The following is a 225,611-nucleotide window of genomic DNA, read 5'->3' as shown; positions in this document are numbered from 1 at the left end:
TTAGAACTCCCATCCCCATCCAAGTCTCATGTATGCCCTGGTTCAACTTTGCTGCATACTCATTTGGTAGTTATACTAATGGAAATAACAAAGTGTTAAAGTAATATTTGTTTTATGACAAAACAACTGAGAAATGAATGCCTTAACAAATCCCTTAGCTCAGGTTTTCCAATTCAAATTCAGGACTGTCATGAATGTTTTCTCCTTTTAAGTGTTGCCAAGAAATTCACCACACACTTTGCATAGGGGAACCTGGATGGCTCAGTCAGTTAAAAGGCTTCTTTAGCTCAGGTCAGGACTCAGGGGTCTTGGGGTTGCCTGCCTTGAGCTCCCTGCTCAGCGGGGAGTCTACTCCTCCCCCTCCCTCTGTCCCCACACCCACTTGTGTTCCTCACTCTCAAATAAATGAAAATATTTAAACAAAAAAAAAACACTTTTTCATAACTGGTTATTCATTCTTTTGGACATCTCTTCCCTTGCAGTCCACTGTATCTACTTAGGAAAACTGAAACTATATCATAATTAAACCTTGATGTGAATATGAGGGCCCCAGTGTGCTGACGGTGACCTGGACCACTGTATACTGGAGATCCCTGACCTGGGTGAACCACCTCAAAGGGTCTGTAAAGTTAAATCAGAAACACATAATGAAAACCTTTATTCTGGCATTGTGAGAGTCAGTGAGGGAAAAACAAACATGACATTGCAGTATTCACGGAGTGAGGTGAGATTTAGTGCCACATTAAGGTGAGCACAAAGGGCCTATGGAGTCATGTAAAAATGAGGGTAGTGAGTCAAGGATGGATGCACAGGAAGAAGCAATATCAAAGCTAAAACTTAAAGAATGAATAGGGGTTAGCCAGTGGGAGGGAGAGAAGCACATTCCAAAAAGAAGGGATAGTGTATCGGTGAGGGTCCAAATAGGAGACAAACCACTTAGTAATTTGAACAGGGAATGTTTAATACAAAAAATGATGAACTTTAACAGTAGATCAACTATAAAGGTGAGAAAAGAAATCCAAATATCCTAGGGTGCAAGATTACCCAAGAAAGATTACCCAAAAGAGAGATTCCTAAGACTGGGATTTAGATCTCATTGAAGGAGATGTCTGAACTGCAACCACTGAGTTGCCTTGGCCAAAGCTGGTCCATGCTACTCATCATGCAAGCAGAAAATATCCTTCAGGAGTGCAGGGAGCCCCGTCTGATAAATGGATGTGTAGAGAGTGTCAGGGCACAATGATCCCACCGACCACCAGAGCAGTGCAAGGCCTCCAGTGTATCATATGCACATGCAGAAGGATGCAACAAACCCCTTAGGGATACAGCAGAGTGAAGGCTAAGGACTGGAGGCACAGTAGAGTGTCAAGAGCATTTGCTGGGGGCATGGTATCCTTTTTAGGAGGGTCATTGTCTGGAGTAGGGACTGCATGCTCTGGAGTGCACAGCTGGGAAGAGTACTTCTGATGCTGGTGGAGGAGGAGGAGGAGGAAGAGGAGGAGAAGGGAAGGAGAAAGAGAAGAAGGGAAGAAGAAGGAAAGGAGGAAGAGAAGGAAAGACAAAGAAGACAAAGATGAAGATGAAGACAAAGATGAAGAAGGGAAGCAAACCAGAACATGGGCCAGGGCCAGTGCTCAATCTCCAGGCAAACAGGAACAACCCTATGGGACACAAATGAGTTGAGGTTGGTAATTGGATGCACAGAGGCAGGACTCAAAATTCTCTGCCATTCACTTTGCTATAATCACACCTTCTTTAGCAACTTTGAACCCTCCTTCCAGTTAGTACTTTTGTGGTACACTCTTCAGACTTCTCTTTCCATCTTTTAATTACTATCTCATCATAGTTTAGTAATTATTTGTATTAAACTTTTACTGTTTAAAATACTATGTTATATCTGTCTTCTGATTGCACCCAGACTAATATAGAGATCAGAGAGTTGCACTATTCAGATTTGCCTTCAAGAGCATCTAACATACTGAGCACAGTTGAGTTGTAGGTCAAAAAGTAGACACCTGCTACATTTTCATATTCACTGCAGCACTCACACCAAGGCCATGTGTCTCTGCTAGGCTGTGTCCAGCCAGTGACTGAGCACAGAAGGTTTACTAAAACCAAGTCATTTCTGTCTCCCATAGGGCTTCTCTACAAGAAAGTTTCTGATGGAGACTCAATATCAGAAAACTCCAAGGGCCTGCACTCTGATTCTACAACAGGGGCTTACCCTAAGATCCACAGTAAAACTTTTCTCCACCACTGACACCATGGATATCATAGGGTCTACTGCATCCTATGACAAAACAGTGGGGCTCCTTAAGCACAGCCTGCACCTGCTGCACAATTCATATGCTCTAAGCCCACTGAAGTCTTGCATTCTTTAGTTTCACCAAGGTGTATGGATGAAAGGAGTACTCAGTGGAGTACTGAGTAGGACACTGGAGTAGGACAGTGTCCTACTCAGTGTAGGACAAGGTTAAAAACCCTTGTACCATGGACATGGTGGGTTGTTGTGGAGGCCTCTCTTGGGTATATTTAGCAGCACTCCTGACACTGACCCACTAGATGCCAGCAATATCCTCAGTTGTGAGGATCGAAAATGTCTCCAGATGAATCTATTGTTAGCATAGTGTCTATAGCTAATAATACTGCATTGTATACTTCAAATTTGCTTAGTAGACCTTATGTTAATTGTTATTACCAATTAATTAATTAATAAGGGTGGGAGGAAACTTTGGGAGGTGATGGGTAGGTCTATGGCCTTAAGGTAGTGGTGGTTTCACACAGGTATATACTTATCCACAAACTCACTGAATTCTATATATTACATATGTACAGTTTTCTACATGTCAAAAAAATGTCTCCAGACACTGCCAAATGCCCGCTGAGGTGTAGAATTATTCTACCACCACCCCACCTCCAACTCATTGAAAATTAGTGGTGTAAAATATGCTACCTCCAGAACCAAAAGAGGTCTTCCAGTTTCTGCCTTTGTGAAAAGGTATTCAAAATGTGGCAATTTTTCTTTCACTCCTGTGTGAATATCCTGGCATGCCCACTAGATGCCTCAAAACCTCCCTGAAATGTCAATTCATGTGGTCATGCCAAGAGCACAAAGCATTATAGCCACTTACTACTTATCATGTCAAATTAGCATGGTGTCAATATGATAGGCCAATGAGATATTCTGGGGATGTTCAAATGGTCTAGCTATATGAGTTAATATAGCCCTGAGGCAAATGAAATGAATGGACACTGTCTATTCTACAAAAATATGAACTATTTCTGATTCACTAGCAGAATAGAAAAGAATGCATTTGCCATATCAGTGGTGACATACCATGTACCTGATGTCTTATTAATCTTTTCTGGTGGCGATAAGAGGTGCACGATAACTATGACTGGAACTTCTATTTGATTAAGTTTATAGTAACAACAGATACTTGCCACAATCTCTCTAGTCTCTGAATGGGCCAGACTAGTGAATCAAGCAGAAATGTGATAGAGCTCACCAGCCTTTCATCCTTTATCACTATCCCACTGCATCTCTCCTAGCACTATCACTTTTAATCTCTCCCAGGATTCAGGGTTGTTTTGGTTTACTCTTTCAAATGAAGGGTTGGAGACAGTTTCAGAGGTTTCTGCTCGAACTTTTTAAATTTTTGAAAAAATATTTTACTTCCTTATTCATGACAGACACAGAGAGAAAGGCAGAGACATAGGCAGGGGGAGAAGCAGGGTCCCTGCGGAGAACCTGATGTAGGGTTCAATCCTGGCTCTGGGATCATGCCCTGAGCCAAAGGCAGACGCTCAGTCAATGAGCTACTCAGGTGCCCTTCTGCTTAAACTTTTATACTATGATAGCTCTGATGACACAGGTCAAGTATGTAATGTGGGGGTCACTCCCACTGCCATGCATATTAGTTCTAATCATGCACTCAGAGACCTGGGAAATGAGCACTGCAGTGTAAGTGTGCAGACCTTATGAGTAAAACTTTAAATTTTTATTTGCTTTACTTCGAGGTATTCATTAGTTCCATACAAATTTTAGGCTTGTTTGCCCTAGTTATGTGAAACATGTTGGATTTTAATAGGCATTGCACTAAATTTGTAGGTTACTTTGGGTACTATACACATTTTAACAATAGGTGTTCTTCCAATCCGTGAGCATAGAATGTCATTCACCTTCTTTGTGTCATCTTCAATTTCTTTCACCAAAGTTTTATAGTTTGTCAGAGTACAGGTCTCTCAAAATTTGGCTTGTTATTTTTTTAAAGATTTTATTTATTTATTTATTTATTTATTTATTTATTTATTTATTTGAGAGAGAGAGAGAGAAAGAGAAAGAGTCTGCAAGTAGGCAGAGAAGCAGGCAGAGGGAGAAAAAGAAGCAGGTGCCCCACTGAGCAGAGAGCCCCATGATGTGGGGCTCCATCCCAGGACCCTGAGATCATGACCCAAGCCAAAGGCAGACACTTAACTGACTGAGCCAGCCAGGCACCCTTTGGCCTCTGTTTTTGTTTTTTTGTTTTTTTCTTTTAAGGTTTTACTTATGTATACATTAGAGACACAGAGAAAGAGACAGAGATATAGACAGAGGGAGAAGCAGGCTCCATGGAGGGGCCCAATGGGGAACTCGATCCTGGGACCCCGGGACCATGCCCTGAGCCAAAGTCAGATGCTCAACCACTGAGCCAGCCAGGTGCCCCTTGGCCTCTGTTTTTAAAAAGGTTTTAGTTATCTATTTTGCTTTCACCTCTCCTATCCTGTGAAATATCCAGTAAAGGCCCCATATCTTAGTTCCCATAACTAAGTGTGACAGGTAAAGAATTCTCTGAAATGTTTGAAAGCTAATAATACAAAAGATAACCACTGTGAATTATCAACTTACACCTGTCAGAATGGCTAGAATCAAAAACACAAAAAAACAAGTGTTGGTGAAGATGCAGAGAAAAAGGAACCCTCGTGCACTGGGGAGGCGGATAGAAATTGGTGCAGCCACTGTGAAAAACGGGATGGAGTTCCCTGAAGAAGTACAAATAGAATACCACATGATCCAGTAATGCTACTACTGGGTACTTACTTACCCAAGGAAAAAGAGAACATTAATTTGAAAAGATATATGTACCCCAATGTTTATTGCAGCATTATTTACAACAGCCAAGATACGAAAGCAACCTCTGTCCATCAACAGATGTGTAACACACACACACACACACACACACACACACACAGAGGAATATTACTAAGTGATAAAAAGAATTAAATCTTGCCATTTGCAACAATGTGGATTACCTGGAGGGTAAATGAAATAAGTCAGACAGAAGTAGACCAATACTATATGATTTCACTTATATGTAGAATCAAAAAAGCAGAGCAAATGAACAAACAAAAAGCAGAACAGACCCATAAATACAGAGAATTCTGTATTGCCAGAAAGGAAGTGGGTGGGGGACTGACAAAATGGGTGAAGGGAAGTGGGAGGTTCAGCATTCCAGTTATAGTAAGTCACAGGGATAAAAGTACAGCATAGGGAATATAGTCAATAGCACTGTAATAGCATTATGCAGTAACACATAGTAACTGCACTTGTGGTAAGCATGGGTAACAATATGGACCTGCTGAATCACTATGCTGTACATCTGAAACTAACATAACATTGTGTCAACTATACTTAAATTTTAAATAAATAAACAAACAAACAAACAAACGTTAAACAACAAATGTATATGTAATTAGTGGGAATATTACTCCCGGAGCGATTGAAAGATTAAAAATTATAAAATTCAGCTTTTCCCCTCCAGAAGTCCTGCTTTATTTACATAGTTTATTTCCATAAACTAGCAAGATGTTAAAAATCGTCAAGGGCACTCAGATACCCAGGAAGAGACTGCTATAAAAATAGTCTTGATAGCTGTGCCTCTATTTCGCTACATAATGCCTAATATTTTCCTTTTGTGAGCTCCCACTCCTGGACACTCCTCTGCAGGGCTCCGTGGCACTCTCCAACGTTTAAGTCTTTAGCCTGCCAAGCCACAGACTTCCAAAACAAGGAAAGGCCTAAATGACCAAGAATAGGAGCTATCTCCTGCCCCTGGAGAATAGCTAAATGGAGTCTGAGTCATCCATGCAGTCATCTCAATGCAGGCATGCTACCAACTACCCAGATGAAGCTCTGTTATTGATCTGACAGCCAGTCCTACTCCACCAAACCCTACACATACATGGGATGGGCAACCAAGAATTAGGAAAAGAGGTGGAGCGATGACAAGACCACTATCTTGGGCCATTCATCTATATACTTCAGAATCTCCATTTCTCCTATTATTTGAGAGGATCTAAGCCACCTTCTGTAAGTTGGGGTAGAAGTCGGTGATATCCCATTCCTATTTGCTGTAAACACTCTTGCCAGTGACTCAAATGATTTTAATGTTTCTCAACAGAAACCCTGAAGTATGCTAGTTCCTTCAATTAAACCAACAAATAAAAAAGCTGCTCAGGACTCTCTGGAACCCTCTATTTTAATATACCTTTCTAAACAACACCCAATATCTTGTGTCCTTCGTTCTTGTAATTCATCTGTATCTATCTTGTCATAAACCCCAATATTCTCACATCTTTTCTAAAACTCTTATTCCTATTCAACCAGTGTGGTTCTTCTTGAAACGTGCCCTCCCTGCTAATTCCCAGTAGACCCACTCCCTATCTTTCTATGGTTAAAGATTTACCTACAAGATGAGAAAAAGAAAGGGGAAAAATCTAAATTTAAACCTCATTTCTGTCACGTATCAAATCCAAGTAAGTCACTTTAATCCCTTTTGAGTTTCAAATTCTCCACTTCAACAACTACTTGGTAAGGATGTTAAACATGGGTTACTGTGCCAGGGGGTATTTTGATTAACGCATCTCTAAGATTCTTTAAAACCCTGAAATTCTATCTGCTTTTCTTTTTGTCTGTAGAAAAATGCAGAATACTTAGCTGGCAGAAATGGAAAAAAGTAATGGAATAAAATAAACACCAAGAAAATTGGAGAAGAAAATTAACAAAAAAATCAAGTAAAGCCTATAGAAAAAGCATGGAGAAAAGGAAAAAATTCTACAAAAAAAAAAAAAAAAGAAAAAGAAAAAGAAAGAAAAAGCTTCACAGAATTTATCAAAGGCTTAAAGGGGAAAATTAGACTGAGAAGTCAGTAAATAGACAACGGCTTAGAAATATCCTCTAAATAGATGATACATTTAATTAACGTAACATGGTCTATACCTAGGTTACGTATCCTTCACTCTCAGAAAAATCATTCATCTCAAGGGGAGCAGACGGCACTATATCTAAGAACTTGCCACACTAGGGCTTGCTTATGTAAAAGCTATGGTACTGTGGCCATAGGTAACTGAGATCCACTCCAAAATCTTTGACAGTAAAAACAAGAAACTAGTCACCACTGCAATAATTACCTCTAGTTATCACTAGTGGTGTCAAATATATTAGGAAAATGCTTGGACTAGCCTGGTTCTTAGGAAAACTCTAAACCAGAGTTAACACATAGTGAAATTCAACTTTCTGAGTTGATCTAAGATCTGTATCCTAATTCCAGTGCTGCTGAGGGACAAAAGAATGGATGTGGGAGCCACACAGGCTAACAGTCAAATCATGGGTCTGCTATTCATTAACTATGGAATCCTGGGTCAATTAATCCACCTCCCTGAACCACAGCTGACTAATTAATAAAAAGTAGGCTATAACAGCACAGCTACTTGGTGAAACTATTGCAATGACTATATAACACATATTAAGCACATAATATAATGTCTAGCCCAGAAGACAACACTCAACAAATGCTTTTCTCTGCACTCCCTTAGTTAACACATAATTTTTAAAAATCCATAAAAATCCTACCTGCTTAAAGAGTCTTCTTCAGAATTCTTCTCCGCTAGTAAAGAAAGCAGCAAAAAACATTTTAAATCAACAATAGAAAAATACAGAATATTAAAAGTGTAAGACTGATGATGACTTGTTAAAAAGTATTCCTTTGGGACCATACCTGGAAACCACACCACAGTGGATATTAATTGTACTTTTGGTAGGCAGTTAATGCATTAAGAAATCTCATTTTCTCCTCTATATTTACCAAATTCAAGAAAAGAATTCTCGTTATCAGAATGTGATACCTACAAGTGAATGTTTCTAATGACCATTATTGTAACCAAACCCCATGAGACTGACAGGAAATGGTGTCATTAGCAGAGTCATTATCATAAAGTGACAATGGCAAACTTAAATAGCATGAGTTTTCTGGACTTCCACTACTAGGAGCAGTTAAAACAGACTATACATATTTGGCTGTAACACAGTGGAACTTCTCCAGCTTTTCAGTAGAGACTGCTAAGTTCAGGATGAAACACCTCATCACAAAGTTCAGCTCAGCTGAGGCCATGATCCTGGGGTCCTGGGTGGAGACCCTCAGGGAGTCTGCTTTTCTCTCTCCCTCTGCCCTCCCACCTCACTTGGGCTGTCTGTCTCTCTCTCTCTCAAATAAATAAATAAACTCTTTTTAAAATCTTTTACTGGGGATCCCTGGGTGGTTCAACGGTTTAGCACCTGCCTTCCGCCCAGGGCATGATCCTATAGTGCCGGGATTGAGTCCCAGATCAGGTGCCCCGCACGGAGCCTGCTTCTCCCTCTGCCTGTGTCTCTACCTCTCTCTCTCTCTCTGTGTCCCTCATGAATAAATAAATAAAATCTAAAAACAAAAAAAAAAAAAAAAAAAAAAGGAAAGGAGAGAAAAAATACTGCCAACCTGAAAGCTGAAAAGGAGACAACTGGGATCCTGATGACATCACTGAAACATCAAAACAATTCTGGTTCCTACTGTTTTAGTCCCTATTTGGGTTTTTTTTTAAAGATTTATTTATTTATTTTAGTGATAGCATGCATGCAAGTGAGGGTATAAGAGTGGAGGGGAGGGGCAAAGAAAGAGATCCTTCAAGCCGACTCCCCAGTGAACACAAATGCCCAACACAATGTGGGGCTTCATCTCATGAGATCATACCTGAGCCACCAAGGGTTGATGCCTAACTAAGCCACCCAGGTGTCGCCATTATAGTCACTATTAGAAGTCACCTGCTAAGGGATCCCTGGGTGGCTCAGCAGTTTAGCACCTGCCTTCGGCCCAGGGCATGATCCTATAAATCCGGGATTGAGTCCCACATCAGGCTCCCTGCATGGAGCCTGCTTCTCCCTCTGCCTGTGTCTCTACCTCTTTCTCTCTCTCCCTCATGAATAAATAAATAAAAATCTTAAAAAAAACAACATAAAGATAGCTTTATTCTATTATGAGCACCTTTAAAGACCAAAACTCTATTTCATCCCTCTTTCCTATAACACGCAAAACCAAAGCCAACCTACAGAATTTCTGTGATAGAGATCCACTAACTTAAAGGTTTCTTCCCACATTTCAAACCATACAGTGTACTAGGCCCCACATCTAGGGAGCAATGGTAACATTCTTGTTACTGGGAACCATCCTTGTGCTTTTTTTTTTTTTTAATGGTTCACTATTATTTTTACTTTTTATTGGAGTTCAATTTGCCAGCATATAGGATAACACCCAGTGCTCATCCCATCAAGTGCCCCCCTCAGTGCCCATCACCCAGTCACCCCACACTCTGGCCCCTCCCTTTCCACCCCCTTTGTTCATTTCCCAGAGTTAGGAGTCTCTCATGGTCTGTCTCCCTCTCTGATATTTCCCACTCATTTTTTTCTCCTTTCCCCTTTATTACCTTTCACTATTTTTAATATTCCCCAAATGAATGAGACCATATAATGATTGTCTTCTCCGATTGACTTATTTCACTCAACATAATACCCTCCAGTTCCATCTACCTGGAAGCAAATGGTGGGTATTTGTCGTTTCTAATGACTGAGTAATATTCCATTGGATACATAAACCACATCTTCTTTATCCATTCATCTTTCGATGGACACCGAGGCTCCTTCCACAGTTTGGCTATTGTGGACATTGCTGCTAGAAACATCGGGATGCATGTGTCCCGGCGTTTCTTTTTTTTTTTTTATATATAAATTAATTTTTATTGGTGTTCAATTTACCAACATACAGAATAACACCCAGTGCTCATCCCGTCAAGTGTCCCCCTCCGTGCCCGTCACCCATTCACCCCCACCCCCGCCCTCCTCCCCTTCCACCACCCCTAGTTCATTTCCCAGAGTTAGAAGTCTTTATGTTCTGTGTCCCTTTCTGATATCTCCCACACATTTCTTCTCCCTTCCCTTATATTCCCCTTCACTATTATTCATATTCCCCAAATGAGTGAGAACATACACTGTTTGTCCTTCTCCAATTGACTTACTTCACTCAGCATAATACCCTCCAGTTCCATCCACGTTGAAGCAAATGGTGGGTATTTGTTGTTTCTAATGGCTGAGTAATATTCCATTGTATACATAAACCACATCTTCTTTATCCATTCATCTTTCGATGGGCACCGAGGCTCCTTCCACAGTTTGGCTATTGTGGACATGGCTGCTAGAAACATCGGGGTGCAGGTGCCCCGGCGTTTCATTGCATCTGAATCTTCGGGGTAAATCCCTAACAGTGCAATTGCTGGGTCGTAGGGCAGGTCTATTTTTAATTCTTTGAGGAACCTCCATACAGTTTTCCAGAGTGGCTGCACCAGTTCACATTCCCACCAACAGTGTAAGAGGGTTCCCTTTTCTCCACATCCTCTCCAACATTTGTTGTTTCCTGCCTTATTAATTTTCCCCATTCTCACTGGTGTGAGGTGGTATCTCATTGTGGTTTTGATTTGTATTTCCCTGATGGCAAGTGATGCAGAGCATTTTCTCATGTGCATGTTGGCCATGTCTATGTCTTCCTCTGTGAGATTTCTCTTCATGTCTTTTGCCCATTTCATGATTGGATTGTTTGTTTCTTTGGTGTTAAGTTTAATAAGTTCTTTATAGATTTTGGAAACTAGCCCTTTATCTGATACGTTATTTGCAAATATCTTCTCCCATTCTGTAGGTTGTCTTTGAGTTTTGTTGACTGTATCCTTTGCTGTGCAAAAGCTTCTTATCTTGATGAAGTCCCAATAGTTCATTTTTGCTTTTGTTTCTTTTGCCTTCATGGATGTATCTTGCAAGAAGTTACTGTGGCCAAGTTCAAAAAGGGTGTTGCCTGTGTTCCCCTCTAGGATTTTGATGGAATCTTGTCTCACATTTAGATCTTTCATCCATTTTGAGTTTATCTTTGTGTGGTGCAAGAGAGTGGTCTAGTTTCATTCTTCTGCATGTGGATGTCCAATTTTCCCAGCACCATTTATTGAAGAGACTGTCTCTTCCAGTGGATATTCTTTCCTCCTTTATCGAATATTAGTTGACCATAAAGTTCAGGGTCCACTTCTGGGTTCTCTATTCTGTTCCATTGATCTATGTGTCTGTTTTTGTGCCAGTACCACACTGTCTTGATGACCACAGCTTTGTAGTACAACATGAAATCTGGCATTGTGATGCTCCCAGCTATGGTTTTCTTTTTTAAAATTCCCTTGGCTATTCTGGGTTTTTCTGATTCCACACAAATCTTAAAATAATTTGTTCTAACTCTCTGAAGAAAGTCCATGGTATTTTGATAGGGATTGCATTAAACGTGTAAATTGCCCTGGGTAACATTGACATTTTCACAATATTAATTGTCCAATCCATGAGCCTGGAATATTTTTCCATCTCTTTGTGTCTTCCTCAATTTCTTTCAGAAGTGTTCAGTAGTTTTGAGGGTAGAGATCCTTTACCTCTTTGGTTAGGTTAATTCCTAGGTATCTTATGCTTTTGGGTGCAATTGTAAATGGGATTGACTCCTTAATTTCTCTTTCCTCAGTCTCATTGTTAGTGTATAGAAATGCCATTGATTTCTGGGCATTGATTTTGTATCCTGCCATGCTACCAAATTGCTGTATGAGTTCTAGCAATCTTGGGGTGGAGTCTTTTGGGTTTTCTATGTAGAGTATCATGTCATCGGTGAAGAGGGAGAGTTTGACCTCTTCTTTGCCAATTTGAATGCCTTTTATTTGTTTTTGCTGTCTGATTGCTGAGGCTAGGACTTCCAATACTATATTGATTAGCAGTGGTGGGAGTGGACATCCCTGTCTTGTTCCTAATCTTAAGATAACGGCTCCCAGTGCTTTCCCATTGAGAATGATATTTGCTGTGGGGTTTTCATAGATGGCTTTTAAGATGTTGAGGAATGTTCCCTCTATCCCTACACTCTGAAGCGTTTTGATCAGGAATGGATGCTGTATTTTGTCAAATGCTTTCTCTGCATCTATTGAAAGGGTCATATGATTCTTGGTTTCTCTCTTGCTGATATGATGAATCACATTGATTGTTTTGTTTTTTTTTTTATTTATTTACGATAGTCAGAGAGAGAGAGAGAGAGAGAGGCAGAGACACAGGCAGAGGGAAAAGCAGGCTCCATGCACCGGGAGCCCGACGTGGGACTTGATCCTGGGTCTCCAGGATCGCGCCCTGGGCCAAAGGCAGGTGCCAAACCACTGCGCCACCCAGGGATCCCCACATTGATTGTTTTAGGAGTGTTGAACCAGCCTTGCATCCCGGGGATAAATCCCACTGGATCATGGTGAATAATCTTTTTAATGTACTGTTGTATCCTTTTGGCTAGTATCTTGTTGAGAATTTTTGATCCATGTTCATCTGGGATATTGGTCTGTATTTCTTTTTGGTGGGGTCTTTGTCTGGTTTTCGAATTAAGGTGATGCTGGCCTCATAGAACAAGTTTGGAAGTACTCCATCTCTTTCTATCTTTCCAAACAGCTTTAGTAGAATAGGTATGGTTTCTTCTTTAAACGTTTGATAGAATTCTCCAGGGAAGCTGTCTGGCCCTGGACTTTTGTGTCTTGGGAGGTTTTTGATGACTGCTTCAATTTCCTCCCTGGTTATTGGCCTGTTCATTTTTTCTATTTCTTCCAGTTCCAGTTTTGGTAGTTTGTGGCTTTCCAGAAATGCATCCATTTCTTCTAGATTGCCTAATTTATTGGCGTATAGCTGTTCATAATATGTTTTTAAAATCGTTTGTATTTCCTTGGTGTTTTTTAGTGATCTCTCCTTTCTCATTCATGATTTTATTGAGTCTTCTCTCTCTTCTTTTTAATAAGGCTGGCTAATGGTTTATCTATCTTATTAATTCTTTCAAAGAACCAACTCCTGGTTTTGTTGATCTGTTCCACAGTTCTTCTGGTCTCAATTTCATTGAGTTCTGCTCGAATCGTTATTAACTCTTTTTTTTTGCTGGGTGTAGGATCTATTTGCTGTTTTTTCCTCTAGCTCCTTTAGGTGTAAGGTTAGCTTTTGTATTTGAGTTCTTTCCAGTTTTTGGATGGATGCTTGTATTGTGATGTATTTCCCACTCAGGACTGCTTTTGCTGCATCCCAAAGATTTTGAATGGTTGTATCTTCATTCTCTTTAGTTTCCATGAATCTTTTTAATTCTTCCTTAATTTCCTGGTTGACCCTTTCATTTTTTAGCAGGATGATCCTTAACCTCCACATGTTTGAAATCCTTCCAAACTTCTTGTTGTGATTTAGTTCCAATTTCAAGGCATTATGGTCTTAGAATATGCAGGGGACGATCACAATCTTTTGGTATCGGTTCAGATCTGATTGTGACCCAGTATGTGGTCTATTTTGGAGAAAGTTCCATGTGCACTTGAGAAGAATGTGTATTCAGTTGAGTTTGAATGTAAAGTTCTGTAGATATCTGTGAAATGCATCTGGTCCAGTTTATCATTTAAAACTCTCGTTTCTTTGGAGATGTTGTGCTTAGAAGACATATTGAGGGTAGAAAGAGCTAGATTGAAGTCACCAAGTATAAGTGTATTATTATCTAAGTATTTCTTCACTTTGGTTATTAATTGATTTATATATCTGGCAGCTCCCACATTCGGGGCATATATATTGAAGATTGTTAAGTCCTCTTGTTGGATAGATCCTTTAAGTATGATATAGTGTCCCTCTTCATCTCTCACTACAGTCTTCGGGGTAAATTTTAGTTTATCTGATATAAGGATGGCTACCCCTGCTTTCTTTTGAGGACCATTTGAATGGTAAATGGTTCTCCAGACTTTTACTTTCAGGCTGTAGGTGTCCTTCTGTCTAAAATGAGTCTCTTGTAGACAGCAAATAGATGGGTCCTGCTTTTTTATCCAGTCTGACACCCTGCGCCTTTTGATGGGGTCATTAAGCCTGTTCACGTTCAGAGTTACTATTGAAAGATATGAGTTTAGTGTCATCATGATACCTATTCAGTCCTTGTTTTTGTGGATTGTTCCACTGGACTTCTTCTTAAAGGGGAATTTTAAGAGTCCCCCTTAAAATTTCTTGCAGAGCTGGTTTGGAGGTCACATATTCTTTCAGTTCCTGCCTGTCTTGGAAGCTTTATCTCTCCTTCTATTCTGAATGAGAGCCTTGCTGGATAAAGTATTCTTGGCTGCATGTTTTTCTCATTTAGGACCCTGAATATATCCTGCCAGCCCTCTCTAGCCTACCATGTCTCTGTGGAGAGGTCTGCTGTTAATCTTTCTCCCCATATACATTTGGGATCTCTTGTCTCTTGCTGCTTTGAGGATTTTCTCTTTATCTTTGGAATTTGCAATCTTCACCATTAAATGTCAAGGTGTTGAATGGTTTTTATTGATTTTAGGGGGGGGGTCTCTCTATTTCCTGGATCTGAATGCGTGTTTCCGTTCCCAGATTAGGAAGGTTTTCAGCTATGATTTGTTCAAATACATATTCTGGACATCTGTCCCTTTCGGCGCCCTCGGCTGCCTCGGGTGCTCTTAATCAGCGCCCAATTAAATATAGATTTTTCTTCCTCAGGCTATCACTTATTTCCTTTAGTCTATCCTCATGATCCTTTGTTTGTCTGTTTTTTCCTCAGTTTCCCTCTTTGCCATCAACTTGTCTTCTATGTCACTCACTCGTTCTTCCACCTCGTTAATCCTGGTCATTAGGACCTCTAGTTTGGATTGCATCTCATTTAATTGATTTTTAATTTCTGCCTGATTGGATCTAAATCTGTAGTCATGAAGTCTCTTGAGTCCTTTATGCTTTTTTCTAGAGCCACTAGTAGCTTTATAATAGTGCTTCTCAATTGGCTTTCTGACACTGAATTGTAATCCAAATTTTGTAAGTCTGTGGGAGAGAGGACTGGTTCTGATTCTTTCTTTTTAGGTGAGGTTTTACTTCTAGTCAATTTGCTCAGTGCAGAGTGGTCAAAAACAAGGTGTACTGGGAAAAGGAGAAAAAGAGAGAAGAGAAAAAAATGAAAAGAAAAAGAAAAAAGAGAGAAGAAAAAAAAGAGAAGAAGAAAAAGGAAAAACGGGGGGGGTGGCGAAGCAAACAGAAATCAAAAAACAAAAAAACAAGGGGGAGTATCCTCTGATTCTGTATACTTTAAGTCCCTCGACTTCCCCTGGAACTGGTCCGTCTAGCTGGTCTTCTGGGGGAGGGGCCTGCTGTCCTGATTTCAGGTGTTAGCACTTGTGGGAGCTGCTCAGCCCCCTGCCTGGTGCAGGGCTCAGTGAAAGATGTTTAAGTGTTTATCCGGTGAGGCCGCTGTAAGGCTCAGTGGAGGTTGTTTATCCTGTGATATCCCAGGAGGAACAACAACATTGGCAACGGCCAGCTGTGGAGCCCTGGATTCAGCTCCTGCAGTAACTACAGAGCTGTCAGTCTGCGGGGGCCTGGATGCTCCGGGGGCGGGGCCGCTGATCTGCTCACTTTGGGGCAGGAGTGTCCTTGCTGTCCTGTGTCCTCCTGGCGTCTGCCTGTCCTGGGGGGAGGCCGATCCTGGGCTGTGCCCCCGGTGCCCTGTGCTCCCGGGCCTGTGCTGCTGGATTCGTGCTCCTGGGGCCGCGCAGCCGCTTCCCTGCAGAGCCTCTGCCGGAGCCCATGCCGAGCTGCTCCCTCCGCGCGGAGCTGCAGCCCAGTCCCTTCGAGGTGCTCCCGGGTCCAGCCGCGTGCGTGCTCCAGGCCTTTAGGGGCTCGGCTGCGGGGTGTGGTGCGCTCTCCCCGGGGCGCAGGTGTCTGTTAGTGTCCCAGGGGGCCCGAGGGCATCCCCGCCCTCCTGGGATCCTGCTCCAACTCCCTGCCAGCGCCTTTCCTCCGGGGAAGGTTGGTGCAGCTCCTGCTTCTCCGGGACGGGGCTCTCCTGTCCTGGGGACACTCGCCCTGGCCTCAGCCCGGCTCCTCGCGGGGCCCCTCCCCCCTTGGATGCCTTTTGTTCCTTTATTTCTTTTTTCCCCCCATCTTCCTACCTTGATAGAAGCGTGAACACTTATCACTGTAGCGTTCCAGCTGTTCTCTCTTTAAATCTCAGGCCGAATTCGTAGATTTTCAGGATGATTTGAAGGTTTTCTAGGTAATTTGATGGGGACAGGTGACTTGGGGATCTTACTCTCCTGAAGTTCTTTTGATAGAAAACCGTTCTTGATTTTTTTAACTACAAATTTAATTTCTTCAGATATAATGGCATTCAGGATATCAATTTCTTGTTGAATGAGCTTTGTTAATTTCTGTCTTTCAAGGCATTTATCCATTTTATCCAAGTTGTTGAATTTATGACCATAAATTTGTTCAAAAACTCCCTTAGTATCCTGTTAACATCTGTAGAATTTACCTGATATTGGCAATTTGGGTCTTCTCTCTTTTTTTCCTGATTACTCAGGGTAGATATTAATCTCTTTTTCTTCTTGATTTTGCAAAACAGCCAGATATTGGGTTTATTGGTTTCTGCTATTTTGTTTGTTTTCTATTGATTTCTGTTTTGGATCATTTCTTCTGCTCCCTTTGTGTTTTATTTGCTTTTTTTTTTTTTTTTTTTTTTTTTTTAGGTTTCTTCCCTTTCTAATTTGAAATAATTGATTTGAGACCCTGATTATTATAGGTGTGTAGTGATCTATACATTTCCCTCTACATGCTATTTTAGCTGTATCCCGCACAATTTGATATGCTTTGTTTTTATTTTCAGTCAGTTCAAAATAATTTTTAATTTCCATTTTGATTACTTTTTTGACACATAACTTACTAATTGGTCGATAATGTTATTGTTGAAAGCATTATTCAAGTTTCTATATCCTAAAGGATTTTCTATCTACTTACGGGATCAATTACGGAGGGAGACATCATGAAATCTCTGACTTTAATTGTGAGTTTGTCTATTTCTCCTTGGAGTCTAACAGTTTTTGCCTTATGTATTTTGTTCCTCCTTTGTTAGGCCCATAAATGTTTAGGATTGTTATGTCTTTTTAATGAATGGCTTCTTTATCACTATGAAATAACCTACTTTTTGCATAGTAATAATCTTTACTCAGGAATCTAGTTTTTCTGTAATTAATATAAAAACTATAGCTTTCTTTTGACTAGTGTTATCATGGTATCTCTTTTTCCAGTAATTGGGAGACAACTTTCCTTGGATCTTTTACAGTTTTGCACTTTTGAAAAAAAAGTTATAACATTTACTTAACAAGCATTTATTTGTAGTGTGCTGATATCCAGGAAAGGATAAAACACAAATGTTTTCTGTCTTTTAAACCTATCACAATATATAGAAAGTTTATGTTATATATAAGCATATTTGTTTCATATATATGAATAAATGTCACATACCTTCTACATAACTCTGAAAATTAGAAAATGGGGGAGTCAATGTAAAATTCCACTTGTTTTTTGTCAGAATTTAAATTGTCCCAGATCCTTGCAATGACCATAATATCAAGTGAATATCAGTTGCAATATTTTTAAGATTTGCAAATGAGTTTTCTTTGCATTTGATTTAAGTGCCTTTTGAATTGTTGCTTTTGCCCTGGGGGCTGAGGGTGGCAGGTGAGTCTGTGCATAAGCCCCTGAAGAGTAGGTTTTCTGTTCTTTATAGCCATCTGGTTCTCTTGGAAGTAAACTTTGGTCTTCCCAGTCAGACCTTTTTGGAGGCTTGCCTCTCTGGTACACCAGTTGGGGTGCTTGGTGTGGGACACAAATCTCTTCCTCTTCAGAGACAAGTCTATATTATGCAATCTTTCCCAATTGAGGGTCTGCTGGGCCTGGGCTGGGGTTTCTTGCAAGACTTGGTCTCTGCTTCTTCTGTCTGTCTCAATGTGCTGTTGAGCTAGCTTTCAAAGTGCTTTGCAGAGGGAATTTTTTCATTTGTAGCTGTAGATTTCTTGTGGTTGGGGGAAGAGGTGAATTCGGGATCCTCAATCTTGAGCCCTCTTCCATTTTTGCACTTCTTGTTTCAGCTTTTGTTCTGGATTATTTATTTGAAAATTCATATTGCAAACCAAACACGGCCATTAATAAAAAATTAAATTATAACAAGTTAGTTTCTTTCTTAAGATTTTATCTTTTTTACTCATGAGAAACACAGTGGAGAGGCAGAGACACAGGCAGAGGGAGAAGCAGGCTCCCCACGGGGAGCCTGATGTGAGACTCGATCCCAGCCCCTGGGATCACCACCTCAAAGGCAGAAGCTCAACCATTAAGCCACCCAGGTGCCCAAAGTTAGTATTTTTAAATATTAAAACATTTTGCTTTGGGCAATAAAACTTTATTTGCAGAGTGTTTTAAATCAATAACCTTCATTTTTTAAGATGAAAAAATGAGTCCCTTTAAGTCAAACTAAAAAAAAACTGTACCTTGTACAACTGCATATGAAAGCAGTGCTGGGAAACTGATGTGAAGAGACTGCTTCTGTACGATTCAACTTTCTAGTCCGTTTTATTTTTAAAACCGTGATGCTGCTGCACAATTCCATGGGAGCTGAGTCTGGAAAAAAGAGTATAAAATCTCAGACTGAAAATAACTTTAGACAGCGGCAGGTGTCCTGGGGCTCCTGCTTTGCAGGTGAAGCCCAAGTTCTCAAGGCACCAAATAGGCCCGTTTTATTTCTTTAGGCCAAAGATTTAGAAGAATCTTATCTGTGCAGTGTCCTGGAGGGAATTACCCAGGTCAGGGAGCAAGAGAGAGGGCGCGGTCTGGTCCTTACTGGTTTTTGGGGCGCTCGGTTGCCGAAATTCGCCTCAGCTTCAATACAGCCCGGGGAAGCTCAGCTCAAGCTCTGGCTGGGTGCGCAGGGCGGAGTGTGTCAGGGTGTCAGGCTGGCGCGGGGCCGGGCGGCTGGAGGGCGCGGGGCGGGGGCCACGGGGGACAAGGCGTTAAGGCGTTAACCGCCTGCGGAGCGGGTTTGCCCTCGGTCGGGGTCATTCATCACTGCAGCCTCAGGGCGAAGAGGCCTGGCCTTTCTCCCCAGATGTCAATTCGTAAAATAGCAGGGCTGGAGTCTGGAGGGTTTGCAGGCTTCCGCCTCGTGGGAAGTCTGGGAGGCTCAGAATTTCCAGCTCTTCCACCTCAGAGCCCCCTTCGCCCGGGCGGAACCACCCAGTGACCCGGCTTCCCGCAGCCTCAGCAGGTACTCGGCCTATGAGGAGGGGAGGCGCTGGCGCTTCTTCCCTCGTCAGATTGGGAGAGCTTCCCTTGGGGTCTCTGGCAGAGGCGTCTGCTTTTCCTCTGTCAGTGGCAGTTGTGCCTCTGATGATGCAAACTCTAGGGCAAACCGTAGCTTTCCTACCCTGGGCCGCCCACCCCCGTTTCGTTGTGTCCTGTGTCCTGAAAGGCTTTGAAATGAATCTTTGAAGAAAGACCAGACAACGTTGGTCTCTGTAGTAGATGCCTGATAAAGTCAGGCAAGTTTGTGATGATACACGCCTTCTAGCATGGCTAGTGATGTGGGAAACAAAGGCGGAAGGAAATGAAGGTAAACCTAAACGTGCGTCTGACCTGCAGCCCATTGACCAGTGCTTGAGGCGGGTGGGGGTGGGTGGAGCGCGGTTTCTCCCGGAAGCTCCTGCTTAAGGTTAATGCCTTGCTAGAGGGAAAAACAATAGCAAAGGTCAAACAATAGCAAAGGTCAAATTGTCAAACAGGTTTGACAATAGCAAAAGGTCCTGTATTGTGTCTTCTTTAGCATATAAAGATCCTTTTGAAGCTTCCTTCTTCTTTACTTCCCCCAACCCCAAAGTGTATAATCATTTGCTCCTCAAAATCCAGGGGCAGCAGGAACAGCTCTTTCTGCCCATGGTGGGTGCCTGCTTTAATGAAACCACCATTTTGCACCGAAGACGACTCAAGAATGCTTTCTTGGCCTTGGGCAGGGGACCCCACCAACCTCACCTATCTTCAAAAACTACACCAGGAGGGATAAATGAAGAAACTCCGTAAAATCCTTAACTGTTTTCTTGTAAATGCTAGCGTTGACTCCATGTAAGCTTTATTTGTGTGCCCCTGGGAACTTCATGCATCTATTTATGAGATTGTTTTGTAGCACCCGGTGAGTGTCTTTTTCCTAATTGTTTTTTTGAAGCGCCCGGCGTCCCTGCTTTCCTGTTACCACAGGTAAATTTAACCTGCGTCTGCCTTAAGTGGACGGACACATTTGTGCGTCAAAATCCATTTACCCTTGTTTCCTCAAGACTATCATCCCAGCATTTTCCTTCTACACCGATAAATGCATTTTGCTTTCTATTGGGTCATTTCCATCAGCCTATGTATTAGTTTCCTAGGGCTGCCCCCAAAGTCCTACAAACAACAGAAATCTATGCTCTTCTACTTTTGGAGGCTGAAGTCTGAAAAGCGTGGGCAGTGTTGGTTCCTCCTGGAGGCTCTGAGGGAGAATTTGAGGCATGTTTCTCTACTAACTTCTGGAGGCTGACGCCAGTCGTAGGTGTCCCTCAGTTTGCAGAATCATTGCTCCAAGTCTTTGCCTTCACGTGGTGTTCTCTCCTGTGTGCTCCTGTGTGTTACCTAGGTCTGGTGGTTTGGTTTTTTTTTTTTTTTCTTCCAATAGACCACTCAGGAATTGGGGCCAGCCCTAATCCAGTTTGAATTCTTCTTAACTTGATTACATCCACAAAGACCTGATTTCCAAATAAGGTCACGTTCACAGATTCTGGACACATGTTTTGGGGAGAGGACATAATTCAGTCTATGACAGCATACAAACTGACTACTTTTCTCATCAAAAAAATCTTCCTCCTGGGATCCCTGGGTGGCGCAGCGGTTTAGCGCCTGCCTTTGGCCCACGGCGCGATCCTGGAGACCCGGGATCGAATCCCACGTCGGGCTCCCGGTGCATGGAGCCTGCTTCTCCCTCTGCCTATGTCTCTGCCTCTCTTTCTCTCTCTCTGTGACTATCATAAATAAATAAAAATTAAAAAAAAATCTTCCTCTTGCACATATTTCCTTCCTCCAGTAATACACTATTTCTTTACTCCCTTTTGTAGCACAATTGCCCGAGTGCCTACATTCATATTCACTGCCTCCACTTCTTTGACAATTCTCTTTTTAACTTAGATCAGTCAGGCATTCCCCTCCATCACTCTTGAAATTGTTGCAAATGACCCACCCCCATGTTGCTCAATCTAGTGGTTAATTCTTAGTCCTCATCTTACCTGATGCAGTTCATCACTCAGACATAAGTTTTTCTCACTGTATTTTCAGTAAATCCCCTCTTGGTTTTATCTTCTGGCTCATTGGTCACTCATTCTTAAGTCTTGTTTCCTGGTCCTTCTCTCTCAGAGCTGATGAATGCCTTTGATACTCTTCAGTTCTGTAAATTGAATTTTGGTTTCTGAGTCATTTACTGCATTAACTTTACTTGAAGCATTATTTCACAATTAATATGAGAAAAATATAAAAGTCTTTTCCAACAGGGGACTTTGGCTTATATTCTTTAATGTACACATGTATTATTATCAACAGTTTCCAAAAGAGCATTGCATTCTTCCTTCAAATGAATTTTTAGTGACATGGCATCACATCTTTCCCCATACTTATTTGACTATGATTTTAAAATTATGTTTGGCCATTATGTTTTCAATTAACTGCAGTGTTTCTAAAATAATAAAATGGTTTTATAGTTTGTGAATGAAATAAAAATTTTCATGTTGTAAGAAGATATTTTTGCTCTTTCATGACCAAGTTAAAAAAAAATGTCTTGACTAGTTGTACAAAATGTCATAGAATTTTAGTTTTTAAGGATTTTGTTTGCTTCGTTTTTCTCATGTATTTGAGGCATTGTATCCATGTTTATATATATATATATATATATATATATATATATATACACACACACACATATATAATATAACATATATATATTTTTTTAATTGGAACTTTTTTGGTAAGCTCTTAAAAATGTGTATGATTCTTCTCCAGCTGTGTCATCTATTGATTAAAATCCTAACACATGGAGGTACCTGGGGGGCTCAGTCAGTTAAGTGTCTACCTTTGGCTCTGATTGAGCCTTGCATTGGACTCCCTGCTCAGTGGGTGGGGAGTCTGCCTGCCCCCCACACCTCATGCTTTCTCTCCCTATTTTTCTTTCTCTGTCAAATAATCTTTTAAAAAAATTCCTAATACATGTTCAAAAATAGAAATATTTGCATTTTGGAAATCCACAATTATATCAATATATATATATCATTATAGTTTGGATTTTTTTAAAGTATGCATGTATGTAATCTCAACACCCATCATGAGGCTGGAGCTTATTGATATGTAACTATATCTATATCTATATATAGATTTTGTATTTTGCAGAAATGTTCCAACAGGATGCCATTGACTTTTGCCATGGTTTCTGCCAAATAAAAAAATGCCTATTATCATTCTCGTAAAATTTTTTAGATGACCCTCTCTACACTAGGTACTACTCCAAACATGTAATTGTGTTTATTATGTTATTAACATATACAGGCCTATATTTTCCCATTTTTCATAGGTTTGCTAAGTTTTAAAATTCTTTCAAATCTGATATTAACTCTTAGTACTTACTGATGGTATTGTGCATTTCACTTTATTCATGCTCAAGAATCTGTGATAAATACTGCTAATCTTTGCATCATTTTTATTCTTTGGCTATACTCTGCAATTAAGAAAAGATGTAGAATCCTTTGAGAAGACATGTTATTAAAACCTGATGGGGCAGCCCCGGTGGCGGAGCGGTTTAGCGCCGCCTGCAGCCCGGGGTGTGATCCTGGAGACCCAGGATCGAGTCCCACGTCGGGCTCCCTGCATGGAGCCTGCTTCTCCCTCTGCCTGCTTCTCCCTCTGCCTGTGTCTCTGCCTGCGTCTCTATGAATAAATAAATAAAAAAATTTAAAAAAAAATAAAATAAAAAAATAAAACCTGATGGAAATTTAATTCTTCCTCCTTTTAGGTTATATGCTCTTTCTTTCTGAAATCTTTCAGATTTTTTCTCTTTGAGATTTTTGCATTTCGTTCTGTGTTTAAATGTGTTTTGTTGTTTATCTGTTCCCTTTTTGGTATTTTGTGAACCCTATCGATCTGTGGTTTCCACTACTCTTAAGTCTGAGAAATTTATTATTTCTTCAAATATTTCCTCCTGTCCATGTTTTCTTTCTCACTGGATCTTCTATTATGTGATTTTTGGCATTTATATAATTCTTCTACAGATCTCTTATTTTATTTTTCGTTTTTATTTCTTTAACATTTTCTGCTGCTTTCTGGCAGAACACCTCAATCTGATCTTCCATTTTCCTAATTTTTCTTCAACAGTATTATTCTGTGATCAGTTATGTTGTTTATTACATTTTTCATTTGTAATATTTCTACACAGGTTTTTAAAAAAATACTGTGTGCCTGTTTTATATTGCTAATATTCTGAGTGTGTATGTGTGTTTGTGTGTATTTTTGGTTTCTCTTTATAATAGTTTTCTAGTTTGGGATTTTTTAAAAGTTTTTATGCGTGTAATGATGGAGGCACTTGATGGGATAAGAACTGGGTGTTATACTATATGTTGACAAATCAAACTCCAATAAAAAAATACAAAAAAAGTTTGTATGTATATAATCTCTATACCCAGCATGAGGCTGGAACCCTGCAATCAAGAGTTGCATGCTCTTCTGACTAAACCAGCCTGGCGCCCTGTACTTTATTTATCTTTTTCTTCCATTGTTATTTTTCTTTTGCAAAGCTTGTATCTTTCAGGTGTCAAGTTATTTTCACCATTTCACCATGTTCCAAGGGCACATGGAAGTGTTAGCTACTCTTATCTGGAAATCTATTATTATGAAATGTTCAAAAGCCAGGCCCCAGTCTATGTCCTTCCCATCATGTTCAGGGAAATTATATGTGTGTATTTATTTCCCTGGGATATCCATAACAAAATACTACAAAATAAGTGGCTTAAAACAATAGTAATTTATTCTCTCACACTTCAAGAGTCTAAGAGTCTGAAATGAAAGTATTTGCAGTGCTTATGCTTCTTCTAAAGGTTCTAGGGAAGAATTTCCCTTGCTTCTTCCTAGCAAGGATGCTGGCAATCTTTAACATTCCTTGGCTTGTAGCTGCATTACTCTAGTCTCTGCCTCTGTCATTAGGTGACCTTTACCCCTGTCTATGGTGTATTTATATAATTTTTTTTAATATTTATTTGAGAGAGAGAGAGAGAGAGAGAGAGCAAGCACATGGAAGGGGAAGGGGCAAAGGGAGAGGGTGAGAGTTCCCCCAGCAGACTCTATGCTGAGTATGGAGCCTGACATGGGGCTTGATCTCATGACCCTAAGATCAGGTCCTAAACCAAAATCAAGAGTCAAATGCTTAACTGACTGCACCACTGAGGTGCCCTTACATGGCTTTCTTATAATGACAACAGCCATTGGATTTAGAGCCCATTGTAATCTAGTATGACAATAAATCTTAACTTGGTTTCATCTGCAGAGATTGTATTTTTAACTATGGTCATATTCAAGGTGCCAGGGTTAGAACTTGAACATATATTTTTGGGCGGGACACAGTTCAACCCACAAACAACAAGATGTCTAAGTGTGGAGAGCTTCAGGCAACAGGGAACAAATGATATTCTACATTAATTTTGTCAGTCTATGAGACAACTCCCATGGTCAAGCATATAGTTTATTTTTTTAAATAAATTTATTTTTTATTGGTGTTCAACTTACCAACATACAGAGTAACACCCAGTGCTCATCCCGTCAAGTGCCCCCTCAGTGCCTGTCACCCATTCAACCCCACCCCCCGCCCTCCTCCCCTTCCACCACCCCTAGTTCCTTTCCCAGACTTAGGAGTCTTTATGTTCTGTCTCCTTTTCTGATATTTCCCACCCATTTCTTCTCCCTTCCCTTATATTCCCTTTCACTATTATTTATATTCCCCAAATGAGTGAAAACATATAATGTTTGTCCTTCTCCAATTAACTCATTTCACTCAGCATAATACCCTCCAGTTCCATCCACATTGAAGCAAATGGTGGGTATTTGTCGTTTCTAATGGCTGAGTAATATTCCATTGTATACATAAACCACATCTTCTTTATCCATTCATCTTTCGATGGACACCGAGGCTCCTTCCACAGTTTGGCTATTGTGGACATGGCTGCTAGAAACATCGGGGATGCAGGTGTCCCGGCGTTCCATTGCATCTGTATCTTTGGGGTAAATCCCCAACAGTGCAATTGCTGGGTCATAGGGCAGGTCTATTTTTAACTCTTTGAGGAACCTCCACACAGTTTTCCAGAGTGGCTGCACCAGGTCACATTCCCACCAACAGTGTAAGAGGCTTCCCTTTTCTCCGCATCCTCTCCAACATTTGTGGTTTCCTGCCTTGTTAATTTTCCCCATTCTCCCTGGTGTGAGGTGGTATCTCATTGTGGTTTTGATTTGTATTTCCCTGATGGCCAGAGATGCAGAGCATTTTCTCATGTGCTTATTGGCCATGTGTATGTCTTCCTCTGTGAGATTTCTCTTCATGTCTTTTGCCCATTTCATGATTGGATTGTTTGTTTCTTTGGTGTTGAGTTTAAGAAGTTCTTTATAGATCTTGGAAACTAGCCCTTTATCTGATACGTCATTTGCAAATATCTTCTCCCATTCTGTAGGTTGTCTTTTAGTTTTGTTGACTGTATCCTTTTTATCTTGATGAAGTCCCAATAGTTCATTTTTGCTTTTGTTTCTTTTGCCTTCATGGATGTATCTTGCAAGAAGTTACTGTGGCCAAGTTCAAAAAGGGTGTTGCCTGTGTTCCCCTCTAGGATTTTGATGGAATCTTGTCTCACATTTAGATCTTTCATCCATTTTGAGTTTATCTTTGTGTATGGTGCAAGAGAGTGGTCTAGTTTCATTCTTCTGCATGTGGATGTCCAATTTTCCCAGCACAATTTATTGAAGAGACTGTCTTTCTTCCAGTGGATAGTCTTTCCTCCTTTATCGAATATTAGTTGACCATAAAGTTGAGGGTCCACTTCTGGGTTCTCTATTCTGTTCCATTGATCTATGTGTCTGTTTTTGTGCCAGTACCACACTGTCTTGATGACCACAGCTTTGTAGTACAACCTGAAATCTGGCATTGTGATGCCCCCAGATATGACTTTCTTTTTTAAAATTCCCCTGGCTATTCGGGGTCTTTTCTGATTCCACACAAATCTTAAAATAATTTGTTCTAACTCTCTGAAGAAAGTCCATGGTATTTTGATAGGGATTGCATTAAACGTGTAAATTGCCCTGGGTAACATTGACATTTTCACAATATTAATTTTGCCAATCCATGAGCATGGAATATTTTTCCATCTCTTTGCGTCTTCCTCAATTTCTTTCAGAAGTGTTCTATAGTTTTTAGGGTAGAGATCCTTTACCTCTTTGGTTAGGTTTATTCCTAGGTATCTTATGCTTTTGGGTGCAATTGTAAATGGGATTGACTCCTTAATTTCTCTTTCTAATCTCATTGTTCATGTATAGAAATGCCACTGATTTCTGGGCATTGATTTTGTATCCTGCCACGCTACCAAATTGCTGTATGAGTTCTAGCAATCTTGGGGTGGAGGCTTTTGGGTTTTCTTTTTTTTTTTTTTAATTTGTTTTTTTTTTTATAAAGATACTTCTTCATTTCTTTTTAAGTTTTTTTTTAATTTTTTATTTATTTATGATAATCACACACAGAGAGAGAGAGATAGAGAGAGGCAGAGACATAGGCAGAGGGAGAAGCAGGCTCCATGCACTGGGAGCCTGACGTGGGATTCGATCCCGGGTCTCCAGGATCGCGCCGTGGGCCAAAGGCAGGCGCCAAACCGCTGTGCCACCCAAGGATCCCGGCTTTTGGGTTTTCTATGTAGAGTATAATGTCATCGGCGAAGAGGGAGAGTTTGACTTCTTCTTTGCCAATTTGAATGCCTTTAATGTCTTTTTGTTGTCTGATTGCTGAGGCTAGGACTTCCAGTACTATGTTGAATAGCAGTGGTGAGAGTGAACGTCCCTGTCTTGTTCCTGATCTTCAGGGAAAGGCTCCCCAGTGCTTCCCCATTGAGAATGATATTTGCTGTGGGCTTTTCGTAGATGGCTTTTAAGATGTTGAGGAATGTTCCCTCTATCCCTACATCTGAAGAGTTTTGATCAGGAATGGATGCTGTATTTGGTCAAATGCTTTCTCTGCATCTAATGAGAGGATCATATGGTTCTTGGTTTTCTCTTGCTGATATGATGAATCACATTGATTGTTTTATGAGTGTTGAACCAGCCTTGTGTCCCGGGGATAAATCCTACTTGGTCATGGTGAATAATTTTTTTAATGTACTGTAGGATCCTCTTGGCTAGTATCTTGTTGAGAATTTTTGCATCCATGTTCATCAGGGATATTGGTCTGTAATTCTCCTTTTTGGTGGGGTCTTTGTCTAGTTTTGGGATTAAGGTGATGCTGGCCTCATAGAACGAATTTGGAAGTACTCCATCCTTTCTATCTTTCCAAACAGCTTTAGCAGAACAGGTATGATTTCTTCTTTAAACGTTTGATAGAATTCCCCTGGGAAGCCATCTGGCCCTGGACTCTTGTGTCTTGGGAGGTTTTTGATGACTGCTTCAATTTCCTCCCTGGTTATTGGCATGTTCAGGTTTTCTATTTCTTCCTGTTCCAGTTTTGGTAGTTTGTGGCTTTCCAGAAATGTGTCCATTTCTTCTAGATTGCCTAATTTATTGGCGTAGAGCTGTTCATAATATGTTTTTAAAATCGTTTGTATTTCCTTGGTGTTGGTAGTGATGTCTCCTTTCTCATTCATGATTTTATTAATTTGAGTCTTCTCTCTCTTCTTTTTAATAAGGCTGGCTAATGGTTTATCTATCTTATTAATTCTTTCAAAGAACCAACTCCTGGTTCTGTTGATCTGTTCCACAGTTCTTCTGTTCTCGATTTCGTTGAGTTCTGCTCGAATCTTTATTAACTCACTTCTTCTCCTGGGTGTAGGGTCCATCTGCTGTTTTTTTCTCTAGCTCCTTTATGTGTAAGGTTAGTTTTTGTGTTTGAGTTCTTTCCAGTTTTTGAATGGATGCTTGTATTGCGATGTATTTCCCCCTTAGGACTGCTTTTGCTGCATCCCAAAGATTTTGAATGGTTTTATCTTCATTCTCATTAGTTTCCATGAATCTTTTTAAATCTTCCTTAATTTCCTGGTTGACCCTTCCATCTTTTAGCAGGATGGTCCTTAACCTCCACGTGTTTTAGGTCCTTCCAAAACTCTTGTTGTGATTTAGTTCTAATTTCAAGGCATTATGGTCTGAGAATATGCAGGGGACGATCCCAATCTTTTGGTATTGGTTCAGACCCGATTTGTGACCCAGTATGTGGTCTATTCTGGATAAAGTTCCATGTGCACTTGAGAAGAATGTGTATTCAGTTGAGTTTGGATGTAAAGTTCTGTAGATATCTGTGAAATCCATCTGGTCCAGTGTATCATTTAAAGCTCTCGTTTCTTGGGAGATGTTGTGCTTCGAAGACCTATCGAGGGTAGAAAGAGCTAGATTGAAGTCACCAAGTATAAGTGTATTATTATCTAAGTATTTCTTCACTTTGGGTATTTTTTTAAAAATTTTTTTTAAATTTTTATTTATTTATGATAGTCACAGAGAGAGAGAGAGAGAGGCAGAGACACAGGCAGAGGGAGAAGCAGGCTCCATGCACCGGGACCCCGATGTGGGATTCGATCCCGGGTCTCCAGGATCGCACCCTGGGCCAAAGGCAGGCGCCAAACTGCTGCGCCACCCAGGGATCCCTTCTCTTTGGGTATTAATTGGTTTAAATATTTGGCAGCTCCCACATTTGGGGCATATATATTGAGGATTGTTAAGTCCTCTTGTTGGATAGATCCTTTAAGTATGATATAGTGTTCCTCTTCATCTCTCACTATAGTCTTCGGGGTAAATTTTAGTTTATCTGATATAAGGATGGCTACCCCTGCTTTCTTTTGAGGACCATTTGAATGGTAAATGGTTCTCCAACCTTTTATTTTCAGATTGTAGGTGTCCTTCTGTCTAAAATGCGTCTCTGGTAGACAGCAAATAGATGGGTCCTGCTTTTTTATCCAGTCTGAAACCCTGCGCCTTTTGATGGGGTCATTAAGCCTGTTCACGTACAGAGTTACTATTGAGAGATATGAGTTTAGTGTCATCATGATATCTATTCTGTCCTTGTTTTTGTGGATTGTTCCACTGAACTTCTTCTTAAAGGGGAATTTTAAGAGTCCCCCTTAAAATTTCTTGCAGAGCTGGTTTGGAGGTCACATATTCTTTCAGTTCCTGCCTGTCTTGGAAGCTCTTTATCTCTCCTTCCATTTTGAATGAGAGCCTTGCTGGATAAAGTATTCTTGGTTGCATGTTCTTCTCATTTAGGACCCTGAATATATCCTGCCAGCCCTTTCTGGCCTGCCACGTCTCTGTGGAGAGGTCTGCTGTTACCCTAATATTCCTCCCCATGAAAGTCAGGGACTTCTTGTCTCTTCCTGCTTTAATGATCTTCTCTTTATCTTTGGAATTTGCAAGCTTAACTATTAAATGTCGAGGTGTTGAACGGTTTTTATTGATTTTAGGGGAGATTCTCTCTACTTCCTGGATCTGAATGCCTGTTTCCCTTCCCAGATTAGGAAAGTTTTCAGCTAGGATTTGTTCAAATACATATTCTGGCCCTCTGGCCCTTTCGGCGCCCTCAGGAACCCCAAGTAAATGTAGGTTTTTCTTCCTCAGGCTGTCGTTTATTTCCCTTTATCTATCCTCATGATCTTTTAATTGTCTGTCTCTTTTTTCCTCAGTTTCCCTCTTTGCCATTAACTTGTCTTCTATGTCACTCCCTCATTCTTCCACCTCGTTAACCCTCGTCGTTAGGACTTCTAGTTTGGATTGCATCTCATTCAATTGATTTTTAATTTCTGCCTGATTGGATCTAAATTCTGCAGTCATGAAGTCTCGTGAGTCCTTAATGCTTTTTTCTAGAGCCACCAGTAGCTGTATAATAGTGCTTCTGAATTGGCTTTCTGACATTGAATTGTAATCCAGATTTTGTAACTCTGTGGGAGAAAGGACTGTTTCTGATTCTTTCTTTTGAGGTGAGGTTTTCCTTCTAGTCATTTTGCTCAGTGCAGAGTGGCCAAAAACAAGTTGTATTGGGAAAAGGAGAAAGAGGAGAGAAAGAAGGAAATAAAAGAGAAAAAGAAAGAAAAAGGAAGAAAAGAAAAAGAGAAAGGGAAAAAAAGGGTGGGGGAAGTAAGCAGAAATCAATAAGAAAAAAAAAAAAACAAACACAAAACACGGGGGAGTATCTTCTGATTCTGTAGACTTTAAGTCCCTTGACTTCCCCTGGAACTGGTCCGTCCAGCTGGTCTTCTAGGGGAGGGGCCTGCTGTGCTGATTTTCAGGTGTTAGCACTTGGGGGAGCTGCTCTGCCCCTGCCTGGTGCAGGGCTCAGCGGGGGTTGTTTACCCCGTGAGGCCCCAGGAGGAACAGCCGCAGTTGCTATGGCAGCTCTGGAAGCCTGGATTCAGCCTCCGCAGGAACTACGGCTCGGGGCTCTCCGTCTGCAGGGCCTGGAGGCTCCGGGGCGGGGCCGCTGATCTGCTCAGCTCGGGGCAGGAGCGTCCTTGCTGTCCTGGGCCCTCCCGGCCTCTGCCTGTCCCGGGGGAGGCCGGATCCTGGGCTGTGTCCCGGCGCCCTGTGCTCCGGGGCCTGCGCTGTTGGATTCGCGCTCCCGCCCCGCAGCCCCCTCCGCGGAGCCGCCGCCCGAGCCCCTCCGAGCTGCTCCGGGTCCCGCCGTGCGCGCTGCAGCCCTTAGGGAGCTCGTTGCACTCCCCGGGGCGCAGGTGTCTGTTAGTGTCCCAGGGAGCCCGAGGGCATCCCCGCCCTCCTGGGTCCTGCTCCAACTCCCTGCGAGCCCCTTTCCGCCCGCCCGGGAAGGTTGGTGCAGCTCCTGCTCCTCCGGGACGGGGCTCTCCTGTCCTGGGGACACTCGCCCCGGCCTCAGCCCGGCTCCTCGCGGGGCCCCTCCCCCTCGGAGGCCTTTTGTTTCTTTATTTCTTTTTCCCCGTCTTCCTACCTTGACAGAAGCGCGAACTCTTCTCACTGTAGCGTTCCAGCTGTTCTCTCTTTAAATCTCAGGCCGAATTCGTAGATTTTCAGGATGATTTGAAGTTTATCTAGTTAATTTTTTGGGGACAGGTGATTTGGGGACCCCACTCTTCCGCCTTCTTGCCCCTCCACAAGCATGTAGTTTAAAACTTTGGGAGAAGGCATTGTCTTGAGTCTTAATTAGCTTTGGAGAGAGAGAGGAGTAGAAGAATGAAAGCCTAAGACATGTCCAGTCTAATGTTTTTATCTTAGCCTGACTTTAGTGCTGCCTTGATATTACTCTGTTGATATCTTGGGCCTCTGGTATTATTCCTATAGAAAAATGATAAAGGCCATATATTATCTCAAAAAATGAGGGAAAGGTAAGAATAAAATTTTAAACTTTTCTAAAGAAATTATCTCATTCCTGTCACTGTCTCTGTCTCTTCAGCCCCATCCTAAGTGCCCATACCTAAATCAGCCTTTAATCACTTGTAGGATTTCTCACAGTTTTTTTTTTTTGTTGTTGTTGTTTGTTTGCTTGTTTTTACATTTTTTTGTTGGTATTTATGGTTAGGAAAGTTATTCTCTCCATTTTGTAATTTCTGTAGACCTGATTTTGGGACTCACTCATCTTCATGGCAGTTGATAATCCTGCCATATTTTTTATCTGAAATCTTTGTTTTATTTTACAGGGAAGAATATAATTTTTTCATCTATAATTTGGAAGCAAAGTAAAATAACAAAATGAAGCCAGCAAAATCTCTGTTAGCCTCTAGTAATAAATTGGCAAATGTTCCAGAGTCAACTTACAAAAAGGGACTATTGAATTTACCAATGTCACCTAAATCAAAGGAAAAACATAGTGCAAAATTAGGACGTGATAAATTTGAACCAATGGTCTTAGGATCTCCACCAACAGGGGGATCCCTTGTAAGGTATGCTTTGCCCATTCTATCAAGTAAGACAAAGGAGTTAATAGCAGAAGATGAATCGATCAGGAAAATTACCAGACATCTGAAGATGGTAAGACACTTCTTGGTCCTTGTTGTTTGGGGTCCCCATGACCAGCGCCAGGCTTAGTGATTTGTTACAAAGGTACACTAGACTCAATACAGTCCTATTGATGGCTAAGATTTATTATAGTGAAAGGATACAAAGCAAAATCAGCAAAAGGAAAAGGCTTGTGGGGTGAAGTCTGGAAGAAACTAGGTTTAAGATTCCTCTTCCTTTAAAGTCATAGAGGATGTGCTTAGTTCCTCCAACAACACATTATGACAATACATGTGCAATGTCTATTGGAGAGGCTCATTAGAGACTCAGTGCCCAGAGTTTTATTGGAGGTTGCTCATCTAGGTACTTTGCCTAGCATGTATCAAAATTTCAGACTCCCTGAAGGAAAGCAGGCGTTTAGTGTAAACGACATTGTTTGTACAAACATTTTAGGGACAATGAGCCACTGTTATCAGCGAATGGTGGAAACACTCCTAAAATCCAAGTACTGAGACACCAGTCCAGCGCCAGCTTGCAAGCAGATCTTTCTAACGATAGGTCTTTCTAAGCCTCATTCCTGCTGTGTTAACTCTTCTCAGCACTTTAGAAACTTCAGCTCTTAGCGTTGGGGGGGAAAATCTTTTATCTGAGTTTCTCTATGTGCAACGATCCAGAAATGAATTGGGGACACACCAAATATCAAATGAGAACAATGGGGAGTAGCACAAATATAAAAAAAATATAGTTTGTCAGATTTCCAAAATTAAGTTTGTTCAAAGTTTGAGGATTTACCTCAGAGAATTTCTGTGAAAATTTTTTTGCTCTCGTTTCATTTTTGTTTCACCCTCTTCAATGAAGAAAGTTCAATCAGTCAGATTCTGAGGAATACTTTGGTGGTAAGTGGAGTTGATGCTTCAACTATTCACAGTCTTTTACATGCCTGTCAACACAGAAATGGGAGTCATAGGGACTTTCTCCATTGCTAGGGAATAGAGTTGAGGACAGTTTACCATCATTTCTTTAGGGTGATATGAGATGGAAAATGTAAGTTTATCGCATTAGCAGAAATAAATCTTAGTGCTAAGAAGGTCCTAATGTGTTTGATTAAATGTCTTTTTGCATTTAATATACTAATTTTAAACTATGAAAATACTTAATTTGCTTTGATTTACTCACAGATTGTTTCCACTTTAGAAGAAACCTATGGAGTTAGCATTCAAAATGGAGAAAAATCATTTATGAAGCCTGAACATGAAGAATTAACTTTGTCTGTAAGTATATATAACCCTAAGGTAGAGACATTTAACACTGGAAAGGGTTAAGGTTTTCTTTTGGATGACATTTCTGTTCTCAGAATGAATTTCCCATCGGTGAAAATGATGCAGTTAGGGAACTTGAAAGTAGAGTACTGATTTTTCTACCTTCTGCCAATACTTATCTTAAATCTTAATTAAGGCATATCTATATTTTAAACCCACATTCTTGTTAATGCTTATTTAATTTTCAAATATTTGGTTACTTGTTGGTTTGAGATGTATATTATTTATTATGTTAAAGAATTCTATTTTTATTTTGCTAAATAAAAGTTATTGAGTTTTAGGAAGTATCTGGTATATACTGAAGTTAACTATTAAGGTGATTAAGTATGTACTTCTCCTTTAATCTATTGAAGAGATGAATTATTTTACATATTTCTTAATATTCAACCATACTTTAATACTTGTAGAGTATTATTTTTTTTCTATTTTATAATTACTTTTGTTACTTAGGGATTGAGTTTGTCTTCATGTAATGAAACACCTATGTTGAGTCTTTCAATTCATGAACATGATATGTCTCTCCATTATTTAGCTCTTGATTGATTTCTTTTATCATCATTTTGTAATTTTCATCATACATATCCTATACATGGTTTGTTAGATTTATGCATTTATAGTTCAATGATTTTGGAATGATTTTTAATGGCATTGTTTTTAATTTTATTCTCCACGTTTGTTAGTAGTATATAGAGATAGGATCGATGTTTTGTATGTTGATCTTATATCTTGCAATCTTATTTAATATACTTTTTGATTCTAGTGTTCCTATAGATTACTAGGAATTTTCTACATGGACAATTATCGTCAAATAGAGACAATTTTACTTCTTCCTGACTAGTCTTAATGCTTTTTTATTTCCTTCTCTCTTTTTTTTTTTTGGCATATGTTTTTATTGGAGTTCGATTTGCCAACATATAGCATAATGCCCAGTGCTCATCCTGCCAAGTGCATCCCTCAGTTCCCATCACCCAGTCACCCCATCCCCCTACCCACCTCCCTTTCCACTACCCCTTGTTCATTTCCCAGAATTAGGAGTCTCTCATGTTCGGTCACCCTCACTGATATTTCCCACTCATTTTCTCTCCTTTTCCCTTTATTCCCTTTCTCTATTTTTTATATTCCCCAAATGAATGAGACCATAAAATGTTTGTCCTTCTCCCATTGACTTACTTCACTCAGCATAATACCCTCCAGTTCTATCCACGTCGAAGCAAATGGTGGGTATTCGTCATTTCTAATGGCTGAGTAATATTCCATTGTATATATAGACCACGGCTTCTTTATCCATTTATCTTTGGGTGGACACCCAACTCCTTCCACAGTTTGGCTATTATGGACATCACTGCTATAAACATTGGGGTGCAGGTGTCCTGCCATTTCACAGCATCTGTATCTTTGGGGTAAATCCCAACAGTACAATTGCTGGGTCGTAGGGAAGGTCTATTTTTAACTCTTTGAGGAACCCCCTCCACATAGTTTTCCAGAGTGGCTGGACCAGTTCACGTTCCCACCAACAGTGCAAGAGGGTTCCCCTTTCTCCACATCCTCTCCAACATTTATTGTTTCCTGCCTTGTTAATTTTCACCATTCTCACTGGTGGGAGGTGGTATCTCATTGTGGTTTTGATTTGTATTTCCCTGATGGCCAGTGATGCGGAGCATTTTCTCATGTGCTTGTTGGCCATGTCTATGTCTTCCTCTGTGAGATTTCTCTTCATGTCTTTTGCCCATTTCATGATTGGATTGTTTCTTTGCTGCTGAGTTTAATAAGTTCTCTATAGATCTTGGATACTAGCCCTTTATCTGATATGTCATTTGCAAATATCTTATCCCATTCTGTAGGTTGTCTTTTAGTTTTGTTGACTGTTTCTTTTGCTGTGCAGAAGCTTTTTATCCTGATGAAGTCCCAATAGTTCATTTTTGCTTTTGTTTCGCTTGCCTTCAAAGATGTATCTTGCAAGAAATTTCTGTGGCCAAGTTCAAAAAGGGTGTTGCCTGTGTTTTCCTCTAGGACTTTGATGGTTTCTTGTCTCACATTTAGATCTTTCATCCATTTTGAGTTTATCTTTGTGTATGGTGCAAGAGAATGGTCTAGTCTCATTCTTCTGCACGTGGCTGTCCAATTTTCCCAGCACCATTTATTAAAGAGTCTATCCATTTTCCAGTGGATAGTTCTTCCTGCTTTGTCAAGGATTCATTGTCCAGAGTTGAGGGTCCATTTATGGGTTCTCTATTCTGTTTCATTGATCTATGTGTCTGTTTTTGTGTGAGTACCATACTGTCTTGATGATCACAACTGTGTAGTACAACTTGAAATCCGACATTGGTTTTCTTTTTCAATATTCCCCTTGCTATTTGGGGTCTTTTCTGATTCCACACAAATCTTAAGATGGTTTGTTCCAACTCTCTGAAGAAAGTCCATGGTATTTTGATAGGGATGGCATTGAATGTGTAAATTGCCCTGGGTAGCATTGACATTTTCACAATATTAATTCTTCCAATCCATGAGCATGGAATATTTTTCCTTCTCTTTCTGTATTCCTCAATTTCTTTCAGAAAGGTTCTGTAGTTTGCAGGGTATATATCCTTTACCTCTTTGGTTAGGTTTATTCCCAAGTATCTTAAGGTTTTGGGTGCAATTGTCAATGGTATTGACTCCTTAATTTCTCTTTCTTCAGTCTCATTGTTAGTGTATAGAAATGCCCCTGATCTCTGGGCATTGATTTTGTATCCTGCCACACTGCCAAATTGCTGTATGGGTTCTAGCAATCTTGGTGTGGGTCTTTTGGGTTTTCTATGTAGAGTATCATGTCATCGGCGAAGAGGGAGAGTTTGACTTCTTCTTTGCAAATTTGAATGCCTTTTATTTCTTTTTGTTGCCTGATTGCTGAGTCTAGGACTTCTAGTACTATGTTGAATAGCAGTGGTGAGAGTGGACATCCCTGTCATGTTCCTGATCTTAGGGGAAAAGTTCCCAGTGTTTCCCCATTGAGAATGATATTTGCTGTGGGCTTTTTGTAGATGGCTTTTAAGATGATGAGGAATGTTACCTGTATCCTTACACTCTGAAGAGTTTTGATCAGGAATGGATGCTGTATTTTGTCAAATGCTTTCTCTGCATCTTTTGAGAGGATCATATGGTTCTTGTTTTTCACTTGTTGATATGATCTATCACATTGATTGCTTTACGAGTATTGAACCAGCCTTATATCTGGGAAAAATCCCACTGGGTCATGGTGAATAATCTTCTTAGTATACTGTTGGATCCTATTGGCTAGTATCTTGTTGAGAATTTTTGCACTTGTGTTCATCAGGGATATTGGTCTATAATTCTATTTTTTGGTGGGGTCTTTGTCTAGTTTTAGAATTAAGGTGATGCTGGCCTCAGAGAACGAGTTTAGAAGTATTCCATCGCTTTCTATCTTTCAGAACAGTTTTAGTAGAATAGGTATTGTTTCTTCTTTGAAAGTTTGATAGAATTCCCTTGGGAAGCCATCTGGCCCTGTACTTTGGTGTTTTGGGAGGTTTTTGATGACTGCTTCAATTTCCTCCCTAGCTTTTGGCCTGTTCAGGTTTCTCTTTCTTCCTGTTCCAGTTTTGGAGGTTGTGGTTTTCCAGAAATGCATCCATTTCTTCTAGATTGCCTAATGTATTAGTGTATAGCTGCTCATAATAAGTTTTTTAAATGTTTGTATTTCCTTAGTATTGGTTGTGATCTCTCCTTTTTATTTTTATTTTTTTTAAGATTTTATTTATTCATTCATAGAGATGGAGAGAGAGAGACAGAGAGAGAGAGAGAGAGAGGTAGAGTCTCAGGCAGAGGGAGAAGCAGGCTCCATGCAGAGGGCCCGACATGGGACTCGATCCAGGGTCTCCAGGATCACGCCCTGAGCTCCAGGTGGCGCTAAACCGCTGCGCCACCAGGGCTGCCCTGATCTCTCCTTTTTAATTTGAAATTTTATTAGAGTCTTTTCTCTTTTGTTTTTAATAAGGCTGGCTAATGGTTTATCTATATTATTAATTCTTTCAAGAACCAGCTCCTGGTTTTGTTGATCTGTTTCACAGTTCTTCTGGTCTCGATTTCATTGAGTCCTGCTCAAATCTTTATTAACTGTCTTCTTCTGCTTGGGGTAGGTTTTTTCTAGTTCCTTTAGGTGCGAGGTTAGCTTGTGTATTTGAGTTCTTTCCAGTTTTTTGAGGGATGCTTTTAATGCAATGTATTTCCCTCTTACGACTGCTTTTGCTGTAGCCCAAAGATTTTGAATGGTTGCATCTTCATTCTCATTAGTTTCCATGAATCTTTTTACTTCTTCTCTAATTTCCTGGTTGACCCTTTCATCTTTTAGCAGGATGCTCTTTAACCACCACGTGTTTGAGTTTCTTCTGAATTTCTTCCTGTGATTGAGTTCAAGTTTCAAAGCATTATGGTCTGAAAATATGCAGGGGACAGTCCCAATCTTTTGATATTGGTTGAGACCTGATTTGTGATACAGTATGTGGTCTATTCTGTAGAACGTTCCATGTGCACTTGAGAAAAATGTGTATTCAGTTGCATTTGGATGTAAAGTTCTGTAAGTATCTGTGAAATCCATCTGGTCCAGTGTATCATTTAAAGGTCTTGTTTCTTTGGAGATGTTGTGCTTAGAAGATCTGTCATTTGCAGAAAGTGCCATGTTGATGTCTCCCAGTATTAGTGTATTATTATCTAAGTATGTCTTTACTTTGGTTATTTATTTATTTCTAAAGATTACATTGATTTACTCATGAGAGACAGAGAGAGAGGCAGAGACACAGGAAGAGGGAGAAACAGGCTCCACGCAGGGAGCCTGACACGGGACTAGATCTCAGGTCTCCAGGATCATGCCCTGGGCTGAAGGCGGTGCTAAACCACTGAGCCACCTGGGCTGCCTCTTTACTTTGGTTATTAATTTATTGATACACTTGGCAGCTCCCACATTAGGGCCATAAATATTCATGATTGTTAGGCCCTCTTGTTGGGTAGATCCTTTAAGTATGATATAGTGTCCCTCTTCATCTCTTACTATATAGTCTTTGGGATAAACTTTAATTTGTCTGATATGAGGACCATTTGAATGGTAAATGGTTATCCACCCCTTCATTTTTAGGCTGGAGGTGTCCTTAGGTCTAAAATGAGTCTCTTGTAGACAGCAAATAGATGGGTCTTGCTTTTTTTTTTTTTCCAGTCTGAAACCTGTGTCTTTTGATGGGATCATTAAGCCCATTCACATTCAGGCTTACTATTGAAATATATGAATTTAGTGTCATCATATTACCTATTCAGTCCCTGTTTTTGTGGATTATTTCTTTGGGCTTCCTCTTTCTTTTACAGAGTCCCCCTTAATATTTCTTGCAGAGCTGGTTTGGTGGTCACATATTCTTTCAGTTTCTCCTTATCTTGGAAGCTCTTTATCTCTCCTTCTATTCTGAATGAGGGCCTTGCTGGATAGAGTATTCTTGGGTGCATGTTCTTTGCATTTAGGATCCTGAATATATCCTTCCAGCCCTTTCTGCCCTGCCAAGTTTCTGTGGAGAGGTCTGCTGTTAATCTAATATTTCTCCCCATATAAGTTAGGGATCTCTTGTCTCTTGCTGCTTTAGGACTTTCTCTTATCTTTGGAATTTGCAGGTTTCACTCTTAAATGTTGAGATGTTGAACAATTTTTATTGATTGTAGGTGGGGGCCCTCTCTATCTCCTGGATCTGAATGCCTGTTTCCCTCGTCAGATTAGGGAAGTTCTCAGCTATGATTCGTTCAAATATGCTTTCTGGTCCTCTGTCCCTCTAAGCACCCTCTGGAATCCCAGGTATACATAGAGTTTTCCTTCTGAGGCTGTCATGTATTTCCCTTAACCTTTCCTCATGGTCTTTTAATTGTTTTCCTCTTTTTTTCCTCAGCTTCCTTCTTTGCCATCAACTTGTCTTCTATATCACTCACTCTTTCTTCTACCTCATTAACCCTCATCGTTAGGACCTCCAGTTTGGATTGCATCTCAGTTAATTGATTTTTTATTTTAGCCTGATTAGATCTAAATTCTGCAGTCATGAATTCTCTTGATTCCTTTATGCTTTTTTCTAGAGCCACTAGTAGCTTTATAATTGTGCCTCTGAATTGGCATTCTGACATCAAATTGTAATCCAAATTCTGTAACTCTATGGGAGAGAGTTCTGTTTCTCATTCTTTCTTTTGTGGTGAGTTCTTCTTTCTAGTCATTTTTCTCAGTGCAGAGTGGCTGTATGAGTGGGATTCGTTAAGAATATCAACCACAACCTGATAAGTAAATTACTCTCAAGATGTTAGAAGCAAAAACACTTCTATCTGTAGCATTCCAGCTGTTCTTTCTTTATTTCTTTCAGCTGTTCTCTCTTTAAATCTAAGGTCAATTTTATAGGGTTCCAGGATGATTTGAAAGTCATCTAGGTAAGTTGGTGGGGATAGGTTCCCTGGGGACCCTATCCTCACCATCTTGCCTCACCTGTTTTATTTCCTTCTCTTATGCTAACTATGGCTTCCAGTATTATATTTAATGATAGTGATGAGAGCAGATATCATTGACTCATTATGACTGCTACTTCCAGACAGGAGTGGAAGTTCAGTTCTCTGCTTCATTTCACCAGCACCACTATGGTGGGAGAATTGGAGGGCCAGTTTTCACTGCCACATTTTTTGAGTCCTATTGACACATATGGGTAGTGGTGCAGTTTTTTTCTAGGTATTTGGCTCAAGGAGGATAGGTATTGTCAGAAAGTTTTGGGGTTATTCTAGAGACCCTTTTCACAGTCCTTGGGTCAGTCTGCTCTCTTTTCTTTTCTTTTCTTTTTTTTCTTTCTTTTCTTTTCTTTTCTTTTCTTTTCTTTCTTTTTCTTTCCTTCTTTCTCTCAAAATATTTTATTTATTTGTGAGAGAGAGTATGAGTAGGGCAGAGAGAATAGGAGAAGCAGACTTCCCACTGAGCAGGGGGCCTGATGCAGAGTGCATCCCAGGACTCTGGGATGATGATCTGAGTGAAGGTAGATGTTTAATTAACTGAGCCACCCGGGTGCCCCTCTTTGCCTTTTCTTAAGGCTTTTTTTTTTTTTTTTTTTAAGTCTGTGCTTATTGGAAGTTCCAGGTTCCAGTGCTCCCTTTATTTTATATGTAGAGAAAATGAAAAACTAAGGGATTAGTTTATTCCTCAAATTTTGAAAACTCTGCCTTTCTCTTTCTATGTTTCAGAATTTTCCTATGTTCTTTTGTTGGTTTGTTGTGTTGTAGAAGAGAGGATTAGAGGAATGAGCCTATTCAATTATAGCCAGAACTCGAAGTCCAAATTTATTTTTAGTTCCGATTCAGTTCTGAGTTTTCTGATATCTCCTTTATCTTAGATCAGCTTTCTTCTTATGAATAGTCATTGTATTTCCTATCTTCTTTCAAACTTTATTTTCAAACTATGACTGTTTATTTATTCTACCTCTTTGTAGTGGCATATAGTTGAATCTTTTTTTAATCCAACCTGACAATATCTGTCTTTTAAGGTTTAGTTCATTTGCATTTAATTGATTAATTAAATGTATTATCATGTAATTACTTTATTATAATGAAACAATGAAATAATGTGAATTGAGTTTATTTTCCTGCCATTTGCTTTCTTTTTGTCCTATATCTCTTTGATCCTTTACTCTTTTCTGTTTTATTTTGGGTTAATTGTGTATTTTTTAGCATTTCACATTGTTTCTTTTCTTGTTTTTTAGCAATTTGTTTTTGTGCTTGCTCTAAGAATTCATTATTATTTAAATTTATCACAATCTATCTTGAGTTAATATTATACACTTCATTTCTCATGTGAGAACTTTATAACAGTTCAATAACATTTACCTCACTTATATATATTTTTGCTATTATTGTTATAGTTTCCCTTTTTTTCTGAATGTTTTAAATATTTTATTTTTGGATTTCAGCAGTTTGATATAAGTTATGCCTAGCTGAGGCTTTCTATGTATATATTTTTAAAGATTTTATTTATTTATTCATGAGACACACAGAGAAAGAGAGAGGTAGAGACACAGGCAGAAGGAGAAGCAGGCTCCATGCAGAGAGCTTGATGTGGGACTCAATCCCAGATCCTGGGATCATGCTGTGAGGCAAAGGCAGATGCTCAACCAATGAGCCACCCAGGCATCCCCGCTTTCTGCTTATTTGTTCTGCTTAGAGTCCATCAAGCTGAATCTATGAGTTGAATTTTTTCAACAACTTTGGAAATTTTCATTCATTATTTCTTTAGATATTTTACTGGCTCTCTTCTCCTTTTTTATGAGACTCAAATTATACATATATTAGACTGCTTGATACTATATTAAGAAGTCACTCACACTCTTCATTCATTTCAGTGTTTTCTCTTTCTGTGTTTCAGTTTCACCAATCCTTTCTGTGGTTTCTGATCTGCTGTTAAGTTATATCCAAGTAAATTTTTGTTTAAATATAATATTTATTATATTTATTTATTATATTATTTAGGATTATCTTTTGATTACTTTTATATTTCTCTTGCTATTATCCTTCACTTAGTCCACTTATCTTTTCATGAAAATTCTTTGTATTAGTAACAGAGTTGTAAAAATTTTTGTCTACTAATCAGTGTGTTTACTTCTACTATTTTTCTTTTTATTATGAATATGTTTTGTAACTTTTAGCATTTAGCGTGGAAAGCTAATAATTCTCATTCCTTTAAGAATTGATTTGAGCAGGAATTGATCCATATTGTAATTGAGTTCTTGTCTGATTTGTCTAACCCATAATCTCTCCTATTGCTCCTTCCCCTGAGGGGTGGATTTCTTTGACATTGCCAGTATTTTAGCTGGCAAGAGTTGAACTCTGATTTTAAATAGTTTTGGTTTAATCCTAGCAGAGCTTCAAAATACAATTACCACAAGAACATGCAGAATGAGAGTCCTCTGTTTCTGAGTTCCTGCTTTTTATAGTTGTGTATTTTTTTTAAATATTTTATTTATTTATTCATAGAGACAGAGAAAGAGAGAGGCAGAGACACAGGCAGAGGGAGAAGCAGGCTCCATGCAGGGAGCCCGACATGGGACTCGATCCAGGGTCTCCAGGATCACGCCCTGGGCTGCAGGCGGCGCCAAACCGCTGTGCCACCAGGGCTGCCCTATAGTTGTGTAATTGCCAATCAAACCATAAAACATTTTCATTATCCCTCAAAGCCTCCTTTACTGCATTTAGTCAATTCTCTCCTACCTTGACTCCAGATAATCACTGATCAATCACTATACTAATGCCTTTTCTAGAATGCTATATAAATAAAATCTTATAAACGTAGCCTGATATATCTAGTCTTCCCCACTTTATTGTAATGTTTTTGAGCTTCATCCATGTTGTTCTATGTATCAGTAGTTTATTTTGTTGTGAAGAGTATTCCATTGTATGGCTATACCACAGTTCATTTATCCATTCATTAGTTAATAAACATTTAGTTCATTGGATCCAGTACCTATTTTGGCTGTTATGAATGCAGTTTCTATGAACATTTGTGTGCAAGTCTTTGTCAGGACATATGTGTTTATTCATCTTGGATAATTGCTTTGGTATAGCATTGGTGAGTTATAAGTATATATTTAATTTTTAAAAGAGATTTTATTTATCTATTCATGACAGAGAGAGAGAGAGAGAGAGAGAGAGAGAGAGAGGCAGAAACACAGGCAGAGGGAGAAGATGGCTCTATGCAGGGAGCCTGACAAAGGACTCGATCTCGGGTCTCCAGGATCACACCCCAGGCTGAAGGTGGCACTAAACCACTGGGCCATTGGGGCTGCCCAGTATATATTTAATTTTATGAGCAACAGCCAAATTACTTCCCAACGTGGAAAAATCATTTTATATTCCTACCAGCTGTCTGTGAGAGTTCCAGTGGCTGTATATCCTTACCAAAATTGGTATTGCTAGATTTTTTTATTCTCACCATTCCTAAGATTAAAATGCCATCTTTTTGGCAAAATTCATATAGGGAGCAGTTTGGTAGAAGAAAAATTATTGGGTTGAGTGATTTGCTTTGGGGACTTTTCTCATTCCAGTCTGTCTACTAGCCTAAATGGCTCAGCTGGTTTTTCTTCATCCTCTAAGTTCTGTTTGTCAATGATAGGCCTGGTTTTTGGCTTGGCTAACTTGGCATACTTCACACATACTGGGCCAAGTGCTCTTCTTTCTCCACTATGCTCCCGGAAGGTATGGATATGGCTTTGGTTCTTTGGTTATCTACAAAATGTTCTGTGGAATCAGTTCATCAATTTTTTCTCATATCTTCTCTTTTTCGATATCCTTAAGGAAAAGCATGATAATTATATAGTTTCATATATTTTTCCTTTCTGTATTTTAACACCAAAATGAAGAACTCGCATAATTTTTCACATCATAACCATAAGTGGCATTTCTGCTTCCCTTTTTAAAGATATTTTTAGAAGTGCTGCCCAGCAATTTCTTTTTATCTCATTGGCCTGATTGGGACACATGGCTACCCTTATTGGTAAAGAAGGTTGGAAAATTTATTATTATTATGATTAATTATTATTATTATTATTATTTTAAAGATTTTATTTATTTGAGAGAAAGAGAACATGAGTGGGGGGAAAGGGCAGGAGAGGGAGAAGCAGGCTCCCCGCTGAGTAGGGCACCCAATAGAGGGCTCTACCAGGACCCCAGGATCATGACCTGAGCTGAAGGCAGATGCTTAGCCAACTGAGCCACCTAGGCACACTTTATTATTATTACTACTAAGTATGCACATTGGCATCCCTAGTAAAATTGAGGTCCTGTTAGTAGGCAACTAATAGTCTCTATTATAATATTATAAGACTATTAGATACTTGTCTTAAAGCACTGTTATCATAATTTTTTATGATTTTGATATCCATGTAGATCTTTTCAAATAATCTGGCATCCCAGTTCATTAGGTTTCTTTCCTCCAATGTTTGTCTTTTAGCGCATCTCAGCAACTAACTGACAAGGTGATATCCTCTAGTCTTTATCATAACCAGTAACTTTAACTTTTCTGTATTTAAGTTTCAATCATTTTAATCTCTGGTCACTACCTCTTATTTTTCCCACTTAGTCTGTCTAATATTCTGACTCCAAAAGTCCTTTGATTCCATTGGGAACTATAATTCATTGGTTTTACTGACTTTTAATGTCCCAAAGCTTCTTTGTGGTCTTACCTACCTTAAATTCCATGGCCCATTATTATTATTGCTCCCATGCATATGTACTTTCTTTTTCTTCCATGCTATATTGATTTTATTTTGTTAAACTGTAATCTTGATCAAATCAATCATCATTTCAATATTTGTGATGTCTGAATATGAGTAGAAAAAAAACCCCCAAGTATGTCTATCATCTCATTTAATATTTATAATTAGTAACTCTATTTCGTTCATTTTCCCACTCTCCTGAATGACTAATTCAGTTTTTCTCCTCTTCTATATGGGTATGTCTTTATCATGACAAAAAAAAAAAGTGTATCAGCCTGTGAGTGTGTTTTAAAATACAATGTTGAATGAATATATTCCTTATGGAGAACATTCTGTGAGAATCCAAACTGTATATAAGCAACTGAGATTTGTTTATCATAGGTTGTTTCTGGTTTACAAATCACTGCTCTACTAAAAAAGATTGTCATTGTGATATTTTAATCTGTCACTATTTTTTCCTCAAAGTGTTCATTTGCCCATTAAGTGAGGGTAAAAGACTATAGCTATTGGCAAGTATAATTATATTCAGAAGTCTTAATGAGCATTCATTTTTTAACACAAAGAGATATTTCTAAGGTATATATAGAGTGGCTACATTTTTTTTGGGTACTCATAAACTTCAGGAGTCTAAATCTGGGATGCTTAATTTTCTGCAACTGTGTAGAGGAAAATAAAAGACTTGAGATATATGTCATTCATAGGCATATATATTCCCCAGAATATACTCTCTTCCACTTTCTGGGAGAATTTGCTAGTATAGCATTTGAAACATGATTTCAGGTCTTATATCTTTGAAGGGATGTAAATTATAGACAAAAAATATTTTCAAAAATAATTAAATATACTGAAATGTAGATGGGTATGCATATGGATTCCAAAATAAAAGTAACTTTGTTTTGTTATTCTTTTGAAAAGGTTGAGGATGATCTGAATTCATTCTTGATATGTTGCTCACAATTTGTAGCTCAGTTAGAAGAAGCAGCTAAGGAAGAACGTAATGTATGTATTTTGTGTAAACTATGAAGTATAAAATATTTAATTTACAATGATTTAAATTCTTTGTAATGTTAATAAAAATTTTTGTATTAATAAATTTTATATTAGTTTATTAAAATCATTAGTTATTAAGGGTAATTTTAGCAATATGATATTTAAAACTATATTGCCTGTTTGAACTTGAATGTGATTATCCATTTAGTAGTAGTCTAGATACAATGCTTTAAGGAGTTATAAAAGGCATTGGACAGTATTATTTATTTTTTCTATTCTTAAGGTAGGCATTTAGATCTGTGAATTTTACTTTACAGCATTGATTGGGTTATTAGTTTTTCATATTTACAAATGAAAATATATTGTGGTATTAATAGTATTTATATTGTTTAAAAAAACATTTTAATTTAAACTCAATTTAGTTAATATAGTGTATTATTAGTTTCAGGGGTAGAATTTAGTGATTCATCAGTTGTATATAAAACCCAGTGCTTATTACATCAAGTGCCTTCCTTAATGCTCATCACTCAGTTACTCCATTCCTCACCCCCTCTCCTCCAGCAACCCTCAGTTTGTTTCCTACAGTTAAGAGTCTCTTAGGGTTTGCCTCCCTCTCTGTTTTTATCTTATTTTATTTTTCCTTCCCTTCCCCTACATTCAACTGTTTTGTTTCTTAAATTCTACATATGAGTGAAATCATATGGTATTTGTCTTTCTTTGATTGACTTATTTCACTTAGTATAATACCCTCTGATTCCATCCAAATAAGATAATTTATATTATAAAATAATATAATTAATGAAAATTTCAAAAAATACATGAATAAAGAAGAAAACAAAAATGGCCATAATCCTATTTTCCCAAGATAACCAACTATTGTTCACATATTTTTGTTTCCCTTCCTGATTTTCCAAAGTGATAAAGATTTAGAAAAAAAAAAGAAATAATACTGTACATACTATTTGGTAATGCACTTTTATTATTTTTTGACTTTTAGAAAATAGTATTTATTTTTCATTTGTACACATATTATTTTTATTTTGTTAATGATTTATTTATTTATTTTGAGAGAGGGAGTAGGAGCAGGAGGAGGGACAGAGGGAGAAGGAGAAAGAATCTTAAGCAGATTCCCCACTGAGTACAGACTTGGGGACTCAATCTCATCTCCTGAGCCAAAACCAAGAGATGGATGCTTAACTAATCGAGTCACCTGGGCACCCCTGATTATAAACGTATTATTGTAGAGCATTTGAAATTGAGAAAAGTATATAGGAAAACAAGTTACCTATAATTTAAATCTAGTATATATACACCATTGACATTTTAGAACATGTTTTCTAATATGCTGTGAGTATATATACACACACATATATATACACATGCATATATATGTATTCACGTGATGTATATGTCTGTATATGCACATTCATTTATATGTATATTGATAATATTTTTTCTAATTTTTTATTGTGGCAAAATACACAGAACATAACTTACTGTATTAACCATTTTTAAGTGTACAGTTCAGTGGTATTAAATACATTAATATTGTGCAACAATCACCCTCATCCATCTCAGAACTCTTCATCTTGCAAAACTGAAACTGTATGCATTAAACAATAAACTCCTTATGGCCCCTAGCCCCTGGTAACCACCATTCTACTCTGTTACTATGAGTTTGGCTGGCTGACTTTTTCTTTTCTTTTCTCTTTTCTTTTCTTTTCTTTTCTTTTCTTTCTTTCTTTCTTTCTTTCTTTCTTTCTTTCTTTCTTTCTTTCTTTTCTTTCATTCAAGATCCACTTATAAAAAAAAAGATCCACTTATAAGTGAGATCATGCAGTATTTGTCTTTTTGTGTCTGGCTTATTTCACTTAGCATAAGGTCTTCCAGATTTATCCCTGTTGTCACAAATGTCAGGATTTCCATCTTTTTGTGGTGGAATAATATTCCTGTGTGTGTGTGTGTGTGTGTTACAATTTCTTTATCCAATCATCCATCCAGAAACACTTAGGTTTTTTTCCATATTTTTGTTATTGTGAATAATGCTGCAATGAACATGAGAGTGCAAGTATTTCTTTGAAATATTAATTTGCTTTCTTTGGATATGTATCTGGAAGTAGGATTGCTAGATCATACGGCAGTTCTGTTTTTAAGTTTTATTTTTTTTTTTACGTATAGAGGTCTTTGTTTTGTTTTGGTTTTTTGTTTTTTGTTTTTTTTGTTGTTGTTGTTTTTAGATTTATTTATTCATGAGAGACAGAGAGAGGCAGACACAGGCAGAGGGAGAAGCAGGCTCCATGCAGGGAGCCCAATGCGGGACTGCATCCTGGGTCTCCAGGATCATGCCCTGGGCCAAAGGCGGTCCTAAACCGCTGAGCCACACGGGCTACCCTGTTTTTAAGTTTTAGAGGAGTCTTCTTACTGTTTTCCATGGTTGCTGTACCAATTTCCTTTCCCACCAATGGTGCACAGGATTCCTTTTCTCCAAATCATTGTCAACAATTGTTTTCTCTGGGACGCTTCCGTGGCTCAGCGGTTAAGCACTTCTGCCCTTGGCTCAGGTCATGATCCTGGAGTCCTGGGACCGAGTCTCATATCGGGGTCCCTGAATGGAGCCTGCATCTCCCTTTGCCTGTGTCTCTCCCTCTCTCTTTGTCTCTCATGGATAAATAAATAAAATATTAAAAAAAAACAATTATTTTATCTTTTTGATAATAGCCATTCTAGCAGGTGTGAGAGTATTTCATTGTGATTTTGATTTGCATTTGCTTGACAATGGATGTTGAGTACCTTTTCATGTTGTTGGCCATTAGTATGTCTTCCTTGGGAAAAAAAAATCTTTTGCCCATTTAAAAAATCTTTTTTTACTATTGAGTTGTATTCCTTTTCTATTTTGGATATTAATCCCTTATCAAATATATGCTTTGCAAATATTTGCCTTGTTCTTAATCCTAGAGAAAAATCTATCAGTCTTTCTCCAGTAAATATGCTCTTTGTGTGGCCTGTTTATATGTGGACTTTTATGTTGAGTTAGTTTGCTTCTATTCTTAGTTTATTGATTTTTTTTTTTTTAATCAGGAAGGAGTGTTGAATTTTTGTCAAGATGCTCATGTGGTTTTTGTCCTTCATTTTGTTTATGTGGTATATTAAATTGTTTCAAAGCATTACAAATAGTGAGCTAGGCTTATGTTCACACATAAATTCTATTTGATTTTACAGTGTGACCCTTTTAATGTGCTTTTTTTTTTTTTTTTTAAGTAGGCTCCATACACAGTGTGGAGCCAAATGCTGGGCTTTGATCAGTAGACAAGACCTGAGCTGAATGCTTCACCAACTGAGCCACTCAGGTGCTCCTTAATATGCTTTAAAATTCTGTTTGCTAGTATTTTATTTAGAATTTTTGCATCATTTTTTCATCATTATTAATCAGGAATATTGGTCTGTAGTTTTTTTATGTCTTTGTTTGGTTTTGATATCATAATGCTGACCTCATGGAGTTGGTTTACGAGTTTCCTCCTTTTTGATTCTTTAGAACAGTTTGAGAAGGGTTGGTATTCTTTTTAAAATGATAGAATTCTCCAGTGAAGCCATCTGGTTTTGGGCTTTTATTTGTTAGGAGGTTTTTGACTACTGTTTCAATCTCTTTACTAGTTACAGGTCTGTTCAGAGTTCAGGCCTTGGTAGATTGTATGTTTCTAGGAATTTATCCATTTCTTCTAAGTTATCCAAAAAGTCTTTGAGTGAGTGGACATCAATGTAATATCCCCTCTTTCATTTCCAATTTTAGTTATTTAAATGCTTTCTCTTTTTTTCATTCTTAATCTACCCAAGGATTTGTCACTTTTCAAAAATTACCTTTGGTATCATGTTTTCTAATTCTCCATTTCATTTATCTCTGCTCTAATATTTATGATCTCCTTTCTTCTGCAAACACTGGGTTAAAAAATTTTTTTTTATTGTTCCTTTAGGTGAAAGGTTAGGTTGTTGGTTTGTGATTTTTTTAAGTGTAAACATTTACTACCATAAACTTTTTGTACTGATTTGCTGAATTCATAGTTTTGATTTTTGTGTTTTGTTTCCATTTACCTTCAGATATTTTCTAAATTCCTTTATGATTTTTTCTTTGATCTGTGGGTTGTTGAAGAGCATGTTGTTTAATTTTCACATAGTTGTGGATTTTTTTCTTTCTGCTACTGATTTCTAGTTTTACCCCATTGTATTTGAAAATTTGCTTTGTGTGATTTTGATCTTAAAATTCTTAAAACTTGTTTTGTGCCCTAACATGTTGAAAAATGTTCTATATATGCTTGAGGAGAACATGTATTTTGCTGTTGTTGGGTGGGATATTCTCACAGGTTTGTTATGTCTATCTATTTTACAGTATTATTAAGCGCTAATTGATATGTTGTCTAATTGTTCTTGCCATAACTGAAAGTAGGGATATTGAAATATTCTATTATTGTGTTGCTGTCTGTTTCTCCCTTTGGTTCTGTTAGTGTTTGCTTCATATATTTGGATGCTTTAATGTCAGGTGCATGTATATTTATAATGTTATATCCTCCTAATGAGTTGACCCTTTTATCATTTTATAGTATCCTTTGTTTTCTTTTTTTGGTAGTTTTGTCTTAATTTCTATTTTGTCTAAGAATGGCCACCCCTGCTATCTTTAGGTTCCTTTTTCTGTGTAATATCTTCTTCTGGCCCTCTATTCTGAGCCTGTGTGAGTCCTAAGACTTAAGGAGAGCCTCTTATAGGCAACATATAGTTGGATTTTTTTTTTAAAAATTTTGTATTCTGTGTCTTCTCATTGGTGTGTTTAATCCACTTATACTTAATGTAATTACTGGTAGGAAAGGCTTACTATTGCCATTATTTTAATGATTTCTCTTTGGTAGCTTTGGGTTCCTCTTTTTTTCTCTTGGTATCTTCTTTTGTGTTTTGTTGATTTTTTTTTTGTAGTGACATATTTTGATTCCATTATTGTTTCCATTTTTGTATATTCTGTAGATATTTCCTTTGTGATTACCATTGCAATTATATAAAATTTATTCAAGTTATAACAATTTATTTTAATTTGATAATAACTTTATTGCACGTGAGAACTCTACTATACATCCCGGCCACTCCTATTTTATGTTACTAATGATATAAATTACCTCATTTTACATTGCATAGTAATATATAATTTAGATTTATAATTTTCATCTTTAAAAAATTATGTACCAGATTTATACAGGGTTTATTCACCTACTTTATAGTACAGGATATTTGTTAATATATTTACCTGTATCAGGGAATTTTATATTTTTCATATGGTTTTGGGTTGATGTTTAATGTCTTTTTCTTTTAACTTTCAGGACTTTTAGGACTCCCTTCAGAATTTCTTGTAAGGAAGGTCTAGTGGTGATGATTTCCTTTCAGCAGTTCTTTTTATCTGAGAAAGTCTTGATTTCTCCCTCATATTTGAAGGACAGTTTTGCCAGATTATAGTATTTTTGTTTGGCAGTTTTTCTTTCAGTGCATTGACTATATCAACCTGCTCCTTGTAGCCCATAATCTTAATGGTTAGAAACATGCTGATGATCTGATGAGAATTTTCTTGTATGTTACTCTCTTGCTGTTGACAAGGTTCTTTGTGACTATTTTTTTTAAAGATTTTATTTTATTTATTCATGAGAGACAGAGAGACAGAGAGAGAGAGGCAGAGACACGGGCAGAGGGAGAAGCAGGGCTCCATGCAGGCAGCCTGATGCGGGACTCAATCCTGGGTCTCCAGGATCAGGCCCTGGGCCAAAGGTGGCGGTAAACCGCTGTGCCACCTGGGCTGCCCTTCTTTGTGACTTTTGACAGTTTGATCTCAGTATAGATCTCCTCAGATATTTTCCTAGTTAGAGTTTGTCAAGTTATTTGAATTCATATGTCTGTTTTTCTCCTTAGATTTGGGAAACTTTCAGTCATTATTTCTTCAGATAAGTCTCATGCTCCTTTCTTTTTTCTTACTTCTTCAATTCTCATATATTTTTTTCTGTTCCATGCTATTCCACATGTTCTTTTTTTTTTTTTTCCTTTTGCCTTGATTATTTTGAAGGTCTTGTCTTCCAGTTTACAGATTCTTTCTTCTACCTGGTCAAGTCTGTCGTTGAGGTGCTATAATGAATTTTTCAATTCAATTATTGTATTCTTTAGTTTCTGAATTTCTGTGTAGTTTTTCTTCATAGTTTTAATTTTTTTAAGATTGTATTTATTTATTCATGAGAGACACAGAGAGAGGCAGAGACATAGACAGAAGGAGAAACAGGCTCCTCACAGGAAGGCCAAAGCAGATCTGAATCCCCAGACCAGGATCACACCAGGAGGGGAAGGCAGACACTCAACCACTGAGATACCCAGGCTGCCCCATAGCTTTATTTTTTGATATTCTCATGTTCATGTATTGCTTTCCTGATTTCCTTTGTTTTTATTTTTAAAGATTTTTTTTTTATTCATGAGAGACACACAGAGAGAGGCAGAGACACAGGCAGAGGGAGAAGTAGGTTCCTTACAGGAAGCCCAATTCGGAACTTGATCCTGGAACTCTGGGATCGCAGCCTGAGCCGAAGGCAGATGCTCAACTGCCAAACCACCCAGGCATCCCTTCCTGATTTCCTTTGGTTGTTTATTTGTGCTCTCTTTTAGCTCATTAAGTATCCTTATCATGACAATTTTGAATTTTTTGGCAATTCGTATATTTCTGCTGCTTTAGTTTCTGGAGATATAATTTGTTCTTTTAAATGTGCTAAGATTCCCCTTTCCTTTGTATGTCTTACTACTTTTTTGTTCAGATTTGGCATCTGAAGCATCAGCCAACTCTTCTAGAGTTTGTGGTCTGATTTTCTATAGGGAAGACTTTCTCCATTTAGTGTTCCTGGATTCTGGACACCTCTTAAGTCTTTTCTGAGTAGATGTTCCATCTGGGTTTATGCATGAGGCTTGTAGGTTTCTACTCAGGTACTCCCCCTAGTGCCTCTCTGATACTATTATAAATTTCAGTACCGGAGCTCCACCTAATGTCTGCTTTTGTTACTGCAAACACTGGTGCATGGTGTACTCTGTTTTTAGTTCTGAGATTATCAATCTGGCATCCTTTTGCTATCAGTACTTGGATAGAGGCAAGAGGGAAACTGGCCTCTTGGACAACCCCGTGCCGCAATTGTCAGAATGTTGGATGTGTGTTTTACTCCTTTCCATACCCAAGGGGAAAATAAGAGTTGAGGGACTTCTTCCTAATTGTACTGCATTGTGCGAGAATAGGGAGAGGCTCTGGGCAGTTAATCTTGAAAGTATCATTTTTTTTATTGGACTTTGATGTGGTTGATTTTGTCCTTGTCTAAGGTACAGGAAATTTTTAACTAGTTTTTGGATTTCTCAGAGGCATTTGGGTTGTTTGATGTTAAAACCCTATTTTTCTAGAGGAAGGGGGATTTTAGGCTTCATATTCACCATCTTGCTCATAAAATATTATTTGTTTAATGAGGAATGGTATTAGAAACCAAGATCTGATAGTTAATTTTTCCCAGTGATCCTGGACTGTCTTTGCTTTTCTACTGTTTCAGCAGATAGAACTGGGAAATGTATGTAGGTATGCACACATATACATAGTTCATATACTCTTATCCCTATATATAATTAAAGTGCACATATACTTGAATATATACACGAATAGATATATTTAGAAATCTGGAATTCTCACAGACACCTTGAATTCCAGTCTCTCACTTCAGGACTTATTCTTGCTTTCATTTCATGTGTATATGTCCTTTCTACAGTGAGAATTCTAACTCTTAACATCAATACAGTTACTCTTTTGCTCAAACCTATAATACTTCAAAGATCATTTAAGAATTTCTTCTCCTATATCAATACAAAAACAAACTTACTAAAAAGATTTTCAAAAGATTTCTTTTGAACTACCCATCCCTCTGACACTTAGCAGCATTCTTGTCCAAGACTGAGTACAAGGTATCTATTAAATTTTGTATTGATGAATTTCTTGGATTAGCTCTTTTTTCTTTTTCCTTTACTAGTTTCTCCAGTTTAAGTTTTTTAAAATTTTTATTTATTTCTGATAGTCAGAAAGAGAGAGGCAGAGACACAGGCAGAGGGAGAAGCAGGCTCCATGCACCGAGAGCCCGACGTGGGATTCGATCCCGGGTCTCCAGGATCGCGCCCTGGGCCAAAGGCAGGCACTAAACTGCTGTGCCACCCAGGGATCCCTCCAGTTTAAGTTTAAAAGCAAAAACCTTAACTCAAAAATATATGCATAACTCCTTTTTCGTTGTAGCATTATTCACAATACTTAAGATATGGATATATACATCAATAGATGGATAAAGAAGATGGATATATATATACAGTGGAATATTAATTTTGTTATGAAAAGAATGAGATCTCACCATTTGCGACAGCATGGATGAGCTTAATGTTTTATACTAAATGAAATATGTCAGAGAATGACAAATATATGATTTCACTCATATATGGAACTAAACAAATGAACAAAAAAATTATGGACAGAGCCAGAAATATGGAGAACAAACTAGAGAGTTTGGTTGTTGGGGATGATGGGAGTGGGCCAAAAGTAAAGGGAAGTGAGACATTCAGGCTTTAAATTATGTAATGAATAAGTCAGAGGGAAGAAAGGTACAGCATAGGGAATGTAGTCAGTGATATTGTAATAGCATTGTATGGTGACAGTAGCTACATTTGCATTGAACACAGCATGATGTATAAAGTTGTCAAATCACTATGTTGTACACCTGAAACTAATGTAACATTGTGTGTCAATTATACTTCAATAAAAAAAAGAGGGATGCCTGGGTAGCTCAGTGGTTGAGCATCTGCCTTTCACTCAGGACATGATCCTGGGGTCCTGGGATCAAATCCCACATTGGGTTCCCCACATGGAGCCTGCTTCTCCCTCTGCCTATGTCTCTGCCTCTTTCTCTCTGTCTCTCATGAATAAATAAGTAAAATCTTAGAAAAAAACCCCTAAAAACCTTCTGCACAAGAAACCATTAACAAGATGAAAAGATAACCTCTGGAATGGGTGAAAATGTTTGTAAAGCATATGTCTGATAAGGGGTTAATATCCAAAATATATACCAAATTTATACAATTCCTTGCGGGGGGAGGGGAGACCCAAACAATCCAATTAAAAAATGGGACAGAAGAACATTTTTTTCCAAAGAAGACATTCAAATGGCCAATGTGTATATGGAACGGTGTTCAGTGTCACTGATCATTAGGGAAATGCAAATCAAAACCACAATGAGATATCACCTCATACTTGTTAGAATGACTATCATAAAATAGATAAGAGAACACATGCTTGCAAGGATATGAAGAAATGGCAACTCGTGTATATGACTGGTGGCAATGTAAATTTCCACTAAGGAAAAAATACAGAATTTCTCAAAAATCTAGAAATGTAACTACAGCATGTTCTAGAAATTTCACTTCTGGGTATATATCAAAAGGAAATAAAATCATCTTGAAGAGATAATGCACCCCTATGGTTATTGCAGCATTATTCACAAAAGCCAAAGACATGGAAACAACTTAAATGTCCCTCAGTCAATGAATGGATAAAGAAAATGTGGTATCTATATATTCAATGGAATATTACTCTTACATAAAGAAGAAGGAAATTCTGCCATATGCAGCAGTATGGATGGACCTTGAACACATTACGCTAAGGGGAATAAGTCAAACAAGGAAAGACAAAGTATGATCTGACTTATATGTAAAAAATCTGGATTGAGAACAGATTGGTGGTAGGCAGAGGTGGTGGGGAGATGAGAGGTGGGAGAAATGGGTGATGATGATCAAAAGATACAAGCTTCTAGTATAAGATAAATAAGTTGTGGGGATATAATGCACTGCATGGTGACTACAAAAATAGAATAAAAACTAAAAAATAAAGGTAAAGGATAGACAAATATATAGTAACTTAAAGCTAGCATGGCTTTATTATTGTTAGACAAATTTGAAGGTAAGGCAAATAAAATTAGAGATGAGTTTCCATACAAGGATCAAAGGTTTGGTTCACCAGGAATATATAACAGTCCTTATGTTCAGCTCCATAATAATACAGCATGAGGTGGGTGGTAGGGTGCTGTCCAGCAAGATGTGGTATACGTGTTGAACCAACTGTGGTGCTATGTTCCCAGTTACTAGAGTTACACAGGAATCAGAGGTTAGATTTGCCTCCTCTTCTCATCACTCCCAGTGATCTACTTTGGTAATATTAATTTCCAGGCCCTGCAAGACTAGGTACTGTGGGATTAGAGGCTACCATCCTACAGAGGTGGATTTTTTTTTTACATGATGTACAATAATAGTTTCATTGAACCTCAAACAACTGTCCGATCCAAGTTCAGAAATTCATTCTAGCTTCTAATTGAAGTACATCGTGTTTCTTTGCCTGACAGCTGTGTCTGGCTGTAGAGGTCCCACAGGACTGGCAGACTGGGACTGCTGCAGAGCTAATATTCCCAGAATGGATGAATAAATATCCTTCATGGGCATGTATGAAGTGTTCTTACACATGCTCTAAAATGGTCCCTCATGAGATTAAGCCTCAGTTTCTCCTAGTAACAACTCATGTGTATGGTCTATACACCATTCTTTGTTCGATTTCTTTATCTCTCACCATGTTTTTTGAGTTTGCCTTACAAACCACTTGCACACAATTCTTGTCTTGGTATCTGCTTTTGGGGGAACTCAAACCAAGATATTTCCCCAACTTGATATAAGAGGCTATGTTAGAATATGTTATTCTTGAACCTACAGCTTATATAGACATTTAGATAAAGGTAAATTATAGGGCAATTTTACTTGTAAGCAGATGTAAAAAATCCTAAACAAAGCATAGCTAGTTGAATCCAATAATTTATTTTGTCTTTTTGTATGAATTGACCATTTGGTTATGATGAAATAGTGTTTCATTTGTCTATGGTAATATTTCTCATCCTATAGTCTGTTGTGTGATATTGATACAGTTACTCCAGTTTTTTTTTTGTGATTAGTGTTATGATACTTCTTCTACTTAATCTATTTATATACTTATATTTAAAATGTGTTTCCTATAGAGAAAGCTTTTTTTAAAAAATTTTTTTAAAAAAAAAGAAAAAAATTAAGTATGATGATATCTGCCTTTAATTGGAATGTTTTGACCAGATGCATAGTATAATTGTTAACATGTTAGGGTATAAGACTTCCATTTTTGCCTTTTTTTTTTTTTTTGGTACATATAGCATTATGCCATTTGTTCCTCTGCCTTGCCCTGCCTTAATTAATTTTTTTATTTTTAATTTTTTAAAAAGATTTATTTATTTGAGGGGGGTGGTAGGGACAGAGAGAGAGGGAGAGAGACAATTTTAAGCAAACTCCCTGTTGAGTGTGGAGTCTGTTCCTAAGGTAACTACTAATAAAAAATTTAAAAACATACAGAAAAGGAAAATGAATCAAAACAGTATGCTAAATTAAACCAAATAAAATGAATTAATAAAAGAAATGAGTTTCTAAAATAGCATGATATACAGAAAAATAACATACCAGCAGAAATAAATCCTTCCAGGTAGGTAGTTACATTAAATATAGATTAAGTGGAGCCTGAGTGGCTCAGTCAATTAAGTGTCTGCCTTCAGCTCAGGTCTTGATCCCAGCCTCCTGGGATCAAGCCTGGCATCAGGCTCCTCCTTGCTCAGCAGGGAGTCTGCTTCTCCCTCTCCCTCTGCCCCCACCCTCTTGTGCTCATTCTCTTATAAAATACAAAAAAATTATTTGTTTATAAATAAATAAGTAAATAAATATAGATTAAATTTTGCAATAAAAACCAGAGACTGGGGTTTCAATTCTAATTTGAGGAATCTCTATCCTGTTTTCCATAATAGCTGCACCAATTTACATTCCCACCAACAGTATACGAAAGTTCTCTTTCTCTACATCCTTGTCAACATTAGTTATTGCTTGTCTTTTTGCTACTAGCCATTCTGACAGGTGTGAGGTGATATGTTGTTGTGGTTTCAATTTTCATTTCTCTGATAATTAGTGATTTTGAGTATCTTTTCATGTATCTATTGGCTATCGATATGTCTTCTTTGGAAAACTGTTTAGGTCTCTGCCATTTTTTTTTATTGGATTGTGTTTTTTTTTTCTTTATCTTTTCTTCTTTCTTTCTTTCTTTCTTTTTTTTTTTTTGATTTTGAGTTATATAGTTCTTTGTATATTTTGGATGTTAACCCCTAATGAGATATATCATTTGCAAATGTCTTCTCCCATTCAGTAGATTGCTTTTTTGTTTTGTTGATGGTTCATTTGCTATGCAAAAGCTTATTTTGATGTAATCCTAAGAGTTTATTTTGCTTTTTTTTTTCTTTCCTTAGGAGACCTATCTAGAAAAAATTTGCCATGGTCAGTATCAGAAAAAAGTATCTGTGTTCTCTTCTAGGATTTTTATGGTTTTAGGTACTTAATCCATTTTTTTGTGTGTGGTGTAGAAAGTGGTCCAGTTTCATCCTTTTGCGTATCACTGTCCAGTTTTCCTAGCACCATTAATTGAAGAGAGTGTCTTTTTCTTATTGTATATTCTTGCCTTTGTTGTAGATTAATTGACCACGTAAGCATAGATTTATTTCTGGATTTTCTATTTTGTTCCATTGATCTATGAGTGATTTTGTACCAGTATCATACTGTTTTCAATACTACAGATTTGTAGTATATCTTGAAATCTGGAATTGTGATACCTCCAGCTTTGTTTTTCTTTCTCAAGATTGCTTTAGCTATTTGTGATCTTTTGTGGTTCTATACAAATTTTAGGATTGTTTGTTCTAGTTCTGTGAAAATGTGATTGCTATTTTGATAGGGATTGCATTAAATCTGTAGATTGCCTTGGGTAGTATGGACATTTTAACCGTATTAGTTCTTTAAATCCATAAGTGTGGAATAGCTTTCTATTTGTGTCATATTCCATTTCTTTCATCAGTGTTTTATGGCTTTTGGAGTACAGGTCTTTCACCACCTTTGTTAAATTTATTCCCAGGTATTTAATTTGTGTGTGTGTGTGTGTGTGTGTGTGTGTGTGTAATTGTAGGTAGAATTGTTCTCTTAATTCTCCTTCTGCTAATTTCTTATTAGTGTATAGAAATGCAACATATTTCTAAGTATTAATTTAGTATTCTGCAATGTTACTGAATTCATTTATTATTTCTAATAGTTCTAATAGTTTAGGGTTTTCTACGTATGGCATTATGCCATTTGCATAATTACAGTTTAACTTCTTCCTTACCAATATGGATGCCTTTTATTTGTTTTTCTTGCCTGATTTATGCTTGAAAAATGTGGTGAGAGTGAGAATTGATGTCCTGTCTTGTTCCTGACCTTTGGGGAAAAGCTCTAATTTTTTTCCTCTTTGAGTATGATGTTAACTGTGTGTGTGTGTGTGTGTGTGTGTTTATATGGCCTTTGTTATGTTGGTGTATGTTTCTGCTAAACCCATTTCTTTAGAATTTTTATCATGAGTGGCTATTGAATTTTGTCAAATGCTGCTTCTGCATCTATTGAGATGATCATATGATTTTTAATCCTTTTTGTTGATGTGATGTATCACATTGATTTGTAAATATTAAACCATCCTCGCACTCCCAGAATAAATCTCTTTTTTAAAAGATTTTATTTATTTGAGAGACAGTGAGCATGTGTGCATGAATGGGAGGAGGGGCAAAGAGAGAGGAAGAGGGACAAACAGACTCCCTGCCAAGTGAGGAGGATGACACAGGGCTTGATCACAGGGCTTGATCCCAGGATTCTGAGATTGTAACCTGAGCCAAAGTCACTGAGCCACCCAGGCACCCCAGAAAAAATGCCTCTGGTTTGTTGTGAATGTATTTTGAATGTAGTTTACTTGTATTTTGCTGAGGATTTTTGCACCTATGTTCGTTGGTGATATTGGCCTATAATTTTCTTTTTTTCGTGGTGTCTTTGTCTGATTTTGGTGTCAGGGTAAATCTGGTTTTGTAGAATGAATTTGGAAACTCCTTTTTCTTCTGTTTTTTGAAATAGTTTGAGAATAGGCATTAACTCTTTAAATGCTTGGTGGAATTCACCTATGAATCCATCTGGTCCTGGATTTATTTTTATTTATTTATTAATTATTATTTTTAAAGATATATTTATTTTAGAGAGTGAGAGACATAAGCAGGGGGAGGGGCAGAGGGAGAAAGACGGAAAGGAAGCAAACTTCCTACTGAGCAGGGAGCCTGATGTGGGGCTCAATCTCAGGACCCTGAGATTATGACCTGAGCCAAAATGGAGTCAGACACTTAACTGACTGGCCACCCAGGTGCCCCTGGGCTTTTATTTTTTGGCAGTTTTTTGATTACTAATTCAATTTCATTACTAATAATTGGTCTTCAGATTTTCTGTCTCTGCCTGATTCAATTTTAGAAGATTGTATATTTCTAGGATTTTATCCATTTCTTCTCAGAAATGGATAATTGGCCCTCTATATGTTTGCTGACATGTAATTTTTCATAGTATTCTCTTATATTTTGTTGTATTTCTGTGGTGTAAGTTGATTCTTCTCTTTTGTTTCTGATTTTATTTATTTGAATTTTTCTTTTTTTCTTGATGAGTCTGGCTAAGGGTTTATCAATTTTGTTTATCTTTTTAAAGAACCAGCTCTTGGTTTCATTCATTGGCCTTTTCCTTTGTAAAAGGAAAAGTCTGTGCTATTTATTTGTATTCTGATCGTTATTAATTTTTCTTCTTTCTATTCACCTTAGGCTTTTTTGGTTCTTTTTCTGGTTCATTTAGGTGTAAGATTAGATTGCTTATTTGAATTTTTCTTGTTTCTTGAGGTAAGCTTATGTTGGTATGGATATCCCTCTTAATACTGCTTTTGCTGTGTCCCAAAGATTTTAGACAGTTGTATTTTCATTTGTCTCTATTTATTTTTCAATTTTTTCTTTGATTTCTTCATTGACCCATTAGTTTATTGTGTATTGTTTATATTCTATGTGTTTGTGTTCTTTTCATTTTTTTCTTCTGATATTTAGTTTTATACCGTTGTGATTGAAAAGGATGCATAGTATGATTTTAGTTTTTTTAATTTATTGAAACTTGTTTTGTGCCTAACATATAATCTACTCTGAGGAATGTTCCATGTGCACTTGAGAAGAATGCATATTCTATTATTTTGGATGGAATGTTCTATGTATGTGTGTTATGTCCATATGGTCTAATGTGTCATTCAGAGACTCTTGTTTCCTTATTGATTTTCTGCCTGAATGATCTATCCATTGATATAGGTGAGGTGTTAAAATCTCCTATTATTATTGTATTACAATCAATTACTCCCTTTATGTCTATTTATATTTACTTTATATATTTGGGTGCTCTAATATTGTTTAGATATTTACAATAGCTGTTTACAGTTGTTATATCTGCTTGTTTGATTGATTCCTTTATTTATTACTTTTATTTTATTTTTTGTTAGTAACACCTTTATTTTTTGTTAGTCTTTGTTTAAAAGTATTATGTCTGATATAAGTATTGTTACCTGGCCTTTTTTTTTTTCTTCCATTTATAGGATCAGTATTTTTCCATTCCTTCACTTTCAGTGTGTATGGATCTTTGGGTCTGATGTGAGTCTCTTATAGGGAGAATGTAGATGGTTCTTAATTTTTTTAATCCATTATGCCACTCTATGTCTTTTGATTGAAGGCTTTTTATATATAGGCTTTTTATATATAAAGTATTTATATATAAAGTAATTATTTAGGCTTTTTATATATAAAGTAATTATTGTTAGTTATGTACTTATTGCCATTTTGTTAATTATTTTATGGTTGTTTTTGTAGTTCTCTGCTTCTTGCTATCCTTTGTGATTTATGAATTTTTGTAGTGTTATATTTGGATTCTTTCTCTTTTTTTTTTGTATCTTTTATAGATTTTGGGTTTGTGGTTACCATGAAGTTCATATATAACATCTTAAGCATATAGCAGTCTCTATTAATTTGCCAGTCATTTAAGTTCAAATACATTCTTAAAAAACTTCTTTTTGTTCCTTTTATTCCTTCCTTTACAGTTTATGTGTATGCTGTCATGTTTACATCTTTTTATTCATAATTTTCTTAAATTTAACAATGGCTTTTTTCTTAAGTTCTCTTTCATATTTGAAGGATAATTTTGCCAGATATGTAATACTTGGCATATGGTATTTTTTCATTAATTGCATTTAAAATATGCCATCACACTACCTACTGGTGTCCATAGTCTCTGAAGAGAAATCAGCTGTTAATTTTATTGAAGATCTCTTGTACATATTCTCTCTTGTTGCTTTCAAAATTTTATATTTGTGTTTGGCTTTCAACAGTTTTAGTATAATGTGTCTTCATATGGATCTTTTTCATTTATTCTTCTAGGATTTTGACATATAAATCCTTGTTTTTTTCTCAAATTTGGGAAATATTCAGTCATTATTTCCTTATTCTTTTTACCCACTTTTCTTTCTGTTTTTCTGGGAGTCCTGTTATGTCTATGTTGATAATATCAATGATGTCCCATAGTTCTGTTAGGCTCTGTTCCTTTTTTCATTCATTTTTCTTTTTTTCCCCTCAGAATGGATAATTTCAATTGACGTGTCTTTAAATTGACTGATTCTTTTGCCTGTTCAAATCTGTTTTCAAAACCCTCTCGTAAAGTTTTCATTTCAGTTATAGTTCCTTTTGTTCACTTATTTAATTTTTAATTTCTAGAATTTGGCTTCTTTTTGTAATTTCTATATCTTTACTTATATTTGTTAGAATGCTGTTTTTTGTTTCCTTTAATTCTTTGTGCATGATTTCCTTTAGCTCTTTGGATATATTTAAGACAGTTGATTTAAAGTTTTTGTCTACTAAGTTCAGTGTGTAAGCTTTCTTAGGGACAGTATCTGTTTATATTTTTTTCCTTCAAATAAGCCACAATTTCCTGATTCATTGAATGATGCTTCATAATTTTTGGTTAAAAACTAGATATTTTGAATATGTGGTAACTCTGGATATCAGATTTTCCCCTCTCCTTAAATTTTGTGGTTACTTTTGTTTAGTGAGTTTTCTAAGCTATTATTTTTTAAATATTCATTTTTAAAGCAATTTTATGTTTTCAGCAGAATGCATATATTACAGAGAGTTTCCATATTTCCCCTATTTCTATGCATACATGGCTTCCCCTATTAACATCATGCACCAGACTGTTATCTCTGTATGATCTATGAAACTATATTGACACATCATCACCATCCAAAGTCTATAGTTTACATACGTCTTTCTCTTGGTCTTGTCCATTCTATGGGTTTTAAGGAATGTAAAATGATATGTTTTTTTTTTAAATACTTTTTTTTTAATTTTTATTTATTTATGATAGTCACAGAGAGAGAGAGAGGCAGAGACACAGGCAGAGGGAGAAGCAGGCTCCATGCACCGGGAGCCCGACATGGGATTCGATCCGGGGTCTCCAGGATCGCGCCCTGGGCCAAAGGCAGGCGCCAAACCGCTGCGCCACCCAGGGATCCCTGTAAAATGATATGTATGTGCAATTATAGTATACAGAATAGTTTCACTGCCCTAAAAATTCTACGTGCTTCACATATTTATCTTCTTTTCCCTATTTAACCCCTGATAGCCACTGATCTCTTTATGTGTTTATAGTTTTTCTTTTCCAGAATGTCATATAGTTGGAATCATACAATGTGTATAGCCTCTTATTGATTGGCTTCTTTCACTTAGCAATATTCAATTAAGATTCATACATGTCTTTTCACGGACTGACAGCTCTTTTTTGGATGTATGAAGAATAACAATTTATTGCGTAGTTGTACCAGTCTTTTGATTCACTTACTGGATGACACCTTGTTTGCTTCCAAGTTTTGACAATTATGAATAAAACTGCTGTAAACATCTGTGTGCAGATGTTTTTGTATGGACATAGTTTTCAACTCATTTGGGTAAAGACCAAGAAGAATGATTGCTAGATAATATAGTAAGAGTAGGCTTAGTTTTTAAAGAAACTCCTCAAAACTTATCACCACTGAATTTTTTAACTTGAACTTGTCCATGCTGAACTTCCTGCATTTCATTTTTAGTTTGAGTTTTCTTATCCCACTGCTAGTTCCTGTGGAAGTTTGTTCTTATGGATTTCTGCTCTGATACTTTCTGATTCTTCGTATCAGCTGTTTATCTCTTCAATTTTTGGTGCTGTGATTTGTTCTGTGACCTTGATTCTTTGATAGATATAAGAAGAGTTGTTGATTTTCAGTTCATTCAGCTTTTATTGTTAGGTCAGAATGACTAATCCAGGTTCCTTCCATGTCACATTGGAAATCAGAAGTCTAAACTTTATTTTGAAAGTCTGTATTCTTTGATGACGTATTTTGTCTCTTGGCTCTCTGTTCCTATTGTTGTGGTCAGCTGGTGGATTTTTTTAAATAAATTTATTTTTTATTGGTGTTCAATTTGCCAACATACAGAATAACACCCAGTGCTCATCCCATCAAGTGCCCACCTCAATGCCCACCACCCAGTCACCCCCACCCCCTGCCCACCTCCCCTTCCATCACCCCTAGTTCATTTCCCAGAGTTAGGAGTCTTCCATGTTCTGTCTCCCTTTCTGATATTTCCCACTTATTTTTCCTCCTTTCCCCTTTATTCCCTTTCACTATTATTTATATTCCCCAAATGAATGAGACCACATAATGTTTGTCCTTCTCTGATTGACTTATTTCACTCAGCATAATACCCTCCAGTTCCATCCACGTCGAAGCAAATGGTGGGTATTTGTCGTTTCTAATGGCTGAGGAATATTCCATTGGATACATAAACCACATCTTCTTTATCCATTCATCTTTCGATGGACACCGAGGCTCCTTCCACAGTTTGGCTATTGTGGACATTGCTGCTATAAACATTGGGGTGCAGGTGTCCCGGCGTTTCATTGCATCTGTATCTTTGGGGTAAATCTCCTCAGCTGGTGGATTTGATAAAGATTTCCTTAAATACCTTGAGCCACAAAAAGAGAGAGAGAGAGAGAGAGAAAATTTTTCCCCCTGTTCCTTTAAGATTGTCTCTGTGAAAAAAAAAAATGATTGGCTCTGTGTTGGGATACTCCTTCAAAGCTTAGCCAGGCTTTTTACAAATATTGAGTTAGCCTCCCTTTTCTGCTTCCCCTTGAGCCAAAGATAAAAAAAAGGTGGAAATTTAATGTCCACTCAGAAATTTTCTCAGCATGAGTCCTGGAATGGGTAAGTGTGTGGCTGACAAGATTCCCCCTTATATATGGGATCTTTTCAAAATCCTTATTTTCCAAAGTAACTCCCAGCTTTTTCTTCCAAGCTGTTGACATGCCTATTATTTGCTGCAATTGCAATCTTTTTCTCCAGGGAGCTTTGGCTTATTTATTTGCCTTTCAATGTTGAGGAATGCCCTCCACTTAGCTGGGTTTTTTTGTGGGTTTTTTTTTTTTTTTTTGGTTTTTTGTTTGTTTGTTTGTTTGTTTTTGTTTTTGTTTGTTTTGTTTTGCTTTGCTTTGAGAGGGTTCTGAGGTAGATGAAAAAAGAGGCAAAAGCTACTTCCGGACTTCTCTTGGCTTCAGTGATATAATAGCCTGTCTAGAGTGTTAGTTGCAGATTATTTCACTTTAAAAAATATTATGCCATCTTCTTATTAGGAAGCTTTTTATGATAGCAGCATTGAGTGCCAGGCCCATTAACCACAATTTTTTTAGAGTAGGGTATTTTTACTCAGATGGCTAACAGACACATGAAAAGATGCTCAATATTACTCATCATCAGGGAAATACAAATAAAATTATAATGAGATATCACTTCACCCCTGACGGAATGGCTAAAATTAATAATACAGGAAGCAACAGATGTTGGTGAGGATGCAAAAAAAAGGGAATCCTACACTGTTGGTGGGAATGCAAACTGGTACAGCCACTCTGGAAAATAGTATAGAAGTTCCTCAAAAAGTTAAAAATAGAACTACCCAAGGATCTAGCAATTGCACTACTAGGTACTTATTCAAAGAGTGCAAAAATATTAATTCAAAGGGATACATGTATCCTGATGTTTATATTATAGCAGCATTATCAATAGCCAAATTATGGGAAGAGTCTAAATGTCCATTGACTCATGAATGAATTAAGAAGTTATGGTATATATACAATGGAATATTACTCAGCCATAAACAAGAATGAGACCCTGCCATTTGCAATAACATAGATGGAATTGTATTATGCTAAACGAAATAGTCGGTCAGAGAAAGACAAGTACCATATGATTTCACTCATATGTGGAATTTAAGAAACAGATGAATGTGGGAAGGGGATAGAGAGGCAAGCCATATAACAGACTCTTAACTATAGAGAACAAAACTGAGGATTGCTGGAGGGGGAGAAGAGGCAGGCAAAAGGATGGGTTAAATGAGTGATGGGTATTAAGAAGGACACTTGTGTTGAGCAGTGAGTTATACGTAAATGATGAATCACTAAATTCTACTCCTAAGACTAATATTATCTTATATGTTAACTAACTGGCATTTGAATAAAAACTTGAAACAAACAAAAAGAGTAGGATATTTCCTGGTTACCTTGCCTGTAGTTTTTTCTTAGGTTTACTTTTCTAAGAATTAATTTTGTTATTGTTTGCTAGGTTAGAATGTGTCGTGAAATCATTTCTGAGCCTTTGAGTTTCTGAAAATAGTTCTGAAATAGAAATAGAAAACTATTTCTGAAATAGTTTTATTTTGGCTTTACACTTAAATGGTATCTTTAAAATTAGAATGGAAGTTTAATATTTTCCTGGGGAACTTTAGATATATTCTTCCACACCTTCACAGAATTTTCTCATTCTGTTTAGTGTTTGCCTGAAATTGATTTTCTCACATATGGTCAGTTTTCAATTTCCATGTTTATTAATAATGTTCCAGATTCAGCATTACTAGAACTGATGTGGTTTTCTCAGTAGTTGAGAAAGCCTTTGTTCTCCGGGCTTTTAGTGGCTTAAATAGTTGTTGAACTCTGGCTCTCATGAATGGATGAATTGATATATGATGGTTTCCCATCATCTTCTAAGATAGGAAAGGAGGTTTTGAGAACCTTGGAATCTCTTTTGATGGTGGAAAGAACAAGTTTATTCCAAGGTAGTATGCCTCAGTGAATATTACATTTTAAATCCTTATATAGCTGAAAATATTTTCCTTCAGACATGCATGTTTATTTAATTTTAGTTTTTTTTTCTTAAGGATGTCAGCCTTTTTTACTTAGATTTCTGATTTCTTATTATTTAGCACAGTGATTCTCAAACTTTAGTATACAATGGGATCAATTGGACCGCTAGTTAAAACACAAATTGCTGGTCCTACTCCCACAGTTTTTGATCCAGTTGACTGAGATGGGGCCTAAGAATTTATATTACCAATGAATATGTTTGTTTAGGTGATGCTGATGCTTTTGACTATGGGACCACACTTTTTGAACCATTGATTTAGAGTTAGTGTGGCAGAAGGGAAATTTTAGACTAGCCTGATTTTTAGTTAATTAACTTTTCTTTACTGCCAGAATGAATGTAGTAATATTTTTACTTAATAAAGTAATTAGAAACGTTTATCTGGATGTGATAGAATGGGCTTTTTGTGTGTGTGTGTGGCAAACATAATCATTTTAACATTACATTTTCTAAATGTTAAATATTAGTATTTTGGATTATATGATTCATTTTGGATATTCAATTTCTGTCACAATCTCCCAAACCAGTTCTTTGCAATTTCCATTAAAAATATCAAGTAGTAGTATAATTTTATATCTTGATTTTTAGGCCCTTTACCAGAGCAAAGTTATGTTGAAGAAATAATGTTCTTATGATAATGCTTTTTATTATTGTACTCTCTGCTATATAAAAAAATCTCTTCCAAAAGGAATCTTAAGTTTATTCCTTACCTATATTAAGAAAATATATGAAATCATATATGTGAATTATTTTGGATATTCTAATATCGATCTATAATGACAGAAGTTTTTCTAGAATTGAGCTGTCTATGTAAGATATACTAAAACTACATCTGTATTATAAAAATTATGATTTTTGGATTATAGATTTATAGTTTTAGTGATTTGTGCATTTTTCTGATTGAAAATTAGACTTAAATATTTTATCATATATATTATGACAAATTTTTTAAAAAATGTTTTAATAAAACTTTATTTTCCAGATTTTGGAATCTCTTTATGAGGTACGTTCAATATATTGCAGCTTAAGTCTACTAACATTTAGTACAGAAATACATATTAATGAAGAAGAGGTTTCTAAGTTCTGAGGCGTAAAAAGAACTTCCAAACTTGCTACTATATATTGTTAAAAATGTTATGTTCCAGTTATGTTGCATTAGCCCTATTCTGAACCCTAAGATAAATGATGTTTGGTTCAGGGCTAATATGTGATAGATGAAGATACATGCACACAAATGCATGCATGTGTACCCATATGTTCAAATAACCTGTCAATAAGTATTTCCTTCTTTTTTTTTTCTTTTCAAAGTGGTTTCAGCGACAGGTCAATCAGATAGAAGAGGTAAGTATAACATTTCTTAATTGTGAATTAAATTGATATTTTGTCTCACTTGGAAATCAATTTGAAGTGAAAAATGTTTGAATAATCATTGTTTGTAATCTTTTAATTTAGGTAGAGAAGGAAAAAAAATGGGTAGGACAAAATGTTTCCCAGGGATTACACACTGCATTCATGCATGTGTCTGGAATGCTCTGAGTCTGACACATTCTTTCTCCTAAAATTAAATAATGGAAATTTTAATTATCCTTCTTTCCTATCTGACATAAAAGTGACAAGATATACTTACTTATAAAAATTACTTATTAAAAAGCATAATATACTTACTTATAAAATTATATATTGATTTTCTTTAAATTTAATGTTATTTTAATAATTTTTTTTGTACTTTAGATTTTCAGAGGTCTTTTGGTCATTTTGAAAACTGGTGATCTCTAACCTTAAGGGTTTTTAATTCTATTTTGGGAAAGACTTTATGATGTTAACATAGCAGGATGATTTCTAGGGTAGCATCAGTGATTTATAGAATCATTGTGATTGTCCCTTGGTTATGCTTATGGTTTAGTCCAATTAAATGCTCTTGAATCCCAGGTACTTGAAATTAAATAAGTTCATTTATTTGGGGTATAAAATTAAAAAATAAAGATAGAAATTGTAACTGTCTGCTAGCACCTTCTTATCATCATACCTTTGGCTCCAGAATAGACTTCTATGGTCTGTATACTCTTTGCTTTAGGATAGCTATGACTAACATTGGAAGAGTCTTAGTAGCTTTTCTTTTAGTATGGTAGATTGGTCATTATCTTTGCAGAGATGTGGGGTTGACATGAAGTCTACTGTTCTACCCTCTTGTAAAATGCATACTTTGCAATGTGAATCATCTAGCTTGCCTTTGCCTTCTTATTTTTGTCTACCAACTTCTTTTAATTCTATTTTATTCCTGAATTTGTCTCTCTCCCTTCTTTTTATACTTTGTCCTGTTAATGTGGAGACCTACCCTAAATCCTAGCCTCTCAGCTCCTTGACTCATCTCCCCAGCTCAAGTGTTTTTCTTTACCTTGGGCCCTTATGTCCAGTCATCCTCTAGATCTTATTGTTAACCAAATTACTTTATTTTAAAAATCACTAATCAGAGAACTAATTCTTGAACTATAAATTTACATCTTATCAATTATTACCGTAAATACTATTATAAATATATGCTAATATATATAAATATTATATAATATATATAAATACTATGTGTCTACTTTTCTCTGTATCTATTATTTATACCTTAGTGCCAGTTACCATCATTTCTGGTAATCCTGAAATCCTGATTTATGCATTTGTATTCACCAGGAGGAATCTTCAGCACACAACTAAATTTCTGATCTGGAATTCCAGATTTTTCAGTTTTTACATCCATAATTAATTCTTTTGAATAATTTTTTAATTTGGTGTATCAGATACATTGCCAAAGTGTTTGTATTATCCTCTGCCTCTTTTTTTTTAAAGATTTATTTATTTATTCATGAGAGAGAGAGAGAGAGAGAGGCAGAGACACAGGCAGAGGGAGAAGCAGGCTCCATGCAGGGAGCCTGACGTGGGACTCGATCCCGAGACTCCAGGATCACGCCCTGGGCCAAAGGCAGGTGCCAGACCGCTGAACCACCCAGGTGCCCATATCTTCTGTCTTTTAATTAATGTTTCTTAAAATATATTTGATGGATCATGTTTAAATATCACCCAAGATACCTGTTAAAAATGCACATTTCAGAACTGCATGTTAGACTTACTGATTTAAAGTTTTCTTGTATGTGTATAGTAGGAATTTACCTTTTTAATAGGATTTTTTAGAGGATTATTGTGTATACTAACATTTGAGAATCGTGGAATAATCTTGTTTTAATTGCTGACACATTTTATTGTTAGTACATGCTGGTGAGGCTTATGTCTGTCATGTTGCATTAACAGAAATACATGGCGAAGCCTTCATAACATATGGTAAGCCACAGAAGACAAATGTAGGATAAGCATGTAGGCTATGCACTTCAGAGTTGTTCTGCTGGAACCTATGCCCATTATGTCCCTTTAATGAAATCTTATAGCCTATCTCATTGTCTAGTCCATATTCCTTTAGTTTTGCAACATCATCTCTTCTCCCAGAAAGGACTTGTGTTTAAATTGAATTCCTAATGGGAAATACAATGTATCAGTTAAGGTCTAATCAAAAGATAAAAACTACACAGTAACCTGAATAGGGAAAGTTTAACATAAAGAATCATTATAACAGGAGAATACCTACTAAAGTCATAAAGACAACTCTAAAGAATACAGGGATAGAAGGAATAAGAAGTAGCCTCTACTGAGAGTATGAAAGCAAAGCACTTAAGGAAGGAACAAAGCTTAATATCCCTGTCCTTACCCTTTCCCTAACCTAGGGTTAAGGTCCACACCTTGTGAAGAAGGAGATGCTGTCATCACTGATTGGCAGAGAAGTTTGCTGGGGTGCCATGCTGGTGGAATGGGATTTCCTGGAAAGCTGCCCATGATGGCAGTACATTGGGAAGCCATCCTCTATAGTCCTTGGAAAAGCCATCTTCCAGGGATATGTTGTACCCCTTGCTGTCTATAAGGGTGGTATGCTGGAAAGCTTCCCAGAGAGAAGTTCTGCACTGATAGATTTTGCTAAGAAGTCCTGGGAGAAGCTGCCCAAGGGAATGAGTCATGCCAGGGACCTTGTGAGGAAAACACCGATGGGGATGGTGCTGTTGAAGCTTTTTGGAGATGATCTCTACTCGTATACTGCGCAGTCTTCTAGGATTAAGCAGAGAGAGATGACAGACTTAGGAAAAAAGCTGCTTCTTTCTGTCATGTCTAGGACCCTCTATTGATAAAGGTTAACATGATACCTGTCAAGAGAGAAAAGTTCTGCTATTATAAGCAGGACAATGGAAGAATGGGTTTTTAGATGAGAGGCAATACATTGATCACTGTGGCTGATTGCTACATCACTTTTAGACTCCACTTATGATTTGGCAATGTATCTGATATACCAAATGTGTCCTCTCTTGGGATCATGCCTTTATCCATAGAGTTTCTATGCATCTCCTCTATTTACCTTCCCCCTGTTCTGCATCCCCCAATTTCACATTTCCAGAACATTGCCCAGTGTATACTTCTATTATATCCTATTTCCATTTCAAGTAGCCATTACTAAAATGAAGTCTCTTTTAAATCCCATTGCTAGAATTTCTCTTTGCTAGGTTTTATGTCTATGCCTTGACTATTACTACTTTTTATACATACATACATACATTTATTTATCTGTTTGTTTATTAGCTTTCCTTCCCATCAGGTTGGATCTCTGCTATTTTGTAAAAAAAAAAATGTTTTTAACTCAATTGCTATGCTACTTATTTATGTTTCTACATATTGGCTGTTTCTGTGTTTCTTTCATTGTGTGTGTGTGTGTGTGTGTGTGTGTTTGTGTGTTTAAGAGGGCGGCACTCATCTTGCTCAACTATCTTTAAGTAGACTTAATGCCTAGAATATCAGTTATGGTCTATCACCTTATTCTGTGGATCTTACTGATTCTCTTGCTTGTTCATTATTCTGTAGCTTGATCTATTCTAAAAGTCTTGAGACACCCAAATGTGTCTCAGTTTTTCCTAGATAGACCAAGGAATGCCAGTTTCATAGACTTTTATATATTAACTTCTGGGAGTTAGCAGAAGGAACTGCTTTTGAGAGCAAATTACTGTCTTTCCATATTTATCACAGGTTAAGACTATTCTTAGAAAGGATTTTCTTTCTAAGCAGTTACTTTAGAATTCTCTTGTAAATATTTTGAATTGCCCTTAACTTATCCTGTTGCAATTGTTATTGAACTTGCTTAAAATTCTTATATATTGAAATAATAAAGAGAAGATTGGATTTGAATTTGATGTGTGAAAGTCAGCACTTATGTATAATCCTGTTGCTAGGTAAGTACTTGTAAAATCATATTTATAAAATATCAGTATTTGATTATAGCTATAGATAAGAATATTATAAAAATTATTTAAATATGGTAAGGAAAATGAAATTTCTTTGAAGTATAGGAGCATGGGTATATCCTAAGTAACTGGCTAATTTTATTGTTTTAGATAAGTAAAGATCAAAGTTTTTCAGAAGCAGACTTTCCAGTATCTGACAAAACAGTCACTTTAAGCATTGCACAAATAGTAAAGCAGGTTCAAAAACTAGAAGAACTGAAAAATCGCCTTAAACAAGAGTCTAAATACTCCTTGAAAGCCGTGTTGGCTAAAGCCAAGTAAGTAAAATATAAGAGTTAATAGAATCCAAAATAATGAGTGGGTATATGATTACTAATGAATGTAAGACAATGGTTCAGATATTATACTATAACTAGAGTTTCTAAATCAAATCAAATAGTCTAATCAGTTTGCTCCTACTTGAAATTTTTAATAGTTTGAAATGGCACTGTCCAACTAGTGGTCACTAGTCACACTTGGCTACTAAAATTAAAATTCAGTTCAATTTAATTAAAAAATCAATTCTGCTGTCACACTAGCTGCATTTCAAATGCGTAGTAGCCAATGTGGTTGTTGTTGGAAAGTTTTATTGGTATGGCTGGCTTTCAATATCTGGCTTTTAAAATCTTCTCTCAATTTGATTATGTATCTTCTATAATAAATAGGAAACTAAGATATAATTAAAGAATTATTTATGAAAAAGCATTACTAAAAATTTCAAAGGGACAGGGATATGGTCCAGAGAATAATTTCCTACTTTTTGGTTGAGAAAACCTTTTTTTGACAGATGGGAGGAAGATTCAAATAATTATTACAATGATACTCCTATTAACTTGTTGACATTAACTTTTGGTTTTTGAGGTTTAGCTGTCTTAAAATTAAATAGATGAATAAATTATCATTACAGGATACCTTCTATGACTTTTATTCCACTTCACATAGTTAACTTTTTTGGGGGGGGTGGTAGTGGTGAGAACACTTCATATCCACTCTCTTAGCATATTTCAAGTATACGATAGTATTGTTAACTGTCAAAACTATGCTGTACATTAGATCTCTGACTTATTTAACTTTTGGTATTTTAGTTTTAATTTAGTGAGTATATAGTGATTTAACAGAATTGTTGATATATCATCCTGTGCTCATCACAACAAGGTGCACTCCTTAATCCCCATCACTGATTTCACCCATCCTCTCATCCTCCTCTGCTCTGGTAACCATGTCTGTTCTCTATAATTAAGAATTTGTTTCTTAATTTGTTTCTTTCTCTTTTTTCCTGTTTGTTTTGTTTCCTTAATCCACATATTAATGAAATCGTATGGTGTTTGTCTTTCTACTGACTTATTTCACTTAGCATTATATTCTCTAGCTCCATCTATATAATTGCAAATGATAAGATTTCATTCTTTATGATGGCTGAATCATATTCTATTTTGTGTATATAACTTTTTCTTTATCCATTCATCAGTCAATGAACACTTGAGCTGCTTCCATAATTTGGCTTTTGTAAATGCTCTATAAACATTGGTATGTATGTATCCCTTTGAAATTTTTTGAATTTTTTGGGTAGATATCCAGTAGTGGGATTACTGGATCATAGGGTAGCTCTATTTTTAACTTTTTGAAGAATCTCTATACTGTTTTCCATAGGGGCTGTACCAGTTTGCATTCCCCCTACCAACACTGCACCAGGATTCCTTTTTGTTCACATCCTCACCAACACCTGTTGTTCCTTATGTTGTTCCTTATGTTGTTGAGTTTAGCCATCCTGACAGGTGTGAGGTGATATCTTGTTGTAGTTTTGATTTGTATTTCCCTGATGCTGAGTGATGGTGAGCATGTTTTTATGTGTCTGTTGGCCGTCTGGATGCCTTCTTTGGAAAAATGTCTGTTCATGTCTTCTGCTGTTTTTTAAATTGGATTATTATTTTTTTTAGTGTTTATTTGTATTAGTTCTTTATATACATTTTGGATGCTAACCCTTTATCAGATATGTCATTTGCAAATATCTTCTCCCATTCCATCAGTTGCCTTTTAGTTTTGTTGATTGTTTCCTTTGCTGTGCAGAAGCTTTGTATTTTGATGTAGTCCCAATAGTTTATTTTTTATTATTTTTTAGAGATTTTATTTATTTATTTGAGAGAGAGAGAGAGAGAGAGAGAGAGAGAGAGAACAAGTGAGAGGAGGAGCAGAGGCAGAAGGAGAAGCAGGCCAGATCTCAGGACCCTGAGATCATGACCTGAGCTGAAGGCAGGTGCCTGATTGAGCCACCCAGGTGCCCCTAGTTTATTATTATTTTTTGTTTCCCTTGCCTCAGGAGACATATCTAAGAAGTTCCTATGGCCAATGTCAGAGACATTATTACTGCCTATACTCTTTTCTGAGATTTTTATGGTTTCAGGTCTCATAAAAGTCTTTAATCCATTTTGAATTTATTTTGTGTTTGCTGTAAGAAAGTTGTCCAGTTTCAATTTTTTGCTTGTTACTGTCCAGTTTTCCCGGCACCATTTGTTGAAGAGATTTTTTCCCATTAGATATTCTTTCCTGCTTTGTTGAAGATTGTTTACCATGTAACTGTGGGTTCATTTCTGGGTTTTCTATTCTTTTCTATTGATCTACATGTCTACTTTTGTGCCAGCATCTTATTTTGGTTACTTTAGCTTTGAGATATAACTTGATGTGTGAATTGTGGTATCTCCATCTTTGATTTTCTTTTTCAAAATTTCTTTGGAAATTCAGGATTATGTGGTTCCATATAAATTTTAGGATTTTTTTGTTCTGGCTCTGTGAAAAATGCTATTAGTATTTTTAGGGATTGTATTAGATAGGTAGAATGCTTTGGATTGTATAGCTACTTTAACAATATTTGTTGTTCCAATCTATAGCCATGGAATGTCTTTCTATTTCTTTGTGTTGTTTTCAATTTCTTTTATTAGTGTTTCACAGTTTTCAGAGTATTGGTCTTTCACCTCTTTGGTTAGGTTTATTCCTAGGTATCGTTATTTTTGGTGCAATTATGAATGGTATTGTTTTATTAATTTCCCTTTATGCTGTTTCATTATTAGGCTATAGAAGTGTAACAGATTTCTGCACAGTGATTTTGTTTCCTGTGAGTTTACTGAACTCATTTATCAGCTCTAGCAGTTTTTTGGTGGAGTCTTTAGGGTTTTTTATTTAGAGTGTCATGTCATCTGCAAATAGTGAAAGTTTTAGTTCTTCCTTACGAATTTTGATGCTGTTTATTTCTTTTTGTTGTCTTACTGCTGTGGCAGCTAGGTCTTCTAGTAGTGTGTTGAATAAAACTGGATGCTGATTGGGGCTGGGACCAGATCCATGGTCAAGGCTAGCCACAGGCCGGGATTGGCCTTGTGACCAGGCTTAGGGTCAGAAGATATGACTGAATTAAGGGTGAGGGTAGATTCAGAGCCAGAGACAGCTTTGGGGCTGGGATTAGGGAGGGAGCCCTGCACAGAGCCAGGGTCAGGGCTGAGGCCAGAGTTAGGGTCAGAGCTGAGGCCAGAGCCAAGAACAGAGAGCATCAAGACCCAGGAGGGAGACCTGCCTTGGCCTCAACACTGAAGCAGGGTTGAGGACGGAGCCTGGGGCAGCAGCTGTAGTTACACCCTCATGCGCCCACTTGTGCTTGGTGAGGTTGGAGGCTTGTCAGAAAGCCTTGCCGCAGAGCTGACAGCGGTAGGGGGCACACTCCGGAATGCACCTGCAGATGCTGCAGCATTGCAGAGGCCCCACCAAAGGTCTTGGAGACGGGACAGGCACAGGACCGTTTGCCGTGTGGATGCACAGGTTGTACAGCAAACCGGACTCTGGCTGAAGGCCTTGCGCCAATGGGGACCATGGTACGGGCACTTTGCAGCAGCGCCGAGCTCTGGCCGATAGCCTTGTCACATTGCAGGCATGGGAATGGCTGCTAGCCAGCCAATGTGCACTCGCAGGTGCTTCAGTGGCTGAGTCCTGCCTGAAGCCCTTGGTGCACACCCAGCACTTGCGCAGGGGACATGCGCAGGTGCTGAGTTAGCAGCAAGCCATGCTGAAGGCCTTGCAGCACCCCCGCGGTGCTGCGGCTTCCTGTGGCTGCAGCGGCCGCAGTGCTTCTGAAGGCTTTCCCGCAGGAGGCGTGGATACTGCAGTGCTGGGCCAGTGTGGAGCGGTGGATGAGCGACTTACCGCAAGTCAGCGCAGCGTAGCTGGCTTCTCGCTGCAGTCGGACAGGGGCTTCGGGCTGTGTGGGTGCGGCAGGGCTGGGCTGTCCAGAGCTGCGGCAGAAGGCTTGACCCTAAGCCGGGCAGAAGTGCCGGAGAGGGCTGGCAGGTGCAGGAGGTACCATGGGGTTGGTGGCCAGGACCCTGAATGTAGCAGTGAACCTGGACGAGAGGGGGTCCAGGTCTGGGGCTTCGGTGGGGCGGATGGTGTCATTTTTAGCGTCAAAAACTAGGGGGACAGGGGCGTCTGGTTGGCTCAGTTGGTTAAGCATCTGACCTCTGCTTAGGTCATAATCTCAGGGCCCTGGGATCAGTCTTGTCCCGGGCTCCACACTCAGCAGGGGACTCTGCTCCCTTTCCCCTTCTCCCTCAGGCCCCTACCTTTCTACCCCCTCCTCCTGCATTCTCTCTCTCTCTCTCTCTCTCTCTCTCAAATGAATAAAACCTTAAACAGACAAACAAAAAGAACTAGAGAGACAGGGTTGATGATGTCTGGATCAAGGTGCAAACTTGAAGACATGAGGTGGAAATCTTGGAGATGCCAGTCCCAGTCCTGAAATGGAGCAAACTTCAGCATCAGGTCTCCATTCTCAGAGACAGACTGAAGTTTCAATATAATTTATTTCTGCTCTAATCTTTATTATTTCCTTCTTCCTGCTGGTTTTGGGTTTTGTTGTTCTTTTTCTAGCTCCTGTAGATGCAAGGTTAAGTTGTTCATTTGAGATTTTTTGGTTGTTGTTGAGGTAGGCTTTTGTTGCTATATACTTGCCCCCCTTATAACTGTTTTCACAGTATCCCAAAGGTCTTGGATATTGTGCTATAGAGTTTGTTCTGAAAGTGTTCTGGTTGATTTTTGGGGTGTTTAGGATGATTTGATTGTTATCTAGTTGTAGTCATGGGACCAAGTGAGCCTAGGGGTCCTCCTACTCTGCTGTCATCTTCCAACCTCTTCTAGCATAATTCTTAAGGGCCTCAGGATTTTCAGAATGGTAAATGAGCATTGGTTTAGCTTCAAGTCACCATATGCATTAGCCCCCAACCAGAGAATCAGCCTGTTGTTTGAAGCTTTGAAGCCAGGCATTGACTTCTGTCCAGCTATGAAAGTCCTAGGTGGCATTGTCTTTGAATAAAAGACTGTTTTGTCTGCATTAAAAATCTATCATTTAGTGTAGCCACCTTCATTAATTCTCTTAGCTAGATCTGGATAAGTTGCCACAGCTTCTGCATTAGCACTTGCTGCTTCACCCTGTGCTTCTATGTTACGGAGATGGCATCTTTTCCTCAAACCTCATGGACCAACCTCTGCTAGCTTCAGACTTTTCTTCTGCAGCTTCCTAACCTCTCTCAGCACTCATAGAAGTGAAGAATTAGGACTTTGCTCTGAATTATGCTTTGGCTTAAGTGAATAACACAACTGGTTTGATCTATCCAGATCAGTAGAAGTTTCTCCATATCAGCAATAAAACTATTTTGCATTCTTATCATTTGTATTCACTGGAGTAGTGCTTTTAATTTCCTTCAAGAACTTTTCCTTTGCATTCAGAACTTGGGTAACTGGTGCAAGAGGCCTGGCTTTCAGCCTGTTTTTTTTTTTAAGATTTTATTTATTCATGAGAGAGAGAGAGAGAGAGAAGTTGAGACACAGGCAGAGGGAGAAGAAGGCTCCATGCAGGGAGCCTGACGTGGGACTTGATCCCAGATCTCCAGGATTGCGCCCTGGGCCAAAGGTGATGCTAAACGGCTGAGCCACCTGGGCTACCCGCCTGTGTTGGTTTTTGATGTGCCTTCCTCACTAAGCTTAATCATTTCTAGTTTTGATTTAAAGTGAGATATGTGAGACTCCTTGTTTAGCTTGAACACTGAGAGGTAATTGTAAAGTTATTAACTGGCCTAATTTCAATATTGTTATGTCTCCAGGAATAGGAAGGCACAAGGAGAGGGAGAGAGATGGGAGGACAGGCTAGTTGGTGGAACAGGTAGAGCATGCACGACAGTTATTGTTAAGTTTGCTGCCATATATGGGCATGGTTTATGGTACCCCCAAACAATTTTAACCATAACATCAAAGATAGTGATTACAGCAATAACAAATATAATAATAATAAAGTTTTAAAATATTATGAGAAGTACCAAAATATGACGCAGAGACACAAAGTGAACAGATGCTGTTGGAAAAATGACACCAATAGACTTTTTTGTCTTGGGTTGCCACAAACCAATCTGTAAAAAAATATAACCTTTGAAGTGTAGTAAAGTGAAACAATAAAATAATGTACACTTGTACCTTGTAACTTTGTTTATGAATTAGTAATTTATGTGTAAGTCTTCCTGGAAAGACTATTTCCTTAAGATCAGAGCAAGTCACACACATCTACATATTTGTTATCACATGTAAACAGTAAATAAATATGTGTAACTTTATGAATTCCTGAATTAAATTAACTCATTTGTTCCCCTATTATTATACTATATTTGGTATAGTAACCTATCAGAATAAAAGTTTATAGGCATTTTTTGCATTAAATATAAAACCCTTTTATAATGTTAAAATAGAAAGTAATTGGGAGGGACTACTATTTATTATGCACTTATGTCATATCTCCATCTGTCAATGACTAGATGAAAATAATGAAAGGAGTGGCACTTTAATTGGCTCCAGTAGGTGCTGCATGACTAGATCCTTGGTTCAGAGGCTCAGATAGACTCACTTGAGCTATCGTGAGGCAAAAAATTAGTTTCAGACCATATATTAAATAGTAGCATCTGAAATTTAAGTGTCTGATGTGTACAGGTATTTTCCTAGTAACTTTACATGTATTGGATCCTTACCACTATCTTACAAGATATGTGCTCTAGTACCCCAATTTTATTAAATGAAGTCAGAGAGATAACTTACCCAAGGTCATATACTTAGTAAGTGGGTAAAACAAATTTTGAGCAGTTTGACTCTAGAACTTGTACTCTTAACAATTACACCATTAAAAGAAATCACATGCTTCTACCCAACTTACTTTTGCTATTTTTTTGTTATTAATATTGTTGTTATACCTAATTATATTCATGGGTTATATAGCAATCATAGAATTACACAGTGTGACTTTTATACTTATTTGCTTGCAATTATACTAATTAATTTATCTTAGTTTCTGAATAAAGGTTAAATAATAGTTTACATTTTATTTTACAAACTACGTATATGTAGAGCTTATATTCTATTTCTTCAGTGTAATTTAAACTCTTATTTTTTGATAATAAATAAATGTTGTACTTATTACAATTTTAACAGGGATAGTGAAAGTTCACCAGAGGCAGTACAAAGTTATGAAGCTGTACAGCAGTTAATTGAAGGTGATAATATCTTATACATGTTTAGCATTTATTGGGTTTCCTATAGTACGTTAACATTTTGAGACTTACGGTTTAAAATTTTATAGCCATAAAATTATACAGTAGCAAATTTAAAAAGATATTCAATGGTGAGTTTGATATTTTCAATAAAAGTTCTTATGTTTCAGATTTTGGGAGTTGTACAAAACAAATAAACCTTGGTTGTTAGCTACCATAAAATACATAACTTAGGACAAAAGCACATTATTCATCACTTTTTTTTTAAGATTTTATTTATTCATTCATGAAGAGACACAGAGAGAAAGAAAGGCAGAGACACAGGCGGAGGGAGAAGCAGGCTCCATGCAGGGAGCCCGATGCGGAACTTGATCCCAGGACTCCAGGATCATGCCCTGGGCCAAAGGCAGGAGCTAAACTGCTGAGCCACCCAGGGACCCCCTATGCATCACTTTAATATATAGCGAGACACATGATAAAAGTTATGTATAATTTGCAGTGAGTCCACAGATACCCAATTTGGTCAACCCAAGGAAGTTGGGAAGATTTTATACAACCTTAGTGGATGAATAGGATTTAGTCAAGTGAAGAAGAGAGATATCTGGTATTTTACAAAGAAGATATAGCGTGAACAAACAGCATGAAGAGGGAATTACAAGTAGAATGGTATTAGAATTGAAGCTAGTAAGTAGGGATGAGGTAAGAAGAGAGAGCCTCAGCAGAGGGATTAGATGGTGTGCTAAGGAACTTTTTTCTATTATTATTTTTCCCCATATATAATAGAGAATCACTGAAGACTTTTTTGTAGGGAAGGGGCATTGTTGGATTCAATTGTAGACAGATTATTCTGGCCATTTGTAGAAGCTAGATTTGGGGACTAGGAATGGAAGCACTTATCACACAGGTGTGATAAGTGCTTTTATTAGAGTGCAAATAAGAAGAAAAGGGGCAGATTTGAGAAAATTTACTGGGCAAAACTTGGTAATTGGATATGAAAGGAAGGGAGAGTAAATCATAGTAACATTAAGGGGATAGGAGAGGAAAAACAAGTGTTGAGAAAATGATGAGTTCATGTCACTTAGTTGCTCTATACATTAATTCAGATGTTACCATTTGTTGTGTGATTGGGAGGATCTCCAGTGTGGGCAGCTCTATTATTTTTTTTTAGAATTTTCTTTCTCTTGAATGAGTTATTTAGAAAAAAAAACTATGAAATTCAAGCTCAATACACATAATTGATATTTGAAACATATGACAAACTTACTATTATTTCAGAATTCATAAAAACTCACTCAACTGAAGAATTTATAGATGTTTCTGCAACTGATCCACGTAAGTTATTTCTCTAAGCATTATTGATGTTAATAACTTCTGTTGAGTGCATTAATTTCTATAATCTTATTTAAAGTTATTATTATGGTAGTAACATAGATTCCCTGGAATTTGGAGATAAACAGTTGAGCTGGCTAGCAAGTAAGTACTGAAATTCTTAGCTAGAGCTACATGCTACATAAAACAGATTAATTTTTGAGGAATACCTTGCTATCACTTGGATTGGAGGATTTTTAGTTTTGATTAGAGTATGCTACAGAAATGTTTCATAGGTGCTAGGCCTTTGAGATGAATAGTGATAGATTTAAGAGGTCATTTGTAGGTTTTGTTTCTATGAATTATAGATGATCTTATGTGCATTAATTCCTTTAAAACAGCTGAGCACCTGTCAGTGCATAAAAATAAAGAGCTACTAGAACTAGTATGTTAAACTTCTGACTATTTATCAAAGTAAAGGAAAAATTACCTTGCTTATGCCTTAGTCCTGGAAAGAATTTTGAAGCAATCATGTAATGTATGCTATAGAATACAATTCAGAGGGATCCCTGGGTGGCTCAGCAGTTTTGCGCCTGACTTTGGCCCAGGGCATGATCCTGGAGTCCCGGGATCAAGTCCCACGTCGGACTGCCTGTGTGAAGCCTGCTTCTCCCGCTGCCTGTGTCTCTGCCTCTCTCTGCCTCTCTCTCTCTCTCTCTCTCTTTCTCTCTGTGTCTCTCATGAATACATAAATAAAATCTTAAAAAAAAAGAATACAATTCAGAAGTGGAAAATAAGATTTGGTTGGAAATGATTGATGGGAATCCTGTCTTCTTTCAACCTCAGCTTTAAACTCTAATGTTGCAATATTTAAAGCCAAGGGCAGCTTGATGCCACAGCACACCCAAGTTCTGTAGATACCTTTGATCCAAGAGAATCCTGAATGACTAGTTGGATAGAAAGAAATCTAGAGCTGCAGAGTGGATAGTGAAAGTTTCTTTCTACTTCAAGGGAAACCCTCTGCACATCTGTGGAGCTCTCTATCTGTGTAGCTGTCTTCTCTAATACTGTACTCTGTGAATTCTAGCTGCTTTGGGCTTCCAAAACTCTAAACTTTGTCTCTGCACTCCAGGAGAATAGCAGACTCTGTTTAGATCCCCCTCCTTTATGCTGTGGCCTAGAAACCTCAGGAAGGAAGACGGGCTTATCAAAGGGCTCTGTCTGTTCCTTTGTTTCCCTTCTGTCAGAGATGACTGCCTTGCACCTTTTCTTTGACAATGTCTGAATATTGCTTTTTCACATATTTTTGTTCAGATTTTAATTGGCTTATGGTGAAAGAATAATTTTAGTCCCTGGTGCTCCACCATGGACAAAACCAGGGGTCTTTATGCCCACGTATAGGCTGATGGAACATAACCTCCTACCAAACCCAAGAGAATAAAATAGTAGAAATATTAGTGATGATTTAAAAATGTTCTTTCTGGAGACAGAACATGAGAGACTCCTAACTCTGGGAAACGAACTAGGTAGGGGTGGAAGGGGAGGTGGGCAGGGGGTGGGGGGTGACTGAGTGACGGGCACTGAGGTGGGCTCTTGACGGGATGAGCATTGGGTGTTATTCTATATGTTGGCAAATTGAACACCAATAAAAAATAAATTTATAATAAAAAAAATAAAAATGTTCTTTCTTTTTGTCTGTCACTTTGTCTCTTTCTTCATTCACTCATTTAATTGAGGTATATTTGACATACATTACATTAATTTCAAGTGTATGATATTTGTATATATTGCAAAATGATCATCACAATAAGTCTAGTTAACATCTATCACCACACCCTACAAGAATTTTTTTCTTGTGATGAGAACTTTTAAGGTCTACTCTCTTAGCAACTTTCAGATGCAATACAGCATTATTAACTATAGATGCTGTACATTACATTCCACAACTTATTTATAACAGGGAGTTTATACCTTTTGACCACCTTCACCCATTTTGCCCACCCCACTTCGACCCCCACCTCTGGGAGCTGCTGATCTGTTCTCTGTATCCATGAGCTATTTTCTTCCATGGCAGCTGCCTCAGTCCCTGGGCTCCTTTGGTATAGATCTACTGATTCATTATTTTTCAGTTTTACTTGTATACACTCTCTTTTTCTGTCAAAAGTATCCTTTTTCATCTTCTCCAGACAAACTTTATTCTCTTCTCTTCCCCTTCTCTAAATTCTATTTTATGCCTTAGTTTCATCAATAAGACAAAAGCTACCTTTGTATTCCACTCTGTTTTTATACTACTGTTTAATTTTGATGCTGCTTTATTTCATAATTAATGGAATTAATTTTTTACAGCAGTTTTAGGTTTATAGAAAAATTGAGCAGAAAGTACAGAGTTCCCATATACCCATTCTCTGCCTCCTACTCCCTACACAAAGTTTTATTAACATTTCGGATTAATGTGCTACATATGTTAAAATTGATGGACCAATATTGATGCAATATTATTAACTAAAGTCCATAGTTTACATAGTTTTCAATCTTTGTGCTGTAGAGTTCTATAGCTTTTGACAAATGTATAATGTCATGTATCCACCATTTTAGTATCAACAGAAGAGTTTCATTGTCTTGAATCTCATGTTCTACCAATTTATTGTAGGCCCTCCTATGTAGGACCATCCATCTGAGTACTTGGCAATCATTGATCTTTTCAATATCTCTGTTGTATTGCCTTTCCAAAAATGTCATATATTTGGACTCCTACAGTCTTTTACTTAGTAATATGTATTTAAGTTTCCTGCTTAATGATTTTTGTGGTTTTATCACTCATTTCTTTTTATTACTAAATAACAATCCACTGTGTAGATGTATCATAGTTTGTTTATCTATTGAAGGACATCTTGGTTACTTCTAAGGTTTTGCAATTACAGAAAAGCTGCTGCAAATTGAGTTTTTTTCATGTTGACATGTTTTTCCAATTCATTTGGGTAAATACAAAGGAGTGCAATTGCTGGATCATATACTAAATGTATGTTTAGTTTTGTAAGAAACTGCCAAACTCTTTTGCAAAGAGTTTCTTTTTTTTTTTTTTGGATCATTTTTTTGCATTTCATATTCTACCAACAATGAGAATGAGAATTCCTGTTGCTCTTTATCTTTGTCAACATTTGGTGTTGTCAGAATTTTGGATTTTAGCCATTTTAAAAGCTGTTTAGTGGTATCTCATTGTTTTAATTTGTAATATTTTTAAAATATGTTTTTGCCTTTTTTGGTGAGGTATTTGTTCAGATATTTTACCCATTTTTAATTTCTTTATTTGTTTTTTATTGTTGAGTTTTAAGTGTTCTTTGTATATTGGATACAAGCCCTTTGTCAGATAATTGCAAAGATTTTCTCTTCATCTATAGTTTCTCTTTTCATTTTCTTACTAGTGTCTTTTGTAGAATGGAACTTCTTAATTTTAATGAAGTTAAAATTATCAGTTTTTAACTTTCTTAGGTTGTGCTTTTGGTGTATCTAAAAGTCACCTTCAAACCTAATGAAACCTAGACTTTCTCCTATATTGTCTTCTAGAAGTTTAATATTTTTGCATTTTATATTTAAATCTATGATCCATTTTGAGTTAACTCATTCCCACATCCACTTCCCCTTTGTAAACATCAGTTTGTTCTGTATAGTTAAGGGTCTATTTCTTGTTTTGTTTTTTTTTCTCTCTCTTTCCCTCACCCGTGATTGTTTTGTTTCTTAAATTCCACATATGAGTGAAATCATATTTCTCTGACAGACTTATTTCACTTAGTATAATACTAACTTCATCCATGTCATTGCAAATGGCTGAGAAATATTACATTGTATATATCTCCATTATCTCTACCTACCTACCTACCTACCCACCTACATATCATCTATCAATATACCACATCTTTTTCCATTCATCAGTCAATGAACATTTGGGCCCTTTCCATAATTTCACTATTAGTTGATAATCAGGATGCATGTATCACTTTGAATTAGTATTTTTGTATTCCTTGGGTAAATACCTAGTAATGCAATTGCTGGGTCATAGGGTAGTTCTATTTTTAACTTTCTTTTTTTTTAAGATTTTATTTATTTATTCATGAGAGACACAGAGAGAGAGAGGCAGAGACACAGGCAGAGGGAGAAGCAGGCTCCATGCAAGGAGCCCGATGTGGGATTCGATCCCGGGTCTCAAGGATCATGCTCTGGGCCGAAGGCGGCATTAAACTGCTGAGCCACCTGGACTGCCCTATTTTTAACTTTCTGAGGAGCCTCCATACTGTTTTCCAGAGTGGCTTCACCAGTTTGCATTCCCACCAACAGTGTAAGAGGGTTCCCCTTTCTCCATATCCTCGCCAACATCTGTTGTTTCCTGTGGTGTTCATTTTAGCTGTTCTGACAGGTGTAAGGTGATCTCTCATTGTAGTTTTGATTTGCATTTCCCCAATGATGAGTGATGCTGATTGTTTTTATGTGTCTGTTGGCTGTCTGAATATCTTCTTTGGAAAAATATCTATTCACGTCTTCTACCCCCTTGTTAGCTGGATTGTTTTATTTTGGGTGTTGAGTTTCATAAGTTCTTTCTTTTTTTATTTTGGATACTAACCCCTTATCAGATATGTCATTTGCGAATATCTTCTCCCATTCCAAAGATTGCCTTTTAGTTTTGTTAATTGTTTCCTTCTCTGTGCAGAAGCTCTTTTTTTAAATAATAAATTTATTTTTTATTGGTGTTCAATTTGCCAACATACAGAATAACACTCAGTGCTCATCCCGTTAAGTGCCCCCCCTCAGTGCCCATCACCGAGTAACCCCCACGCCCTGCCCTCCTCCCCTTCCACCACCCCTAGTTCGTCTCCCAGAGTTAGTAGACTTCCATGTTCTGTCTCCCTTTCTGATATTTCCTACCCATTTCTTCTCCCATCCCTTCTATTCCCTTTCACTATTATTTATATTCCCCAAATGAATGAAAACATATAATGTTTGTCCTTCTCCGATTGACTCCTTTCACTCAGCAAAATACCCTCCAGTTCCATCCACATCGAAGCAAATGGTGGGTATTTGTCGTTTCCAATGGCTGAGTAATATTCCATTGTATACATAAACCACATCTTCTTTATCCACTCATCTTTCGACGGACACCGAGGCTCCTTCCACAGTTTGGCTATTGTGGACATTGCTGCTATAACATCGAGGTCCAGGTGTCCCAGCGTTTCACTGGATCTGTATCTTTGGGGTCAATCCCCAGCAGTGCAATTGCTGGGTCATAGGGCAGATCTATTTTTAACTCTTTGAGGAACCTCCACCCAGTTTTCCAGAGTGGCTGCACCAGTTCACATTCCCACCAACAGTGTAAGAGGCTTCCCTTTTCTCCGCATCCTCTCCAACATTTGTGGTTTCCTGCCTTGTTAATTTTCCCCATTCTCAGTGGTGTGAGGTGGTATCTCATTGTGGTTTTGATTTGTATTTCCCTGATGGCAAGTGATGCGGAGCATTTCCTCATGTGCTTGTTGGCCCTGTCGATGTCTTCCTCTGTGAGATTTCTCTTCATGTCTTTTGCCCATTTCATGATTGGATTGTTTGTTTCTTTGGTGTTAAGTTTAAGAAGTTCTTTATAGATTTTGGAAACTAGCCCTTTATCTGATATGTTATTTGCAAATACCTTCTCCCATTCTGTAGGTTGTCTTTGAGTTTTGTTGACTGTATCCTTTGCTGTGCAAAAGCTTCTTATCTTGATGAAGTCCCAATAGTTCATTTTTGCTTTTGTTTCTTTTGCGTTCGTGGATGTATCTTGCAAGAAGTTACTGTGGCCAAGTTCAAAAAGGGTGTTGCCTGTGTTCCCCTCTAGGATTTCGATGGAATCTTGTCTCACATTTAGATCTTTCATCCATTTTCAGTTTATCTTTGTGTATGGTGCAAGAGAGTGGTCTAGTTTCATTCTTCTGCATGTGGATGTCCAATTTTCCCAGCACCATTTATTGAAGAGACTGTCTTTCTTCCAATGGATAGTCTTTCCTCCTTTATCAAATATTAGTTGACCATAAAGTTCAGGGTCCACTTCTGGGTTCTCTATTCTGTTCCATTGATCTATGTGTCTGTTTTTGTGCCAGTACCACACTGTCTTGATGACCACAGCTTTGTAGTACAACCTGAAATCTGGCATTGTGATGCCCCCAGTTATGGTTTTCTTTTTTTTTTTTTTACAATCCCCTGGCTATTCGGGGTCTTTTCTGATTCCACACAAATCTTAAAATAATTTGTTCTAAGTCTCTGAAGAAAGTCCATGGTATTTTGATAGGGATTGCATTAAACGTGTAAATTGCCCTGGGTAACATTGACATTTTCACAATATTAATTCTGCCAATCCATGAGCATGGAATATTTTTCCATTTCTTTGTGTCTTCCTCAATTTCTTCCAGAAGTGTTCTATAGTTTTTAGGGTATAGGTCCTTTACCTCTTTGGTTAGGTTTATTCCTAGGTATCTTATGCTTTTGGGTGCAGTTGTAACTGGGATTGACTCCTTAATTTCTCTTTCTTCAGTCTCATTGTTAGTGTATAGAAATGCCACTGACTTCTGGGAATTGATTTTGTATCCTGCCACACTGCCAAATTTCTGGATGAGATCTAGCAATCTTGGGGTGGAGTCTTTTGGGTTTTCTATGTAGAGTATCATGTCATCGGCAAAGAGGGAGAGTTTGACTTCTTCTTTGCCAATTTGAATGCCTTTAATGTCTTTTTGTTGTCTGATTGCTGAGGCTAGGAATTCCAGGCCTATGTTGAATAGCAGTGGTCAGAGTGGACATCCCTGTCTTGTTCCTGATCTTAGGGGAAAGGCTCCCAGTGCTTCCCCATTGAGAATGATATTTGCTGTGGGCTTTTCCTGGATGGCTTTTAAGATGTCGAGGAAAGTTCCCTCTATCCCTACACTCTGAAGAGTTTTGATCAGGAATGGATGCTGTATTTTGTCAAATGCTTTCTCTGCATCTCTTGAGAGGATCATATGGTTCTTGGTTTTTCTCTTGCTGATATGATGAATCACACTGATTGTTTTATGAGTGTTGAACCAATCTTGCATCCCGGGGATAAATCCTACTTGGTCATGGTGAATAATCTTCTTAATGTATTGTTGGATCCTATTGGATAGTATCTTGTTGAGAATTTTTGCATCTGTGTTCATCAGGGATATTGGTCTATAATTTTCCTTTTTGGTGGGGTCTTTGTCTGGTTTTGGAATTAAGGTGATGCTGGCTTCATAGAACGAGTTTGGAAGTACTCCATCTCTTTTTATCCTTCAGAACACCTTTAGTAGAATAGGTATGGTTTCTTCTTTAAACGTTTGATAGAATTCCCCTGGGAAGCCATCTGGCCCTGGACTTTTGTGTCTTGGGAGGTTTTTGATGACTGCTTCAATTTCCTCCTTGGTTATTGGCCTGTTCAGGTTTTCTATTTCTTCCAGTTCCAGTTTTGGTAGTTTGTGGCTTTCCAGAAATGTGTCCATTTCTTCTAGATTGCCTAATTTATTGGCATATAGCTGTTCATTATATGTTTTTAAAATCGTTTGTATTTCCTTGGTATTGGTAGTGATCTCTCCTTTCTCATTCATGATTTTATTAATTTGAGTCTTCTCTCTCTTCTTTTTAATAAGGCTGGCTAATGGTTTATCTACCTTATTAATTCTTTCAAAGAACCATCTCTCCTGGTTTTGTGGATCTGTTCCACAGTTTTTCTGGTCTCTATTTCATTGAGTTCTGCTCGAATCTTTATTAACTCTCTTCTTTTGCTGGGTGTAGGATCTATTTACTGTTTTTTCCTCTAGCTCCTTTAGGTGTAAGTTTAGCTTTGTATTTGAGTTCTTTCCAGTTTTTGGATGGCTGCTTGTATTGCAATGTATTTCCCCCTCAGGACCGCTTTTGCTGTATCCCAAAGATTTTGAATGGTTGTGTCTTCATTCTCATTAGTTTCCATGAATCTTTTTACGTCTTCCTTAATTTCCTGGTTGACCCTTTCATCTCTTAGCAGGATAGTCCTTAACCTCCACGTGCTTGAAATCCTTCTAAACTTCTTGTTGTGATTTAGTTCTAATTTCAGGGCATTATGGTCTGAGAATATGCAGGGGACGATCCCAATCTTTTGGTATCAGTTAAAACCTGATTTGTGACCCAGTATGTGGTCTATTTTGGAGAAAGTTCCATGTGCACTTGAGAAGAATGTGTATTAAGTTGTGTTTGGAGATAAAGTTCTGTAGATATGTGTGAAATCCATCTCGTCCAGTGTATCATTTAAAGCTCTTGTTTCTTTGGTGATGTTGTGCTTAGAAGACCTATCAAGGAGTGTAGAAAGTGGTAGATTGAAGTCACCAAGTTTAAGTGTATTATTATCTAAGTATGTCTTAACTTTGGTTATTAATTTATATATTTGGCAGCTCCCATATTCGGTGCCTATATATTGATGATTGTTGATTCCTCTTGTTGGATAGATCCTTTAAGTATGATATAGTGTCCCTCTTCATCTCTCACTACAGTCTTCGAGATAAATTTTAGTTTATCTGATGTAAGGATGGCTACCCCTGCTTTCTTTTGAGAACCATTTAAATGGTAAATGGTTCTGCAACCTTTAGTTTGGATTGCATCTCATTTAACTGACTTTTAATTTCTGCCTGATTAGATCTAAATTCTGCAGTCATGCAGTCTCTTGAATCCTTTATGCTTTTTTCTAGAGCCACCAGTAGCTTTATAATAGTGCTTCTGAACTGGCTTTCTGACATTGAATTGTAATACAAATTTTGTAACTCTGTGGGAGAGAGGACTGTTTCTGATTCTTTATTTTGAGGTGAGGTTTTCCTTCTGGTCATTTTGCTCAGTGCAGTGTAGCCAAAAACAAGTTGTATTGGGAAAAGGTGAAAAAGAGAGAAGAGAAAGAAGAAAAGAAAAAGAAAAAAAAAAAAAGAAAGAAAAAGAGAAGAAAAAAGAAAAAAAGGGGGGGGAAGCAAACAGAAATCAAAAAACAAAAAACAAGGGGGAGTATCCTCTGATTCTGTATACTGTAAATCCCTTGACTTCCCCTGGAACTTTCCAGTGCTGCTTGGTCAATAATTTGTTTTTCCCCTGTTGGTGTAGCTGGTCTTCTGGGGGAGGGGCCTGCTGTGCTGATTTTCAGGTGTTAGCACTTGGGGGAGCTGCTCAGCCCCCTGCCTGGTGCAGGGCTCAGTGAAAGATGTTTTAGCTGTTTATCGGGTGAGGCCATTGTGAGGCTCAGTGGGGGTTGTTTACCCTGTGAGGCCCCAGGAGGAACAACCACAGTGGGGGTGGCCAGCTCTGGAGCCCTGGAGTCAGCTCCCGCAGTATCTACAGAGCTCTCAGTCTGCCGGGGCCTGGATGCTCCGGGGGCGACGCCGCTGATCTGCTCAATTCGGGGTCGCTGGGTGGCAGGAGTGTCCTTGCTGTCCTGTGCCCTCCTGGCTTCTGCTTGTCCCGGGGGGAGCGCCGGATCCTGGGCTTGTCCCCGGTGCCCTGGGGTCCGGGGCCTGCGCCACTGGATTGGCACTCCCCGGGGCAAGCAGCCCCCTCTGCACGGAGCCTCTGCCCCAACAGGCTCCGAGCTGCTCCCGGGTCCAGCCCTCAGCAGGCTGCAGCCCTTTAGGGAGCTAGGCATCGGGGTGTGGTGCCTTCTCCCAGGGGCACAGGTGCTCTGTTAGTGTCCCTGGGAGCCTGAGGGCATTCCCGCCCTCCTGGGATCCTGCTCCAACTCCCTGCCAGCACCTTTCCATCTGGAAAGATTGTTGAAACACCTGCTTCTCCAGGACGGGGCTTTCCTGTCCTGGGGACACTCAGCCTTAGCCCGGCTCTTCGCGGGGCCCCTCCCTCTTGGATGCCTTTTGTTTATTTCTTTTATCCCCCCCCTCCCCGCCATCTTCCTACCTTGATAGAAGCGTGAACACTTCTCGCTGTAGCATTCCACCTGTTCTCTCTTTAAATCTTAGGCCGAATTCGTAGGTTTTCAGGATGATTTGAAGGTTATCTAGGTACTCTGGAGGGGACAGGTGACTTGGGGACCCCACTCTTCCATCATTTTGCCCCGCCTCTTTACAAACAGGGAGGTTAAGGACCATTCTGCTAAAAGATTAAAGGGTCAACCTGGAAATTAGAGGAGAATTAAAAAGATTTATGGAATCTAATGAGAATAGAGATACAACCGTTCAAAATCTTTGGGATACTGCAAAAACAGTCCTGAGAGGAAAATACATTGCAATACAAGCATCCCTCAAAAAATTGGAGAAAAGCTCAAATAGGCAAGCTAACCTTGCACCCAGAGGAACTGGAGAAAGAACAGCAAATAAAATCTACACCCAGCAGAAGAAGAGAGTTAATAAAGATTTGAGCAGAACTCAATGAAATAGAGACTGGTAGAACTGTGGAACACATCAACAAAACCAGGAGTTGGTTCTATGAAAGAATTAATAAGATAGATAAACCATTAGCGAGCCTTATTAAAAACAAAAGAGAAAAGACTCTAATTAATAAAATCATGAATTAAAAGGGAGAGCTCACAACCAATACCAAGGAAATACAAACAATTTTAAAAACTTTTTATGAGCAGCTATATGCCAATAAATTAGGCAATCTAGAAGAAATGGATGCATTTCTGGAAAACCACAATCTCCAAAACTGGAACAGGAAGAAATAGAAAATGTGAACAGGCCAATAGCCAGGGAGGAAATTGAAGCAGTCATCAAAACCCTCCCAAGACACAAAAGTTCAGGGCCAGATTGCTTCCCAGAGGAATTATATAGAACGTTTAAAGAGGAAACAATACCTATTCTACTAAAGCTGTCTAAAAGAAAGGGTGGAATACTTCCAAACTCGTTCTATGAGGCCAGCATCACCTTAATTCCAAAACCAAAGACCCCACCAAAAAAGAGAATTATAGACCAATATCCCTGATGAACACAGATGCAAAAATTCTCAACAAGATACTAGCCAATAGGATCCAACAATACATTAAGAAGATTATTCACCATGACCCAGGGATTTATCCCCAGGATGCAAGGCTCGTTCAACACTTGCAAAGCAATCAGTGTGATTGTTCATATCAGCAAGAGAAAAAACAAGAACCATATGATCCTCTCAATAGATGCAGAGAAAGCTTTTGACCAAATACAGCATCCATTCCTGATCAAAACTCTTCAGAGTGTAGGGATAGAGGGAACATTCCTCAGCATCTTAAAAGCCATCTACAAAAAGCCCACAGCAAATATTAATTGATATATTTGGCAGCTCCCATATTCGGGGGCATATATATTGATGATTGTTAAGTCCTCTTCTTGGATAGATCCTTTAAGTATGATATAGTGTCCCTCTTCATCTCTCACTACATGAGGGAGAAGCATATTCCTTGCTGACTGGGGAACCTGACTCAGTGCTTAATCCCAGGATCCCAAGATCATGACCTGAGCTAAAGGCAGACACAACTGACTGAGCCACCCAGGTGCCCCATATTTTATGTATGTTAGTCTCTTTTGCTTATAAAAAAATTTTAAAATTTTATTTTTCTAAAGCTGTCTTCTTTCAGTATATATTCTGAATGTTTAAGGAGTATTGACTCTCCTAAAGCAAGCTTCTAGTTTACTTGGTTTCTTTATATACTTATTTTCTTAAATATTTTTATTTTGGAGAGAGACAACATGAACAAGGGGAGTGGGCAGAGGGAGAAAGAATCTCAAGAAGACACTCTCCTACCAGCTGCTCAGGGAGCCCGATGTGGGGCTTGATCTCATGACCCATGAGATCATGTATACTTGACTTAGTTGATTCTATTGACATATGTTGCACATTTGTACTTTACCTGTTTTATGATTTTTGCCTGTCTTTCAAATAAAAGTCTATTCTTTTTGAGGCTTAGCTGATTTCTATCCTGTTTCTTTTTCTTCTCTCAAAATACAATTCATATTTTGGAATTGTGGACTGCTCCCATGTTATTTAACATTATCTTTGTACATTTCATGTTTGGTGTATTAGTAGCAAACTTAGTGAAGGGACTATCGTCTCGTGTACTTTTTGTATTACAAGATCTACGAATCTGATAGCTCTAATTATGGATTACTGTGGATTTTCATAATGTTGATTTCCTTTTTAATAGCATTTTAGTTAACCTTTTGGATTATTTGATTCAGGTGGAAAACTTAACAGGCTTGTTAGAGTCTTCCCATAGTCTTTGTTGACTTAGCAGCAGCAACCAAAGCAGTTTTCTCTTAGCGTCTTAGAGTCCCCTTATGTGCAACGTTAAACGGAGGTTACACGTACTGACCTCAATCCAGTTTTGTCAATTTTGATAAAATTATATAAGCTCTCTGAGACTCAATTTATTTATTTGAAAATAGTGACAATATCTTTTTGGGTTACTGTCAGGATAAAAAGAATTGTAAGGTAGTGGAGTGACATAATAGCTATTTAATCAAATGGTAACTTTTTATCATAAGCATTTGTTCCTTGAGTAATGTCTCCTCTTTATGTTCATTTAGTTTTCACACATACAGCAGTGAGTTACATCAATAAAGAGGTATAACTTTAGTCATTTGTAATACCTTTAAAGTTTTTCCTTTTTATCTTCACAATAGAAGCTGCTTATTCACTGATGAATCGATTGAATGTCATGTTGAAAATATTTGAAAAACAGTCAAATATGTTGGAGAGGTAAGTTTTTAAAATATCTCCTTTTCCTAATTATGAAAATGAGTACACATTTATTTTAGAAAAATTGGAAACATAAAGAAGATATGACCACTATTAAAAAATTTAGTGTTCTAATGTCAATTTTTGTGATATGTGTAATTTTGAAATTTAAAATTATAATCATGCAGAATATAAAATTTATAGTCACAAAGGAAAACAATATGTCAGTTTCTCAAAAAATTAAAAATGCAATTACCATATGATCTAGGAATTTCATATCTGAGTATACCCTGCAAAATTGAAACCAGGGTCTCAAAAGATATTTATACACCCATGTTTACTATAGCATTATTTACAGTAGCAAACGGTGGAAGCAACCCAAGTTTCTCAAAACAGATAACATATAAAGAAAATGTGGGGATCCCTGGGTCACTCAGTGGTTTAGCGCCTGCCTTCAGCCTTGTGCCTGATTCTGGAGTCCTGGGATCGAGTCCCACATCAGGCTCCATGCAGGGAGCCTGCTTCTCCCTCTGCCAGTGTCTCTGCCTCTCTCTCTCTCTCTCTCTCTCTCTCTCTGTGTGTCTCTCATTAATTAATAAATCTTTAAAAAAAAAGAAAAGAAAAAGTGAATATTACTGAGTCTTAAAAAGGAAGGAAATTCTGCCATGTGGTACAACATGAGTGAACCTTGAGGATGTTATGCTAAGTAAAATAAGCCAGTCACAAGAAGACAAAGTTATATGATTTCACTTATGTAAGGTACCTATGATAGTCACTGTGGATTACCCACAATTCTTTCAGGTGGCTAAGGTTATATTAGTTTCAAAACTGGTATGTTGAAAAAGCATGTCTTGTAGAATGAAATCACAAATCAACTTTCATTTGGACACTTTGGGTTCATTTATGTTTGCTAATTGGGGCTTATTTTCCGCCTACTCCTGGATAAAACCTAGTGTAAACTTTTTTTTGATCACTCTCAAATAATAATTAACTTAAATTTAATTCAAAAGCACTGTGCTATTTGGGAAATTAAAATTCCTTGTCAAATGTTATAGTCAGTATTTTAATATTTTAATTTTTATTCTAACGTAGGACTTCTCTCCCTTTCCCCCACACAGTATACCAGCTGGAGCCTTCTGGGGGTTATGACTAACTTTTCTCTTTTACTACCTTCTTTCCAAATAACTAGTTGTAGTTTCTGTTCTCCATGTGTTTGGGAAGGGAGGGAATAAAAGACTTCTATCCAGAATATGTAAACAACTCTTATACCTCAATAATAAAAAGATAAATAGCCCAAATTAAAATTGGGTAAATAATCTAAAGAGATATTTTCTGAAGCAAGATATACCAATGGTCAATAGGCACATGAAAGTTCAACATCATTAGTTATTAGGGAATTTCAAATCACAACTACAGTGTTATATCACTTCACACCCATTAAGATAGCTATGAGAAAACACGATGACAATAACAATTGTTGGCAAGGATGTAGAGGAATTGGGACCCTCATATATTGCTGATAGAAATTAAAGTGGTGTGTGTATTAAAACCAGTTTGTTGGTTCTTCAAAATGTTAAACACAAAGCCAAAATATTACCCAGAAATTCTATTCCTAGGTTTATACCAAGTGATTGAAAACATATACAAGCAAAAACTTGTACATGGAGGATGTTCACTGTAGCATTATTCATAATAGCCTCAAAGTGGAAACGATCTAAATGCCCATAAACTGATGAATAGATAAAATGTGTACATCTCTACAATGGAATCATATTTGGCAATAAAAAGGAATATGATACTGATACATGCTACAACATGGATGAACCTTGAAAACGTTATGCTAAGTGTAAGAAACCAGTTTCAAAAGACCACATATTATATAATTTTATTCAAATGAAATATCCAGAATAGGCCAATCTATAGAGACAGAAGGTAGATGAGTGCCTGCCAGGATGGAGGCAGTGCTGTTCCCAGAGCGTGGAGACTGTTGATAGGTACAGGGTTTCTTTTTGAGGTAATTTAAAATGTTCTAAAACTAAGTCATTATCATAGATGCCTAACTTAGTGAATATATTAAAAGTCACTGAGTTGTATACTTTAAATGAATGAATTGCATGGTATGTTAATTATATCTTAAAGCTTTACAAATTTGGAGTATAAGAACTCATTTATCAAAAAATATATATCATTTACCCATGCCTTAGAACAATGTTCAGCGAACTACAGCCCTTAAATTAAATCTTGCCATACCCATTTAGGTACCTATCATCTCTGCTTTTGCAGTGTTGGGGGTAGTGACAGATCATCTGGCCTGCAAAGTCTAAAATATTTTCTATCTGGCTCTTTATTAGAAAAAGTTTGACAAATCCTGCTATGGAATAAGGAATGGTACTTAAAAGGCATGAAGTATATATGTGTTTACCAATATAAATAAATCTCAGACATTGTATTAAGTGAAAATAAATTTAGGACAACATATACATTGATGTCATTTATATGAAAAAGAAAACAAAACAGTAATCTAAATCACCAACAAAAATGATAGAATCAAATAGGTACATGTAGTATTTAATAATGCATCAAGTTCTGAAAAGACACAACAATCTAATAATATCTTGAGATAGAGAATTGGATTTTTGGAAGGGTAGTCAAAGTGTACTGTAACCTCCTTTGTATTATCTTAAATTTTTTCAAAGAAAATATATGTTATATAAGTAAAAATATGAATGTAAAAGGATAATACATTATAGATATTTTTGGTTTGTTTTTCAGAGCTGTGGGTGATCAAGGTTTGTTAGAGGCTGTAAGTATAGCATTCTCAGTTTGAAATTGCACTTTGTCCTTGATAATATTAGTAGACTCTAGAAATTGTTGTCAGGATCCACAATCTTAAAGACTCAATACTTTGTCAGTTTATTCAAGACATGTCTGTGTATATGTGAGCTGGAAAGTTTAGTCTTTTTTGATTTTACTAGACCTTGTTATTTCTGAGAAACCATTCACTTCTGAAATATTGAACTGTAATACCCCATAGTCTTCTAAATTTCCATTCATTGTTACTTCTAGTTCATTTGCCTCTCTCAGCCCCATTATAGTTCATTATGCAGACTAATACCACTGATTCATTATTTTCAGGAGTTAATTAAGACTTTCTTACTTTAATAATTAAGTGCCCAATAATTTCTTTATGTTGAAATGTATGTTTTTCATTATTATTACTAAAATTATAATATTTGCTTTTAGAAATATAAACAAATGGAAAGTGATTTTCAAGTGTTATTAGAGGAGAAGTCGGTGCTGGAAAATGAACTACAAAAGCTGAAGAATGAGGTTAGTTTAATTTCAGTGTCTGAAAATGGTAGAGTACCTACCTTATTATTGTAGGATAGAAATCAAAGATACATTTAAATGTTTTATAATACATTTTTGATATTAATAGTTAAAACCTGTGCTTTAAAAAAATAAAATTATGCTATTTTCTAAGTTATTATATTAGCTATTAAAACCAAAAAGATGCTATGGAAAAACAGACATAAAATATAAACATTCCAAGAGACATTTTAAGGCCAAATATTTATTAAAATATCAATAAATTAGGGTTTTCAAATATATTTCATTTTTTTAAGTTTAAAAATAATTTCAGTTAGTTAACATACAGTGTAAAATTAGCTTCAGGTGTACAATTTATTGATTCAACCCTTACATACAACACCTAGTGCTCATCACAAGTGCACTCCTAACCCATCTCCCTACCTACCTCCTTACTGGTAACCCACAATTTGTACTCTATAGTTAAGAGTATGTTTCTTGGGTTTAGTTTCTCTTCTTTCCCCCTATGATCATTTGTCTTGTTTCTTAAATTCCACAGATGAGTCAAATCATATGGTATTTGTCTTTCTCTGACTGACTTATTTTGCTTACTGTAAGAGTGTCTAGCTCCATCCATGCCATTGCAAATGGTAGGAATTCATTCTTTTTAATGGCTGAGTAATATTCCAGTGTGTGTGTGTGTGTGTGTGTGTGTGTGTGTGTATGTGCGTGTACACACCACATTCTTATCCATTCATCAGTTGATGTGCATTTCTTCTCTTTCCGTAATTTGGCTATTGGTTGATAATCTCGGTGCATGTATCCCTTTGAATTACCATTTTGTGTTCTTTGGGTACAATTTCTGGATTATAGGGTAGTTCTATTTTTGACTTTCTGAGGATCCTCCATAGTGTTTTACAGAGTGGCTGTACCAGTTTGCATTCTCACCAACAGTGTAATAGGGTTTCCCTTTCTCCACATCCTTGCCAACACCTGTTGTTTCCTGTATTGTTGATTTCAACTGTTCTGACAGGTGTGAGGTGGAGTTTTGATTTCCATTTCCTTGATGATGAGTGATGTTGAACATGTTTTTATGTGTCTGTTGGCTATCTTCTTTGGAAAAATATCTATGTCTTCTCTCCATTTATTAACTGGATTATTCTTTGAGAAATGGGTTTTAGATGTTCTTCTATATTTTGGAAACCAACCTCTCATCAGATATATGTCATCTGCAAATATCTTTTCCCATTCCAAAACTTACTTTTAGTTTTGTTGATTGTTTCCTTCTCTGTGCAAAGGCTTTTTATTTTGATAGAGTCCCAATAATTTATTTTTGCTTTTGTTTCCCTTGCCTCAGAAGAAATACCTAGTAAGAAGTTGGTATAGCCTGTTATTGCTTGTGTTCTCCTCTAGGGTTTTGATGGTTTCATGTCTCTTCATGTCTTTAATCGATTTTGAAATTGCTTTTGTGTATGGTGTAAGAAAGTGGTCCAGTTTCATTCTTTTTCATGTTGTTGTCCAGGTTTCCTAACACCGTTTGTTGAGAAGACTGTCTTTCTTTTTACAGTAGATATTCTTCCCTGCTTTGTTGATGATTAATTGAATGTGTAGTTGTGGGTTCCCTTCCGGGTTTTCTATTCTGTTCCATTGACCTAGTTTTCTATTTTGTGTCAGTACCATACTGTCTTGATCACTACAGCTTTGTAATATAACTTAAAGTCTGGAATTGTGACGTGTCCAGCTTTGCTTTGCTTTTTCAAGGTTGCTTTGTCTATTTGGGGTCTTTTGTGGTTCCATACAAATTTAGAATTGTTCTAAGTCTGTGAAAAATGCTGTTGGTATTTTGATAGGTGTTGCATTAAATATATAGAATGCTTTGGGTAATATAGACGCTTGAACAATGTTCTTGTAATCCATGAGCATGGAATCTTTCCATTTCTTCGTGGCATATTCAATCATATTCAATATCTTTCATAAGTGTTCTATAGTTTTCAGAGTGCAGATCTTTTTTTTTTAAGATTTTATTCATGAGAGGCACAGAGAGAGAGGCAGAGACACCGGCAGAGGGAGAAGCAGGGTCCCTGTGGGGAGCCCAATGTAGGGCCTGATCCCGGAACTCCAAGATCATGTCCCGAGCCAAAGGCAGATGCCCAACCACTGAGCCACCCAGGTGTTCCAAAAATGCAGATCTTTTACCTCTTTGGTTAGGTTTATTCCTAGGTATCTTATGGTTTTTGGTGCAATTGTAAATGGGATCGATTCCTTAACTTCTCTTTCTGCTGCTTCATTACTGGCATATAGAAATGCAACAGATTTCTGTATATTGATCTTGTATCTTACAACTTTACCAATTTGTGTATCAGTTCTAGCAACTTTTTGGTGGAGTCTTTCAGGTTTTCTATATGAGTATCATGTCATCTGCCAATAGTGAAAGTTTTTCTTCCTTGCTGATTTGGATACCTTTTATTTCTTTTTGTTGTCTGATTGCTGTAGCTAGGATTTCCCATATTATGTTAAATAACAGTGGTGAGAGTAGACGTCCTTGTCTTGTTCCTGACTGTAGAAAGAAAGCTCTGATTTTTTTCCCCAATAAGGATGATATTAGCTGTGGGTTTTTCGTGTATGGCCTTTATGATGTTGAGGTTGAGGTGTGTTTCCTCTATCCCTACCTTTTTTTTTTTCTATCCTTACTTTGTTGATGGTTTTTATCATGAACAGATGTTGTACTTTCCAAAATGCTTTTTCCTTATTTATTGAAAGGATCATATGGTTTATCTTTTCTTTTGTTAATGTGGTGTAGCACTTTGACTAATTTGTGAATATTGAACCAATCTTGCAACTCAGGAATAAATCCCACTTGATGGTGTTGAATGGTCTTTTTTAATGTGCTGTTGGATTCAGTTTGTTAGGATTTTATTGAGAATTTTTGCATTCTTGTTCATCTAGGATATTGGCCTGTAGTTTTCTTTGTTACTGGAGTCTTTATTAGGTTTTGGTATCAGGGTAATGCTGGACTCATAGAATGAATTTGGAAGTTTTCCGTCCTTTTCTATTTTTTTGAATAGTTTGGAAAGAATAGGTATTAATTCTTCTTTAAATGTTTAGTAAAATTTGCCTTTGAAGCCATCTGGCCCTGGACTTTTGTTTCTTGGGAGGTTTTTTTTTTTTTTTTTTTTGATTACTGATTCAATTTCTTTGCTGGTCATTGGTTTGCTCAATTTTATATTTATTCTTGTTTCAATTTTGGTAGTTTATGTTTCTAGGAATTTATCGATTTCTTCCAGGTTTGTTGACATACAGTTTTTCATAATATTATCTTATGGTTGTTTGTATTTTTGTGGTGTTGTTTGTTGTTTCTCCTCTCTTGTTGTGATTTTATTTGTTTGGGTCCTTTCTCTTTACTTTTTGATAAGTCTGGCTAGGGGTTATCAATTTTATTAAATTTTTCAAAGAACCAGCTCCTGATTTCAATGATCTGTTCTATTGTTTTTCTGGTTTCTATAGGACTTATTTCACCTCTAATCTTTATTATTTCCCTCCTTTTCCTGGCTTTTGCTGGATGGAATATTTTGGCTGCAGATTTTTCCCTTTCAGCACTTAGGATATATCATGCCACTCCCTTCTTGCCAAGTTTTTTTTTTTTTTTTTTTTTTTAATCTCCTTCTAGCCTATGGGTTTTCCCTTATACATTAGAGACTTCTTTTGTCTTGCTGATTTTTAAAGATTGTTTTTCTTTATCCTTATATTTTACAAAGTAAATTACAATAAGTCTTGGCGTTATTGGCCTGCTTTTGTTGATTTTGATGGGAATTCTTTGTGCCTCATGGATCTGGATCTGTTTCCTTCCCTAGATTAGAGATGTTTTCAGGTATGATTTCCTCAAATAGATTTTCTGCCTCCTTTTCTCTCTCTTCTTCTGAGACTCCCATAATATGAATGTTATTATGTTTGATGGAGTCACTGAATTCCTTAAGTCTGTTCTCATGTTCCACATAATTCTTCTCTTTTGTTTAGCTTCATTATTTTCCATTATTTTTATCTTCTATATCACTTTTAAAAAATATTTTATTTATTTATTTATTTATTTATTTATTTATTTATTTATTTATTTATTTAGAGAAAGAAGGAGAGAGAGCACAAGCAGGGGGAGTGGCAAGGGAGAGGGAGAAGCAGACTCCCTGTCAAGCGGGGAGCCTGATGTGGGACTTGATCCCAGGAACCTGGGATCATGACCGGAGCCAAACACAGATGCTTAACTGACTGAGCCACCCAGAGCTCCTATCTTCTATACCACTTATTTGTTCTTCTGCGTCATTAAATCCAATCTGTTTCCAATCTTGGTTATTTCATTTTTCATTTCTGATTGATTTCTTTTTGACTCTTATCTCTGGTAAGGGCCTCCCTGAAGTCTTCCGTTCTTTTCTCAGGCCAATTAGTATCTTTATGCTTGTTGCTCTAAATTCTCCATCAGGTGTGATATATATATATCTGTTTTGCTTAGATCTCTGGCCATGACCTTATCTTGTTCTTTCATTTGGGATGAATTCCTCCATCTTGGCATTTTCTCTAAGTCTCTGCCTTCTTCTCTGTGTTAGAAAAGCCAGTTATATTTCCTGCTCCTGAGAGATAATGGCTTTATGAGGAAGGGGTCATATAGTGTCCAGGGCCTGGCATTTCAAGGAAGTGTCTCTGGTGTGTGCTGAATGTGTTTTTCTGCTCTATTTTGGCTGCTCTATCCTTCAGGCCAGTCATCTGAAGAGGCTCTCCTCACCTGCAGTCATCAGTGTTTGGTCCTTGACCAGAATGTGGTGACTTTTATTTATTTCTTTTTCGTATTTTTAAATTTGTTTTTATTGAAGTTCAATTTGCCAATATATAGCATAACACCCATTGCTCATCCCATCAAGTGCCCTCAGTGCCTTTCACCCACTTACCCCAACCCCCCTCACCTCCCCTTCTGCCGCCCTTTGTTTCCTAGAGTTAGGAGTCTCTCATGGTTTGTCTCCCTCTCTAATTTCCCCCCTATTTTGATAGAGATTGCATTGAATATGTAAATTGCCCTGGGTAGCATAGATATTTTCACAATATTTATTCTTCCAGTCCATGAGCATGGAATGTTATTCCATCTCATTTCTTTTTGTTGTCTTATTGCTGAGGCTGGGACTTCTAGTACTATGTTGAACAACAGTGGTGAGAATGGACATCCCTGTCATGTTCCTGATCTTAGGGGAAAGGCTCTCAGTTTTTACCCATTGAGAATGATATTTGCTGTGGGCTTTTCGTAGATGGCTTTTAAGATGCTGAGGAATGTTCCCTCTATACCTACACTCTGAAGAGTTTTGATCAGGAATCCATGCTGTATTTTGTCAAATGCTTTCTCTGCATCTATTGAGATGATCATATGGTTCTAATGTGGTGACTTTTAATGAGGCATGCTCTGGTATGCTTGTTATTTGAGAGCTGATACTACTTCTGGTAGAACTGAAGCCCTGAGAAACTCTCTGATTGGGAGAAGGGGTTTCTGCTGGTCTTCTCAGGGGGAGGCCAGCTCTGCGGAGACTGAGGCAAGCTTGATGGAGAAGGGCAGTAGTGCCATAACACAGGGGTGTAGTATTTGGTGTAAACAGGTTAGGCAGCTGGTGTTGGTGTAGTGCTACTTACCTCAGGTGGTTCCATATTTATGCTGAGGGTTGGGGGAAAGAAATGGTGCTGGCCAGCTCCTTTATCCCTAGAGAGGCATCTCTGGGAATGCTGCCCCCAGGCATTCTTCAGATTGCTGTTTCCACACCATCTGTCCCTGGGTTATTTGCCTCCCTTTTCTCTAGGAGTAGAGCAATACTCTCTGGGCTTTATACCAGTCAATCCTGGTCACCTTTCAAACTCCTCACCAGCACTTGTTATTGTGTTTTTGATTTTAGCCATTCTGACCTGTGTGAGATGATATCTCATTGTGGTTTTGATTTGCATTTGCCTGATGATGAGTGATGTTAAGCATCTTTTCATGTGCCTCCTGGCCATCTGTGTGTCTTCTTTGGAATATTGTCTATTTAGGTGTATTCACTCAATTTTCATAAAAGCTACATTTGATTCCTATCCTTGTGTGCCAAATCTTAATCAGTAGTTTCCTAGATGTCACATAAAGGTTTTATTTACTCTTTTTGCAAGCAGAAGAAACTGACCCTAGCTAAAGCAAAACATTTATTGGGTGGATATTAAGATAATTCAAAGAATTGAAGGAAAAGTGAACAATATGTTTGGTGAGGGATAGAACCAGGAAAGCTCTTGGAATCAAAAATAATAGAAGTTTAGAGACCGCTACTGCTTCTATCTTTTCAGAGAACTTTTAGAGTGAGAGCTTATGGGTATTTCCCCTCCATCCCTTTGGATACTGACTCTGGAAATACTTGGCCCTAACCGCTTCCTTTCCATAGTAGTCAATTTTTAGGTGATTGGATCTATTTGACTTTGCTTATTAGGTCAAATGTTACCAGGACAGTTTGAGATGAGGGAGGTGCAGAACTGTCCTAGAATGTGGTGTTGTTTCTTAACAAAAGGGAAGAAGAAATACTGGGCACAAATATCTGGTGTCTACTGTACTTAATAGTTTTTCCCTGATTACTTAAATTATCTATTTTGTTACTCCAGATATCAGTAGATAAGTATTTTAGGTTTTGTAGGCCATACAGCCTATGTTGCATCTTAAGTCCCCTTCCATAGTATGAAAATAGTCATAAATAAATGAGCATGGCTATGTTGCAATAAAACTTTATTTACAAAAAAAGGCCACAAGGCACATTTGGCCTATGGTTTACTGTTTCCTTATTTATTTCATTTTGGCTAACACCTGGCTTTCTATAATAGCTTCCTAAATAGGATCTCCTAGGCGTGTATATTTTGGTATGCTGTTTCTAGAAAATGTCACTGCTTAAAGATTTGTTTCTGCTTTCTGTTCTGTCCCATTAGCCTTGTCTAGTCCTAAGCTAATGCCTGAGGTCCTTAATGACTAGAGATTTATAACAGGTCTTGATATTTTATAAGACAAGTCAACCCACCTTGCAATTTATAAGAATTTATTTACTTTTGGTCTTTCCATTTGCTTATAAATTTTAGAGTTAACTTGTCAAATTATGCAATTGTGCTGAATCTGTACACCAAATGATAGAGATTTACATCTAGGATATCATGATATACCTATTTGTTTATAAATATTAATTGCTTCCATTTTTGATGATTTTCTTTAATCCTTACAATGTCTATGATTACCTTCATAAAATTCATTTTGTTAATCTTAGATATTTCTTTGTTATTTTAATTGCTGTCTTTTAAAAGATATTTTAAAACTATCATTGAGAATTGTAATAAATTTTTGTGTATTTAATTTTGCACCCACAAACCTATCTATACTGTCATAATGATTATCTTTTTATTTCCTACTTGCAAAGTCAAAGTATGTATGAATTATAATAGCCTAAATTTTCTTGGTTTCCAATTTGTGATGCTATTTCTTTTTCCTGCCTTGTTGCACTAGTAAAGACCTCTGGAATGATACTGAATAGACATGATGAGAGTATGTATTTTTCATTTGTTCCTGATTTTAAGGGGAATTTCTTGGTTCTGTGGTCAGCCAGCATGCCTGTGCCTGCCTCTTTCTCTAGGTTATTTTTCTTCTTTTCATAATTTGCTAAGTTTTTTTCATACTCCATAAAATTCTTTCAGCTTCTGCCTACTGTACAATTCTGAAGCCAATTCTGCATTTTAAGTTGTATGTTACAAAAGTACCCCACTTCCAGGTAATAAAATCTTTATACTTTTGTATTTGCTGCTCAATTGGTTGCTTTATTGGTTGCTTTACAGTAAAGTGCTTACAGTATTGTTTTAAATTATTACAGTTTATATTCAAGTAATATGAAATCACTTAAGAACCAGGGTGGCTCAGTAGGTTAAGTGTCCAACTTTTGATTTCCACTGAGGTCATGATCTCAGGGTTGTGAGATCCAGCCCCCACCTTGGGCTCTGTACTGAGATAAAGTTTGCTTGAGATTGTCTCTGCCTCTGCCTCTGGCCCTGCTCACACTATCTCTGTCTAAAATAAATAAATAAATAAAATCTTAAAAAAATGCAATCACTAAGAGCCTTAAGATAATGTACTTTTATTTGTCCTTTTCCAGCCTTTGTGCTATCATTTTCATACATCTTACAACCTATGATATAAATGGGACAACACATTTTCATTATTTTAGCTGTAAACTATTACCTTTTATATAAGAAAAGTCTTGGGATCCCTGGGTGGCGCAGCGGTTTGGCGCCTGCCTTTGGCCCAGGGCGCGATCCTGGAGACCCGGGATCGAATCCCACGTCAGGCTCCCGGTGCATGGAGCCTGCTTCTCCCTCTGCCTGTGTCTCTGTCTTTCTCTCTCTCTCACTGTGTGCCTATCATAAATAAATAAAAAAATTAAAAAAAAAAAAGAAAAGTCTTTATATTTTCTCATTTAATTATCATTTCTGTTGGTCTTAAGTTTGTATATTTTCTTATTTCTGTCTAGTATCATTTTTCCTTGTACTTGAAGGATTCTTCATAATTTTTTTATGTTCAGGTCTGCAGCTGATGTATTTTTTCAAATTTTTGACTTCTGAAAAAAAATTTTTTCCTTCAGTTTTGAAAGATATTTTCTCTGAATAGAGAAATCTAGGTTTGACTGTCTCTTTTTCTTCTAGTATTTAAAGGTGTTTCTCTTTTGTCTTCTGACTTGCTTTGTTTCTAAAAAGAAATCTGCTGTCCATTTTATCCTTGTATATAATCTACTTTCCTCCTCTGTCTTCTAAGATTTTTATCCATATTACTGCTTTTAATAATTTTATTATATGTCTTGGAGGTAGTCTTCCTTATATTTTGTGGATTTGTGGTATAAGGTTTGTCAAGTTGAGAGCGCCGAATCCTACCACTAGACACCAGGAGGTTTTGTCAAGTTTGAAAATAAAATTTGGCTGTTATTTCTTCAAATATTTACTTTCTTTCCTTTCCTCCATCATGTACTGCAATTACAAGCATATTTGTCACTTAAAGTTTTTTCACAACTCACTGATGATCTCTTCACTATTTTTAGGCTTTTTCCTTTTCATTTTTAAAGTATTTTTTGATTGTCAGTATATATTAGGCTTTTCCAATGTATATTAGGTTATTCTGTATAGGGAATATATCCCAAAACTCATATTGAAACTAGAAAGTTATTTGGGGACCTTAACAATTTTCATTAAAAATTCATTATTATACTTATTTTTCATATTTTATGAAGAAATAAAATAAACTTTTGTTTAACTCATGAGAACTGCCACTAGTGAATTTGTGTCTTTTGGGAGCTGTGTTCTAAAACAGGAAATAAACACCTAATGCATGCCTTAATAGGTCTCTTAATAAGGCCATCCAAAAGTTTCAATAAGCTAATTGCTAAGTTTTTTCTCAATTTCTTGTATAAAATAATCTGGTACTACATAGTAGTTCAAGAATACTTTAAAATATATAGTTAGTTCTGCTATATTTGCTTTGAAATGCAAATTTATTCCAATACAATTTAGACATAATATGAATTTTTTCATGTGTTTATGCACAATTTCATCTGCAAAGTGTACTAGGTAAAATTGACTATATACCCTATCTTGAATCACCATGTTTGTAGTGTACCACACCAGTCCACAATCTGTTACAGTTTTTCATCCAATTTCAGATAACCCTTCTACCAAAACTGCCCAATAACAAGTTGCAACCTGTTTAGTGCTCATTTGCACAAATAAGCTTCAAGTCTTCCTCAAGATAAAGAGCTAGCTATATTTATCATACTATGTGTTTCTTAAATCATTTAACTGTGTAAAACAGAACTGTTTTTTATGTTTCTCTTTTTAAAAAATGTATCATTGGCCATGTTTTTTGGATGCTGGGCACCTCACTTCATTTTTCACATATGTCCTGAAGTGTTTAGTGCATGATTTTCATAGTTAGATGATTTTTAGGAAGGCATAAGTTATATTATAGAACTGGCTGTGATTTGTCAGGGGAATTTATTTTTTTTATATGTATTAGCTTATATACAATTTATATTCAATTGATCATGATAAGAAACATTCTGACTGTATCTTTAATTTTCTTTTGCTTCTGTTTAGATAACTTTCCTTGAAACATCAAGTGTAGTGAAATGTTTCCTTGAAACATCAAGTGTAGTAAAATAAAAAACCTTGTAATGTATATTATGTTTTATTTCCTTCTAATATATTATCTCATTAACTATTTATTTTTGGCTTCTATAAAATTACACAGAAGACAAAGTCTACATATGATCAGACAAAGAAAACTATAAAAACTGAGAAGAAAAAAGACAAAGGAAAACCTGAGAATTCAGAAGAGTAAGACAGAAAGCTACATGTTAATATTTTTCCTTATTAATGTATGTTTTCTTTTTATACAATTTGAGGTCACCTAAATATAACTTATTAACATTTTCTAAAAAATATAACACTACATTAAACATATTTTTATAAGCTGACTGGGATATGATGATGGATGAGGGCTAAGAAGGGAAGAACAAAGAACTAAAGGTGAATTAGAAGAAGAGAATGAAGCATAAGATTTTCAGGAACAAGTAAACAATTACATCTGAAAATCATTTTAGGAACAAAAGGATTTACATTGTTTCCTTGATGGTTTGGCTAATGTTTGTGGTTTGCAAATTAACTCCTCTGGCTGTTTTTTTTTTTTTTAACTGTACTTCTTGATTATACTTATTTTATAAAATCAATTATTTTTATCCATGTGGATTATTGTAATGTCATATTAAGTGAATATTTTCTCTAGAAATATAAAATATTTTTTTTTGCATTTTGAATTTGTTTTAGTCAAACCCTAATATTTAATTTTAAAAAGAATGTGAATTCAATCTTTATAGAGTTTCACACATTCTGAAAAGAAATTCAGTGGACAAACAGCCTTGTCCTTTGTCTCAGAAAAAGAAAGATGACCACTATTTTTTTCCTTTTGCTTATTTGTTTTGTTTCTTAAATTCCACATATGAGTGCAATCTTATGGTATTTGTCTTTCTCTGACTTATTTCACTTAGTGTAATATTCTCTAGCTCCATCCACATTGTTACAAACGGTAAGATTTCATTTTTTTTTAATGGCTGAGTAGGAACACCTGGGTGGCTCAGCCATTGAGTGTCTGCTTTTGGCTAAGGGTGTGATCCCAGAGTCTCAAGATCGAGTCCCACATTGGGCTGCCTGCATTGGAGCCTCCCTCTGCCTATGTCTCTGCCTCTATCTGTCTATCATCAATCAATAAATAAAATCTTTAAAAAATGGCTGAGTAATATTCCAGTGCATATTCCAGTGTGTGTGTGTGTATGTAAATGTTGAATAATATTTCTCAAGCTAATTTCTCATTGATATGATTAAAATGTGGAAGTGAGATAAAGTAAGGATTTTCAAAGTACATTGATCATTTTTTCCTCTCGTCATCTTGGGTTTTTATTTAAATTCTAGTTAGTTAATATACAATGTAATATTAGTTTCAGGAATACAATACAGTGATTCAACACTTCCATACAACACCCAGTACTCATTACAAGTGTACTTGTATATATGTATATACAAACACATCACATCTTCTTTATCCATTCATCAGTCAATGGACACTTGGGCTGTTTCCATAATTTAGCCATTTGTAGATAATGCTGCTACAATGTATCAGTTTGAATTAGTATTTTTGTATTCTTTAGGCAAATATCTAGCAGTGAAATTGCTGAATTGTAGCAATTGTTCTATTTTTAACTTTTTGAGGAACCTCCATACTGTTTTCCAGAGTGGCTGCATCAGTTTGCATTTCTACCAATAGTGTAAGAGAATTCCCCTTTCTCCATACCCTTGCCAACACCTGTTGTTTCTTGTGTTGTTGGCAAACCAAGAAACAGACTTTTAACTATAGAGAACAAACTGATGGTTACCAGAGGGGAGGTTGGGGGAGGGTTGGGTTAAATAGGTGATAGGAATTAAGGAGTGCACTATGATGAGCACTGAATGATGTATGGAAGTGTTGAATTACTGTATTATACTCCTGAAACTAATATTACATTGTACATTAACTAACTGGAATTTAAATGAAAACTTAAGATGACCAGAGAGGAAAAAATGATCAATGTACTTTGAGACTCCTTGCTTTATCTCACTCCCATATTTTAATCATACCAATGAAAAATTAGTTTAAGAAATGTTATTCAATTATCATTTATGTGGATTTATGATTCTTAAAAATATGAATTTTTTGGAGAAATTTATTTAAAAATGGTTTAAGTACTATTCAAGAAAGCAAAGTAGTCATGCAATTTAAAATATCACGATGTATTTAAAAACCTTTTTAATAACAGGAAGAAGTCTGTAGTCAAAGAGCTTAAAATAAAAGGAGATTTGACTCAAGTCCAGGTAACACACATTCTCTCTATGGATATAAGTTTAATTTAGTATATGCTGTGATAATTATATGTGTAAACATTAGTATGCATGTGAAATAGGGATGTGTGTCTGTATGCGTGTATATTTGTGTGTATGTATGTATTAAAGTTATTTTTTTATTAAAGTTATTTCTAAGATACTTCTTTTTTGTTGGTTGACTTTTCTCAGTAAGTTTCAGAAAATAATATGGTAAATACAAACATGTTTACTGTCAAGATTATGAAACTTACCATAGTTTACTCAACAACAGGAAATATCATGGAGGAAAGATCATATTGGGAGTCATAACAGGATCTTACTAAGTTCTGTGACTATGGACAAGTCCCTTTAACTTACTTGAGCTTTATATTTTCTATCACTAAAATGGGCAAAACAGTATCTTTTCTATCTCAGAAAGGTAGAAGAGGTGTAAAAATCAAATAAGAAAAAGCTTTTCAGTAATTGTGAACTATAGAGCCCACTCTTTTTTATGTGATGCAATGAAAGGTAAGTAAACTTTATTTCATCTTGGCTTTGGAATACTTTTTTTTGCTATAAGTTTACTTTTTAAAGTAACCACCAGAGCATTATACTACTCATTTCAGTGAGTGGCTGGGGTAAGCATCCCACAAATGTCAACCTGAGTGGTTTAAGAGTCAGGTAACAAATTAGGGAAGAAAATGAAAGTACTACACTTGAGATTTTGAATATAAAATAAAATATTCCACTTTATGGTTTTAGTTTTCAATTTCTGCATAACAAGTTACCATAAATTTTTCAGTTTTTAAAACAACTTGTGTTGTCTCACAGTTTGAGTGTGTTAGGAGGCTGTGCTGGCTTAGCTATGTCCTGTGCTCACTAAATGCAATCAAGGTGTTGGGTAGACTCTATTCTAGTAACTCATTGTATCCCTTATCCATAGGGATACATTCCAAGGCCTTCAGGAGATCCCTGAAACTGTGGGTAGTTCCAAACCCTGTATATTCTGTGCTTTTTCATATATATATATATATATATATATATATATATATATATACCTATGATAAAATTTAATATTTATGATAAATTTAGTAATAAGTTAATACGGTAAGTTACTTTTATTTAAGAATAACAATAATAAAAGAACAATTATAATAATATACTGCAATAAAAGTTATATGAATGTGATTTCTCTGAAAATCTTATTGTACTGTACTCCTCCATCTTCTTATGATGATGTGAGATGATAAAATGCATACCTAATGAGATAAAGTGAGGTGAAATACGTAGGCATTTTGCTGTAGCATTCAGCTACTTACTATTCATCTTCTGACTATTAGTCAACTGCTTTCAGACTGTGGTTGAGCATAGGTAACTGAAATTGCAGAAAGCAAAACCAAGGATGAGGGGAGACTACTGTATTCCATTTTTAGAGGAGGAAACTCAGAGATATTAAATAACTTGACCAGATTTGAAGAGTTATAAAATGCATTCTGGTTGGATTGGATAGCCCAGGGATCCTCTCTATTTTTTGGTGAGGCTAAAATGACTAAGAGCATAAATTCAAATGTGAACTCCCCATTTATTGTTTCTTTTCAAGGATCATCAACTTTTAAAATTTACAGAAAATTCACTTAGTTTTTTCTATGTGCAATGCCAAGAAGTCTTTTTGTTAAAACTACTTACTACTTACTTTTAAGTATTAAGGATATGAAGTCTTTAATACAAATATAAACTATAATTGCATTCTATATGTACTTGAATAAATTATAGTTGAACATATCATAATATAGAAGGTGCAGACTTGATAAAAATATTGAATTTTTAAAATCTAAGTTTTCTAAGGAATTTATTTTAAAAAATTGAGATGTAATTGACAAGACATATTAATTTCAAAGCTATAGTATGTTAGCACATAGTTGGGGCATAATGTCCCTGACTAATTCCACCATAATAAATACAATATGAAAGGAGAATTATGATGTAGTAACTGAGAATATGGTATTAGAAAACAGGAAGTATTTCTATTTAGAAATAAGATGTATAAAGACAAAGACTTGAGGGAAAAGAGACTATTCAGAGGAATTCAAGTGCTTGAATATGATAGGATTTTTGGATTAAGGAGAAGAGTAGTAGTAAGCCTAATTTATATTTTGAGTAAGAAATGGGGATTTATTGAAGAATATTAAGAGTGATCCATTTGGTATTTTTAATTAAGATTACTATGCCAGCTTTATGAAAGATAAATTTTTGGGGTAGAGATTGGATTTTGCAGTCAGGAAGAACAGTTAGAGTGTTTTGAAATTAACTCAGTGATAAATTAGTTAATTTTAAGTTATATGAATTTATTAAGATGGAATTGTAAACAGTATTTCTTATAATCTAAATTTTAGTATTGCCAAATGGGAAGATTTAATTTTATAAAAATATTGATCCTTTCTAATTAATATAACAAAAGTAATGCATTTCTAGTCAGAATTTAAGAAGGACTTTTTAAAATAAGTGAGACGTAATTTGAAGATTATATAGAACTTGACTGTAAAAGCATTTAGGAGCCTTTTTTTTATTTTTTTATTTTTTAATTTTTTTTCAAAGACATTTTATTTATTTATTTATTTTTAAATTTATTTATGATACACACAGAGAGAGAGAGAGAGGCAGAGACACAGGCAGAGGGAAAAGCAGGCTCCACGCACCGGGTGCCCGACATGGGATTCGATCCCGGGTCTCCAGGATCGCGCCCTGGGCCAAAGGCAGGCGCCAAACCGCTGTGCCACCCAGGGATCCCTAGGAGCCTTTTTTTTAAATGGTAGTTCTTTTACCACTTTTCCAATTCCTTTTGAGATTATTGGTGGTGCATCTACTTTGGTAATTTATATTTTAATATAGATTCATCCATTTTTAATGGCTTTTCAAAAACATTGGTTAGAATTTTACATTATGCTATCTTAGGATTCCTTTTATTTTCTTTTTTCTATATCTCATTCCATTTATTTTTCATTTATAAAAGTTTTTATTTTTTGTTGCTTTCCTTTCAATCAGGTTTGTCAGGGGATTATATATTGCTGGTGCTTTCAACTAACTGATTTTAGGTTTTATGTAATGGTTCTATTTTACTTTTTGCTGTTACTGTTTTCTACTTTAATCTTTATTAATTTCTTTTCCCTCTTTTTCTTCATTTTTAATTCCTTTTCAGATCTGCCTTAGTTGTTATATGTAATTTATTTACTTTTGTGTTTGTTTAATAACAATAAACACTATCCAAGCTATACATTTTTCATCAAATATTGAATTTTATAGGTGTTACAAGTTTTTTTGTTGTTTCAAAAACGTGTTTTTAGTTTACCTTTTCATTTTCGGTTTACCTTTTTCTGGAATTAACATCAGAAAATAAGACCAAAAAATCTTTACTATCTGGGAGTTTTAAAGGTTTTCTTTGTGGTCAAATGTATATTTTTGTTTCAGTTTTCTATTATTTTATAACTAGCTGCGCCAACATTTAGAGGATTAGCACATCAATAATTATTTCTCTTTGATTTGGGGGTTGGCTGGGTCCAGTGGGATGATTCCTCTGTTCTGTGTTGTATCAGCTGGGTCACTGATGTGCGTCATTCAGCTGTGGAACGTTCAAGATGGCTTCCTCAGATGTCTGGTGGTTGGTGGAATGGCTAGGGACTGAATCTTTCTCATGGCATTACTCATCATTTAGCAGTCAAGCCCAAGCATCCTTCCAATGGCAGCTGGAATCTAAGAGGTCAAACAAAAGTAGGAGCTGCCAGACCTCTTATGATCTGAGCTCTGAAGCCTGAGAACATAATTTCCATGGCATTTTATTGGTTAGGGGCTAGCCCAGACTCAAAAGGAGGGAAAACAGTCAGTCTTGATGAGAGAAGTAGAATATATACATGAAGTGGGACAAATTATAGAATGTCATTGAAGAAACCTCCCCCCTTGTAAGTAGGGCCAGCCCTAATCCAGAGGCAGCCCATCCAGGCGCCTTCCTGAAATTTTAGCAACTAAAAGCATTCTGTTTACAATAAGAAAACCATTTCCCCCCACACCCTGATTGGAATGTCCCTGAATAGGTTCATGTTGACCTTCTGTGAAATCAACCTGGATGCTATGCGACTCCCGCGGTTCTTTGGTCTTTAGGCGGTTTCTTTCCTTTTGCCTTTAAAAGATCCCTGTAATTGCTAATCGGGACTCTTTTCCTCCTGGGAGGCAGAGAGCCCGTTTGCGCAAACGTTCAATAAACCCTCTTGCTAATTGCATCTGCCTGTCTGGGGTCTGAGTCTCTGGGGCGTCCACCGGGACACGCTGGCACCCGTGAGCCAGGGTCCAACAGTCATTTTTGGAAATAGTCTGTGATAATCTTTCCTCTAGTCATATGTTAATATTTCTTCCACAGGCAAAATGTACTCACACCTTCTTTCTAAAATTTCATTACATTTTAGTTTTATCTAAAGTCTAGGATCTTTTCATCTTCTGTACCAAGTCTAGATACGGCACCAGATCTGAATGTGGGGTCTTGGCACAGCTCTTCTTGATCTGGAGATCTGTTATCTATAAAGTGGCAAGTTATCCCTACCCCATCCCTCCAACACATACTTAACACATAGTATTGAGAAAAGGATAGGATGATTGCAATAGACTCTATTATTCAAATAGGGGGAAAACAGAAGGCACATAATTGAGAGCAGTCCTGAAATCCAACTAGACACACGGTACCAGTTCTGAGTTTCAGGGTGGGGTATGTACTTTGAGGTCTAGTTTTGCTCCCTGTGAATGATTTCCTAATCCAAAATTAAGTAATTCTTATTTTGCAGTGTGGTATATAGATTCTACTCTCTGAATCATCAATTTCTTTTCCATAAGAATGGCCCACATTTGCCGCTGAATAGCTCACTCAGCCTACTTCCTGCTCATCTATTATTCGGGACCTTGAGCTGTCTTTTCATTTTGAAATGTCTCTGTTCTTTTTAGTCTAACATGGTGGTGTTTCTCCTAAAACTTTGTTTTCTGTATGTTACTGTGATTCATTCTTTTACCTTAAAGCTATGTCCATAATTCTTTCTGAGATAGACTTATTTTTACTTAAAGTATGTCAGGCTTCTACAGGACAATACCTTCAAGATTATTCAACTTCTTTTGTATGATTAGGAGGATCCACAAAGTATATTTAAGTCTTTCTGAGGTCTAAATAGAGAATCTTATAGTCACATTCTTGATCTGACTTTGACTCTGAAGCTACATTTTAGTGTAGTACTATGACTTTGATTTTTGCCTTAAAGTAATTTCTTACTTTGAGAACTTCTTTTGTGGGCTGGAGTTACTGTCATGAATCTCCTGATGTTTTCTAATTTCTGCTTTAAAATCGAACCATTCTTTCTTTAGTTTATTTCTCTTGCAATAACTTTATTGCATTTCAGTAGTATAAGCCAAATAGTATTTTTAGCATTTGGGCTGGTAATTTCCTTAACCAGATCCACAGGTTTGTTAGGTATGTTTTTAACCCTGCAAGTTACTTTAGGCCTAAGCTTTTTTTTTTTTTTTTTTTTTAATTGTTCTATAACTATATAACTGAGTCCTTACCCTGGTTTTTCAGCTCCTTATATGAGTTTTCCAGACTGGCAAGAGCAAAACCCATAAAACTTGTTAGAGATGTGGAGTTGAAAGTCTTGGTAGTTTTTCCATCACATTCTTTAAGGAAGTCATAAGGTAGCCAATGTTCACAAGGAAGAGTGGCATACAGTGGGAGAAATTGTTCACGGTCAATTATGGAAATAATCCAACATGGTATTCCATTTTTGTAAATGTTCTGACATAAAATAATACATATTTTCTATTGCTAAGCATACTAGTTAAGTTTTCCTAAATAACGAAGTACTCTAAAACTTGGTGATTTAAAACAGCAGATATTCATTGTTTCACTTAGTGACTGGTTAAGTGTTCTTTCTTGCAAGGCTTGTCTTGGGTTGGATGATCTTAGGTAGCTTTATTCATGTATATGAAGTCTCAGCTGGAACATCTGTGACAGATGGAACTTCTTTCTAGTCTCTAAGCCTCCAGGAGGCTAGCCCTGGATAGTTTACAGAAGGATTGATTCCCAGTAGCAAGAGCAAACAAAGCTAGAAACAAAGCTGGAAAACTTACTGAGGCCTCATAAGCTCAGACCTCAGATACTGCCATATGCATAGTCTCCTATTAGCCAAAGCAAGTCACAGGCCAGCCTAATTTTAAAGAGGAGGAAATGGACTCCTCATTTGAGGGGAGCTACCATAAAGAATTTATGGCCATTGTCATCTACCATAAATGGAGTATATATTTTCTTTCCCTTTCTCTCCTTTACTTTTCTCTATCTAAAATTCAATCAAATCTAGATTTGTTTTATTTAACTCTCTTAAATAGGCTAAGCTACTATATAAAGAGACCCATACAATTCAACAGTTAAACATGACAGAATGTGATTTTTCTCTAATGGAAAATTTGGGTAGAGGGTTTCAGGTAGCATAGTAGTTTGATGCTATTTTGGAACAAGTCTTACTTCTTACCTCTATTTTTCACTGAAGTATAGAAATTTTACCAGATCTTAATTTTTTTTATTTAATCAACTAAGTTTTATTTTCCTACCTATTTCATTATTATTTATCTTTCTTTTTTTCTTTTACCCTTATGAAACTAATATTCAAATATTATGATTCCTAGATCTATTTTTTAAATTTTCTGTATTTTTGGTCTTGGCTTCTATTTGTGTGTTTGTTCTGTGCTTTGAACTATTTTATTTACTTGACAATAGTTCTAAATATAGTCTCAAAATTAGTCTTTCTCATGTTCACTTCCTCTTGACTTTTTAAAATTGTTTTTATTTTAATTCTAATATAGTTATCATACAGTCTTATATTAATTTCAGGTGTACAATATAGTGATTCAACAATTCTATACATTATTCAATGCTCATCATGATAAGTAAACTCTTTAAAACCCCATCACCTATTTCACCCATGCCCTCACTCACCTCATTCATACCCATCTGTTTGTTCTCTATAGTTAAAAGTCTCTTTCTTGGTTTGCCTCTCTCTCACTCTCTCTTTTCACCTTTGTTCATTTGTTTTGTTTCTTAAATTCTACATACAAGTGAAATCACACAGTATTTGTCATTCTCTGAGTTATTATGCTTAGCATTATACTCTCTAGTTTCATCCATGTTTTTGGAAATGGAAAGATTCTGTTCTTTTCTTATGGCTGAATAATATTCCTGTGGGGTGTGTGTGTGTGTGTGTGTGTGTGTGTGTATCTTGTATGCTCATTCATCTATTGATGGACACTTGAATGCTTCAGTGATTAAGTTTCTATAAATAATGCTGAAATAAACATAGAGGTTCATGGAGCCCTTTGAGTTAGCGTTTTCAAAATTTTCAGGTAAATACCTGGTAGTGGGGTTACTCGTCCTAGGGTAGTTTTGTTTCTAACTTTATGAGGAATCTCCATACTGTTTTCCACAGGGACCGTAGATTGCATTCCCACCAACATTGGACCAGTGTTCCTTTTTCTCCCCATTCTCACCAATACCTGTTGTTTCTTGTGTTTTTGATTTTGGTCATTCTGAGAGGTGTGGGGGTAATATCTCAGTGTAGTTTTGATTTTTATTCCCTGATGATGAGTGATGTTAAGCATCTTTTCATGTTTCTGTTGGCCATCTTGATGTCTTCTTTGGAGAAATGTCTGTTCATATTTTTCTCCCCATTTTTAAATTGGATTATTTGTTTTCTAGGTATTGATTTGTATGAAGTCCCTATTTATTTTGAATACTAGCCTTTTATTGGATATATCACTTGCAAATATCTTCTCCCATCCTATAGTTTGCCTTTTAGTTTTATTAATTATTTCCCTCACTGTGCAGAAACTTTTTGATGTGGTCCTGACAGTTTATTATTTTCTTTTATTTCCCTTGCCTCGGGAGATACATCTACAAACATTTTGCTGTGGCTAATGTCAGAGAAATTAAAGCCTGTGCTCTCTTTAGGATGTTTATGGTCTCAGATCCTACATTTAGGGCTTTAATCCATTTTGAGTTTATTTTTGTGTATGCTGTGAGAAAGTGGTTCAATTTCATTCTTTTGCATGTTGCTGCCAGTTTTTCCAACACCATTTTTTGGAGAGAATATCTTTCCTATTGCATATTGTTTCCTCCTTTGTCAAAGAATAATTGATTGTGTAAGCATGGGGCCTATTTCTGTGTTTTCCATTCTGTTCCACTGACCTACGTGTCTATTTTTGTGCCAGTACCATACTGTTTTGATTACTATGGCTTTGTAATAGAATTTGAAGTCTGGGATTGTGATACCTCCAGCTTTGCTCTTCAATTTCAAGATTGTTTTGCCTTTTGAGGTCTTTTGTGGTTCCATACAGATTTTAGGGTTGTTCCAGTTCTGTGAAAAATACTATTGGTATTTTGATAGGGATTGCCCTAAGTCTGTAGAATACTTTGGGTAATATAGACATGTTCACAATATTTATTTTTCCAATCTATAAATATGGAATGTCTTTCCATTTCTGTGAGTCATCATCAATGTCTTTCATCAATGTTTTCTACTCTCCAGAGTACAGGTCTTTCACCTCTTTGGTTAAATTTATTCCTAGGTGTCTTATGTTTTTGGTGCGATTGTGAATGGGATTTTCTCAATTTCTCTTTCTACTGCTTCATTATTAGTGTATAGAAATTCTACAGAATTTTATACATTTATTTTGTATCCTACAATTTTACTAAATTCAGTTATTCTAGTATTTTTGTGGGTTTTTTTGAGTTTTCTGTATGTCATCTGCAAATAGTGAAAATTTATTCTTCTTTACCAATTTTGATGCCTTTTATTTTTTTTGTTATCTGATTGCTTTAGCTAGGATTTCTAGTACAATGTTGAATAAAAGTGATGAGAGTGGATATCCTTATCTTGTTCTTGACCTTAGGGAAAAAGCTCTCAGTTATTCATTGTTCAGTATGATGTTGGCTGTAGGTTTTTCATATAAGACCTTAATTATATAATTATATTGAGGCATGTTCCCATTAAACTGCTTTGTTGAGTTTTTTTTTTTAAATCACAATGGATGTTATACTTTGTCAAATGCTTTTTCTGCATTTATTGAAATGATCATATGGTTTTTATCATATCTCTTATTGATGTCATGCATTAAGCAAATATTGAATCAACTTTGCACTGCAGGAATAAATCCCACTTGATTGTGGTGAATGATGTTTCTAACAAACTATTGGATTTGGTTTGCTAGTATTTTGTTAAGTTTTGCTTTTGTGTTCATCAGAGATATTGGGTGATAGTTCTCTTTTTTGTGATGTCTTTATCTGGTTTTGGTATCAGGGTAATGCTTGCCTCATAGAATGAATTTGTTAAAAAACCAGATGACAGCCTTACAGGATTTCCCTTCTATGTAACAGTCTTTTCTCTTGCTTAAAAAAATTTCTCTTTATCACTACCTTTTGATTAGCATGTGTCTTAGTGTGGACCTCCTCAGGTTGATTTTGTTGGGGGATATCTGTGCCTCTGGAGCTGGATATCTAATTCTTTACCAGATTAGGGATGTTTTCAGCTATTATTTCTTCAAATAAATTTTCTGCCCCATTTTTTTCTCCTTCTGAGATCTCTGTACTGTAAATATTATGCTTGATGAAGTCACTAAGTTTCTTAAGTCTGTTTTCATTTTGCATATTTTTTTCTCTCACTTACTTTACTTTATTGGTTTCCATTATTCTGTCTTCCAGGTCATTGATTTGTTCCTCTGATTCCTCTAGCCTGCTATTTATTCTATCATGTGTATTTTTAATTTTAGGTATCATATTCTTGTTCTCTTATTGTTTTCTTTTTATTTTCTTTGTTATGGGTCTCACTGATGTCTTATACTCTTTTCTCAAGCCCACTGAGTATCATTATAATCATTGATTTAAGTTCTCTATTAAACATAACACATATGTTTCACTTAGGTCTCTTGTGGTGATTTTATCCTGTTCTTTAATCTAGGACATATTCCTCAATGTCCTCGCTTTGCCTGTTTCTGTGTGTTAGGATAGTCAGTTCCATCTCTTACTCTTGAAAGTAATGGGTGGGCAAACTTTTAACAAGGGCTATAGTTGTCATCTTCCTACAGAGATGTGCAATTTAACAATATGCCCTTGTCCTCTGCAGGAAGTCAGTAGACATAATGTTGGCATGGTCTGTGCTGGTTTTCTAGGGAGAAGACCCCCAGTTTTAGGACTGAGGCAGCCTCCACTGGATGGAGGAGGGCAAACGGTGTAGGGAGGTTAGGTAGTGAATGCCAGTGCCTGGCTGTTTCCCACATGTGGCTATGTGATTATGCTGTGGGATAGGGAAGGAAATGGCACCTACCAGCAAATTTTCCCTGGAGAAGTTTCTCAGTGAAGTCTGAGGTTACTAACTAACTTTCCCTCCTGTATGCTCTAGGTATTTTTGAAACTTCTGCTTTTAAGCTGTTGTGCTTTCTCTTTAAGGCCGGAGACTTAGCTTCCTAATGCCCTCCAGATTTTCCCAGAGTGGAGCCACTGATTCTTGAAAGTTCTAGGGTTTAAGTCCTGCTGGTTGTAAGAACTTGTGAAATCCGGCTTCTCTGATATTCAAAGCCAAGTGCTATGGGGGATTCATCTTTCCTGTTCAGGGTCTCCATTGTGATATTCTGTTTCTCAGCCCTCTTTGTGCCCACAGACCTCTTTATCCCATGGATAGCCCACTATCCATTTAGGTCCCTACAGCATCTCCACCCTTCCTACTCTCTTCAATGTATCCTTTTCTCCACGTTTAGTTGTGGAGTTTGTTCTGCCAGTCTTTGGGTATTTTTTTTCTGAGTTATTTGTACTGATGCATTATCTAGTTACATCTGTGGGGTGAGGTGAGTTCAGAATCCTACTCTGCCATCTTCCCAGGAAGCTCAATAGTATCTTCTCTCTCAACATTTTAAGTTCAAAATCATGTTTTTTAAAAAAATTATCCCAAGAGATCTTAGTTTATGGCTATAATTGCATCCATCAGAGCTCTCTGAATTCTAATGTTTTTTTGTAGTTTACTGAGGATGCCTCCTTGGACTACTCAACTTGGTCTTCCTATTTGAAGTTACTTAGTCCCAATAGATGACTTATTATATTTCTGTGCCTGTTTATGAATGTGACTTTCCTTAGCACATCATAGTCCTATATAGAGATCTCTTGAACAGTAACTAAAAGATTTGCTTTTGTCCTCATTATTATCAGTTCCTGTTTTTATGGATGCTGTGTCCTCTCAAATTTCAAAGAGAATAAAAAATATAGATTTAAAACTTCTATTTCTTAAATAATACTTTCAGAAGAGAAACATTTACACTTTGAAGATGGTTTTCCATTTTTGCTTTGGGTTCATATTTTTCTGATGAGAAGTAATCATTGAAATCATTTCTATCTGTGTAATTTGGCATTCTCTTTGTCTACTTTTAAGATTTTCCTTTTTTTAACTTGGTTTTCAACATTTCACTCTGATGTGTGTGGGCCTGATTATATCATAATATATATATACATATATATATATTATATAAGTTGATATATATAATCAGTTTAGGGTTTGCTGAACATCTTGAGTATGAAGATTTCACCAATTTTGAGAAAATTTCAGCTATTTTTTCAACTACTTTTTCTATCACTTTCTTTCTCTCTTTTCCTTATGGGAATGTGATTACATGTTAGATATATGATAGTGTCCCAAATATTCCTCAGTCCCTCTTCATTTCTAAAATCATTCTTTTCTTGTCTTTAGATAGGTATTTTCTTTTTCTTTTTTTTTTAAGATTTTATTTATTCATGAGAGACACAGAGAGAGGCAGAGACACAGGCAGAGGGAGAAGCAGGCTCCATGCAGGGAGCCTGATGTGGGACTTGATCCAGGGACTCCAGGATCACGCCCTGAGTCAAAGGCAGATGTTCAACCACTGAGCCACTCAGGCATCCCTAGATAGGTATTTTCTACTGATGTATCTTCAAATGGTCTCTTTCTGCTGTCTTATCCAATTTGCTAGGCGAGAAGCCAGGAGACAAGAGTCTTACATGGAACTCCTTTCTTCTTCCAAGAATCACCTTCTCTCAAGAATCTACTTACTCTTGGTTGCTTTCCAGTGTTGATATTTGTATTTTGTTCAGGGTTTGTAGTTTTTATGTGTGGCAGGGTCTGTCCAATAGGAACTTGCTTTGCAATACTAGAAACAGAGCTGGGGATTTTAGATATGATATGATTCCTCAAACTGTCACTCATCTGATGGCGAATTGTTGAGACATTTTACATATAGCAGAATCCATTCATTCTTAAAAAGTCAGAACTATATTATTTTCTGTTAAGAGTAGAGTTGCTTTTTTTCATAAAATTTGAAATGTTTACACTTAAATATTTCAGGCCTTGAGAAAAGGAAAAATGAAGTAATAATTTATTATTATTTAATGAAGTATTTATTTATTTAATTTATTAAATTTATTAAATTTATTTAATTTAAGCTTCAAAGTCAGTTTTCCTGTGCAAAATCAATAGGAAGCTACAGCTGCAGAAATTATCCACCATTATGCCTGAGAAATGTGCAAGTCACTGTGTGTGCTCCAGTCATCATCTTGGTGATCTGTGGACTTTAGAAAGATAATAATTGTAACAATGAATTTATAGAAACAAGTACTGAAATTAATGCATTTTCCCCCCTTATATTACATTGTAGAAAGTAGCACATGCTCTGGAAATTGAGAACAAAGTCCTTCAGGAACAACTGAAACAGGCTTTACAGGTAAATGACATTATGTTCTTTTAAAATTGTTACCAAGTGAAGGAAATACCTGTAAGTAACTTTTAAATGAATAAATTTAACCTTGATAACTAATAGGTCTGTGTATTGTACTATTTTGCCAGATTTAAAGTATATTCATTTTATGTACTAGGAATATATTAATAAAATTTACTATTCATTCTTCTTCAAAACAATAAAATAGAAAATTAAGCTTTCGTCATCAAATAAAATAAATATATTTCAAACTGATACACTCTTATATGTAAAACAATGCAGGCATTCCAGCTCAATTAAACTAGGATGTTGGTTTTTACTGCTCTTTATCAAATTCTTGTTAAATGATTAAATGGAAATGGAGAAAGTTAGAAACATTTTCATAAGTGGGTACACAAAAGCGTAATTATTTGCATATTAACTTGCCTTTGGAAAAATGCAAGATAATACAAAAATTTATTAAAGATATAATTCCAAAATGTGGCTGAGGACAAAGTAGATATAAGAAAAGCAATGAAAGAGGCTGGGAAAATGGCAGAATAGGAGGATCGTACACACATCTCCTTTTGCAGCTATAGCTGAATAGCACTCATATCAGCATAAATAAACTGGAAAAAAACCTGAAGGCTGGAAGAACAAATGCCACAATTAAAGGTAGAGAAGACACCACCTCAAAGAGGGTAGAAAGGGTGAGGACATGGCAGGGAGCTAAATTTGCTTGCAGGACTATCCCAGGAGGCAGGGACACTGTGGGTAAAGAGACTGAGGGAAGAGAAACAGACTGTTACACTGTGGATCCCGCACGTAGAAGATGAATCCCCATAACATTAGGCTTTGGAAGCAAGAGGCTCCAAATTTTGTGAGTTCTTACAAGTAGCGGGACTTAAAGCCTGGAATTTAAAAAACTAACAAGCTGGCTCTGAGAATGCCCAGAGTGTTTTAGGAAGCTGAGTCTTGTCCTTAATGAGACAGCACAATAAACAACCTGTGGAGATACAGAATAGGAGTGGCAGTTTGAAAAATTCATGGAGTATATGGGAGGGAGAGTTATTTACTCATCTCAGAACTCAGAGTGGTGAGAATCAAAGGGAAACCCCTCCAGGGACAAAGGAGGTGGAGGGTGTCATCCAGCAAAAACATGGAGCCACCTGTAGGAACCAGAATTTACTACTTAACTTGCTTACACTAAGCCCCACCCTCTCACCCCTCAGCAGATCCAAACTTCCCAGTTACAGTTGCCTCAGTCCCAGGGCTGTAGGTCCCTTTCCCCAGACTACTCATGCAGACTTCACAAATACCTCCGCTCTTCACCTACTTATTTTGGTCCTCTTGGTCCTGGCAGTGGTGGCAGGCTCTATGGAACCTCAAGTGTAACCTTGTGAAAATTTTGTGCCCTTTATCCCTGGGATGCAAGGGTGGTTCAACATTCATAAAATAGACACTGTGATCACATCAATTAAAAAAACTCAGCCATTAGAAACAACAAATACCCACCATTTGCTTCAACGTGGATGGAACTGGAGGGTATTATGCTGAGTGAAGTAAGTCAATCGGAGAAGGACAAACAGTGTATGTTCTCACTTATTTGGGGAATATGAATAATAGTGAAGGGGAATATAAGGGAAGGGAGAAGAAATGTGTGGGAGATATCAGAAAGGGAGACAGAACATAAAGACTTCTAACTCTGGGAAATGAACTAGGGGTGGTGGAAGGGGAGGAGGGCGGGGGGTGGGGGTGAATGGGTGACGGGCACGGAGGGGGACACTTGACGGGATGAGCACTGGGTGTTATTCTGTATGTTGGTAAATTGAACACCAATAAAAATTAATTTATAAAAAAAAAAAAAAAGGAAAAAAAAAAAAAAGACAAGAACCATATGATTCTCTCAGTAGATGCAGAGAAAGCATTTGACAAAATACAGCATCCATTCTTGATTAAAACTCTTCAAAGTGTAGGGATAGAGGGAACATTCCTCAATATCATAAAAGTCATTTATGAGAAGCCCATAACGAATATCATTCTAATGGGGAAAAAACTGAAAACTTTTCCCCCAAGATCAAGAACAAGACAGGGATGTCCATTCTCACCACTGTTGTTCAACATAGTACTAGAAGTCCCAGCCTCAGCAATCAGACAACTAAAAGAAATAAAAGACATTCAAATTGGCAAAAAAGAAATCAAACGGTCCCTCTTCGCAGATGACATGACACTGTATATAGAAAAGCCAAAGACTCCACCCCAAGATTGCTAGAACTCATACAGCAATTCAGCAATGTGGCAGGATACAAAATCAATGCCCAGAAATCAGTGGCATTTCTATACACTAACAATGAGAAATGGAGAAAGAGAAATTAAGAAATCAATCCCATTTACAATTGCAGCCAAAAACATAAGATACTCAGGAATAAACTCAACCAAAGAGGTAAAGGATCTACTATCTAAAAACTACAAAACACTTCTGAAACCAATCGAGGAAGATGCAGAGAGATGGAAAAACATTCTGTGCTTATGGATTGGAGGAATAAATATTGTGAAAATGTTTATGCTACCCAGGGCAATTTACACATTCAGTGCCATCCCTATCAAAATACCATGGACTTTCTTCACTAATCTTAAGATTTGTATGGAATCAGAAAAGACCCTGAAAAGCCAGAGGAATGCTGAAAAAGAAAACCAAAGCGGGGGGCATCACAATGCCTGACTTCAAGCTGTATAAAAAGCTGTGATCATCAAGACAGTGTGGTACTGGCACAAAAACTGACACATATGTCAATGGAACAGAATAGAGAACCCAGAAATGGACCCTCAACTCTGTGGACAATGAATCTTTGACAAAGCAGGAAAGAATATCCACTGGAAAAAGGACAGTCTCTTCAATAAATGGTGTTGAGAAAATTGGACATCCACATACAGAAGAATGAAGAATTCTTACCAATAGTAAGAATATGGTGTAAGAGACTATTCTCTTACACCGTACACAAAGATAAACTCAAAATAGTTGAATGATCTAAATGTAAGAAAAGAATCCATCAAAATCCTAGAGGAGAACACAGGCAACAACTTTTTTGAACTTGGCCACAGCGTTTTTTTTTTTTTTGCAAGACACATCTTTGAAGGCAAGGGAAACGAAAGCAAAAATTATTGGTACTTCATCAAGATAAAAAGCTTCTGCACAGCAAAGGAAAGAATCTGCAAAACTAAAAGACAACCTACAGAATGGGAGAAGATATTCACAAATGACATTTCAGATAAAGGGCTAGTATCCAAGACCTATAAAGAACTTATTAAACTCATCACCCAAGAAATAATCCAGTTATGAAATGGGCAGAAGACATGAACAGACTTTCTCCAAAGAAGACCTACACATGACCAACAATCACATGAAAAAAATGCTCCACATAACTTGCCATCAGGGAAATACAAATCAAAACCATAATGAAGTACAACCTTACACCAGTGAGAATGGCTAAAAATAACAAGACAGGAAACCACAAATGTCAGAGAAGATGTGGAGAAAGGGCAACCCTCTTGCACTGTTGGTGGGAATGTAGCTACTCTGGAAAATAGTGTGGAGGTTCCTCAAGAAGTTAAAAATAGAGCTACCTTATAACCCAGCAATTACACTACTGAGTATTTACCCAAAGATACAAATGTAGTGATCCAAAGGGCATCTGCACACCAATGTTCATAGCAGGATGTCCACAATAGCCAAACTCTGGAAGAAGCCATGTTGTCCTTCAACAGAGGAATGAATAAAGAAGATGTGGTATATATAAATATACACAATGGAGCCATCAGAAAGGATAAATACCATTTGCTTCACTGTGGATGGAACTGGAGGGTATTATGCTGAGTGAAATAAGCCAATCAGAGAAGGACGATCATCATATGATTTCACTCTCATGCAGAATATAAGAAATAGTGAAAGGGACTATAAGGGAAAGGAGGTGAAACTGAAGAAACCTCCCCCCTTGTAAGTAGGGCCAGCCCTAATCCAGAGGCAGCCCATCCAGGCGCCTTCCTGAAATTTTAGCAACTAAAAGCATTCTGTTTACAATAAGAAAACCATTCCCCCCACACCCTGATTGGAATGTCCCTGAATAGGTTCATGTTGACCTTCTGTGAAATCAACCTGGATGCTATGCGATTCCCGCGGTTCTTTGTCTTTAGGCGGTTTCTTTCCTTTTGCCTTTAAAAGATCCCTGTAATTGCTAATCGGTGCTCTTTTCCTCCTGGGAGGAGAGAGCCCGTTTGCGCAAATGTTCAATAAACCCTCTTGCTAATTGCATCTGCCTGTCTGGGGTCTGAGTCTCTGGGGCGTCCACCGGGACACGTTGGCTCCCGTGAGCCAGGGTCCAACAAAACGGGGGAAAAATTAGAGAGGAAGACAAACCATAAGAGATTCCTAACTGGGAAACAAACAAAGGGTTGCAGAAGGGGAGGTGGGTGGGGGGATAGGGTGACTGGATGATGGGCACTAAAGAGGGCATGGGATGAGCACTGGATGTTATACTATATGTTGGCAAATTGAATTTAAAAAAAATTCTGTGCCGCACCCATGCACTACAGGTCCCAGTAGCAGTGGGCAGGTCTCATTTTACAAGTAGACTGGAATGCACCTTGTTAAATGTGCTACACCACATCCGGAACCAAATACTGTCAACAATAGGCAGATAATCTCTGCAGATGACTGGAGTGAAGGAAAAAGTGCCTACTACACAACAGCAGAGCACATGCAACACATAAGAGATACCCCTGAGCATCAGTTTCTTGGGACAGGGACACTGCACTGCAGGCAGTACAGTATCTCTTCTTCATAAGTCCATTTTTAAGAGCAGGAGATGCAGTTGACTTTCCTAAGACACAGAAACAGAGGCGGTTAGGCAAAATGAGACAGGAATATATCTCAAAGAATAGGACAAAACCATATGAAGAGACCTAAGCAAAACAGATATAAGTATTATATCTCATAGAGAAATTAGAATAGTGATTAGAATGATCCTCACTGGACTTGAGAAAAGAGTATAAGACATCAGTGAGACTTAAGAAAGAGATTAAAGAAAAGAACCAAGCAGAGACAAAACAAACAAACATGATAATTGAAGTTAAAAATACAGATGATGGAATAAATAGCAGGCTAGAGGAATCAGAGGAATAAATTAATGACCCAGAATACAAAATAATAGAAACTAATCAAGCTGAGCAAGTTAGAGAAAAAAATATGCAAAATGAGAATAGACTTAAGGAAATCAGTGACTCCATCAAGCATAATAATATTCACAGTATAAGGATCCCAGAGGCAGGACAAATTTATTTGAAGAAATAATAGCTGAAAACTTCCCTGATCTGGGGAAGGAAACAAATATTCAGAGCCAGGAGGCACAGAGATCCCCCAACAAAATCAACCCAAGAAGGTCCACACCATGACACATGGTAATCAAAATGGCCAAAAGTATTGACAAGGAAAAAATTTTAAAAGCAAGAGAGGAGATGGGGAGATGCTAGAATAGGAGGACCTTAGACCTCATCTCATGAATACAACTAGATAACTATCAATTATCCTAAATCCCCGAAATTAATCTGAAGATTGACAAGTTACACAACAAACGGAAGAAGCCAAATCAAAGAAGATAGGAAGTGCAGAGATGTGCTTTGAGGTAGAAACAGAGCCTGGCTGTGGCAGAAGGGAAGGAGCTGTGGTCACTGAGAATGGCATTCTGTGGAATGCAAAGGATAATGTCTTCCCAAAGTCACTGGGTTGGAAAACAAAAGAGGCTGAATTTCGTGAGTTCTTGCAGCCAGCACAGCTTAAAACCTGCAGTTTTAAAGGTCAGCAAGCTTGGCTGGGATAGAGCCTAGAGGGCAGTGTGCTGCACTTGGAGGGAAGGCAGACAGACATCTTGGGGGCATACAGCATGGAAACAGTGATCTGAAGAGTGTCTGGGGCACACAGTGAGGATTATTTGCTTTTCTCAGAGCATGTCTCTGGGAGGCAGCATTCACTGAGATACCCTCTGGGAACAAAGAGCTGGTTGCTAGTTCCCTGCCCCATCCTTCAGCATAAATACAGAGCCACCTACAGGAAATAGTACAATGTGGACACTGGTGGCCTAATTGCTTACACTAAGCCTTACTCCCTTATACTCCTGTGGACCTGCCCTTCTCGGTCATGCTTACCTCAGTCCCAGTGCAGTTGGCTCCTCCCCTAGAAGATCAGCACAAAGCCCTGTTGACACTACATCTCCCAACCAGTGAGATTTGAAGGACCTCAGTTCCAGCTGAGGTGGTGACAGGTCTCCTTTCACAAGCAGATCAGAGTATGCCTCATTAAAACTCACCACATTCAGGCTGGGGGCCAAAACTGCCAACAGTAAGCAAAGAAAGCTTCTGTGATGACTGACCTAAAGGGTAAAGTAGCCAGAACATAACAGCAGAGCACCTGCAACACACACTGTAGGCACTCCCTGAAGCTCTAGGCCCTGGGCACTACATGACCTCTTCCTCATATGGCCATTACTTTCAGGAGAGGGAAACATAACTGCATTTTCTAACACACAGGAGACAGAGTCTTAGAAAAAATAATACAGAGAAATTTATTCCAAATTAAAGAAGAACATAAGGTTGTGGCCAGAGATCTAAATGAAGTGGATATAGGTAATATGCCTGATGAAGAGTTTAAAGCAATGATCATTAGGATACTCACTGGGCTTGAGAAAAGGAACACATCAGTGAGACCCTTACCACACAGAGAAAAGTATTTTTTTAATTTTTTTTATTTATTTTTATTTATTTATGATAGTCACAGAGAGAGAGAGAGAGAGAGGCAGAGACACAGGCAGAGGGAGAAGCAGGCTCCATGCACCGGGAGCCCGCCGTGGGATTCGATCCCGGGTCGCCAGGATCGCGCCCTGGGTCAAAGGCAGGTGCCAAACCGCTGCACCACCCAGGGATCCCGAGAAAAGTATTAATCAGAGATGAAAAGTGTAATAAGTGAGGTTAGAAAGATGCTTCATGCAATAAACAGTAGGCTAGAAGAAGCAGAGGAATAAGTGACTCAGAAGACAAAATAATAGCAATGATGCTGAACAAAAGAGAGAAAGAATTAAGCAAAGTGAGAATAGACTTAGGGGACTCAGTAACTCCATCAAATGTTATAACATTCTAATTATAAGAGTTCCAGAAGAAGAGAGAGGAAAGGCAGTAGAAAATTTATTTGAAGAAATCATCACTGAAAACTGCCCAATCTAGGGAAGAAAACAATCACCCAGATTCAGGATGCATAGAGATTTCGTATCAAAATCAACAGAAGCAGGCTGATACCAAGACATATTGTAATTATATTTACAAAATGTAGTGATAAAAGAAAAATCTTTTTTTAAAAACTCTTTTTTTTTAATTTTTATTTATTTATGATAGTCACACAGAATGAGAGAGAGAGGCAGAGACACAGGCAGAGGGAGAAACAGGCTCCATGCACTGGGAGCCCGACGTGGGATTCGATCCCGGGTCTCCAGGATCGTGCCCTGGGCCAAAGGCAGGAGCCAAACCGCTGCACCACCCAGGGATCCCATAAAAGAAAAATCTTAAAAGCAGCAGGACAAAAGAAATCCCTAACTTACATGGGAAAACCCATAAGGCTAGCAGGATATTTTTCATAGAAACTTGGCAAGCTAGGGATACCTGAGTGGCTCAGCAGTTGAGTGTCTGCCTTTGGCTCAGGAAGTGGTCTCAGGTCCTGGGATCGAGTCTCACAACAGGCTCCCAATGGGGAGCCTACTTCTTCCTCTGCCTGTGTCTCTGCCTCTCTCTTTGTATCTCTCCTGTATAAATAAATTTTAAAAATTTTTAAAAAGAAAAAAAAAAGAATCTTGGCAAACCAGAGGAGAGCAACATGCTATATTCAACATGCTGAATGGAAAAAATCGGCAGCCAGGAATACTCTGTCCAGGAAGACTATCATTCAGAATAGGAGGAGAGATAAAGAATTTCACAAGCAAAAACTAAGGGAGTTAATGATCACTAAGCCAGCTTTGCAAGAAATATTAAAGGGGACTCTCGGAACACCTGGGTGGCTCAGTGGTTGAGCACCTACCTTAGGCCCAGGGTGTGATCCTGGAGTCCTGGGATCAAGTCCTACAAAGGGTTCCATGCATGGAGCTTTCTTCTCTCTCTGCCTGTGTCTCTGCCTCTCTCTCTCTCTCTCTATCTCATGTGTCTCATGAAGAAATAAATTTTTTTTTAAAAAAATAAAGGGGACTCCTCAGTGGAAAGGAGGGATCAAAAGTGACACTATAAAGGCAGGAAACGCAAAAGGAGTAAAAATATTTCTATAAGGAATCAGTCACATAACTCACAGAAAAAGGATGTAAAATATAACAGATATAGCTAAAACATGGAGCATTGAGAAGAGAATGGAAAAGAACGAGTTCAAACTTAAATGACCATCAACTTAATATAGACTGCTATTTGCATGAGATGTTATATACAAACCTAATGGTAGCCATATATCAAAACCCAACAAATATGCAAATAATAAAGACAAAGGAATCCAAATATATCACTAAAGAAAATCAGTAACCCAGAAAGACAAAGAATCAAAGAAAATCTTCAGAAACAACCACAAAACAAGTAATAAAATGACATAAATACATATCTATTAATAGTTACTTTGAATGTAAGTAGACTAAATCAAAGATATAGGTGTCAGAATGGCTACAAGACCCATGATACTATATGCTGCCTACAAGAGACCCATTTTAGACCTAGATATCTGCACTTTGAGTAGATGAAGAAATATTTATCATTCAATTGTATGTCAAAAGAAAGAGTAGCAAGACTTATATCAGACAAAATAGACTTTAAAACAAAGACTAGCAAGAGACAATGGAGGACACTGTAATAAAGAGAATCCAACAAGAAGATGCAACAATTTTAAATATTTATGCAGCAATCATGGTAGCACCCAAATACATAAAATAATTAGTAACAAACATATAGGAACTAATCAATAATGGTACAATAATAGTAGAGAACTTAACACCCCTCTGACATCAATGGATAGATCGTCTAAGCAGAAAATCCACAGGCAAACAAGTTCTCTGAAAATCCCACAGCTTAATAGAGAATAATGGGGAGCTTTTTCTCTATGGTCAGGAAGAAGACAAGGATGTCCATCAACTCTTGCCACTTTTATTCAGCATAGTAGTGGAAGTGTGTTATCCATAGCAATCAGAGGACAAAAAGAAATACGAGGCGTCCAAATTGTCAAAGAAGTTTTGCTTCCATCTGTTTGCAGATGACATGATACTATATATAGAAAACCTGAAAGATTCTACTAAAAAAAATTCTGGAACTGAGATGAATTCAGTAAGGTCACAGGATACAAAATCAATGTACAGAAATCTATTGCATTTCTACATACCAATAACTAATGAGGCAGTGGAAAAAGCAATTAAGAAAAAATCTCTAGAAACATCAAATGTTGGTGAGGATGTGTAGAAAATGGAACCCTGGTGCACTCATTGGTGGTGGAAATGCAAACTGGTGCAGCCATTGTGGAAGACAGTATGGCAGTTCCTCAGAATATTTAAAATAGAATTACTCTATGATCCAGGAATCACACTACTGGGTATTTTACACAAATAACACAAAAACACAAATTCAAAGGGATATATGAATCTCTCTTTTTATTGCAGCATTATTTATATTAGCCAAACTATGAAAGCACTCCAAATGTTCACTGATAGATTAATGGATAAAGAAGATGTTACATATATAATGCAATATTAGCCATAAAAAGGAACAGACTCTTTCCATTTGCAACATTGTGGATGGAGTTAGAGATTATAATGCTAAGCAAAATAAGCCAGTCAGAAAAAGACAGTTACAATTTCTCTCATGTGTGGAATTAAAGGAACAAAACAAATAGGGGCACCTGGGTGGCTCAGTCAGTTAAGCGTTTGCTTTTGGCTCAGTTGATGATCCAGGACCCTTGGATCTGCCCCATGTTGGGCTTTTTACCGAGTGGGGAGCCTGTTTGTCCCTCTCCCTCTAACTCTCTCCTTTGCTTGTGTTCTCTCTCTCTCTTTCTCAAATAAGTAAATCTTTAAAAAAAAGAAAACAAAAGAAAAAAGAGAGACAAACCAAGAAACAGACTTTAGAGAATAAAGAGATCATTACCAGAGGGAAGGTGGGTGGGAAGATGTGTGAAATAGTTAAAGGGGATTAAGAGAATACTTATCTTGATTAGCACTGAGTAATATATGGTACTGTTAAATCACCATTTTGTACACCTGAACCTCATATAACACTGTACGTTAACTATATTGGAGTTAAAATGTAAAGAAATGAAAAGAAAAAAAAGCAATAGGTTTCCTTTTTATCCAAAACAACCATTTAGAAACCATAATACAAATGATTGTATTTATTTGTTTGTTTTTAACTTATTTAAGTTTAATTAGTTAACATATAGTGTAGCATTAGTTTTTTTTTAAAAGATTTTGTTTATTTATTCATAGAGACACAGGAAGAGAGAGAGAGAGAGACAGAGAGAGAGACAGAGAGACACTGACAGAGGGAGAAGCAGGCTCCATGCAGGAAGCCGACGTGGGACTCAATCCTGGGCCTCCAGGATCACACCCCAGGCTGCAGGTGGCGCTAAACTGCTGCGCCACCGGGGCTGCCCAAGTGTAGCATTAGTTTTAGTTGTAGAGTTCAGTTATTCATCTGTTGCATATAACACCCAGTGTTCATTACATGAAATGCCCTCTTTAATGCCCATTGCCAAGTTACCTCATCCGCCAACCAGCAACTGTTTTTTTTTCCCCATAGTTAAGAGTCTCTTATAGTTTGTCTCTGATTACATCTTATTTTGCCCCACCCTTCCCCTATGATCCTCTGTGCTGTTTCTTATATTCTATATATGAGTGAAACTATATAATTGTCTTTCTCTGATTTCACTTAGCATAATACCCTCCAATTCTAACCACGTCATTGTAAATCGTAAGATTTCATCCTTTTTGTTGGCTGAGTAACATTCCATTTTGTGTGTGTGTGTGTGTGTGTGTGTGTGTGTGTGTGTATCTCACATCTTCTTTATCCATCTGTCAATGGATATCTTGGCTAGTTCCATTATTTGGCTATTGTGGACATTGCTGTAATACACATTGGGGTACAAGTGCCCCTTCAGAATACAACGTTTGTATTCTTTGGGTAAATATCTAGTAGTGCAATTGTTGAATCATAGGGTAGCCCTGTAATTTAGGAACCTCCATACTCTTTTCCAGAGTGGCAGTACCAGCTTGCATTCCCACCAAACAGTGTAAGAGGGTGCCCTTCTCTCTACACCTTCACCAACATTTGTTGTTTCCAGACATGTTAATTTCAGGCATTCTGACAGGTATAAAGTGGTATTTCATTGTGGTTTTGGCTTGTATTTCCCTGATGCTGAGTGATGTTGAACATTTTTTCATGTGTAGAGATGATTCTATTTATAATACTGGAGTACCATATTTGACAAAATATAGTTATTTTATGAAGAAAAGCATACTTTACTGAGGGATATAGATGAACAGTGAAGAAATAGAAATTTATATTTTTGGTTTTGAAAGTTCAGTATCATAAACATTTCAAATTTCTATTTTTTCCATATGATACACAGATTCAAGGCAATTTCTAGATATAAATGGAATTATTTTTTAGCTTAACAGAAGTATTACAGGTTATATTGAGATAAGAAAATGGTGACTATACAAAAGGATTTGGTCATTCAAAAATTAACATGTAATATAACACTATAATAACACAGTAAAACAATGTGGTTCTGGATTTGGTACTGAATGAAAAATCCAGAGACAGATTCAAGTGAATGTAATAATTTAGTATTTTATAAATTTGGTTATTGAAATTTTTTTATAGAAAGACAAAATGGTCACAAAAAGTAAACTATTATGAAAAAGTATTTCTTAAGTAATAGCTTATGACATACACTAAGATAAGTTGCAGTTTGATATAAGATCCAAAATTAGTAAGTGAAGGTTTTAGAAGAAACACTGGGTAACAGTTATATGGTCTTGGCTAGAGCAAGGTTTTCTAAATATATTGCAAAGGAATATTGCAATATATTTAAAGTATATTAATATATTAAATATACTAAAATATATTGCAATATATTTATAAATTTTGTACTGTACAAAAATCATGAGATATAAAGATGAATGAAAATTCTTTACAAAATGTTTTATATGAAGATCTTTTACAAATCTATAAGAAAATAGATACAAATAGGCTTTCCCCAAATAGATACAAACAGGCAGGTCATAGCTTAAAAACACACAAGGGCAATAAATGCATATGAATATATTCAGCTTCACTAGTTATCAAATGAATGCAATTAAAAATAACAGTGCAATAGACTTTTTGTTACCTACCATTTCAGTAAAAATCTTAGGATAGAGATGTCTAATATTTGTGGATAAATGCTGAAATGAGTAATCTTTTACCTGATACTATTACAATGAATTAATACTGTTCTCAAAGAAAATGTATAGCAAAAGTTTTGGGATAATATAGGCTTTTCATTGAATCATTGAACTTACAAAAATTGTCAAGAAAAGAGTTTACAGTGATTTTGTACAAGAATGTATAATATAAAAAATTAAATAGCAAGAAATTTTACATTACCAATATATAGCCCTAATAAGAAATTTGCTAAATAAAAGTATACTATTAAATGTATTTTACTAGCAATTCTGATTTAGGTGTACATTTATTGTCATTGAAACATAAGACATTATTTAATAAAAAGAACATATCATGTATGTGTAGTAGGATCCCATATAGATGAAAATTTTAAAAATACATGCATGCACTGGTTTTATTTAGAAATAATGAAAAAGCATATATATCAAATGTTAACAGTGAGTTTTCTGTTTGTGGTAAGATTATTTGTGAACTTTATTTTTGTTGATCTAAGTAAAAAGTTATTAAAACTGGCATTTAAAAAATTATATTCCAGACTAAATAAATTATTTTTCACATTTTATTATTTGATATTATAGATATTAATTAGCCTGGTTATATTCTATCACCTTTTCTAATTATGCCTTTTATTAACTTTTAGTGTGCCTCTATAATAATTGGAGCTTTAAAAAAATAATAGAGTAACTTCATGAGATATTAAAATAGCCCTCAAAGTGGAAGATATTTCTTCAGTTTTTAATTATAGATTAGTTAAACTATGGATTGTACTTACTATATAATAAGTCACTAAAAATAAAGTTGAGAGATAATGTGGTCATGAGTATATTTTTATTCCTGAAAGTTGTAATATTGATAAAAAAATGTCACACATAATGCTTGATAAACTGTTACTTTTCTAAAAACAGGAAGCTGAAAGAGCTAAGCAGCAACTTAACTGTTTCCTAAATCAAGGGAAAGAATTACTTAAAAGTGAAGGGAAGACCAAGACAACAATGGAAATGGGTATTAGTAAAATAAAAGTCGAAGATTTAAAACATATACCATTGGAGAAAGAAACAAGGAAATCACTAGGTACAAATTCAGGTAGACAAAAGACAAATTTTAAAATCCAAGAACATCCACAGGTAAGGAAATTACCAAAATAGAAAAAACAGTAGAAGATAGAAAAACAGTAATATGTGCTATAAGAGTTTATTTCTTATATTGTTTATTTGTATATATTATTAAAAATATGCTCTATTTTTTTTGCTTGGACTTTTTGCCTTTTACTTTTGGTAATAGCAATTCATTGTCTTGAATACAAATTTATAAATTAGATATATATTGGTTTTGAATGATGATTTAAACTCCTGATATTTGAGAGCCAGAAAAAAAAATAGTTCATAGACTAAAGATATTTTGCTTTAAACAAAATTAAATATAAATGAAAAACTATGGGAAAACATTTTAAAATTTTTCTTTTTACTGAAATACAGTTGACATGCAACGTTGTATTAGTTCACATGTAAAACATAATGATTTGTTAAGTATGTATGTAATGTTTTGCTCACTGCAAGAGTAGCTATTTCCTGTTGGGGGAAAATTCTTTAAAAATCATTGATTTTTGTTTCTGTTGTGCAGAGGATTCAGAAGTTTTCTGTGAACATTCAGAATTATTAATCTATGGAAGAAAAAATTAGTCTATACATAAGCAACTTTATTGACAAGTAATGGAAAGAATTCAAGAAGTAAAGCAAAACTGTTGAGAACATACTTTAGCTTGTCCTTGTTCTAGCAGGATAGCTTTATCACTCATTTCTTAAATAGTATTTTATATTCTTTTTAGTATTTTATATTCTTGGGTGTCCTTCCATCTTGTTTGCAAGAGAGTTTATGTGTGTTAGTGACAGCACAGTAAAACTGGCAAATGAGAGATGAATAAGGTAAAAGTAAAGGCCAATATTTTGGCTTTTTAAAAGAGACTGTCATCTTGCAGTACTTTTATTCTTAATTTAATCTTTTTGTATATATATATATATATATATATATTTTAAAGTTTTTATTTAAATTCTAGTAAGTTAACATATAGTGTAATGTTAATTTCAAGTGTACAATGTAGTGATTTAACCCATACATATAATAGTGGTGCTCATTGTAACAAGTACATCCTTAATCCCCAACACTTAACCCATTGTATATAATTTTAATTGTAAATTACATCAGTTTCTTCTTGGAAAGATAAAAAATGGAAAAAATTGCTCTTAGTGAAAGAGAAATTATTAAGGTTATTAGGATTTTTTGTTTGTTTTTTGCCCTGAATTGAATATAAAACCTTTTTTTTTTTTTTTTAAAGATGCAGGTTTTTGTGAACTGGTTTAAGACAAAGATAAAATGTGGTAGTACAATTGAAAATGTACTAGTCAGGAGGGAAGGCAAGATGGCAGAAGAGTTGGGGACCTAAGTTCATCTGGTCCTTTGAATTTAGCTAGATAACTATTGAATCATTCTGAACACCTATGAATTCAACATAAGATGTAAGGAAAGAATTACTGGAACTCTACAAATAGAAAAGCAACCACTTTTTGCAAGGTAGAAGGTGTAGAGAAGTGAGTCTGAGGGGATATTCAGAAGATAAACGGTGGGAGGAGAAAGCCTCCATAAGCAGGCTACTGGAAAGTGAAATAGCCCCTGAGCACAAAATTGGAACCTTTAGAAATCTGCTTCAGTGACAGACATCCCTGCCTGAAAGGTGCTCAGGTGGTGAAGCAGGGCAGAATCTTAGGTGGGACAGTGTGGTCTCAGGATCCCTGGGATCACAGAAAGAACAGGGTGCCTGAGGCAGCAGCATTAGCAAGCATTGGAGTGGGGAAATCCTTACCCTATGGTCACTGCATGACCTTGAGAAAACCCCTTACTTTTCTGAGCCTGTTTCTTCACTTATAAAATGGGATGTTAGGGATGCTTTGAGGCATGCATGCAATAATTACAAATTTTTCATACCTACTTCCAGGTTCTTAATTCTTTCCACCATCCAGTCCCCAAATTGCCTCAATCTGAAATCCTAGTTGGGTATTCTACTGTCTTCATTCATAGGCTGACACCTTGACCATGGCGCATCACCATAAGCCCTGCCTCCCAGCCCTTGACTCCTCTAGAGAGCTCTCCTTCCGTAAGGTCTAAGGTCGGCAAGCCAAGGAGGGGGCTCTCAGCTCGGTTAGCCATAAACCCCAAACCACAGCATGACTGGGCAACTGCTCTCCATGCAGGGGCACCGCAAAGAGCAGAAATGGTCGACCCTTTGCCTTCCCCAGGTGGGGTAGCACAGGTGTCCATATGATTGGGCACTGGGCAACTGCTCTCTGTGTGGGGTTCCTGCAAATGGCAGGAATGCAGTGACCCTCTGTCTTCCCCAGGGAGGAATTTGCAGGTATATACCACAGGAGTCTGCAGAATTTGGCATATATCAAAGTGAAGACTGCTTATCCCTGAGGGTTTACTAAAGAGAGGGGGCTGTGATTTGTCAGCTCTGGGGCTCCATATCTGGGTTTGGCTATTTTTATTCTCATCCTATAAAGATATGTGGAAATACTCCAGAGAACAAAAGCCACATGGAGCAACCAGAAACAGCTTACACTGAGCCCTGCCCCTTGGCAAGAGGCGGTGCAACTCTGCCCAGGCAAAGACACCGGAGTAACAGCACAGCACGCCCCTCCCTCAGAAGACCAGCTAGAATAGCAGGCAAAAACCAAGTTTATGGAACACAGAGGACTGCAAAACTCCAGCGCTTGGGGAAAATGATATCTAGAATTTAAGTTTTTTTTTTTCTCATGATTTATCTTTCAGCTTAAACTTTTCCATTTCTTTTTCTTTTTCCCTTTTAAACTAGTTTATTATTTAATCAACGCTTTTTTAAGTCTTGAACTTTCATCTTTACATCTATATTTTAGAGCTTATTCTTCATTTTTGGCTTCCTTTCACTGTATTCAATTTTTATTTTTGTATATATATTACTATTGTTTTCTTTACAATTTTTGGACTTCGTGTCTTCTAACAAACAGGTCAAAATACACCCAGGACCAAGTGGATCACTCTTTTGTCCACCTGGGAGATTCTATTCTCTCTAGGAAGAAGAGAAAAGGCCAGAAGGTATATATGAGAAATAGCAGCTGAGAACTTCCATAATCTGGGGATGGAAACAGACATTCAAGTCCAAGAGGTGGAGAGAACCCCTCCTCAAAATCAATAAAAATAGATCAATACCCCAACATATAATAGTGACAGTGCTTGAAAGTTTCAGAGACAAAGAGAAAATCCTGAAACCAGCTCAAGACAAGAGCTAGTTAACCTATAGGGGAAGAAACATTAGGCTGGCAGCAGAACTATCTACAGAGACCTGGCAGGCCAGAAAAGGCTGGCATCATATATTCAGGATACTAAATGTGAAAAGCATGCAGCCAAGAATACTTTATCTGTCATTCAGAATGGAAGGAGAGATAAAGAACTTCCAGGACAAACATAAACTAAAGAATTTGTGATCACTAAACCAACCATGCAAGAAATATTACAGGCGAACCTTTAAGAGAGAGACCAAAAGTAACATAGACTAGAAAGAAACAGACAATATGCAGAAACAGGGATTTTACAGGTAATACAATGGTAGTATATTCATATCTTTCCATAGTTACTCTGAATGTAAATGGGCTAAAGGCTCTAGTCAAACGATACAGGGTGTAAGATTGGATAAAAGAGCAAAACCCATCCATATGCTATCTACACGAGATTCATTATAGACCTAAAGACATCTCCAGATTGAAAGTGAGAAGTGGAGAACCATGTACCATGATAATAGACATCAAAAGAAAGCTGGGGTAGTTATCTGATAGGAGTATCAAATAAGTTAGATTTTAAAACAAAGACTATAGTAAGGGATGAAGAGGACATTATAGCATACTTAAAGGGTCTCTCCAACAAGAAGATTTATACTTGTTACTATAAATATTTATGCTCCTAACTTGGGAGAAGCCAATTATATAAACCAATTAATAACCAAATTAAATAAACACATTCATAATACAATAATAGTAGCGGACTTCAACAACCCACTTAGAGCAATGGACAGATCACCTAAGCAGAAGATCAACAAAGAAATGAGGGCTTTGAATGACACACTGGACCAGATGTAGTTCATGATATACACAGGTCATTCCATCCTAAAGCAACAGAATACACATTCTTCTTGAGTGCACATGGAACATTCTCCAGAACAGATCATGTACTGGGTCACAAATTGAGTGTCAATCAGTACCAAAAGGTTTGGACTATTCCCTGCATATTTTCAGACCAGAATGCTTTGAAACTTGAACTTCACAAGGGAATATTTGGAAGGAATTTAAATACATAGAGGTTAAAGTGCATCCTACTAAGGAATGCATAGGTCAACCGGAAATTAATGAAGAATTAAAAAAATTCATGGAAACAAATGAAAATGTAAACACAACTGTTCAAAACCTTTGGGATACAGCAAAGGCGGTCCTAAGAAGGAAGTATTTAGCAATACAAGCCTTCCTCAAGAAACAAGAGAGTTCTCAAATACACAAGCTACTTTACATCTAGAGGAGCTGTAGAAACAATAGCAAATAAAGCCTAAACCAAGTAGGAGAGGAGAAATAATAAGGATTAGAGCATAACTCAATGAAATAGAAATCAGAAGAACAGTTTAACAGATCAAGGAAACTAGAAGCTGGTTCTTTGAAAGACTTTATAAGATTGATAACTCCCTAATCATACTTATCAAAAAGAAAAGAGAAAGGACTCAAATTAATAAAATCATGAATGAAAGAGATCATGACCAACATCAAGGAAATACAATTTTAAGAACATATTATGAGCAACTGTATGCCAAAAGATTAGACAATCTTGAAGAAATGGGTGCATTCCTGGAAACTTATAAAATACCAAAACTGAAACAGGAATAAATAGAAAACCTGAACAGACCCATAATCAGCAAGGAAATTGAAGCAGTCATCACAATATTCCAGGAAACAAGAGTCCGGGGGCAGATGGCTTCCCAGGGGAATTCCACCAAACATTTAAGGAAGAAATAATACCTGTTATTATTATATGTAAAGAAAACTGTTTCAAATAATAGAGATAGAAAGAAAAACTCCAAACTCATTCTATGAGTCCAGCATTACCTTGATCCCAAAAATCAAAGACCCCATCAAAAAGGAGAATTACAGATGAATATCCCTAATGAACATGGATGACAAAACACTCACCAAGATAATAGCCAATAGAATCCAGCAGCACATTAAAAGGACCATTCACCACAACCAAGTGGGATTTATTTCTGGGCTGAAAGTGTGGTTCAACACTCACAAATCAATCAATGTGATACATCACATTATGAAAAGAAAGGAGAAGAACCACATGATCTTCTCAACTGTTGTAGACAAAGCATTTGACAAAATACAGCATCCTTTCTTGATTAAAACTTTACAGTAGGGATGGAGGGAACATACATCAATATCATAAAAACTCTATACAAAAAGCCCACAGGGAATATCTTCTCAGTGGGGAAAAACTGAGTACTTTTCCCCTTAGGTAAGGAACATAGGGATACCTACTCTCTCTCACTACTATTGTTCAACATAGTACTGGACGTCCTAGCTTCAGCAGACAACAAAAATAAATAACAGCCATTCAAATTGGCAAAGAAATCAGACTCTCACTCTTCCCAGATGACATGTTGCTTTATGTGGAAAACCCAGAAGACTCCACGCCAGAATTGCTAGAACTCATACCGCAATTTGGCAGCATGGCAGGATATAAACTCAATGCACAGAAATCAGTTGCATTTCTATACACTAATAGAAGAAAGAGAAATTAAGGAGTCGATCCCATTTAGAATTGCACCAAATACCATAAGATACCTAGGAATAAACCTAACCAAAGATGTAAAAGATCTGTAGTCTAAAAACTACAGAACACTTAGGAAGGAAATTAAGGAAGACACAAAGAAATGGAAAAATGTTCCATGCTCATGGACTTGAAGAATAAATATTGCTAAAATGTCTATGCTTCCCAGAGGAATCTACACATTCAGAGCAATCTCTATCCAAATACAATCAAAATTTTGGGAGAGCTGGAACAAATAATCTTAAGATTTTTATAGAACCACAAAAGACTCTGAATAGGGAGAGAACCAAAGCTGGTGTCAGCACAATGCCAGACTTCAAGCTATATTACAGAGCTGCAGTCATCAAGACAGTATGGTACTGGCACAAAAACAGACACAAAGATCAAAGGAAGAGAATAGAGCACCCAGAAATGGACCCTCAACTCTATGGTCAATGAATCTTTGACAAAGCAGGAAAGAATATCCAGTGGGAAAAAGGCAGTGTCTTCAACAAATCATGTTGGGAAAATTGGACAGCCACATGTGGAAGATGAAACTGGACCATTTTCATACACCATCCACGAAGATAAACTCAAAATGGATGAAAGACCTAAAGATGAGACAAATCCATCAAAATCCTAGAGGAGAACACAGGCAGAAATCTTTATGACCTCAGCCATAGCAATTCCTGCCAGATACATCTATGAAGGCAAAGGAACCAAAAGCAAAAATGAACTATTGGGACTTCATCAAGATAAAAAGCTTCTGCACAGCAAAGGAAATAGTCAACAAAACTTGAGGCAACCTATGGAATGGGAGAAGATACTTGCAAATGACATATCAGATAAAGGGTAGTATCCAAGATATAAAGAACTAATCAAACTCAGCACCCAGAAAACAAATAATCCAGTCAAGAACTGGGCAGAAGACATGAACAGACATTTCTCCAAAGAAGACATACAAATGGCTAACAGACAAATGAAAAAAATGCTCCACATCACTTGCCATCTGGGAAATACAAATCAAAATCACAATGATATACCACCTCACACCAGTCAGAATGGCTAAAATTAACAAGACAAGAAAGAACAAATATTGGTAAGGATGGGGAGAAAGGGGAACCCTCTTATACTGTTGACAGGAATGCAATCTGGTACAGCCACTCAAAAGAGGAGTATGGACATTCCTCAAGAAGTTGAAAATAGAGCTGCCCTATGACCCTGCAATTGCACTATTGGGTATTTATCCCAAAGATACAAATTTAGTGATCTGAAGGGGCACCTGCATCCCAATTTTCATAGAAGCAATGTCTATAATAGCCAAACTGTGGAAAAAACTGAGAAGTTCATTAATAGATGAATGAATAAAGAAGTGACATACAAGGGAATATATAGATGAATATTTACCATTTACATCAACATGGATAGAACTGGAGGGTATTAAGTTGGGGGGAAATAAGTCAATCAGAGAAAGACAATTATCATATAGTTTAACTCATGTGGAATATAAAAAACGGCACAGAGAATCTAGAGAAAAAGAGGGAAAACTGAATGGGTTGTCATCAGGAAGAAAAACCATGAGAGATTCTTAACTGTAGGAAATATACTCCCCTCATTGGAGGGGAGTCTGGTGGAGGGATTGGGTAACTGGTTGTTGGGCATTAAGGAGGGCACATGATGTGATGAGCACTGGATGTTGTATGCAACTGATAAATTATTGAACACTATTTGTATATCTCAAACTAATGATGTACTTGATATATGTTGGCTAATTGAATTTAAATAAAAAATGTGCTAGTCATTCTATATCCTCTATCATTTTAAAATATGCTGGTCATTTTATGTATATGTGATAGTCATTTACACAATAAGTAATGAGTAAGATAGGTATTAGCATCCTCATTTTGAAGATGAAACTGGAGCTTAAAAAACTAACTATGTAACATCATAGTAATGTTGAATTAGACTTCAAACCAAGGTCTTTCTGGCTTCACAATCATCTCAGGATATCTTTGCTTCTCTATGTGGCTGCATTCACTTTGTGGTTTTTTTTTTTTTTTTTATTTCTCAAGGTTTACCCCCTAAATCCAAAATAAAGATTGTCTTCTATGACAAGTTAATAGAAAATGTTAGGTTAAAGTGTAAGATGAAATTGAAAGAACAACTTCATTACCTGAAGAATTTTATCAGGTAACTTCATCATTTTTAACATGGGCAAGTGATTTTTATTCTTACTGGTTTTATAAATAAATCTATACACACCTCTCTTCTTATGTATTCAGTTTAACACTCATTATAAAACCATTTACTAAATGCTAGTTATTTACATTGATGCTGTATATAATATCATTTATTTGGATTGGCCTGTTCTGGTAAAAATGAAACAGGAATCATTCCTGAAGATTTTGATGAAATACAAATTGTTCATAGTCACCGTCTCCATGTTCTTATAGTAATTCTTCACTTAACTGTAATCTTTTTCCACCAACTGCTATATTAAAACTATTTTTGCTAAGGTCACAACAAATCTACTTGATCTTATTTTGAAGGATGCTTTATAGTTTTATCTCATTTATCCTCTTAGCAACACTTGATCATTTTTGACCCTTTATTTCTTTTTTATGTAGTTTGCATTTTGTTTTATTTCTTTGTTTTATTTTCTGAAGGGTTCTTTTTTTCAAATTTAAGTTATATTAACATAGAGTGTATTGTTAGTTTCAGAGGTAGAGTGAAGTGATTCATCAGTCTTGTATAACATCCAGTGCTTATTCCATCATGTGCCCTCCTTAATGTCCATTATCCAGCTACCCCATCCCCCCATCCACCTTCCACTCCAGCAACCCTCGGTTTGTTACCCGTGGTTAAGAGTCTCCTTCTCTGATTTCATCTTGTTTCCCCCCACCTGCTGAGCTTGTTTCCCTTAGTAACCAGAATCACACTGTAGGTATTGTCCTTTGATGGAGATGTTCTCAGCCTAGTACATTCTTTTTATCCATTATATATTCCAAATAATTAGTGTCACTATTTGGGTTGCTTTATTTTGTTATAATTATGCCCACTTTGTGCACAAACTTGAGCATGGGGGGTTGGAATTTGAGGGGAAGAGAGCCAGTTTGAGTCCTTATTGATCTGAGGTAAAGGTGTGTTGACTTGATATCAAGCAGTGACTGGAAGTGCATGTTGACTCAGGCAAGAGGGAAGCTGGACTGAGGATTTGGGGCCCACAGGCTGATGGTATCATGGCATTGTGTGTGATGGGGACATGGCTGGTTTTGCTTCTGGTCATGAATTCCTTTAACTTTTTTTTTTTTTTCTTGGAAACGCTATCTATCTTTCTATTCTGAATGAGAGCCTTGCTGGATAGTCTTCTTTGCTGCAGATTTTTCCTTTTAACACTTTGAATATATCATGCCCCTTTCTTCTGGCCTGTAAAGTTTCTGCTAAAAAATCCACTAACAGTCTTATGGGGTTTCCCTTATATGTAACTTTCTCTTGCTGCTTTAAAAATTTTCAGTTTTAAATTTCTCTTTTTATCACTACTTTTGGCCATCTTACTTTATGTAAGTCTTGGTGAAGACCTCTTTGAGTTGGTTTTGTTGGGGGCTCTGTGTTCCTCCTGGATTTGGATATTGTTTCCTTCCCCAAATTCAGGAAGTTTTCAGCTATTATTTCTTCAAACAAATCTGCCCCCTTTTGTCTCTCTTTTCCTTCTTGGATCCCTACCATGTAACTGTTATTATGCTTGACGTGTCACTGAGTTCCCTGGGTCTATTCTCATTTTGTGTGTTTTTCTTACCTCATATCTACTTAGCTTGATTACTTTTCATTACTCTGTCCTCCAGGTTGCTGATCCGTTCTACTTCTTTTTTTTTTTTTACTACTTATTCCAGATAATCTATTTTTTATTTCATTTAGTGAGTTTATTGTTTCTTTTTTAGATCTCATCTCTTTGTGGAAAGTCTTGTGGAAGTCCTGCACTCCTTTCTCAAATCAAGCAAGTATCTTTATGAGTGTTACTTTAAAATCACCATCAGGCATATTGCTTATTTTCATTTTGTTTAGGTCTTTGCTATGATTTTCCATTATTTCTTTTGGGACATATTTCTCTGTTTCCTCATTTTGTCTATTGCTGTGTCTGTTTATATGTGTTAGGAAAGTCAGCTTTGTCTCCCACACTTTAAAGTAGTGGCTTGGGGATCCCTGGGTGGCACAGTGGTTTGGCGCCTGCCTTTGGCCCAGGGTGCGATCCTGTAGACCCGGGATCGAATCCCACGTCGGGCTCCCGGTGCATGGAGCCTGCTTATCCCTCTGCCTGTGTCTCTGCCTCTCTCTCTCTCTCTCTCTCTCTCTGTGACTATCATAAAAAAAAAAAAAAAAGTAGTGGCTTTATGAAGAAGACTCTTGTGCCCCACAGTGCACAGTTTCCTTTTGTCCAGAAAATGATGCTTCAGGGATGTCTCCTATGTGTGTTGCTATAGGGATGTCCTACTATTGTGGCCAAGCTGTATTTACCTTCAGTCCAGTCTGCCATGGTTCTCTGCCTGTTATGGGTGCCTGTGGTGTTAATGGGCCAGTCCAGGGCTGCCTTGTGCTTGAGTTGAGTCAGACCAGGTGTTTGCCAAAGATGAAGTAGCACAAAATTGCAGGGTATTTTCTCTGTGTTGTCCTCTGAGAAGGTTTTATTGGTGGGTGGGGCCTGCAGTCAGACCAGCTGCCTACCTCCAGCCCACTGCTGGGTTTGCAGTCAGACTGGTGTGGTTATTTTCCTTTCTTCCTGGAGCAAGACTCACTTGGAGTGGTGTTGGCCCTTTTCTGGGATGCTTGCCCACTGCCAGGCTTGTAGCACTGCTTTGTTGGATCTTGCCAAGAGCATGTTGGAGGGGGGTGGATCCATTTCACTGTGGCCTCTTGTCTATGCCTGGCTACAGAGAGTCTGTTCTGCCAGTCTCTGTGTGGCTTTCTGGGTTATTTATGCTGATGTGAGTGTTCTATAGGTGGTCACATCAAGGAAAATGAGCCCAAGGTCCTCCTACTCCACCATCTTCCTAGCAGCTTCTCTGCATTTTGTTTTAGAGATAGAATAATTATTTGGTTTGTTGGACCCTTGCTCACGGGTGCCAACGTGGCCCGGTGGACGCCCCAGAGACTCAGACCCCAGACAGGCAGATGCAATTAGCAAGAGGGTTTATTGAACGTTTGCGCAAACGGGCTCTCCGCCTCCGAGGAGGAAAAGAGCCCCGATTAGCAATTACAGGGATCTTTTAAAAGGCAAAAGGAAAGAAACTGCCTAAAGACAAAAGAACCTCGGGAGTCGCGTAGCATCCAGGTTGATTTCGGGGAGGGTCAACATGAACCTATTCAGGGACATTCCAGTCAGGGTGTGGGGGGTGGAAACGGTTTTCTTATTGTAAACAGAATGCTTTTAGTTGCTAAAATTTCAGGAAGAAGACTGGATGGGCTGCCTCTGGGTTAGGGCTGGCCCTACTTACAAGGGGGGAGGTTTCTTCAGTTTTCTCTATGTTTTTCTGGTACTATGTTTTGGTCTCCTCTTTGGTGTCTGTTCTTTAACTCTTGGTATTTCTCTGGGTTTTCTGTCCTGGATTCTCTTTTTATTCCCCATATTCTTTCTGACCATGTATTATATATTTTTATGGTTTCAAGTGAAAAATAAATCTTATCTCTGTAGTGTAGATATCACCTAATTTCCTGACTTATTATCTGTCAGCCCAACTGAATTTACCTACTAGATTGGTCCACAGCATCTAGAATTCATCATGTCCTAAAATAAACTAATTACTTTCTTCTTAGACTGCTGCTTCTCCTAGTAGTCACAGTTTTCTGCCATACTCATACATCTAATTGCTGAAACTAGAATCTTGGGAATAGATTTTTGTCTGTTCGTTTTTTGTGTGTTTGTTTGTTTGTTTCCCTCATGGGAATCATTTTTTGTTTCCTCTGGGTTTTTTTTTTTTTTAATTTATTTACGATAGGCACCCAGTGAGAGAGAGAGGCAGAAACACAGGCAGAGGGAGAAGCAGGCTCCATGCACCAGTAGCCGGATGTGGGACTCGATCCCAGGTCTCCAGGATCGCGCCCTGGGCCAAAGGCAGGCGCCAAACTGCTGCACCACCCAGGGATCCCTCCTCTGGGTTTCTTTTTTACTCGGTCCAATTATTAGCCCTAAAATTTTGTCCCTTTTTCCCAGTTTCATTGACAATTCCCAGGAAGCCACCAGGATTCTAAATGCTTTCCCTTTCTCCATAGTTTAGTCTTTAGTCCAGTTTATATGTTGATGTCTAGTCATCTTTCAGGTTGAAATCTATTTATGTTAGCCTTCTTGCCTAAAATCTTTAATGGTTCACATTATTCTCTGGTTGAAGTACAAATTACCAATTGTGGGCTAAGGTTCTGTCAGATTTGGTCCTTTCCTGAGATGCCAGCCCCATTTTTAATTAGCATCCCCCAGCCCATTCATTGCAGATGACTACATAAGCACTCACGTGTGCTCACACGTGCATGCACATACACACACACATACACATTTATGCTTCAGCTACACTGAATTTCCTTAAGTTAATGGAAGACACCATGTGCTCTGTTACCTTCATGGTTTTGTATAATATGTTCTCTTTGTTTTCAACACTATTTCTCCCTCCCTTGTTTCCTAAAATTCACTGGATTAAAAAATGAATGAGTAACAAAAAAATCTCTGTTATCTTTTGGTGCATAGTTACTCCACAACTTAGTGGCTTAGAAAACAAACATGCATTATTTCATAATATCTGTGAGTCAGGAGTCCAGAAAGAAGGCTTAGCTAAGTCCTCTGGTTCATGGTCTTTCACAAAGATGCAATCAAAGTGTTATTAATAAAAAAAAAAAGAGCTGGGCAGTAAGAGGTAAAAACAGATTTTATTCAAAGTCACTGCAGTAGGAGAAAAGAGACCTCAGTATACAACTGTGTTCAACTCCTAATGCACCATGGGAAAGTAGAAATTTATAGCCAAAGAGTAGGTTGGTGGACAGTGGAAAATTCTAAAAGGAAACATTTGGGAATGTAAGGGAGATTCTGGCTGAACTAACCTAACAAGATCTTTGCTGAGGATAGGCCAGGGCAATCAGGTATCACCTAAGGGATAGTGGAGGATGAGGAATGTGATTAAGTATTGAGGGAGATCAATTATGGAGAATGGGGGACTGTTGCTAAATTGGCCAATCAAGAATTGCTAAATTCTTTCTAAAATTGTGTTTTAAAAGGAAGTGCACAGATAGGCCTAGGAGAAGGTTCAAGAACCTAACTAACGTTTGATCAAGAAAATCTTTATTAGTTCTCTCCTGTGTTCAAGGAAAGACGTGATGTTCTTTCTTTGTAACAATAAGTCCATTTCTTGTTTGATCATCTTTCTTGTTTGGTTCATTAAGGACTAACTGAATCATCTGTTGGGACTTGGTAGTAAAGACTATTTGCTTGATAGTGCTAGCGGTCAGGCATTTAATGACAAAAGTTTCTATGAAAGCAAAAACAAAGATTAATAGTTAAAAACTTAGTTTCTGAATCTAGAGGGAAGCCAGTCAAGGTTTCTAGACATTGGGCTTTAGATGATGGAGTGAGGACGGCAATCCAATACTGCAATGGATTTCTTGGTGTGATTTGAATATCTGTGGTGATGGCATTGGGTATTCCAGTGAACTTTATAAGAGGTCCACACACCAGCAGGCATGACAGCTGCCCTTTCACAATCTGGCATGAGTCTGTCATGGTGATTTTCTTGTAGTTTATATCAAATCATCCAGCTTCAGCTTGGAGACCTTCAGGAAGTGGGCAGTTCTTATTCTCAGTGATTTCAAGTCTAAAGGCAGAAAAATTGGAAACATTAATTTGGAAAGTTGTAGCCAGATATTGGAGGAAACTAGAATTCAGGATTTAGTTCAGTTTAATTTTTTTTAATTTATTTTATGATAGTCACAGAGAGAGAGAGAGAGAGAGAGAGAGAGAGAGAAAGAGGCAGAGACATAGGCAGAGGGAGAAGCAGGCTCCATGCACCGGGAGCCCGACGTGGGATTCGATCCCGGGTCTCCCGAATCGCGCCCTGGGCCAAAGGCAGGCGCCAAACCACTGCGCCACCCAGGGATCCCAGGATTTAGTTCAGTTTAAAGGTAGATAATAAAAACTTAAAGACAATGAATAGGACTAGAATTAAATACCCACAAGGATATGTTTTTTATTTAAAAAATAATTTATCTGTGATAATTCCTAGTTCTATCAAAGATAAAGTAAGACTGATTCATTTGCAAAATATATCTAGTCCCATTAAAATTGGCCTAATTATTTATGTAAATGCAGCAAGAATAGTGATTGACCACATAGGTCTTTGCATTTGCTTTGCTGGAATTTTTCATAAGGAATTTCAGGTTGGACTTCTAAAAACCTCTTAAGGGGGATGCCTGTGTGGCTCAGTGGTTGAGCATCAGCCTTTGGCTCAGGTGGTGATCCTAAGGTCCTGGGATTGAGTCTCACATTGGGCTCCCTGCGGGGAGTCTGCTTCTCACTCTGCCTATGTCTCTGCCTCTTTCTTTGTGCCTCTCATGAATAAATAAATACAATCTTTTAAAAAAATAAAATAAAATAACAAATAAAATAAAATAATATAAAATAAAATAAAATACCTCTCAAGGCTAGGAAGCCAAGACAAGGATTCTCAATTAGGCTTCACAGGCAATTTTTATAGACTTGGATGAGTTCTTCTTTTCTAGAGGTCTCCAAGATATCCTGAGGTTCAGGAAGTGCCTGAAAGTGACTTTCCTTATTCACCTGTATGGTCAGAAACCATATAAGCAAGATACCAGGCAAGTTTTTGAAGGAGAGCTTTACTGGCTCCATAAAATCAACCTTAGTTCTTTAAAGTTGTCTGGTCATGACTGATTTTTTTATATCATTCTCAAATGTAACCTTCCAGTCAAAGTATTGGTAACATAACCAATGTTTCCAATTGTGTTCTGTTTCAAGGAAAACAGATTATTTATGCAAATAACTATATTGCCATGGAGATAAGAATACTCATTAAGAGTTTCCAAATTCAGAGGAATCAGATAGAAAAAAAAGTAATTGCTTTGTCTTTGTTCACAAAGTATACTTCACCAAATTGTTGTAATTTATGGATAGCTTAAGAGAATAGAAAAGAATATTTCCTTAAATCTGGAAAAAGGTATTAAGGAAGTAGCTATGTTTCAGAGGATCATCGAAAAAAAAAATCATCCTCATTAGTTTATTTAGCCCTAATCAATTCTTGCTCTACTTGATCTTGTGTTAGCAATTTATGAATCCATTAGCTTTTTTATTAGTTCTGGAAATTCTTATTAGTCCAGTGGCATGGTCTCAAAGTTATTCAAGTGGTACCATCATGGTGCATTCTCACCTGTAGCTGATTATAAACACTTTTGGAAAAGAATAAAAGTAAAACAGAATGATAAAAAAGAATGATAAGTGACAAAATGGTCAAGGTAAAAATCTAATCAGAATTCATTATAATGGAATTGACAAGGAAATTTGGTTATTTCTGTGACATAAATATTTTAACATAATAAGCAGACAATGAAGGTACTGACAAATTTTTATGAACTTCAAGCAATTTCTGGAATACCGATATTAGTAACATATATTCCATACACATATAGCCTATAAAGGTTTATTCTCACTTACTTGACAATACTTTCCACATGATTTAGCATACTACATAAACATAATTAAACTTCCCCTCTGAAGCCTGAACAGTTCATTTTTGCTTTTGTTTCCCTTGTCTCTAGAGATGTGTCTATCAAGAAGTTGCTGTGGCTGGGATCAAAAAGGTGGCTGCCTGTGATCTTCTCTAGGATTTTGATGGGATTTCTGTCTTATATTTAGGTCTTCCATCCATTTTGAATTTTTTAAAAAGATTTTTATTTATTCATGAGAGACACACAGAGAGGCAGAGACACAGGCAGAGGGAGAAGCAGTCTCCATGCAGGCATCCGTATGTGGGACTCGATCCCAGGGCCCCAGGATCACGCCCTGAGCCAAAGGCAGATGCTGAACCGCTGAGCCACCCAGTAGTCCCATCCATTTTGAATTTATTTTTGTTTATGGCGTAAGAAAGAATCCAGTTTCATTCTTCTGTATGTGGCTGTCCAATTTTTTTCAGCACCATTTATTGAAGAAGAAACTATCTCTTTTCCATTGGATGATATTTTTTCCTGCTTTGTTTAAGATTTGTGACCATAGAATTGAGGGTCCATTTCTGCATTTTCTGTTCTTTTCTATTGATCTATATGTCTGTTTTTATGCCAGTACCATGCCATTTTTATGATTGCAACTTTATAGTTTGGCTTGAAGTCTGCAATTGTGATGCCTCCAGCCTTGTTTTTTTCTTTTTCTTTTTTTCAATATTCCTTTGGCTATTTGAGGTCTGTTCTGGTTCCATACAAATTTTAGGATTATTTGTTCCAGCTCTGTGAAAAATGCTCATGGTATTTTGATAAGGATTGCATTGAATGTGCAGATTGCTTTGGGCATCATGGACATTTTAACATTTATTCTTCCAGTACCTGAGAATGATTGTTTTTCCATTTCATTGTGTCTTTCTCAATTTCTTTCCTAAATGTTCTGTAGTTTTTAGAGTATAGATACTTTACTTCTTTGGTTAGGTTTATTCCTAGGTATCTTATGGGCTTTGGTGGAATTGTAAATGGGATTGACTCTTTAATTTCTCTTTCTTCTGTTTCATTGTTAGTGTATAGAAATGCAACAGACTTCTATGCATTGATTTTTATATCCTGTGACTTTGAAGCAATTCATTTTTATAGCACATTTTGTTTTTTGGTTGGATTTATAGTTTTATAATTGTAAACAGCAGCTACAGCATAAGCTTGTTTGACTAGTGAGCTTAGGCAGAAAAAATTGTACATCTGCATGTGTCAAAGCTGACAACTCTGAATTTATGCCTGCTTTTATTTAACAACAAATTAATAATGAGCTTTATTTACCAAATATTATTTCAAATCATATGAATCCAAAAAAATTAAAACCACTGAAATATTTGTGTTAGTTTTTAGAAGTTGTCTTAGAAGTACTTAATTTATGTCAGCACTCATTTATCTCTAAGCAAATTTGAATAGAACTCCTTTAAAGAGATTTTTTTTTTTTTTTAGTAATTTGGTGATACCATTTGGAGGAAAAATTAACACACGTATATAATACACACACATATAAATGAACATACAAATAGATGTAAAAAGAAATCTTATAGCTTTCATTAAAGTTTAAGCTTTGAGTCAGTAAAACATTGTAATACAAACTCAACTGGTTCATATGAAAGAGTTATCTCTCATCTTTTTTCCATTTTATGTTTTTATTCAAATTGTGTTTCTGGCAAATGGGACAAGCTAAGGTTACATGTTTGCCAATATTTGTGGAGAAGACTTTAGAGACTTTTTCTGCCCTGATATGTAATCTTATGAGGTGTGAACTAAATTTTAGTTGAGTGACTAAGGAGATACTTAGTAGCTATCTGGCTCATTCAAGTGGACAAAGTACCAATTTTGTTTTCAAATAGCCTCTTTCTCTCTTTTTGGTCTGAAGTAGTTGCTTTTGGGGGTCTGAGTCTCTTGACCCATCTCTTCACTGGGGCCTAAAGTTCAAGTGATTACAGGGAACTGAGGGGTTGAAGTGGGAAAGGGGTAGTCTGGAAAGGTAGGCAGAAGGATGAGGGAGGTTGGTTGTTGAAGAAGGGCATATTTTTTCAGGCTGTAGGTGTCCTTCTGTCTAAAATGAGTCTCTTGTAGACAGCAAATAGATGGGTCCTGCTTTTTTATCCAGTCTGAAACCCTGTGCCTTTTGATGGGGTCATTGAGCCCGTTCACGTTCAGAGTTACTATTGAAAGATATGAGTTTAGTGTCATCATGATATCTATTCAGTCCTTGTTTTTGTGGATTGTTCCACTGGAGGAGGGCGGGGGGTGGGGGTGAATGGGTGACAGGCACTGAGGGGGGCACTTGACGGGATGAGCACTGGGTGTTATTCTGTATGTTGGCAAATTGAACACCAATAAAAAAATTTATTATTAAAAAAAAAAGAAGAAGAAGAGGGGCATACCAAAGGATTCAAGAGAGCTGTAGTGAAAAAGAGGAAAGAGAAGCAGTAGTGAGGGGAAGATAAAGGTTTCAAGGGTTTTCAGTTGATTGAGAAGTTCCCATGTTCTTAATTAATGATACTTTTATACTTGAACCAAAACCAGGACTCAAACATAGCTGTTGGTCCTTACAGATAAGTCTCTTACAAAGAGAGAAGTCTGGAACTCTAATCCAGCCTCCATTTATCTGAGACTCTAACCAGATCCTAGAGATACTCAGAATTTTAAAAATCAAAATCTGTCCCTTCTAGCTTCAGTGGATATTTGCATGGGACAGTGGTTTAAGAGTTGGACTCATGAATGGACCCTGAATCAATCAGTCAGGAGTGAAGACAAAGACTTCAAAAATGTGTAAAAATTGAGGTTCTGATTGAGTGTTTTGGAGTCCAGTGATGAACGTGATCCTATCTGAGCCACAGCAACATGGTCAAAGAAAAACAAGAACTGAGCAGTAAAAAAAATCTGGTAAAACCAGATTTTCAAAGAATCTTTATCAATGTTGGCTTTGGCTGCATTTGTCTCAAGACCTAACTGTTGGCAGGTATACTTCTGGACTCAATATACACTCATGTAACTATTGTTAGGCCTCAGATATTTGCTGGTTGTTGTTTCAGTTCCTGGCAGGGAGGTATCTCAATAAGGCTACTTACAACATGGAAGCAAGGGTAGAAACAAGGAGAAAGAGAGGGAAACCCACATGGAGGGAGGATGGTAGAATCTAATCTCAGAAGTGATACTCTATCACTTTTGCCATATCTTGTTCATTTGAACTAGAGGTAGTCACAAGGGCCAGCCCAAATACAAGGTGGGGGAAATACAACAGGCATGAATACCAGGAAACACGGATCACTGGGAACTATTTTTGAGGCTGCCTACAAATAGATTGATATGAGATTGTGAAAAATCTTGAACTGAATGCTAAATTAAGAAGTTTGGTCTTCAAAAAAAAAAAGTTTGGTCTTCAATTGTCAGAAAGGAGAGACTTGCTTTGTATTGATATTGATCCTATAATTCATAAGATCTTACCTATATACTATAACTCTAAATATATTTCTTTTCTTTTGCTGATATAGCTAGATGTCTTAGACATCTAATATCTAAGACATATTACAATGCCTTGTTTGGCTGTGGAGATGTGATATTGCTAATATCAAGAGAGGGTGTTCTCAAGTGAGGTAGCATGCTCCCAGTGGCCTGGCTTCATAGGGAAGCCAGTTTATCATCCTGTGCTACTGGTGATAGAAACTTAAAATCTAAAAGGAGTGAAAGAAAAATACTTAGAACTCCTACTACTGGACATTAGATTACATTACACATGTCTATCAGATATACATCTTAAAAACATATTTAAAAAAGTAGTCGCTCTTTGGTTTTGTACCTGTTTTTAAAGTTACTTATTGGGATAGTAGTCTCTCTCTCTCTCTCTCTCTCTTTTTTTAAGATTTTATTTGCTCATTCATGAGAGACACAGAGATGGAAGCAGAGACACAGGCAGGGGGAAAAGCAGGCTCCATGCAGGGAGCCCAATGCAGGACTTGATCCTGGGACTTTGGGATCATGACCTGAACCAAAGACAGATGCTCAACCACTGTGTCACCCTGGTGCCCCAATAGTAGTCTTTATTAAATTATAAGTTAGAGTAAGAACTATTATCATTTCTATGTGCCAGGAACTGAACATATTTTTCCTTAAAACCCCTAGTAAATGGAGGATGATACTTTATAAATATGTTAGAATAAAATGAGATAATGTTTATCCAATGCTTTTGTATATCATGAAGCACTATGTGAATGTTAGGTTTTATCATCATTTAGTTCTAGTTATCTTCATAGTCCATCTGAAAACCTGTGGTGGTATATTACTTAATATATAGACTAACTCTTGTCACATATAGGCCCATGATGGTAATGGCTCACATACCATAGAAACTTATTTCCTCATGTAAGTACTTCCAGGAAGTTCAGAGTCTGTGTTTGTGTTAGGGAGTCCTGCTTTCCAGGGTCATTCAGGTATCCTGGCATATGGAAGTTTTGCCATCTTACATTGGCTTCCTGGCCCACATTGGGAATAGACATCTAGCTACCAGAAAAGAAGATGGGAGACCAAACACGAGTCAATGAGTCAGTTTTCATTGACCAAGCTTATGGCACACATCATTTTATCTCATAATTAATTTACCACATTTAACTACAGGAAGGATTGAGAAATGTAGACCAGTAATGTGCCTTAAGAAAAGAAAATTAGTTTGATGAACATTAGAAGTCTTTAACACAGATGGGTAAGGATAAGGCTAGCTAATCTCTACATGAAAGAAGTTGAGCTAGGTAAAATTCAGGTCTGGGATAAAAATCTAGAATCAACAATATGCTATGGGAAAATATGTTATCTTCCCAAAGGGTAAGCTATTAATAAAATCACACTCTTGATGTCACCAGTTTTGATCATACACCCTAATAAGGAAATTTTGAGCATGCATTCTCAATATACTTTTACAAATTTTTTAAATTAAAAAACACTATCATATTAGTACATTATGTATTAGTACCATCATATTAATATACTATTGGCATTTGAATTATAGGTGCATCAAAAAGAATATTAAAAAGATTAAATAATTATATAATAGATATGTTTAAAATAATTTTTATTTACTATAAATGTAAAACCTTTGCAGTCATTTAGAAATATAATTTTGGTAGTGGTTCATCTTCTACAATGTTTCTTCCAGTGCTAGGTATGATAATTTCTTAGCTTTTTTGACACCTTAATCTTACAAAATTGTCATATTTAAAAACCTACTTTGAATGATACTTTTCTAAATAATTTAATGTGAACATTTAATGTTCATGTTTGTGTATTTAAATTTAGCATTCTTTATCACAGATCTCAAGTATCCCAAATGGAAGCCCAACTGACAAGAGGTAAAGCATTTAAAAATATTATTTCTCTAACTTTTATTGGAAAATCAGCAATTCTAAATTCAGTATCATAAAACAACTTGGTTTTTATCTTTGCTTAAAATATTATACTCTTTGAAACTAATTTTATTTTTTATTTTTTTAATAATTTATTTTTTATTGGTTTCAATTTGCCAACATACAGAATAACACCCAGTGCTCATCCCGCCAAGTGCCCCCCTCAGTGCCCGTCACCCATTCACCCCCACCCCCGCCCTCCTCCCCTTCCACCACCCCTAGTTCGTTTCCCAGAATTAGGAGTCTTCCATGTTCTGTCTCCCTTTCTGATAATTCCTACCCATTTCTTCTCCCTTCCCTTCTATTCCCTTTCACTATTATTTATATTCCCCAAATGAATGGGACCATATAATGTTTGTCCTTCTCCGATTGACTTATTTAACTCAGCATAATACCCTCCAGTTCCATCCACATTGAAGCAAATGGTGGGTATTTGTCATTTCTAATGGCTGAGTAATATTCCATTGTATACATAGACTACATCATCTTTATCCATTCATCTGTCGATGGACACCGAGGCTCCTTCCACAGTTTGGCTATTGTGGACATTGCTGCTAGAAACATCGGGGTCCAGGTGTCCCGGCGTTTCATTGCATCTATATCTTTGGGGTAAATCCCCAGCAGTGCAATTGCTGGGTCATAGGGCAGGTCTATTTTTAACTCTTTGAGGAACCTCCACACAGTTTTCCAGAGTGGCTGCACCAGTTCACATTCCCACCAACAGTGTAAGAGGGTTCCCTTTTCTCCGCATCCTCTCCAACATTTGTGGTTTCCTGCCTTGTTAATTTTCCCCATTCTCACTGGTGTGAGGTGGTATCTCATTGTGGTTTTGATTTGTATTTCCCTGATGGCAAGTGATGCAGAGCATTTTCTCATTTGCATGTTGGCCATGTGTATGTCTTCCTCTGTGAGATTTCTCTTCATGTCTTTTGCCCATTTCATGATTGGATTGTTTGTTTCTTTAGTGTTGAGTTTAAGAAGTTCTTTATAGATTTTGGAAACTAGCCCTTTATCTGATAGGTCATTTGCAAATATCATCTCCCATTCTGTAGGTTGTCTTTGAGTTTTGTTGACTGTATCCTTTGCTTTGCAAAAGCTTCTTATCTTGATGAAGTCCCAATAGTTCATATTTGCTTTTGTTTCTTTTGCCTTCGTGGATGTATCTTGCAAGAAGTTACTGTGGCCAAGTTCAAAAAGGGTGTTGCCTGTGTTCTCCTCTAGGATTTCGATGGAATCTTGTCTCACATTTAGATCTTTCCTCCATTTTGAGTTTATCTTTGTGTATGGTGCAAGAGAGTGGTCTAGTTTCATTCTTCTGCATGTGGATGTCCAATTTTCCCAGCACCATTTATTGAAGAGACTGTCTATCTTCCAGTGGATAGTCTTTCCTCCTTTATTGAATATTAGTTGACCATAAAGTTGAGGGTCCACTTCTGGGTTCTCTATTCTGTTCCATTGATCTATGTGTTTGTTTTTGTGCCAGTACCACACTGTTTTGATGATAATAGCTTTGTGTGTTTTTTTTTAATTTTTCTTTATTTATGATAGTCACAGAGAGAGAGAGAGAGGCAGAGACACAGGCAGAGGGAGAAGCAGGCTCCATGCACTGGGAGCCCGACGTGGGATTCGATCCCGGGTCTCCAGGATCGCGCCCTGGGCCAAAGGCAGGCACCAAACCACTGCGCCACCCAGGGATCCCCTGATGATAATAGCTTTGTAATACAACTTGAGGCCCGGCATTGTGATGCCACCATATTTGGTTTACTTTTTCAACATTCCTTTGGTATTAAGAGTCTTTTGTGGTTCCATACATAATTTAGGATTATTTGTTCCAGCTCTGTAAAAAAAAAAATTGATGGTGTTTTGATAGAGATTGCATTGAATTTATAGATTGCTCTAGGTAACATAGACATCTTAACAATATTTTTCTTCCAATCCATGAATATGAAATGCTTTTCCATTCGTTGTGTCTTCCTCAATGTTTTTCATGAGTGTTCTATAGCTTTCAGAGTATAAATCCTTTACCTCTTTAGTTAGGTTTATTCCTAGGTATCTTACAGTTTTTGGTGCAATTATAAATGGGATTGACTCCTTAATTTCTCTTTCTTTTGTCTCATTGTTAATATGTAGAAATGTAACTGATTTCTGTACATTGATATGCCACATTGTCAAATTGCTGTATGAGTTCTAGCAATTTTGGGGGTTTCCACGTAGAATATCATGTCATTTCAGCAGTCAGTTTGAATTCAAAGTGCTCTCAGCAGCTTGGAAATGCAGCATAGGGCATTTTCTTTCAGGAAGGGGGGAAACCTTTGGAACAATTTTGAAAAACAAAGATTATTAGTTCCCTCCCCCTCCTTAGTGCCTCCTAAGTTCCTGAGGTTTTGTTTTTTACCAAGTGTTTTCATTCAGTAATTAAAACTTTATATTTTTTCTAAATCATGTTCTACTTCCATCCAGATCTTTTGGCTGAAGGCAAGTCAAAGTGTGCAAGAAGGACAAAAGCATTTTTGCAGTAAAGCACTTTTATATATCTTAATCAGAAAGATACAAATGTTTAGGAATTGATCAGGACAAATTCTGAATTTTCAAAAGTTTCAAAATGGGTTTACATAACTTCCCATCCCTTTTGTTCTGATCATTTATCCAGTGAGCAGACTAGAAAAAAAAAATCAATTTCTTTGTGGGAACACGTCCTTTTAAAAGTCAAACTGACTTACTAAAATGTGTATACTAGGAGACAGGTGAGAGATGTAGAGTCAGAGTATCAGTCCATTTTTGCAAACTACAATGAATCTAGCAAGTCAAACACAATAATCAACAACTAGAAAGGGAGTTGAGATTTTGTTAAAAGCATGCAGTGGCCACATTCCTTGAGATGTGCCCTCCCCCAACTTGTAGCTTTTATCAGGGAAAGTGAGGAATATAGTCTCTGTATACAGAGTAGATCAGCAGCTGAATTTAAGATGGTTTCGTCAGAGAACAAGCTCTTGTCTGTGGATATTTGTATGTGATCTACATGGTGCAGTCTGCATACATGATGTTTTTGGAGTTTAGGACACCTCAAAGACAGGTGTCCTAAATCTGGAGCTGTCTCAGAGTCTGATTAAGTCTGCTTTTCATTCTTTAGAACAACCCATGCTGAGGCTGAAATAGTCCATAGCAGACAGTGTCAGGTTTCAGCTGAGTCAGGTCCAGGCAATTAGGATCTGTGAATTAGCTTTTTTCTTTAATAATTATTTTTTTAATTAGTAGCAAAGCTGAGATGCCGTGGAGAGAGCCCCATTACTAGTCCAAATGGCAATGAAGGTGTTACCAAACCTACTTTGTCAGTCTTAGAGTGCAAAATAATTCACTCAAACATATGCACATCAGCCAGAAAATCATCATCGTCACTAACGATCAAATGTCTGATTTTACAAGAGCTTATTAACAACCAAAAAACTGCTGTTTAAACACCAAAAGTGTATCTTTATTTAGAGATTGTCTCTCTTGCTCCTGGTGCCTTTCTTTTTCCAGAGCTTCTAATAAGCAAAAACAATTAATTATGGAATCTTGTCCTGTTTTCAATAGCCAAAGAATTTAAATTCCAAGCCACCATTGGCAGCAAAATCCCCTTAACACTTTTTCTTTGCAGCTTTCCTTGATCATGATGCCAACTGTATTGGGGAATCCCCAAAGCCACCCTAGGGGTATACTGATTTACTGGGAAGACTTACAGGGCTCAGAACATAGTCATTATGATATTATAGTAAAAATTTACAAAGCAGAATCACTAAAGGGAAAAGACACATAGGGCAAAGTTTGGAAGACACTGGGTACAAACATCCAAGAGTCCTTTCTTTGTAGCAACACATGAAATGTTGTCTACTAGTTAAGGTCATTAGAGACTCAGTACCCAGGGATTTTACTGGTAGCTGGTCTTGTAGACACCCTGTTCCTACCATGTACCAAAACCCCATATTCCCAGAAGGAAAGCAAATGTTCAGCATAAATGATATTGTACAGTTTGGGCACAATCAGCCACTTTTATCAATTCTAGGGATAATGGAAACCCTGGTAACTTCCTGGATGCCACTCATGGGTCAATCTTGTAAACAGGCCTATGTTAAGGATAAAAGTCTTAGCCCTGCTATGTTAATTCCTTTTTACACATCATGTAATATTGAGTATATAGTAAGTTTAGCAATACTTGAGGTCTTACTCTCTAGAGAGCCAGAAAGGACAGGGCTCCATTTCAGTTTGTCCTATCTGTGTAACTCTGTTAAGATCATTCCAAATTTTGTATCAGCTTGATAGTATTCCTCCCTTTGTTGCAAAAGAGGCCAACCATAAAGTCTCTTCTCTGTCCCGTTTTAAGTCCTTTTCAGGTTTTAGTATTGGCTTAACTCTCAGTCACAATTTCTCTAGGCTTTGCTGACCTAGCCTCTTTGACTTTCCTTTAGTAAGTAAGGTACTGTAGCCACCTATTTATAAGTTTATTGCTCCAGATTTTTCTTTTATAGAGAAATCTGCCCCTTTCAGGGTTTCATTAGTCTGTGGACTATGCAACTACACTACCTACTTAGAGGTTATGGTGTCCCATATCTCTGGGGCTACCTGAGCTCTTGTCATTCTAGTTTGGTTAAGTAATTTGCCCCTCTGGGGCTTTTGTGACTATATATAATATGGCCACTGAGATTTTGGCCATTCCAACTCAATAGTTTGTCTGATATAAGGCTTCCAGGGGATTTATTTCTCACCTCAGTGGTGGCCCAATCAAACTAGTTCTATTTTCAAAGGCTGTAATATCCAGACAAGTCATATACAACTAAATATACAATGTAATTTGTTACAATAAAATAGTATTTATTGAAAAAAACTTATAAGCAGAATAGAAGCAGGACACATGTAGTATTCCAAGCTCCATTTTGCACAAGGAAATGTTTGGGCTAGAGACAACTTGATGGATAATGGAAAGTGCTCTAGGGTAAGGATCCCAGTCACATACTAGTTTATATATTTATAGAGAAATTGGGAGGGGTGCAGAGAAAAATAGATGATTCTGTAACTGCAAAGTTCCCTGATGAAGGGGTAGTAGATGTGTCAATAAAAGAGTGTGTGGAGGGAGTTCATAGTCCAATTTTGTAAGTATCAGTGAAAGATTTTGAGAATCTCTGCCAAGCTACTGGCTGGAGAAATGGAAATATCCAGGGCCATGCAAGAGAAAATATGTATACCACTCTCATTAACCAATAATTTGTTTTTCTAGTTTATTTTCTAGAATAGTTTCCCTTTTCTGTTTCATATAATTTCCTTATTTTATAGTTTAAGTCCTATTTTTAATTATTTCAGGAATAGCAATAGCTATAAACGTTTTCAGTGTAAGATATGTTTACACATTTACAAACTATTTCTAAGTAGTCAACCAGCCTTATTTCCTCTAGGTGAAATAATTCTAAGTATCTTAACATTTCATTTTTCCAGGTTTTTAATCATTTGCATTTTTATCAAATCTTTTCAAAATTTTTTGAGTTCCTTTTTAGTTGAGGAGCCTAAAACTAATCACTATGAAGAATTTGACCAATAATAATATACTCTTTAAAACTATCAAGATATGATAGTTTTTGAATGTTAATTTTACATTCATTATATTGAAATTTTCTTCTAAAGTTAATTTTTAGAAACATTTAAGGTTGTACTACACACTTTGAATCCTAGCTCTTTTGTTTTCTTTATATATAGAAATGCATTCTACATATTCTATTATTGAAGATAAGAATATCAAATCCATTCTCCTCTATATTTCCATTATTAAAGGTTCAGTGTATGTATCAATACTTATAAGAGAGTTTTTTTTTTTTCCTAAGGGAGGAGGGAAATGCCTTGGGAACAGTTTAGAAAATGGTTGGAGTTAATAAGGAAAGCTGAGAAATAGAAGGTCTTGGAATAGAAACAGACAAGACAACTCAGGACAGGTTGAGGAATCATCCATTTTGTCTGGATGACAATGTGTTAAAAGGGTGTCTAATGATATGCATAACAGATTTGCCTTTACATACCTATTTGCTTGGTGAAAAAAGGATAGAATGCTCAGATCTACAGATTAACAAATACTTTTGCAAGCAAGAGTAGATGTATTCTTTATAGCACTTCAGTGACGTTGAAGACTGTCATGTAGAATGCTATCAACATTCTTATATCAAAGCTGTTGAAATACATGCTTATAAGTATACTATTATATTGTAAGTTTTTAGCACAGAGTGATGGCTAGAAAGAATCTTAATCATAAGTGAACGACAAATGATGCACATTTAGCAAGACTTATAAAATATATTTAGGTTGTTTTTGATAATTTACCAAAGAATGGGGATAGGGCTGATCATTATTATTTTATGTGTGAATATAGGCTGACTTTCATAGACTTTATATTCTCTTCCTCCTTTCTTCTCTTCCTCCTCCTTCTGTTTTCCTCCTCCTTTTCCCTCCATTTCCTCTTCTTTTCTTTTATCATTCAAGTAAACATCTGGCCTTGAAAGTATGCCTGTCTCCACTTCTTAGAGCTGTCTGTTTGGTTGATGTGAGCTTGAATACAGTACTGCTTGCATACATTTCTAGTGTTTTTCATTTCCTGTCCCTTCCCTCAGGAGTATTATGGTGTTATAAAATGACTGTCCTTTATGATTGTAGAAGCCAGTATAAATGGGGAATGCTTGCATGTGGGAGTATGGTCATAAACAAACTTTGTATTATAGTCTTTGTATTTTATTTAAGGCTTGTTCTCAAGATTGCCACATATTTTCTCTATTGTTATAGTAGGATCATTTGCCTCTATTGTTATAGTAGAATCAAATGATTAATGATATCTCCTCATAAATATTTCAAAATCTTTAAAAGTATTTTGCTTTCTACTTATAGCTATGTGGTAATAGTGGTAACATGAGTGGTCATGCAGCTACTAATAGCTGCAGGTATGTTTGTAAAAAAAGCATCAATTTATATCATGTACTTGAAGAGTTGTTATGCTTCAATGGCCTAAAAATTATGAGTCCTCTAGGATATATCTTCAAAAATGGTTTCCAGAAGAGTGTTAGGCTATTTTAGAACTAGTCATTTTAAATTCAAATGAATAATAAAACTATTAAATCATGTTTGAGGCTGAGATATCCTTGATTTATGACAAGCAGCCATCTTTTCTCTTTAACTTTAATATTGGAATCTGTTTTATAACTACTACAAAAGTCTTTCATAAACGATGTCCTTTTAACCATCAATTATCTTACACTTTTGTTCTAGAATTGTCTTCCATATGCCTCTTTTTTATAATTCAAACTCTAGTGTTGGAAATTCATCTCAAACCAACAGATTAGGATGAGTGAAATAGTTACATTGTAAAATTTTGCATCTGCATGACCAAAATTCAAATTATTTTAGGCACTGCAACAAACCTTAGGCAAATTATATTAACTGGAATAATAGCTGTATAAAGTGAAGAACCATCAAATTCTGTTGCATTCGATAGGACCAGAAAAGCTTTTTTTTTTCTATAGAATGTCAAATTCTATAGAACATAGCTAGTTGGACCTTTAAATTATCATCTAAAGTGGAATGCTGGAACAAGCATAAATTGGGACTGTGTAGACAAACCATGACATATGGTTACCCTAGTCCTGGACCCCTAATAAGCTGAGCCTGCCAACTGGTGAAGAATAAATACTTATTGCCTTGAAGAAAACTAACTCAGAGCTTGGAAATTAACTCTGGTAGAAGACAGTGATCTTTTAATATTAAAACTGCTATAGAGAAATTTTTATTTTCATTCTGAAATGAAATTGTGGAAAAATAACTTTGGAATAAATGTGACTGAAGGGCATCTTCTAAAACATCTTGTGTTCTACTTTGTGTGACCAAATATTTTTTGTTCTGTGCCTGTTATGATCTTGAATAGCTCTTATGTTAAGTATTTTAAAAGTTATTTAATTCTGTATATCTTTTTTAATTCCTAAAAGATATATTGTCTTCAACTTGTTATCTAGCAGCAACTTCATATTTGTATTACCATTCATTAATGGATAATTATGATTGCCTATTTAATATTCTCATAGATTATTAAAATGATACTTAAATTAAAAATTTAAAATGTTCTTCACATAATCTAATACAAGATGTTTTGTAATTCTAAAGCTCAGAGAAGAAAAGAGCTAGCTCTGCTATTTCAGATCTTTCACAGATCCTAAACACTCAAGATGGTTCAGCTTTTCTAAGGAGTTCAAATGAAGTTTCAGCTGATAAAGACCTATCCTACACGCTTCCATTAAAGACCCATGAGAAACCATTAACAAGACTATTATCAAACAAGGAGATTGAAGATTTACTGTCTGGCAAAACATCACTTCAAGGGAGTGAAACAGCTACAGCATCATTCATTTCACCCTCTGTTCTTACTAAAAGAAAGCCAATGGGTAGTGACATCTCAAAGGTAAGATATAGTACAATAATTTGAAAGCTGTGTACTTTGAATTGCTAGACTCCTTTAATATTTTAAGAAAATGTTAAAACTCATTAATATTTTCTTATTTAAAAGTAATACAATTTTATATTTTAATATAATCTGTTTTATACTTAGGATGTTTAAAGTAATATTTGAGAATCAGAGATTCTCAAATATTACATTTTAAAAATTTTAAAATAATTTAAAATAATTTTAAAAATTATGTAAAATTTTAAAATAATTACATAATTTTAAATTACATAATTTTAAATTACATAATTTTAAAAATTATGTAAAATTTTTATTTTTACATAAAAATTCTAAGCTGTATCAACAAAGAAGTTGTGGCTTAGATTAGAGTTTTAATGATAAAAGATACACAATTCCTAACTGAGATAGGGAAATTATCATTTCAGGTTCATCTAGAAAAATATTTTCAAATAGTCAGGTAATTGTGAAACATTGTTTCGAAATGATTTTATATTCCTTAAACAATGCCTAGAAAATTATCAGAATTGCTTTTGTTAAAACAGTATTTGACTAGGAAAATCTTTTTTTAAAAAATATTTTATTCATTTATTCATGAGACACATACAGAGAGAGGCAGAGACATAGGCAGAGGAAGAAGCAGGCTTTCTGTAGGGAGCTGATGTGTGATTCAACCCAGGACCCCAGGATCGCACTCTGAGCTGAAGGAAGATGCTCAACCACTGAGCTACCTAGGTGTCCCTGATTAGAAAACTCTTAAAGCAAAAATACTGGGAGAAAAGATGATAAAAGGGCTGTATATATTTGACATATATCTACAATATATTTTTATCATAGAATTTATTAAAATGACCTTAAAAATAATTTCATAAGTTAGTCTAGAGATTGAATCAGACTAATATATAAATCTAAACTAGAATCATCATCATTATTAACATGATTTATTTGCAATTATTTATGAGGAGGATCACAATATAGCTTGGGTTCCCTCCACATACATGTTCCCAAATGATTTTCAGATCCATTAATTGTTTTCATGCTTTTATTTGATGCATTCATATATAAAAGTAAAACATTTATCTAATGATGTTGTAGATATGAGTAAAAGTTCTTGCTCTGAAAGAAGGTAATTAGAGTTACAAGATATAAATTTGAAATTACTTATTATAACTTTTGTCATTAAGGCTGCTGTTGTAGAAGAGAAATTACAAAGCAAGACTGAAAGACAAGAAGCAACAGAATTTCAAGGTAAAAAGATTTTTTGTTTTGTAAGATAAAAATGTGAATGATTGTGTGTTCCCATGGTATAATTTTAAATAAATGAAAAGAGAATATTATTAAATATGGAAATAACTCCTTGGACAGTCATCACATAATATAAAAACATATTGACTAGTATGTAAAAATTAATTTCAACTAAGATCTGTGTAAAAGGGAAGTGATAGCTTTGCATCAATCAAATAACAGTATTGGCATTATGAATTCTTAACATGATATAATGCCAAAAATTCATCAAGATAAAACAAGAAAAAGACGCTTTGTGGTATAAATAATTAATATTTTATCTAGATTCTTTAGATGTTTTATATAATATATTTTAAAATGGGGTGCCTGAGTGGCTCAGTTAGTTAAGTGTCTGACTCTGGATTTCAGCTCAGGTCATAATCTCAGGGTCCTGAGACTGAGTCTGCATGAGGCTCTGTGCTTGGGGTGGAGCCTGATTAAGATCCTCCCTCTGCCCCTCCCTCATCAACTTGAGCATACTTTCTGTCTTAAAAATAAATGTGTATATATATATATATATATATATATATATATATATATATATAAATTAAAACAGTGATAAATTTGTTCTTCCTATCCAACATATATAATTTTAATAATCAATCTGTGTCTTTCTACATTGGCTGGAACTTTCAAAATAAAATTAAATGGTTGTGATGTAGAGTGCAAGAGAATTACTCTTCTATTGTACTTTGAGATAAGAGTACCTCTACTGTTTCACCTATGTTACCATGTTATTTGAGATAATCATGCCTTATTATGAGGTAGTTTTTATTCAAAGTTTGTTATAAACTTAAACCAATAGTTGGCCTGAATTTAACCAATCTACTAAAAATTTTATTGTGATAAAAATATATAACATAAAGTTTGCCATTTTAATCATCTTTTAAGTATGCAATTCATTGGTATTAATGACATTCACAATGTTGTACAATCATCACTACCTCTATCTCCACAACTTTTCATCACCCTCAAGAGAAATTCATTAAGCAATAACTCCCATTCCTGCCTCTGTCCAGCCTCTGTAACCTCCAATTTCCTTTTTATTTCTAGGAACATGCCTAGTATATTTCATATAAATAAATCATACAACATTTGTCCTTTTGTATCTGGCCTATTTCACTTAGCATAATGTTTTCAAGTTTCATCCATGATGTGTTAGAACTTCATTCCTTTTTTATGGCTGAAAAATATTCCATTATATGTATATATCACATTTTTTTTTATCCATTTACCTGCTGATGAACATTTGGATTGTTTCCATCTTTTGGCTATTATGAATAATGCTGCAATAAACATGGTGTCTGGTAACTTTATTTTTATTTCTTTTATATTTTTTAAAAATATTGATTGATTGATTGATTGATTGATTGATTGAGAGAGAAGGGAGAGAGACAGAGCATGAGCAGGGGAAAGGAGGCCAACTCACCACTAGGCAGGGAGCCTCATGAGGTACTTGATCCCAGGACTTTGGAATCATGACCTGAACCCAAGGCAGACAGACACTTAACCTACTGAGCCACCCAGGTGCCCCTGGGTTGCTGTTTAAATCTCTGTTTTCAATTATTTGGAGTAGGGGTGTAATTGCTGGAGCATATGAGAATTGTAATTTTGCTTTTTGAGAAGCTGCCTGTTTTCCACAGTGACTGCACCACAAGCAGTATAGAAGGATGTCCTGTCCAGTAAAAAAATCTGTGTATAACTTTTGAGTCCCCAAAAACTTAACTACTAATGGTTTACAGTTCACTAGAGCAGTACTGATAACACAGTCAATTAACACATATTTTGTAATATATATATTACACTGTAATATATATGTATAAATGATATACTGTATTCTTACAACAAAACAAAGAAATTGTTAAACAAATCAGAGGGAAAAGAAAATAAATCTACAGTACACACATTTATAAAAAAATTCTGCATATAAGTGGACCCATGCAGTTCAAACCATGTTATTCAAGGGCCAACTGTGAAAAATCTTATCATTTGCAAATAATGAAAATCTTAATTCTTTATTTCTTATTTGCATTTATTTCTTTGTCTTGTCTCATTGCTCTAGCTAGGACTTCCAGTACTGTGTTGAATATGAATACACTTGCCTTGTTCATGATCTTATGGTAAAAGCTTTACATTTTTCTTCAGAGTGTGTTAGCTGAAGGTTTGTCATAGGTTGACTTATGTACCTTCTATCTTTAAGCTTCTATACCTAAGCTGTTGATGGTTTTATCATCAAAGGATGTTGTCTTTTGCCAAATGCTTTTCCTGCATCTATTAAAGTGATTACGATTTTTATTTTTAATTCTATTAAAAATAGAAATATTATAATTATTGTGATAATTGTGAAATTATTGTAATAATTGTGAAGTATCACAATTATTGATTTATGTAAAAAGAACTATCCCTGCATTTCAGGGGTAAATTGCACTTGGTCATAGTGTATAGTCCTGTTAATGAGTTCTTGAATTTGGTTTGCTAATATTCTGTTGTCAGTTTTTACATCTATATTCATTAGAAAAATTAGTCTGTAGTTTTCTTATACTGTCCATATCTGTCATTTGGAGTCAGGTAATACTAGACTCACACAATGAGTTTGGAAGTGTTCCTTCCTCTTCAAATTTTTGAAAGAGTTTGAGAATGATTGGAATTAGTTTTTGTTTAAATATTTTATATAATTCACCACTTACCATCTAGTTATGAGGTTTTAGGTGTTGGGAGGTTTTTGATTACTATTTTAGTATCCTTACTTGTTATTGGTCTCTCAGACTTTCTGTTTCTTCCTACTTCAGTCTTCATAGGTTGCATAATTCTAGGAACTTATTCATTTCTTCTAGTTATCTAATTTGTTGGCTTATACTTGTTCATAGTAGTAGTCTCTTATGATCTGTCAGTTGTAGTTTCTCTTGTTTCATTTGATATTATTTATTATTTTTTTCTTAGTCTTGCTAAAAGTTTATTAATTTTGTTTATATTTTGGAAAAATCTATTCTTTGATTTTATCCATTATTTTTATGGTCTCTATTTCATCTATTTTATTTTTCTTCTTCTTCTTTTAAAAATATTTTATTTAAAGTAAATTGTGAACATAAAGTATAATACCCAGTGCTCATCCCATCAAGTACCCTCCTTAGTGCCCATCACCCAGTTACCCAATCCCCTCCTCCTGTAGCCCTTTGTTTCTTTCCCAGAGTTAGGAGTCTCTTACGGTTTGTCTTCCTCCCTAATTTTTCCCCACTCAGTTTCCCTTCTTTCCCTTAGACTCCCTTTCACTATTTCTTATATTCCAGACATGAGTGAAATCATATAATAGTCTTTCTCCAATTGACTTACTCAGCAATAATGCCCTCTAGTTCCATTCACATTGAAGCAGACGGTAGGTATTTGTCCTTTCTAATGGCTGAGTAATATTCCATTGTATATATAGACCACATCTTCTTTATCCATCTGTTGAAGGACATCATGGCTCCTTACACAGTTTGGCTATTGTGGACATTGCTGTTATGAACATTGGGGTGCACGTGTCCTGCCGTTTCACTGCATCTGTATCTTTACCCAGTAGTTCAATTGCTGGATTGCAGGGTAGCTCTATTTTTAACTTCTTGAGGAACCTCTACACTGTTTTCCAGAGCAGCTGTACCATTTTGCATTCCCACCAACAGTGTAAGATGGTTCCTCATTTTCCACATCCTTGCCAACATTTGTGATTTCCTGCTTTGTTAAATTTAGTCATTCTCACTAGTGTAAGATTATATCTCATTGTGGTTTTGATTTGTATTTCCCTGATTGCAAGTGATGCAGAGCATTTTTTTTCATGTGCTTGTTGGTCATGTGTAGGTCTTCTTTGGAGAAAGTCTGTTCATGTCTTCTGCCCATTTTATGACTGGATTGTTTATTTCATAGGTGATAAGTTTGATAAATTCTTTATAGATCTTGGATACTAGCCCTTTATCTGATAAATTCGCAAATATCTTCTCCCATTCTGTAGGTTGTCTTTTAGTTTTGCTGACTCTTTCCTTTGCTGTGCAGAAGCTTTTTATCTTGATGAAGTCCCAATAGTTCATTTTTGCTTTTGTTTCCCTTGCCTTCATAGATGTGTCTTGCAAAAAAATGCTGTGGCCAAGTTCAAAAAAGTTGTTGCCTGTGTTCTCCTCTAGGATTTTGATGGATTCTTTTCTTACATTTAGATCATTCAACCATTTTGAGTTTATCTTTGTGTATGGTGTAAGAAAATAGTCTAGTTTCATTCTTCTGCATGTGGATGTCCAATTTTCTCAACACCATTTATTGAAGAGATTGTCCTTTTTCCAGTGGATATTCTTTCCTGCTTTGTCAAAGATTCATTGTCCATAGAGTTGAGGGTCCATTTCTGGGTTCTCTATTCTGTTCCATTGACATATGTGTCAGTTTTTGTGCCAGTACCACACTGTCTTGATGATCACAGCTTTTTATACAGCTTGTAGTCAGGCACTGTGATGCCCCCAGCTTTGGTTTTCTTTTTCAGCATTCCTCTGGCTTTTCAGGGTCTTTTCTGATTCCATACAAATCTTAAGATTATTTTTTCCAACTCTGTGAAGAAAGTCCATGGTATTTTGATAGGGATGGCATTGAATGTGTAAATTGCCCTGGGTGGCATAGACAGTTTCACAATATTTATTCTTCCAGTTCATGAACACGGAATGTTTTTCCATCTCTTTGCATCTTCCTCGATTGGTTTCAGAAGTGTTCTGTAGTTTTTAGGTAATAGATCATTTACCTCTTGGGTTGAGTTTATTCATAAGTATCTTACGTTTTGGGCTGCAATTGTAAATGGGATTGATTCCTCGTTCTTTAGTCTCATTGTTAGTGTATAGAAATGCCACTGATTGCTGGGCATTGATTTTGTATCCTGCCACATTGCTGAATTGCTGTATGAGTTCTAGCAATCTGGGGGTGGAGTCTTTTGGGTTTTCTATCTAGAGTATTATGTCATCTGGGAAGAGGGACAGTTTGACTTCTTTGCCAATTTGAATGCCTTTTTTTTTTCTTTTTGTGGTCTGATTGCTGAGGCTGGGACTTCTAGTACTATGTTGAACAACAGTGGTGAGAGTGGACATCCCTGTCATGTTCCTGATCTTAGGGGAAATATTTTCAGTTTTTTCCCCATTAGAATGATATTCGTTATGGGCTTTTCATAAATGGCTTTTATGATATTGAGAAGTGTTCCCTCTATCCCTACACTTTGAAGCTTTAATCAGGAATGGATGTTGTATTTTGTCAATTGCTTTCTCTGCATCTATTGAGAGGATGATATGGTTCTCATCTTTTCTTTTGTTGATGTGATCTATCACATTGCTTTAGGAATGTTGAACCACTCTTGCATCCCAGGAATAAATCCCACTTGGTTGTGGTGAATAATGCTCTCAATATTACTGTTGGATCCTCATGGCTAGTATCTTGGAGATAATTTTTGCCTTCATGTTTATCAGGGATATTGGTGTGTAATTCTCCTTTTTTGGTGGGGTCTTTGTCTGGTTTTGGGATCAAGATAATATTGACCTCATAGAACGAGTTTGGAAGTATTCCTTCGATTTCTACCCTTTAAAACAGCTTTAGTAGAATAAGTATTATTTCTTCTATAAATGTTTGGTAGAAATTCCCTGGGAAGCCAAGTGGCCCTGGACTCTTGTTTCTTGGGAGTGTTTTGATGACTGTTTCAATTTCCTCACTGGTTATTGGCCTTTTTACTAAACATTAAGAATGTTTTCTATTTCTTCCTGTTTCAGTTTTGGTGATTTATAGGTTTCCAGTAATGCATCCATTTCTTCCAGATTGCCTAATTTTTTTTTGCCATTTAGTTTCTTATAATACATTTTCAAAATCATTTGTATTTCCTTGCAATTGGTTGTGATCTCTTTTGTTCATGATTTTATTAATTTGAATCTTTTTTTCTTTTTAATAAGTCTGGCTAGGAGTTTATCTGTTTTATTTTATTTTTATTTTTTGAAAAACCAGCTCCTGGTTTCATTGATCTGTTGTACAGGTCTTCTGGTCTCTATTTCATTGAGTTATGTTCTAATCTTTATTATCTCTCTTCTGTTTGGTTTATGCTTTATTTGCTGTACTTTCTCCAGTTCTTTTAGGTGTAAGGTTAGCTTGTGTATTTGAGATTTTTCCAATTTTTTTGAGGGTGGCTTGTATTGCAATGTATTTCTCTTTTATGATGACTTTTGCTGTATCTCAAGGATTTTAAGATGGTTTTACTTTCATTTTTGTTAGTTTCCATGAATTTTTAAAATCCATTACTAATTTCCTGGTTGACCCAATCATCTTTTAGTGGAATTGACCCATTCATCTTTAGTAGGATTGATCCATTCATCTTTTAGAAGGAATAATATTTCTTCTCAAGCTATCATTTATTTCCCAAACTCTCTCTGCATGGGTTCTTAATTGTTTTTTTCTCTTTTCCTCAGCTTGCTTCCTTTCCATCAACTTGTCTTCTATGTCACTCATTCTCTTTTCTATCTCATTAACCCTAGCTGTTAGAGCATCCGGTTTAGACTGCATCTCAGTTAAAGTATTTTTCATTTTGGCCTGATAGATCTCAATTCTGCAGTAAGAGAATCTCTAGAGTCCTTTGTGTTTTTTTTTTCAAGAGCCACCAGTAATTTTATAATAGTACCTCTGAAATGTATCTCTGACATGCTATTTAAATCCATATCCATTAGGTCTGTGGCAGAGAGTAATACTTCTGGTTCTTTCTTTTGTGGTGAATTTTTCCTTCTAGTCATTTTTTTCCATTGCAAAATGGCTGTATGATGAGCAGAGTCAAAAATATCAACCACAACCTAAGTAAAATACACCCTAGACATTTCCAAAGAGGTCAGGGTCCAGAAAATAAAAAGAAAATAAAAAGAAAAATACTGTAACATATATCTATAAAAATTAAAGTGAATATGTTGAAAAGAATCCAAAAATGAAGAATATATCTATGACATATAATTATAAAAATATGAGGAGGAAAAAACTTAAAAATGGAGAGTTGATAAAATATCATAGTTAAGGCAGGAAAAAAACCCTCAAGTTCTATATACTATTCTTCCTCAGTCCTTGAGCTTTCCTATGTTCCTTGGTCAGTAAACTTGCTCTTCCCCTATTCTTTCAGCTGTTCTTCTGGGGGACAGGCCTGCTACACTGATTCTCAGGTGTCTGTGCCTGGGTGGAGATGCCCCGCCCCTTGCCAGGTGTCCATGCTCCATGTAAAGCTGTTTTGTCCTGTGAGGCCTTTGTTCCCCAGAATCCATACCTCTTTCAGGTGAAAGGAGAAAAAAAAATGGCAGTGGCTAAATCTCCAGTCCCAGAGCCAGAAGCTTCCCACCCTTACCAAACTGCTGTTTCCCAGTGCACAATGGCATAGATCCTTCTGGGGGCAGGTGTGGGGGCACTGATCCATACAAATTGAAAGGTGCCTAGTTGCAGGAGAGCTTTTGCTGTCCTCCTCAGTTCCACCTGTCCTGGAGGGAACAGAGGATAGCTTGCTTCTGTCCACTGCCGGACTCTGGGGCAGAGAGAGCTCAGCTGCTGGACTGTGTACCTGGCTGCCTCTCCCAGATGCCTTTAAAGAGTTGCTGTATTCTAGTCTTTTACCACTATCCCACTACAGTTTGCAGTTTATGGCACAAATCATGGTTTCTCATGGGCACCCCTACTCTTACTGTGTCTCCAGGAATATTGAGACTTCACTGCCCCTCCCATGATCCTGCTCTATTTCTCCACTGACCATTTTTCAGTCAGGGAAGACTTTCTCAGGAGCAAATTTCCAAAGTTCCCGACTGTTTGCTGTACCACTTTCCTGCAGTGGCTTTCCAAGGCTCCCTTCCCTACTATTTATCTTCCAATATATCCCCTCATTCCTCTTCTTCACCCTCCTACCCTGTCAGAAGTGATCACTTTTCTTTCTGTAGTGTCTCAGCTGTTCTCTCTTTATGTTTCAGGTTGAATTCATAGGTGTTCAGGGTGGTTTTAAAGTTACCTAGGTAAGTTTGGGGGACCAAAGGTCCCCTACTCTTCTGCCATCTTGCCTCCTTCCTATTTTATCTATTTTCATTCTTTCCATTAGTATTTCTTTACTTCAGCTATATTTGGGCTTAATTTGTTCTCCTAGTTCTTTGAGGTGCAAAATTAGATCATTTATTTGGTATCTTCCTAATTTCTTTTTTTTTATCTTCCTAATTTCTTAAACAGTTGACCCTTGAACAACATGTGTTTAAATTTCATGGGTCTACTTATCTGCAGATTTTTTTGATAAATGCAGTACACTACCATATTTGTATTTCCTTATGACTTAAAAGGCTTAATTTAAATTTCAGTTAACATACAGTATAACATCAGTTTCAGGTGTGCAATATAGTGAATCATACATTACCCAGTGTTCATCACAAGTACCCTCTTTAATCCCTATCATCTATCCACCTGCTCACCTCCCTTCTGGCAACCATAAATTTGTTCCCTATAGGTAAAAGTCTTTTTCTTGATTTTCCTGTTGTTCTCTATTCCCCTTTGCTTGTTTGTTTTGTTTCTTAAATTCCACATGTGAGTGAAATAATATGTTATTTGTCTTTCTCTATTGCATTTATTTTGCTTAGCATAACACTCTCTAGTTCCATCAATGTCATTGCAAATGGCAATATTTCATTCTTTTTTTATGGCTGAGTCATATTCCATTATATATATGTATGCCATTCCATAATATATTCATATTATATATAATATATAATATTATGCGTATGATATAAATATCATATTTGCTTTATCCATTAATCAGTTGATGGACACTTGGGTTGTTTTCCTAGTTTGGCTATTGTAGATAATGCTTGTAGATAATGTTGTTAAGTCCATTTTGTCTAGTGTGTAATTCAAAACCGTTGCTTCCTTTTTTATTTTCTATTTAGGTGATCTGTCCATTAATATAAATGGGGGCTTTCAAAAATCCTCTACTATTAATTGTAGTATTATTATTCCTTTATGTTTATTATTAACTGTTTTTTATATTTGGGTGCTTCTATTTTGGGGCCATAAATATTTGCAATTGTTAGATATTCCTGTTTGGTGGTTCCTTTTATGATTATATAGTATCTTTGTCTCTTGTTACAGTTTTTGTCTTAAAGTCTATTTTGTCAGATATAAATTTTACAACTCCAGCATTCTTTTGACATCCATTTCCATGATAGGTTCCCCCCCATCCCCTCACTTTCAATCTGCAAGTATCTTGAGGTCTAAAATGAATCTCTTGTAGGTAGCATATAGTTGGGTCTTGGTTTTTTGTTTTGTTGTTTTGTTTTGCTTTTAATTCATTCTATCACTCTGTGTCTTTTGTTTGGTGCATTTAATCCATTTACATTCAAAGTCATTATGGATAGATTTGTACTTATTGCTATTTTGATACTTACTTTGTTGTTTTTTATGTAGTTCTTCTCTGGTTTTTCTTCTCTTGCTTTTTCATGGTTTGCAATTCACTTTAGTGATATACCTGGATTTCTTTCTCTTTATTCTTTGCATATCTATTAGTGTTCATTTTTTGAATTTAAAATAAGGAGTATATTAAAGACTTTAAAAAAGAATTTATTTATTTGTTCATGAGAGACCCACATAGAGAGGCAGAGACATAGGCAGAGGGAGAAGTAGGCTCTTCGAGGGAAATCCAGTGTGGGATGCAATCCTGGGACTCGAGGACCACACCCTGAGCTGAGGGTAGATGCCCAACCACCAAGCCACCCAGACATCCCAAAGACATTTTTTACAATATAGGCAGTTTTTAAAAACTTGGTGATTTTTTTTCATTTTTTTAAAACATGTTTTATAATTCTAAAAAGAATTTTGGCAGCCATGGGGAAGGATGGAAACCCTGAATTATTTCAGAGTATATGTTTAGTGCCTTCTACCTAATCTAGTCAGGTATGTAAAGGTTCAAGGGACACACTTTAAGAAATCAAGGTGATGAAAATAACATTAGTCTGGGATCATGCCACCTAAACAAAAAAAAGACCAAGAACCAAGATGTATAATCAAACTATTCTCAGAAGATCCTACTCTTAGAAATAGAAATACCTAGCATATGTGAAATAAAAGTAATTCTTACCATTTATTTAACACCTGTCATTTGCCAGGCACTGTGCTAAGAGCTATAAACATGATTTCTAATTCTAAAAACTATTCTTAGGTAGATGGTTAAAGCTGTTTTCTGAAACAGAAGAAGACAATTAAGCTTATTAAAGTTTAATGATTCCTCTAAGGTCATATAGCAGGTAGGTATTAGAACTGGGGTTTGACTCCAAGTTTTTCTTCCATACTACAAAACACCTACTGTATAGAAAATTAGAACAAATTGCTGTTGCTATTATTTTTTTAAAAAGATTTATTTATTTATTTATTTATTTATTTATTTATTTATTTATTGTGAGTGGGGGAGGGTCCAAGGGAGAAGAAGAGAGAGAATCTCAAGCAGTCTCTGGGCTGAGTATGAAACCCTATGCAGGACTCAGTCTCACAGTTCTGATATCATGATCTGAACTGATATCAAGAGTTGAACACTTAACCAACTGAGTCATCCAGGTGCCCCTGCTCCTATTATTATTTTATACAAATTTCATTTGTAAAATCCCATACACGGCCTATCATTCTGATATGGCAATATCTAATTTTCATCATATTACTAAATAATGAAAAAAATCCATTGCGTTCTTATGATGAGTTTGGAAAACAGTGTTTCACATATAACAAGAAGCTATTCTTGTCTTGCGTTCTAATGATTTAGAACCTGTTACTCAAGACAAGAGGCTCTCTGATTCAAATATAAAACACAATGTTCTTTTTAGTTATAAACATAAGGATCTGAAATGCCATTTTTGAGCCATTTCTGCATAGGAGTCCAGTCTGCATTCATCCATAGGAGAATATTAGGCTAAGAAGTCTTTGAAGAAGTTACAGTGGTGACTGAATTCAGCATTATACTAGAGCCTACACAGACACAGGAAACAAAGCAAGGCCCTTCCACACAGCATAAGGACTTTATTATTTTTAAAAAAGATTTTATTTATTTATTCACGAGAGACACAGAAAGAGAGATAGAGGCAGAGACACAGGCAGAGGGAGAAGCAGGCTCCATGCAGGGAGCCCATTGTGGGACTCGATGCAGGGACTCCAGGATCACGCCCTGAGCTAAAGGCAGGCGCTAAACTGCTGAACCACCCTGGAATCCCCTCTCATTCATTTTTAATAGCATATTGTTTAACCCTATGCATTTTTGCCCTTTCCAGATTTTTTCTTGTGGTTGTCTTTTAATTTCATAGTGTTATGGTCAGAAAAGATGCATGGTATGATTACAATCTTTTTATATTTGTTGAGGGCTGATTTGTGACCCAATATATGATCTATTCTGGAAAACGTTCCATGTGCAATTGAAAAGATTGTGTCTATCTGATCCAGTGTTTCTTCAAAGTCATTATTTCCTTGTTAATTTTCTGTTTAGATGATCTGTCCATTGATTTAAAGGGATTGTTAAAATCCCCTACTATTATTGTATTATTATCAATTAGTTCCTTTATGTTTGTTATTAATTATTTTATATATTTGAGTGCTCTCATGTTGGGTGTATAAATATTTACCGTTATTAGAATCTTGTTGAACTGTCTCTTTTATGATTATATCATGTCCTTCTTTGTCTCTTGTTAAAATATTTGTGTTAAAATATAGTTTATCTGATATAAGTATTGCTACTCTCTCTTTTGACATCCATTTGCATAATAAATGTTTCCTGATACCCTCACCTCCACTCTATGGGCGTCTTTAGTCTAAAATGAGTCTCTTGGGGATCCCTGGGTGGCGCAGCGGTTTGGCGCCTGCCTTTGGCCCAGGGCGTGATCCTGGAGACCCGGGATCGAGTCCCACGTCGGGGTCCCGGTGCACGGAGCCTGCTTCTCCCTCTGCCTGTGTCTCTGCCTCTCTCTCTCTGTGACTATCATAAATAAATAAAAATTTAAAAAAAATAAAAATAAAAAATAAAATGAGTCTCTTGTAGGCAGGATGTGAACGAGTCTTATTTTTTTTTTTTTTATCCATTCTGACATCCTATGTCTTTTGATTGGAGCATTTAGTACATTTACTTTCAAAGTAATTATTGATATGTATTTATTGTCATTTTATTACATGTTTTATCAGTGTTTATGGGGCTTTTCTCTAATCCTTTGCCATTTTTGGTCTCTCCTTTCCACTCAGAGTCCCCTTTAATATTTGTTACAAAGCTGGTTTGGTGATTACAAACTCCTTTAGTTTTTGTTTTTGAAATTCTTTATCTCTCCTTCCATTCTGAATGATAGCCTTGCTGGATAGAATATTCTTGGCTGCAGATTTTTCACATTCAGCACATTGAATATATCATGCCACTATTCTGGCTTGCCAAGTTTTTGTTGAGAAATCTGTAGCTAACCTTATAGATGTCTTCTTGTAAATTAAGGACCTCTTTTGTCCTGCTGCTTTTAAGATTTTTTCTTTATTGCTATATTTTGCAAATTTAATTATAATATGTCTTGGCCTTGCCCTGCTTTTGTTGATTTTGATGGTAGTTCTCTGTGCCTCTGGATCTGGATGTCTGTTTCCGTCCCAGGTTAGAGAAGTTTTCAGCTATGATTTCCTCAAATAAATTTTTTCTGTCCCCTTTTCACTCTCTTCTTATGGGATTCATATAACAATGAATGTTATTACGTTTGATGTAGTCATTGAGTTCCCTGAGTCTATTTTCATGTTTCATAATTATTTCTCTTTGTTTAGCTTCATTATTTTCCATTATTTTGTCTTTTATTATTTCTAATTCATTCCCCTGCTTCTTCCAGCCTGCTGGTCATTGCAGCAAGCCTGTTTCCAATCTCATTTATTGCATTCCTCATCTCTGATTGTTTTTTTAAACTCTTTTATCTCTGTGGTAAGAGTCTTACAGATGTCTTCTATTTTTTTCCAAGTTCAGTGAGCATCCTTATGATTGATACTTTAAGTTCTCCATCAAGATGTTACTTTTATCTGCTTTACTTAAATTTCTGGCTGTGGCCTTATCTTATTCCTTCATTTGGGATAAATTTCTCTTTTCATTTTGTCTATGTCTCTGCCTTTTTCCAGGTGTTAGAAAAGCCAGTTATGTCTCCTTTCCCTGAATGTAATGGTCTTATGAAGAAGAGGTCATATAGTGTCCAGGGCCTGGTACTTCAGGAAATGTCTCTGGTGTGTGCGGCATGTACCCCACTCTTGTGTTTGACTGCTCTGCTCTTCAGTACAGTCATCTACAGAGGCTCTCCTTGCCTACTGTGGGCAGTTTTTGGTCTCTGGCCTGAATGCGGTCACTTTAACTAGGTGTATTCTTGTCTGCTTGTGAAATGGGACCTGACAACACTATCATGAGAACTGAGGCCCTGCAGAACTCTCTGGTCAGGAGACCTGGTGTGGGCTGTGATTTGTGCTAGTCTTGTGGGGGAGGGGCTACTGCACTATACTATTTTCCCTGTGTTTATGCTGAGAGGTGGGGAAAGGAAGTGGCACCAACCAGTATCTTTGTTCCCAGAGTGGAGTTTCTATGAATGCTGCCTCTTAGAGATGTACTCTGAGAAGAGGGAGTAATGTCTCCTCTGTGTGCTCCAGGTGTTTTTCATAATAGTGTTTCCAGAGTGTCTTCCCCTGGGTTATTTCCCTGCCTTCCCTCTAGGAACAGGGCACTGTCCTCTGGGCTCTGTCCCAGCCAAGCCTGCTGATCTTTAAAACTCTAGGCTTTAAGCTCCACTAGTTGCAGGAACTCATGAAATTCAGCCCCTCTCATTTTCCAGGCAATTATTTTGGGCAAATATTCTTCTTGTACATGTGTGCATGTGTGCTCCCCTGTGTGCTCCTCTCTGTCTCACCCTTCTCCAAAACCAAGGTTCCTTCTCCTCCATGGCATCCTTGATCTGTTTCTCCCCTAAACCGTGTCTCTGCACTTTCTACCTTCTTCCATGTGACCTCTTCTCTTCCTTTAGTTGTGGTGGTTGCTCTGACAGTCTTCAGGTTGATTTCTGGGATATTTGGGATGAATTGATATTTATCTAGTTGTATTTATAGGTGTGAAATGAGCCTACAGTCCTCTTACTCTGCTATCTTCCCATTCCTCCTCTCCAATTACCTTTATATGTTGATGTTCTCTCTTTGTGTGTGTCTGTCTGTATGTATATTTGGAAAAATTTCTATTCAGCTCCTTTGCCCATTTGTTAACATGGATTATTTGCCTTTTTGCTATTGAGTTGTATGGCTTCTTTATATAGTTTAGATATTTAACCCTAATCAAATATGTTGTTTAGAAATATTTTCTCCCATTCTGTAGGTTGCCTTTAATTTACTGATTGTTTCTTCTGATGAACAGAGACCTTCATTTTGATATAGAATTACTTGTTTATTTTAGCCATAGTTGCATGTAGTTTTGGTATTTCTTAGTCAAGAAATCATTGGTAAGATGTGTGTCAAAGGGTTTTCCCCTATGTTTTCTTCTATAAGATTTATGGTTTTGGGTCTTACATTTAAATTTTTAATACATTTCAAGTTGATTTTTGTGAGTATCCAGTTTCATTCTTTTGCATGTGGATATCCATTTTTCCACCTATTGAAGAAAGTATCCTTTTACCATTTTGAGTTTTTGGTATGCTTCCCCAAAATTGGTTGACCATATATCCAGGGTAAATATTTCTGAATTCTCTGTTCCACTGTCTATATGCATGTTTTTATGCCACTGTATATTAAATAAGTGACCTTAATACACACTTCAAGAGAAACACCAAATCCACAAGCTGCCATGCTGTAAAGAAGTGTAATACTAAAGTAGTTTCTTGTCTGTCTTGAAGTGGGTTTTAATGTCAACTTATTTGATCTAATAATAAACAACCTCATTTTTAACCCTACAAGAACTGGAATATCTGAAATCTTATGTCCTTTTAACTTCTCATAGCAAATTAGTCAGTACCTTGCTGAACTTTTCTTTTAATTTTTTAATCTTTTCATTTTTAATTTGACAAACATATAACATATAATTTACCATTTAACCATTTTATGTGCACAGTTAGTAGTTTTAAGTATATACACCTTGTTGTGAAACGGACTTCTAGAACTTTCTCAGCTTGCAAAACTGAAATTCTAAATCCATTAAACAATACTTCCCTGTTAGTCCTCTCCATAGCCCATAGTGACCATCAATCTAATTTTTATTTCTGTGAATTTGACTATGTTAAATACCTCATATGAGTGGAATCATAGTTCTTTCTGTGACTCATGTATTTCACTTAATATAATGTCCTCAAGTTTCGTCAATATTGCAGTATGTCAGTATTTTTTTCATTTTTAATGCTGAGTAGTATATACTACATATCATTTATGCATTTACTGATGGACATTTGGTTTGCTTCCAACCTTTGATTGTGAATAATACTGCCACTGAACGTCAGTTTGCAAATATCTCTGTGGAGTCTGTTTTCAGTTCTTTTGGATCTATACCCAGAAGTGGGATTGCTGTATCATATGATAGTTCTCTTTTTAATTTTTTGAATTGATATGGAAGAGCTTGGTTCTTGTTTCATGGAGTCAAAGAATGAAAGTCGTGCACAAAGGAGAGTGAGTAAAGTGATAGAAGTTTAGTAAGCAAAGATACAGAGAAAGTTCCCAGAAGTGAAGGGTCCCAACAGGGTTGCCACTGAATGTTTTTTGGCTGGTCTTTTATTGAAAGCTAAACAGGGAACCTAAACATTTTTTAATATTACCATTGAGTAAGGACTAGTGATATCTTTAATGGCTTATGTCCTTTTTAGGATCTGGTAATCCCTTTTTGGTCACAAGTAGCTTTTATAATAAGAACCCACCTCTGGCACCTGGGACAGGATGGTCTGGTTTATTATCTCTGGTTCCTTTCATCTCCACATTTTTGGCATTTTGTGAGCCTGATTCTGTGACCCCTTACTTATCTCTCCCTACTTAGCCCTGCCTATCCCTTACTTAGAATGTCCATACTGTTTTCTAAGCAGTTTACATTTCCACCAACAGTGAGCTAGGGTTCCAATTTTTCTACATCCTCATCAACACTTATTTTTTATTCTGTTTTTAATAGTAGTCATCCTAATGGATGTCAAGTGTGATATTGATCTGAATTCTGTAATAATTCCTGATGTTGAGCATCTTTTCATGTGATTGTTGTCCACTGTATATCACTTTTGGAGAGATGTATAATGCTAAATAATAGCAGTTATGGAAGCATCTCTTATTTATTCCTGAATTTAATAGGAATGATTCTACTGCTTTGTATTAAGTGTAATATTTGCTTTCGGTAGCTTTTTCAAGTTTCTTTTTTATTCCTTTTTCAGTAAGATTGAAAAAATCAAATTTTCTTTTAAGATTGAGATTCTTATATGATTTTTCTCTTTAATTAATGAGTGTAGAAGTAAATATGGAGACATCTATGCATCAGTGCTAAATTTTATTTGAACATGATGAATCTTTAAATACACTACTTAATTTTATTTATTTTACATTTTTGCATGTGTATTAATGTAGTAGTCATTAATACTGTTCTCCAAATATTTATGCCTTTCCCTCTTCTGGATGTATGGAATTGAACTTCACTGACTTTTTATTGTGGTTAAAAAAACACACATGAGATTTACCTTCCTAACAAATTCTTAAGTGTTTAGTATGGTATTATTAACTATAAGCAAAATGTATAATAGATCTGTAGAACATTTTTATGTTGTAATATTAAAATTTTATGCCTGCTGAGGCTCACCTTTTTCCTTAACTCAGATGACAAACACCAATCTACTTTCTGCTTCTATGAGGTTGACTACTATAGATACCTCATATAAGTGGATTCATGGAGTATTTGTCCTATTGATTACTCAACATCAGTAATTATTACAGAAATTCAGAAAGCTTATTTCACTTACATAACATCCTCAAGATTCATCCATGTTTTTGTGAATGATAGGATTTCTTTTGAAAGACTGAATAATATTTAGTGTCTGTGTATCACATTTCATTTATCCATTCATCGTTGATAGATCTTATATATATATAAAATATATATATAATATAAGCAAAATTATATATACATAAAATATAAGTTTCTTGGCTATTTTTAATAATGTAACAGTGACACTGGATTGTGAATATATCTCTTTGAGATCCTGAATTGAATTCTATTGGATAAATAATCAGAAGTGGGATTACCTGGATCATATGGTAGTTCTATTTTTAATTTTTTGAGAAACATTCATATTATTTTCCATAGTGGCTGCACCATTTTATAGTTCCTCCAATAGTGAACATTAATTCCATTTTCTCACATCTTCACCAAAACTTGTTGCTATTCTTTTTTAATAGTAACCAACCTAACAAGTATAAGGTGATATCTGTTTGTGGTTTGATTTGCATTTCTCTGATGACTAATGATGTTTGAGTGCCTTTTTAATGTATCTATTGGCCATTTGTATATCTTCTATTCAGGTACTTTGCTCTTTGCTAAAATCAGGTTATTTGTATCTTTTGTTTTTCTATTAAGTTGTATGTCTTTTTATATATTTTAGATATTAACTACTTATCAGATGTATGGTTTGTAAATCTTTTCTCCAATTCTGTAGGCTTCTCTTTTGTTCTGCTGATTGTTTTCTATGCTTGCAGTAGCTTTTTTGGGGGATTCAATTTCATTTGTTTGTTTTGTTGTTTGTGCTTTTGGCATTATATCCATTAAATCATTGCCCATATCAATGTCAAGGAACTTTTTCTTTATGTTTCTTCCAATATTTTTATGATTTGTGATCTTACATTTAAATCTTTAATCCATTTCAAGCTGATTTTTGTATTGGTGTCAGATAAGGGCACAAGTTCATTCTTCTGTATGTAGGTATCCATTTCCAGCAGCATCTATTGAAGAGATTTAATGGGAAGTCTAATACATAAAATTTATTTATTCATGAGAGACAGAGAGAGGCAGAGGAGCAGGCTCCCCATGAGTAGCCTGATATGGGACTTGATCTCAGGACCTGGGATCATGACCTGAGCCAAAGGCAGACACTCAACCACTAAGCCACCCAGGTGCCCCCAAATAAATAAAATCTTAAAAAACAAAACAAAATAAAACATAATACCCTCAAGATCCATCCACATCATTGCAACCTATAAATACAAACTGATGGTTACCAGATGAGAAGAGGGGTAGGAGAATGGGCAAAATGATTGTAAGAGAGTAGGAGATCCAGGGTTCTAGTTATGGAATGGATAAGTCATGGAAATAAAAGGGTCAACATGGGGAATATAGTCAATGATATTATAATAACAGACAGATGGTAGCTACACTTATGGTGAGCCATAACATATCATATAGAGAAGTTGAATTACTACATTGTATACCTGAAACTAGTGTAACATTGTATGTAAACTATACTCAAATAAAAAAAATTAGCAATTTACATAAATACAGTTTATTTCTGACCTCTGTATTTTATTGATCTATATGGCTGTGCTTATTATAAATAATACATCATTTATATAATTGTAGTTAGTTTTTAAATCAGAAAATGGAAGTCTTCCAACTTTTTTCTTCTTAAGATTTTTTTGAGATATTCTAAATTCCTTAAATTTCTATATGAATTTTTTTTTTTATTTATGATAGTCACACAGTGAGAGAGAGAGAGGCAGAGACACAGGCAGAGGGAGAAGCAGGCTCCATGCACCGGGAGCCCGACGTGGGATTCGATCCCGGGTCTCCAGGATCGCGCCCTGGGCCAAAGGCAAGCGCCAAACCGCTGCGCCACCCAGGGATCCCTCTATATGAATTTTAAAATCGCATTCTCAACTTCTGTAAAATAGGCATCTGGGGTTTTGATGGGGGTTACACTCAATCTGTAGATCATTTGGAGTGTATTGTGATTTTAACAATATTAAGTCTAACAATCCACATCCAGAGAATTGTTCCATACATCACCTAGTCCTCATTACAACCGGTGTACTCCTTAATTCTCATCACCTATTTAACCCATCCCTCCATTCCTCTCCCTTCTGATAAGCATCAGTTTATTCTCTATAGTTAAGATCCTGTTTCTTGGTTTGCCTCTCTCTCTCTCTGCACATTCGACTGGTGAATAGATAAAGATGTGGTACATATATACAATGGAATATGTTATTCAGCTACCAAAAGAATGGAATCTTACTATTTGCAATGACATGGATGGAGCTAGAGAGTGTACTGCTAAGTGAAACAAGTCAGCCTGAGAAAGACAAATACTGTGACTTCACTCATATGTGAAATTTAAGAAACAAAGCCAATGAGTGCTAGTCCTAACTTATTTTGTTAAATTCATTCTTAAATATTTTATTGATTCTGTTGCTATTGTAAATGGAATTGTTTTTTAAATTTCATTTTCTGATTGTTCATTGCTAGTGTATTGGAATACAATAGAATTTTGTGTGTTGATCTTGTAACCTAAAACTTTTGCTGAATTCACTTATTCTAATAGGTTTTGGGATGTATGTGTACATGTGTATATGTGTTTATTTGGGATTTTTAATGTACATACATGCAAGAAGACATCATTTTCTTTCTTTCCTTCCTTCTTTCCCCCTTCCCTCCCTCCCTCCTATTCTTCCTTTTTCATCCTTTCTTTTTTATTTCTAATATTGGTTTTTTAATTTCTTTTTCTTGCCCATTTGCCATAGTAAGAAACTCTATCACACATTGTCTCTTATTCTAATAACATGGCTTAGTACATTGAGTGATTTTTGCCTATTAAACCAACCAAGCATTTCAGGGATCATTGACTTTCATTTTCCTCCCTCAATTTTATTTATTTCTGCTCTAGTCTTTATTATTTGCTTTTTTCTACCTGCTTTTCATTTAGCTTGTTTACTAATTATGGTCTCTCTTTTTCAAAGAAGTTGTTAGAAAATATAAATTTTCTTTGAGTATCACTTTAACTTCTCCTTATGAATTTTGACATGGTGTGTTTCTGCTTTTTTTCATCTCAAAGTATTTTCTAGTTTTTCTTGTGATTTCTTCTTTGGCCCACTGGTCATTTAGGAGTGTGTTGTTTAATTCTATCTCATTTGTGAATATACCTAATCTCTTTCTGTTACTGATTTCTAATGTCATCCCATAATATGGGCCCATTATATATAGTACATCTTGAAGAATGTTCCAAATACATTTGAGAAGAACATGAATTAAGCTTTTGTTGGGTAGAGTGTTCTACAGCTATTTATAGACTTCTTCAGAGCTCTAGTTATTTTATAGTGTCATTCAATCATTATATTTCCTTCTTGACCTAGTGCTTTATTATTCAAATTGGGGTGTTGAAATATCTATTATTGTTGAAATATCTATCCAGAACTGTCTATGGTTGGGCACAAAATACCACACACAGGATTTTGGCCTGTAACTGGACTCCCCACACATATACACATACACAAATACCATATTCATATACATATATACCTATATATACACACATAAACACATATACACATATGTCTTATCAATAGTTTATAGTTTGTAGGTTGTTTATAAACCCAGTTTGACAGCCTTTATCTGTTTTTAGAGCATATAATCCATTTACAACTGTTATAATTACTGATATATTCAGATTTCAATATTTGGAGAATTTCTATTTTTTCCATCTAATCCATCTTCACTTTCTTTTACTTATGTTAGAATTATTATTTTTATTCATTCCAACTTTTAAATAAATACTGTTTTAAAATATGAAAACTTTGGGGGCACCTGGTTGGGTCAGTTAAGTGTCTGCCTTTGGCTCAGGTCATGATCCCAAGGTCCTGGGATTGAGTTCTGCATCAGGTGCCCTTCTCAGTGAGGACCCTGCTTCTACCTTTCCCTCTTCCCTTCCTTCTCACTCATACTCTCTCAAGTAAAATCTTAAAAAAAAAATAAAAGTTTTTAAAAAAGGGAATAGGCTAAGAAAAATAAGGTCTATGTTCAACTTGAATTTTAATGTATAGTAACAGAGTGCTTTCATATACTTTCAGTAAAAACACTGTCTTGAGTTTTACACTTTATTTTGAAAATTCACCAGTCTCACTTTTTATTATTAAAAAAATCGTGGTCATTTGCTTAAAATATTACAAAAACTAGAGGAAATTTTGAGTGTTGATATATTTTAATAATTCAGAAGCTTCATGATGCAATAGTTTCATGTTTTAGTGGATTAAAAAGCCTTTTTTCTATATGAGAAAATGGATAAATGTCAGAAAAAAAATTTTCACCCGAAGATAAAATTTTAATCTCAAAAAACTCAAATTAAGAATCTTGGAACCTCCAGAAAACTGTTTTTGACAATATGAATATGATATGCATATGTTGGATATTTTTTAGTTTACTTTGAGTTTGTTGAGCTCTTTTAAGTGAAGATTAATGTGTTTTATAATATTTGATAAGTTAATTACTATTATTTCTTTGCAAATTACTTTTTTCCCTTTTATTCTTTCTCTCTGAGATGCCCATTTGGCATATGTAGATACTCTTGATGATTTTCCATCATTCTCTGAGATTGTTCATTGTCTTCATTCTTTTTTCCTCCTTATTCTTAGACTGGGTAATATCAATATATATTTCCTTATTTTCACTGATTCCTTCTTTGTATTTTTAATCCTACCTTTAGTTATTTTTATTTCAATTATTATGCTTTCAACTATAGAATTTCTATTTGATTTTTTAAAAAAAAATTATCATTACTGATATTGTGAAATGGTAAGATATTATTCTTATAATAAGATAATAAGAATAATTCTTTCATTTTTTTAAGATAAAGTGTCCTTTAGTTATTTGAACATATTTATGAAAGCTAGTTTAAAATCTTTTTCTAGACAAACATGACCAATATCACACCCATTCGCAAAAAGTAGAACTTTTTCTCTAAGATTAGGATATCCACTCTCTCCACTTTTATTCAATACGAAACCTAAAGCCCTAGCCACAGCAATTAGACAAGAAAAATAAATAAAAGGCATTCAGATTGGTAAGGAAGAAGTCAAACTATCATTATTTGCAGATGACATGATACTATACATAGGAAATTTTAAAGACTCCACTAAAAAACTATTAAAACTAATAAATGAGTTATGTGCAGTTGCGGGATATAAAATTAATGCCCAGAAATCTGTTGTGTTTCTATACACCAATAACAAAGCAGCAGAAAGAGTAATTAAGAAGACAATGCACTGAAAAGAATAAAGTACCTAGGAATGTACTGAATCCAGGAGGAGAAAGACCCATGCTCTGAAAACTATAATATGTATGAAAAGAATTGACAACAACACAAATAAGTGGAAAATATCCCATTCTTATGGATTTCAAGAATTAATATAATTAAAATGTCCATATTACCCAAAGCAATCTATAGATTTAATGCAATTTATATCAGTATTTTTCACATAATTAGGACAAATAATCCTAAAGTTTGTACATAACCACAAAAGACCCTGATAGCCAGAGCAATCTTGAGAAAAAAGCTGGAGATATATAATCCAGATTTCAAGATATGCTACAAAACTTTAGTAATCAAAACAGTATGGTGTTTTGCACAGAAATAGGCACATAGATCAACAGAGCAGGATAAAGAGCCCAGAAATAAACTCTCACATAATCGCAAATTGATCTATGAGAAGGAAGTCAAGAATAAACACTGGGGAAAGGACAGTCTCTTTAATAAATGGTGCTGGGAAAACTGGACCACTCTAAAACCATATACAAAATAAATTCAAAATTGATTAAAGGCCTACAGGAGAGACATAAAACTCCTAGAAGAAAACATAAGCAGTAAAGTATGCTTTAACATTGGCCTTAGCCACATTTTTCTAGATAGGGCTCCTCAGGCAATAGAAAAGCAGAAACTATTGGGACTACACCAATATAGGAAATTTTTGCACTGTGAAAAAAACCATTGACAGAATGAAAAGACAACCTATTAAATGGGAGAAAGTATTTGCAAATGTCAGTTAGGGTTAGTACCTAAAGTATATAAAATCTTATACAATTCAATAATAAAACCCCAAATAATCCAATTTAAAAAGTGGGCAAAGGACTTGAAGAAACATTTTTTATTATTTTTAAAAATATTTTATTTATGTATTCACAAGAGACACAGGGAGAGAGGCAGAGACACAGGCAGAGGGAGAAGCAGGCTCCATGCAGGGAGCCCGACGTGGGACTCAGTCCCCAGACCCGGCATCACGCCCTAAGCCGAAGGCAGACGCTCAACCACTGAGCCACCCAGGCGTCCCAAGAAACATTTTTTAAAAGAAGACATGCAGATGGCCAACAGACACATGAAAATATACTCAGCATCACTAATCATCAGGGAAATGCAAATCAAAACCACAATGAGATGTCTCTTTTACTCTGTCAGAATGACTAAAATTAAAGTGAAATAACAAGTGTTGGTGAGAATGTGAAGAAAAAGACACCCTCATACACTGTTGGCGGGAATATTAATTGGTGCAGCTGCTTTGGAAAATAGAAGGAAGATTCCTTAAAATATTAAAAACAGGAAAACCATATAATCCAGTATTCCACTACTGGATAGTTACCCAAAGATTACAAAAACATGAATTTGGGAAGCTATATGCATTTCTATGGAATTTTTTTTGGCCTATTTTGCAACTTTAAAAAAATATTTATTTATTCATGAGAGATACAGCGAGAGGGGAAGAGACATAGACAGAGGGAGAAACAGGCTCCCAATGGGGAGCCTGATGCGAGACTCAATCCCAGGACCCTGGGATCATGACCTGAGCCAAAGGCAGATTCTCAACCAGTGAGCCACCCAAGTGTCCCATATTTTACAACTTTTTAAAAAGTTTTATTAAAATTACAGTTAACATATAGTGTAATATTAGTTTCAAGTATACAACTTAGTGGTTCAACACTTACATATAATACTTGATGCTCATCACAACAATGCACCCCTATGTTTACTGCAGCATCATTTAGAACAATCAAGACTTGGAAGCAACCAAGTGTCCATCAATAGATGAATGGATAAAGAAGATGTTGTATATACACAATGGAATATTACTCAGCCGAAAATAAGAATGGGATCTTGCCATTTGTGACAACATGGATGAACCTAGAGGGTATTAGGATAAGTGAAATGGAGAAAGACAAAGACCCTATTAATTCATTTATATGTGGAAAATGAACCAAAAAAGGACAAAGAGATTCAGTCTCCATTTTTGTTGTTTGTAATCACTAGTGTCTCTGCTCAGTTATGTTAGTGGACAGAGATTCAATTATATATGTTGAAGCCTCTCTGCCCCTACTAAAGGGTTTCTACTCTATGTGTATTTTGGGGGATGCCTTCAATACTCAGACAGGAAGTTTGCAACTTTAACTTAGCCTTCACTTTCTGCTTACTCAAAGCTTCAGGCTCAGCCAGAGGTGACAGATAAGGGAACTTTCATATGTTTCCTGGATATGTACACAGCCATACATATACTATTTGCCTTTTAGATTCCAGGAATATGTCAGAGCCTTATAAAGCCACCCCTTGTGGACATCTCATTTCCCAATTTTTTTTCAAGATTTTTTAGTCAGCCTCTTATAAACTCCAACTGTCAATGCCATGTCACCCACCTGCCCTGTTAAATTACTGTCACTGATTGATTTTGGTAAATGTTCTGTACAGAGCAAGCTATAGGGCAGGCCACGTAAGTACATGCACCAACATTGCACTTTTTCATCAAGCTAACAGACATATCAAATAGTGATTCTTCTCTGGAAAAAGTGTATTAGGAATCTCTAAACGTATTTTGTTCTTGCGTGTGGCTCCCAAACTGCTGGTTTTCACAGCTACTGTAGTTGTAAGGCTATTGGTTTATAAGGTAAAAATTGAGAGAAATGTTTTGAAACCTATGTTTTAAAACTTACAGTCCTGGGGAAGGGTTAAAATGGCAGAGGAGTAGGGAACTCTAATTCAGCTAGATAGTTATCAAATCATTCTGAACACCTGCAAGATCAATCAGAGATCTGAGAAAAGAATTGCTACAGTTCTACAAACAGAAAAGCATCCACTTATTGGAAGGTAGGACATGCAAAGACATGAGTCTAGGGCAATACATTGCAAGAAATGGTGGAAGGGGGATCCCTGGGTGGCGCAGCGGTTTGGCGCCTGCCTTTGGCCCAGGGCGCGATCCTGGAGACCCGGGATTGAATCCCACGTCGGGCTCCCGGTGCATGGAGCCTGCTTCTCCCTCTGCCTGTGTCTCTGCCTGTCTCTCTCACTGTGTGCCTATCATAAATAAATAAAAATTAAAAGACTTCTATTCACTGGCAGCAATATCTATAAAAAAAAAAAAAGAAATGGTGGAAGGGAAGGAGCTTGCTTAAGGAGGCTACTGCAAAGTATTATAAGCAAGCAGAGCTCAAAATGAGAACTTTTTGAACTCAATGGGGGATATCCCTGGCCTAAAGATATGTAGGTGACAAAGCAGGGCAGAATCCCAGGTGGTAGCAATGTGGTTTCTGGATCCCTGGGGCCACTTCAATGTGGGAAAGCTGGTTGAAAACAATGAGTCTAGGCGCTAGCTTTTTGTTTGGTGTTACTGTAAATGGCAAACTGCTGCATGGTTGCATGACTACACTCCAAGCCAGGGGTCCAGCAAAAGGCAGGAGTGTGGCCAGAACCCCCAGGAGGAATGATCTAGGTTTGTGCCACAGGAGTCCATAAAGTTTGGAGACTTTAAACTGGGTCATGTGCCTGAGATAAAAACACTAGGTCACTGGCTGGGTGAAGACAGAATTCATATGGAAACCAGTGAGACAAGAGTGATTGCTTTTCTGTGAGGGTCCACTGAATAGTGGGAGTATGAACTTTCAACTCTGTCTGGTTCTAGAGGTCAAGACACTGCCATTTTCATCCTCTAAGCCCCCCCCCCAGTGGTGCTGGAAGCCTTCAGGGAACAAAACAGTGCAACATAGTGCAATCTGGAGCCACTTACCCTAAGCCTGGCCCCAGGGCAAGGGCAGTACAATTCCACCAGGGCAAAGACACCTGGGAATCAGTGCAACAGGCCCCTCCCTGGGGACCAGTAGGAACAACACTAGCATCAAGTTTACTGATCATAGAGAATAGCAGAACTATATAGCTCCTGAGGAAAACTGTATTATAGCATTTGTGGGTTTTTAAAATTATTCTTTAGTCTCCCAGTTTTATTTTTTTTCAGCTATTTGTTTTATCAATTCATTTTAAATTTTTATTTTTATATATTTGCTGTGTTTTCCTTTCATTGTATTTTATATTATATAATATATATATATATAAACATATATATATTATATATATATACATATATATAAACATATATATGTTTTTCACTCTTTCCTATTTCCTATTTTGGAAATCTTGTTTCTTTTAGCAAACAGATGAAATTCATTCAGGACCTAGTTTATTGTTTGTTCTGTTTTACTGCTTATATGTTTGTTCCTTGTTTAGTTTTGTTTTTATTTTCTTCTGTTTTTTTTTATGGTGTTGTTATTTCTGTCTTTTCTCTTACTTTCTTCTGTTCTTTTCTGGACATAATGATGAGATGGAGAAATGTACCTCAAAAGAAAGAACAGTAGGAAGTACTCACTGCCAGAGAGTTAGTTAATATACATATAATAAAATCTTGAGGGAGCAGGGCAAGATGGCAGAGGAGTAGGGTCCCCAAGTCATCTGTCCCCACCAACTTACTTAGATAACTCTCAAATCATCCTGAAGACCTACAAATTCAACCTGAAATTTAAAGAGAGAACAGCTGGAACACTACAGAGACAAGAGTTTGCACTTCTAACAAGTGCAACTTCTGTTTAGCCACTCTGCACTGAGCAAAATGACTAGAAAGAAGAACTCACCACAAAAGAATCAGAAACAGGACTCCCTCTCACAGAGTTAAAAATTTGGGTTACAATTCAATGTCAGAAAGTCAATTCAGAAGCACAATTATAAAGCTACTGACGGCTCTGGAAAAAAAAGCACAAAGGATTCAAGAGACTTCATAACTACAGAATTTAGATCTAATCAGGCCAAAATTAAAAAGTCAATTAAATGAGATGCAATCCAAACTGGAGGTCCTAACGATGAGAGTTAATAAGGCAGAAGAACCAGTGAGTGACATAGAAGACAAGTTGATGGCAAGGAAGGAAGCTGAGGAAAAGAGAGAAAAATAATGAAAAGACCATGAGGAAAGGTTAAGGGAAATAAATGACAGCCTCAGAAGGAGAAATCTACATTTAATTGGGGTTCCAGAGGGCGCTTAAAGGGACAGAGGACCAGAAAGCGTATTTGAACAAATCATAGCTGAGAACTTCCCTAATTTGGGGAGGGAAACAGGAATTCAGACCCAGGAGATAGATCCCCCCTAAAATCAATAAAAACCATTCAATACCTCAACATTTAATAGTGAAACTTGCAAATCCCAAAGATAATGAGAAGATCCTTAAAGCAGCAAGAGACAAGAAATCCCTGACTTTCATGGGGACAAGTATTAGATTAATAGCAGACCTCTCCACAGAGACCTGGCAGGCCAGAAAGGGCTGGCAGGATATATTCGGGGTCCTAAATGAGAAGAACATGCAACCAAGAATACTTTATCCAGCAAGGCTCTCATTCAGAATGGAAGGAGAGATAAAGAGCTTCCAAGACAGGCAGAAACTGAAAGAATATGTGACTACAAAACCAGCTCTGCAAGAAATATTAAGGGGGACTCTGTAAAAGAAAGAGGATGCCCAAAGAAACAATCCACAAAAACAGGGGCTGAATAGGTATCATGATGACCCTAAATTCATGTATTTCAATAGTAACTCTGAACGTGATGGGCTTAATGACCCCATCAAAAGGCGTACGGTTTCAGACTGGATAAAAAAGCAAGACCCATCTATTTGCTGTCTATAAGAGACTGATTTTAGACCTAAGGACACCTCCAGCCTGAAAATGAAAATTTGGAGAATCATTTACCATTCAAATGGTCCTTAAAAGAAAGCAAGGGGGCGGGAATCCCTGGGTGGCTCAGCGGTTTAGCGCCTAAAGTCTTTCGCCCAGGGCGCCATCCTGGATTCCCGGGATAGAGTCCCGTTGGGCTCCTGACATGGAGCCTGCTTCTTCCTCCTCCTGTGTCTCTGCCTCTCTCTCTCTCTCTCTCTCTCTCTGTCTAGAATAAATAAATAAATCTTAAAAAAAAAAAGAAAGCAGGGGTAGCCCTCCTCATATCAGATAAATTGAAGTTTATTCCAGAGATGGTAGTAAGAGATGAAAAGGAACACTATATCATGCTTAAAGGATCCAACCAAGAAGAGGACCTAACAATCATGAATATCTATGCCCCTAATGTGGGAGCTGCCGAATATAACAATAAATTAGTAACCAAAGTAAAGACATACTTAGATAATAATACACTAATACTGGGAGACTTGAACACGGCGCTTTCTGCAAATGACAGATATTCTTTTTTTAAAATTCTTCATTTATGATAATCACACAGAGAGAAAGAGAGAGAGAGGCAGAGACATAGGCAGAGGGAGAAGCAGGCTCCATGCACGGGGAGCCCGACGTGGGACTCGATCCCGGGTCTCCAGGATCGCGCCCTGGGCCAAAGGCAGGCGCTAAACCGCTGCGCCACCCAGGGATCCCAAATGACAGATATTCTAAGTCCAACATCTCCAAGGAAACAAGAGCTTTAAATGATACACTGGACCAGATGGATTTCACAGATATTTACAGAACTTTACCTCCAAATGCTACTGAATACACGTTCTTCTCAAGTGCACATGGAACTTTCTCCAGAATAGACCACATACTGGGTCACAAATCAGGTCTCAACCAATACCAAAAGATTGGGATTGTCCCGTGCATATTTTCAGACCATAATGCTTTGAATCTTCAACTCAATCACAACAAGAAATTTTGAAGAAACTCAAACACATGGAGGTTAAAGAGCATCCTGCCAACACACCAATGTTTATATCACACCCTAGTTTATAGTATATTTCTTCAGTTATTCAAACAGCAATGTATGTTTGAACATTTAGGTAGTTTTGAATATTATGCAATTACAAATGATGTGTCATAACTAACCTTGTGCATATGTGTTTGATTGTTTTGTCTATGTATATGTATTAACCTAAGTATAAATACCTGAGAAAACCAGAACTAATCTAAGTAGATTCAATTTCTGTAAACATTTAAGAAATAATAAGAGTATCAAAAATACTCATTAAAACTTTTCTCACCATTTGGTATTTTTAGTTTTATCAAAATGAAAGAGAATTTTTCTGTACACTTGTATAAATTTGAAGTTTATGTATTTTACAATAGATCTTTTTTATATTTAATGGATAAATATATTTCTTTATGTAGCTAATGATGAAGTACCAGATGAAGAGCATATACTTGGACATCAAGATTTAGTGTCAAAAACTAAAACAGAAGTAGAGCAAGAAAAGACTCCTAGAGAGGGAAGATTCACTAGTAAGTTTTTAAAAAGTACAAAACCCTGCATATTATTTTAAATTAAATTATCAGTGGATCTGTTTTTCTTTGGCTCATGAAGATATAGCTAGGATATATTTTTTTTAGAAATTTTACATGTTAATTTAACGTGTGAATACCCTAAGATAACTAGAGAAAAAAAGCAAAATTATTGATACATTTTGTTTGGAATTTCTGATCTTAATACTATTTCACACCCATAGTTAAGGGCTCAGTATCCACCAAGGGCAATAGTAGGCCAATAACTGTCTCACAAAGATTGTGTTCCTTTTAGCCAAAGCTGAAAGGTTACTCGTCCAAAGGACCAATGGTTGCCTCAGACTTGTGTCATTGTCTTTTTTGCAATAGGTTTCAATGGTGAACAGATGGTAAACTAACCTTATGCTAACCCCATAGATATGTACCACGAAACCTCTTTGGGTAGAAAGTTTTTAGTCAAAGAGTCTCACCAATATTTGGACTATTTTTAGAATTGGGGGAAGAGAGGGCCAAAAAATTCACAAACATCTCTTGTGGAATAAGATGTCTTGTCTCTTGCAGATCCTGCCCTGGAATTTTTCTTGGATACTAGGTCCTTGTACTTTGTTTATACGAATGGCCCAACCATGTTGCCCCATATGGATCAGCATGATATACAGTCCTTGTTGGATAATGTCCTTGTTTGGGCCCACCAGAAGGTTGTAATCAGTATAGTGAAGAGCTAGTATTTCCGCTGCACAGTTGTGCAGTAGGACTTTGCTTCACAGTTGCTTACCTGATAGCACTAGAAAAAGGAAAAACTACTAAAAATTTCTGTGATTTTTACATCCCACTCTCTTGCCTAAGACTGAGGGTATATGTCAAATACTGTTGATTTATTACTTGGATTTGTACTTATTTTCTCCATCTCCAACAGTTTTCTTTCTGTTTTAGCTGACCTTTTTATTTTTAAAATTTATTTTTGGAATATGTAAAAATGAACTTTCTTCCAAAAGTAGTAAATATGCAAAAAGATGTAAAATTAGCATTTCTTCCCTTACATTCCCCAGTCTTCAATCTCCACTTATAGGAATCCAACTATGTTGTTTTCTGGTTTGTTCTTTTATATTTTACTTTAAAAACCCTATCTTTTCCCACCCTCTTTATTTCTGTTACCTTTTTTTTTTTTTTTTACAAAAGGTAGCATGCTAGGTATTCTCTATTTCAGTCTCCCCCCCCACCTAACATTACCTCAAAAATCCTTCTAATTAATTTTGTCGAGATCTTTTGCTTTTCTTTATAGCAGTATGTACAGTTGTTCTAATACATTATGTACCACGATTTAAACTATGCCATAGTTTATAATATATACCTTAGTTTATTCAACTAGTTTTCTATGTTTGTATATTTGGGTGGTTTTGAATATTTTGTAATTATAAATAATACTGTAATGAAAAAACTTGTAATATGCATTTTCATTTTTGACCTACAAATATTTAATTGCCCAAATAAAGTAAGAAAACTAGAGACTAATATAAAATGTATTTGATGCCTCAGAATATTTATGAAACAATGAGACAACTTCAATATACATCTCTACTAAAATTGATCTCACAAGTTCATGTGGATCTATTATCATTGTGGCAGTTTACTTAAAACTTTATGAAAATAAGGAAAAATCCTGCTGCACATTTATTATTAATTTTAAACCTAGAGATTTCACATATTTCACAATAGATATGTTTTTCCATTTAGTGGAAAATATTGTAGATCATGATAAAGTACCAGATGAAAAGATGACACATAAGAATCAGGGTTCATTGTCAAAAACCCAACTGCAAGTAAAGAAACAAAGAACTCTCAGAAGAGAAGGACTCACTAGTAAGTACAATAATTATAGATAGCATCAAAATATTTTAAATTAAACTCACCAGATGGTCCTTTTGTTTGGTTCATGAATATGTATTTGAGCACATGTTATAGAATTTTTAGTTTATCCTAAAGTACTAATACCCTAAGATAATTAGTGAACAGAAAACAAAAGTATTGATACATCTTGCTTGAGATTTTTGGTACTAAGATTATTTTATGGCCATGGATCATATACTCAACTATGATGCAATAATAGGGCATCAACTGACTCTCAAAGGATATATAGTTATCATCTCACTTCATTTGATTATGTGTTCATAAATGCAGTGGTTGCCCTTGACTGATAGCTTTGTCTTTCAGCATAGCTTACAACTGGCAAACAGAGAGGTGCTAAGACATATAACTTAAATGAAAAATGTGTATCATAGGGGCCTCCATAGGTAACTAAGGGTTACCTAATACACCAAAGGTGACTAAAATACCATAGGTAACTAAAAGATCTGTCAGGGGACATCCAGGGCGTCCATTTGTCAGGTCTCTCTCAAATGTAGAGATCTTTTTGATAATCTGATATTTTGGTGCCATCAAGATACCTGTGAGGAATGTAGATCACCAGTAGACAAATAGTACCACCAATTATTGAGATTCCTTGTATTTCTTGGGCCAGAGAATGTAAAAGGCTTGGGAATTGTCTACTCTCAAGCAAGACATTGTGACCCTTCTCATATAGGTATTTCACTTGGATTTGGTCCTTGTACCATGTCTGGGTTAATGTGAGTTAACCGGGTATCTGGTCCTTGCTTGCTGGTGCCTTTTTCTGGCATTTGGATGATGTCATTAATACAGAGTAAGGCTAGTTGTCCCTATGGCAGTGGGACCTCTTTCCAGGTTATGGCCTTGATAAACTTTAGGTCAGATAGGGAGTTTAAGGACTTTTATGGAAGACCAGTAATGGTGTATTGCAACACATTCCAATTGGATAAACTGAAAGCAATACTGAAAAGGATATTTGTGATGTCAGTTGCAACATAGCAAGTTCCTTCATCTTGGAAAATAGCCTCTGTGACAGTTATAGTATAGGTACTGCCGGTGTCAAGGGCCGCACTGTAGCATTAAACTACCTTATAATTAATTGGGACTCCAGAAGCGCAAAATCTTGTACATAGGTCATTTGGGGGAACTTTGTCTTCCTGAAGCACACAATGAGAGGCAGGTACTTTTTTTTTCTCCCAGGAAGTTGTTTTTGAGACAAAAGCACTAAAGGCTGATAAGTGAGTAGGTATATAGCCTTCCACACATCCTACTGAAATAGCCTTAACTGAAATAGTTCCTTTCAAGGAAAACAGAGGTAAAAAAAAAAAAAAAAAAAAAAAAAAGGAAAACAGGGGATCACATAGACAATACATTTATACCAATAATGCATTCAGTAGTGGACACCATAGCAGTGGAGGTCTGTCTGGATAGAAAAGAGTCATGTTGATGGTGGCCTCATACTCCAAACCACATAGGATTATCTATTTTTCCCCTCATTCTGGTGTTATACATTGTATGGATATCATAGACATCCTTGTGCCAGTATCCAAAAGACCCCCAAATGCAGTTGTTCTCCATGTCCCCATTAAACTCTGACTTTGGGATAGGGCCTCTTTCCCTAATAAGGACATAAAGCCCTTGGTTTTGATACATAGTTTTGTTTCTGTTTAAAGGCTGAAAGTTCTGGTTTACAATTGGCAGGGTTTTTCATTCATCTCAAGATTTACTGGAGCAAATAAAGGGAATAGTACTTCCTATTAATTATAGGGCTATCACCCTGCAGGCCCTAGGGACTTCCTCTTGCACCCTCCCTGGCATACTACCTGAACTTGGGCTCCTTGGCAGAGAGCCCATCAATCTCAGTTGTGAAAATATTGTTAAGTAGCAAGATTCAAAGATCTCAATAAGGAAGACCATTGCCTGGATTTTCTAGGAGTTTGTGCCTGATCACCCTTTTTATGTCACTCTTTCTGATAGACTATATCTAATATTTTGGCAGTAGTTGATTTTTCACATGTCCCCAGATTTGTTAGTTATGATCCAAATTTGTATGGAAAAATTGACCTGACCTTATAAAGAGGTTTAATTGAGCTTGATAATCAGCAGCATTGGCATGAATGAACCTAGAAATCTGGGTCTGATTAACAATCTCAGCATTGACTGTTCTCATTCTCTCATTGTAGAAGCAAGGGAACACCAGTATGATTTGAAGCACTGCTAAAGCTTCTGCAAAAGTGGTCCAAACATATTTTAGTCATAGAGAACAACTCATTACAAGTGGGCCAAATATTTTGGAAACTAAATAGTACCTATTTGAAAGTGGAGAGGTCTTGGGTGTTTCCCTCTCATTTATTTCCTGTCCTTTACTTTCTTGGGCAAAATGGCCCCTATCTGGTTATTCTGAAGGAGAGTTTCCATAGTTATGTACCTCAAAAGGTTCCACTCTCCCTCACTTCCTTTAAAGATTATCTCCTCTATTGTGGAGGTAAACTAGTCAGTCTCTAAGGTCTCTTCAGACAGCTGGAAAAAGCAATCCTGAAGGTTTCTGCATTCTTTTTCATTAAAGAACTAGTCTCTATAGCAGCATCATGGGTATTCATTGGTGCCAGGGACTGCTTAGAGGAATTATAACTCCACTCACAGGTTTTCTGATGACTTTTAATCTCATCACTGAAGAATCATAAGCAACAGCCCTAAAATTACTTCCAAAGTCTTCCTCAGAGACCCCTGTGTTGAATCTCTAATTTGACCATTAGATGGTATCTTGCCCATGTAGACAGGAGCTAAAGAGAATGACCATTGGTACCACTTAGAACTGGAAAAGCTTACATAAAGCGTTTGCTACTACTATCCAAAACCAAACTGTATTGTCCCTTAAGACCCATTGGCATGGCTGATGAAGTGTACTGCCAGACCCATAAATTCCTGAAAATGCTCAGTACCAGCCCCCAAGAGGTTCTGTGGATTTCTCTATCATGGTCCATCCTCAGGACTTTTGCTTTTTCCAGGATTACATTGTGCTAAATTGACTATCCTGTTTTCTGTGCCAATTTGTCACAGAGAGTTCCCAGGTGTCTATGTAGTTACATAAGACAATGAGCCAAATTCAATGTAACAATTAAGCCTTTATTCACCTACTATGATTATCTGAATGAAAGATTAAACAGGAAAGGGCACTGGCTCCCTAGTATTCATTTCTTTATATAGAATGGCACTAAGCATGGGACAGTTGTATCAGCACAGAGGGAAATCATTTCACTTCTGAAGGAGTTCCAAACATAAGAATCCTGATGTTTTATGGAACTTGGGAGCAGGCAAGGAAGGAGGTGAAAATTCTAGGAGGGAAAAATGAAATACTACATTAGAATTGATACATAAATCTGCAAGATTTCCTAATAAGTTGGTTTTGCAGAAGTAATTGAAAAATTTCTCAACCAAGGCCATTCACCTCTCATAAGCAGCCTCTGAATGCAGGTGCCTAGGCTGGGAATGCAGAAATGTGTAATATGGACATCCCAGAGGGACCTGAATCTTTGACAACTCCTTTCAGAGACTGCAATGCCCTGGCTATCAGGTGTGGAGAAGGCAACTTTCTCTTATGAGAAATGTGTGTGTGTGTGTGTGTGTGTGTATATATACACACACACAGGTATGTATTATGAGACATATATATTATGAGATATACACACATATATACATACATATACAGATATATTTAGAAATAATAAGTTCTTTTTTTAGACACAATAAGTTCTTTATAGATAAGTTTCATTCCAATCCATCTCCTCAGAGCCTGTTCTTGCTCTATTTTATATATGTGTGTTCTTTCTTTTGCAGTATAAAATCTAATTCTGAATAACATCAACACGTTTATTCATTTGCTTAATCTTATAATACCTTTAAATTTGTTTCAAAATTGTTTAGCACATAGTACTAGAAAAACTAATGTACTAAAAGATTTTTGTTTGTACCCTATTCTTTTGGCTAAGACAAAGTATTGTGTCAAATATCACCAGTTTTCAAATAGTCCCAGAGTGCAAATCTTCCCAATGTCTCTATTTAACTCTGACCATAGCATTGGTCCTCAGGTCCCCTCCTCAGACAGGGACCTGGCTGAACCCCTTAAACTGTTTATTTTTGAAAACCCAGAAGTTGGTAAAGCTAGGCAGATTCTCTGATTCATCTCATCTCAAAATTCACTGGGTGGTATGGAGAGAAGAGCCCTAGTGTTAGTGTTAGGTGTCATTGCCATCTGACTCTAATGGAACTGTCTTGGGTTTCCTATGCCCTTCCACTTGGCCAGGAGGTCGTTAGTGGAGAGTCAATAAGTCTACATCTTCAGACCCACTGTTGAGTAACTACACTCAGGAATCAGTGTGGAAAAGCCTTTAACTAGATGATTCATGAGTGGATGGCCAATTACCATTTTTTAGGTCATTTTCTCTGCTTGTCTATCTAGCAGTAGCCACTTTTTCATGTCTAGAAATTTGCTAGTTAAGATCCAGATTGTGTGATAGACCAATTGATCTGACCTGTAAATAGGTTTAATTGAACTAGATACTAGCAAGTATGGCATGAATGAACCTAAAAATCAGAGTCTGTTTATCTCATCGTACACTGTTCTCACTCCTCACTTTTGAACCTAGGGAGCACTTAGAGACCAAATAGTAGCTGGATGAAGAAGGAGAAAATCTAGAGTATTCATATACTTTTTTATTCCATACTCTCTTCTTCATCCTCCTGAAGTAAAATGGTCGCTGTCAGGACATTGAGAATGAGTGGGTCTGTCATGATGAACTCAGCAAGGTAACACTGTCCATCACTAAATTTAACAATTCTACCACCTTTATGGTGGAGGTGAACCTGTAAGGTCTCCTTGGATGCTGGGCAAGGTGATCCAGAGGGCTCTACATTCTTTGTAATTAAACGTGGGTCTCAAAAACTCATTGTGTCATAACCTGTTCATTATGTTATAGCCAGATACCCTCAGTAAGACTTTATGACTAACTACTTTGTTTTCTGGTTTATCTTTCCAGTGTTTCATTTTGTAAAGGTAACTATCTCTCTATTTTTTTCTTATGTCTCCTTATTTCTTTTCCACTTAACATTGTCTCCTAGAAATCTCTTCAAGTCCGTTTACTGAGATCTTTTTCATTCCCTTTGCATTTGCATGGAAAACAGTTCATACCACAGTATATATCATAGTTGATATTTCCATAATTTATGGCATGTATCATAGATAATTTAACCAATTTCCTATGCTTGTACATTTAAGTAGTGTTTAGTGCTTTGCAATTAAAATATGCTATGTGAATAATATTAACAATATGCATTTTGATTACTTGATCTATTTTTAGGTAGTTATTCCCTTAAATTGTGGTATAAAAATATATGAATAAAATTTACCATCCCAATAATTTTTAATTATTTAAATATAATTGAAATGCAACATTGTCTTTAAGGTATACAACATATTTATTCAATAATTCTAGGGCATTTAGCTGGCTTAGTTGGTAAAGCATACTACTTTTTATTGTGGGGTCATGAGTTTAAACCCCACGTTGAGCACAGAGCCTACCTAAAAACAAAACAAAACAATGCTATACATTACTCAGTGATCACCACATTAGGTGTAGTCACTATTGCCCACCATGCAATATTATTACAATAATAGTAACCATATTCCCTATGTTGTACTTTTTATCTGCATGACTTATTTATTTCATAACTAGAAGTTTGTCCTTCTTAATTTCTTTTTTATCTATTTCACCCATCCATTCACCCACATACCCTTTCTGGAAACCACCAGTTCTCTGTATTTAAGAGTCTGTGTTTTTTTTTCCTACTTATTTTTCTCTTTTATTTTGTTTCTTAGATTCCACATATAAATGAAATTCTATGATATCTGTCTTTCTCTGTCAGACTTACTATTTTTCTCTTCTAAAAGGATTTTTATTTAAATTCCAGTTAGTTCATATACAGTGTATTATTAGTTTCAGATGAACAATATAGTGGTTCAACACCACAACACCTGGTACTCAACACAGGTACACTCTTTAATCCCCATCACCTACTTAACAAATCCCCTCCACCCCCACCTCCCCTCTGGTAACCATCGGTTTGTTCTCTATAGTTCAGAGTCTATTTCTTGGTTGGCCTCTCTCTCTCTTTTTTTCCCTTTGCTTGTTTGTTTTGTTTCTTAAATTCCACATGAGTGACATCATGTGGTATTTGTCTATGACTGACTTATTTCACTTAGCATAATACTGTCTAGCTCCATGCATCCCAATGTTTATAGCAGCATTATCTATAATAGCCAAATTAAGAAAGGGGAACCCTCTTGCACTGTTGGTGGGAATGTGAACTGGTACAGCCACTCTGGAAAACTGTGTGGAGGTTCCTCAAAGAGTTAAAAATAGATCTGCCCTCCGATCCAGCAGTTGCACTGCTGGGGATTTACCACAAAGATACAGATGCAGTGAAACGCCGAGACACCTGCACCCCAATGTTTATAGCAGCAATGTCCACCATAGCCAAACTGTGGAAGGAACCTCGGTGTCCATTGAAAGATGAATGGATAAAGAAGATGTGGTGTATGTACACAATGGAATATTACTCAGCCATTAGAAAAGACAAATGCCCACCATTTGCTTCAACATGGAGGGACCTAGAAGGTATTATGCTGAGTGAAATAAGTCAGTTGGAGAAAGACAAACATTATATGGCCTCATTCATTTTGGGAAGATAAAAATTAATGAAAGGGAATAAAGGGGAAAGGAGAGAAAATGAGTGAAAATATCAGTGAGGGTGACAAAACATGAGAGACACCTAACTCTGGGAAACGAACAAGGAGTAGTGGAAGGGGAAGTGGGCAGGGGGTTGGGGTGACTGAGTGATGGGCACTGAGAGGGGCACTTGATGGGATGAGCACTGGGTGTTATGCTATAGGTTGGCAAATTGAACTCCAATAAAAAAATGTATAATAGCCAAATTATGGAAACAGTCCATGTATCCATCAACTGATAAGTAAAGAAGTGGTATATATAAAAAATGGAATATTACTTAGTCATAAAAAGAATGAAATCTTGCCATGTGTCAGACTTACTTGATTTAAAATAATACCCTCTAGGCTTATCCTTGCTATTGCAAATGACAAGATTTCATTCTTTTTTTTCTCGCTGAATAATATTCCAGTGTTGTGTGTGTGTGTGCATATACACATCAGATTCTTTTGTATATTTTTTATTGGAGTTCAATTTGCCAACATGTAGTATAACACCCAGTGCTCACCAAATCTTTATCCATTCTTCTGTCAGTAGACACTGAGTTTGCTCTATATCTTTGCTATTGTAAATGATGCTGCAGTAAACATAGGGGTGCATATATCTTTTTGCATTAGTGTTTTCATTTTCTTTGGGTAAATACTCAGTAGTACAATTACTGGATAGTACAGTATTTCTATTTTTAATATTTTGAGGAGTCACCAAATGTCTTCTGCAGTGATTACATCAGTCTACCCTCCCACCAGCAGTGCACAAGGGGTCCCTTTCCTCCACATTCTCACCAACACTTGTTATTTCTTCTCTTTCTGACACTAGCCACTCTGACTGGTATGGAATGATAACCTCTTATTGTGGTTTTGATATGCATTTCCCCAATGGTTAGTGATGTTGAACATCTTTTCATGTATCTGTTGGCCATCTGTATGTTTTCTGTGAAGAAAGATCTATTCAGGTCCTCTGCCCATTTAAAAATCTGATGCAATGTTTTTTCCTTTGGTGTTGAGTTGATTTTTTAAAGATTTTATTTATTCATGAGAAACATACACAGAGAGGCAGAGATATAGAGCCCAACATGGGACTCGATCCCAGGATCAGGATTGCCCTGAGCCATAGGCAGACGCTCAACTGATGAGTCACCCAGGCATCCCCTTTGGTGTTGAGCTATATAAGCTCTTTATATATTTTTGTATTTGAAGCCCTAGAAAATTCTCAAATAAACAATATAACTGTACACCTAAATGAATAGAAAAACAAAGCTCAAAACTAGTAGAGAAATAACAAATATTATAATGGAAATAAGTAAAATATAAGCACTCCCCCAAGCTGGATTCTTGAAAAGATAAATACATTTGATAAACTTTTATCCATGCTCATCAAGAAAAAAAGAGTGGAGTGGAGGAGAAATAACAACCAATACCACAGAAATACAATGAAGTATAAGATAATATTATGGAAAATTGTATGTTAAAAATAATTGGACAACCAAGAAATGTATGTTCCTAGAAACATACAATCTCCCAAAAGTAAACCAGGAAGAAAGAAAATTTTAGCAGACTGATTTGTAGTAGCAAAATGAATTGGTAATTAAAAACCTCCAACAAGCAAAAGTCCAGAAATAGATGGCTTCACAGTTGAATTCTATCAAACATTTCAACAAGAAGAGTTAATACCCATTCTTTTCAAAATATTCCCCTCCAAAAAAGGAAGAATAAAGAAAACTCCCATTTATTCTATGAGGCCAGCATTACCCTGATATCAAAACCAGATGAAGACACTCTAGGCAAATATCTTTGATGAACACAGGTGCAAAAACCCACAACAAAATATTAGCAAACTGAATTCCATAATGCATTAAAAGGATCATTCACCATGATAAAGTAGGATTTATTTTAAGGATGCAAGAGTGGTTCAGTACTTTCAAATCAAAATGATACATCATATTAACACAAGGAAGGATAAAAACCATATGATCATCTCAGTAGAAGCAGGTAAAGCATTGATAAAAACTCTCGACAAAGTAGATTTAGAGTGAGCGTACTTCAACATGATAAAGGCCATATATGAAAAACCCACGGCTAACATTATCCTCAGAGGTGACAAACTGAAAACTTTCCCACTAAGATGAGGAATAAGACAAGGATTTCCACTCTCATTCAGCACAGTATTAAAGTTCTAACCACAGCAATCAAACAAGAAGAAGAAATAAAAGACATCCAAATTGATAAGGAAGACGTAAAAGTGCTACTACTTGCAAATAACATGATGCTATATTTAGAAATCCCAAAAAACTCCACCAAAAAACTATTAGAACCAATAAATGAGAGATGCCTAGGTGGCTCAGTGGTTGAGCATCTGCTTTTGGCTCAGGGCATGATCCTGGCGTCCCGGGATCGAGTTCCACATTGGGCTCACTGCATGGAGCCTGCTTCTTCCTCTGTCTGTGTCTCTGCCTCTCTCTCTTTGTGTCTCGAATGAATGAATGAATGAATGAATGAATGAATGAATGGTTTAAAAAACTAATAAATGCATTCAGCAAAGTTTTAGGATACAAAATTAATATACGGAAAATTGTTTCATTCCTGTAAGCTTATAATGAAGCAACAGAAAAGAAATTGAGGAGATATTCCCAGTTACAATTGTACCAAAAAGAGTAAAATGATGAGGAATAAATTAAGCAGGTGAAGGACCTACATATGAAATCTACAAGACATTGTTGAAAGAAATGGAAGATAACAAAACAAATGGAAAGATATACCATCATCATAAAATGAAAAAATTAGCATTGTTAAAATGTTCATGCTTCCCAAAGCAATCTACAGATTCAGTGCAATCCTTATCAAAACACTAACATCACTTTTCACAGAACTAAAACAAATAATTCAAAATTTGTATAGAACCGCAAATGACCTCCAATTTAGAAGAACAAAATAGACACATAGATCAAAGGAACAGGATAAGAAGCTTAGAAATAAACCCATACCTGTATGGTCAATTAAACTTTGGCAGAGGAGGCAAGAATACACAATGAGGAAATGATAGTCTTTTCAATAAATGGTGCTAGGAAAAATGGACAGCCATATGCAAAAAGGTGAAACTGGACCACTTTCTTTCACCATACACAAAAAGAAATTCAAAATGGATTGAAAAACTAAATGTGAGACCTGAAACCATAAAATTCCTAGAGGAAAATATAGGCAGTAATCTCTTAGATATCAATTTTACCAACATATTTATATGTATATATCCTCAGGCAAGAGAAATGAAAACAAAAATAAACTATTGGGGCTACACCAAAACAAAAACCTTTTGTGCCACAAAGGAATTCATCTCAATAATATTGAAGTGTGCAATCCAATAGTGTTGTTTATTCACATCATTGTGTAATGTATTTCCAGAACTTTTCACCTTACATAACTAAAACTCTATACTCATTAAACATCAGCTGCCCATTTCCCCCTCCCTTCAGCCCCTAGCAACCATTCTATTTTCTATTTACAATTTACGCTTGAACAAAATGGGGCATTGGGGGCACTGACCCTGGGCACAAAGATCTATGTATAACTTTTGACTTTTCAAAAACTTCATTACACACAGAAGACTGACCAATAAAAATCAGCCAATTAACTCATATTTTGTAGGTTATATTTATTATATACCATATTTTTATAATAATCTATAGAAAAGAAAATGTTACTAAGAAAATAATAAAGAAGATAAAACACACTTACAATACTTTGTATATATATTTGTATTTTAAATTTTTACTTAAATTCTAGTTAGTTAGCATATAGAGTAACATTGCTTTTAGGAATAGAATTTAGTGATTCATCACTTATATATATATCACCCAGTGCTCAACACGAGTGCCTCCTTAATATCCATCACCCATTTAACCTATCCCCCACCCACATCCCTCCATCAACCCTCAGTTTGTTTTCTATAGTTGAGTCTCTTATGGTTTGTTTCCTTCTCTTTTTCCCCTCTTCCATAAGTTCATCTGGTTTTGTTTCTTAAATTCCGTACACGAGTGGAATCGTATGGTCTTTTGTCTTTCTCTGTATGACTTATTTCATTTAGCATAATATACTCTAACTCCATCGGTGTCATAGCAAATGGCAAGATTTCATTCATTTCAATGGCTAATATTCCCTAGTATATATGTACCACATCTTCCTTATCCATTCATCAGTTGATGGACATTTGGGCTCTTTCCATAGTTTGGCTACTGTTGATAATGCTACTACATACACCAGGGCACTTGTACTCCTTTGAATCTCTATTTTTGTATCCTTTGAATAAATACCTAGTAGTGCAATTGCTAGGTCACAGGGTAGCTCTATTTTAACTTTTTGAGGAATTTCCATACTGTTTGACAAAGTGGCTGTACCAGTTTGCATTCCCACAGAAGTAAGAAGGTTCCCTTTTCTCTATATGCTTGCCAACAACTGTTGTTTCCTGTGTTGTTAATTTTAGCCATTCAGATATGTGTAAGACGGTATCTCATCATGGGATTGATTTGTATTTCCCTGAGAATGAGTAATGTTGAGCATCTGTTCATGTGCTTGTTAGCCATCTGAATGCCTTCTTTGGAAAAATATCTTCATGTTTTCTGGCCATTTTTTAACTGAACAGAATTATTTGTTTTTTTGGGTGGTGAGTTTGATAAGTTCTTTATTGATTTTTGGATACTAACCCATTATCAGACCTGTTATTTCCAAATATCTTCTCCCATTCTTTTAGTTTTGTTGATTGTTTCCTTCATTGTGCAGAAGATTTTACTTGATGAAGTCTGAATAATTCATTTTTGCCTTGGGTGGATTCATTTCTGGGTTCTCTATACTCTTCTGTTGATCTATGTGTCTATTTTTGTGCCAGTACCATATTGATTTGATCTCTAATATAACTTGAAATCCGGGATTGTGATATCTCTAGCTGTGCGTTTCTTTTTCAAGGATTCTTTACCTACTTGAAGTCTACTGTGGTTCCATATAAATTTTAGGATTGTCTGTTCTAGCTCTGTAAAAAATGCTCTTGGTATTTTGATAGGGATTGCATTAAATGTGTAGATTGCTTTGGGGGTAGTATAGACATTTTAACTATTTGTTCTTCCAATCCATGAACATGGAATGTCTTTCTGTTTCTTTGTGTTGTCTTCAATTTTTTTAATCTGTGTTTGTAAATTTCAGAGTGCATGTCTTTCACTTCTTTGGTTAAATTTATTCCAAGGTTGTTATTGATGTAATTATAAATGGGATTAATGCCTTGATTTCTTTTTCTGTAGCTTCATTATTGGTGTCTAGAAGTGCAGCAGATTTCTCTACGTTGATTTTGTATCCTGCAACTTTACTGAATTTGCATATTCTAGCAGTTTTGGTGGAATCTTCCAGATTTTCTTTTTTTTAATAATAATAAATGTATTTTTTATTGGTGTTCAATTTGCCAACATACAGAATAACACCCAGTGCTCACCCATCAAGTGCCCCTCTCAGTGCCCGTCACACATTCACCCCCACCTCCTGCCCTCCTCCCCTTCCATCACCCCTAGTTCGTTTCCCAGAGTTAGGAGTTTTATGTTCTGTCTCCCTTTCTGATATTTCCCACACATTTCTTCTCCCTTCCCTTATATTCCCTTTCACTATTATTTATATTCCCCAAATGAATGAGAACATACAATGTTTGTCCTTTGATTGCCTCACTTCACTCAGCATAATACCTTCCAGTTCCATCCACGTTGAAGGAAATGGTGGGTATTTGTCGTTTCTAATGGCTGAGTAATATTCCATTGTATACATAAACCACATCTTCGTTATCCATTCATCTTTTGATGGACACCGAGGCTCCTTCCACAGTTTGGCTATTGTGGACATGGCTGCTAGAAACATCGGGGTCCAGGTGTCCCGGCGTTTCATTGCATCTGAATCTTTGGGGTAAATCCCCAGCAGTGCAATTGCTGGGTCATAGGGCAGGTCTATTTTTAACTCTTTGAGGAACCTCCACCCAGTTTTCCAGAGTGGCTGCACTAGTTCACATTCCCACCAACACTGTAAGAGGGTTCCGTTTTCTCCCCATCCTCTCCAACATTTGTGGTTTCCTGCCTTGTTAATGTTCCCCATTCTCACTGGTGTGAGGTGGTATCTCATTGTGGTTTTGATTTGTATTTCCCTGATGGCAAGTGATGCAGAGCATTTTCTCATGTGCGTGTTGGCCATGTCTATGTCTTCCTCTGTGAGATTTCTGTTCATGTCTTTTGCCCATTTCATGATTGGATTGTTTGTTTCTTTGATGTTGAGTTTAAGAAGTTCTTTATAGATCTTGGAAACTAGCCCTTTATCTGATACGTCATTTGCAAATATCTTCTCCCATTCTGTAGGTTGTCTTTAGTTTTGTTGACTGTATCCTTTGCTGTGCAAAAGCTTCTTATCTTGATGAAGTCCCAATAGTTCATATTTGCTTTTGTTTCTTTTGCCTTCGTGGATGTACCTTGCAAGAAGTTACTGTGGCCAAGTTCAAAAAGGGTGTTGCCTGTGTTCTCCTCTAGGATTTTGATGGAATCTTGTCTCACATTTAGATCTTTCATCCATTTTGAGTTTATCTTTGTGTATGGTGCAAGGGAGTGGTCTAGCTTCATGCTTCTGCATGGGGATGTCCAATTTTCCCAGCACCATTTATTGAAGAGACCGTCTTTCTTCCAGTGGATAGTCTTTCCTCCTTTATCGAATATTAGTTGACCATAAAGTTCAGGGTCCACTTCTGGGTTCTCTATTCTGTTCCATTGATCTATGTGTCTGTTTTTGTGCCAGTACCACACAGTCTTGATGACCACAGCTTTTACAAATCACAGAGACACCTGTGATTGACACCAGTTTCTGCCCGCCCCCTTTTCCCTTTCCATCAAGAAGTTCCTTGAGGCTGGGGCCTTATCTGATACCTCTGTGTGCTCCTTCATGGTGCCTGGCACACATTAGGAGCTCAATAAAGGACTCTGTTGATGAGGGGGAAAAAAAAAAAAGACCTCTCGCGAAGAGTCTTGAGACAGCTGGTGCTCCAGCCCGCGGGAACATCCTCCGGTCCTCAATCATGGCTTGTGGTCTGGTCGCCAGCAATCTGAGTCTCAAACCTGGGCAGTGCCTCAGAGTGCAATGCGAGGTGGTCCCCGAAGCCAAGAGCTTCGTGCTGAACCTGGGCAAAGATGGGGACAACCTGTGCCTGCATTTCAACCCTCGCTTTGAAGCCCACGGCGAGGTCAACACCATTGTGTGTAACAGCAAGGATGGCGGGGTCTGGGGCGAGGAGCATCGAGAGTCCGCCTTCCCCTTCCAGCCCGGGACTGTCACAGAGGTGTGCATCTCCTTCGACCAGGCCGACTTGATCATCAAGCTGCCAGATGGATACACCTTCAAGTTCCCCAACCGCCTCAACCTGGAGGCATTCAGCTACCTGGCAGCTGATGGTGACATGAAGATCTGCTCAGCCTGGGGCAGGAGCATCCTCGCTGTCCTGGGCCCTCCCGGCAGAGGGGCCAAAAACAAGTTGTACTGGGAAAAGGAGAAAAAGAGAGGAGAGAAAGAAGGAAAGAAAAGAGAAAAAGAAAAAAGAGAAGAAAAAGAGATAGAAAAAGAAAAAGAAAGAACGGGAAAAAAAGGTGGGGGAAGAAAACAGAAATCAAAAAGCACAAAAAGAAAAGAAAAGAAAAGAAAAGAAAAGAAAAGAAAAGAAAAGAAAAGAAAAGAAAAGAAAAGAAAAGAAAAAGAAACACGGGGGAGTATCTTCTGATTCTGTATACTTTAAGTCCCTTGACTTCCCCTGGAACTGGACCATCCAGCTGGTCTTCTGGGGGAGGGGCCTGCTGTGCTGATTTTCAAGTGTTAGCACTTGGGGGAGCTCTGTCCCCTGCCTGGTGCAGGGCTCAGTGGGGGTTGTTTACCGCGCGAGGCCACAGGAGGAACAACCGCAGTGGTGGGGCCAGCTCTGCAGCCCTGGAGTCAGCCCCCGCAGTAGCTCCAGAGCTCTGGGTCTGCGGGGCCTGGAGGCTCCGGGGCGGGGCCGCTGATCTGCTCAGCTCCGGGCAGGAGCGTCCTCTGTCCTGGGCCCTCCCGGCCTCTGCCTGTCCCGGGGGAGGTCGGAACCTGGGCTGTGTCCCGGCGCCCTGTGCTCCGGGGCCTGCGCTGTGGGATTCGCGCTCCCGCCCCGCAGCCCCCTCCGCGGAGCCGCCGCCCGAGCCCCTCCGAGCTGCTCCGGGTCCCCGTGCGCGCTGCAGCCCTTAGGGAGCTCGGCGCACTCTCCCGGGCGCAGGTGTCTGTTAGTGTCCCCGGGAGCCCAAGGGCATCCCCGCCCTCCTGGGTCCTGCTCTAACTCCCTGCGGGCCCCTTTCCGCCCGGGAAGGTTGGTGCAGCTCCTGCTTCTCCGGGACGGGACACTCGCCCCGGCCTCAGCCCGGCTCCTCGCGGGGCCCCTCCCCCTTGGAGGCTTTTTGTTTCTTTCTTTTTCCCCGTCTTCCTACCTTGATAGAAGCGCGAACTCTTCTCACTGTAGCATTCCAGCTGGTCTCTCTTTAAATCTCAGGCCGAATTCGTAGATTTTCAGGATGATTTGAAGGTTATCAAGGTCATTTGGTGGGGACAGGTGCCTTGGGGACCCCACTCTTCTGCCGTCTTGCCCCTCCCCTCTCCCAGATTTTCTATATAGAATACTCTTCTACAATTAGTGAAAGTTTGATTTCCTCTTTGCCAATTTGGATGCCTTTTATTTATTCTTGTCTGATTGTTCTGACTAGGCCTTCAAGTACTATGTTGAATAAAAGTGGTTAAGATGGATATCCCTGTCTTATTCCTGATTATAAAGGAAAAACACTCAGCTTTTCCCCACTGAGCATTGATTCTACCTATGGGTTTTTCATATATGGCCTTTGTTATGTTGAGCAATGTTCCCTCCAAACCTGCTTGTTGAGGGCTTTTGTCATGAGTGGATGTTGTACTTTGTCAAATGTACTTTTCCTGCATTTATTGAAATGATCATATATTTTATTCTTTGTCTTACTGATGTCATGTATCATGTTGATTGATGTGTCAATATCAAAACAGCCTTATAACCCAGGAATAAATCTCACTTGATTGGGCTGAATGATTTACTTAATATATTGTTGGATTTGATTTGCTAGTATTTTGTTGAAGATTTTTTGCATCTAAGTTCATCAGAGACATTGCCCTGTAATTTTCTTCTTTTGTGGTGTTTTTATATGTTCTTGGTATCATGCTGGTCTCATTGAAAGAATTTGGAATTTTTCCATTCATTACTATTTTTTGGAATAGTTTGAGAATAGTTATGAACTCTTCTTTAAATGTTAGGTAGAATTTACCTATCAAGCCATTAACCCTGGACTTTGGTTTGTTGGGAATTTTTTGATTACTGATTCAATTTCTTTACTGGTTATCAGTCTGTTCAAATTTTCTATTTCTTGTTTCAGTTTTGGTAATTTATGTTTCTAGGAATTTAACTATTTTTTCTAGGTTGTCCAATTTCTTGGCATATAGTTTTTCATATTTTTCTCTTATAATTGTTTGTGTTTCTGTGATATTGATTCTTCCTTTCTCATTTGTGATTTATTTGGGTCCTTTCTCTTTTCTCTAATATAAGTCTAGCTAGACATTTGTCAATTTTATTAAATTTTTAAAAGAACCACCTCCTGGTTTCAATGATCTATGCTATTGTGCTATGTTTTAGTTTCAATTTCATTTATTTCTGCTCTAATCTTTAATATTTCCTTCCTTCTGCTGTCTTTAGGCTTCATTGTTATTCTTTTTCCAGCACCTTTAGGTGAAATTTTTCTTGATTCTTGAGATAGGCCTGTACTGCTATCCACATCTCTCTTAGAACCATTTTTGCTGCCTCAAAAGTTTTGGACCATTGTGTTTATATCTCACTTGTTTCTGTGTATTTTTAAATTTCTTCTTTGATTTCCTGATTGACCCATTCTTTGTTTAGTAGCATGTTGTTTTACCTCCATATATTTGTGGACTTTCCAGATTTTTTCTTGTGGTTGACTTGCAGTTTGATAGTGTTTTGATCAGTGCGTTGTATGATTTTGATTATCTTGAATTTATTGAGGCCTATATTATGGCCTAATATGTGATCTATTCTGGGGCGTGTTCTGTGTGCACTTGAAAAGAATGTGTATCCTGTTTTTCTAGAATGGAATGTTCTGAATAAATCTGTTAAGTCCATCTGGTCCAATGTGCCATTGTATCCTTATTGATTTTCTGTTTAGATGATCTGTCCATTGGTATAGTTGGGGTGCTAAGTCCATTACTATTACTGTGTTGTTATTGATTAGATCCTTCATATTTATTATTGTTTTATGTATTTAGGTGATCCCTTATTGGGTGCATAAATATTTACAATTACAGAATCTTGTTGACTTATTCTCTTTATGATTAGATAGTGCCCTTCTTTGTGTCTTGTTACAGTCTTTATTTTAAAATCCAGTTTGTCTGATATAAGTATTATTATTCTGGCTTTCTTTTGACATCCATCTGTATGATAAATACTTCTCCATCTCCTCACTTTCAATCTGTAGGTGTCTTTAGGTCTCGAATGAATCTCTTGTAGACAGCATATAGATGTGTCTTGTTTTTTTTATTCGTTTTGCCACCCTGTGTCTTTTGATTGGTACATTTAGTCCATTTACATTCAAAGTAATGATTGATAGATATCTATTTATTGCCATTTTATTATTTTGTGGTTGTCCCTAGATAATTTCTCTGATCCTTTCTTTGTCTCTCTCTCTCATGTTTTGCTGATTTTCTTTAGTGATATATTTGGATTTCTTTCTCTTTATTCTTTGATGGTTTTTGGTGGTTTTCAAATATATGGTTACTATAGGTTTGTATATAACCTCTCCTACAAATAACAGTCTATATTAACTTAATTGTTGTTTGAATTCAAATCCCTTTTCTCCACTCCTTCTCACATTTTAGATATTTGTTGTCATGTTTTATAACCCTTTTTGTGAGTTCTTTGATTTTTTTACAGAAATATTCATTTTTACTGCTTTTGTGTTTCCTACTTTTATATTATCACTTTTGGTCTCTCCTTGTCACTCAAGGAGTCTCTTTAAATATTCAGCATGTTGAAAGTCTCATAACACTCCCTTCTGGCTTGCCAAGTATCTGTTGAAAAGTCTCCTGCTAGCATTATGGGGGTTTTCTTATAAGTCACTGACAACTTTTGTCTTGCTGCTCTTTTAAATTTATTTTTAAAGATTTTATTTTTTTATTCATGAGAGACACAGAGAGAGAGAGGCAGAGATACAGGCAGAGGGAGAAGCAGGCTCCTCAAGGGGAGCCCAATGTGGGACTCGATCACAGAACTCTGGGATCATGACCTGAGCCCAAGGCAGACACTCAACCACTGAGCCACCCAGGCATTCCTGCCGTGCTGCTTTTACAATCTTTTCTTATATCATTATATTTTGCAAATTTAATTATGGTATGCCTTGACATTAGCCTGGTTTTGCTGATTTTGATGGGAATTCTCTGTGTCTCCTGGATCTGGGTTTTGTTCATTTTTCCAGATTGGGTAAGTTTTAAGCTATTATTTCCTCAAATTTTCTGTCCCCCTTTTCCCTCTCTCTTTTTTTGGGACTCCTATAATAGGAATATATTTTTTTAAGATTTTATTTATTTATTCATGAGAGACACAGAGAGAGAGGCAGAGACACAGGCAGAGGGAGAAGCAGGCTCCATGCAGGGAGTCCAATGTGGGACTCAATCCCAGGTCTCCAGGATCGCGCCCTGGGCTGAAGGCAGGTGCTAAACCGCTGAGCCACCCAGGGATCCCTAATAGGAATATTATTAAGTCTGACCTAGTCACTGAGTTTTCTTCTTCTTCTTTTTTTTTTACATCTTTAAAAATTTTTTATTATAAATCTTAAAAACACATGTAAATATAGAGAATAATTTGAATAATTAATGAATCTCCATTTTCCCCTCATATTTGTTTGTATCAGTCTTTTTATACATTTACTTCATTTGACTCTTCTCTCATTTTTTCCCATTAGTATTTTTTTAATAAATTTATTTTTTGTTGGTGTTCAATTTGCCAACATATAGAATAACACCCAGTGCTCATCCCGTCAAGTGCCCCCCTCAGTGCCCGTCACCCAGTCACCCCCACCCACCCCGCCCACCTCCCCTTCCACCACCAGAAGGTGGAAGTTCTAGTTCGTTTCCCAGAGTTAGTCACTGAGTTTTCTAAGTCTGTTCTCGTGTTGCATAATTCTTCTCTCTCTCTCTCTTTTAAGATTTTATTCATAAGAGACACACACAGAGAGAGAGGCAGAGACACAGGCAGAGGAAGAAGCAGCCTCCATGCTGGGAGCCTGATGTGGGACTTGATTGCCCAAACTCTGGGATCACGCCCTGAGTCAAAGGCAGTTGCTCAACTGCTGAGCCACCCAGGCATCCCTCTTCTTTCTCTTTTGTGCAGCCCCATTGCTTACCATTACTTTGTCTTCTGGATCATTAATTCATTCATCTGCTCTTCCAGCCTTCTGTCCTTAGCATAAACTATGTTCCTAATCTCACTTATTTCACTTTTCATCTCTGATTCTCTTTAACTGTTTATCTCTTTGTTATGGGTCTCACTGATACCTTCCATTTTTTACTCAAGCCCAGTGAGTATCCTTATGGTCATTGCTTTAGATTTTATTTTATTTTCTTAAGTGATCTCTGCCCTCAACATGGGACTCAAACTCACAACCCTAGATCAAGATTTGCATGCTTTACCGACTGAGTCAGGCAAGTAACCTGCTTTATGATAATTGCTCTAAAAAAAAGATTTTATTTATTTATTTGAGAGAGAAAGAGCATGAGCGGGGGAAAGGGTAGAAGAAGGGGAAGAAATAGACTCCCTGCTGAGCATGGAACCCAATGTAGGGCTCAATCCCAGGACCCTGAAAACATGACCTGAGCCAAAGTCACATGCTTAACAAACTGAGATGCTCAGGCACCCTGTGTTCACTACTTTAAATTCTATATTGGGCATGTTACTTTTTATCTGTTTCACTTGGATCTCTGACCTTATCTTGTTCTTTCACTTGGGATAAACTCATCTGTCTTTTCATTTTTGTCTAAGTCTCTGCTTTCTTCTAGAAAAGCCAGTTATGTCTCCTATTTCTTCAAGTAATGGCCTTATGAAGAAGAAATCATGTAGTGCCCAGGGCCTGACACTTCAGGGATTGCCTACAGTGTGTATTTTGTGCACTCTACTGTCATGCTCTATCTTTCAGGCCAGTCATCTGTAGAGGCCCTCTTTGGCTTCTGTGGGCAGTTTTGGTCCCTGGCCTGAATGTTGTGACTAGGTATGCTCTGGTCTGCTTGTGAAATGGACCTGTCACCACCTCCACTGGAATTAAGGCCCTGTGAAACTCTCTAGTTGAGAGACCTGGTAGGAACCAGGTTCCTTTTAGTCTTGTGGGGGAGGGGCTCACCATGCTGGAGCTGAGGTAAGCATGACTAAGAGGGGTAGTTACACTGGAGCATGGCAGGGTAGGGCTTATTGTATCTGTGCCTGCATTACACTGCTTCCTAAGTTGGCTTTGTGTTTATACAGTGGGTTGGTGGAGGGAAATGGTGCAGGCCAGCTCTTTTGTTTCCAGAGAACATTGCTTCGTGGTGACAACTCTGAGAAGAGCAAATATCTCCCTACTGCGTGTCCCAGGTGTTCTTCAAATCATTGTTTCCATGATGCATGCCCTTGGGATTTTTTGCCTGCCTTCTTTCCAAAAGCAGTGCTGTGTTCTCCAGAATCTACCTCAGCCAAGCACACTGATCTTTAAAACTCCAGGTTCTGAGCCTCCCTCTTGGGAAGAACAAGTGAAATTCAGCATCTCTTGTTTTCCAAATCAGTGTCTGTGGGAAAAGTTTCTCCTTGTTTTTTTCCCTGTGAACTTCTCTCTCTCATCCCTGCAAGCATGGATCACTCCCCTCTGCAGCAGCCCCAGGAACCACTTCTCCTTTAAACCACATCTCTACAATCTACATTCTTTGATGTGGCTCTTCTCTCTCTTTATTATTATTTTTTGTATATTTTTTATTGGAGTTCAATTTGCCAACATATAGCATAACACCCATTGCTCATCACATCAAGTGCCCCCCTCAGTGCCCGTCACCCAGTCCCCCATCCCTCCACCCACCTTCCCTTCCACTACTCCTTGTTCATTTCCCAGAGTTAGGTGTCTCTCATGTTCTGTCACCCTCACTGTTATTTCCCACGCATTTTCTCTCCTTTCCCCTTTATTCCCTTACACTATTTTATATTCCCCAAATGAATGAGAGCATATAATGTTTGTCCTTCTCTGATTGACTTACTTCACTCAGCATAATACACTCCAGTTCCATCCACGTTGAAGGAAATGGTGGGTATTTGTCATTTCTAATGGCTGAGTAATATTCCATTGTATACATAAACCACATCTTCTTTATCCATTCATCTTTCGATGGACACCGAGGCTCCTTCCACTGTTTGGCTATTGTGAGCATTGCTGCTATAAACATCGGGGTGCAGGTGTCCCACTCTTTCACTACATCTATATCTTTGGGGTAAATCCCCAACAGTGGAATTACTGGGTCAAAGGGCAGATCTATTTTTAACTCTGAGGAACCTCCACAGTCCTAGAGTGGCTGTACCAGTCACATTCCCACCAACAGTGCAAGAGGGTTCCCCTTTCTACACATCCTCTTCAACATTTGTGGTTTCCTGTCTTCTTAATTTTCCCCATTCTCACTGGTGTGAGGTGGTATCCCATTGTGGTTTTGATAGGTATTTCCCTGAAGGCAAATGATGTGAAGCATTTTCTCATGTGCTTGTTGGCCATGTGTATGTCTTCTTTGCTGAAATTTCCATTCATGTCTTTTGCCCATTTCATGATCGGATTGTTTGTTTCTTTGCTGTTGAGTTTAATAAATTCTTTATAGATCTTGGATACTAGCCCTTTATCTGATATGTCATTTGCAAATATCTTCTCCCATTCTGTAGGTTGTCTTTTAGTTTTGTTGACTGTTTCTTTTGCTGTGAAGAAGCTTTTTATCTTGATGGAGTCCCAATAATTCATTTTTGCCTTTGTTTCCCTTGCCTTCATAGATGTATCGTGAAGAAGTTGCTGTGGGCAAAAAAAGGGTGTTGCCTGTGTTCTCCTCTAGGACTTAGATGGATTATTTTCTCACATTTAGATCTTTCATACATTTGAGTGTATTTTTGTGCATGGTGTTAGAGAATGGTCTAGTTTCATTCTTCTGCATGTGGATGTCCAATTTTCCCAGCACCATTTATTAAAGAGACTGTCTTTCTTCCAGTGGATAGTCTTTCCTGCCTTGTCGAATATTAGTTGACCATAACGTTGGGGGCCACTTCTGGGTTCTCTATTCTGTTCCATTGATCTATGTGTCTGTTTCTGTGCCAGTACCACACTGTCTTGATGATCACAGCTTTGTAGTACAACCTGAAATCCAGCATTATGTTCCCCTGACCCTGGTTTTCTTTTTCAATATTCCCCTGGCTATTCAGGGTCTTTTCTGGTTCCACACAAATCTTAAGATTATTTGTTTCAACTCTGTGAAGAAAGTCCATGGTATTTTGATAGGGATTGCATTAAATGTGTAAATTGCCCTGGGTAGCATTGACAGTGTCACAATATTAATTCTTCCCATCCATGAGCATGGAATACTTTTCCTTCTCTTTGTGTCTTCCTCAATTTCTTTCAGAAGTGTTCTATAGTTTTTAGGGTGTAGATCCTTTACCTCTTTGGTTAGGTTTATTCCCAAGTATCTTATGCTTTTGGGTGCAACTCTAAATGGGATTGACTCCTTAATTTTTCTTTCTTCATTCTCATTGTTAGTGTATAGAAGTGCCACTGATTTCTGGGCATTGATTTTGTATCCTGCCATGTTGCTGAATTGCTGTATGAGTTCTAGCAATCTTGGTGTGGAGTCTTTTGGGTTTTCTAAGTATGGTAGCAAGTCATCTGCGAAGAGGAAGAGTGTGACTTCTTTGCCAATTTGAATGCCTTTTATTTGTTTTTGTTGTCTGATTGCTGAGGCTAAGACTTCTAGTACTATGTTGAATAGCAGTGGTGAGAGTGGAAACCTGTGTCGTGTTCCTGATCTTAGGGGAAAGGCTCCCAGTGTTTCCCCATTGAGAATGATATTTGCTGTGGGCTTTTCATAGATGGTTTTTAAGATTCTGAGGAATGTTCCCTCTATCCCTACACTCTGAAGAGTTTTGATCAGGAGTGGATGCTGTATTTTGTCAAATGGTTTGTCTGCATCTAATGAGAGGATCATATGGTTCTTGTTTTTTCTTTGTTGATATGATCTATCATGTTGATTGCTTTACGAGCGTTGAACTGGCCTTGCATCCCGGGGATAAATCCCACTTGGTCATAGTGAATAATCTTCTTAATGTATTGTTGGATCCTATTGGCTAGTATCTTGTTGAGAATTTTTGCATCCGTGTTCATCAGGGATATTGCTCTCTAATTCTCCTTTTGGTTGGGTCTTTGTCTGGTTTTGGAATTAAGGTGATGCTGGCCTCATAGAATGAGTTTGGAAGTACTCCATCTCTTTCAATCTTTCCGAACAGCTTTAGTAGAATGGGTATTATTTCTTCTTTAAATGTTTGATAGAATTCCCCTGGGAAGCCATCTGGCCCTGGACATTTGTGTCTTGGGAGGTTTTTGATGACTGCTTCAATTTCCTCCCTGATTATTGGCCTGTTCAGGTTTTCTGTTTCTTCCTGTTCCAGTTTTGGTAGTTTGTGGTTTTCCAGAAATGCCTTTATTTCTTCTAGATTGACTAACTTATTGGCATACAGCTGCTCATAATATGTTTTTAAAATCGTTTGTATTTCCTTGGTATTGGTGGTGATATCTCCTTTCTCATTCATGATTTTATAATTTGAGTCTTTTCTCTCCTTTTTTTAATAAGGCTGGATTATTAATTATTTCATAGAACCAACTCCTGGTTTTGTTGACCTGTTCCACAGTTATTCTGTTCTCTGTTTCATTGAGTTCTGCTTGAATGTTTATTAACTCTCTTCTTCTGCTGGGTGTATGTTTTATTTGCTGTTCTTTCTCCGGTTCCTTTAGGTGCAATGTTAGCTTGTATATTTGAGTTTTTTCCATTTTTTGAGGGATGCTTGTATTGTGATGTATTTCCCTCAAGACTGTTTTTGCTGTATCCCAAAGATTTTAAACGGTTGTATCTTCATTCTCATTCATTTCCATAAATCTTTTTACTTCTTCTCTAATTTCCTGGTTGACCCTTTCATCTTTTAGCAGGATGGTCTTTAACCTCCATGTGTTTGAGTTTCTTCAAAATTTCTTCTTGTTATTCTAGTTTCAAAGCATTATGGTCTGAAAATATGCAGGGGACAATCCCATCAGGTTGAGACCTGATTTGTGACCCAGTATGTGGTCTATTCTGGAGAAAGTTCCATGTGCACTTGAGAAGAATGTTTATTCAGTTGAGTTTGGATGTAAAGTTCTGTAAATATCTGTGAAATCCATCTGGTCTGGTGTATCATTTAAAGCTCTTGTGTCTTTGGAGATGTTGTGCTTAGAAGATCTATCATTTGCAGAAAGTGCTGTGTTGAAGTGTCCCATTATTAGTATATTATTATCTAGTATGTCTTTACTTTGGTTATTAATTGATTGTTATACTTGGCAGCTCCCGCATTAGGGGCATAGATATTCATGATTGTTCTTGGATCTTTGCCTTGGATAGATCCTTTAAGTATGATATAGTGTTCCTCTTCATCTCTTACTACCGTCTCTGGAATAAACTTTAATTTATCTGATATGAGGAGTGCTACCTCTGCCTTCCTTTGAGGACCACTTGAATGGTAAATGGTTCTCTAACCTTTTATTTTCAGGCTGGAGGTGTCCTTAGGTCTAAAATCAGTCTCTTATAGACAGCAAATAGATGGGTCTTGCTTTTTTATCCAGTCTGAAACCATACGCCTTTTGATGGGGTCATTAAGCCCATCACGTTCAGAGTTACTATTGAAATACATGAATTTAGGGTCATCATGATACCTATTCAGCCCCTGTTTTTGTGGATTGTTTCTTTGGGCATCCTCTTTCTTTTACAGAGTCCCCCTTAATATTTCTTGGAGAGCTGGTTTTGTAGTCACATATTCTTTCAGTTTCTGCCTATCTTGGAAGCTCTTTATCTCTCCTTCCATTCTGAATGAGAGCCTTGCTGGATAAAGTATTCTTGGCTGCATGTTCTTCTCATTTAGGACCCTGAATATATCCTGCCAGCCCTTTCTGGCCTGCCAGGTCTCTGTGGAGAGGTCTGCTATTAATCTAATACTTCTCCCCATATAAGTTAGGGATTTCTTGTCTCTTGCTGCTTTAAGGATTTTCTCATTATCTTTGGAATTTGCAAGTTTCACTATTAAATGTTGAGGTGTTGAATGGTTTTTATTGATTTTAGGGGGGTCTCTCTATCTCCTGGATCTGAATTCCTGTTTCCCTCCCCAAATTAGGGAAGTTCTCAGCTATGATTTGTTCAAATACATTTTCTGGTCCTCTGTCCCTTTAAGCGCCCTCTGGAACCCCAATTAAATGTAGATTTCTCCTTCTGAGGCTGTCATTTATTTCCCTTAACCTTTCCTCATGGTCTTTTCATTGTTTTTCTCTCTTTTCCTCAGCTTCCTTCCTTGCCATCAACTTGTCTTCTATGTCACTCACTGGTTCTTCTGCCTTGTTAACTCTCATCGTTAGGACCTCCAGTTTGGATTGCATCTCGTTTAATTGACTTTTTAATTTTGGCCTGATTAGATCTAAATTCTGTAGTCATGAAGTCTCTTGAATCCTTTGTGCTTTTTTCCAGAGCCGTCAGTAGCTTTATAATTGTGCTTCTTAATTGACTTTCTGACATTGAATTGTAATCCAAATTCTGTAACTCTTGGCAGAGAGTCCTGTTTCTGATTCTTTCTTTTGTGGTGAGTTCTTCTTTCTAGTCATTTTGCTCAGTGAAGATTAGCTAAAAACAAGTCATATGGGAAAAAGAAAAGAAAAGAGGGGTATCCTCTGGTTCTATATACTGTAAATCCCTCGACTTCCCCTGGAGCTTTTCAATGCTGCTCGGTCAAGAGCTTGCTCTTCCCCTGTCCTTCCAGCTGGTCTTCTGGGGGAGGGGCCTGATGTGCTGCTGATCCTCAGTTGTATGTAACTGGTGGAACTGCCCCTCCCCTGCCGGGTGCCCGGCTCAGTGGGAGCTATTTATCCTGTGAGGCCCCTGTTCCCTGGTAGCCCCACTCTGTCCCAGGCACAAGGTGACACCAGGAGGAGCAACAACACTGGAAGCGTCCAGCTCTCCAGCTTTGGAGTCAGCTCCTGCAGTAACTACCTCAGTCTCCCAGTCCCCCTTGGCCTGGATCCTCCCAAGGGCATGGGGAACTGATCTGTACAGCCTGCAGGGCACCCAGTGGCCCATCGAGAGTCCTCACTGTCCTGTGCCCTCCCCGCCTCAGCCTGTCCTGGGGGTAGCACAGGATCCTGGGCTGTGTCCCCCAGTGCCCTGGGATCCAGGGCCTGTCCTGCTGGAATCACGCTCCTGGGGCGGGGGCTCCCAAAGGCAGCAGGGCGGTACAGCCCCCTCCTCCCAGAGCCCCCACCTGACCAACCGGCTTCTCCCCTTGGGCCCCGCTGGGTGTGCTCTAGCCCTTTACGGAGCTCGGCCCTAGGTGTGGTGCTCTCTCCCCTGGGCGCACTTGCTGTGTTAGTGACTCCAGGAACCTGGAGGCTTCACCCCCTCTCGAGTTCCCTACTGAGTGCAGTTCCCTCTGGGAAGAATCTGGTGTGGATTTTAAATGTTCCTGCTTCTCCAGGGATGGGATTTCCTGCCCTGGAGGCTTTCACTGCAGGCCTTAGCCTGGCTCCTCACGGGCCCCTCCCCCACTCGATTCTTTTTTGCATTCCTACCTGTTAGAAGCGCAAACTCCTCTCTGTAGCATTCTGTCTGTTCTCTCTTTAAATCTCAGGCTGAATTGGTAGGTGTTCAGGATGATTTGAAAGTTATCTAGGTAAATTGGTGGGGCCAACTGCGTTGTGGACCCTACTCCTCCGTCGTCTTGCTGGGAATCTTCTCTTTTCTCCCTTTTCTTGTGGAGTTTGTTTTGTCAGTCTTCAGGACAATTTCTGTAATATTTAAGATGATTTCATAATTATCTAGTTGTACTAATGGGATGAGATGAACCTAGGGTCCTCCTCCTACTCTGCTGCCGTCTGCCATTTTCCTATCTCTGTTCTATTGGTCTATGTGTCTCTATGCCACTTGCAAACTGTTTTCACTCTATGTTTTAAAGTTTTTTAAAGTTTTT

The 225,611-nt window shown here is 36.9% G+C and overlaps 2 protein-coding genes across 2 annotated transcripts; both read left to right on the top strand.

Moving 5' to 3' along the window:
* Nucleotides 1–32,212: 32,212 nt before the first annotated feature.
* Nucleotides 32,213–197,288, top strand: CCDC7 (coiled-coil domain containing 7). Its single transcript, XM_055308661.1, has 20 exons — nucleotides 32,213–32,491; nucleotides 33,637–33,729; nucleotides 45,945–46,028; nucleotides 68,306–68,326; nucleotides 68,632–68,664; nucleotides 72,792–72,958; nucleotides 80,187–80,248; nucleotides 81,521–81,577; nucleotides 94,177–94,252; nucleotides 97,004–97,034; nucleotides 97,475–97,561; nucleotides 107,850–107,935; nucleotides 109,948–110,002; nucleotides 122,735–122,800; nucleotides 136,180–136,398; nucleotides 164,185–164,237; nucleotides 165,451–165,745; nucleotides 166,930–166,993; nucleotides 196,453–196,563; nucleotides 197,125–197,288. Exons 1-20 carry the CDS (start codon nucleotides 32,213–32,215, stop codon nucleotides 197,286–197,288), a joined length of 2,103 nt encoding a protein of 700 aa, XP_055164636.1.
* A 14,955-nt stretch (nucleotides 197,289–212,243) lies between these two features.
* LOC129499064 (galectin-1-like) lies at nucleotides 212,244–218,573 on the top strand. The gene is made up of 2 exons (XM_055308659.1): nucleotides 212,244–212,706; nucleotides 218,515–218,573. Exons 1-2 carry the CDS (start codon nucleotides 212,307–212,309, stop codon nucleotides 218,571–218,573), a joined length of 459 nt encoding a protein of 152 aa, XP_055164634.1. The 5' UTR covers nucleotides 212,244–212,306.
* Nucleotides 218,574–225,611: the final 7,038 nt, after the last annotated feature.

The sequence above is a fragment of the Nyctereutes procyonoides genome, unplaced genomic scaffold, assembly GCF_905146905.1.
Source record: "Nyctereutes procyonoides isolate TBG_1078 unplaced genomic scaffold, NYPRO_anot_genome, whole genome shotgun sequence".
NCBI lineage: Eukaryota > Metazoa > Chordata > Mammalia > Carnivora > Canidae > Nyctereutes > Nyctereutes procyonoides.
The sequence above is the reverse complement of the archived record's forward strand: the minus strand, read 5'-3'. Positions and strand labels throughout refer to the sequence as shown.

Bases quoted from the DNA above. Each gene is read 5' to 3' on its own strand.
- LOC129499064 (XM_055308659.1), top strand. From the start codon at position 212,307: ATGGCTTGTGGTCTGGTCGCCAGCAATCTGAGTCTCAAACCTGGGCAG. The intron at 212,707-218,514 runs GCAGGAGCATCC...TCTATCTTTCAG, and splicing joins GAAGATCTGCTCAGCCTGGG to GCCAGTCATCTGTAGAGGCC.
- CCDC7 (XM_055308661.1), top strand. From the start codon at position 32,213: ATGAAGCCAGCAAAATCTCTGTTAGCCTCTAGTAATAAATTGGCAAAT. The intron at 72,959-80,186 runs GTAAGTAAAATA...CAATTTTAACAG, and splicing joins GCCGTGTTGGCTAAAGCCAA to GGATAGTGAAAGTTCACCAG. The intron at 81,578-94,176 runs GTAAGTTATTTC...TCTTCACAATAG, and splicing joins TGTTTCTGCAACTGATCCAC to AAGCTGCTTATTCACTGATG.